Source organism: Notechis scutatus, chromosome 3 (genome assembly GCF_049901735.1).
Source record: "Notechis scutatus isolate UNSWTSFEM ecotype Mainland chromosome 3, rNotScu1.2, whole genome shotgun sequence".
Taxonomy (NCBI): Eukaryota; Metazoa; Chordata; class Lepidosauria; order Squamata; family Elapidae; genus Notechis; species Notechis scutatus.
Genome location: NC_142011.1, coordinates 136747300 through 137035657, shown reverse-complemented (window position 1 = coordinate 137035657; position 288358 = coordinate 136747300). Strand labels below are relative to the sequence as shown.

The 288358-nt window shown below is 37.3% G+C and overlaps 4 protein-coding genes across 12 annotated transcripts; 1 reads left to right on the top strand and 3 right to left on the bottom strand.

Annotated features, from left to right (window-relative positions):
• Window positions 1-28840: 28840 nt before the first annotated feature.
• On the bottom strand, window positions 28841-60818 carry ZCCHC2 (zinc finger CCHC-type containing 2). 3 transcript variants are annotated; one of them, XM_026675373.2, is made up of 14 exons: window positions 57081-60818; window positions 54583-54688; window positions 53880-53956; window positions 52500-52571; window positions 46798-46910; window positions 44331-44425; window positions 43387-43470; window positions 42691-42748; window positions 40645-40777; window positions 39240-39304; window positions 38276-38370; window positions 35064-35192; window positions 32235-33662; window positions 28841-30624 (listed from the first exon to the last, which is right to left on the bottom strand). In XM_026675373.2, exons 1-14 carry the CDS (start codon window positions 58125-58127, stop codon window positions 30554-30556), a joined length of 3573 nt encoding a protein of 1190 aa, XP_026531158.2. In that variant the 5' UTR covers window positions 58128-60818; the 3' UTR covers window positions 28841-30553. The 3 variants fall into 3 exon arrangements, with proteins under 3 accessions (XP_026531158.2, XP_026531159.2, XP_026531160.2); XM_026675374.2 differs by having other exon boundaries at window positions 40645-40762; XM_026675375.2 differs by lacking the exon at window positions 35064-35192.
• A 12404-nt stretch (window positions 60819-73222) lies between these two features.
• Window positions 73223-115458, bottom strand: TNFRSF11A (TNF receptor superfamily member 11a). Of its 2 annotated transcripts, none has more exons than XM_087961200.1 (10): window positions 115263-115458; window positions 93626-93707; window positions 91080-91205; window positions 88318-88461; window positions 87595-87688; window positions 85602-85693; window positions 81835-81942; window positions 79937-79986; window positions 78824-79631; window positions 73223-74424 (listed from the first exon to the last, which is right to left on the bottom strand). In XM_087961200.1, exons 1-10 carry the CDS (start codon window positions 115323-115325, stop codon window positions 74030-74032), a joined length of 1962 nt encoding a protein of 653 aa, XP_087817326.1. In that variant the 5' UTR covers window positions 115326-115458; the 3' UTR covers window positions 73223-74029. The 2 variants fall into 2 exon arrangements, with proteins under 2 accessions (XP_087817326.1, XP_026531162.2); XM_026675377.2 differs by having other exon boundaries at window positions 79937-79989; window positions 115263-115440.
• Window positions 115459-124795: 9337 nt separating this feature from the next.
• RELCH (RAB11 binding and LisH domain, coiled-coil and HEAT repeat containing) lies at window positions 124796-205156 on the bottom strand. Of its 6 annotated transcripts, XR_015748777.1 has the most exons (31): window positions 204527-205156; window positions 190852-190941; window positions 187275-187346; window positions 187110-187165; window positions 186795-186908; window positions 184716-184916; window positions 184533-184624; window positions 183497-183796; window positions 182578-182653; window positions 182014-182109; window positions 181857-181880; window positions 172575-172687; window positions 170001-170091; window positions 169560-169631; window positions 168596-168736; window positions 167850-168014; window positions 166246-166393; window positions 165215-165371; window positions 157045-157168; window positions 154789-154837; window positions 142568-142647; window positions 141281-141387; window positions 140105-140204; window positions 136983-137065; window positions 136357-136439; window positions 136091-136154; window positions 133475-133613; window positions 133240-133356; window positions 129394-129482; window positions 128299-128369; window positions 126174-127066 (listed from the first exon to the last, which is right to left on the bottom strand). XR_015748777.1 is itself a non-coding variant. In XM_087961196.1 (30 exons), the coding sequence occupies exons 1-30, from the start codon at window positions 204990-204992 to the stop codon at window positions 126946-126948; spliced, it is 3618 nt and encodes a 1205-aa protein (XP_087817322.1). In that variant the 5' UTR covers window positions 204993-205156; the 3' UTR covers window positions 124796-126945. The 6 variants fall into 6 exon arrangements, 4 of the variants coding, with proteins under 4 accessions (XP_087817322.1, XP_087817323.1, XP_087817324.1 ...); XM_087961196.1 differs by lacking the exon at window positions 136357-136439 and having other exon boundaries at window positions 124796-127066; XM_087961197.1 differs by lacking the exon at window positions 136983-137065 and having other exon boundaries at window positions 124796-127066.
• Window positions 205157-207473: 2317 nt separating this feature from the next.
• Window positions 207474-285431, top strand: PIGN (phosphatidylinositol glycan anchor biosynthesis class N). The gene is made up of 29 exons (XM_087961195.1): window positions 207474-207698; window positions 214712-214980; window positions 217029-217150; window positions 218557-218655; window positions 219426-219532; window positions 220197-220321; window positions 223262-223392; window positions 228441-228557; window positions 229941-229981; window positions 230627-230686; window positions 232848-232940; window positions 233901-233956; window positions 238233-238311; window positions 238904-239083; window positions 239856-239995; window positions 241430-241529; window positions 241747-241839; window positions 243945-244036; window positions 248049-248163; window positions 250885-250993; window positions 254457-254559; window positions 255243-255345; window positions 258903-258989; window positions 263015-263070; window positions 265141-265216; window positions 266553-266626; window positions 268913-268955; window positions 271103-271155; window positions 283389-285431. Exons 2-29 carry the CDS (start codon window positions 214754-214756, stop codon window positions 283510-283512), a joined length of 2805 nt encoding a protein of 934 aa, XP_087817321.1. The 5' UTR covers window positions 207474-207698; window positions 214712-214753; the 3' UTR covers window positions 283513-285431.
• Window positions 285432-288358: the final 2927 nt, after the last annotated feature.

Sequence of the window (288358 nt, the reverse complement as noted above, 5' to 3'; positions counted from 1 at the left end):
TTTCATATCTGAATGCAACCAAACTGGTGGGCGAATCCCATTTAATGTTGGTGGCGGGGCAACATGTGTCATAGAATCTACAAATCACAAGCTAGTCTAAAGCATGCAATGTGGACAAAATGGCACAGATGACTTTGTCCTCCAGTATCCTTTGTCTCCCCAGTCTACTTCCATTCTGTCCATGGCAGGATCAGTGCTATCTAGAAACAAGGTGAATTAATGCAGAGGGTCATTAAGAGGAAACTTCTAGTTCCCACTGTTTTCTAATACATTTTGAATGTGGTTAAAAGACAATTTGCATCAGAATTAATACAAGTATATTTTTCATATTGGGTGACTACAAATAACATTTTTGTTACCCAATCAAGTGCCAAGCGCTTGTCAAGAATTCATTGTGCATTCAGAATTGAAAAAATATATATTTGCTTGGAAGAAAACCAGATTGATGTCATTCTCAAGCATATTTATTAAAGCCTGAACAAATCAATTTGGGGCATGCCGGGGTGAAATCAATATTTATGCAGCCTATCTTAAGAAAACAGAGAAATGCTTCCAGCCAGCAGAAAATCTTAGCATTATTATTTCCCTGTGACTAATTTCCTTATTTTGGACTTGGTTCATTTCTATCACTGAAGCCATTTACTCCTTGTGGGTTATACAGGACAATGTTGCTGACACACAGCCAGAGAAAACAAATGTAGTGTTGAAGGACCAACTGCTAAACCACTGCTTCTGTAGCAATACTACATTTATCAAAGGCCAGGTATTTCTTCCGGCAAAGGGATGAAAACTTCTGAATCAAGTTAATAAAGTCAATTGTGATTCTGAAATTGTTTCAGGTTATCCTGCAGATCCCAAGTTGCTCATTTTCCACACAACATATATAAGATTCCCTGGACCGAGAGCATTTCATTACGATGGTTTCTCATTCCTTCCGTATCCTATCAAGACCTCAGTTTGGACTTGGCACTACTGCAGACTCGAATCCCAGTCCAGGGTGGAGCATCTGTTGGCCCTCCAAACGTGGTTGGAGCCAAGGGTGGGATTCAAATTTTTTAACAACCGGTTCTGTGGGCATGGCTTAGTTTGTGGGTGTGGCTTGGTGGTCATGTGATTGGGTGGACGTGGCTTGGTGGTCATGTTATTGGCTGGGCGTGGCCAACTCAATATCACTCACATCGAGGCACGCATCTCCTCGCCTGGCCTCGTGATTGTGGGGATGCTGCAATAGTCATAAGTGTGAAAAACGGTCATAAGTCACTTTTTTCAGTGCCATTGTAACTTCGAATGGTCACTCCACACAAGCAAAATACCACCAAAGGAGGGGGGAAAAACTCCAGAGAAGTTCCTGAGACAGGAAGTCTAGTCCTGCAAAGAATGTAATAAGGGTTAATGGAGAGGCAGTTTCTGTAAGCAACACCAGAATGTTTCCTTCCTGCCTTCCTTACTGGATTAGGCCCGTAATTTCTTCTAATAACTGGTTCTCCGAACTGCTTAGAATGTTAACAACTGGTTCTAGCAAATAGGTACGAACTGGAGCTAAATCCCATCAGTTCAACTACTAGCCTGTAGCCAGAGAAGGAGTCCAAGAACAATTGGAGAACCACCAACAACCTCCCATGGTGATGGTTTGGGATATGCAAAGAAGTTGGAGCTTGCACAGAACAGAGGTGAGGAAAGAAAACAAGGGGCCAAGGAATTGCCTAATTTAAATTGAGAATGCAATTATCCATGGAGGAGTAAAAGTCTAGGTAGTCCTCAACTTACAACAGTTTATTCAGTGACCTTTCAAATTTACAACTACATTAAAAAAGTGACTTATGACCATTTTTCACACTTATGACAGTTGCAGCCTCCCCATGGTCACATGATTTACATTCAGATGCTCAACAACTGGTTTATATTTATGATGGTTGCAGTGTCCCAGGGTCTTGTGATCATTTTTTATGACCATCTGAAAAGCAAAGTCAATGGGGAAACCAGATTTACTTAACAACCGTGATACTAATTGAACCACTTGCAGTGATTCACTTCAAAACGGGGCAAGAAAAGCCGTAAAATGGGGCACTTAACAAATATTTCACATAGCAACATAAACGCTGGGCTCAATTGTGGTCATAAGTCAAGGACTACCTGTAGTTAGGAATTTAGGACTTGAGGTGTAAGCTCATGATAGTGGGTGGATGGCATTTTTCATCCTTTAGAGCAGGGGTGCCCAACCACTGGTCTGCGGACCGGTACCGGTCCGTGGAACAAATCCTACCGGGCCGCTGGTTTGCTGGGCGCCGCCATCTTGTTTTGATGAAAAAGTGCTTCCGGTGAGCTTTTCCGGTAGAAAGCTCACCGGAAGCACTTTTTCATCAAAACAAGATGGCGGTGCCCAGCTTCGGTGAGCTTTTCCGGGCCATTTCTACCCGGAAAAGCTCACTGAAGCGAAGGCGCCGCCATCTTGTTTTGATGAAAAGTGCTTCCGTGAGCTCACCGGAAGCACTTTTTCATCAAAACAAGATGGCGGCGCCCAGCTGATGCCAGTACCGGGCCGCGGTGCCCAGCTGATGCCAGTACCGGGCCACGGCATAAAAAAGGTTGGGGACCACTGCTTTAGAGCAGGGTGTCACACTCAAGGTCCGTGAGCCAGATCAGGCCTGCAAGGTGCTTAAATCTGACCGTGGGGCCAGCCTGGAAATAGCAAGGACCTGCCCGCGGTGCTTCTGGCATCCAAAACAGGGTTTGGCCAGGTGCATGCAGCCCCCCCCCCGTGCCCCATTTTTGGCCAGGACGGCCTTCTGCAGCATTCTGCCAATGAAAATGGGGCACAGAATGTGGGGCCCCAGTGCCCCATTTTGGCCAGCAAAATGCTGTAGGAGGCATCCATCCCATCCTCCCTCCACCACCGCGACCCTGGCCGGCCCGCGGAGAACTGCAATGCTGATCTGGCCCTCGAAGAAATCCAGCTTGGCACCCCTGCTTTACAGCTTTGAGATATGCAGGCAATAAATGCTTTCCAAATGGCGGAAGACAGCAGGGGAATGTTTCCATTATAATTCTCACATTCATATTTCCCCCCTGGTCTTTCCAGAAAAAGTGTGATTGTCTCCAGGCAGAAATCTAAGGTTTTGTTCTCTATGGCAGTGTGTAGGAAGACTTTGCTGGGAGAACAAATATGCACCCTGGGATTGTCAAATCATAACCAAGAAACAAAACTCAGTGCTCAGCTGAGAAATGAAGCTACATGCCAGAATTACAAGTGAGCTATTGCAACTATATGTCTCACTGTACAACGAGGTTTTTTTTAAAGTAGCATTCAAGCTAGCATTCAAGTTAGAAGATAGTAACCCAGTCGCTAGTAAAGGGATATTCCAGTTTAGTTTAGTTTACAGTTATTAATCCAGAAAAAATGGTGTCCCTTTATTAGCCCGTCATCCTCAAACGTTGGTTCCTGTTCAGGGGTGGGATTCAATTTTTTAACAACCGGTTCTGTGGGTGTGGTTTAGGTGGTGGGCGTGGCTTAGTGGTCATGTGACTGGGTGAACATGGCTTGGTGGTCATGTTATTGGCTGGGTGTGGCCAACTCAATATCACTCACATCGAGGCACGCATCTCCTCGCCTGGCCTCTCATGACTGTGGGGATGCAGCAACAGTTGTAAGTGTGAAAAATGGTCATAAGTCACTTTTTTCAGTGCCATTGTAACTTCGAATGGTCACTCCACACAAGCAAAGTACCAGCAAAGGAGGGAAAAAAAACTCCAGAGAAGTTCCAGAGACAGGAAGTCTAGTCCTGCCAAGAATGTAATAAGAGTTAATGCAGAGGCAGTTTCTGTAAGCAACACCAGAACGTTTCCTTCCTGCCTTCCTTACAGGATTAGGCCAGTAATTTCTTCTAACAACCGGTTCTCCGAACTGCGTAGAATGTTAACAACCGGTTCTAGCGAATAGGTGCGAACTGGTAGAATCCCAACCCTGTTCCTGTTGGTTTCTTCCCATGATATGCTGTTCATGGTTAACTCAGTATGAAATATTAAACCATAACAGTAACCATACACCCTGAGTTTTCAGAACTTACAGACAGTTGGCTAAATGTGGTTAGTTAGTTGAGATTCAAACAAATGAAATCTTTGCATTGTGCCTGTGTGTGCAAGAATCCTTGCATCATTGATGTTTGGAGTCACTCTGGAAGCCTTTTTAGACAAAAAAGTATGGTAACGTTATTTGAAGAAAAACACAAAAATACTTCTGTTTAGCGCACTCAAAACCAGATGAAAAGAAGCAGAGGTGCAGTATGTGCTATCAGTTACCTCTTTGCTCTTTTCTATCATTGCTGAGTCTAGTTTTGACCAGATACCCTTGTATCTGAGGTACAAGATGAATCTTTTCACTATCTGCTAAAACAAATTTTATTTGGGGACTTCTTAATGGTGGTCGCACAAGTTTAGTGTCATGGTTTCCATCTCTTAAAAAAGGCAAAGAGGTGTGTAATAAAAGGGCTCTTTTCCTGGAAATACAACTTCCTCAGTTCCAGATACTTCCTCCTTTGAATTTATCAGGTCTACAAACAGAAAATCTTTTGAGGTGTTAAGCTTAATAGCAATAGCACTTAGACTTATATACCACTTCACAGTGCTTTTACAGTCCTATCTAAGTGGTTTACAGAATCAACATATTGCGCCCAACAATCTGGCTCCTCGTTTTACCCACCTTAGAAGGATGGAAGTCTGAGTCAACCTTGAACCTGGTGAGATTCGATCTACCAAATTGCAGTCAGTCGGCAGTCAGCAGAAGTAGCCTGCAGTACTGCATTCTAACCACTGCGCCACTGCAGCCCTAACAGCCTAATTAGTTGTTAGCATTTAGCCAAGCTTGGCCAATATCAAAATATCAAAAAGTTAGCAATATTTCTCCTAATCAACACATTTTTAATCTAAAATATTTGATCCAAAAGATGAGGAGAACATATTTCTTGCTGTTTTGCCTTCATTTAAATCACCAAATCTCTTGAACTGAGATGTCTTTTGTCCAAATGTGGGCTAACATGAAATAGAGATAAAATATTCTGTCATGCAAGGTGAGAAACGGGGATTAAATCATTGTTTGTAAGTAAACTCTGATCTGATTGCTATTCTTAGCTGCTGTCTGTCCATTATTGTTAAAAACTATCAGATTCTAGAAGTGAGGAAGTGTTTCCAACATAGCTGCTTTATAACGTTTTATTTCAACTGTGACTATAGAAAACTTCCTGACAGTGCAAAAGAAGAAGAAAAGGAAGACAGGTTACTTCAAATTCAAATTATTATTTGAGAGGGTTGTACAGAATACCACAGGTTATACCAAGAAATCAGTCTTGGAAGAAATAAACACTGACGGTTCCTTTGAGGAATGATTGGCAAGCAGAAACTCGCATATTTTGGACATGATGACCTGCCAATGGATGATCCAGTAGAAGAAATGTCTGCCTGTTGAGGAAATAAAGAAGGAAAAGAAGATGGGAAAAGGCAGGGGAATAGCATCAGGGATCTCACTGAAATGCCTCTTGAACTGCTGCAGATTGTCTCTAGGACAGGTAAAAGCAGAAAAGACCAAGAGGAATCTCTGTCACCACCAGGAATTAGCACCTAACTAATTACAATGAGTTTAGTCCAGTAAGTAAGCATTCGGTATAAAGCTCAACTTTAAATTGTTCCCTTCCTGCCTAAAAAAGAAAAGTCTGTACATTCCTTCCTTATAAAGCATCCGAAAATACAGTGCGACGTACAACCACAATTAAGCCGAACATCTCTGTTGTTAAGTGAGACATTTGTTAAGTGAATTTTGCCCCATTTTATGACCTTGATTGCCTCAGTTGTTAAGCGAATCACTGCAGTTGATAAGCTAGTAACCTGGTTGTTATGTGAATTTGGCTTCCCCATTGACTTTGCTTGTCAGAATGTCGCAAAAGGTGATCACACGACCTTGGGACATAGCAACGGTCATAAATATGAACCAGTTGCCAAACATCTGACTTTCGATTACCTGATCATGGGGATGCTGGAAAGGTCATAAGGGTGAGAAATGGTCATAATTTTTTCAATGCTGTTGTAACTTTGAACGATCACTAAACTATTTATTGTATTTAATTATTTTATTTTTATTTTATTTATTTTGTCAAACATGCATTTGATAATATATATAAGTATAAAGAGGGGTGGGATTCAAATTTTTTTAACAACCGGTTCTGTGGGCGTGGCTTAGGTGGTGGGCATGGCTTGGTGGTCATGTGACTGGGTGGGCATGGTTTGGTGGTCATGTTATTGGCTGAATTTGGCAAACTCAATATCACTCACATCGAGGCACGCATCTCTTCGCCTGGCCTCTCATGACTGTGGGGATGCTGCAACAGTCATAAGTGTGAAAAACGGTCATAAGTCACTTTTTTCAGTGCCATTGTAACTTTGAATGGTGACTCCACACAAACAAAGTACCAGCAAAGGAGGGGGAAAAAACTCCAGAGAAGTTCCTTAGACAGGAAGTCTAGTTCTGCCAAGAATGTAATAAGGGTTAATGGAGAGGCAGTTTCTGTAAGCAGCACCAGAATGTTTCCTTCCTGCCTTCCTTACAGGATTAGGACAGTAATTTCTTCTAATAACCGGTTCTCCGAACTGCTTAGTATGTTAACAACCAGTTCTAGCAAATAGGTGCAAACTGGTAGAATCCCACCCCTGAGTATAAACATGATTATTAATACATGAAATAGATACGAATAAAAGGGAACATTAAGACAGGGACGGTAGGCCCCTTTGGTGTGCTTTTGCACGCTTATGCTTATGCGCTTATGACTACCTGTAATTTGTCGCCAGTAAAGTGTCTCGTGAGGAGAAAAAAAATCTAAACTCTATTATTTTGCACAAACTGTATTCAATTGTACGGTACTTGACAGAAAGATGGGCAGCACATAAATGTAATAAATAAAATGATTTTTCTTAGCAGGCAGGAGGTCCCAGTTTCAATCTGCAGCATTTCCAGCTAGGTCAGACTCTGGTCTGAAGTCCTGGAGAGCATTAGCCAAATAGTGTAGATTGCACTCAACTGCCTGGGCCACACCTCTGACTATTGAAAGCCATTTTCTTAGGTATCATATCACTGATCAAAAATTCACCCATTTTTTTAAAAGTGCATCTGAGAGAGACAGTTTGTATACAATAAAACCTGAAGTTGTGAAGATACTAGTTTGAGGTAGAACTCTCTGCTTCCATCTGGTTTTTAAGGTGAAAAGTGGTAGGTTTGTTTGATGGGGTTCCCCCCGCTTCCGATAATGGTACTTTCACTTATACAACCACACCCCTCCAATTTGCAATCCAAAGTCCTTTGGTATAGCCCACAGTCAGTTTTACTGTCTTTAAATGTACTATGCCCTTAATATCTTTCCTGTGGGAAAAAGCCAAAAGGTAGTATTCTTGCATATAAATGTGAGATGCACAGCACTGAAATACAGTATAAAGTTCTGCATAAATCAGTTCCTAATTTTATTTTGTTTTATTAATCTGAGAGCATTTGAGACGCAATTATTGGTCCAGGTGCTATGTCAGAAACTATGAAATAGAAGACTACTTTAATATTATGCCAATACTGTCAAATTGCTTAAAAGACGTCTATGGTCACTTTTTAAAATAAAGTTGGAAAAGAGAGTAATATACTCAGTGAAAAGCTACAGCCCTCTGAATGAATTATTGTTCTTGGGTGACCCAACTGCCATTTTGTAATGGGTATAATTTCTCCCAGATATTAACAATTTGTGGAGTCAAAATTACATGGGTAATAATAAAAGAATTTGGTTCAAATCCAAATACTATTCCCCTCAGGAGTTGCTCCATTCCTTCCAAAATAATTCACCCAACCAGAGAAATAGAAGGAAAACAAATGGAATTCAATATGATTCAAATATTAATGGACTATTAGCTGCTCTTCCTCAAAAGAGGCCGGCAGCTGTGTAAAAAGAAAAAAAATTGTTTTGGACCCCCTGATAGTGTAACCTCCTTCAGCAATGCCAAAAGCAGGTCTAAGATGGGCAAGTTTGTGAAGGAATTATGGAAACAGCTGTTAAGACCTCAGGCAAAATAACTCAAATTTTCTAGGGAATTCCAATAATCTTTCTCAAGATTCTTTGTAGCTAGAATTATGGCTCCTTTACAAGAGGGGAGCAAAGATACGGAGAATGCACACCAGCTGTGGGAGAAGGAAGAGCAAAATTCCCTCCCTTATCCTAGAATTTAAAGCTGCTGTTTGCTCTCAGAACTGACCCAAACATGAAGCAGTTTTGCAGACACCAGCAGCAAATTTTAGGGTGGGGGAGTGATTAGCAGTATATTTTCTTTCCAAATCTCCCAGCTGTTCCCTTCTGTTTTAAACAGAGCTATGCATCTCATGAGGCCAATTCTATAAGACAGAATAGCACCTGTAAATGCGTTTAGAAGATGCTATCCTAGCGACACTGTTAAAGATTTAACTACAGGTGGTCCTTGACTTACACCAGTTGGTTTAGTGAACATTCAAATATACAATGGCACTGAAAAATGTGACTCACAACTGTTTTTCACACTTACAACCATTGTAGCATCCCCATGGTCACATGATCAAAATTCGGACACTTGGCGACTGACTCACATTTATGATGATTGCTGCATCTGGAGGTCTCTTTTGGAGACCTGCCGAGCAAAGTCACAATCATCTAACAACTGCGTTACTAACTTAATGATTCCCCTAACAAAACTGTGGCAAGAAAAAATCGTAAAAGGGGGCAAAATACACTTAACAAATGTTTCACTGAGCAATGGAAAATTTTGGCTCAATTCTAGTTGTAAATCGAGGAATACCTATATTAAGCACAGAGATTTCTGCATATCATGGGAAGCAGGAACTATCATAACTTTAGTTTCAGGCAACAGAATGCCTTCAATCAGAATGTGCACCAGCCATTCAACCAGTCCTGGATTAGATCTAAACTTGCTATACAAGTTTACAATTATTTCTTCAGAACTGTGTTCAAATAAATTCAACCCAATATAATTACAGATAAATCAAGTGTGTGTGTGTGTGTGTATGTATGTATGTATGTATGTGTATATATATATATGTTTTCTTAAGTTTTCGCGGGTACTTACATGTATGGCATTCAGCTTTGTTCGGGTATTTTCCCACGTCATTGTAGTTGTGCTTTTAAAGTTGTAGCAACGTTTCGGCAGAATCTCATCTGCCATCATCAGGCTTCTGTATAGTGTTCATCTGTGAGTCAGACTTTTACAGTGGTTTCAGATTTAAATTTGGGGCAGCCTATTGCTGTGCCAGAATGGTTTTTTCTTCATCCTGATTGGTTGGGAGTCTTGATCTGTGTTTATTGGTCTTGGAGTTTGCTGTGTTCTACTTATATATACTTCTCTATATATACATGTATGTATGTATGTATGTATGTATGTGTATATATATATATATATATATATATATATATATATATATATATATATATATATATATACACATACACACACACACACACACATGTGTGTGTGTGTGTGTGTATTTGCAGTCTTAATGATTTCCGATAAATTTGCAACACTTAAATACCATCAAATTACTAATTCTGTTCTTTGGGCCTTCAGATGTAAATCCTATTGAATTTGGATGGCAAATCAAGCAAGCCTGTATGCAACAACAGTTTGGATGCAGCTTGGTTGGATGAATTTAACAACACCATTATTAATGACATACTAATCTTCATAATTCTGAATTTTCTAAATTAATTCCAAATTAATTCAAATATTTTGTAGGTTTTTTTAGAACATTGTAACAACATGTTAGTCCCAAAGGTGCTTTTTTTCAACAGGCAACTGACTTTCTTTGTTTTTGCCTGAAGTTCTGAATTAAAGAAGCTTCTTGGATGAGAAGCAAAACATCTTCAAACAAAAAACAGAGAAAATCCAGTTGCCTGTTGAAAAAAAGCACCTTTGGGATAACCATGACCTGGATGACTGAGAATTTCCATAGACAACAACAACGTGTTAGGAAAAGGCCATGGACTGTGAATCAAACTTCCCTTTCCATCATATTGAAAATCTGGATTATCCAGAAGAGACACAAAAAACTTCAGATAGCTTTAATAGAATGTAATTGTCCATAAGCATACATTCATAAAACCCAAAAGGTTAGACTACTAATTATTATTTTGGAAGTAACATTTAAATATAAAGTGTACAGGGCAAACTATACAGAAGCTAGTTTAGTGTCTATTTTGAAAATATATACAAGTCCTATTGCTATTATACAGAAAATGCATACAAAATCCATTGCAGAATATTGCCAGATTTCTAACATAGGCATTCCTCAGTAGTTTAAAACATTAAGTATAACTACAGAATTATGGAAACAGCTGTTAAGACCTCAGGCAAAATAACTCAAATTTTCTAGGGAATTCATACAATAATCTTTCTCAAGATTCTTTGTAGCTAGAATTATGGCTCCTTTACAAGAGGGGAGCAAAGATACGGAGAATGCACACCAGCTGTGGGAGAAGGAAGAGCAAAACTCCCTCCCTTATCCTAGAATTTAAAGTTGCTGTTTGCTCTCAGAACTGACCCAAACATGAAGCAGTCTTGCAGACACCGGCAGCAAATTTTAGGGTGGGGGAGTGATTAGCAGTATATTTTCTTTCCAAATCTCCCAGCTGTTCCCTTTTGTTTTAAACAGAGCTATGCATCTCATGAGGCCAATTCTATGAGACAGAATAGCACCTGTAAATGCGTTTAGAAGATGCTATCCTAGCGACACTGTTAAAGATTTAACTACAGGTGGTCCTTGACTTACACCAGTTGGTTTAGTGAACATTCAAATATACAATGGCACTGAAAAATGTGACTCACAACCGTTTTTCACACTTACAACCATTGTAGCATCCCCATGGTCACATGATCAAAATTCGGACACTTGGCGACTGACTCACATTTATGATGATTGCTGCATCTGGAGGTCTCTTTTGGAGACCTGCCGAGCAAAGTCACAATCATGTAACAACTGCGTTACTAACTTAATGATTCCCCTAACAAAACTGTGGCAAGAAAAATCGTAAAAGGGGGCAAAATACACTTAAAAAACGTTTCACTGAGCAATGAAAAATTTGGCTCAATTCTGGTTGTAAATCGAGGAATACCTATATTAAGCACAGAGATTTCTGCATATCATGGGAAACAGGAACTATCATAACTTTAGTTTCAGGCAACAGAATGCCTTCAATCAGAATGTGCACCAGCCATTCAACCAGCCCTGGATTAGATCTAAACTTGCTATACAAGTTTACATTTATTTCCTCAGAACTGTGTTCAAATAAATTCAACCTAATATAATTACAGATAAATCAAGTATGTGTGTGTATGTATGTATGTATGTATATATATATGTATATATATGTATGGTATTCAGCTTTGTTCGGGTATTTTCCCACGTCATTATAGTTGTGCGTTTAAAGTTGTAGCAACATTTTGGCAAAATCTCATCTTCCATAACCAGGCTTCGGTATTGTGTTCATCTGTGAGTCAGGCTTTCACAGCCATTTCTGTTTTAAATTTGGTGCTAGCCTACTGCTGTGCCAGAATGGTTTTTTCTTGATCCTGATTGGTTGGGAGTCTTGGTCTGTGTTTATTGGTCTTGGAGTTTGCTGTGTTCTGCTTATATATATACTTCTCTATATATACATGTATATATATGTGTGTGTGTGTTTGTGTATGTGTATGTGTATATTTGCAGTCTTAATGATTTCCCGATAAATTCGCAACATTTAAATACCATCAAATTACTAATTCTGTTCTTTGGGCCTTCAGATGTAAATCCTATTGAATTTGGATGGCAAATCAAGCAAGCCTGTATGCAACAACAGTTTGGATGCAGCTTGGTTGGATGAATTTAACAACACCATTATTAATGACATACTAATCTTCATAATTCTGAATTTTCTAAATTAATTCCAAATTAATTCAAATATTTTGTAGGTTTTTTCAGCTTCAACCATAACAACACAAGAGCACACAATAGATACAAACTCAAAGTAAACCGCACCAAACTTGATTGCAGGAAATACGACTTCAGCAATAGAGTGGTCAATGTCTGGAATACTCTACCCGACTCTGTAGTCTCTTCCCCAAACCCCAAAAACTTTAACCTTAGACTGTCTACTATTGACCTCACCCCTTTCCTAAGAGGTCTGTAGGGGGCGTGCATAAGCGCACCATCGTGCCTACCGTCCCTGTCCTATTGTTTCTCTTATTCTTTTATTTTTCTTATATGTACCCATTTCATGTATTCACAACTATGTATACACTTATACTTATTATCTTGTAAACAATTGGCAAATCAAATAAATAAAAATAAAATAGAGTATTCCAGACATTGACCACTCTATTGCTGAAGTCGTATTTCCTGCAATCAAGTTTGGTGCGGTTTACTTTGAGTTTGTATCTATTGTGTGCTCTTGTGTTGTTATGGTTGAAGCTGAAGTATTCATTGACAGGTAGGACATTGCAATGTATGATTTTATATACCATGCTTAAGTCAGACCGAAGACGGCGTAATTCAAGGTTTTCTAGTTCTAGAATTTCAAGTCTGGTGGCATAAGGTATTCTACAACGAGTAGAGGAGTGGAGAACTCTTCTTGTGAAATATTTCTGGACTTTCTCAATTGTGCTAATATCAGATACGTAATGTGGGTTCCAGACTGATGAACTGTATTCGAGTATTGGTCTAGCAAATGTTTTGTATGCTCTGGTTAGTAGTGTGATATTACCAGAGAAAAAGCTACGTAGGATTAGGTTAACAACTCTTAATGCCTTTTTGGCTATGTAGTTGCAGTGGGCTCTAGCACTTAGATCATTAGAGGTGAGTATTCCAAGGTCCTTTACAGAGCTTGGGTCATCAACAAGTTCTTGACTATTCAGCTTGTATTTTATTTTCTGATTTTTTTTTGCCAATATGTAAGACAGAGCATTTATTTGTTGAGATTTGAAGTTGCCATTTGTTTGACCATTCTGATACATAGTCAAGATCTTTTTGTAGGGTAGCAGTATTGTCTGTGGTATTGAAAATCTGGATTATCCAGAAGAGACACAAAAAACTTCAGATAGCTTTAATAGAATGTAATTGTCCATAAGCATACATTCATAAAACCCAAAAGGTTAGACTACTAATTATTATTTTGGAAGTAACATTTAAATATAAAGTGTACAGGGCAAGCTATACAGAAGCTAGTTTAGTGTCTATTTTGAAAATATATACAAGTCCTATTGCTATTATACAGAAAATGCATACAGAATCCATTGCAGAATATTGCCAGATTTATAATTCACATAGGCATTCCTCTGTAGTTTAAAACATTAAGTATAACTACAGATTTTTGTTCAAGCCATTAATAGCTAACATGAAACTGTGTGAATTCTGAAAGAGCCACTCATTATATTGAGCATACTGTCAATATGGCATTGTTACAATTTAAGTTCTTATCAGGTGACATTACCATCAAGGAAGAAGAACTAAACATACATTGCTACTTTACTGTCTGGCAAAAAGACAACAAACATCATAATCATGAAGGAAAATATTTATAAAATACTAAAAGTCTACAAGGCGTTTGTTTTGTTACTATTAGCTCTTCATATAATTTTTTCTAAAGCAATGTTTACTGTGTATGCTGTTTTGAGAGAGAGATTGAGAGAGAGAGAGAGAAAGGGCAGGAAATTGTAGCAAGCTAGAAATGGACTGCACAGTGAAGAAATTATTTGTATCTACTGAGAATGACAAACTTCCCAGCTGCTACAAGTCCATTTGCACCTGCACATTTCACCAAGTTTTCCACTATGAATTTTTGACATGAAAATTCTCCAAATATTCTCTAGATTGTTTAGATGAAAGTATCAGATCAAACATCCAAACAGAGGCAATAACGGTATTTGGTATTCAAGTAAAATTTAATTTCAGTATCTGGCAGGTAATGCTTTGGCAAAATTTGAAAAAGCCAATACCAGAACTTCATTACTTTTCAGCTGAAAACGTGGCTCTCGAAGCAGCTGAAAATGTTGACAAATAGCAACGTTTAGTAGCAACGAAAAACATATTATTCCTTGTTTTATGCTGGGCAAAATTTAGCAAGATTCATATTGGAGTACAAGAATGGCGATATGAAGGATTTGGTAGCACAGGAAATGCTTGAAGTTTGTCTTAATTTTTCAACAATTTGTCCTTGGCCTCTAATCAATGCTCTTTGATTTTGGCAAGAGCATGGAAGGCTTAACTATTTATATTTTACAGAAAGAGAGATGCTTACACCCAGTTCTCAAAGAACAACAACAACAAGTTCTATTTAACATAATATTACATGCCTCAACAGGCTAGTGCAAGTGGTTTTGATAGCATGAAGAGCTTTGTGTTGCATAGAAAGACAATTTTCTTAATTAACAAAGAAGCAATGTGCCTGCCTGCCTGCCTGCCTGCCTGCCTGCCTGCCTGCCTGCCTGCCTGCCTGGTCAGAAGTGTCATCTGCACAACTGCCACATTTTCCCCAAGTGTTTCATGCTTTGGAGAAAACTCTGGTCTGCCAGAGGAAGATAAGCAGAGTAAAGTGAAGCACTCTGGCCTCTTGTTCTTAGAAGTGAGGGAGTCATACTGCTTCCAAAACGTCTTCATTGTGGATTTGTGTAAACTCTTACTGAAGCTTTATCAAGCACTTCTTAAAGAGCTGTAGAATCTAGAGCTCGTTATCTCTACCACAATAATGACAGTCCTCAACTTACAACTACAGTTGAGCCCAAAGTTTCTGTTTTTAAGTGAGACATTTGTTAAGTGAGTTTCCCACCGTTTTACGAACTTTCTTGCCTCGGTTGTTAAATGAATCACTGCAGTCGAGAAGTTGGTAACCCAGCTGTTAAGTGAATCTGCCTTCCCCATGGACTTTTGCTTGTGTAACGGTCGCAAAAGGTGATCACATAACCCTGGGACACAGTAACAGTTGTAAATATGAAGCGGCTGCCAAGCACCTGAATTTTGATCACATGATCACGGGGACGCCTCAAAGGTCATGTGAAACATGGCCAGAAGTCACTTTTTTTCAGTGCCATTGTAATTTTGAATGGTCACTAAATGAACTGTTGTAAGTCGAGGACTACCTGTAGCTGCAATTACAATTCTGTTTACTTTGCAAGGGCTTTCATTGAATATCCCATGTGTGAAATGTGTGGGTTTTTCTTTATTATCTTTGATAATAACATGGTTTATTATTAGTCTGGCAGATGTATCGTACTATCAGTATGCAGTCTGTCGAGTATATGCCCTTCCTATTTTGTTTTGCTTTCATCTAATATATGAAGTACGTTTACTGCTCTTCAAATAGAAACTATGGAAGAGTGCTATTTGTGCATCATAGTTTAAAGTTATATTTATATGGCTAAGCACACACCCACATATACACACAGATATCGTAAGAGCAGACAAACCATGAGCTCCTAGTAATCTTCCTAGTATTCCTAGTAAGGAATAGCCCAAGCTTTCTGTTACTCTGAATCTAAAGCCTTAGTAAGGGTACCACAGCAGAGGCAAAATTTAAATGTTCCTGGAAGTAGGCAATAAAATACTCCTTTGAGGCCACCACCAATTGGCAGGATTAGAAGTTGTGTAAATTCCGCAGAACTCTGTTGACCTACAGTTTCAAGGGAAAATAAGAGAGGATAAGAAAAGAATGAGGGCAATGAGAAAGAACAAAGAAACCAATAAAAGCTCCTTTTGAAAAGTAAGGCTCTCAACTGCATTTAGAACAGGTCAGAAACAAAATCGAGAAAAAACACAGAATTCTCTTTTGTGTATCATGTGCCCAATAGAAGGGAGGTCACAGCACAATATATGTGATTCCCTGTTTAATAAATTCTACAAAGCTGTAGATGTTGTAGTTCCTGCTTTGTCTTTATTAATTTATTTTCTCATTGTTTTTTTCCTAAAGAATGGTTAGCCTCAAAGCTAGCCAAGATGGTGGTGATGAAAAACGACGTGTAAGATTTGATAGATTGCTTAATCTGAGAGCTTCAGTAAAGATAATATTCAGCTCCTGATGACTTCATATGTACATCTGTTCGGTCGTCTTAGCAATCATATAGTTTGCCATTATTTGTTCTAAGATTTTTCCCCCCCAATTTAGACGATAGCTCTGGGATTTCCTGGTGGTCCCCTATCCAAGTATTACTCATTCTAACTTTTTGATATTGGCCAACCCTGGCTAAATGCTAGCAGTTAATTAGGCTGTTAGATTAAGGTCCAAATCTTCATTCAGTACAAGGTGAGTCATTTATTGAATTAATGATTTACTACTTCAGTACCGCAAAACTTCATTGTACTCTCCTAAGGATAGAGACAAAGGAACTCCTATAATAACAACAATCAAGCATCACAGCCAGATCTCTAGATAAACAGAATTTTTTTCCCTACAGACTCTTCCTCTAAGTCTTAGATATTCTAAACTGTAATTTTCATCATCTGCCATCAGAATAGCTACTAAGCTTAGGTCCCAGCAATGCTCACCCACCTGGACTGATACAGATGATACTTGCTTTGTGTCACAACTTGATTAATGGAATAGCTCGCCTAGTTCCCTTCTTCTACAGCACTGAACAGGGGACCATCTGACCTGGTGCAATTGCCTCTTCCATTACGAAGGCTGAAGTCCAAAAAGAATGAGTGTCACAGGCCCATAAAAGAATCAGAACTTTATCACATACAGCCAAGTTAAAGAAGGAGAAGAAAATTTAAAAGGCATAAAAGGAGAAAAAGGAAGGAAGGAAGGAAGAAGGAAGGAAGGAAGGAAGGAAGGAAGGAAGGAAGGAAGGAAGGAAGGAAGGAAGGAAGGAAGACACACAAAACAAAGTGTGTCTTCAACACCAATCACAGTTTGTAAAATAAAACATATAAAAATATTTTTTTAAATTTTAAATAAAATAAATTTTAGTTTTACTGGCTCCTAGCTTGCTATATATTAATTTTCCAATTTTCAATTCAGGCCACTATGGATTGAAGTTATTATGCTGCTTTCAGCCAGCATGGAGAAGAAATGCATCCATTCCGAGAGGGAGAGAGAAAGAGAGAGAGAGAGAGAAAGAGAGGGAGGGAGGGAGAGGGAGAGAGAGAAATATATGTAATATATAGGGTAATATATGTTTGTGTATGTTTGTGTGTATGTATACATGCACACATGTACACACACGTACACAAATATTGTAAATGTATTTAGCATTTAGCATTTAGCAGGCAGTACAATGGCTCAGTGGTTAAGACACTGGGCTTGTCAGCTGGAAAACTGGCAGCCCAGGTTTCAGACCCAAGTGTCACACAGCAAGCTGGTGAGCTCCAGTTCTAATACCATTATCACACCTACTTGGAATCTAGAGAATATTTGGAGAATCTTTCCTGTCAAAAATTCATAGTGGAAAACTTGGTGAAATGTGTAGGTGCAAATGGACTTGTAGCAGCTGGGAAGTTTGTCATTCTCAGTAGATACAAATAATTCCTTCACTGTGCAGTCCATTTCTAGCTTGCTACAATTTCCTGCCTTTTCTCTGTCTCTCTCTCTCTCTCAAAACAGCATACGCAGTAAACATTGCTTTAGAAAAAATTCTATGAAGAGCTAATAGTAACAAAACAAACGCCTTGTAGACTTTTAGTATTTTATAAATATTTTCCTTCATGATTATGATGTTTGTTGTCTTTTTGCCAGACAGTAAAGTAGCAATGTATGTTTAGTTCTTCTTCCTTGATGGTAATGTCACCTGATAAGAACTTACATTGTAACAATGCCATATTGTCACATTGACAGTATGCTCAATATAATGAGTGGCTCTTTCAGAATTCACACAATTTCATTTTAGCTATTAATCGTTGAATAGAATAGAATATTTTATTGAGCAAGTGTGATTGGACACACAAGGAATTTGTCTTGGTGCAAATGCTCTCAGTGTACATAAAAGAAAAGATACATTCCTCAAGAGTCAAGAATCATAAGGTACAACACTTAATAATAGTCATAGGGTACAATAAGGAATCAAATCATACTTGGAAACAGTCCATATAAATCGTAAGGATACAAGCCACAAAGTTAGTCATACAGTCACAAGTGGGAGGTGATGGGCGATAAGGAGTGATGAGAAGTAATAGTAGTGCAGACTTTATAAATAGTTGGACAGTGTTGAGGGAATTATTTGTTTAACAGAGTGATGGCTTTTGGGGAAAAACTGTTCTTGTGTCTAGTTGTTCTGGTGTGCAGTGCTCTATAGCGTCATTTTGAGGGAAGGAGTTGAAACAGTTTAATGTCCGGGATGTGAGAGGTCTGTAAATGTGAGGGCTTGAATGAAAGTCTGTAGTCATACTTAATGTTTTAAAATTTACTGAGGAATGCCTATGTGAATTATAAATCTGGCAATATTCTGTAATGGATTTTGTATGCATTTTCTGTATAATAGCAATAGGACTTAGAAAATATATACATTTTCAAAATAGACACATAACTAGCTTCTATATGGTTTGTCCTGTACACTTTATATTTAAATGTTACTTCCAAAATAATAATTAGTAGTCTAACCTTTTGGGTTTTATGAATATATGCTTATGGACAATTACATTCTATTAAAGCTATCTGAAGTTTTTTGTGTCTCTTCTGGATAATCCAGATTTTCAATATGATGGCAAGGAAAGTTTGATTCTCAGTCCATGGCCTTTTCCTAACACGTTGTTGTCGTCTATGGAAATTCTCAGTCATCCAGGTCATGGTTATCCCAAAGGTGCTTTTTTTCAACAGGCAACTGGATTTTCTCTGTTTTTTGTTTGAAGATGTTTTGCTTCTCATCCAAGAAGCTTCTTTAGTTCAGAACTTCAGGCAAAAACAAAGAAAGTCCAGTTGCCTGTTGAAAAAAAAGCACCTTTGGGACTAACATGTTGTTACAATTCTAAAACCCTTGTATATATGAACCCAGGTGGTGCAGTGATTTGACTGCAATATTGCAGACTAATTTTGCCAACTGGCAGTGGTTCGATTCTCACTAGCCCAAGATTGACTCAGCCTTCCATCCTTCTGTCTATCTGTTGGTAAAATGTGGACCCAGATATGCTGACTCTGTAAAATGCTTATAGAGCACTATAAAGCACTGTGAAGCAGTATATAAATCTAAGTGCTATTGCTTTCTCTCTCAATATTAAGACTTTTCAAGCCAGCCTTATCTACATTTCCTGGTAATATATATGAGAAAACCCCATTGGGAGGCAAATCCACTTATGGTTGGTGTTAGGTCTTCATGAATTTGGAGAGCACAATGGACATTGTCAATGGATTTGGAGCGTATAGCTATGTTTAGGTGGGCACTGACTTTTTGAGCCTGCCTTATCTACATTTCCTAGTAAAATACATTTGTAAAATCCCATTGGGGCAAATCCCCATAGGGTTAGGGTTAAGTCTCCATGTAATTGGAGTGTATGAGTGAGTTTGCACAATTCCGTGGCCCATGGTTGAGTTGCACAATCTCAGCCTGAACTGTTTATTTATGGTACAGAGTGTTGTGTAAACCTGGAAAATTTGTTAAGACAATGAAGTATTGTTAACCATTGATGTAAGCACAGTCTACATTTGATATGTGATAGCTTTAATGTCTGCACAGAAGCATATTAAGGAAAAAAAATCAATACGAAGAATGCCTTACTATTTTTTTCCTCTTGGTTCAAATGTCCCTTGGAAGAAAAGCTGAAAAGCAAGTGTAATGGAGGTTTAGAAATTCAGATCAAAGATGTTCTGCCTTGAAATATAGGAGTTAAAATTAAAAGCATTTCTTAATTACAATTACAATTCTACGGCAGATTGTTGCTCTCTAGTGTATGCATATCTGTAAAGATAGTGTAACAATAGTAATTTTAATATGTGTATTTTATAATAAGCACAGTGTGTAAGATACTCCATGTAGAACCCATTTAAATTAGAAGAAAAGGTGATATTCCTTACATGGAGTTCTTGTTACATCCTGAATAAAGGGATCCTACTCATCTTCCTTTATTATAAATTCCTAGCATGTTTCTCTTTTAATATCACTAAAGTTAATGCACATGTGAGCAAATTTCACAGTCAAGTCTTCCTAATTCTTTTGCCTCCAAGGTAGGAAGCAGTTTACCTGTTGGCAAACACATAAAAAAACAAGATGATATTATTGGAATGTGTTGGTAGAAAGCTGTGTAGCATGAGCAGTCAAATCTAACCAGCTCCCTCTGTTCCTATGTCCTGTTTAAGTTTTAATACTGTACAAAACATTCTAAAAATGTGCCCTGAGAGAGATTCCAACAGTTCAAACTGAAACACTCCAAGGGCTACAAAAGAGCAAAATTATTCCCAATTAGAAACAGAGACTCTGCCAACTTGCTAATCTTCTAATTGAATTACTGAAAGAGAAAGAAAAATAAAGAAAAATATTTGCCCTTGGCTTAGCAGGTAACAAACCCTCAATTAAAAGAAATATGTTTATTCTGTTGTTATAGCATGTTCCTTGGCCTTAAGATGAAATAATCATTGTTATAATATAATATTATATATTACAGTAGCACTTAGACTTATATACCACTTCATAGTACTTGACAGAGTACTCTTCAAGTGGTTTATAGAGTAAGCATATTGCTCCCAGCAACAATCTGGGTCCTCGTTTTACTGATCTCAGAAGGATGGAAAGCTGAGTTAACCCTGAGCTGGCGAGAATTGAACTGCTGGCAGCAGTCAGAAATAGCCTGCAGTCCTGCATTCTAACTACTGCGCTACCACGGTTCATAATTACATTATAACATTACATTACATTATTACATTACATTACATTAATCATAGCATAGCATTAGCATGGTGCAGTGGCTCAGTAGTTAAGACACTGGGCTTGTTGGCTGGAAAGCCAGAAGACTATGTTTAAGACCCAACTGGATGAGCTCCCATCCTTGCTCTAGCTCCTGCCAAGCTAGCAATTTGAAAGCATGCACATGCGAGTAGATAAATAGGTCCACTTCAGCCATGGGAAGGTAACAGCACTCCACGACATCATGCTGGCTACATGACTTTGGAAAAATCAGCAGCGATCTGTGTAAACTATGGTACAGACCTCCTGAATATCTATCAATACTTCATGTATTGTACAATATGGCACTTTTATTTTTTTTTTTTAAAAATTATTTTTTAAAAAACCCTTCAGAACAGCCTTCCTTGAGTGACTTGCTTTATGTCTGCACTACACACACTCAACTTTAAACTGAGCTTTTGGGGGGAGGGGGGGTTGTTCACAGGTTCTGCTGAATCAAAAATAAACCCCACAGGCTATGCACACATGATAGAGTAAGCTAAGATATGGCTGGCTGGTTTCTGAGTTCATGTGTTATGCAAACACTGATTATGTGGTCCACAGTCTGCCGCTACACAACAACTCTTTTGAGCATTACACAGTAGGTTCTCCTGGGCTCCTGCAGCTTTGCAGGCAACCCGCTTGTTACAGGAACAACCATGCTGTGTCACTATCTTAATGAGAAAACTGTCGGCAGGGTACCTCAGGATTAGTTTGCAATAAGCAAACAGTTTAAATGTTAAATGCCCCACCCAGCACACATCACTGTATATAATAAACCTGTCAAGCTATTCATGTATTAAAATGGTTAGGTACGCATCTAAGAGGATTTTGGTAAACATCCCAAAATCTGGGAGCTTGGATTGGTAATTGGATTTAGACTGGGAATTGCATTGGGGTGCATTTTCTATTTGAGTATATACTGTATTTTTCGGGCTATCAGACACACCGTGCGTCTTATAGAGTGAGTGTGGGTCCGTTTTTGGCCTTCCAAACCCTCCGTGCCAGTTGTGGGATTCAATTTTTTTTAATACCAGTTCTGTGGGCATGGCTTGGTGGGCATGGCAGGGGAAGGATACTGCAAAATCCCCTTTGCCTCCCCACCCCACTAACTTGCATTCCAGCTCCGTTCTCCTGTGCAGGGCAACAAAAGAAGACCCCGCCCATCAGCTGAGACTCGGGAGGGCAGAGAATAGATGGGGGTGGGGCCAGTCAGAGGTGATATTTGTCGGTTCTCTGAACTACTCAAAAGTTCCGCTACTGGTTCCCCAGAACTGTCCAAACCTGCTGAATACCACACCTCTGCTCCACGCGTCCCATTTTTGGCCTCCCTGATGGGGCAAAAATGGCACCTGCTGAGGTCTTCAGTGGGGGCTACAGAGTGCTTCTGGATGCCAGGTACAGGACGTGCTGAGGCAAAAAGCTATTTTTCCCCTTGTTTTCCTCTTCTAAACCAAGGTGCGCCTTATGGTCCGGTGCGTCTTATAGTTCGAAAAACACGGTCTTTCACAGCACAAGTAGTCCTCAACAAATGACCACCATTGTTCCTAACATTTCTGTTGCTAAGTAAAACATTTGTTTAGTGAGTTTTGCCTCATTTTACAACCTTTCTTGCCACCATTGTTAAGCCAATCACTGCTGTTGTTAAGTTGGTAACCCAGTTATTAAGTGAATCTGGCTCCCTCCTTGGCTTTCTTTGTTTAAAGGTCGCAAAAGGGGACCACATGACCCCAGGACACTGCAGCCTTCATAAATATGAGTCAGTTGTCAAGTGTCTGAATTTGGATCATGTGACCATGGGGGATGCTGTAAAGGTCGTTGTCTGGAGTCACTTTTTTTTCAGTGCTGTTGTAACTTTGAACGGTCACGAAATGAATTGTTGTAAGTCAAGAACTACCTGTATAAACAGTAACGTAATACAAAATATTTCAATGTTGTTGTACAACAATTTGTGGCTAGATTAGTTAATATGAACTGTTAGCTATAATTTTTTTTTAAAAGTACTTTTCTTGATTTTTTTGATGGCTGCGAGGCAGTGGTGGTATTCAAATTTCTTTACTACCAGTTCTGTGGGCATGGCTTGGTGGGTGTGGTGTGGCTTGGTAGGAGTGGCTTGGTGGGCGTGGCAGGGGAAGGTTACTGCAAAATCCCATTCCCTCCCCACCGGAGGTGGTATTGAGCAGGTTCTGACCAGTTCTGGAGAACCAGTAGCGGAAATTTTGAGTAGTTCGGAGAACCGGAAAATACCACCTCTGACTGGAGATTTTACAGCATCCTTCCCCTGCTGCACCCCCCAAGCCACGCCCACAGAACCGGTAGTAAAAAAAAATTGAATCCCACCACTGCTCCCCACCCCACTAACCTGCTTTCCAGCTCCATTCTCCTGTGCAGGGCAACAAAAGAAGACGCAGCTGATCAGCTGAGACTTGGGAGGCAGAAAATAGATGGGGGCAGGGCCAGTCAGAGGTGGTATTTGCCGGTTCTCCGAACTACTCAAAATTTCCGCGACTGGTTCTCCAACACCTGTCAGAACTGGCTGAATGCCACCTCTGCTGTGAGGGTATTTTTATCTGCCTTATACATTAATCAAACTTACAGATTTACTCAGTCTAGATTTGAAGGAGGTAAGACCAGTAAGTGCTGATAGATCCCTTACTCAGTTGGTACGTGGCACACCACACAGCACAGTTAGGACTAGCTCTATTTTACCTTACCAGTATAATACCACTGTAGCCATTGAGTAAATCAAAAGGGTAGATATATTCAGCTGTCTCCTAGTTCCTGGAACAAGGAGATAGATCTGGTTTAATTTAGAAATAAGAGGAAAGTCCGTTTCTAAAACAAGGTGCATTATGGGCCAAAGTGATTTTGGAACACTGTAATTGTCAAAAATCTCAGCAGGGTAATAAAAATAAAATAACGATCCTTACCTTTTTTATGCCATTTCAGAAGTTTTTCCATTCTAATGATAGAGCTAATCCCTTTAAGTATCATTGCATGTGTGCGTCCACACCCACCCACACAGATATAGACTCATTATTGATATTAATCTAGAGAGAGGCAGATAAGAGATGGCAGGAAACTTTAGGTAAAAGAATGGACTGTTCCAGAATACACAGAAAGGACACTTAATTTTTTTTTCATTGAAGGAGCAAAATTGAAATCTCACTAGGCATGGAAAACTGCGGTTTCAAAATACGACAGTTTTTTAAAAAAAATATGGTGGGGGTTTTTGGTTTTGTTTTACAGGAGGGAACAATTAATTTTGAGTTTAAAGTATTTCAAGGTATTATTCCTTCATATTAAGTTTCTACTCAGGGATGTGTAGAACTTCATAGGTTGCTGAATTATAATTTTCAAAAGGATCTGCCAGCATCCTTCACTATGTACAGTAGTTCAACAATATTTCAAAAAGCACACTTCCAGCCTTTATAATGAATGTTTCATGTCAAAATCAAGGCTTATGCTAAACCTGATAGATGCAGAAAAAATGTAAATATTATTCAGGCAACCCTTTGAAGGCTGCAGAAGATGCTGTCCATGCTGGATGAAGACTTTACTGCCATCTGAAGGGCTAAACTAGATTTACACACACATCTAACAACGTTTAATGTACAAACGTTTCTGAAGAGGAAATTTACACTGAAGAAGTGACACTGGATTTCACAGCTGCCATACTCTGCTTCCCTACAATAAATACTTTTTTTTTATAGTTCCTTCTGTTGCAGAGTTGAACTACAACACAGGTTGGGTTCACATGACACACTGCCCTACTAACTAGCCAACACAGCCATATGATGAGTTACAATGTGTTCTATGAAGTTTATGATTAGCCAGTGGTTCTGTATGTCATATGGGCACATTAATTTAAGTTCAAGGATAAGTTTACTACTGAGTAAATGTGTTGTGAGAACAGGTGCAAAGAAACAGGAAATCACCAGTTCCTCTGAAAGTTCCTTTGTGAAAGAAAAGAAGTCATGCACCATAAAGAGGAGGAAGATAGCCTAAAAGTGAGGGAGAACTGGTGAAACATTTTGGTAGGCATCTTATCAACATTGGACAATAGACATGTGTTGATTCTACAGAAACCTATATCGGTGATTATACAGATGTGTATAAATTCTGGCAAAAGAATAACACATCCTGCTCAAGATGTTCAAGCTGCCTTAAACAACAGGCACATTTTTTTAAACTCCCCCTCCCATCTTAAAAACATTCCTTTGTTTACCTACCCTTTATTCCAGGGGTGTCAAACTGGCAGCCCTCAGGCCGGATGCGTCATACACAGGCCACGCCCACCCCAGCTCCACAAAGCGGGAAAATGTCACGAAACATCACGTGATGGCAATGTGACGCAGTGAATTTGACACCTGTGCTTCATTCTATCAATGTGATTGCAGAAAACTAATAGTGATTGTATAGAGGCTACTAAAATGGAGTCTTCAGTTTTTCAATTATGTAAAAATTCTACTCAGCTAAGGACACATCTGGATTTATTGTTCATAACTAGACAGCAATGATATCTGAAGGAGAAGCATCCGATATCATTTTCTAGTGATTTTCCACTCATCTTTAAAACAACCTCTATGCATATTTTTCTGCACCACTTCCAAAGCATGTATTTTTCCCAATGTTGCCTTGGGTGCTCTCATCCATTTGCAATAGATGCTTCTAAATTGATGGTAAGCTAAATACAGCAATTGGCTGCCACTCCATTGTCAAGAACCACAAGTCATTTTTCACCAAGGTGGTTCTAGTGCTGAAGAACCATTTTTCTTGACAATGAATGCACAATCATGAACTCTTGACATAATTTTTCTCCACTTTTGGGGGTGTTCGGTGGAATGCAAAAGTAATTTTAGCTATTCTTTCAGAAAGTTATTTAAAATGTAGATTGGAATCCACTCCTCATGAAATGCAAAACTGAGCAGCCCATTTAAACACTTTTTCAGAGAGCTGTAATAAGGAAAGTAAAGGCAAAGCAAAACACAAAAATAGACCCCTGATATTCACAGGGAGGGAAAGAGGCAGGTGAGTAGGAACTGGAGCGGAGAAGTTATCCAATCGGCTTCTAGAATTGGTTATAATCCAGCAGCTGCATGTTTAACAAATTGTCTGTTTTGGTCTAGACCAGTTTTGCTTAAATTGTTTCAAAGCTGTCACCTGATCACAGAACAGAAACAATTTAAATGGTAAATGTGGATATCCCCTTGGTCATATGTTACCAAAAGACTCTGGAGTAATTAGAAACCAGGAAAGCCCAAGTTCTAGTTCCATCTTGGGAACTAAGTCAGTTGTGTGAACTTGGGCCAGTCATACTCTTTCAAGCTCTTGAAGCAAGCAAATCACTTCTGAAAAATATTCCCAAGAAAACTACATAAGTCAAAAACTCACTTGATCACAGTTACCAGTAGAGGGGATGGAAGGCATACAAGGACTTTTTTGTGGAGAAATGGCAGAAGAGTCAAGCCCTCCTGCCGTTTTAAATATCCCAACTCTTCCTTTTAAAGACATTGTTGTGTAATGGTAATCACACCTGTGCCCTTAACCCTTGAAGCAAGCAATTCTTTTTAGGAGAAATCTGAGGAAACAAAACTACCTGTTATTTCTGATCAGAACATCTCTCCCCCAATACTCCCCAAATTCTTTTGAATCCAGTAGAAAGCAAACTGCGGCCCGTATGTCTGTGGTGCCAAGAGGGAAATGAGATTTTGTGGGGATTAACCTCAGGCAGGGTTTTTCTAATAGGATTTGTGAATTTAGGATGCTATGAGAAGGAAGTTCTATGAGAACCAATGGGGGGGAAAAAGAGTTCATTCAAATGCAGCCAGTTTTCTGTCTCCAAAGCCATGTGTCTCTCAACTTTGGCAACTTTTAAGATGTTTGAGCCCTGGTTGAGGAATTCTGGGAATTGAAGTCCAGGCAATTGTCAAGGTTAAAATACCTTGCTTTTTGATCAGGCATTTTGGGATATTTTTTAACAGGTTCTGCACCTTGAAAAAAAAAAGATGGCTGCAAATGCAGAATTGAAGTCCCACCCTCATTACGTGTTGCATGTAGATAGTAAGAAGTAACTGAGGAGACATTCCATTACAAATTAAAGAAATAAGAATAAAAACCAAGGGAAAAAAGCATCTAAAGGTATAAAGATCTAGGCATATTAATGATTCAGAATGAACGTGATACACTTTAAAGATAAACCGAGAAAGCAAGATGAATAATTTCAGTAAAAGTCTAATGCAAAATTACTGACTGGGTTCACTCAGGCTAAAACATAGAGAGGCTTGTTTATTTTGGCTTAGCATGTTTTATGAACTCAAAGCCAACCATTGCAGTTTCTAAATCATAATTTATGGCTTTCGATATTACATGAACTTGGTCATGTTGTGACTTGCACAACAAAACAGTCAATTACCTAACGCTTGGATCTAATTGCTATCTATAATAAGCTAATATTTCAATCTCTATTTACTCCAAATTCTATAGTGACTAATCCTTGTATTAGTTCCAATAAGTTCTGGATTTTAGGTCACCAGTAGTTTCCCCGCCATGCTAAATATATATAATAGTTCTACAATTTAGTGATGCAGTGTATTTAACTTTTTAGCATTCTGGTATTTCTATTTTACTGCTACATTTATTTATGCCTAATTTAATTGTGTTCTTATTTGAAGTCAGTAAATCCTGGTCTACAATTGAATACTATTCTGGCCAGCAACTATACTTTATTTACTGTTTTATTTATGCTGTTTATCTACCTCTTAAAAAACCCTGTTCCATTTGCAGTTTACCTTTAAAAAAGCAAGCTAGCAAAAGTACTTTGTCAATTATATGTTTACATAATAAAATCCAAGTAAAATTATTAAAATGCGCTACTAAACAGGATAGCAAGAAGAGATTAATTAAGAAACAGTGAATGCAGCAATTCTTCCATGGCCTGAGAAGGGCTTACAATGATGAATATAACTCTGAGAAAAAATAAGTTGCCTTGGAACTGTCAAGAGCCATTTCTTTGCCAATTGTAATAAAGGACCTGTGAGAGAAAGTATCTCTTGAGCTGTTTTGATCCAAGGCAATTTGAAAAATGTAACTGCTTCTCTGGGAGAAAATATTATTTATAAGAGAAACTGTAGATCATCCCTTTTAATTCAAGGGTGTTGATCGCAGTGAATTCTTGATCTGCGGAAAAAATAAGCGCATATAGATTGTTATAGCATTCTGTGTAAGAGTACTCTTTTCTTGATGCTGTTATTACACCCCATGGCTCAATGCGGGTCACATTTATTGCAAATACTACATATGAAAGCTGCAGGTCAGATGACATGGTGATAGCAATAGCAGTAGCACTTAGACTTATATACCACTTCACAGTGCTTTACAACCTTCCCTAAGCGGTTTACAGAGTCCGCATATTGCCCCCAACAATCTGGGTCATTTTACTGACCCCAGAAGGATGGAAGGCTGAGTCAACTTTGACACACAATACTGTGATGTATGGCAAATTATTGTTTGGCACACTTGTTTTTCCAAGACCCCTTTTCCACGATCTAAAACCAATGTTTTTAACATTTGATTTGTATGACCTACCCATTATAACAAGTCATGTGGTACACATCCTTGCAATGTAGCAGGATTATTTGAGAGAAAGAATGGTGTGAGAACACTGATGGGATGACAACTATCACACAAACCTTAGTAACCTGTACGTGGGGATATGGGACCCAACATTGTTTGTTTTCCTTGTACATTCAGAGCCAAACCTTCTTTTTGGAAATAATTTGAGGCAATGGAAAAATATGTTATTTCTTCCTGTGTACCCCTAAAACACTCAAGAAAGTTCTATTCAAATTAGAGATGTTTGGAGCAAACTAAATGAACTCCCAACTTGAAATCGTGAGATGGGTAAACCAGCACAACTTCTTTCATAAATAATGCATTATGTTCAAAATACGATTTTTTTCTCTTTTTATTGCTGTTAATTCAAGGAAAAATGCTGCATAAAATCCAATCTGTTCTAGAAATATAAGTGACCTTTCCAGTACATAACATTTCAAATATCAAAGTATATGGTAAACATACAAATAAAGAGGAAGGCAACATACTTCCTATTTACAGTACAGTATCTTAAATCACAAAATAAGTTCCATAAAGTAAACTGGAAGATAAATGAGAATGCAAGTTCACTGGTGCTTTACACCTTTCTTGAACCCAGAAGCAGTCATTTTTACTTAAATATGGTCCAACATACCCAACGCAAATAATTTTTAACCAAAATAATTTCCTATACTAATTTCTTTTAAATTAAAGCTCTCTTCTACCCTTTTATTCTTTACTTTCAAAATATATTGGTGCTATAAATATAAATGCTATCTATGAATAAATGTAACAAATCAAGTTTCTTCAAGTTTGTTTAGCAATTAGAATGAATCAAAATGTTCTGACTGGTAATTCATCTGCTGCATATCTAATTTTTAAAAAAGTAAAATCTACATTTTAATGAATTGTGGTACATGGAGATACACATATACGGTGGTAGTTCAGTGTTGATTTAAACAGTCAAAAGGTTTCTTCCAGATAAACTCAGTGCAATTTAGTACAAGTTGGCTTTGAGAAATAAAATACAGCAGCAATAAAGTTAGCAATATGACACTAACATGATCAATTTTCACACTCATTGGAATTTTTCACATTATATTGTGATCACACAGTGGTAAATTGTCATAAGAAAGTGACATCGCTATTTGGTAGACTTTTTCTAGCATACAAATATTCAACAGATTTTTAGAATACACACAGGTTTTTGTCCAAAATGCTATACCATTTACATTCTAAACACAACACTGTAGTAACTTCAGGGGAGTAATGTTAAAATCATTTACCACCCCATTTGTGTGTCTTTTATACTGACAAGGTTGAAAGGTTAATAAAGATACTTGCTGCCAATATCCATTACAAATGCAGACATAAGCGAAGGCATTCATTTTAATTTTTTACTCTGAACCTAACAGGTTTTAGAAAGAATTGCAAACCAATGTGAAATTGTTCGATGTATTTCTATGTCAGAAATTTTAAAGATCGTATTATTTTAAATGTTCCCCATCCAATTTTAGCTTTCAGGCACATTAAAGAACCGTACATATATTGTAAATGGTAATCTCTCTCAAAGAGAGCAAGCAATACCCCATCAATTCACAAATGTAGGATTTACTAGAATTAATGAGCTGATTATCTACTCAGTCCCATGGAGACAGGTACACTCAGCAAGGATAGGAGAGAAGACTAGCAGCATTAAGACAAGAGAAGAGAAGGGAAACATGACTTGGGAACATAACCCAGTTTCTCCTTTTAACCGTATGGCTGTTCACCAGTGTAGTTGGAGATTAAATGATCTTTTAAAAAATGCAGTAAACAACGCATCTCTCAAGTCTTCAGTGCAAAAGTCAATTAATTCAAATGAATGGTTGGCTGAGATAGCAACATGCTTTATGCAAGTCAGACCAGGAGTAAAACTGCTTTCTTCTTTTCTATTAGAACAGATGTTCACAAGCAATGAAAAAAAAATGCAACAAAACATAAACACACACAATGAATCTCTCAAATCCAAAGAATTTCCCAGATTTCTCAAACTTCATTTTGGTATGTAGGCAATGTTTACTTGGTTTCAGTCAGCAGAATCCAACGTATCATTAGAAGGGGGTGGGGGAGGAGGTGCATATCTCAATCTGTAAGTGCCTAGAATAGGAAAAAGAACTTACTAAGTCACTGCTTAAACTTCATAAAGTTATGAGAAAAACTACAAAAACCCAAGGTGAATACTATCTTCCAAAAATGCTATACTATTATCCCAAAGAAATTCCACATGTACACAACCTTTGTAGAAATCAGTTTATTTTTAAAGGAAAATCTTTCAAAGTTTCTCCTAAACAAATAAACACACAATGAATGGCTACAATCAGACATAATACCAAATCATGGTCTAGCTTTGAGAATAAACTTAGCATATAGTGTTCTCTGGCTCCCATGCTGCTTCTCCCCATCCTCCCATGTAGCATTAGAGAGGACCTAAAACTTCCTGTTCTGTTTTGCTACCTAACATTTGGGTTATGATTAAGATTAATTATGTATCATGAAAGTCAGGCAGTTTCATCAGCTATTATTTGAAAGTTATGCATTTCCACAACTACGGGTGAAAATTAATATCTGTTCATCTCCATTTATTTCCACCAAGCAAAAATTCCTGAACTACTTGCAGCAAACATTATGGTGGGCATAATGTAGTCAGAGAGGGAAAGCTGTCTTGACTCAGCATGACATCCAAATGAACTTATAACAACTTCAAAATCCTTGGATGGACTTAACTATGCAATGGGGACTATTCTAGCAACTATATCTTCCAGATATCAGCTTACAAAATTAGTTCTTAGTAGTCAAGTATCAACAGAAACAAAATAATAATAAATATGAAAATGGATATACTTTACAATTACAAATATAAAGAATTAAAGTATAAAATTAATAACATCCCTTGCTTTTAATGGTTTAATTCACACCTATGTATTTAAGGTAATTTTGTTTTTCTGAAAATATCTCTGATCAGTCACATTTGCAGGGAAGAGAAAACAAAATCTATGCATTAATATAAAAATATGCTCTTTTTAAAAAATAAGCTTATAACGTATAACAAATGTGACTTACTTTTAAAAGCTAGGATGTTTTTGCCTGACTGCTCTGACTATACCTATGAAATTTTGGCATCATAATTGTTAGCAACTTGAGAAATACATTAAATTTTTGTTTGCTTTCCATTATGGTTATCAGTGAATAGGTTAACTGAAATGGTGCCTAGCTATCCATGAATTCCAATATGTTATTGTTGAAGCAATGTAATTCTGAACCAATTCCAAATAGATACTTGGACCCAAGACATAAAAGTACGTAGTGATTTTATATTCCTCCCATCAGATTTTATGTGCCTAGGGATTGCACTGTTTATTTACAATGCTAAGGGACATGTGGCAGAGACACAATTTGCCAGGTTTCCCCTCCTTGACAACTTTTCACTTTTTTCCTGGGGTAGAGTTTATCTTAATGTCTTATGCCTATTTGAAGGCTTAAAACATCAAAACAATCCATAAAATAGCAGAAAGTGACTGGCAGTTGTCAGTCTTTTCTGCTAAATTTTCAGCAAAGTGGTTGGAGGCTGCAGGCTGCCCACCTCTGTTAACAGTCAGTCGTACATGCATACACAGACATACAAACCATAGATAGCAGAATGAGAATGACATGGCCAATGACAAAAACTGTGTAGACTCAAAAGCAACTGTGTTGGGTGCTATGATTACCTTGTTGACTGGCTTCCATAGATGACTGCTTACAATCCTGTGCATAGTGCCCAGTAACACCACAATTATAACAGGACACATTCCCATTCTTCTTGGGACCTGATCCATTAGAACTGGCAACTACATTTGAAGCTTGATACACAGGATAAAACCCCCGATATCCTGCCATTTGCTGCATACCATAGTTGATTTGGCTCCCCATTACTGGATCATGCATTGAATATGGGCCCCGAGAGAAGAAATAAGGAATTTGTGTTCCATTGGTCTGATGTCCTTGGCTGAGGTAGCTCCCATTGCAAAAGGGCAGATGGAAGAAAGGTGAAACTCTGTAGACTTGTCCTTGAATTGTATTAGGATAAAAGTAACTGTTTATCTGAAGATTTCCATTGGAGCCACAGCTACACCTACGACCACAAGAGCCACAAGGCCCAGATCCCAACTGCTGCGGGGACAACAGTGTCCCATTTGCATTAGTATTCCCAACAGCATTAATATAGGATGTGCTGTCACTCTGGGCAGTGCTGTGTGTTAAAGCTGGGCTTGGACTAGGTGCAGGACCTGGAGTGTGGGTCGGTATTGCAGGAGGAATAGTGGGCTGCACTTGACTAACACAAAGACCTGTTGTTGGAGATGGTGGTGTTGATGCCGCAGTGTTCAGCACTGTTGTACTTTGATTAGGCAAAACGTTGGTAGCATGAAGACTTACTGGTACAGTAAAAGGAGCTGGTGGAAGTGCTGTGGAGAGCCCAGTTGCAGGAACCACTACTTTTAGATTTGGAGGCTGAGGGATCACTCCTGTGTTTCCATCAACATGAGGCACCATTTGATTTAAGCCCATCACATGCGACACGGATTTTGAGACTGGATCTGCTGTGGGAACGGGAGTTCCTGTAAAACTACCTGGGCTGTGGACTGGAATAAAGGCAGTGTTTGGTGATCCAATATTTAAGCTTCCAGTTTGTTGCTGGGGTCCATTAACTCCACAATTTTCAGATGATGCCTGCGGTGAAGATATTTTCATTCTGTGTATCGCTAACTGCAAGGCAGGACTACCAGACTGGACTGCGGATGGGAAAAATGTGGCTGGCAAAGGGGAAGACATAAGTTCAATGTGTTTCTCAGATTCAACCGAAGATCCCATTCCAACAGGAGCAGAATTAGCAACTACCATTCCCAAAGTTTTCCCATCAGCAGATATAGGTGGTGGCACTACTGTTTCAGGCTTCTGTGCACTATTGAGCACAACACAGTGCAGGGCAGGCATAAATGAAATGTGTGGAAACTGTGAACTCAAAGGATCCTCCACAGTATTTTTATTGTTTGATGTCACTGAAATTTGTGTTGGTGCCTTATTGAGGTCCGTAGCACCATATTCAGTAAACCTCAGCACATTTTGATTCCCAGAATCTTCAGAATTGCTGTCTGTGTCTGTGAAAAAGGCATTACACAGGATATTCAGATGTCTAGAAAAACAATGTTCCCAAGACAAAAACATTACTTTTGAAAGTACAATTTTTATAGTAATTAAAATATTAGAAGTCAATAATAATTGAAAATACAGAGTTGTAAAAGCCTGCATCAATATAATAGGTGTCATTTACAACTGATCAATAAACCTGGTATTTCAAATTACTATTATTTTTTAAAGGAAAACTGTATGTTATAAAAAGCAATTGTAGAGAACAACTATATGAAAATTGTGTATTTGAAACAACAGCTAACAGATATATGGAAAAGATACATTTTCAATGCTGAGGAAAGTTTACTAACTGCATTCTAAATAGGCCATTCATCTTACTTGATTTCGCTTTGGGGAATGAGAACAGTTTAACCTGAGATAGTTTAATAACAATCAGATATAAAATGTTTCAGGTTTAAATATTTTTGAATTCAAAATGCTCCCATTCTGAGTTCAAAACAATTATTTGAATCAACTGGTTTGCATTCATAATGGGCTATTAAAAATGGTTAGGCTGTGTCACACCAAAAGCCTGTCCTCATTACAGCAAAGTTGATGCTTCTCAGTAGACTATAAGCAGGATTTGATTACATCATCCTCATTTCCACTCACATCCCATAGCTAGTGCTGAAAGCCATTCTGATGCTGTTACTATAAGGAATAGTTATCTTGATTAGTAGCCTTATCCACCTGTAATTTATTAACTTCCCAGTGGGAAAGCTGGAAATTAGTTATGTATGGGTTTTTTAAAAAAAAAATAAGCATATTTTGGAAAAAATAATGATTAAAAATGATTATATTCTTTGGAAAAATAAAGATCTTTAACAAAGTTAAAAGCCTACTTTTCACAAAGATTACGATTATAGGATACATTTAAGTTTGCCTTCTCCCCCTCTTTTTTTTTTCAACAACATTAAGGGAAGAAATAGATTGATTTAAGAAGCAGATGTAAAAGATGGAGCTATACAGAGCAGCAACCGCATGCTCTGTGAGCAAAAAGTTTTGATGACACCCTGAACATGGTTCCACAGATAAGTCAAGATTAAATTTGGGCATTTTGCAAGATTTGTTACAATTTATAGGAACTTCTCTAAATATGCTTTGTTGTTTTATCAAAACTATTATTACTTCTACAATGACAAGGGAGAGGGAAGGATGATTCACATGTAATTCTCATCCTATGTATAGAATACAGTTTCTTGCATTCTCATCTATAACTTACTGTATATAACTGTATGCTGTAAACTTTCATCAATGAAATTATTGAAATCTATTCCTGATGACTGTCACTTGAGGACACAAAACCAAATTAAAGAAGCAGCATACTAAAGTGATTCTATATGTTCTTATTTTAAATACAAAAATACAACCTCTGTCTTTTTCTTCTTCACTTTCATAACTTTCCCTTCCATCATGCCGTGGACTAGAAGGAGAACTGTAACTCTCTGAAGAGGTTTCTCCACATGTGTCATTTCCAATTGTAATGTCTAAATTTGAATCTAGAAAAGATGTCATAACAGCAAGATTACTGCTAAACACCACTAAGTAATATGCAAATTAACTTGGGGTTTTCTGCATTTTTACTTGCTACCCAAGCACCAATTCTCTGTATATTGCAGCCAATAAACAAAAAATATAATCTAACATCAAAATGTAAAAACCATTGACTGCACAAAATTATTGTCACAATATATATAATTCATGGGTGAAATTCTAAAACCTATTTTTTACTAAAGAAATCTAGATGTACCGATTAGATTTTTTTTAGCTTTCTCACCCCAGACAACCAAACTTCAACATACAAAAAGGCTTTTGTAATTCCCATAATTGAAAAGCAATCTTAAGGAACATAGATGCCTTTTATTCAGGAAAAAAAATTAATGTTAATATTATGCAGTCTTTAATTAGGTCTTGAAAATAAATTCTGAACTCCATGATATATTCTGATCCTGGTAGAGTTCAGATTCCTGCTTTTTAACTTATGATTTGTATGTTTCCACAGAGATTGTACCCACTAAACTCTAGTCCAGGAGTAGACACATTTTGGTCCCGTTTAAAAGCCTGCACATGACTTTTTTTCTTTAAAAAAGGATAACGTCATATATGATCCTTTCCAGTTATAATGCAAAACTTTTCTTCAAGTACTTAAATAGTTGCAGTAGGAAAGAATGACAAGTTGCATGACTACGTGAATGATCATGAGAAAAGCATATACTACTGGTAAGCAAACCTTTTCAGGGTGTCAAACTCATTTCATTGACGGCCACACCAGGATTGGCTTTGAACTTGGAGGGCCAGTGGGGGCGTGGCCATGGTGGGCATGACAAAGGACCGCAGCTCCGCAGACATCGTTTTATAAACTTATAAAAATAGGGAGGCGTACATTTCTGTGATTTTGTTTTTTTAATACTTCCTTGATCTACTTGATCACCTTATGAGAGAGAGACCAGATCAAGAAACTGACTTCATAGGAAGACTAGAACTACAAGATTGTTGACATAGGCTACAGTAGCAGAATGCTGCAAGTCTGAAAGGTACAATATTTTACTTTTCCTCCGTTTTATAACCTTCTGAGTCCAAGTCCCAGTTTTGGGCCTGGAAGGCCTCCTGGAGCACTCTGGAGCCTCCTCTTTGGGCCTAAAACACTTCCTAGACCATTCTGAAGGCCCCGTTCTGGGCCTGGAAGGCCTTTCTGGAAGACTCCGGAGGCCAAAAGCATGCCCCATCTGTGCCCCATTTTTTCTAGCAGAAGCCCTGTGGGCCGGTCCTTTGCTATTTCCAGATCAACCCTGTGGGCCAGATCTAAGCACCCAGAGGGCCGGATCTGGCCCGCCGGCCTTGAGTTTGACACCCCTGGACTATATGCAGTCTTGCTTCTATTGGCTAGTCAAAATATTTCAAATGACAATTCTGCAAAATGCTACATTATTTCTTGAAAATCCATCAAATGTGTACTGTGGGAAGCATGGTCTGACAGTTTTTCCCCCAGATCATTTCTCAATTATAGGCATACCTATGGCAGCCATACTTAAGATATTTTGGCTCAAGGAAAGATGAGAATAAATCTTGAAGAGATGTTTTGAGACTAATGAGCAAGAAAGAAATCTTATAAAAAACCCAGTCAACTTTTTTCACAAGAAAAGGAACTGAGAGAATTATATAGCAGTTCAAATAAAGTATATTTTTGGTTCTCAAGATTCTTATAGAGGCTTGATACATTTTACTATTTCAGGTGCTGATGTTTATGAAGTTAGAATAATAATTTGAATCTCTTGTCAGCTTTGGAAGCCATATTAGCATCAGACGCTTCCACACTGCCACATTCTTGAGCCTGGGAAAATGGGAGAGGGGGAATTTCTTGGATCGTATGTGGTTAGACATAATAGCATTCTTCTTCTAAGTCAAGGTCATGTTATTTCTGCACCTGGATGAGGAGTAGTTGCGGGGACTCATGTTGGGACGGATGGTGATTGGGGCATGTGATACAATGAGGGATGCTGGGGGTGGATTTGTAATATTTTACTTATTGAAGGGAAACCCAGAACTTTCAAATTCAGGATTTCCCAGATGTGCCATTTACTACTCTAATAAAAGGAACTTTTGAGAAGATGTCTGTCTCAGATTTATTGGTTAGAGTTGAGGTTTTCTGGAACTCTGACATCTCTATTTATTCTTTTGAAAACAGGTGGTTTGGCTAGAAACTGGAGGATAAGCTGGATAGTAAATTAAGTTTCTTGATGCTAGATGTTATCAAAGCCCTATTCCAGAACAAAGGCTCACACAGAGCAATATGTATCTCAGTTTATTTACTTTTTCTTGGTCATATTCACTAAAATACAGATTGTGACCATACAAAATTGGCACTTTATTTACTACCATCTTGACGCTAATGGCATTTTCCAAGCAACCTCTGCTCCTATTATGGCTTGGGTACACAACCATTGAAATCACTGATTAAAAAGAAAACAGGATTGCTGTCTTAGAAAAATAGAAGGAAAAGTCTTCTAATAAATAAGCTAGAGTTCAAGAATTCAATAGGAAATGTTCTCTTCTAAGTTCTCCAAGTCACCGCTGTCATAGCAGTCAGAAAGAAAATGGGCATGTGGCTTGCTTTTCAAAGAGATATGATGAGTGACTTTAGCTAGTCATACTCTCTCAGCGCAACCATTTCTCATAGTTATTGTTATGGGGAAAATAAGAGGAGGAAGAAGCATTGTAGTGGGTATGTTTGCCCCCTTGAATTATTTATTTAAAAAAATACAAGCAGAATAGAAATACACGAAAAACAAAAAACATTCCTGCTTTAATAAAAGATTGTGGGCCACAGGGTTCCCTGATATGCCAAGTAGACTCATGAACCGTGCAGAATCCATATGGAGAACTGCACAAACTCATACTGAAAGAGCATCTACATGAATTAAACTAAACTCTGACTAACAGCATCTCTACATGTCTTGCTATATGCCTTACTATTCCACAAATAATAGTATTGTGCTGCATATTTTCTAGGCTTATTGCCCACTACATAAATCAAAGAAGAACATTAAAATAATCTCTAATGTATTTGAAGAGTGTTTTGTACCTTTTGCTGTTCCTGGATGCAGGTGATGAGCATCTGCAACTCTTACATAGTTGGCTCTCATGGTTAGTCTGGAATCAGTCCTCTTTATTTTATCTCTGTACAGGGATCAAAAATATTAATTAAAAGGATAAGCATAAAATTATCTTCATGGAACCATGCATTCTAAACATCTACTATCATCAACTTGTGAATGTCTAAAATGGCATGATATCCAGTCTGTGATTAGAACATGTCTCTCCAATACTTTTTTTAACCATGGCAAACCTGCCCAGAAGCTCCAAAATATCAGAAATATGTACCTATCTATTCTAGTCCTATCTTTTCTTATTGATGCTACATAATTGGAACTATCAGAACTAAGGTACATAAATAAAACTTAATATGTTATGTAAACCTGATGGCTTGTCATGAATCAGTGGTAATAATAAGTATCTGAAAAGAGTTCAGTGATGGTTAATTCTACAATAACCAATCTGTCAAAGCCCCAAACAAACGCAATGAAATTCTTCAGGCAATTCTCATCCCAACGGTAAAGCCATCAAATTGCAAAACCTAAGTTATTCAGAATTATGAAAAATAACGTAAGGTCATTCAGTTATTTCTGAAATGGAACATCAATTTGCCCGCAGGGAATATTAAAAATTAAAAAAATATACTAACTCTTCAAACTTCTATTAACTAATTAACAATAGCAAATCCTCGTGTTTATTCAGAAATCTACTCTATCCTATTACTTACAACTGTAATAAAAAGTTACATTTATCCATTTTGCACATGCTACTCTTAATATGCATTCATGTCTTATATTGCTAGCAATCAAGATTATCAACCACACTTGTCTGACTTATAAACTTTCAGATTTTAGTAACAGAGAGTAATATAATTGATTCCAGGGATACCGGGCATATTTGGGGAAAATGTTTAAACAATATTTATTTCTTTTAAAAATAATATTAACACCTACTTTTCTGGTTGCTGTTTTCCTTTCTTTTTGTTTAATACAGGCAAATTCCTTTTCTCTCCTGCATGCTAGATGATATAAACAACAGATTAGAAGTTTTCCATCTGTGTACAATTTCACTTAAAAATGTAATGATATTAGTTGCATTTGTTGCCTTAATATGTGATAGTTGCCAATTGGCAATTACTTTAGAAGCAGCTGTAAGCCTTCCAAGAACTTAGCACTGTCATTTTGGTTACTTTGTATTATACCAATGAAAAAGATTTCACCCTCTCATACCAGTACTAGAGGATTTAGATACAATCTGAAACAATGATACATAATATCTTTATGTGTCACTTTAAGACACATAATATCATTTCTCTTCTTTCAATCTTTGAAAGTCACCCTTCTATTTTTGAGTAACAAAAGTTGGGTGTCATTTTGGAGGCTGAGGTTTGTAACGTGTTTGTATATGTCTCATATACCATATGAGATAAGCAGTTCAGCCATAGAATATATGTGTGTAAGAAGAACGGAAGAGTGATTGTGTTTTATTTAATATGTTTAAACTCCTTACAATTTTGATATAAATTTAATTACATCAGAAAGATAAACCACACTACTATCTGAGAGTAAATAGTTATAAAAACTTCAACAGTAATCAGTGCTTTCATGAAAACAATTCCCATCATATGCTTCTAGGTGAATTATCACCAGGCCATATGCTTAATACTGCCCAGGTGTACTATTTATTTATATTAATTGGACATATAGTTTCAGAGTAAAATTCAATCTCTTTGGATATTCATTAATTCAACGTTTATATATAGTAAACTTATTGGTTAAATTGCAGTTCTATGCAAGAGAAAACAAAAAAAAAAAGTTTTATAGCTTCAAGTAATTGCTAGTGAAATGGAAGATTATAGGAATCATTTAGCTTCTTAGAACACTGGACGATAGCCATAGCAATCTAATTTCATAGAGATATAGGCACCATAAAATCCATAAACCATATATGAGAATTAACTATGTTGGGGGAGAGGTCCCCCGCTGTCAGATAAGAAATAGTGCTGCCCAAGTTAAAAAACAACAGAAAAAGATCCACATATGTGTTAACTTGCTAGCAAAAAAAGAGGAAACAAATTGAAATGCCTCTACTTTAATTCTAACTTAGCCTACTTTCCTTTTCTTTCTTATGAAATAATTTGCAAACATCTCCTACCCAAGTTACAGATATAAAAAAAATTAGTGTGGGAAGTTATCTGCATTATCTTCCCAAAGAGGAGATGACAAACTTCTACTGGAAAAAGGCTAATATTTAAAATGAAATCAATCAATTTAATAAGTCTCAGAAATATGCCTCTTTATATGAAGTTTTGCTGTCATTTTCTTGCATAGGTTTTCTAGGATGAAAGAAACAGAATACCTGATCAAGTATTGTGCAATGCTCTGGATGCTGCTGTAGAGCCCAGCCTTTTCTTCTCCAGTCTGCTACACCGTTATATTCAGCATGTGTTATGTCAAAACCATCCATTGAAGAACATCTGGAATTAATAGTGCTGTTATAAAATAAACAATAAGAAATTATAATTAAACAGATTGCTGACTTTTCAACCATTCAAACCAGTGGTTCTTACTGGGGATAAATTGGACATATCCTGGGGGAAAGCATCCAGTTTAGGGCTACTGCTGCCAAGACATTTGTGGTTTGTTTTTTTTTTCCATTTTTTAAAAATGGGACCATTATGTGATACTAAGAAAGACGGTAATTGGGTCAAACAATTTAAGAATTGTAGACCTAAAGTATATTTTCCTCTAGAAAAGTGACCGCTGCTTATCTTTAACTATAGAGCTTTGAGTGATTAACTGTACATACACAAATTTGGACTTGTGCAGATTATTTCATAATGATCCTGAACTGAGCTTTATTATAGTAGACCTACTCTGATCTCATTCATTCACAATAGTTGCTTCACTAATCAATATGGATAGCCCTGAAATATCATTATAGGAAACACCTTTGAAAAGAAATCACCAATATCAGGGAAAGAGAAATATTTTATGTATGTAGATGCCCATTTGAAGAAACACAGCTATAGCCATTGTCTATCTTATCAGAGATGCAAAGTCTCAAAAGAGCAGTTCAATTTATTTATTTTTTTTGTAAATGTGAGATTTCAAAACTACTTTCAAGAGATAAATTAGGCCTCAATGTACTCAGTCCTGATTCTAATGTCCATTTTAAAGTTTACGTCCTTTGAAATTTTGTTAGCTAACTTGTTTATCAGAGTAGAATAGTACAGTATAAATTATACGACTAATATAAAGTCATCAAAGTTTTTCTGTTTGCCTACAACACGGAAAGTTTGCTTCCTTATGCACTAGTATTATAGTGCATGTGCTAGGTGAGAAAAAGTTCCTATGTCTCCTTTGGTTGATATCAAATATGATATAATATGTCATAGCCAGTTGTCTGATTTATTGGCTTTATTGCCTCACATAGTTCCAGAGCATTATTATTTTATTTAACAGAATAACATAGTACTTACAATAAAAGATTCACTGAGTATAATTCATTTATTCTCAGTCTAAATTTATATTCTGCAGTTACAGAATACTCGGTACTTGGAGTTCTCGGTTGAGAACTCAATAGAGTGAAGATAGGTTTTTTTTAAACAGAATAAAACTTTCAAAACTACCAATGTCCATTCAAAAAAATTAGTTGTATCTGTAGCATTCCAGGCCATTTTTGATATTATGAAAGCCAGAAAGGTTCCTGGAACAGAGCATAAGTGGAGAGTGGTATAAAAATTTACATTTCTACAGAACAAAATTTTAACTTTGATAGAAATGATGGATTTGATTTAATTTCCTCAATTTTAAAGAATACTACTAGAATATTTCATAGCTTTAATAATATATTACATTGAAAACAAGCTAAATACAGGTAGTCCTCAATTGACAACAGTATATTTCGTGACAGCTCAAAGTTACAATGGCCCTGAAAAAAGCATATGGCCATTTTTCATACTTACGACCATTACAGCATTCCCATGGTCACATATTTAAAATTAAGATGCTTGGTAACTGACTCAGATTTATGGCAGCCGTAGCATTTTGGGGTCATGGGATCCCCTTTTGCAACCTTCTGACAAGCAAAGTCAATGGGGAAGCCAGATTCACTTAACAACTATGTTGCTAATTTAACAATTGCAGTGATTCCCTTAACAACTGTGGCAGGAAAGGTCGTAAGATGTGACAAAACTCACTAAACAAATGTCTCACTAAGCAACAGAAATTTTGACTCAATTGTGATTAAGTAGAACAGCATCAGATCATTTGTATAATAACAGCTCCTATTTTAAGAACTCCCAAACTTATCCAGGTTTAGCAAGTTATGAAATTTAAATTCCCCTAATGAATCAAATATGAAACACTAGTTTTAAATGAAAAGAAAACATTTAACACCTACTTAGCAATGGGACATTTCCCATTATGTTTCTTATGAATCACTGGGTGCTGTATCATATCTAGATAGAAAATAAAGTATTGTGCTATTAGTTAAATACTACATTATACTGGTTTTATTATACAATATCATACAAATTCCTTCAAATAAAACACTGCAGAATTATATTTTAGTGTATTATCATGACTGCAATATCCGAAGAAGTACTATAAAGTCATGCATTTAGTAACTTAGTTATCAACCCAATTGCTGATTAGTATTTTTTACAAGTACCTGTATTTATTCTGGTAAATGTAACTTTCTTGTTCATAACATTGCTATATGGTTAAAATGAAGTACTAGACCTATACAAGTCAGATGGCACAGTATAACCAACACTTAGTTAAAAAAACTGAACTATGTCATGTTTTGGTTTTTACTTTTGAAACATTTTTAGACTTGAGCATCTTCTACTTAAAACATACATACATATTTATCAAACTATTACCCTTTGATGTAAGCAACTCTATGAAAAGAACAGAAAAAAGTAGTAGCAAACAATAGAAATTGGAAGGTGATAAAAGGTTAAAAAATATATATATCTGAAACTATCTTATACTAGTATCATTTGTTACACCTCTCCAAAGCAAAGATACATTACTGAGAAACCTCAAACATAGCTCAGAAAGAACTCTGTCTTCATTTAATCTTGGAACAAACCTTCTTCCTGGCTTGAGGCTTCTGAGCTATCCTCCTTGAAATGTTCTGGCATCTTAGATGTCTTCAGAGAAGACTGGTAGTTATCTGAAGAGTAACAGCCATTAAACAATAATATATAATTATTTTAAATACTTAAGTAGAACAATAAACTGGATTTTCAAAAACCTGAACATCTGAAGTTTGAGCAAGTGAATTCTAACAACTGCCGTCAGCAGAAATCAATGGCTGCTATTAGCAATATTCAATGCTCACAGGAAGACAGTATTTATAATAAACAGTATCTATAAGCCACCCATAATCACCTCGAGGCAAGATGGGCGCTAAATGAATAAATGCATAAAAGAAAGAAAGAAAGAAAGAAAGAAAGAAAGAAAGAAAGAAAGAAAGAAAGAAAAAGAAAGAAAGAAAGAAAGAAAGAAAGAAAGAAAGAAAGAAAGAAAGAAAGAAAGAAAGAAAGAAAGAAAGAAAGAATATAAACAAATAAGGTTGTGCTTTATGGCTGTGCAAATGGGAGGTAGTTCGTTCTATCATTCTCTTTCACTTCTCTTCACTGCAAATCTCTATCATTTCAGGCAACATAATCTCCTTTTATGCTACAACCCAACATTTGTCTTTGTTTCCTATCCATACATACAGTATGTATAATCTAAATGCTGCACTCAACAGAAATGTGATGCTAGTAAGATACTTTGAAGTCCAGAGGGTTGCAGAAGGTGAAAAAGATCGGTTCCGTGAGCCAAGTTACAATACATACAATTAAAAGATGCCATCCATTAACAACTACCTGAAAATAATATACCGAGAACACCTAATAAAAATGAACCAATCAACAACTTGAGATAACATTCAAACCCTATTTTAACTGGCATAAGAATCAAATATGCTTCAAAATAGGAAAGTTATGTACAAATTCATAACAGAATACAAAAATCAGAGTTTCTTACTATGAGAATGTAAATCTTCTGAAGATAGAGTCTGGAAGAAGTTGTTTACTCTCTGATTCTGGAGGAAAGCTGGGGAAGTATTTGCAAAAAGTTGCCTAAAATGTATTAGAAAAATCAAATGTACAAAGGAATATATTTCAGACTAATATTTAACATGGAGAAATGCCACCATGCATCAAACTTCTCCATTGCAAATAAACAGATACATAGAAATACTGGAAAGAAATAAAGGAGATTTTATTCTGGGCAAAGTCATGGATGTTTATAAGTTTGTGAATCTTTTTGAATTTTCAACATTTCTGCATAAATATGATCTAAAACATTATCTGTTCTCCGCATAAGTCCTACAACTAAAAAAAAACCAATAAACAAGTCAAAAAATATTTGTTCATTTATTGAGAAAAATGATCCAAACATATTTGTGTGTGGTAAAAATATGTGAACCCTTACTTTTAGAAAGTGGTATTCCCCCTTCCCCTTGATCAGTAATAACTGCAACTGAATGCTTCCAATAACAGTTGATCAGTCCTGCATGTCGGCTTGAAATAATTTTTAACCCCTTCCTCCTTGCAAAACAGTTTCAACTCGGGGGTGCTGGTGGGTTCCTTGAACGTACTGCCCACTTCAGGTCCATCTACAACATTTCAGTAAGATTAAGGTCAGGGCTTAACTTGGCTATTTCAAAACATTAACTTTCTTTTGCTTTAACCATTCTTTGGTTGTACAAAGTGTGTGTTTTGGGCAGTAATGATTAGCTTTTTCTTGAGTTTCAATTCACAGGCAGGCAGATACTCTGACATCATCCCATATAATTTGCTGGTGCAATCAGAATTAATGGTTCAATCAATGATGGCAAGCTGTCCTGATTCAGAGGCAGCAAAGCAGGCCGAACTTAGGATACTGTTACTGCATTTCATAGCTAAGGTGCTGGAAGGAAGAGTTTACCTTTTATCAAACACTGCCCTTTTCATTCAAGCCAACAAGTTCTATTTTGGTATCATTCTCCACAAAACATTCTTCCAATAGTCTTCTGGCTTCTCCGCATGGTTTTTCATCAACTGTAGATGAGCAGCAATGTTGTTTTTGGAGAATACTGGCTTTATTCGTCCAACACTGCCATGCAAATGATTGTTGTCCAGCATTCTCCTAATGGTATTCCCATGAACACTGACATTTATCCATGCAAGAGAGGTCCTTAGTTCCTTAAACCCTGCCCTGGGGTTCTTTGAAACCTCCCAGAGGATTGCAATCCCTCACTCTTGGTTTAATCTTGGTTACTGCTGCAGACAGTAACAGTATTGTTGAATTGTCTCCATTTAGACATGCATGGCAGTGAACAGATGGGGGTCCAAATCTTTGGAAATAGTTCTGTAGTCTTTTCCAATCTAGTAAGCATTAACTATTTCTGAAAGGTCTTCACAGCTGTTTTATTGAAGCCATGACAGACTGACAGTCCTGTATCATGAAGATCAGATTTTAATGGCGAATACCCAGAATTCTGTTCTTTAAATAAGGCAGGACTTTCTAGTCACCCGATTAACATTCCATTGTTTGAAACACCTGGCACTAATTTCCCATTCAAATGAACTGATAATCCCAGAGGTTCACATCCTTTTGCCATAAACAAATATGTCCTTTGGATCATTTTCCTCAATAAACTAATGCACAAGTATAATGCTTTTGATTCGTGTGTTTAACGGATTCTGTTTATGTAGTTTTATGTACTTTATGTACGTGTGGAAAACATATGTTTTTGATCATATTATTTGCTGAAATACTAGAAATCAAAAGGGTTCACAAACTTTTAAATATCTCTGTATAATAAAATGTTACAGAAACCATGTGAACAAAATCTCATATAGTATGATCCAAAAGACATAGCAGCTATCTAGATGTTAAATGACTTAAGCCATTTAGACCCATGCTGTTTTCATAATACCCAAGCCCACATATGTATAATTCAAATGTTTCATCCAGCACACTTATATTAGTATCATCTACATACAAAGGGACAGAAATTATCCTATATCTAGGCATATTATTTTAAAGACAAAGCCTCACACAACTGGGAATTTTGCAGATTTTGTGTAGAAACTTTTATAAGATGCCTATAGTGGCAGAATAGGGAGGATTATAGTTTAATGATACAAAATATGGTCAACATTTAAACACTTGTATGTTCAACACAGTTAGAAATATTCAGCTGGATCAGGAATAGATACTTTGATACCCACTGAATGTTAAGTATTAGTTACAACAACCTCTGGTAATTAAGTCACCTCGGTTGGACCTGACAGGATTGAGAAAAACGTAGACTGCTTTACCCTGAGGTAAAGGAACTAAATATGACTATATAAAATGTTTATTTCTCAGATCTCTAACTGAACAACATACATAATAAAGGAAGTGATGAATACAAGATAAATTTACAGTAAAAATAACTATATTCGTTGCTCAAAAGTTTTACCTTATCATAGGCTCGAAGTCTGAATGCCTCCTTTCTTCTTGTTTCTGTAACCCCTGATTTAATGCCGCTAAAATAGTCTTGTCAAATGATTCAGAAGAAAGATCCTTTGGAAGCTGATGGAAGGCACATTATTAATTATTGTAGAAAAAGTAATATTTATCATAGGTAAATGGATAGATGATTATGACATTTAACTGACCCTATTAGAACTCCTTTCTTCATTCCAGAAATTCACAGACCAATTATTTGAATTGTTCTTATTTAAATAGATCAGTATACCTAGTAATACAGCATATCGAAGGTGAAAAGGCCATCACAACATGCACAGTATGCAATAGAATAGTCAACTGAACTTTATTCGCTAAAATAGGATATGGAATCTTTATTTAGTGAAAGATGAAACCCACCCAGATAGAAATCTTTAGAAACAGGAGATACAATTATAAGTTATGATGAGAATAAGGAACAAAAGGGCAAAGATGGAGTTTTGCAAGGCAAAGCATATTGACATTCGATCTCCAGATATCCAAATACCAAGATGAATTGTTAAGAAGCCAGTATTCAAACACTTTAAAATATGTTATGAAGTTTTGTGTGTCTGTGTGTGTGTGTTTGTGGAGAGAGAAAGAGAGGGGGGGAGGGAGAGAGAGACCATGTGCTAGGGCACATGTCAAGTTTATTACCTGCCTTTGGGGCAAAAGCATGGCTTTATCCATCATGCAATGCGCTCTCGACTCTCATAAAACAAGCCCATTCCCGTTCACAACTTTTCTTATTGGAAATGTTTATAAGTGTCACAGAGAGTGGAAACAACACCTCCAAGGCACCTTTCTACTAAGAACAACAAGACTCTTGGGGAGAAGAATGTAATTGTGAGGATAAGAGAGATACGTTTTATAGGAGGAATACAATTTTTGGCTGATAAACCTGTATCTTGTACTAGAGAAGCTTCTCCAGAAAGACAGAGAACTTTTGCTTGTGGATAATTCATCATTAGAAAAATTGAAAAAATGAATGTGACAGGTATGCAAATCACTTGATAATATTTTAGACTGATGCAAATAGAGTGAATGTCATGCACTGTCTAGATAAGTTGCTAGAATGTAAATAGAAGACATACTCCATTTTGGTACTACTGCCATTGAAAAATTGGTCACTCCTGGAAGCCAAATCTAGGCTGCTAGGTAGCAGATTGAATTCCAGGGCTGCCAAACAGCATTCTCAAAAATGCTATTTATTTCACATGCAGGGTCAACTAGATAGGCAACGCTTGTGAAACTGTGTGGGTGAACTGCTCGAGCCAGCAATAGGAATGTAGTTTTGTTAAGCATGGAGGAACATTCTAGGACAAGCTAAACCAAATGCCAAAAACATTTGAACATAACATAGATGCCACTATGCCAGTGCTGTAAGTCTCTGAACCATGATGAAGAAACTATCATATTTGATTGTAAACAAAAACATAAATATAATGGGTAAACAGAAACTAGGTGGAACAGAGTAGAATTCAGTCATTCCTGAATCCAACCTAACAGAAAATACATGGAAAGACAGAGGTGGTGATATTGTTCTTTACATTATGGATCTATAAATATTGAAAAGCTGAATACTTTCACAGAATCACCATAATGGCAACATCTAGTCAGAAGATAAATTAAATTTCAGGATGTCTATGGAGATTCTCAGTCATCCAGGTCATGGTTTTCTCAAAACTGCTTTTTCAAGAGGTAACTGGACTTTCTGTTTTTTCTTTGAAGACATTTCTCTTCTCATCCACTTCTTCAAAGTCCAGTTGCCTCTTGAAAAAGCATCTTTGGGATAAATCTAGGGATATATTTTTGTCCACCTAATCAAAATGTCAAGAATGTTCCTAACATGGTGCAAGGAAATGAGAAGGAATGCAAAGGAAAAGTTGTAATAATAGGAAATTTCAATTATGTTCATACAGAATGTGTATATTCATCTTCAAATCATGACAAAGAAATCATAAAGAAACCATTTCTTCAGATACCCTAAATCAGGGGTCCCCAACCACCGGGCCGCGGACCGGTACCGGGCCGTGGAGCACTCTTTACCGGGCCGCAAATAAAAAAAAAAAAAAAAAAAATGGCGGCTTTCTTCGCCTTCGGTGAATGCTGCTGGGATCGGGATCAAGGACACAAATGAAAGAAGGGGAGGGAGGAAGCAACCGAAGCCTGTCCTGCTCTCTGGCTCAGCTCTCTCAGTCGCTTTCTCGCTCCTCCACCAGCCCAGGAAGAAACTGCTTCAAAGAAGCCGGGGGTGGCTTTTCCTGTCGCCGCAGCTTCCCGAAGCGCCCGTTTCACCCCCACCGTTCTGCCTGCCTGCCTGTCTGGTTGTTTGGGAGCAGCTTCGCTGAGAATAATAACTATTCGCCTCTTTTTATCAGCCGAAGCTGCTCCGAAACGAAGAAGGCAGGCAGGCAGGCAGGTAGAACGGAGCACTGTGGATTGAACCGCGAGCGGGCGGGGTGGGGGTGAAACGGGCGCTTCGGGAAGCTGTGGCGACAGGAAAAGCCACCCCACCCCCCACCCCGGCTTCTTTGAAGCAGTTTCTTCCTGGGCTGCTGTAGGAGCGATAGAGTGACTGAGAGGAACGAGGCAGACACCTGAGGGAGGGAGGGAGGGAGACACCTGAGGGATGGGGCTGAGGGAGGCAGGGCGAGGCGCTCCCTGAACTTGGTGGTTTGCTGGCAGACGTTTATTACCCGACTAGGTAACAACATTAGATGTTACCTAGTCAGGTAATGAAACGTCTGCAAGCAAACTACCAAACTCGGATTCTCTCTCTCTCTCCCCCCGGTCCTTGAAAAATGTTTCTGCTTGAAACCGGTCCCTGGTACAAAAAAGGTTGGGGACCACTGCCCTAAATGACTGTACCTTAGAATGTATAGTCTCAAAACTAAACTAAACTTAATCCCAAAATGTGACCATCATCTGGTGCAAGATGCAATGGTTGAAGAACCAACAGGAAACAATGAACACAATGCTATGACATTCAAAATACATGGAAGTAGAAAAATTGCAGCAAGTGTAACAGTTTGCTACAAAAGAGGAAATGATTTAAAAGGGGGACTGGTGAAATAAAAAGACTGAAAGGAAAAGTCAAAGGGGCCAGAGAGCCTTTTGGTCTAGTGGTTAAGGCATCTAGCTCAAAACAAGGACATTATGAGATCTAGTCCCACCTTAGCCATGAGAGCCCCTTGGGTCAGTCATTCTCTCAGAGCCCAACTCGCCTCAAAGGGTTGTTGATGTGTGTAAAATATAAAGACGGACTATTAGATATGCTTGTTGCCTTAAATTGTTCATAAAAATAATAAAAGTGGGATATAAATTAAATAAATAATACACAAGGATTTTATCAAAATGCAATAATTGAAGTTCCAGTGAGAGACTGAGGTGACTTTATAGCAGGGTTCAGGAAACTCTTAACAGTTAAGAAGTCTTAATATGTACAAATGAAAAGCCTGCCCCAATGAAAAACAAAAAAGGAGTAAAACAAACATTCTGTTTTGTCAAAAGGTGTGTTAAGATGACAGGAGGGTACACACACAGAGCGAATCTGAGCAGCATACAACAAATATTAAGGAAATCACTAAGAATTTTGAAAAATATATTTGATGTGGAGTTTTTAATGCCCTCTGAGCTTGATTTTTGCTTGCAGACACTTTATTACCCAGTTAGATAACATTATAAGTGCCCGCAAGTGTGGCACTTGTTCTCTTTTATATAGAAGCTTGTCCTGACGGTATTGATAGAGGTGTGATTTTCTTCATGGTAGATGATTGATTACAGTATATAGGGTATTCAAAATATATAAATGGAAAACCAATAAAAGAAGTGGCTGTGCCAGTAGATGACAGAGTAAAAGGAATACTCAAAGACAGTATGAAGCCTGCAGGGAAACTGAATGAATTATTTCTATCCATTTTTAGTATGGAAAATATTGGATAGATACCTAAGCTTATAGTAACTTTTAGAAGCGAGGAGACTGGAAGAACAAAAGTAAACTAAGGTTAACATAGTTATCTCAATTCTAAGTCATCTTGAGGGAATACAAATAACAAACCATCAGATCCTGATAGAATCCATCGAAGGATTCTTAAATAACTTGAAAATGCTGACTTCCTAATAACAATAAATTACTTGATTCTCAAACTGCACTCAAGCAGCAAAAGGATTGGAATGTAGCCAGTGTGATGTCAATTTTTCAAAGGAATTCAAAGAGAATCTGGGAAAATTATAGGGCCAGTAATCTATTATAGGGTGATAAGAATATACAGTAACCTAATACCAACATATGAAGCAAGAATTAAGATAAATCAACATGAATTCTGATCAAGTAAATCCTGCCTCACTAGCCTATTATACTGTAGACTTAAGAGCACTAACTGGCATGTGGATAGAACCGTTAATAATGTATCTTTTTAAAAAAACATCTTGGACAAAGTTCTTCAAAGATGCTCAATTAAATTAGCAGTCATGGAACAAGAGAACTCAAATATATTATAGATCGCTAACTTAAAAAAGAAAAGAAAAGAAAAGAGGAGTTAGTTTTCTTAATGGAGGGAAGTAAAAAGTAGGTATCTTTAGGCATCTGTGCTGGGACCAGTGCTTTTTAACTTGTTCATAACCCATTTTGAAGTATAGATAAACATGAGCTGTCAAATTTAGGGATGACAGTAAACTAATCAGGATGTTAAAAACTGAATGGAAGATTAAGCACTTAATCTACGGAGTTAATTCCCACAGTACCATGGGGAGGGTGCGCGCCCGTCCGGGCGTTAGCTGGCGCCATTAACAGTGGGCATCGAAGTGACTTTGGTCGGGGGGTGGGGGGTTTGGGGTGGAAAGGTTTGCAGGGGGGGGAACAGGGGGGGGGGGGGTTTGGGGGGGGGGGGGGGGGGGGGGGGGTTCTACGGGGGGGGGGGGGGGGGGGGGGGAGAGAATAATTTTTGAAAACCAAAATGGCGGCGCCAGCAACCGAGGGCCCGTGGATGACCTCTCAGTTGGATGGTTTAAACAAGTGATGAACAAATTCATGGAACACAGGTTTATCAGAGACTATTAATTTTTGAAAACTTAATATTATATTTATATTTGGGGTAGATGTCTTCAAACACTAATTGTAAGAGAATAATGGCAGAAAACAGGCATTTTTAGTCCAGAAGAATATGGTCAGCAATGTGAGTAACAAAATGCTAAACTATGATGGTACTTGGCTCTATGTTCTCATACGCATAAAAATAAGTTAGATGAGCAGAAGTGTTCTTTCTCTTTGTGTTTTCAATTGGTTTCAATAATGCAACTCAGTTTTTTGCAACTATCCCAACATTTTTTTTCTTAAAAAAAAATCAGTAAAATCAGTACAAGCACGAAACCTCAGGAAATTATAGATTGATGTGCATAACTTGTTCAAAGTAGAATCAAAATATTTGATTTGACTCTTGCACAAGTTGAAAAAAGGATTTTCTGCAACTAGAATAATATTTGTATCACTAGAAACAATTTATTGGTTCCTAAGCAATTATAACACCTGTATATATTCATCTAGAAATTGAATATATGAATAATGATTGATAGATTAGCAGATCAACTCTGCATATCAAAAGCAATCTTCCACTGTAATTTGAGGTAAAACATCATGCCATCTAGTTTTTAATACATAAGCCTTTGAATATTTACCTTTAAGAGAAATTCTTGTAGTTCCTGGTGTGTTTTTGTTACACAGGATACAGAATGATCAGACCAGATTACCTGAATGAAAAAGGAAAAAACCTTTAAGAGTTCTGTTTCTATAAAACCAAGATACAGATAGTCCTCAACATTACTACAATTGAGCCCAAAATTTCCATTGCTAAGCAAAACAGTTAAGTGAGTTTGCCCATTTTATGGTATATCTTGCCACAGTTAAGTGAATCATTGCAATTGATTATGTAAGTAACATAGTTAAGTAAATCCGGCTTCTTCATTGACTTTGCTTGTTAGAAGGTTACATAAGATCACATAACCCAGGATACTGCAATAATCATAAATACATGCCAGTTGCCAAATTTTGATCATGTGACCACAGGGATGATGAAACAGTCGTAAATGTGAAAAATGGTCATAAGTCACATTTTTCAATGCTGTTGTAATTTCAAATGGTCATTAAACAAACAGTTGTAAATTGAGGACTATTTCATACCGTAACTAAGACAGATTTTAGAAATAAAAAAACCACAAAAAATTAAAAGAAACCCTTTACTAGTTTAGTCCAGCAGTCTTAACACGAAGTGACCAGTCTGATATATTGAAGAAGTTCACAACCATGCAGTCTTTCTCTGCTGTTGATCTCAAGCAGCTATGCTAATTTGAGAGGTTATTGTTAATCCCGGGCCATGCTTCCAGGGTAGTTAGCAACATTAAGACCCCCATGAATTTATTTAATCTTTTAGAATGATCTAAACTAGTGATCATCGCTACACATAAGAATTCCATAGCCTATCCATTTCTTTTTTACTTCATTTAATCATATTCTTGAATACTGCCTGAGCAAGTCAATGCAGTTTTTTTGGTAAGTGGTTTTGCCATTGCTCCCCTCCTAGGGCTAAGAGAAAGTGACTGGTTCAAGATCTGGCTTTGAACCTAAGGTGGGAACTCGTGGTCTCCTGTTTTTTAGCTTGCTGCTTGAATCATTACACCAAAATAACCCTCCATTTGTTATTTGCTGATCCTAAATCTCCTCACTTTTAATCTTGTTAAACTTAAATGTTTAATATTACAAGAGCCAACTTTTGGACTCTTATGAACCTAAAACACAGATAAACGTCTTTGTTTCATTCACATATTTTACCTATTATTTGTATTTAATGTCATTCTGGGACTAATAAATTTATTTTATTTCTCTTCCCAGCTATGTGGAAAGAAAGATGGAGCATGCAAGTACAGCATTTTAACAGGCTCCTTTTTAATCATGTCCCTAAATTATGATTTACCATTATGACTAATTCATGAATGAGTCCATTTTTTAGATCCCAAGTAATTTTAAATTGTAGAGATATGACCTTCAGATAGATAACTTACTTTGAAAGTATACTCCAAATGTTTATCAGATCTTTTCCTAGGTACTCCTTTCAGCATTATTTTTTGAATGTGTACAGCTGAAAATAAAGAAAGCAAGACACAATTAAGATTTAATATATCTTTGTCACTTATTTGGCCATCATGTCACTATTAGTGGAAATTTAGATTTTTAATAGAATTTCAAGAGATAAACGCCTACACTTTCAGTTTTATAATACATTAATTACACCTTAATTATAATTACAATTCATGATTATCCTTAATTATGTATGATAAGCAACTGTGCCACTGTACTTCCCCCTCACTACTATCCATTCTGTGATTGCTCTGAGCAGTCCAAGTGTCTGAAACAAATCTGAGCATCTGGAATGAAAGACTTCTCATGTAAGACTGGATATAGCATAGTACTCAATTACTAAATAAATGTTGTCTCTGAAATAGTTAATAGATTCAACAATGCAAACAAACGCAAAGTACATAAATTATGCTTCTACCTCTGGCCTCCAAAAGGCTTAATGGAATGCTTTAATGATCAATAGTTGTTTTTGAATGTTCATACTCATTTCATCAGGTACAAGATTGGAGGAAACTACAAGTACCAGATATTAGTTGTATACTTATCACAGTTCATTTGTAATAATATAAAATGATAAATGATTTTCCTAGAAGTCAAAGTCTTCAAGACATAAATATATTGAAATACCTTCTTGTTGTGGTCTGTGAGTGGCCACCATTAGTTTATCATGAACTGCTGCTCTTTGTTCAAGTAAACTGTTCTCGCTTGTTGGCATGCTATTATGGGAAAAGTTCTAAGTTGAAGGGGAAAAAAAATCACAATATTACATATAAATGTCATCACTTTTAGAAATATAGAATATCAAAATGCATTAACTCAAAAGTATACTGTAATCATAAAGTTTATAGGTATTTTTCTCTCCCTGCTAGCATTCCACAAAATTAAGATGCTTTAGAGCAGGGGTCCCCAACCACCGGTCCACGGACCGGTACCGGTCCGCGGAACAACTCCTACCGGGCCGCTGGCTTGCTGGCGCTGCCATCTTTTTCATGAAAAAGTGCTTCCGGTGAGCTTTTCCGGTAGAAAGCTCACCGGAAGCACGTTTCATCAAAAAGATGGCGGCGCTAGCGCGTGAGCTTTTCCAGGTAGAAAGCCATTTCTACCCGGAAAAGCTCACCGAAGCGCTGGCGACGCCATCTTTTTTTTGATGAAAACGTGCTTCCGGTGAGGTCACTGGAAGCACTTTTTCATCAAAAAGATGGCGGCGCCCAGCTGATGCCGGTACCGGGCTGCGGCGTCAAAAAGGTTGGGGATCACTGCTTTAGAGGATCCAGAAGAAACTAAAGAGTACAAGTAAAGGACAAAAAAACAAAGCAAAATATTTAACACTGGAGATATTGAAGGATGTTTTTTGAACAATGAACTCAGAAATTAATTTTAAGAGTGGGTGCTTCTATAGATAGACTGTGTAAAGGATGTTATAAAAGAGGAGCAGGTTATATCTGACAAGCCTGAGACTCTCTGAAAGTGGATTTAAAAATAACAGATTAAAAGAATGATTTGGAAAAAGATATATTGGGCATACAAAAGAAGCCGGCTAATGTCTTAATAATTAAAAAGAATATATAAATAACAAACCAAGAGAGTAACCTAGGCAATTTTCCTATGTTGTTTTACAAAGAGCCTTGTTTAAAGGTTTAGAAAATTTTGTGAGAAGGGTCAGAAAAAATGAAAAGAAATAAAATGGTAGATTATTTGAAGGAACTAAAGATCAAGATTGTTAAAAGTGAAAGGTGATCCAAGTTAAAATTGATATGTTTATCATCTCTGGTAACCTTTAATGCATTTCTGCTGATCAGGACTGAAATGATGAAGCTTTAGGGATTTCTTTATAGATGAGATATGGGAAGAAGAGATTATTTTAAAAGAAAGTCATAAGTTACTAAAACTGTTTAAAACTTGTGATGAAAGTGAAAGTCATTTCATATTTTTTACATTTTTTTTCCTTTTTTGCATTTCCCCCCTCATATTAGCTTTATCTTTTTTAAAGTAAAATTATTATATAAAAACACTTCCAAAAGACAAAAAAAATCAACAATTACAGCCCCTCCCCCCATTTGTTTTCATAACTCCAATCTTAAGTAGCCCAGGGATCTATTATCAGGTCTGGCAGGATTTGTAAAAGATTACAGTTTGATACATTTGGGAGAGGCCTGCAAGGTCATGCAAAAGGGAAATGGCACTGAAAATTAGCAGCCAGGGACCAGGTGGTGAAGGGGCATGTTCTTAACAACCCCAAATAACCAAGTGAAATGGGGCTGGTCCTATCTCTAAGTTTATTGTGATGGGAATTGCTGGAGGTGGCATTATTAATTTTCTGTCCCCTCAATACAGGTGTTGAGATGTCTCCAGATTTAAGTTAGTACATCATGGGGAAGAACTCACCAAACCAGCTTCTATCTACCAATGGATTATGTATGAAACACTGTAACATAATCCCATTTGTGCGTTTACTTTACAAACAGGTAAAACCACAGGAGTCCTTAGAAAAGGGTGAAAAACAGCCTTTAGTTGACTAGACTACTCAACTGGCCTTCCCCAAAGAAGCTTCCTCTGCTTATGAGGTATTACAATTCCTCGGATAGTGTTGGTATTAACCATGCTGGATGAAGAAGATGGAAGCTGCGTTATCAGAGTAAAGGTATCTTTGCGCCCTTATTACAGCGGGTAGAAGCAGCACAAAGATGCTTTCTGAAAGAGCTCATTTGGGAGTACAGATGAAACAAGAGAAGGGCTGTCCCAAAGGTGCTTTTTTCAAGACGCAACTGGACTTTCTGATTTTTCTACGTTTGGCTTCTCATCCAAGAAGCTTCAGCAGAGCTGAGGAAGCTTCTTGGATGAGAAGTGAAACGACTTCAAAGAAAAACCAGAAAGTCCAGTTGCCTCTTGAAAAAAAAAGCACCTTTGGGGCAACCCTGATCTGGATCAGGGAGGTCTCCAACCTTGGCCACTTTGAAGACTTGTGGACTTCAACTGCCAGAATTCCTCAGCCAAGCAAAGGAGTTGAAGTCCACAAGTCTTCAAAGTGGCCAAGGTTGGAGACCCCTCGATCTGGATGACTGAGAATCTCCACGGACAAGAGAAAGGCTGCAGAAGTGGGGCGAACGTGGAAAGGATGCCCTTACCCGTGCCCCACGGCAAGGGAAGCCCCCCTCCACGTCGTCTTCATCCCGGCAGAGGGCTCTCCGCAACCGCTCCAAGTGCTCTCTGAACGTGACTCTCTGGTGGAAAGAGAAGGCCGGGTGCAGGGAAGCCATGGTGAAAAGGAGCAACAGCTCCTCTTGAGCCACCAGCCCCAGGCCCTCCGCCGCCTCCGCCCTCGGTCCGGCTAAGGCGGCGGCGGCGGCCTCCTCCTCTTCTTCTTCCCCTCCTTTTCTTCTCGGGCGCAGGGGCCCAAGCGACCGGCAGCTCTGCAAGATGGCATCCACATGGGGCAGCAGGCGATGCAGGCGGCTGGCAGCCTCGCGGTTCTCGGATCCCAGGAGGGCCAAATAGACGATGAGCTTGGAGCGGACCGCAGGGTCGCGGAAGTCGCTGCCGCTGCCCAACGCGAGGAGAGGAGTCGACGGAGGGGGGGAACCGGCGGCCACAGCCCCGGGAGGAGAAGCCGGGGGAGGCGGCGGTGCCGCCGTCAGTAACTGCGGCGGCGGCTGCTCTCGGCTGCCCCCGGCTGCAGCAGAGTTGCTTCCTGCCTGGGCAGCGTCGGCGTTGCCAGAAGCGGCGCCCCCGGCCCCGTTAGCTTTGGCCTCCGAGTCCCTCAAGCAATGGTAGTCCTTTCGGGCCAGCTCCTCCAGGCAGGAGCCCAAGAAGCGCAGCTCCAGCGGGTTGAGCAAGTCGAGCAACCCGACGGCGAACTCCAACCGCTGGGCCGAGCCCAAAGCCAGGCCGAACCACTCGTAGACGGCTTCGCGGGCTCCGGCGGCCGAGCAGCCGCAAAGGCAACGGAGACCCGCCGAAGAGCCGCCGGCGCCCGGCGCCACCATCGTCCCGGATCCCGCTTCGCCGCGAGGCGGGTGACTGGTTAGGCCTCCGCCCCCGCAGCTGCCGTGGGGCCTCGGTGGGATTCCGGTGGCCGCTCCCGCGTCGTCTTCCTCCGCCCTTTTACGGCTCATCGTTTGCCGTTGCTGCGGCGGCGGTGGCTGCTGCTTCGCCGGCAGCTTCATCTTCAGCATCCTCGAGACGGAGGAGGACGAGAAAGGGCGTGAATTGGGCGGGCTCAGCGCCGCCGCCGCCGCCGTGATGGTGGTGGTGAAGAGCCGTCGCCGCCGCCGCCGCCGTTCATCTCCTTCCCCTCCCGCCGCCCTTCAGAGAGGAAACCCTGATTCGAGCTGAGAAAGGGCGGCGGGAGGGGGGGCCGACTTTGCAACGGCGCTGGCTGGAAAGGAGGCAAAGACGACAATGGCGGCCGCTGTTCCTGTCAGCCGCTGAGGCAGTGCGTGATTACCCGGCCGGGGGGGCGGTGAGCGAGCGAAAGGGAGAACGGCCCGGACTGCGCAAGTCACCCCGTCGTCGCTTTACAATAATTCTCCTTTTGAACTACAGCGAAGGAAGATGTGTGAAGGGGTGGGGTGGGGGAGGAACCGGGAGAGTTCAACGGAGGGGGGGAGGAGAAAAATCGGTGAAATAGGCAAAGAGAGGACGAAATCGAAGTGGAACATTCCGCAACAGCCAATCGGGGGCGAGTTCGCCAGTGGCGTCACTACGCGTAGTTCTGAGATCCTTCGGGAGGTCTCACGGCCTTGGTGGTGAGCTGGGGTCTAGCAAAGAGCTATCTAGTCTAGTCCTGGGGTCTTCAACCTTGGCAACTTTAAGCCTGGAGGACTTCAACTCCCAGAATTCCCTAGCCAGCTTTAAAATCGGCTGTGGGTAATGTGTGCAGCCTATATTTGTATCCATCATATGATTAGGAGTTTAAACTGAAATAAGTTTCATATTTCAACGGTGTATTATGGACGCTGCGATGCTATTCCTGTTTACTGGGAGCTTAACCCAGTTAGGCAGTCCATTTGTTGAATGTATATCATATTTTTCCTCCAAATTCTTAAGGTGGTGTATAAAGCCATTGCTTCTCCCGTTCTTCCACATAACAATGTCCTTAGGAAGTTAGCCTGAGAAATAACACTCCTGAATATGGATTCTATGCTATTATCAATACGCTTGTAATTTTGAACCTATGGATGGGTATGCTTAATACTAAAACCGAGTTTCATTTCCTATCACCTTTAAAAATGGTTCACAACATTGTGAATTTGTAAGAAGTAGACATATGCCATAAATTATTCATTGCAAATGTGTATTTTTTATTAAATTTCTATGTCATCCATCTCACTGATAACAGTGACACTGGATAAATCTTAAAAGCATTAGTTAGCACATGCTATATAATGCAGTGACTAGCAGAATATGGCTGGATTTATAGCTCATTTACAAAAATGTGGTTTATTTGTACCTCAGCATGTTGTGTAAATTTTCTCAGTGTAGAGCTATGGTTTAATAACTTAAATCTAAGCAGTTGGATTAATTCAATCAATCATGTTTCAATTAATCATGGGTTAGCTGATTATACAAACCACTAGTCAGTGTAAGCATGGTAATAATCATGTTTACATGGAACAGCTAGAATTCTGCAAAGATATTCTCCAAAACATTAGGATATCATAAAAATAACCCCAAATATTTGTTAGCATTCATCATGCCACAGTATGTAATTTAAACAATATATTAAAACCATTTCTGATTTGAGTATTTAGGTCAAAGAAGCATTTTCCTGCCTTCTGCCATGCAGATCAGTGAGATAATTCCTAAATTGTTTAGCCAGCATTATTGCTAGAAAGTTACTCCATCAAAGAACAAAAAGATTGTTCCTTTTTATTAATTATGCTTCCCACATGTAAAATCTCTTCAGGTCTTGCTGTGGTTTCATAATGTGCTAAACTAACAATGGTTAAATTCAGAATATTCTAAACATAAACAAGCAAATATTGTAATCTGACCCAGTGTGTTGTCTAAAACTAGTCATTAATGGCATGCATACTTATAGTTAAATTAACCATGATTTAATTATGCAGGCTGGGTTCATCATACTAAATTATGCTAGTCTAACAGGTGCTGTATGCATCTAGCTGAAATCTTACAATACACATAATTTAACCATCAGCCACCCAAGCCCATAAAAAATCACTATAAGAGAGATGGAATAATTGCAAAATGCCTTTTGGTTCTTAACTCAAGAAATTATTCATCTAAAACAATGTTTCTCAAATTTATGGACTTCCAATCCAGAATTCCCCAGCCAGCATGATGGCTAGGGAATTCTGGGAATTGAAGTACACAAAGTTTCTGAAGCTGAGGAGCGCTGATCTAAAGTACTCAAAATACTGTGACATTCGCTTTCATGGGCATCATCTGATTTTTTTTCTCCAATCTGTGATGTGCATTTAGCTGAGAACTCACTAGCTGCTACATCACTGCTGTGTAGCTCTTAGACTGTACTGTTGTCATTTATTATAAATCAGAAAATCAAATTGTTACCAGAAGGCTTGGAGTGAAAGATGTGATCTAGCCCCAAATTTCCTCAAGAATCAGCTAATTACAGCAGAAATGGCAGCCAACTGCCTTGGGATGGCATGTGCCTCCAAGCTCATTTTCTGAAAATTCCCAAATTCCTTTGAGTAGGAATATTGAAAATTGGCAGCACTTTTGAGGAGAAACACACAAAAACTGCATGCTCTCCACTAATTCTTCCTATAATGAAGAAAGAAAAATGACAAACCTGGTCACATCCATTGGCTTGATACTGGTCTACCCATTTTGCATGGTAATTTCATGTACTCTGATCCATAGAAAAATGTCTTTTAGTGCTTTTTTGTAAAAAAAAAAAAAGATTTTGTCAAAATAATGACAGAAGCAGCAGTAAAATATATGCAAACCTCAATGAGAAATCAAGCTGTGAATTAAAATTCACCCCCCACTGAGCACTGCTGAAGTTCTATTTTGGAGGTGGGGGAACTGTGAGTAAACCAATTGGAAGATCATTCCAGAATTAGGCATAAAAGAACTAGGGTGCCAGAAATGAAAACCAGTGGATTCAGTAAAACTGCAGCAAGTCTTGGTAAACTGCAGGGATATCAGCAAAACTCTGGGAATAGTTAAATGTGTCCTAAAGAATCCAAACAGAACTGAATGAGAAAGGTCATTAGGAAATGGGAGGAGAACTTAATAGAGAAGGAGAAATGAAAGTTAACTTGCTCTGCTGATTATGAAAGCAAAACCGAGAGCTATTTCTAATGTGAGTCTTGTTCTGCAGCTTGACTTTCTGCCAGCAGAAGAAAGAGGTAAAAAAGTATTTACAATCAGCTTGAGTATATTCATTTGGAAATCAATTCTGATCATGCAGATTGCTAGGATTTAGATCATGGTAGCCTTTTTAATGGTATTGTTGGAAGAATTATCCTTCTGGGTTCAGTTCCAAGTGGGGAAAAAGACACTGGAAACATGGAAGCTGTTTGAAAAGATGGTTTAATGGTGGACAGGACCACATGGCTTGGAGCTCCAAAGTGAAAAGGATGATCACATGCTTCAAGGTGAAGGAAAAGAGAGGGAAGGGCCAAGATGCTGAGAGACCCTTATATACCCTCTGTTGGGCCCCACCTTAGTGTTTCCTGTTTCTGTGCAAGAAATGTATCCCATTGGCTGTCAGACTCCCAGGAGCGGGTGTCTTAGCTAACTTTGTAGGCTTTGTCTGGACCACATGGCTTCACCTGAGTTTCATGCTTGGTTGAGCCTTGCTGGATGATGATGTAATGAAAGGGCTTTATGCAATTCCTATAGCTCTACCTGGAGATGTGTGTTATGTAAAATATTCTGGCCCAGGACTTAATGGCCTACTCATTCACAAAGGTGGGGGTGAGGTTCTGCTTCTGAGTTTCTACTCTTTTTAGGGGAAATATTCTGCCTTTTTAATATTTCCTAGGATATTTCATTTTTCTAGGGGGGGGGTGCTAACTTCCTACACTATAACTCGGACATAAGCACCACTGTGGAGTACAATAAGTTATTGTTGTGATTACACCAAGGGCTTGTAAGCCAGAGTGTTGTAAGCTAATAGGCAAGCAGTTGAAAGTATACAAGATAAAAGAATTTAAATATTCACTCTGCTCAGCTAAATCATTTATGACAGGGTGGTTGGAAAGTGAAACTGGTCTCTGGTTTTGGAGGGATGCTGGCATATAATGGTAACAAAAAGTGGAAGTCTGATCAGACTTACAAACTAGTTATACTTATTACTTTCAAAATACCTGTATGCACTCTGTGTGTGTATGTGTGTGTCTTTGAATCATTGTTGATTCCTGGCTACTGCCTGGGCAAGTCCCTGCAGTTTTCTTGGCAAGAATTGAGAAATAATTTGCCATTGCCTGCTTCCTAATGATGAAATAGCCTCCTTAGCTTAAGGCATGATATCTTCCCAGATTCAAATCAACTATTTTAGGTAAACTAATTGGAGTGATGTAGGAAGTTAACACCTACCCCACTTCTAGAAAATTGAAATATCCTAGGAAATATTAAAAAGGCAGAATAGTTCCCCTAAAAAGAGTAGAAACTCAGAAGCAGAAACTCACCTCAGAAGCAGAAGCTCACCCCTACCTTTGTTAATGGGTGGGCCATTAAGGCCTGGGACAGAATATTTTACATTACAAAGATCTCCAGGTAGAGCTATTATAGGAGTTGCCCAAAGCCTTTTTATTACTTCATCATCCAGCAAGGCTCAACCAAGCCTGGCACTCAGGACAGCCTCTGCATGACTCCATGGAAGTCTGACAACCAATCAGAACACAAGCTCAAATTCAAATCCCAACAAACGATATATAAGGGACTCTCAGCATCTCAGCCCCCTTCTTCTTTTCCTTCACCCAACATCTTGAAGCATGTGATCATTCCTTTTCACTTTGGAGCTCCAAGCCATGTGGTCCTGTCCACCATTAAACCATCTTTCCAAACAGCCTCCATGTTTCCAGTGTCTTTTTTCCCCCACTTGGAACTGAACCCAGAAGGATATTTCTTCCAACGGTGAAAAGAGGGCAACGAGAAGCCATTGTAGAGTGCCCCTGGGGTACTAGGGCTGAGAGTGAGTGACTATCCCAAGGTCACCCGGGTGGCTTCATGTCTAAGGTGGGACTAGAAACAACATTTGCTTGAAAGTGAGTCTCAAACTTCCTTCTGGAGCTGACATCTGCATTTTTGTTTTGCTCTTTTAGGACTCGGGAAGATGCAGGAAGGATGAGTTCATGTGTGAATAAGTCACATGAGGCAGTTTCCTTGGCTTTGGTTTAGTCTAGTCCTCCAGGCTATAGTTAGGAATCAACACTGACATAAATCCAACCCCCCCATTCTCCCAAAGGATACTAGGTGAACTAAAGCTATTGTGTTTTGTAAGGCTTAGTAAATAGTTTAGCAAATTGTACAAGGTTGGCCAATTATGGTTTATTTAGAAGACCTGGTTAAATTACATCTTAGCATCCAGTTTGGGAAATGAAATAGAGAGGGTTTAAAATTAACTGAAGAGAAGGCAAGGGAAAAGAAGCAAAAAGCTTATAAGTATAGATATTAAATGCCCATTATACATTACAGTATGGTATTATGACATATACCTCATTTATAAAAAAAAGTCATGTTCTGGATGTCATGCCCTGTTTTATAAATATGGGTTTACAGTTTTAACTACCTATGCTCTGATTTGTGTGGTTTGTAAATTCAGCATTAGGTTATTTCATGTCTGGCTTCTATGTAGTGAAATCTATTGTGTTGTTTACCCCAATTCTGTTGTTCTATGAAATATGAAAATATAGCAAGGTCCTTAGTAATATAGGCTACAAGGAAGCTCCCCGTGACTGGCTTTGCTATGAAATATGAAAATATAGCAAGGTCCTTAGTAATATAGGCTACAAGGAAGCTCCCCGTGACTGGCTTTGCTATGAAATATGAAAATATAGCAAGGTCCTTAGTAATATAGGCTACAAGGAAGCTCCCCGTGACTGGCTTTGTTGATATCAAACTTCCTTATATACGGTAATCAGATGTTACTCTATTGGGTTCAAACTGACTCTAGAGAGAATTGAAATCACAGTAGTTTCTTTCAATAAGGACAAAACCAGTCATGGGCACCTCCTTCTGGTCAATGTAGCCTAAAGTACCACATACAATATACAGTATATACTATAAATAGATAAATTATTCCCCCACCCCATCCCCAAGAGTGCAATGGATATGTAGAAGCTGCACATGGGTGGATGACATAAGGCAACATCTGTATCTCTCTGCCCTTGAGACTTTAACAGTAGGGGGACTGTATATATAGTAGCATGAGCGCACCATCGTGCCTACCGTCCCTGTCCTATTGTTTCTCTTATTCTTTTATTTTTCTTATATGTACCCATTTCATGTATTCACAACTATGTATACACTTATACTTATTATCTTGTAAACAATTGGCAAATCAAATAAATAAATAAAATAAATAAAATAAATAAATTCTGATAGAACAAATTCCTTAAGTAGACCATTAGGGGATGCTCCATACTGCAGTCAGACTAGCCTATGACTTGGCTCTATTACTGATCCTTTCTAAGTGCGGAAGAGGGAGGAAGTTGGTGAAATTTAGGAGATATTCAATCAACTTGTTTTGGGGTAACCAGAACAGACAATACTTGGGTTTTTCACTAGAAAAAAAGAAACAGGAACAAACAAATCTGCTATTATGAGCAGCAGAATAACTGTACTGTCTTATTGTGATGGGTGGAAATACAATCCATTGTTTGTATTAGTCTAAATTAGAAAAAGGGCATGTTTTGTTCACTTTCCTAGTATATTCCTTTCTTATATTCTACTTTGCCATTAACTTCATCAAAAATTGCTGGTGAAATAACCCTTATTTCAGAACTGTCATTACAAATTATAAAACTTGAAAAATGGTATGAATGTTGTTGCTAGGCTTATGTTGCCTTTCTAAGTTTCCAATATAAAACTCCTTTTTAAAAAGAAAAGTTGTTAAAAATGAAAATTCAAGTTTGCTTCTGTTAGTCGTGCAAGTAAATAATATTGGGTGTTCATGTATTTTAGGAATCAGTACCCTTTTTACGCAAAGTTGAATCATTCCCCATGATGTTATGGGTAGATTATAAATAATGTGTATAGATATTGTTGAAAATAAATATTTATTTAAATAATTTTAGGACGTAGGGAAAACATGCAGAGCACAGCTTCTCAAAATGTTTCCAACCTTTTTCACAGCAGCTGCCAATAAATAGTATTTATATTTTCTTCTGGTAATGAAGCAACATGTTGAATCTATGTGTTTTTGTCATGTTATCTCTCCTGCTGTCTCTATGCATGTATATGTGCTTGTATGTGCATGCATTGGGTGAATACAAGGGGTCAACTTTCAGGTTCTGAAGATTATTATTGGAAATAATTGCCTATATGCACACATCACACATTCTTGCAACTCGCATGTTGCAAAGGTGGGCAAGGTCACAGGATGGTCTGATTTTTCCTCTCCTCCCAGTGATCCTGCTGTAATTGCTGCTTTCACAGCTGGAAACACCCATCTTGAGTAGGACAGGAACAGATGGGAACAAATCTGATCACAGCACCCTATTGATAATTTGTTTACATTTACGTATTATTCATGCCTGAAATAAACATGATCATTCCTTCAGAGTGTAAGTACTCCCCTTTATTAATATACTCTAGGGTGATATTTTTTGTTTCAGTGTGGTGCAATGGGTTAATGGTGACTTGCTTAATGAACCTGGCGGAAGTGAGGTAAGTCTGTTGTGGTCACGTCTTGCTTAATAACTGCATCACTTAGCAATAGTTTTTCTAATCCTGTGATTGGTGAGGACTTCTTGTAATCTTCTTACTCATTCTATACACCCTGTACCTGTAAGATGCCAGTTGAAGATGAAAGAAAAAGCACTCTCTTGTTTAGGACTTCCTAATTCTTTTAATCATTTTGCTATCCCTGGAAGAGAGAGAGTTTTTGGAGTGGATAATACTCCTTGAATAGGAGAATGCTTAGATCTTCTGTCACTCCAGACTTGAAATGATAATTATAACTTGCTAATTCTTGTCATCTTCATTTATCTGATTAAATCTTCTTTCAGCTACATTGCTTTGATTGTATAACTAGCGAAGTTGTCTCTACATGGAGTTCGGTTACATTGTTTTTTTTTGTCAGGCATATTTCAGTATTCAATACAGATGTGTGATACACGATATGTTCCCCAAAACATTCTATCAATCTTTTTCCCTCGTTATTGTTCATATGTTCTCGTGAATTGTGTGTAGGATACATATTTGGTGGTTCTTCATTTGCTTTCATTTAACTGTGGGAATAGTTGACTCGCAATAACTTACTAGGAATTCGATTGTCAATGTACTGCAGTAAATAAACATACATTTTTGTTTTGAAGCCTACACTTCATTTAACAATAAAAAAATTGGAATATGACATTTAACTTCTGCCACAAAAGCAATACTATAGCTGGCCCATAACATTCTTGCATTATAAGCATGAGCAATAAAGCATATGTGGCCTTTTCAACCACCTACTTCTTGAGTAGTTATTGCACTAGACATTTGTGTCTGGTGCACAACAGAGATATAACAGATACTGCTATGGAACAATAGGGTTCAGTGTCCTAGAAAGTCAAGGTATTTCAATATAATGTGACCTCAGGACTACATCAATTTTTGAAAGTCAAGTGTGTGATGGGAGAGGAAGGGTGAGGAGAAGGGTGTGAGGCCTGGTGGAGTGGGAAGAGGCCTCACACCCTTCTCACCCTTCCTCTCCCATCACACACTTCTCTGTGGAGACATGGGGGAGGAAGCAGACCCAAAGTTTGCAGAGTCCCTGAGGGGTGGGAAGTGGAGCATAGGGTGCCTTGGATGGGTGGGGAGGCTGTGGGATGTATGGACTAGGTAGTTTTGAACCTGCATGAGGTCTACCAGCCTCCCACCAGAGGCACCCTATGCTTTGCTTAATGACTACGCTGAGGAGAGCAGAGGAAGGGGTTATTAAGCAAGGTGATCGTGTGGTCCACCTCTCAACATAAGCCATCATGTTGTCACAGGTTTTTTAAAGTATACTCAAGTCAGTGGACTCCAAAACGCCAGAGAGCCAGCCCATCAACACAGGTCCCTAAGTGACACAAATGAGCACCCACAGGCTAGTACTCACTGTTCAGCACTACTCAACTTTTCCTCACTAGCATACTTACTACTGCTCTTCCAACTTCTACTTGTGAGTCCAACTACTGGAGAAGTTTTGGCTGATTTACTTCCACACAAGTGTACACACATCCTTCCCAGCACCCTCAGTTGTGTCTCAGCACAACTTTTATAGCCAAGGCTTCTGCGCTGCTTGGGAGAGGGGTTAAAGAGGCAGGACAACAGATGCAGTAGTGGGATGCAAATTTTTTTACTACCGGTTTTGTGGGCGTGGCTTGGTGGGCGTGGCAAGAGAAGGATACTGTAAAATCTCCAGTCAGAGGGGATATTTGCCAGTTCTCCAAACTACTCAAAATTTCCGCTACTGGTTCTCCAGAACTGGTCAGAACCTGCTGAATACCACCTCTGAACAGCTGCCCAGGTTTTGGCAGCCTGCCTTCTTACAATCATAATGACTTGCAACCCTAATGGTCAGGCTCCATTGTGGTCATGAGGCAAGGATTACCTCAGGCCTCCCACTCCACCTCCACCCCTACTTTACTGCCAAATCAAGATTTACACAAATGCGCTCAAAATGTTTTAAGAACATACACTCAGAAAGAAATGTGGTGAATAAATAAAAGAGATTCAGTTAGAAATAATTAAAATACATATCAACTTAATTTTACTATTTATTTATTGCAGGGGTCGCCAACCTTTTGGACCTCAGGGACCACCAAACTCATAATTTAAATCCCACGGACCAGAGACCCTGGGAAAATCCCCAAAAAAGTCTGCAAGAAACTTCCCCACCCCGTTTTCCTCCTGATCAATCATTCTTTATTTGGGATCGCAGGATACTGTCTCCAGCTCCGTTCTCGGGGAGAGACTTTTGGTTTCATGCAAGGAAAGCAGCAGAAGCAGCAAAAGCCTTTCTTTCTCTCCCCCAAACTCCACCAGAAATGAGTCTTCGCTGGTGCAGCCTCTTGGAGCAGGATGCCTTGCAGGGTCCCAGACTCATTTCTGGTGGAGTTTGGGGGAGAGAAAGAAAGACTTTTGCTGCTTTCCTTGCGTGCAGCCAAAAGCAGAAGCGAAAAGAAGCAGCCAGGTGGCCAGGCGAGGCACGTGGGGCAAGTTCCCCCCTCCGCCCTTTTCCCCCCTCCCCTCACTACCTCATGTTCACAATGCAAGTGACGCAAGTCTTGTGTTCCCATGGGCCATGTGGGCGGCACAGCCTTGTGTTCCCGTGTAGCTGGATTAATTGTTTTGGGGGGTGCTTTGCAGGTGACATTTCTCTGCAGACCACCAAAATTTTCTCGCGGACCACCAGTGGTCCCCGGCCCACTGGTTGGCAACGATTGATTTAGTGCATCAAAATGCACCTCATCTTTGTATCATTCATATGAATCTGATCTTATATTTAGTACAAGATTAAATTCTGCAATATCTTTTCCTTTCTGAGTGCCACTGAACAACTTTGTACTGATTTATAATACTCAAGTTCAAAGGAATGTTTTAGGTCACTTATGAAGCTAATTTCTTCTAGGATACATTTCTTGAAAATTATGTATTCCTAATTTTCCACATAATCACTTCAATATTATAATGCCAGTGTTATCTCAGTCTTCCTACCATTTATATCTTGTGAATGTGATTCATAAAAATTTCCCATGGCAACAATAAATAGAGTCCGCTACTGTCCATTGTTCTCCAGTGTAGTGTCTGTACAACACCTCTATTTGTAAAAGAAAAGGCCACAAAAGAGAGTATATTTGACAAAGGTGTGAATAAAACATGCATTGTATCAAGGAAGGCTCTTGAGAGTTCTTTGGACTGCAAAATCAAATCAGTCAAACCTAAAGGAAATTGCCCCTGACTGGTTTTTGGAAGGACAGATACTGAAGCTGAAGCTTTGGCCACCAAATAAGAAGAGAGGATTCACTGGAAAAGGCCCAGATGTTGGGAAAGATGGAAGGCAAAAGGAGAAGAAGACGGGATGAGATAGTTAGATAGTGTCATTGACGGAATGAACATGAATTTGGTCAAACTCCAGGAAACAGTGGAGATGAGGAGGCCTGGTATGCTATGGTCACAAAGAGTCGGACACAAATTAGCAATTGAACAACATCAAGGAAATGGGAAATTTTCCTTTAAAATTGCATTGAGGAAAATAAACATTTCCTAGAGATTTCACTAAAAATAGACATTGGGAAAAACTGTTAAAACCCACGTATGTAACTCATATTTCATTATGTTTCATTATGTTACAGAAAACAGCAGACAACAAATGGAAAGAGATTAAGACTGAAAAGAAAACCCATTTAAAAAACCATTCTGATGAAACAGAATAGTGTCTTGAAGATTAACATAGAACACACGCACATCCTAAAAGCAGGTAATGGAAAGAGACTGGAGAACTGCCGATCTTTGGAATAGCTTTCTAAGCTAGGTAGCTCATCTGACCTAATATAACAGCACATTCCAATGTTTCTCTTGATTATTATAAAGATGATTTACAAGTAGACCTTGACTTACAATCATTTGTTTACTGACTGCTTAAAGTTAAAACGGCAGTGAAAAAAATGACTTAATGACCATTTTCATACAACCTTTGAAACATCCCATGGTCACACGATCAAAATCCAGATGCTTGGCAACTGGCATGTATTTATGACAGTTGCATGTCCTGGGCTCATGTGATTACCTTTTGAAACATTCTGACAAGGAAAGTCAATGGGGAAGCCAGATTCACTTAACAACTGTGTTAGTAACTGTGATTCACTTAACAACCATGACAAGAAAGGTTGTAAAATGATGCAAAACTCAACTGTTTTGATTAGCAAAGGAAATTTTGGGCTGAATTGTGGTCATAAGTTGAGGACTACATATATACGTTTTACTTATGTATTATAAAAACACCAACACTGCTTATATGTATTCAACTTAAGTGCTTCCAAGAAACAGAATCCATACTGGATTCCAATGGGACAGTATATGCATCTTGGGTGTTTTTTTCGTATATATTTAGCATTAGAACCATTATATTTAACATTTAACCATATTTAACCATTTAACATTTTATTCTGTATCATGAAATAGATTCTTTGATCTCTCCTCATATCAGTACAATAGGCTTGTAGTACACAGTAAATTATAGTACCCTCAAATCTATTTTATACCTTTTTGTTTCCTCCAACATTGAAAATAAATTATGTACAAAACACAGACATCACTATGTGAATCTGTATCCTTTATTCAAGATTTCATTCATTTCTTTTCATTCCATCTTCCTAATAAATGAAGTCTAATTTCCATTCAAAATTAGAGAAGTAGCAGGATGACATTGTGCCATATTTGAGTAACCCTAACCCTATTCTGTTACTCTTAATCTTACATCACTTCTATAGGTAATTAATTAATTCAATAAAAGAAGTCCTCAGCTTATATCTTTTTGCATAATGACCATCTGAAGTTACGCCATTGCTGAAAAAAGTAACTTACAACTGATCCTCACATGACAGACTCCTGGTGGTCATGTGATCAAATTTTGAGTGCTTGGCAACCAGCATGTATTTACAATAGTTGCAGCATCCCAGGGTCCCATGATCACCACTTGCAATCCTCCCAGCCTGCTTCCGACAAGCCAAGTCAATAGAGGAAGTCAAATTCGCTTAACGGCCATGGGGATTCCCTTAACAACTGCAGCAAAAGGTTCATAAAGTTGAACGTGGATCACTTAACAACCATCTCGTTTAGCAGCAGAAGTTCTGGGCCCAATTGTGGTCGTAAATTAAGGGCTACTTGTAGATGAGAAAGGTGAAAAGTTGCAGATAAAGCCAGGGGAAAGCTGAACTTTTGACTCTTTGGTACTCATCCATCAAAATTGTTGGAATAATTACTAGCACCCAACAAGTTTTGGAAATATTGAGATAATACACAACTGGTGAGTATAAAGGGAAAACTGGTAAAATATTACCGTGTTTCTCCAACAATACGACCTCCCCCAATAGGAAGACCCAGCATGTTTTCTAGGCATAAAATGAAATTAAGCCCCTCCCCCCCAATTTAGGCCTATTTTAAAACATGCAAAATGGGGGGAAGGGCGGGGGGACTTGCCATTAGGAGTGCCCCATGGGCAGCAATTCCTTGCCACCAGCTGTTCCTAATGGGCGATCATGGCAGAGCGCGGAGAGCTCCCTACTCCTGGCAAGCACCTTTGCGGCAGACCCAAGACCTTCAGCGCCCGCCGCTGTTGATTTCCCTTCTGCCCATGCCGCTGCCGCGTTTGGAGCTGCTACTTCCATGTTTGGAGCACCACTGTTTGGAGCACTGCTGCCGTTTGGAGCTGCCACTTCTGCATTTGGAGCTGCCGCTGCGTTTGGAGCTGCCGCTTCCACGTTTGGAGCACTGCCGCTGTTTGGAGCCCTGCTGCTGTTTGGAGCCCTGCTGCTGTTTGGAGCTGCGTTGACTTCTGGCACTGTTTGGAGCACTGCTGTTTCAGGCATGATATTCCCTTCGGGCGCCAAAGAGACCCCCAGCGCGCCAAGATCGCCGCCGCGGCGCGCGCTGACCGCTCCCGCCGCTCACCCGACGCGGCGCGCCGCCGCCGCCGTCGCGTTTGGAACCCCACCACTGTTTGGGCACTGCGATTTTAATCAGCTGTTTGGAGTTGCCATGTCAGCATTTGGAGCTGCCGCCGCGTTTGGAGCTGCCGCTTCCGCGTTTGGAGCTGCTGCTTCCGCGTTTGGAGCATTGCTGCTGTTTGGAGCACCACCGCCATTTGGAGCGCCGCCGCCACTCCAAACACAGCGGCAGCTCCAAACGCGGAAGTGGCAGCTCCAAACATGATGGCAGTGTTCCAAATGGCAGCACTCCAAATGGCAGCAGCACTCCAAACACGGAAGCGGCAGCTCCAAACGTGGTGGTGGAATGGGCAGAAGGGAAAGCAACAGCGGCGGGTGCCAAAGGTCTTGGGTCTGCAGGAAAGGAGTTTGGTGGGAGTAGGGAGCTCTCTGCGCTTAGCCATGATCACCCGTTAGGAGCGGCTGGTGGCGAGGCTGCCTGTGGGGCGCTCTAGATGAGGATGCAAGGGAATTAAGTCACCCCCGAAAATATGGCCTAGCCATTTTTTCGGGGGCTCAAAAAAATATAAGACCCAGCCTTATTTTATGAGAAACACGGTATTAGTGGGTTGTTGTTTTTTTACAAAATTAGAATTTTAGCAAATAAAAGTATCATAAACATTGTCTAAAATTGACTTCATTTCATAAAAATTATTACTGTAGTTTTACACATTTTAAAAGAAACACTGCATACAGCAGCATGTCATTAATGTCAAGAGATGTCCCTCGAGACTTTGGAGCATGAATACAGAACAATATAATTTCAGCCTCAATACAATCTAAAGGACTGTATTCCATGCCTCAGGTATGGATTAAGGTCATTTGATGATATTAAATGAACCAGTCACCTTTTCTGAGTATAACAGGAGGTGTCAAATTGGATTTCATTAAGAACCACATCAGGATTGTGTTTGACCTCAGGGGAGGGGCAGGGGGCATGGCCAGCTCGACATCACTCGTGTCGGGGTCGCCTGTGGTGGTCCGAGTGCTCTGCTAGTGAAAACGGGCTTCTGAGGTCCATTTTCGGTTGCAACGGCTTCCTGTAACCCTCTGTCAGTGAAAATGGCACTCAGGAGGCCCGCATGCAGCCTTTGTGAACTCCGTTTTCAGCTGCAACGGCCTCCCGCAACCCCCTGCCAGCGAAAATGGAGCTCTTTTTTCACTGGCAGACGCACTGTGGGCCGCCCCTTTGCTGTTTCCAGATCAGCTTTGCAGGCCAGATCTGAGCAATCCATGGGCCATATCTGTCTCACAGGCCTTGAATTTGACACCCTTGGTGTATAGTGTTCTGGAATGACTGGGAACAATGCTAATGCTAGATTGTTGTTAAGTTACTTTTCTAAAATAGTCAAGCCCACCTTCTCTGCCTGTCTTGAGAAAAAGTGCTCACGAGCAATCAATCTTCTTTCACACCATTAATGAGAATATGGGGGGAGAAGTTGTGGGCACACACAAAGTGTTAAGTTTTATTGTTTAATTTGGAATCATGAGCTTCATAGTGATTCAAACACTGAATGATGGGGCTGTTCTATAAGTACAACTCACAACTTGCTACTCATTCAGTGGCAAACTTTTTAAAAAAGATGACACAACCCATGCAGGAGTGTATGGTGCCATGAAGTCTTACTGAGACCGAGAGCAACTGCAATTTCCTTTCGAAAAATGTAAGTTCTTGGACAAACATTGAAAGGATGAATATGAAATATTTTAAATGAAAAAGAGAGAGGCAGAAATCTTATCTGCAACGTGAGGATAGACAATACTAACTTCTGTTTTCCTGAACTTTCATCTGTATTTTCTGCAGTAAAGGTTAAGGCAGCTGTGTTAACGTTACCACTGTACATAAACAGAAGCTACCATTTTAAAAACAAATTCTATGGATGAGTCTTAGGCAGCATGTGTCAATTCCATAGGAACATCATCCTTGGCATCCGGAAGAACAGCAACGACACAACGCATCTCATCTCTGAATCCCAATACACTACCCTTTTCCTGGAAAACCAAAATATTCCACATAGCATTAATTCAATTGTCTCCTCTACCATTTTTATATTGGAGCAAAGAACCCCCTTTTAATCCGGTAGCCGGCAATCTGACATCTCAGCAACCGACAGAAGGCTTCCTTTGCTTAATTAGTGCTATCTGCATCTGCTTTCCAGATCACGGTTCAGTGAATGATACTTGTGTCAGTTCTTTTGACTGAATACCAATAATCAGCATTCGTCTGCATCAATGCACCATTTCCTTTAAGAATATCCTGGCTTCCCTTCCTCTTGTACAGGCTGTGAGGCTTCATGAGAGAGGTGCTTCTTCTGGCTTTCACAATTCTCTTCTTGACCAATTGGCCCAAAAGTCCTCTTGTATCCTTCTACGGTGCTTTGAGGTTCTCCAGATTCCATGCTGTGACACGTATTGATTTCAGCGCATTTTTCTTTATACTGGTCAGCATTGCCTGCAAATGTCTCACAGCGGTTTAAGTTTTCCTCTTGCACTGGGTTCCCCAGGCTGTCGTCACTGGATCCAGGAGTCATCGACCCTTCCTGGGAGTTCTGACTAACATAGACAAAAATAATTTCACCCTTAAAATTCATGACTTGTCCACTTGAAATGAATGTAGAGTTCCCGTTTCCTGTCACATTTCCTAAAAGGGGTCAAAGCAGAGGGAAATAGGTGCAGACATAATTAATAGGACAGTAAGAGAACTGCAACTAGTCAATATTACAAGGACGGACATAGTTTTGTGCAAAAATAAAAATTGGTATCCCAAGGCAACATCAACTGGAGGTAAAATACTGTCTTGTTTGCATTTCTGAAAAAAAAAATCTCATTCAAATTACTCCAGCAGATTAATGGGGATACCCTTTGAAAATAGCCAAAATGGGACATTTTAAACATATACCCAGACCACAAGTACTATAAATAAATACCTGTATTTGGTACTTTAACACTACCAAAGCATCTAATCAGAATTAAGATATTGGCAGTATACTACAGGTTTGCACATTCTACCAATTAACATTATTTTGGCATCTGGTTTGCATAAATTGCACTTAAGCCATAATATGCTTAATTTAGTTTTAGTTCAAACTAAACTGGTGTGAACCCTGCAAGCCAGTTATAGTTTATGGTTTGGTTTGTTGTATAAGTTCAGCTAATTGTGATTTAGCCAATTATCCATGGCTTAATATAATGAGTTATGTTTAGATTGGATAATTTATCATATAATTAGATTCTATTTTATTCCTATGATAACAAACATTAAGAGCAGAACACAGGATAGACACAACATGCTAAGACATTTTGTTTTGTCTTAATTTAGTATATTTTATGAAGGCAGTCGCTGTGTGCATTCTGGCAACTCTAAAAAGACCATAGAAATATTTTATGAGGTCTACCTCTCCACCAATTATCTCCAAATACCTGACACATTCAACATATTAAAGAAATGTATCAGTGTGTTCATTTGTTTAGCTTAGAAAAGAGCATTATTGCTGGGGAACACTTGAGCACCCTGATCATTTAACCACAATTAAGACATTGATTAGTTTTACATTTCTGCACCAGACTCTACTGACCCCATGTCAGGAAAAAACTTATGAACAATTCCTCCCCTGCCTCTTGATGAAGTGCACATTTCCATTAGCTGTAGAAAAAAAGGAGGTGATGCCCATATTTTAAAAATACAGAAAATATTTTACAACATTTTCCAAGGCAATCTCTTAGAGAAACATTTACTTTTCGTATGATAAATAGGGGTGGCTGCTGTGATTTTTCTCATCAACTTTTGATTAATAATTTAGAATGGTGTGCAGAACCAAATAAACGATCGACTCTTGGTCCAAAATAACTAGGGTGTGAAGCAGGGGTGGGATTCAAAATTTTTAACAACTGGTTCTGTGGGCGTGGCTTAGGTGGTAGGTGTGGCTTAGGTGGTCATGTGACTGGGTGGACATGGCTTGGTGGTCATGTTATTGGCTGGGTGTGGCGAACTCAATATCACTCACATCGAGGCACGCATCTCCTCGCCTGGCCTCTCATGACTGTGGAGATGCTGCAACAGTCATAAGTATGAAAAATGGTCATAAGTCACTAAGTGCCATTGTAACTTTGAATGGTCACTCCACACAAGCAAAGTACCAGAAAGGAAGGGGAAAAAAAACTCCAGAGAAGTTCCTGAGACATGAAGTCTAGTCCTGCCAAGAATGTAATAAGGGTTAAGGGAGAGGCAGTTTCCGTAAGCAACACCAGAATGTTTCCTTCCTGCCTTCCTTACAGGATTAGGCCAGTAATTTCTTCTAACAACCGGTTCTCTGAACTGCTTAGAATGTTAACAACCGGTTCTAGCGAATAGGTGCGAACTGGTAGAATCCCATCCCTGATGTGAAGTAGAGCAACAAGGATGCTACCAGAAGAGGAAAATTCTGAAAATGCAACAAAATTTCCAGGCCTCATCCAATATTATATGAATGTTGTGTTCACTGCATGAGAGACTCGCCCATCTGCTTTTGAGATTTCTCCAAATATTTGAATTAAATTTGGAGAGTATGCAGATGTTGAAGACGGAAGGGTATTCTACTGATGGATCCCACTGAATGCAATGCTTCGAAAACACTGGGATTGAGTCTGCAAGTGGTCCTTGTTTAATGCATACTTGTTCAGTGTCTGAACTTACGCTGGTACTGAACAATGTTACCTTATGACCAGTCTTTGTACTTATATCAATTGCTGTGTTCCCATGATCACATGGTTGAGATCCAGGCGCTTGGCACCTGGCTCGCAATTACAAGAAAAGTTAAGGGGCAGGCCATCAGGAAGTTCTCACAATTACAAGACAAGTTAAGCCATCAGGAAGTCCCAAATGGCAACTCACTTAACAGCCCATGTGATTTCACTTAACAACAGCAACTAGAAGTGCCAGACTCTCCATTGCTAAATTACGTGGCATCATGCATGACCATTGCATCACCTAGCAACAGAAATTCTGTCCCAATTATCCTCATTATACAGGTCAAAGACCTGTAAGTACATATGTTGATAGATAGTACTTGTTTAGTCTTATAGAACTCATCCTTTGTTTCTAGGTGCAATTTCAAGATGCTGGTTGTTACCTATAAAGCCCTACCTGGCATACAGCCTGGTTTGTTGAGCAGCCAGCTGTCTCTTAGATCATTGGTCCCTAACCCCCATGCCACAGCCCACTACCGGGCCGTGGCCTGTTCGAAACTGGGCCTCAGGAGAGATGGTCAAGTGTGAGTGGAGATTCACGTGCAAGCACAAGTGCCCTTTGCCCAAGTGTCCTCTGCTCATGCGAGTGAGCCAAGTGCCTGCCACTCACGTGAGTTGAGCTTTGTATGTGAGCGCAAGCATCCTCCGCTCACTCGTGAAGCTCCATCTGCATGAGGACACATGCGCCCACCACTCATACAAATGGAGCTGTGTGCGTGTACGTGGCCTGCCATTCACACTCCCCTCCCCCTGCTGGGCTGGGCTGCCAAGCTGGAAAGGTTGGGGGACCTCTGTTCTGTAACATCTGCCTGCCAATCTGATCCTGCAGGAATGGCGCTCTCCAGGTTCTTTCGATTAAACACTGTCATCTATCAAGACCCTGGCAGTGTGCCTTCTCTATAGCACCACCTGCTGCCTGGAATGAATTTTTCCCAAGTTTAATGAATTGTTGTGGTTATCATTGTGAATATTCCATATTTTGTTTAACAGGATAACTGTCAAGGGACAGAAAATAATTATTCATCAAATTATCCTGAACATATTGTCCAAGTGATTGTATACAACCATTTTCTCTACACTGGCATTAAACTACAGTGCCTACTATTATAGCTAATAGCTTGTCAACTGTAAATGATGAGGACTGTAGCCCAGCATATTTGGAAAATGTACAATATAGTATAAAGGATGCCATTGAAAAGTATGACTAATATTTTCATCTCCTTTAGTTGTACCTCTCGATTTGTAACTGGAGGTTCACTGGGAATGTTTTTTTTTCCCTTTTAACCATCACCACAACATTGGCTAGCCAACTAGCTTGACCAAGGTAAAGAGTGCCAAAAAGCATACTTTGTTTGCTGGGTGGAGAAAAACCACTGGCACCAGAATATAATCACACTGGGTCTAAGTCATTTCCAAAATCCCAGAGAAAAATAAATGTTCTTGCCTTATTTAAATGATCTTGAAAATTAACTGCTAGATTAACATGCAGAACCAACCTTACTATGAAGCAATATGAAGTAATTGCTTTAAATACGATTTTCCACTTTTCTGCCTCTAGCTTACATTCTTATACTGTATTCTCAAAAATGAATAAAGAACAGATATAATTTCAATGTTCAGATATGTATAGATCGAAGGTCTACAATGCTTTCATTTGACTTGCCTTCCTTCTTCGTCTTCTGCACTGACCTCCAGAATTATATATACTGCTATATCTACATAGTCTTGACTTCAATATAGAAATTGTTTGCCGTAGATTTAATTTCCCAACATAATCTACAGAACTGAGATCTGTTAGTCTCCCATACAAATAACTAACAAAACCTGTCTTTATTTAGTTTTTTTTTCAAGATAAGGTGGGTGCTGCAATCTGGTCTGTAGATGCTTAATAATATCTACCCCTCATTAACAATAAAAGTGGGCAGCGTGGTGGCTCAGCGGTTAAGACACTGGGCTTGCTGCCTGGAAACAGCAGCCCAAGTTTAAGACCTGAGTGCCACACAATGTGTGAACTCCTGTCCTCAACCCAGCTCCTACATACCTAGCAATTTGAAAGCAAGCAAATGTAAGTAGATAGAAAGGTACCACTTCGGTGGAAAGATAACAGTACTACGTGAAATGTAACAATGCTCTCTGATGTCATGCTGGCCACATGACCATGGAAATGTCGTCAGACAGCACTGGCTCAATAGCCTTGAAATGCGGATGTGCTCCGCCCCCTATTGTCAGCAACGGCCAGCGGAGTAAAATCCTCAGGGACTTCTTTACCTTTTTTTTACAAACAACAAAGTGGGCTTCATATATAGAGGGCTTACCAGATGCTGCTGGTGGATCTGAAACATTGTAGTTTGACTCAGATGTTCTTTTTGTATTCTGTTCCTTTCCGTCAGATGAGTCACTTTGGTCTCCGACATTGTTTGCTGACCCATTTTGGTCTCCCAGAGAAGATTCCAAACCACAGGTGCCTAGCAGAGCAGATCCATTTTCTTTTAAGGAATCTGTGGCATTGTCCAGTTTGTTAGGAGGTTGTCTACAAGGTGATCTGGCAAAGCTATGCTTTTCTTCGGACATCAGTAGGGAAGTACCTACATCTTCATTATCAACATCTCTCATCTTGGCACAAGTGAAATGATTACAAGAACTCTGCAGGTATTTATGTGAGGAAGCATGAATAGGGTCCATTGCACATGATGTGTCCAAGCAACAGCAGTGTACCAATTCCTCCAGATTTTCAGTTCCTGTGAAGAAGTAATTCAAGCTATCGTTCTCTCCCACTTCTAGCGGTTCAGAGAAGGGTGATGCTGGTTTGCTATCAGATTGGCTGACTAAAGGTAAGTAACGCTGCCCATGAGATACTTTGTCCGTGTATTCATCTTCCATAGGCATCTGTCTAAAGTGGCCGTCCTCAGAAATGGTAGTTAGAAACAATGCTGGAAAATTTTCTCTTGATCCATAAAGTATTTGATCCGGACCATCTTTTTCACTTAGGAGATGATCACATGGGTGATGTACCTCATCCGGAAAGCCATATTGGTCAAGATCTAGCAAATAAGTCTCTCCCAAAAGCTGAATGCCAGCAGGATGCGCTACATTTGTGTTTACAAATGTATCACAAGAAGAATCCTGCAAAGAAAAAAAAATAAAGTTTCCTATAGTAGTAGTGATAATCTGTTAAGTAAACCCAGCAAACTGCAGACCAATTGCAACAATTTAAAAAGAAAATTCTATGGCTTAAAACCAAGGGAGTCTTTGTGGTTCTGTTTCTTATACTTTCATCATTTCCTTTTGACCTATGTCAACCAAGCTGTTTTACAAATTACAACTTTATTTCATCACTTAAGAGTTCTCCAACACACAAAGATATCAGAAGAGAGCAGCCAAGAAAAAACATGAAAAGGTATAAACATTCATAAAGCCTTACAATTTACCTTTTTCCCTTTTACTTGTTGGCATATTTCCTGAGCCCAGTATTGTAAATCTGCTGGAAGGAAATATAGAGAAAAGTATTCAGTTAGATTCTAGAATTTTAGCAGAATATTAATGAACCACAAATGCAACCATATATATTATGGCTAGCTGTATAAAAAAAATCTTTACAAAAACACTTATAAACATTCAATACTTAAAAATAGGATTGACCTATTTATTCACAGTGAACTATCTGAGACATATTATCATAACATATAACATTAAATTTTGATCACAGAGTGAAGCGCACTTAAAGCATTTCAATGGACTTGTACACTTGCTGTAATTGTGTTCACTGACAAGAGTAAGTGAAAAAGATGGCACACATATGCACAAATTAAGAAAGTTTGCATAATAGTTCATTCTTAAATATTGTCAATTTGTTTTTAAATATACTTTGCTAAAAATAGTTTGCTTTTCGAAGGGTTTGTGGTAAAATGTGAATTGCAAAGTGATTCCCAATGCCCCCCTTCACTCTACAAATGGAAGATGTGTCTATCTTGACAATCTATCCATGACTAAAACAGAACATTCCATATCAGTTGGGTCTTTGTTCCATATCATGTGCCATCAATTTATGACTGACTTGCTAATGACTTAGCTGTATGTGGGTGATTGGTTGGCTAGTCTGTTGCAAGGAATATCACATGAATTACCAAAAGAACAATTGTATATATAGTACTAGGAAGAGTTTAAAAAAAAACAATTGAAGTAACGCTAATCATGAGTTTACTGGGAAATGTATTCTATGGATTTGGTTAAAAAAAATTATTTAGTCAACAAACTGCTTGCTTTTTATGTGGAAGAATGCATTTGTTTTAGCTGAAATAATGTCATATACAAATTCAGTTATTAGACAAAAAAGTTAATATGTCCACTGTCTGCAAATAAAAATATCTTTCTCTTGCTCTAAAATTCTAAATGATACATACAAAGTTATCAAATTCAGAAACTACTATGCCTTAATTTTGTCTAGGAGCTACTACCTAATGCCCTCCCTTTCATTTAGAGGATTCTTCCCAGAGAGCAGAAGCCACTTAACCTTGACTGACACTCAATGTTGAAATTGAATTGTTTCAGGTTGGTCCATAGCCTTAAACCAGCGCCCAATTCAGATGTGAAGCCATTTTGTCCAACTGTATGTAGCTGCATCAAACCAGCCTCAAAATCCTATTTTCAGCTTCAAAAAAAATCTATTGATTATGAGTGTGATGAAGACAAATAACCCTGTTACAGCAATTTCTTATAAGGGGTCCTATTATTTCAGTGGAGGAAGTGCAATTACTTGCAATTAAATCTTCCTTTGAAACAGACATAAATGTTTGTGTGCCTGTCAGCCACCCTTCTAGAGCCTGACACACAAGATGATATAAACGTGAAAATCAACACACTGGGCAATATTTTCATAATTGCAGAGTAGATCGGGCTTACACAATTGGCAGCCATATGTGTCCTCCTCCCAATTTTTCATGCAACACAGACATTATTAAATACATAGGCAGTAATCACAATCAACTCTATTTAATTTAAATATGTCAAACTTGGATTTTGTCCTGTCTGCAGCAACTTCTTTGCTCTGCCCTCACTTTTCCAGTTGCAGCTGCCAAAATACCACCCAAAAGCCAAGTGTGACCTTCAGCCTAGAAAACATTGCCTGCTTCTGCATACCCTTGGATCACATGGGTACATTTGTGAAAACTGAAATGGATGTCCAAAAGTTAGAACTTAAACGATATATAAAAAGAAAAAAGTAAAAAAGTAATCTGGCTTTTATAATAACCAAATTAAGAGATTTAAATAAAAATGTCTGTTAACTGTAGTTTTACAATAAGGTAAGAAGTTGTTAGGTGTTACATACCTGTCAGTAATTTCCCCTTACTTCGATAATATACAGTAAGGATAATTACACCAGCCAAGGCAATGAGGAGGAATGGAACAATCAACACATAAAATAATTTCTTGTTTTCTGGAAAATGACAATGAATTATAAAAGCTTAGACTCAGGAAATATAATTTTGGACCAATTTATTTAAAAAAAATACAACCCTGCTTTTTAGTCAAATACTACAGGGAAGCATTGTAGTGGTTGACTGTTAAATTTCACTATCTTTCATTATTGAAAATAGAAACATAGGGCAAATTAGAAGCTGGTTATAGTTTACAGCAGTGGTCGCCAACCAGTGGGCCGGGGACCACTGGTGGTCTGCAGAGAAATGTCACCCCCATAGCACCCCCAAAACAATTAATCCAGGCTGCGTTGGAATACAAGGTTGTGCCATCCACATGGCCTGTGGGAACAGAAGACTTGCATTGCGAACAACACAAGGTAGTAAGGGGAGGGAGAAAAGGGCGGAGGGGGGGAACTTGCCCCACGTGCCTCTCCTAGCCACCGAGCAGCTTCTTTCCGCTTCTTTCTTCTTCTGCTTTTGGCTGCATGCAAGGAAAGCAGCAAAAGTCTTTCTTTCTCTCCCCCAAACTCCGCCAGAAATGAGTCTTTGGGACCCTGCAAGGCATCCTGCTCCAAGAGGCTGCACTGGTGCGACAAGTCTCACAAAGACTCATTTCTGGTAGAATTTGGCGGAGAAAAAGAAAGACTTCTGCTGCTTCTGCTGTTTTCCTTGCATGAAGCCAAAAGTCTCTCTCTCTCCCCCCCCTCCCCCCGGAGCTGGTATCCTGCAATCCAAAAAAAGAATGATTGATTGGTAGGAAAACGGGGTGAGGAATTTTCCTGCAGACTTTTTTAGGGATTTTCTCAGGGTCTCTGGTCCGCGGGACTTAAAATTATGAGTTTGGTGGTCCCTGAGGTCCAAAAGGTTGGCGATCCCTGGTTTACAGTATGTGCAATTTTCAATCTATTTGTGTCCTCTGAGATAACACGCACACACACACACACACACACATGCTGTGGGCATCCAAGATTAATTTTTGGCCATGAATTTTCATGCTGGGAAAAACAAACATAATGTTAAGATAGTTTGAAGGTATTGTGCCTGGCCCACCGCATTTTGGAGTAAGTCTATACTACGGTCTGTCCCAAACCGCTCAGCTATAATTCCAGAAATGGGTCCAAGTTGTTGTTGACCATTTGTTGAGAGTACAACACATCTGACAGCATAAGGGGCAAAAACAAGAGTAGCCTCTGTCCTATATGCACATATTTTAGCCTAGTGGTTTTCAATCTAGCTGGTTCTGTGAAGTAGCCTAAAAGATACTGAGTCTTTACTGATAGTCCATGCTTAATGATGGCAATTAGGATCAGAATTGCCAAGCAACACAGCCAGAAAGTACAATTATGTGCGGTTATGTGACTGCACCACTTAGTGGCAACAGTTCCAGCACTTCCTATTGTTGTCATTAACCAAATTCCATGCCTTCATTAAGGGTGTTATCATGTGGTCATCTTTTGTTATCAGCCAGCTTCCCCATTGACTAGCTTGTTGGAAGCTAGAGTTGTGAGCCGGTCACCAAGAGCCTGGATCTCCAGGGATATGGTAATAGCACCAATTATGAGGACTGGTTGTAAATACCACTCATTCAATGCTGTTTTAACTTTAAACAGTCACTGAACAAGTAGTTGTTAAATGAAGATGATCTCTAACTGCATCTTTAAAACTTACAAATGATAAACACAAGAACAGAATGGATAATAACATATGTCTTTCTTTGAAAAACTTAAGTTTTTACTTTATATCACAGCGGGACACAGATTTTCTGAACACTGCTAAATGGCATTTAAGATATGAATTTTGGGAACCAGTGTATTAGCTAATAAATTTGTGGCTTATGTCTATGCAATTTAACTTGGTTAAGTGTTTCCCTTTTTAGGCCTCTTGTATTCTGGTTAAACTAGAACTGGGCAACCTGTAAACCCAGCCTCAATTTTGTTAACTCAGAGATTACCCTTGGATTATGTTGTCAAAAACTGGCAGGAAAAAAACATCCATTTCTGATAACAGGGTTTCTTTATTCTGCATCTTTAAATCTTTGCAAACAAATATCTATGGGCAAATATCCACTATTTCAAGCTGCCCACAACAATAATCTGTTGAGATTCCAATGACCTTCCTGTGAAGGTCTTTGTCAAGCGTGAAAGGTCAAGTCCACACCTGCAAGTCCAATTAAACTGATTTAATGCTAAAGCCTATATCTAGGAATCTTTTCAACTAATGGTTAACACTTGTTTGGAGTTAGATAAGAATTCAAAGAATTCAAAGAGTCTGCTTGCGGGCTATATAGAAATTCTGGGCTGACCCCTTTTTAAACTTCACCTCCAGGTTCTGCCACTCCTTCTCCTACATCTTTATCTGTTCCTCTCCATCTAGTTTATCCATTTTATTCCTCTTCTTCAACTTCCCTCAACTTTGCCAAACAGATATTATTTTTCTCTATTGTTTGTGGACATTCCATACTCAGACTCTCTGAGTTATGTTTGCTTATTTTTCCAGGCTGGGTATTTTCAGCTTTTGTGTCAGATAATCCTGTAGCTAGCAAAGGTTGACCATGCTGGTCAGCTCTGAAGCACACTACAGGTAATCCTATATACTTAGAAAGTCTTCCTGGCTGATAGTGCTGCAGTATCCAAATTCCATCAAGCTGATAGTGCTGCAGTATCCAAACTGACAAGCCCAGAGCATCCTTGGCCTATCCTGAAGGTTGTTCAAGATGGGATGTATATTGCAGGCAATCTGCAAATCCTCTAACCTGGAAGCATTTCAACCTGCTTCCACAATACTAGAATGTCATGGCTTCAGGCTACCCAAATTTCTTTACTGAGACAAATTGGATGGCCTGTCTGCCTTGACAATGCAATTACCTCATCTCAACAGCCCAAATCCCTTTGTTGAATAGGATCTCCATTACTTCATATAGGCCAGATTGGCCTCCATTTCTCTTTATTTTGTCTTCTGCCCTAGGCAACTCGCATATAATCATTTATTATTAATCTAAAGTGGCCCATTCATGTCGACCAAATTAATTCACCTCATTTATGCATTTACAATTTCAAATTGTTCTTGGGTCATGCTTTTCATGTTACAATTGCACATGTCATTGTAAAACAAAAACTGCTTTCAATACTGACACCATCAGTGATTAGATTTTCTTTGGTCTAGTCATGTCATCCCATTCAGTTCTATTCACACAAATTCAATATATTTCCTCAATAATTGGAAGAGTGCCTTCCTGCTTCACATTCTCATCATTTGGCGCTTAAACTTTACTTCATATTTCAGCCATGCTCATATACATTTGTTGTCAAAATACCAAAGCAATTTGCCATTTCTTTTCTGGAGTTTGATTGTGGAGTTCCTACTTAATAGATAAGTTGGCTTTTCTTATGCCCCTAGATCCCTCTACTTGTCCTGAGTTCTGTTGTGGATTTTTATTAGCATCACTCTTACCTTTTGGAATTTTATTTATTTGGATTGAATAGCTACCCAACTCCAATGGACTCTTACCAGCAATGAAACCCTACCAGGAGCTCCTGCTCCTGCTAACATCACTCATAGCATTATTGAAGCTATTGAGCAGTTCACCATATCATGGGATGAAACCAAAATAAAGGGTAACCTTATACCAGAAAATCCTAAAATAATATTACTGTGCAGTGAGTGTTTTTGTATTTACCATCTTCTGAATGTGTTTTCTCTTGTATCTTACAAACTGCATCAGACCAACTACTCCCAGGAATCTTGTCTTCAGTACCCAAAGCTGTGCAACTAAATTAAATAAAATGGAAAGTGATAAATCATATTGTTTTTGGATGAGACATGCGAATAAAGTAATGTATGTTTTGGAGAAACAACTTCTTCACACTCAATCACAATAATACATGGGCAAACAACTACTCCAAACTCAAGGTAAACCACTCCAAAGTCAATTGCAGAAAATACAACTTCAGCAACAGAATGGTCAACATCTGGAACTCTGTTGTTACAGCCTCAATACCTCACAGCTTCAACTTCAAACTGTCTACCGTGGACCTCACTCCATTCCTAAGAGGTCCTTAAAGGGGGCGTGCATAAGCGCGCCAGCGTGCCTGCCGTCCCTGTCTTACTGTCCCCATTTATCTGTATTTACTCCCTTTGTTATTATATTCATACTTATACTTGTTATCTTGTACATGTTTAAAAAACAAACAAATAAACAAATAATAGCATAAAGAGGTAGCGAGGCGATGCTTAGGCTGTAATTACAAAATCTTAGAAGCCTGATTATACTTTACTTCTCCTCCCTTTTATATCCCAGTGAACTAGGGAGAATCCTACATGATATTTTCCAAATACTATCTTTTCCCCAGGCTTTAGAGAATGTTTTAACCCCCTTTGATAATTCTTCCCTATTTCCCCCAGAGTCACCTGGACTCTCTACAACCTCTCCCATAATTCCCCACCACATGGGAATGGTACAGTATATTAGTTTAGGCTATCTGATCTGGAGAGAAGCAGACTGTAGAACGCTGACATTGATATTATGACAAAAGAGGAAAAAGAAAGCCAATTTCATGTATAATATCTAATATCTAATGAAGCTCATAACCAAATTTATAAATATTTATTCCTACACTGTTTAGTCCTGTTAGTCTCATATGGGACTCTTGAGAATTAATGATCAGTAAGGAGGTTTGCTGGTTTTCTACAGCAAGCCATTTGCATACATAGATTTAACACTATGCCAGAATTTTTAAAGCAAGTTTTGTTGAACCAGGTTATCATGACATATCACAGTGACACTATGCCATAACAGATGGGTTTACAATAAAGCATTATGGTGATCCCTAATCGCTACTTGGAAGAAACAATTTTAAAAAGTACTTTATTTTTTTTTAGGGTAGCTCTATTTGCGCAAGTGGCGTGCACACAATCCTGTTGCTCACTTAAATGGAGTGTGCATGTGTGCTTGCCCACTGTTTGTGCAAATGAGGATGCGCATGCACGTACAAACTCACTGGCAGTTTCTGTGGCCTGGTTGCACTCACAGCTCATTAGTCGGCCACAGCCCACAGGTTGGAGGCTCCTGGGTTAAATGGCCTTTTCATAATTAAATGAACAATTAATTTTTCAGTTTATTCAATTCATTTTAACTAAAATGGAATGGAAGAGAAATGAATTTCCTTAATTTCAAAGAGTAGACAATATTCCCACTTCCTTTTTTGTTTCACGATCTATTTCTCATTTTCCTATTGCTGTGTTTCTCCACCTCAGCAATTTTAAGATATGTGGACTTTATTTCCCAGAATTCCCTAGTCAGCATGTTAACCAAGGAACTCTGGGAGATGAAGTCCATATAAGTTTAACGTTGCTGAAGTAGAGAAACACTGCCCTTCTGCAAGTCTCAATTTTACATAAAACACAAATACTTATGGATTACTGCTGAGAAAAGATGGAAATGCAGCCATTATTACAAAATTAAAATAATTTTAATATACATCTATTCATGTCACAAGATCAGGCAAATGAAGATTTATAGATTGTAATGTTCAGAGACTAATAACTGGCAATGACAAATTATTTCATTTTCTACAACCAACATCAGTGTTTCTAAATACAATTCAGCACCGACATCCAAAGATGTTCTTTGTGTCTTTGTTAGAGCACTGTTAAATGTATATGAAACTTACTTTGTCCAGGCTTTGCATGCATCAGTTGCAGAGGAGACATTAGAAAAATAACCAGTGGGACAAGGTACGCACACTGTATTCTTATCTTGCTGTACTGTGAAAGTATAACAACACACTGAGCAGAGCACCACTTCTCTGAAAAACACCACTTGAAAACAATGTGCTGATAATATTTAGGATACATTTTTGCACACACTGAAGTGTTACTATTTGGAACACTTTGGCCTTTTTGGCTATTTATTTATTTATTGGATAAAATATAACACTGGTTTTTAAATGTAACATTCAAGGCATTGGAAACAAGCACACTGATTATTTTTGCTTATAAGGAGGTTCATATACATATAGATATACACCTACACTTTCATGCTGTTATAATACCAAGAATGTGCTAAATAACCAACATGATGTTTAAGTATTATTTCTACACACTATTCCTCCCATGATAAAACTGTTAACTAACAATAAGTCAAAATAATAACTTTTTTAAAAAATAAATAACATTATAAGATTAATTGAGGCATATCACCCAGGACTGAAATTTACCCCAATTTCAGTGGCATAATTTTAAGTATCTAATATTCAGCAATGTTGGAGAGAAAACTTCACTCCAAGAAGTTTTATTCTCAGGACACTTCCACTGTCAATCCAGCTCATCAGTAGTACATTCAGCAGGGTTGACTAATAAAATAAAACTTGAAGAGATGTTAATTGAAAACTTACTAGGAAATTTCACTCCAGAACCAGGAGAGCATTTTGTGTTTCGCCGACAACAATCACAGTCTCTGTTCCAATGGTAGCCAGCAGTACAGGCACATTGTCTTTTGAATGTGCTGTTTCCTGGAATCACTTCTATTAAAGCTCTTCCTTTAAATGCAAAAAAGGGGGAAAGCAGGTGGAAATTAAAGTTTAAGTCATGTATTCTCAACCTACTTGACATAAAGTTTGTATCATAACAGACACACAACTGAGCATTCTTTTCAAGTGAGGCAATGTTACTACTTGCATAATGTACAGATTCCTGATTCATGACAGATTCTGAATGCTGCCTGTTGCAATTCAAACGACAGGGAAACAAGTAAATATGTGGTAATTGGTGAGAATTGAAGAGAGTTTTATGGAAAAACTGAGTGTTCATGATTTATTGCAAAAAAATAGTCTAGAATTCAATGTCACAGTCAATCATGATGTTGCTCAATGTTGTAGGAGGTTATAAGGGTCACACAAGACATCTTTTTACAGAGGCTAAAGGGATTATTTAAATGGAGATGTCCCTTTTTTGTAGGATTTCAAATAGGGTGCCTAAATGAACTCAAGTAACACCCACCTTTTGCTTGCCTTTCTAAGAAAGGCACCCTTACCTAATAAAAAAAAAATCACAATATAGTTATAGTCCTGTATTTTAAAGCTGATAAAAGTGTCCTTGAATTAAGGGCTGATGAAGAACATTCTAAGCAGGGATCCCCTACTCCTGGTCCATGGCCACGGCATTCCAGAAACCAAGCCGTGCAAACAAGTGAAGCCCCATCCGCAGGATGCAGGCAGCACACATAACCATGCCGTCTCCGGTCCGTAGAAAAACCTCTCTCCATGGAACCGGTCCCTGATGCTCAAAAGATTGGGGACGACTGTTCTACAGAACTAAAGAGTATGGCAGAGAGACAAAGGTATTCTTTCTTTTTTGTTTTGCTGTATGTTTTGCTTTAATGAGATGTATGTGTCTATGCTCAGCTTGTGGCATGCTTGTGTCTTTGTATTGAATATTTCACCATCAGCTCAAATCAATCCATTTAAGGGTGATTTGAAGAGAATCTTTTGGAAAAACCGAACGTTTACTGCAGAAAAAATGGTCTAGAATTGAATGTCACAGCTGAGCATGATGTTATTCAATGTTGTAGGAGGTTATACAGGTCTCTTCACTGAAGGTTATGTGTTGTACTTGAATAGAATAGAATAGAATAGAATAGAATACTTTGTTGGCAAGGTGTGATTGGACACACAAGGGATTTGTCTTGGTGCAAATGCTTTCAGTGTACATAAAAGAAAAGATACATTCATCAAGAATCATCAGGTACAACACTTAATAGTCATAGGGTACAATAAGCAATCAAATCATACTAGGAAACAGTCAATATAAATTGTAAGGATACAAGCAAAGTTATAGTCATACAGTCACAAATGGGAGGGGATGGGTGATAAGGAGTGATGAGAAGATTAATAGTAATAGTAATAGTAATGCAGGCTTTGTAAATAGTTGGACAATGTTGAAGGGATTTTTTGTTTAGCAGAGTGATGGCGTCCTTGTGTCTAGTTGTTCTGGTGTGCAGTGCTCTATAGCGTCATTTTGAGGGTAGGATTTGAAACAGTTTATGTCCGAGATGTGAGGGGTCTATAAATATTTTCACAGACCTCTTTTTGACTCATGCAGTATACCGCTCCTCGACTGAAGGCAGGTTGGTAGTAATTGTTTTTTCCACAGTCCTCATTACTCTCTGGAGGTTGTGTCTGTTTTGTTGGGTTGCAGAATCAATAATTCCTCTGTAGAACTGTATCAGCAGCTCCTTGAGCAGTTTGAGCTTTCAGAGTTGGCGCAAAAAAACATTCTTTGTTGTGCTTTTTTAATGACATTTTTTATGTTAGATGCCCATTTTAGGCCTTGTGATATGGTAGAACCTAGAAATTTGAAGGTCTCTACTGTTGATACTGTGTTGTCTAGTATTGTAATAGGTGGTAGTATGGGAGGGTTTCTCCTAAAGTCTACCACCATTTCTACGGTTTTGAGTGTGTTCAGTTCCAGATTGTTCGGGTCACACCACGAGGCAAGTTGTATGCGGATTCATCGCTGTCTTGAATAAGAGCAATCATTGTTGTATCATCTGCAAACTTCAGTATTTTAACAGACGGATCATTTGAGATCTAGTCATTGGTATATAGGAAGAAGTGGAGAAAGCACACAGCCTTGGGGGGGGCCCTGTGCTAATTGTACAGGTATCAGATGTGATTCTGCCTAGCTCCACCTGCTGCTTCTTTACCATGCTGGTCCAGTACAGACTGATAGATGTTTTCAACTTCTCAGTCAAGGGTTAAGAGAATGTAACTGACCTAAACTCAGGATTGGAATCTGGGTTCAAAGATAAGATCTAAACTTTGATGTTTGAACTCCATCTTGATTATGTTATTTATCTCAGACCTCATCAATTTGCCTTCTGGGATATTTGTGTTTTGCCAATCTTGCTTATGGCAAGATTCTTGTCATCTAATCAGCCATTTTGTGAGAGTTGTCCTGACATCCTAACATTCCTAAGCGATTTTGATTAAAGCTCAAAGAGATTTTGGAACCTCTGTCCAAAACCTCTGCACATCTCTGTTTTCCAACTGTTCCTGTCCTGCCATCTCTACCAACTCAAAATACAAGTCTTCATCTGTTCTCCTAAAATTCATCTTCCTGACAAATGAGAAGCAATATGTTCATGTGTTTCCCTTACCCCTATCGCATATTTTATGAAGAAAGCACTTTTCCTCTTCATTCCAGATGTCCATATATTCATTTGAGCCACAAGGTTTGCATACAGTCTCTGAAAAGGCAGTGCATTTTTTGGCCATGTACTTTCCTGAGAAGATTAACAGAAAAGAGTGATTAAATGTTAAATACTTCAGAATTAGCAATATTGGCTCTCTCAGGCCTACATGCATCGTCTTAGTGGAGTCAGCACATGGGAACACATGGCCAATTACGACTGAATAAGTGGGCTGAACAATCAAAACACATTATAATGCCATCACTTTAGATGCTTATTACATTATCAGAATCAAACACTTGCTTAATCAGATTGATTTAACAACAGAATTGGACAATCCATAGTGAAGCATGTAGTTAGCTTGGATATGAAGTACTAAACAATCGCTGTCTATGTAGAACATGGGATTTCAAGATGTTTTTAATGTATAACCTCCCTGCCTTATGCACGAGAACTTATACAGTAGATTGTTCAGTTATTGTTTTCCATTTGTAATACAGGTAGTCCTCGACTTACAACAGTTCACTTAGTGACCATTCAAAGTTGCAACAGCACTGAAAAAGTGACTTATGACCATTTTTCACACTTATAACCGCTGCTGCATCCTCACAGTCATGTGATCAAAATTCAGATGCTTTGCAACTGATTCATATTTATGATGGTTGCAACGTCCCGGAATTATGCAATCAGTTTTTTTTGCTTCTGACAAACAATGTCAATGGAAAAGCCAGATTCACTTAACAACCACGTTACTAATTTAACAACTACAGTGATTCACTAAACGACTGTGGCAAGAAAAATAGTAAAATGGGTCAAAGCTCACTTAACAAATGTTTCACTTAGCAACATAAATTTTGGGCTCAATTGCGGTTGTAAGTCGAGGACTACCTGTATTCCCACATTTCCCCATTATTTGTATTTCAAAAATTCAGAGAAAAGGAAGAAATAAGCACACAGTGGCTTTTCACATTATAACAGAATCTGCCTGGAAGCACCACAAGTCTTTCAAGTTCTTCCTTGAAGGCATCTTCTGGTTGGTTTTAAATGCTGAAGCTATGATTCATTCTCTTTAAATAGCTTCTGTGATTCAGAAGCACTGTCTGTTCTGAGCACGATCACTTAGGAGGAAATTGTCCAAAATGAGTTGAATTCAGAATACTTCTTTCTAAACTGATTTACTCTTTGAGACTCAAGGTTTTCCCAACTGCTGTGTAGTGGTGGGGTTCATTTTTTTTTACTACCGGTTCTGTGGGCGGGCGTGGTAGGGAAGGATACTGTAAAATCTCCAGTCAGAGGTGGAATTTTCCGGTTCACCGAACTACTCTAAATTTCCCCTACTGGTTCTCCAGAACTGGTCAGAACCTGCTGAATACCACCTCTGTGTAGAACCCATCTTCCTGAGTATCAGTGTGGGATACACGGCATTGATAAATCAACCAATGCAGGATACACAGTTGAGGGTATAATGCACAAACACAGTTCAGAGTAGCCTCTACATCTTCCTTCAAATAATAAAAACTATTTTAAAATTTTAATTGTTTTAACCAGGAATACAAATCTCTGTTAAGTTATCTCAATAGGTAAACATTCTACAATTTCCCTTTTCAAATCACCCTACCAGATTCAATCTGCATATAACAAGATAATACTGAGCTGGTTATTATACAGATTCCTAATTTTACGAGGAAAAATTGTCTGAATGTGAGTGGAAAATTTATGGGCTCAGGATTCTACTTTTCCCTCAAGTGGAGCTCTGCCCATACTCAGATTACCTCAAAGATTTCACTTTACTATATTGAAATGGAAAGGATTACACACTCCTATAGTAATCCTACTAACTACATTTAATTAATTTTAAATGTATACTGGTAATCCTCAACATACGACCATAATTGAGTTCGGAATTTTGGTCCTAAGTAATTGTGGTCATCGATGACCTGACACAAAATTACAACTGTTCTTGGAATCATTAAGCAAATCACGTGGTTATTTGATGAGCCATGTAGTCATTAAGCGAATCCAGTATATCCAATGGGTGTTTTTACTGGAAAACAGCAAAAAACATCATAAATTGGGATAATGTGACTGCAAGACTCTGCAATCAGTTATAAATGCAAGATAGTTGCAAGTATCTGATATGTGACCTTACGTGTGTATGTTTGTTTCTGTGAAGATATCATAACTTCAAGGACAAGTTATAAGTAGTTGTTTTCGAAATCTGTGGTAATTTCAAACAATTGTTATACAACAGCTCGTTAAGTTAGGACAGCCTGTAACTCACTCTTTGAATCTTTGCTCCATAGCTTGGCATTTAAAACCCAAGTATGTGTTTTAGCCTCAAAATGTTTGCACAGTTCTGCTCTTGAGAGACATAAAAAGTGTTATAAGAATGCAATTCACCCTCTCCCTAATAAGAGACCAGATCTTTTTTAAAAAAAAAAATAATGAGATTATTCTTTTACTTAAAAATCAATTTTGACTTAAGTGTGAAAAGAATGCTGTTAGCGCACTACCTGGTTCACATTTGGTGCAGCATCGGCCAGAATATTCATACTGTTGCTCACTGCTACAGGAAGGCTTGACTTGTAAGTACAACTGGAGGATATAACAGAACAGTAAGAATACCTTAGTTGCTTTTAGTTTAAGACATCTTTCAAGCATACCCAAGTTTTATTTCCGATTGTGTTTAAAATATACATTTATATCATTACAATGACATCTATCTCCGTTAATTTGGTACTCTTCAGGTATGTTGTACAATGTCTTCCACCATATTCCCAACCAGGAGAATAGATGTTATAAATCAACATTTTAGAACAGCATAAATTTAAAAATAGCTGTATAGATAGTCCTTGTGTAGCAACTGCCTCGTACAGCAACTGTTTGTAGTTAAATGATATTAAAAACATTTGCAACCAATGGTCATCTTTATGATCTTCACATCTTTCTGTCATATATTTGCCAAGCTACCTTTTTCTGAGCTGCTTTTCTTAGGCAGGGGTCTCCAACCTTGGCAACTTTAAGACTTGTGGACTTCAACAATTAATCCTGGGAATTGAAGTTCACATGTCTTAAAGTTGCTGGGGTTGGAGACCCTTGTTCTTAGGAGAATAGTGCTTCCCTAAAAAAGTCTTCACAAGTTAGTAAGCTCAGCAATGTGACCATAATTAGTTGATTAGAACCCTCCAACTGCTTGTAGCTGCTGCTTGGAATTGACAAAACCTTAATAAGTTTCACACTAAAGGTTTTTGTTTGTCTCCTAAGCCAAGTGCACAATTCTTTTATTGACCAAGTGTGATTGGACACACAAGGAATTTGTCTTCAGTGCATAAGCTCTCAGTGTACATAAAAATACATTCATCAAGAATCATAAGATACAACACTTAGTGATAGTCATAGGATACTAAATAAGCAATCAAATACTAGTGCATTCCTTTCAATGTGTATTCTCCCAAATGTGTGTCTGCTTTATACTGTTGTAACCCCTTCCTTTCCTCTGAATGCAAATACAAAAATCAATCATCTTGCTAATTATTTAGAATTAGTATTCTAAATGGTGGAGAGTGGAGCAGTTGAGCTCTGGAAACCGTCCCTGCCATTTACCCAACAATTTGGGTTTGTATCCTTCTGACACTGTAAAGCAAAGGAAAGCTGAAGTAAAATTGTAAGCACGCTTGTAGTCCTGTGATTTTTTTTTTTTAAATAAAGTTTTATTTGGGTTTTCACACATACAAAATACAAGTAAAACATCTTTTTTGAAAATAGCATGGTCCTGGGTTGAACTTCTTTATACAGACACAAAAACTCAATTTCATGCTCCTTTTTGTATTCTATTCCATATCTTATACTATTTTACATTTTCTATATAGTTTTTCCCCTTTTGATTTTCTCAATTTTAATTTAATTATCTCATCTCAATTCAAATCATTATATTTATACTTTTGTCTGTTCTGTTTCAATTTCATATTATCTTTTCTCATTAAACAAGTTTACTCCTGTAGTTACTAATTGGAGTATGACACCTTTATATCTTTTAATTACATCCATTCAACTCTTCAATATATACCTTAAGGTTATGACTTTCAATATAATACATAATACATAACTTCCAATCGAATTCTGCTTGGTACATTCTTATAATACACACTATATTCTTAAAAAAAAAAAAAGTAAATATATGTAATTATAAACCCTCATTCTGTTCCAGTTCAGTTCTATCATTAATAATCATTAAAATCTTAACATCTTTTACACTTCTTTTCAATTAAATATCATACTTCCTTAAAAACACATATAATCTCCATAATTAATTTTTCCCTTATTTTGCTTCACATGTTTTATAAATCATTAAATATACCTTTTATTACATTTATTTATTGACAAGCATTCCACTGAATTACAATAGCTATTTTATCAGACATTTTAATCATACATTGTTTCATATTTTCTAAAATTATTTCTGTTTCTAATATAACCATACTATCTTATGTACCTTTGCAGAATCCCTTTTTCCATTAAATTTTCACCCATTATCTCTAAATAGGCCCTGTTTCTCTGTATTTTATTTCTGTCCTTTATGACTTCTTTTCCTTTCTTCCCTCTCATCTTCTCCCTCCCCTTTTTACCCTCTTGTTTCTCTATTTCTAATTCTCTCTTCTGCATTTCCCTTTTCTGTTGCTTTCTGATTTTATACTTATTTTTCACTCTATTTTGGGGGGGAGTTGTTTTTCCCAATCTTAAACTTTCCACTCTTTCCCCCCTTTCCCTTTTCCCCCCCATCTAAGATTACTTGTTCAATTAAAGAAGGCTTCTTCTTTGTCACAATCTTCTTGTTCTGCAGGCATTTCTTGTTGTTTCTCATAATTCCAAATCTCCATTTCTAAAAACTGAAATACGAAGCCAAAAGAACCTCTCCCTTCTTTTTTTTTTTTTAAACAAGTTTTATTAATTTTCAAAACACACAAGTCATCATTATCCATTACATGTTTAAACTTTTTCCATTGTAAATTTAACAAGTCAGATAAACTATAATTCTATTTTAAACCATTTCCATATAAACATACAAAAAACCTCTTATCCAATTTCCCTTTATTTCTCTTTACTCTTATTCAATTTTATTATTATTATTTCATCTATTTCTTTCTGACTTAGTTACCATTATTCTCATTCTATATTTCTACAAGGTTTTATTAATTCTCCCCAAAAAAACAACATATACACACAATACACAAAACATAAAAAGATCTTTTGGAAAGTAACTTGGACCCAGGTATCTCTCTTTTCATGGACTTCAATTATATTCATGCTCATCTTACATATCATTACTTATTTTATTTATCATTCTATGTCTTCTATATTAACTTCTCCACATATTTCACTCTTCTTAATTCTATCTTAATTAATCATCTTAATTTGAGTTATTATATTTATATCTTTTGTCCATTCTCTATTGTACCTTTGTCTCATTCCTTTTAAAAAGAAAGAAATTTCTCCTGAAATCACTAATCAGAGTATGATGCCTTTCTATCTCCCCACTAAATTAATCAAATTAATCTTTAAAATACCCAATCCGATTTTGCTTGGTACATTCTAACTGAATAATACATCCAAAACAATTAAATACATAGTTAAACAATAGATCTAAATATTAAAAACAAAATACTATAATGAAAGTTTTATAATAACATCAATACCATAATCTTATTAAACTCTTTAATTAAAGTTTAATATTCTAAATCTCCCCTCATATTATATTTTCAAACCAATCATTATTAACATTTCAACATTTTAATCTCTTATCAACTCTCAAGCCATTTAAATTTTCTATTTCTGATACAATACTACAATATCATCTTATGTACCTTGCAAAATCTCTTTGAAGAAATTATACTTATCCTTTATCCCTAAAAAAATTCTTTTTCCCCATTTAATTTCAAAACTTTGTAGCTTTTCTCCACCTTTTCCCTTTCTTTCTTCTCCCAACAAACCTTTCTACCCCCCTTCTTCTAGCCTCTGCCTTACTGGCTTCCCTTCTCTGTCGTATTCCTCTTCCCTTTTGTTTACCATCCTTATATTGATTTTGCACCTTGTTTTTCCCTTTCTTAAATGTTTTTTTAAATCTTAAGTCCTTTATTTCTCCTCTTTTCCCTCTTCCTTCCCTCTTGGTCGAGTTCTGAGATTTATTAAAGATGGCTTCCTCTCTTTGTTCTTCTTCTGCTGTCTTCATCTGTTGCAATGTTTGTTGATAGTTAATAAACGCCATTTCCAAAAAAGGCAGGCTTCTTTCAAACCAGCTTTACCATTTTGTTTTGCTTGCTCATAATCTTTTCTCAGTTCCTCGATAGAAGAAGCCATTAAAAATCTTTTCTTTTCTTTTCTCTTACAACAGCCAGAATATTCCAAAGGAAAAATAAGACAATCCCAAAGTTATCAGTCAGTCCAAACCAAGACAGAGTTCCCACTCTCTCCTCCTAGGGTAGTATCAATTAGAGAAAAAGAAAGTCCAAATCTGTTTCTTAAAATCTTATTGCAATATATTTTAGTCTTTCAATCCTTAAGGCATCTCCTCCAACAAAGTCTTAGCATACAAATATTTTTTTTTTAGTCCTCTCTTTTCCCACTCATCGCTTAAAGCCAGTTTCCACCTAAAAAAAATAGGTTTCTTAATATTCACTTTTTATTCCGTAAAAAAGAGGGTAAGCTATCCTTTCAGCACCATTAAACTGCTGCTTTTTTTCTCTTCTCGAAGGTATCATTCAGAAAGTCGTGCTTTTCAGGAATTTTGTTAAATATGTCTTAGAGTCCTAGGAACCAAGAAAAACTTTCTCCTCTCAAGCACTTTCTCCACTTCCTCCTGCGCATTCTTACCCGGCTGCCAGTTCTTTGTGGCGGCCATTACGGACCGCCGCTGCACGTCCTGGGAAAAGGGGTTCTGCCGGCCGGGGAGGGTCTGCAGCACCCCAAACCCTTCTCCGGATCCCCTACCTTCAGCTGCCCCTGCAGGGCAGCCTAGCTCCATCCCGTCTGGGTCGGAGCCCCAAAACGGCTAGCGCGGCAGGGATCGCGCAGCCGCAAATCCTGCCGCTCGCGAAGCCGACAAACCGAAATCATCAAGAACCTCTCCCTTCTTGTGCATCTTCTTTGTACTTTTTAAGTTCCATTTTCAGTTCTTCTAAAAGTGGAGCCATTTTAAACAGTTTTAAACAACCACCCAATTGATTTTAGTCATTCAAAACAATAACCGAGAATCCAGAAATCATCAAGTAACCCAGATAGTCCCGAGTTATATCTTCTTATTTTGTTTTTTGACTTTCTCTTCCTGGGGTTTTTGTTGCGATATTTCAGTTAGAATGTATCTTTTGGAAGTCTTGTTGAGATTTTGCTGTAAGTTCTTTTTTAATTCCAGGCAGTCTCCTCCCTTCTAGATCCTGCCCTTTTATTCTTCCTCTCTCCTTTCCTGTTTTCAAAAGCTTTTAATTATCCAGAAATCTTTATTATCCCTTTGACTTTTTATTTTCAGCATTAAATGCCTACTGATGTCAAAGTGGATTTTTTTCCAATTTCTTACTTAAGTCTCTCAGCTGTCAGTTTAGGAAAAGGAGGAAAATAAAACAAATCTTTTCCCTTTTCTCTCTCCTTCGCAGCTTAAAAATCTTCTTAGGGAACAATGTTATTGTTTTTTAATAGTTTCAATTCCAGGGTACCTTATTTGTTGCTTTTGCTGTTTGACCCGGTCAACCAAAACTTTCTCCTCTTATCTTCCTCCTGCACATTCTTTTCTGGTCGAGTTCGTCTTTGTGGTGGCCATTTCTGACCACCGCTGCAACCGCCTTCGGGAAAGGGAGTAATGGCTAGCTGGGGAGGAGAGATGTGGCTCTCCTCAACCCTGCAGGCAGTCTCCCCCCTCTTCACCACCTCTACGGGGTGGCTTAGCCCCGAAGCCAGCCGGCTCGGGGCGCTCCAGTGGTGAGCACGGATCGAAGCCTCACAGAGATGAGGTTTCGGTCTGTCACTGGAGAAGCTCAAACCGGAAGTCTTAGTCCTGTGATTTTTTTACTTAGCAACTGAATTGTCAGTTCCAATTCTGGTTGCTAAACTAAAGGACTACCTTTATATGAATATATATAACTGATGACTTGTAACTGCTTTTGGACCTATTTTTTGCCTTTATGTTTAGGTTTACCATATGTGGATGGCTAAAATACTAGATGGCAGCAAAGAGAAACATCAAATTCTTTGCTGCCATTTACAGGTCATCCAAATTTTTGCAACTGGATTTATCTCCTCTTTGACTCCCATTCCTTCCAGGCAGCTATTTTAGGTAGTTCCATATAAAATGATAATATTAAGGCAAACTGTTTGCATTAAGAAAAGTAATATAAGTGCATAATGAATATGGAAATGTCAAACTAATAGCAAGAGCATATGAAGAATGAGCAGAAAAGGACATCACAATGTTGTGTCACAACCCAGCTGTGGCTGTCCAAGATAGATTAAAGACTTTAAAAACCTATAGGGGTTTTAAAAAGTAGCATTTTCCAGAATATACAAACATATTTGTTTTATCTTCATATGTCTTTAGTCAATCGCATTTTGAAATATTACACAAAAACTCGAATTACCACTTTCCTGGGCATATATGGCAGATGCTTCTTTTATAGGCACATATCTTTTTATCTAAGTTATGTTGACACTGGGGGTGGGTGGGTGGGAAATATAAAAGAAGCTTCTTCTGACAGTTCCTGGTTAAACTTCCAACTTATAGTTGAGTAACTTCCAACACATCAGTTCTTTGTAAGTAAACTAAATCAGTATTAATACATGCTTCATAGAGTTTCATTTCATCAGAAGATAATGCAAGTGAGATGGGGAAATTCCCAATTCTCAGAAGTTATAATCCTCTCCCTTCTAACTATGATAAGCAATGAACTATACTTTTGTGATACTTTGCAGTAGTAGTTTGGCACTGTTTGAACAACTTACTCAAATAGTCACACCATCAGTGTACCTGGACTTGATTAAAAACTAATACACTAACTTAATCAACCAATAAGGCAACTCCTTAGCAAAATTTATAACATAACAAAATAGATCTAATTTTACTGAAGCCTTGGCAGGAAGTCTTTTATGTAAGCATTTTATTCAGGAAAGGGGACAGTTACAAAACTGAGCCCCTCTGCAGTTTCCCATACAGAAGGGCCTCCACAATCTCAGGAGGCTCTCACAAAAATAATAATTCCAGATCTCAAATCTAGGAACATAATTGAAATCAGTATAATCATTCCTATTCCTCCTCCCTATGCACCTCAATGCTCCGTTACAGGAGATTGTCTGGAGAATTACCTGAGATGGTACGAAAATCCCTTCCTGGGCCCTATTGATTTTCAGTGTAGAATTGGAGCTTGGTGAAGCGTGATTTCAAATAATGAAATGATACAACCATGTCATGATATCATGCTGTACAGGTAGTCCTCAATTTACAATTGGTCATTTAGTGACCATTCAAAGTCACAGTGGGACTGAAAAAAGTGGCTTATGACTGTTTTCGCTTACAACCATTGCAGCATCCCCATGGTGGTGTGATCAAAATTTGAATGCTTGGCAACTGACTCACATTTACGACGGTTTCAGTGTCCCACAGTCATGTGATCACCTTGTGACAAGCAAAGTCAATGGGAAGCCAGATTCATTGAGCAACCATGTTATTAACTTAAGAACTGCCATGATTCACTTAACAACTCTGGCAACAAACCCGTAAAATGGGGCAAAACTCACTTAACAAATGTTCTCGCTTAGCAACAGAAGTATTAGGTTCAATTGTGCCCATAAGTCGAGAACTATCTGTAACTATATAATTTCTATAACAGTTAGCTAGACAAAGGAGTTATTATGAAGAAAAATAGACAAAGGACTCAAAGCAATTGATATATTTTTATTCTGATGAGATTACCTATGAAATGCTTGCAAGAAAATTACCAAGCTCAGATAGAACTAAGGATCCCATATTTTATTATTTGTAATTAAACTCAGCTCAATTTCTAAAGAACAAATGGCAGAGAATAGCCATTTTTCTGATTTGTGTTCCTTTCTGGTGCTGCCCATCACTACAACTATCACAATGTCTTGCATGATGTACATTTGTGAGTAATTAAAATATCCCATAGGTCCTGTTCAAGTAAACTAACTTTGTATGAGTAACTATAACTACCCTATATTATAGCACCTTCTGTCAAGTCACCTAAATGTTTTGATTTTGTTCACATCACCAAAACACATGAAATTGCTTATGTGGTTTTGGCATGGGTTAGCCATTGTGATTTATTCAATAATCTTGATAATTAAGGACAGGTAGAACTTTGAATGACTAGGAAATAATTTAATATAAAATGTTAATTGTCTAGTATTCTTGTTAATAAAATGTCCAAACTCTCAATTTAAATAACACTGATTTTTAAAAATAATAATTTCAATGCAACAATTCAGTAGAAAAGGGGCTAAGGAAACATATGCTGTCATGGAAATTCGATCCAACATAAATCTATTAAAGCTATATCAATAGGACAAAGTCTGTGACCCATTACCATGTGGTGACATTATTATTCTGGATATCTCAATTGATTTACCACTGTTAATATTAATTAAGCATATGCCACGTTTCTTATGCAATAGATTATTTGCAATAAGATATGCAAATATCATAGGGGAATTTTTACAACAAAGTCAGAAAAATAGCAATAAAACAATAATATCTTCAGTACAAGGTTCATCATATCCAGGCAAATGGGAAGCTGTCACAAATAGCTGCAGCAGCCACAGAGACAACATGTCTCCAAATTCTCAAAAGATGACAATATTAAGAGTAAGGACCTGGAGCATGCCCACCTATCCAACTTAAGAGATACTCTTAAGGGACAGGAAGTCCTGCAATATGCACACTTTTTTTTTACTCAAGAACTGGGTACTTACAAAGTTTGCATTCATAAAATGTGATTTGAAATAAAATCATGCTTTGTTCAGTCTGAAAGTTCCTCTTTATCACAGAGATTTAACAAAGACTTAGAGGTAAACAAGGGCAAAGTCCTTTACTTTAAGGAACAATTTGTAAAATGCCAAAGAACACAGAGTCAAATTGTAAAGAGTAGCAGGAAACCTACGCACACTCAAACCAGTTCCTTTTTCTTTTCTCTTTCTTTTTTAGTATTATAGTAACTCATAAATCGATTCTCCAAACTTTTGTAACAAAAGGAAGTCTTGTTGCTACACGTTTTAAACTACTCTCTACCTTCTTTGAAGATGAATGTTTCTATAACGAATTCGTTTACTTCCTTGATAGCCAGTCCACAATAAAGCGATATAGTCTTTTTATCGCTTGATTGTGGACTGGCTATCAAGGAAGTAAATGTATTATGATGTACAAGCAGACACCCCCCCCAAAAAACTCCACCTTGCCCCTTACTTATCTTGATGAATTTATTGGTAGACTTTTAATGCTTTATAGTATTACACAGTACATAAGTACACTAATGCATTGCAATATAAGTATTTATAACCAGGATAAAGTTGCATTTAATTCAGTGGGACTTATCTCCAGCTTCAGCATGCACAAAATTGTAGTTTTCACTTCTAAGTCAGATGTATTTTTTTCCTCTACAAGAAATCCGTCAGTTCAGCTATATTTAACAGTAGATATATTTAATAATAAAAAAACCAGAAGCATTTTAGCAATGTTAGTGAAAATAATATAATGGTTCTCCTAGAGTTCCCTCTATTTGTGCGGTCTGGCATCCCTTCTCCCCTTATACTAATTTACTTTACTATTTTACACACACACACACACACCACTTTGGGACATGCATCCAGTAACAGGCCCCTGGACATAGTATAAAATGGTTCAAATGAATAAAAAACAGCCAAAAGTAAAATGGATAAATTGGTATCAGATGATGAAGAAATTAGATGAAATACATAAAACATGCATTGATTAATCATATTTTTATTACCATAGAAGAAATTGCCCAAAAGAGTATATATACTCTTGTAAAATGTTACTTTTAAGTGGGTTACACTCATACTTCCACATGGGGTATATATTTGCAAGATCTGTCGGTCAGAATCCTGGCTAGCAGAGATCAATTAGAAAAATCCTAACTTTATACTCAATACTATTCTTTCCCCTCTGTCCGGCACTGTTGTAAAAATACATACTTAAAGAAGTCAGTACAATAGGAAATGACTGTATCAGCAGAATCCAACTAACTACATTTAAAAGGATTTTTCAAAAATATTTTAAAAATTATGAAAAATTATTGTCATGTGACAACCAAAGACATTTTGGAGTAAGATTCATATTTTAATACAGAAAATTCTTAAAATAAAGATAAAGATGAAACCAGAAACTTTTCTTTTGGGTTTAATGGAAAAAGACTTGGGGGGAAAAATTTGGAACTTTGATCTTATAGTTTATGTTGACATCAACAAGGCTACTATACCCACAAAAATGGGATGACATTTCAATTCCCACCTTGGACAAATGGCTACAGAAGCTGATGGAGTTGGCAGAAACAGCTAAATTGACTGTTTTGATCAAAGAAAAGAATATAAGTACTTTTATTGCTACATGGAGACCGCTTCTGGACTTTGTGCTTGAGGTGGAAAACAAATGAAACGTTGACTTTGGTTTTTATTAGACTGATCAGTAAAGAGATAAAGTTTTAATAGAAATGGCTAATTTATATTATTATGGAAAACTAAAAAGTTGGGGTTCGATGTTAAATGCTTTAATTTATTGCAACAGAGAGAATCAGAAGTCAATGCTTCTTTTTTTCTTTTTCTCCCTCCCCCCTTCACTTCTCTTTCCCCTTCTCCCCCTCACTGTCTTCCTATTTGGTTTGGCATTTTTGCATTTTATTCTATGATCTAATTAAAAGTTTAAAGAGAAAAAAACAGTTAAAAATTATTAATCAATGTCACTTAAATTGTGCATCCCCAGGCCACTAAACTTACTTTTCGCTCAGTTGATTGTGAGCAAGGCACATTTTTGATAGAGGATAGAGTTGCACTATTCCTCCTTTTTTTTTAAAGGGAAATAAAACCTGACCAAACAATCTAGGGAATTTCCATGAGCCTTTTGATGGACCGATGTGAGCCAATAATGTTGCAGATTATTTTTTTTTACAATACTAAGATCATTTAAAAAGCTGTTTGTTTCAACTCCACCTGTTGTGCAAAGTAACCATATCAATTTGAAGCCAGCAAGACACAACCTGCTGTGATAAGTTGTTGTACCAGATGGAGTATAAAAACCTGGCACCTTTAAAGCATACAATTAGCTGTTCAGATGGATCACTGTTTTCAATTTTGTCATTAGACAGTAAAGGCCATGAGTTTTGACTTTTTTATTTTAATAAGATTTTGGTGGAAGACTCTTAATTACACTAGATATCAGCAATTAACCAATGGACCCTAATAATCAGCCCAGGTAGCTTGATTGTAGAATGAAAAGCTATTTTTATTATTCATTGGTCTTTATAAAATATTTATATAAATATATTTATTCAAAGAGCAGTACACTGTTGGGGAAATATAATCCTCTTCCTATCTATCTGAACAAGAATGGTATCAATAGATGAATATCATTACATGTAGTCCTCAACTTATGACCACAACTGAGCCCAAAATGTATGTTAACTGAGCCATTTGTTAAGTGAGTTTTGCCCCATTCTACAACCTTTCTTGCCAAAGTTGTTAGGTGAATCACTGCAGTTGTTAAATTAGTAACATGGTTGTTAAGTGAATCTGGCTTTTCCATTGATATTGTTTGTCAGAAGGTCACAAAAAGGGATCACATGACCCCAGGACACAGCAAAGGTCATAAGTATGAATCAGCTGTCCAGCACCTGAATTTTGATCACATGATCCTGGGGATGCTACAAAGGTCGTAACTATGAAAAATGGTCATAAGTCACTTTTTTTGATGCCATTGTAACTTTGAACCGCCACTAAATGAACTGTTGTAAGTCGAGGATTACCTGTACTCTTTTTTTATTACAGGTGATATACAGTGGTCTTGCTCAAACTATGGCATGTACTTATGATGCCACCAAGCTCCAATTGCAAAGTTGGATCTTGAACTCAAGTGGATGAGCAGAATGACAGTTTTTTACCGTTCCTCCACCATCAATAACTTTTTAATCAGTTTAAATTTTTAGTGTGTGTATATCCAACACAGAAGTGAAACTTGGTGGAGTTAATTTTTGGGAAATAATTTTAGTTTTTATAGGAAGTTCCATTTTCAAGCCAAAGGATTTTCTTTCTGTTCACTGAACTTCATCTCTCTCTCTCTCTCTCTCTCTCCCTCCCTCTTTTAAAAAGGCAGTAATTGCTGGGAAAGAATAGCTATTTATTCCATTATAATATTTATTCCATGCTCTGTTAAAGAATTGAGGAGACATGCACAACTACCATATATACTTGCATATAAGCCAAACCTTGATTTTAAACCCAAATACATGAAAAATATGCTACCTGTGGATAAGCTGACCCTCACCATTTTTCTGGTTTTTTTTTTTTTTTCATAATTTCAGAAGAAATTTCCCATCTGCAGATAAGCCAAGCCCTTTTTTTGGGGGGTGGGGGGAGGTTTGTTATTCTTGGTTTATTTGCATGTACAGGTAATTCAGTTTGTTTAGTGACCCTTTGAAGTTATAATGGCACTGAAAAAAGTGACTTGTGACAATTTTTCACACTTATGACCATTGCAGCATCCCCATGGTCACATGATCAAAATTTGGATGGTTGGCAACTGACTCATATTTATGATGGTTGCAGTGTCCTGGGGTCATGTGATCACCTTTTATGAGCTTCTGATGAGCAAGGTCAATGGGGAAGCCAGATTCACTTAACAACCATGTTACTAACTTAACAATCACAGTGTTTCACTTAACAACTGTGACAGGAAAGGTCGTAAAATGGGGTAAAATTCACTTAAGAAATATCTCACTTAGCAACAAAAAATTTGGGCTCCGTTGTGGTCATAAATCAAGGACTATGTGATGACCCAGGGTGGGATACAAAATAAACAGTCACAAAAACAGTCCCTTTTATTCCTTCACTTTGCTTCAAAGCTCCAAATATCCTTGACTGGAGACAAAAAACTCTTCCACAAGCAGTTATGGAAAGGAGGAAATGCTGTTTAAACTAAAAATGCTTGTAAATCATAAAGAGTAAAACAACACAAACCACACTGAAACAATTAAGGGAACCAGGCAAGATAAGGGCTTGAAGACATCCACAGATATCGGAACACACACTGGGAAGGACGTCAAACTCAGACAGGAACGACAAACTAGAGATATTTCCACGCTTTGTTTCCAGCACTGGCCCGTACGCATGTCTGTCCTTTTAACCAGTTCTCACATCTGTAGCCCATGAAGAGGATCAAGGCCCTTTCCTCCCCTGTAGATCATGCCATTCCTGACTCTCCCTTGTCCTCTCCTCCCTGCATGCCCTAGGATGGAGAGGGGATGGGCCCGGGTCTTCCTCTGACTGCCCAGCCGGCCTCTGCCCTTCCCCAGCCTCCTCCACAACCTCTGGAGTCACACTTCCACTCCCTGTCGGCTGTTTCTCTTCTCTCTCTGAGTCAGTCTCCAACAGGGGCATGACAGACTACCTGTACATATAATACTTCTCAAAGACTACAAAACAATGGATTATGCTTAAATTTTTAAACAAAACTGAGAAGTTCAAGTCTGGACGACTACTATATGATAGCAAAGGCCACAACTCCTTCCTACCATCTGGTTGCTGCTTGGATTGTTGCAGCTTAGATGTAGTATCCTTCTAATTGCTTATTGCATCACTAAAGGACCTTTCTTCAATCCAGATAATGGTTTTGTAGCCATTTTAGTTTTTATTTAACTTAAAGTAGAAGAACAAATGTAGGAAGTCTGCTGTAGCAAATCTTCTTGAAATGCACATTGCTAGGACAGTAACTTAATCATCTTTACAATAGTAAAGCTGGTATTACAGATTAAAGAAAAGCCCACCTTTTTTTCCTTATGTTTCATGCCCCTATAAATTTTACTTTCATATATCTTACATTTATGAATTATATTCATTTAATAAGACTGAAAAATGTAGCACTAGCAGGTAAGAATTGCCTATTAAGAAAAAGAACCTGAAAACATAAAATATTAATTGTATTCAGTCACTACTTAATCAATATTAACTGTAATTAACCACTTGCCTAATTTAAGTACCCAAGGGTAGAAACTGTGTTCTGTTTATTTCATCCAAAATCCATATGGTCATGAACCCTTAAAAACTCAGGAGCTGGCTTAATTTAAATAAAACATTTCATTTTCTCAGATATGACCTAAAAGAGACTCTGCTGCTCCACATATTCACTTCCAGGTCTATAATTCAAAACAATTCTTAAACCATGAAGGAAATGGTTTTCATGATGTCAACTTTCCAATGAAGCTTTTTTAACCACATCACAAATTTCCATCCCATAAAGCAAATATACAATTAGGAAATGCAACAAGCTAAAGCAAAATGAAAAAAAAAAAATATCATTACTTCTCTTTTTTTAAAAAAAATGAGGGATGTGAAAACTTTAAAATGTGAGGAAATCAATGCACCGGGAGTTGTCTTCATATAATACCCAATAAAGATAGAGAAGCTCATAATTAAATAATTTAAATAAATGGTCAAGGCAAAGTTTCCCTGTTCAGTCATATCCGACTATAGGGGGTGATGTTCATCTCCATTTCTTTGCTGAGGGAACTAATGTTATCTGAGGATATTTCCATGGTCATGTACCCAGGAAGATGATTCACTGAAGCGCAAAGAATACAGTTATCTTCTCACTGAAGTGGTACCTATTTACCTACTCGCATTTACATGCTTTTGAACTGCTAGAGGAGGAGGAGCTGAGGCAAGAAAGGAAGCTCACTCCATCGTGCAGCATTCAGGTCTTGAACCTGGGGCCAAGCTCAGTGTCTTTAACTGGTGAGCCACTGTGCCCCCTTAAATCATCTAACTATCTGTAGTTAACTGAAAAGTTTAAAAAATGAGTACGCTTCAAGTTCAATTTTTTAAAGGAAAATTAAGCACATGCTTCTGCCTTTAGTGGAATAAATATATTTCAACTACTATATGGATATACAGGATTAAATGCTATAGCACTAAAGAAACATAGCATAAAAACTCTCATTTCTTTTAAATCCAGTTTGTTAAATGTCATAGTCATCATGATTCACATAAAAAATTAAAAATGTTTACAAGCTGAGCTCACATATTTTGTTAAGCCAAATACAAAGACCATAATGAATCCAGCTTTTGATTAAAGAGCAAGCCCACTCATTGAACTGTGATTTGTTAATAAGTAAGCATGGGTAGAATGTCTTAACTTTTAGACAAAACTTCTATCCATGCTTGCTTATTAAGAAACCCCACTGCATCTATAATTTACTTAATGATAAGTGGTGATTAGGTAGCTTCTTTTAGCACAGATAAATCTCACTTGTACACAAGGCGATAGTGGATGTGAGGAAGCTCTAATATTTATTCTAAAATTATAGTTGACTGCTACAGTTCATGTTATTTTGCAGAAATTAAGTTGTAGAAGCAAAGGTATCAATGATTTTAAAAGAATATTTAGTCAAATTTTTAGCAGTACTATTGTTAATTTTTATGATTAAATAAGCAGCTTGATATTTCATTCAGTTGTATGAGCCCGTCAAATTGAGAGCCACTTTGGTCTAGCGGTTAAGGCACCAGGCTAGAAACCAGAAAACTGAGATTTCCCACCTTGGGTACAAATCCTGACAAGTGACTTTGGGCTATTTTTGGTTGATCTGAAAAAAGTGGATCCTGCACTTGTGTGAAAACACTAGGGAAGAGAGACTCTCATTTAATTCAGGAATAATAATATTGCAATCAGAAAAAAAATTGTAGAGACAAACTGATATAAAAATATTTTATTCCCATGGAACCATCCTGGTGTTTACAGCAGTAGAGCCAGTACAATGTTCCCCTTGTATCTCCAACCTATCTGGAACTTTTGTTTGCATTTCTGATTTTCTTTCTCAGTCTTTTTCAGTTCCATTGTCTTTTTCCTAATAATATTTCTAGTCACTGAATTTTCACTTAATCTATGGGATTAAGTGAAAATTCTGTTTGGGAGCTGGAGTGAGCATCTTCCATCTTTATGCTTTAACCTTGCAAATATAAATTTCATTTAACTCTGTATGTGTAAAACACACACCCAAAATGTATAGTCATGTATAAAAGTATGTATGTCCATGAAAATCCATACAGAAGAAAAAAAATTACTGGCAATTACTTTATTCAGAACAAAAAGGTGGAGCAATTGTCCACTGGCAGATTATGATACCCTGCAGTCCAGACTATTTGCAAATATTACCAAGATAACTTAGTCTGGACAGGACTTTCTTAAACTGGTTTAGACTCAGGTCAGCATGAACACAAGCCAGAAGCAAGTTCAACCACAAGTGCAGCTAGACCCTCCCTTAGAGCACTCTGATTGCCATAGAGTTGACTGGGGCTACCAACCATGGGAAGATGGGCCTATGTGTGGCACAGGGATCGATACTTCCTCTCTTATTTAACATCTACATGAAGCCAAATTCCAGCATGGAGTTAGGTGTCAATAGGGTGAACAAAAAATGTGGTGGAGATTCTGCCCATTGCCTGGAGCTCTAAGGACATGGGGTCAATCCTAGCAAGAGAGTAAGCTTTGGATGAAGAAGCTTTCCAATTCCAGCCACTCTTTGTTTTTGGTCTTTAATAGAGTTGCGCAGAGCTGGTTTGCAATCTGGGGACCTCTGGAATACTCACTCATGCCTTAGTCACTTCACAGTTGGATTATGCCATTGCATTCTACATTGATTGTCCTTGAAAGCCATCCAGAAACTTCAAGTGGCCCAGGTATGAGAGACATGTGGTTTGTACATTTAATATCTCTGCTTCGTGACCTGCATTGATACTGGTTTGTTTCTAGGTGCAATTCAAGCTGCTGGCTACCAACTTTGAAGACCTTCATGTTTCAGGGTCAAGATATCTGTGGGACTGATACCTCCTTCTCTGTGTGGTATTTGCTGTCATTTGAGATCTAGAAGAATAGGTTCTCTATAGATTCTGACTCTTTGGAAATGCCATCTGCAAGGATCCCATAGTTAAGCCTCAAGAGTTACTGCACCAATTCTCAGGAACAGATTCACCCAATATCACACATGCCCCACTCCTGTTAATTTTCTGTAATGCAACAAACACTTGGTTGCTTCAGGACAACTTCAATGTTTGAAAATATGTTCTTCTTTTTAGAAATTGAAGGGATATGAGTTATGACTGTCCCCCGATATTTGAGTATTCTGTGTAAATACTCAGTATTTGGGTATTCTATATTACATGTTTGCTGTTGTTTAGTTTTTAACCTTTTTTTAATCAAAGGTTATCCACCCAGCTGGCTTTGTGCCTAAGGAAGGACTAGAACTCTCTGTCCTTTGGTTTCTAGCCTGGTGCCCTAACCACTGGTGCATTATACTATTATGTGCAGGATGAAAAAAATATTTTAAATGCTCTCTCAAAAAAAAAAAAGCTTTCCGATTTTAGAAAAATTGCTAATTATTCGTATACTGCTAATAGCAGTAGGAGCAATAGCTTCACAGTTCTGTTATGTTATATATTTATTACATCATTAAAACTGTGTTGGCAACAGAGGTCTAATCTACATTTAAAAAATAGCCAGTCCAGAGAAAAACATCATCCTTACATAATTCTATACCACAATATTATTAATACAAAATATTTCTTCACATGCTTTGCTTTACTGGTACCTTCATTTTTGCACTATGATTTTTTTAAAAAATATGTGACTTTGCTTACCTTTTTGAATTAATGTATTTTTTCTCCCTTCCCTTTTCCAAAAGTGCAATTATAACACATGGAATGAATAACAATATTGTTCTTCATACTATCTGTCTATAAAAAAGAATGAGGAACTTGTTGTCAGGATGTGGTTGAATCCTAAGATTTAGTAAGACTCAGGGAGGAAGTAGTGACTTGAAATTGCTGACAGTACATACAACTGTAATAATTAATACGAAAACATTTCGGGAAGGCATAAATTTTGGTGCCCTTATATATTCAACATCAAACAAATAAAAGAAATAAATCTTACCTCATGCATTCCCCTCTTAATTATCAGGAGGCAAGGCATTATGCAAAAATAAAACACACACAAAACCTAGTATGATTTGTGGAAACAACAACAAGATTAGGATTTCCAGTCATTTTCTCTTCTTAATCTAATGGGGAAAAAAGGGGAGGGGGGGAGCATATTGTACTTCATGTTTCATCCTTGACCTTGAAATCAAAAAAGTATAATGTGGAGATATTCATTAAGATTTTTCTGCTTGTCATCTCACCTCAGTTAATTGTAAAGCCAAGATAACTAACACTGACTGGTCTTGGAACTAACGTGTAACAGAACAGGTTATGGGGCTTAGTGACATACTCTATTACACATTCTTTACTCTTTCTCTCACAGATATTACAACTGCTGTTGCATGTTTTTCGCTATTTGGCACAATGCAACTGCAACAATTACGTCTACAGTATTGCGCCTTAATTATATTATCATTAACTGTACCTTGATTGTAAGGCTTGATTAATGCAGTATGGGGAATGGAATTTAAAAGATTGGAATCCTTTTCTGTCACTCTAAAGACCCATAGATTAATGTCGATGTTCTATTGTGGATTGTTCCATTCTATATTGCATATTTGTGTGTGTGTGTGTGTGGGGAGATATTAAAGCTTTACCAAAAGAATGAACTCCATTGCAAAAGGTGCATTTTGATTGCACATTAATGGATTCAATCAACAGTTTCAGAAATAATATGGAAAGTGTCAGATTTATAATTTTAGTTTTAAATGTTAAGTCTTCTCTTAATAATTACAGAATACTTGTACAATTTAGTAGTTCACTGAACTCTGAATCTGGAGAACACTTTCAAACTATTATTAATCACATTGCAGGTTAATGAATTACTAACTTTTCTAGACTTTTAATTGTTTTCTTTATTAGCTTTCACAATTCTTAATTAATATTATATCATTATTCACACACACACACACAGAGTAACGCATACAAATTGAATGCTTATTATATATCTGTAGTTTATGCATATGGAAAGACTAAATATAAATCAATGATAAAGTAAAATGGAAAACAGATTATTATAGCATAATACCAATGAATACAGAATAAAAATAATTGAATTATGGCTTTTCAATTCATATAGGGATAAAATAAAATAAACAACAGGACTTATTTGAGATGATGGTTTTAACATAAGGGGGAGCCCAAAGTATTAAAACAGGGTCCCCAAACTTGGCAGCTATGCTGGCTAGAAAATTCTGGGAGTTGAAGTCCAAAAGTTTGGAGACTTCTGTATTAAAATAATAGAGGTGTACAAAGATCCAGGTTCAAAAGGCAAAATGTAACTCAGAATGTACCTGGTAACAGATTTATTTAAAGTGGCTGTATCTTTTCCTGGGCACATGTACATGCCCTCTGCTGGTGGCACACAATTCCCAGAAAAAAATGTTTTGGGTTTACGATGTTCTCAACACATTCACAGATGCTCCGAATCATACTTTGCCTTTCAAATATATTTAGAAAACAGTGTAATTATAATGAATAGTAATTATAATGAATTTTTAAGAGTCCCAAAGTAAAACGGGATCTTGATATTTATTGAATTTGCTTTTCTTCTTGTAGACTTATCATTACTAAACATCATTAAAACATCATCAAAATACTGTCAATGTTAGCTAGAACGGCAAGCAAATATCTGCAAGAAAAACACACAGCTCAAGGAACACCAACCCTGCCATATCCTTGAGTCTTCAAAGCACTTCATACACATTATATGGACTTTCCAGAACAATATATATTGGTCCAGTATTGATTCTTGGGAGGATAAGAAATACTACTAAGATATATTACAAGTAGGTGGCTGTATATGATTTATAGTTATTGGCTATGTTAATAAGGTAAAATTGAACACAATTACTTCCTCATCCATAGCACATTCTATACTAGGAGTATAGTACTACTATGTACTGTATTTGACTTATTCTACACTTAAGAAGCACAAAAGCATTTAATAATGTATATGCTTGACCTTTCTAGAAGAATAACATAGATTTCTTCAAAATTTCTTGAAGATTATCACATTTAACTCAAAGCAGCTCAAACTTCTTGAACATTTTAAAATATTTTTTTTTTAAAAACCATTTTTTTAAAAAAAGATTGCAATTTAGCTGAGAATAATAGAGTCAAACCTCAGTGGGAATGAAACAAGAGACGCACCCATACATATATATATATATAAAACATCTTAATGTTTAAATACAGAGTATTTACAGGGTAGCTTCCCAAGGGAAGTGGTGAAAGCCACAAAACCAGAGATTTTTCCAGCTTGAAATCTGTTCCTAAAGACTGATAGAGGTCAAAACCACCGCTGGGTGAACTATACAATCTGTTCCCAGTGAAGGTTTGAAAACACAAACATGAGTACTGTACAGTAAGCAGATAGTTGTGCTTTGTACGCATACTAATACACTATTTTTCAGCACATGCAAACTACATTCTACAATACTCTAATCTTCCACTATAAAGCTTTACTGGGTGCACATATCCTGAGAAAGATGGCAAGGAATGGCTTGTTTTTCAAAATTTACTGAAGTAAGAATACTAGCATGAGATTTTACCATGAGAGTTGAAGGAAATTGGAAACATTAAAAAGAATGCTCCTTTTTTAAAAAAAATCTCTGAAGCTTATTATGCTATTCTTTGCAGAATATATGTTCCTGCTGAAGAGGGCTTTTGATTTGCTGGAATATATCTGTACTTAGTTTGTTCATTTCAGTTCTAATCCTTGATTCCCCCTGTGTACCTGAAGAAAGAGGAAGTCCAGCCAGGAGAAATGATTTCTTCCTCTCCACCCCAACTTCTACTAAACTCGTCTATCATTACAATAACTGGAAGAAGGTCCAATTTGTGCATTCAAATTAATTCCATTAAACTTAGTGGCCTGGTTCACATACTTTGCTGAACTACAGTTTCTTAAATAATACATACTCAATTGCTTTCATGTGCACAACATGCTTAACCACAAGTGATGGATGGCAAACCCTTGTGGCAAGGTTTGCACAACATGTGAGGCTGAACTGAAGACAAAATTACCGTTTAGTACAGTGTAGTGCAACTATCGAGTAGAGCTTGTTTCACAAAATATTTGTGTAGGATACCAGCACTAATACAATGCAACAGTGAACTGATTGCAGATGAAGTTAGCAAGTTAGCAGAGATCGGTTGGAATCAATGGGAAAAGTTAATAATTACTATAATTATTATTTTCAGCCCCATTAATGTCACTAGGAATGAAAGGCAATTAATTATCCACTTCTACCCCACCACTGAGGATCTATGCAAAAAACAAGACAGGATTTCAGTGAGAGCATTCCAAGTGAATGTCTATGAAGATTCTCACTCATTCAAGTCATACATGGTTGTTCCAAAGGCGCTTTTTCAAGAGGCAGCTGGATTTTTTGGTTTGTCTTTGAAGAGGTTTCACTTCTCATCCAAGAAGAAGTGAAACGTCTTCAAAGAAAAACCAGAAAGTCCAGTTGCCTCTGGAAAAAGCACCTTTGGGATTCCAAGTGAATGCATTAATACAACTGAACCGTTAAGCCCGCTGTTACTTGCACCATTTACAGGTACAGCCCATCCTTGGTGCTAATATAAAAGACCCCCCCCCAATCTGCTGTGTGGCGGAGGCGTGAGGGGCGGGCTGTTCCCGGAAAGGAAAAGATATACGATCGCTAGGAGTCTAAAACGACCCGACGGCACATAATCGATCTTCATCAATGTAAAGAAAGACCCACGCTCGCAATCACAAACGCACAGAGAGGTCAGAAAAGGAAGCGATCTATATGCGTATGGTTTAGCTTTCGAAACGGACGGTCACCGAATAAAATCAACCCAGCGGGAAGCACGCTCGAGGAGGTGCGAGGAAGACCCCCCCCCACCTCCCCTCGCATCTCGGCGCAGCCTTACCTGCACGCCAGGTACGACAGTGGCGAGAAGAAGCGCTAGCCAGCAGCTCCGCGGAATTGCCATAGTCGGTGGAATCACCGGGGCTGAGCCGAAAACAAAATTCCCCGCAAGCCCAGGCGTCGAGCCACTTCTTCCCTGGCTCGAGCGCCAGCCCGGAGTGAAGAGCAGAAGGCGGGGAGGGAAAGCCCGCCTCTTCGGCTTCGGCGGCTCATGCGGCTTTCCTGAGGGCGGAGGGCGGGCTTTTCCCTGTCAGGTGCCCTATAGATTTCTTTAGTGCTCCGCCTCGTGAGCGGGAATGCTGTATGCCTCCTGCCTCCGCGCCAGTGAGGTTGCTTCGTTCAAAGCAGACTTTGCTTCGCATAGAATAAATCCTTCCATTCCCTACCAGTCAGAGCTGAAGAAGCTTCTTGGATGAGAAGCAAAATGTCTTCAAAGAAAAAATAGAAAGTCCAGTTGCCTCGTGAAAAAGCACATTTGGGACCACCATGACCTGGATGACTGAGAAATCTGCATACACACTTTGCTTCACTAGTAGCCTGACTGGCTCCGACTGAGCTTTCCCTTCTTTCAAAATAAAATAAAGAATACAAGGTAGTCCCGATTGACCAGCACACTTGAGTCCAACGTTTCTGTTGCTAAGTGAGGCAGTTGTTAAAGGAGCCTTTGCCCCATTTTATGACCTTTCTTGCCACAGGTGATGAGTGAATTGCTGCGGGTGTTAAGCTAGTAACAGTTTCTTGCCACAGTTTGTTAAGTAAATCTGACTTCCCCACTGACTTAGCTTGTCAGAAGGTCGTAAAAGGGGATCTTGTAACCCCAGGACATTGCGACCATCATAAATACGAGCCAGTTGCTAAATGTCTGAATTTTGATCACATGACCATTGACGCTGCAATGGTCGTATGAAAAATGGTTGTAAGTCACTTTTTTCCAGTGCCATTGTAACTTTGAATGGTCACTAAGTGAGCTGGTGTAAGTTGAGGACTACCTGTATGGCCACCATACATTCTGCAATTCTGTTACTGCGCTTTGCCTTTCCACTATTTCCACTTCTGCCCTCCAATTCAGGACTGACTCTGCCAATAAAATGGCCTATTGTGACTTTTATCCATTTGTTGATGAAGTCCGACTAGTTGGTGTTCTTTCTCAAACACAACAAGAATTGAACGGTCTCTAGCAGTTGTCTATGCATCATTTCCTGAAGTAATTTCCTTTATTATTTCGGATCTTTGAAAGATTTTTGTTGCTTTCCAGTTAGGGACAGGTAGATTTTGCTTTTTTATGAGCACTAGTGGTAAAAAAGTGGTGTTACAGAGCACCTGATTATGACATCGAACATGTAAACAAGCTAAATACATTACTAACATGGGCTGCATCCTGCCCATACCCTTATATCTTTCTTGGTGATTTCAATCTACCTCATATTGACTGGACCCTAAATGATTGTACAACTGAAATCATACACACAACCTTCTACAATGCTATTACAAATCTGGGACTGGAACAACTAGTAACCAACAACACTAGACTAAACAACTGCCTCGATCTCATCTTCTGCAATAGTTTGAATTTAATTTACGGAATACAAACTAAAGAACCCTTTTCCAGTAGTGACCACAATATGATTGACTTTTGTCTCAACATACGTCCACACAAAAATCACCACAATGATGTAATCCCCAATTGTAACTTCAAAAAAGGCAACTATGATCTTATAGACAACGATCTCTCATCCCTGGATTGGCAATCTCTATTCACTGGATGCAATACTGTTGAAGACCATTACAACATATTTTTACTTGAAGTCAAAAGAGTCATCAAACTATATGTACCAACAACAACTCCCAAAACAAAACAAAAAGCAGATTACCCATATCAATAAGGAAACTTCAATCCAAAAAGAGATCACTCTGGAGGAAAAACAAATCTGGTCACGTTGCCAATTTCAAAAACCGATACAAAAATTTATGCCACCAGATAAAGACCGAATGCACCAATTATCACATTAAACAAGAGGAAAACCTTCTAAGCACCAATTCCACCCGTGCTTTTTACAATTTTGTAAACAACAAACTAAAAGACTCAAGGTCCATCCCTCCCTTGATAGGACCTGATGGTAAAGACTGCAACGACGACACCATTAAAGCCAACATCTTTAACACATTCTTCGGCTCAGTATTTGTAAACAGCAATGGATCATGCCCAGTATTTCCTAGCCGTACCACAGATAACAATAATGATCTAATACATATCGATTTCACAGAAGACAATGTTGAAAAATCACTACGCAATCTAAAACCATCTCTATCTATTGGACCGGATGGAATATGTGCCTACTTCTTAAGAAAGCTATCCACTGCCATAGCCAAATCTCTAAGCATAATCTTTGAAAAATCTTTCAGGACCAGCTCCTTGCCTAACCTATGGTCACAAGCCACAGTCATCCCCATCTTCAAAAAGGGAGACCCAAGCCTAGTTGAAAATTACAGGCCAATCTCCTTATGCTGCGTCACCTGTAAAGTCATGGAATCAATTATTAACCAATCCATCATCCTCTACTTAGAGACAAATAACCTACTCTCCAATAAACAATTTGGTTTCAGAAAAAACTATCCTGTAATCTACAACTCTTACACTGCAAAAACATATGGACGACACAACTCGACCAGGGCAAAGCAATAGACGCAATCTACATAGACTTCTGTAAAGCCTTTGATTCAGTGGTACACGACAAACTACTCCTAAAAATAAAATCCTACGGTATCTCTGGACAACTGAATAACTGGATAGAAGCATTCATGGCAAACAGACAACAAATGGTCAAAATCGGGAGCGTCCTATCAAATCCAGTACCTGTCAATAGTGGTGTCCCCCAAGGCAGTGTTCTAGGACCAACTCTCTTCATACTCTACATAAACGACCTCTGTGATCATATTAAGAGCAATTGCGTTCTCTTCGCTGATGATGTAAAGCTGTTCAATACCACAGACAATACTGCTACCCTACAAAAAGATCTTGACTATGTATCAGATTGGTCAAACAAATGGCAACTTCAAATCTCAACAAATAAATGCTCTGTCTTACATATTGGCAAAAAAAATCAGAAAATAAAATACAAGCTGAATAGTCAAGAACTTGTTGATGACCCAAGCTCTGTAAAGGACCTTGGAATACTTACCTCTAATGATCTAAGTGCTAGAGCCCACTGCAACTACATAGCCAAAAAGGCATTAAGAGTTGTTAACCTAATCCTACGTAGCTTTTTCTCTGGTCTGGTAATATCACACTACTAACCAGAGCATACAAAACATTTGCTAGACCAATACTCGAATACAGTTCATCAGTCTGGAACCCACATTACATATCTGATATTAGCACAATTGAGAAAGTCCAGAAATATTTCACAAGAAGAGTTCTCCACTCCTCTACTCGTTGTAGAATACCTTATGCCACCAGACTTGAAATTCTAGAACTAGAAAACCTTGAATTACGCCGTCTTCGGTCTGACTTAAGCATGGTATATAAAATCATACATTGCAATGTCCTACCTGTCAGTGAATACTTCAGCTTCAACCATAACAACACAAGTAAACCGCACCAAACTTGATTGCAGGAAATACGACTTCAGCAATAGAGTGGTCAATGTCTGGAATACTCTACCCGACTCTGTAGTTTCTTCCCCAAACCCCAAAAACTTTAACCTTAGACTGTCTACTATTGACCTCACCCCTTTCCTAAGAGGTCTGTAGGGGCGTGCACTAACGTGCCTGTCCCTGTCCTATTGTTTCTCTTATTCTTTTATTTTTCTTATATGTACCTCATTTCATGTATTCACAACTATGTATACACTTATACTTATTATCTTGTAAACAATTGGCAAATCAAATAAATAAATAAAGAAAGAAGAGGGAAGGTTGTCATTTGAAATGTACTGTATGAAGGTCTCTGCTGGCCTTAATGCCCTTTATTAGATAACTAAGAATTCCAAATTAAGGCAGCCGTTGATTTTATCCATGAGTGAGAGGATGAAGGATCTGAGAGGGAGAATATGCAGCTCACGTTGTGGTAATTGTTTCCGCATGAAGACTTTTAGTAAATAGTCTATATTCTGTGGATTATTAATGTTTCAAGCATATCCCATTTAGGTTGATAGCTATGCATGCACACACACACAGACGATACATATTCAATTCTTACAATTTTTTTTAGGTTAGATGCTTCTTTTACAAGACATATTAATTTATTTGGTACTTGGGATAAAGTATGAGCATTTTCTGACTCAAGCGACATCTGTTCTTCCAATGCAGTTCCCAGAATTGTAGTTTAAACAACGTTAATGTCTTCCTCTTTTTTACATACTCATATGATTCCGCAATTTAAACATATTAGTTGCTCAACCTTAATGCTCATTTTGAATTAGAGTTGTATACCCTTAATTTTTTCTAGATTACTGATTGTAGATACTTTAATATTTTTCCATGTTTAATTTCAATATTCTAAAAGTGTATCGTTGTACCGTTGTACATTGCGCGTTTCACATTAATTGCAAATTGCCAATGAAAACCTTGGAGCTTACTTAGTTTTGATAACAGAATCCATGCATGGAGTATGATAACCTGTTGGAGTAAATCTATATTAACAGGCTTCTGTGGGAGATGGATTGAGATTCATTTTTTGTAGTGTTTGCCCCGACAAATGTTCACATGAGGACAGTGGGACAGGGAAGCTATGCAATCTTGGAGGTAGGCTAGTGTTATGAGTCCACTGCCTTAACATAGACCTTTGTCATGATTAATATCAATAGCCTGTTTTATTTTTAGAATAGAATATAATTCTTTATTGGGCAAGTGTGGTTGGACACACAAGGAATTTGTCTTGGTGCAAATACTCTCAGTATACATAAAAGAAAAGATACATTCGTCAAGAGTCAAAAAGTACGACACTTAATAATAGTAATAGGGTACCATAAGCAATCAAATCATACTGGGAAACAGTCAATATAAATCGTAAGGATACAAGCGACAGTTACAGTCATACAGTTATAAGTGGGAGGGGATGAGTGATAAGGAGTGATGAGAAGATTAACAGTAATAGTAGTGCACACTTTGTAATAGTTGAACAGTGTTGAAGGAATTATTTGTTTAGCAGAGTGATGGCTTTCAGAAAAAATCTGTTCTTGTGTCTAGTTGTTCCGGTGTGCAGTGCTCTATAGCTTCATTTTGAGGGAAGGAGTTGAAACAGTTTATGTCCAGGAAGTGAGGGGTTTGTAAATATTTTCACAGTCCTCTTATCTTTATATTGTTAAGGAAGTAACCTTGAGCAGAACTAAGAAAGCATACAATTGAGGTACCATCTGTAAAATATCCTTACCTTAAATATAAAGGTAAGGGCATTATTACAAACACTAATACCTTGATTTAAAGATAAAAATAAATTCTGACCAACAGAAGCCATTTAGTTCGTCAAAAAATGTTGAATTCTGGGATCTGACTACAACTTGCATCAATTTGTTATTTTGTCCAATTGATTCTAATTTTCATAATACTTTTTGCTTCTCTTAAAGCAATGCATTTTTCTATTCAACAGATTTACAGTGTTAAATATATCTTTTTCTGAGATATGTGAAAATTATTCAACTCACTAAGGACTAGACAAAATAAAATGCAGAATAAAGCACCATTAATCTTGTATTTATTATTAAGCCTATTCTTTGGAAACAACATTCTGTGGCTAAACTATATTCTATATCCTGTAACCTTCTGGAGAAATGTGACATAAAAGTTGTTCGTTTGTATCTTAACAGTTGTCCTAGAAAATTGCCTTTTGCAGTTAGGTTTTTCTTCACTCATCAATTTTTCAAATTGTGGGAGGAAAAGGAAGTTATTTGAAAGCTTAAATTTACCATTTGATAATTCTTTCTGCTTTTAGAAAAATCATAGCTACTGTTTTAAAATATTATCAAGTGCTTGTGACTATAAAATATTAGTGGCAGAGACCCTTGACATTAGAATTGTGATTCCTTTCCCCAACTTTCAAGTATATTATTAGTATTATAAAATTAAATGTAAACTATCTTGCCTGCAAAATACTTCACTTGCTGAGCTTGTGAATATTAATGTAATTTTTCAGAGGCAAAATTATGCGAGAATATTTTAAACAATTTTAAGAAAATATTTTTATGAAAACAGTGCTGGTCTTGCTGAAAAAATACTTTACCTCATTGCCAGCCAATTGATTATATACAGTTAAATTGGTGTTAACTCAATAACCACATAGATAAATTTTCTCCAGGAGGATCTATCTTGAACTTGGTCCTTCAGGTCTTCTATATAGTGTATCCATTGAGTCCATCCACCTTGCAGATCATCTTTTTTCTTCTCTTTCCTTTCACTTTCTCTAGCATTACAGACTTTTCCAAAATATAGAATTGCTTAAAGTATGCAAAATATGATAATTTGATCCTGGTCATTGTGCCTCAAGTGAGGAAACTCTGAGTTGATATGTTCTATGAACCATTTTCTTGGTTATTCATAGTATACTCAGACAAGTCCTCCAACACTTAAGTTTGAATGTGCTCAATATTCTTTTTGTTTCTTCAAAGTTCTTTTTTTGTTTCTGTACAGTGGTACGAGGAAAACTATTGCCTGCATGCCCTCCGAGGTTTCTTCCAATTTTGTTATTCTGTTATATTATCTGATTGTTCTAAGTATATACATAACCAGGCATCTAAAAACTTTTCCCAAGCTATTAAGTGCTAGTCTGCATCATATTTCTTGAACAGTTTTCTGAACTCTTAATAGTTGATCCTATAATGCAGATGCTATTTATCACTTCAGTGTCTTAATTTTCAAGTCTAAGGATGGTTGCTATAATATTTTGTTAAATTTATTTGCCACTATCTTACCATGGGCTACTGTTGGAAGCTTACAACAATAAAGACAGAAATGAAAAGAGTGTAAACAAAAGTAAAATAATAGAATAAAATAAACAATGAAAAGAACACGATAATACATCAATATGATAACAAAAAGATGGATGGGTGGAGAGCAGAAATCCAGGAGCAAGAGGTGGTGGTGGAATCTGTTATCAATCCAGCAGCCATCTTCAGCATGGAATTCCCCCATCTGGTTTCCAGGATAACCGGCAGAACCAGATCTTCAGACACTTGTTGAAGGACAGGAGAGAGGAGGAGATCTTACCTTTTATTAGAGATTACCTCATATTAGTTGTCATTTGTTTGGTCTTTGTATTTAATTTTGGATTAACTTCTCACTCTGCTCCTTACTAAAGCTTGCAAATCCTTTGCATTTTTCAGCTGTCAAGGTAGTGTCATTAGCATATAGTGCAGATTATTGATGTTTCTTCCTTCAATTTTAAAACCACACTCAAGTTCTTTCAATCCAATTGCCCTCAATATATACAGCATTCTCCACATATGTTGAATAAATTAGAAGAGTATACCTTGCCTCACTCATTTGCTAGTCTGGAGACAGTCTACACCACCATGTTCTGTTTATTCTATGGTCTTCCTGAGCTGTGTATATGTTTTACCATTGCCAGCTGCACACCACAGTACTAAAAAAAGAAGCTGTCACCTATTTGAAAAATGCAAAATATTAAATTCTCCTCCAACTGCAGCTAACTCACCTGTGAAATGAAATGCTGAGTGCTCCTTAGAGACTTGAATATTTTTGCAATCTACTTTTGAATATTTGGCGTAAAAATGGCTTGATATTGCATAAGAGAGACCATGACACTTAGTACACATATACTGTAACTTTCAATTTGAACAGAAATGCTTAGGTATTAAACATTAACTAGAATTAATATTTGCTCAGACTTTCTTCAATAGTCATGCAGAACTTCAATGATTATGACTTTTGGCAGAAAAAAAAATCTCTTTGACATCCAGAAAGAAAATGCTACCCTGGGTAGAATATACTCTGCTTGAAAGGCAAGTTTCAATTTTATGCAGTACTGTTTACAAAGCCATATTTCAGTCTTCTACCTACAGCAGTGATCTTTGAACTAGCAGATGTTACTGAGTTATAAAACCCTCGTCATGGTTATGGAAACTGCAGCTGCCTCACCTCTAACGTGTCTCAACAGTCTTTGTTTTCTACTGTCTCTCATGCTGTTGCCTTCATTGTGTGTACATGTGAGTGAGATGAAGCTGCCTTAAGTTGGAGCTGCCTTAAGCTGTTCTTAGCTGTAAAAATAATGTTTTTCCCCTTATCTCAACATCAGATTTGCAATGGATACAAGCAACACAATCCACCATTTTGTCAATGGAAGTCAGATTACCTCTGGGGAGCAAAGTGTGGATATGTTTGGCACCCATTGACTCCATTAGGCTGGTGCAAGCACATCATTTTGCCTCTGGTCTCTAGGCATGATCTTCCAGGCCAGTTCTGCTTTGGTTATGGAAGGGAGCCAGTTCTTTCAAACTTCCTCCTCTTGTGCCTACTTATCTCTGCACCAATCTAGTGCTTAAGAAACCTAGATCAACCTCTCTTTATTCTGGTTCACAGCACAACTGTGAACAACTTTCTGTTTTCAACTGATAAAATAATTAGGCGCTCCATGTATGCAGAACACTTGTGCAAAACCAGAATGAATTTTGACCGATGTCTAAGCCCACTTTAACTACATGTCAAAACTTTCTTCCACACTAGGTCTTCCCATGTTGAAGAGGACTGAAGTTTTATCACAGCTGGTTACCTTTGGTAGGAGGAAAAGTAAATAAACATAGAGCGTGAGTGTCAAACTCAAGGCCTGGGGGCCAGATCCGCCCCACAGGGTGCTTAGATCTGGCCTGCGGGGCTGCCCTGGAAATAGTGAAGGACCAGTTCATGGTTCCTCTGCCAGTAAAAACGCATGCGGTCTTCACGAGCCCAGTTTTCGCTGGCAGAGGGTTGCGGGAGGCCATCTAAGCTGAAAACGGAGCTCAGATCAAACACAACCCTGATGTTGCCCTCAATGAAATCGAGTTTGACACCCCTGACCTAGAGGCATCCAGCAATGTCTATCGTTAATGTACCTTTTGCATTATAGGGATAGCATTATTTGCCAGTAGGACAAGGATTATTAGTAGGGTAGCCGTATTTATTCTGGAATAGTATTACATATTACATTTATAGGCCATCCAACTCCAAGCAATCCATATATATGGTTTTCCAGGTTGGAAATCCTGACATCTGAAGTATGTAAGAGAGGTTTTCGCTAATCGACTTGATGAACAGAACAAATAATTCTATCCCTCATGTGTCCCAGTATACTTGTTACTGCAGTGCTGTGAATGAAAACCTATAGTTAAATGGGATTAGGCAGTAGCTGCAAAGAGAAATTTCAGCAATTTTTATACTTTAAAAAGATGTATTTATATAATGGACTGCATTATTTAGAAAAATAAAAATGATTGTACTTGATTAAAAAAATATTGTTACGTGAACATTAAATGCTCAAATATTAAATGTCTACACCCTCAAAATAAATGCCAAATCACTTAGAAGTGGATAAATAAACCTCCAAAACAAGTATGCAAAACATTTTATTTAATTCAAGAAAGAACAGGAGAGTTAGCCACTTCTACTTCTTCTGGAATGCCCCAGCATTTCATTATCAGATGGTCTCCTAAAACAGCATTTGCAATAGTTAGTACAACTGGCAGATAGTGAGGTGAATACGCATTCATCATTCATCCTCATCGGACTTCAAAATGGGTATATTTGCAATTTTAATGCAAAATGGATTCTTTTCCAAGTGCATTCTCTCTTCTGATGAAGATATATTGGGAATGTAAAAATACTCGATGCAATCCAGTCTAGTACAGTGAAAAACTGATGATATATGCATATGCACTTCTTTTAGACAAGTTTTAATTAATATTTTTCTACTTCTCAGCACAGAAATCCCGAAGTATATAAGGCAAGCTTTCCCAACCTACTACCTATCACAGAATCTGGAATGCAACTTTTATCAGCTCTACCCAGAATTAATTTTGGGCACTGGTGGATGGAAGTAATGAGAATTTTAATCTAGCAATGGGCTAAGGATATTTGTGATATTTCTTTCCAAGATTAATTATTGAAGTGTGTTAATCACAATTAATTAAAAAGCAATAACAGAAAAGCTATTCCTTTGCCTTGAAATAACAGAGAGCTTGATCTTGATAATGTGTATAACAGATTTACTGATACTTATACTAGGATTCTACAAGTGTTTCAGGTCTGTTTGTCACTACCCCAGATTTAACACAAAAGTAATAATTTCACTAAAATAGGCACAGCATTAGGTAACGTTTTCCTTTTATTTTTGAAAATAATGTGTATGTGCATGCATATTTACAAAATCTGTAGTATGGAGAAAATGCAAAAAGGGTGAAAGCTGTATAGTGGACCAGATTTTGCACCTGGATATTTATAGAGCTATGAAACAATGGGTGGGCTTAGATTAATTCACCACTGAAAAATGCTACAAGGATAGCAGATCATTACAGTTGCAATTTTAAAAATATCAGAATGTTAAGAGGATATGGCATTTCATTTAAAATTTAATAAATTATTGCTTTCAGTCATTTCTGTGCTACTTGGGGCATTGGATAACACATTTTATTTCATCCTTGCCCTGCAAGATTTAAAACCCAAGTTAAACAAAATGCTAGCCAATCTCTTTACCACTACAACCAGTCCTTTTGCCTAATATCCTATAAATATGTTTACCTTATGTAGTGCCCAGAATGTTTTATGTCAATTATTTTTTGGAGGGGTATTTAAGTAGATGTTATTTTAGCAAGGACACACTTCAAACACAGGGTTGTTGTATGCAGAAACATGATGTTGGCTTGAAGCAATTATGTAGAGCAGTATCACTTAAAAGTTTATTCTAAGAAGGCAATATTAGACTCATTCATATGAAAGAAACCTTCATTGAAATCAGTATGGCTTTCATCAAGGTACATATGATTAAGTTTGCACTATTTATTTCTCCTCCCCTTCCCGCTATAAACTGCCTTGCAGAACGGTTAATACTAAGCTGTTTTATACATATTGAAAATGCCAATACATGTTTGAGAGACATTTTAAAAAATCTGCTGTATTCATCTGTTTTGGAATATACTGTAGTACTAGTAGTGCAAGGAATTCCGTGGTACATTATATCCTCCATTCACTTCTGTAATTCAAATATACAATAACTTACAAAAACAATCCAGGAATCAGTGCTGGTGGCTCTTACCTTTCATTTTAGAAACATTAAAAAAGCTCTGCATTACCCCTCTTATAACTTAAATACATAAGTAATCTCCACTTTTATTACTTTATAACCGTGACTTCAAATTTACATTATTTTAAGTACCATCATAACAGTTCCATGTATAATACAGATATCAGCCAAGAACCCATCAGGAAATTAAAAAAACCCACTATATATAAAAAATGCTGGAAAGACAAGAACACAGGACAGAGACTTGATACAGACTTTAGTTTTATAATCAACCACATTTTGCCCCAAATTAACAAATATGTAGCAATATTCAAGAGCAGTGCAAATATCTTTGTAGATTAGAGTAAAATTATACTACAAGAACATAAGATGGAAAATAAAAAGACAAGTACTTCAAGTACAAGGAACAAGTCTTAATGAGGTCTCTCAGTATTAATGTTCTTTAATTCTTAATTCCAATTTACTTCTTCCTCTGGAATACATTAGCCAGCATGGCACCTGAAGTGGTTAACTGGCCCATTTTATTCAGAAACTTGGTCTTGGTATCTTCACTCACAAGGCTTGCTGCAATTGACATAGAACTAGGGAGAAAGAAAAGTAAGTTGATCTATAACACCATCGATTACAATCTAAAGTAGTTGGGCAGAAAACAACCTCTGACACTTTGAAAAGAGACTTTGAAAAACTGCTCCCCAAGATAGCAGTATTAAACAGAAGATCTGATTTAGAATAGAGTAGGATAACAGAATTGGAAGGGACCTTGGAGGTCTTCTAATCCAACCCCTGCTCAAGCAGGAGACCCTATACCATTTGATACAAATGGTTGTCCAACCTCTTCTTAAAAACTTCCAGTGTCGTAACATTCACAACATTCTGGAGGCAAGTTATTCCACTGATTAATTGTTCTAACTGTCAGAAAATTTCTTCTTAGTTCTAGGTTGCTTCTCTCCTTGACTAGTTTCCCTACATTGCTTCTTGTCCTGACCTCAGGTGCTTTGGAGAATAGCTTGACTCCCTCTTCTTTGTGGCAGGCCCTGAGATATTGGAATACTGCTATCATATCTGCCCTAATCCTTCTTTTCATTAAACTAGATATGCTCATTATCTAGTTTGGTATAAGATATTTATTTATCCCAAATAAGTTTTTAAAATTGTAATCAAAATAATTTGTCATTATAATAGAATGATTGCTTCCAAACTTGAAAGATTTTTTTTTCCAAGATGCAAAACTCAGCTGCCAATTAAGGCTATATGTTGCTTCAGTAGGAAATTCAAGCCCTCTGTGGAATGATACCATTGAGTAACAAGATAGAATAAAATTCTGGAACTCAACCTGTTTTTAGTTAAAATTTATCCATAAAACTGCATTTCTGGCATGTAGTTGTAGATATTAAGAATAAGATCTGAAGAGGGAAGGGGAATGACAGATTAATTCTCAGAACAGTGTTATCAGTTGTTCCAGGATCTCTTAAGAATCATTGTTCCAGGTACCAAGAAACAAATTATTTTTCCCAACAAACTTGGATTTCCCATTATGTCCCTTGGAAATCAAACCAAAAGGCAAAAGGACTACTTCTTATTTGTTTCTTATTTTTTTTATTACTGGGATTTATACAACATTTTAATAAAGTGATGTGAATGACTGACTTTATTTTATAACTGTTTTTCAATTTTCTTCCACTATATTAGCCAATGTCTTTTCAGAAAAGAATAAAAATTACTAAATGAATACAAATGTTCTGCTTTGATAACAATGCTTTATCAATAGTGTTGCCCATATAATTTGGGCCTTGTGTAAAAATAAAAGCCTTACCCTTGTGGTTCTTGAACACTCCTATTTTCCACTTTCTGTTCACATTCTTTTATCATGGAATTTAAAATTACCTAATATGTAGCAGAAGACAAATGTTCAGAACAAAGATAAGATTTATGCCAATTCATGTTATCTAAATGGATACAATCAAACTTGAGAGGTACATTAGACTTCAATATTTTTGGTAATATCTTAAGAGTGAATGTTCTGCAACCCAAGACAGACACAACCTCCAGAGAGTAATTAGGACTGCAGAAAAAACAATTACTACCAACCTGCTTTCAATCGAGGACCTGTATACTGCATGAGTCAAAAAGAGGGATGTGAAAATATTTACAGACCCCTCACTTCCTGGACATAAACTGTTTCAACTCCTTCCATCCAAACGATGCTATAGAGCACTGCACACCAGAACAACTTGACACAAGGACAGTTTTTCCCCAAACGCCATCACTCTGCTAAACAAATCATTCCCTCAACACTATCAAACTGTTTATTAAGTCTGCATTACTATTAATCCTCCCATCCTTCCTTTCACCCATCTTCTCCCACTTATGATTATGACTGTAACTTTTTTGCTTGTATCCTAATGATTTTTATTGACTGTTTCCTAGTATGATTTGATTGCTTATTGTACCGTATGACTATTAAGTATTGTACCTTATGATTCTTGATTCTTGACAAATGTATCTTTTATGTGCACTGAGAGCATATAGACCAAGACAAATTCTTTGTGTGTCCAATCACACTTGGCCAATAAAGAATTCTATTCTATTCTATTCTATTCTATTCTATTCTATTCTATTCTATTCTATTCTATTCTATTCTATTCTATTCTATTCTATGAAATATTGATGGCACAATGCTTAAAATTAATGAAAACTGAAATTATGGTATACTTCATTACTAGTGAGATCAAAAAATGATATATTTTATTTTACGTAATAATTTAAGCTCATGGATTATATTTTTAGCATTAATTTAATACTTGCATTTCACCTTAAAATTATTTCTAATTTGGCAGTGTTATGCTAATAATATAGATTTTTTATGTCTTATAAACATTAAAAATAAAATTGAAGCTCATACATTTACCTCATGTTCTGGTGAGAGAGCTTCCATGTCATTTCTTAAACACCTGAGTCCAGGTAAGAAATGACTGATCATTAACTCTTCTGAAATAACTAAAAGGTAAAGCAGTTAAGGTCTGACAGAAAAAAAAATGGCTTGCAATCTCCTTCATCTCAAGTCAAAACTGGGACATAATGTGCAAAAAACATAGTATGTTTAGTTAACTTCAAAGGGTTAACTCTGAATGTTACTAGTTTTAACTTTTTTTCAAACAACATAAAACAAAGAGAAATAAACTAGTTCTAAGTACTGTATTGAATTTAGTTATAATTAAGACTTAATTTATTTACAAAACAAACAAACAAAAACCAACTCCCCCCAAAACCCTTCATCCCTAGCCGACGACTGGCTAGCCAATGACACAATCTATGAATACAACCCTGATAAATCAAAATACACTGGAAAGCAAAATAACATAAAATCATAAATTTAAATGAAACAAGTAGCAGCCCTGTTAGTAAACGTGTCAGACTTTGAAAACAACCCTTTCTAAATATAAATAGGTGGGGGGCACTCTAACCTTGGGGAACTAGGTATTCCAGAGTTGAGTTCAACAGTCAGGGGTTTTCCCTTTCCTGAAGGAAGGGACTGGGAGGGATTTTGTCTTGACCTGAAGGCATGGGACAACCAGACTCTATTCAGAGAACACAGTATCACAGATAAATCAAACCCAAAGGGCTTTAAAAGCTTTAACCAGCATTTTGTATTTTACAGAGAAGCAAACTAGTGGCTAACTTGTATTCAAGAGTACAAATGTATTTTGCTGACCTTGCAGTCCTGACATTTCTCATCTGCAGCATTTTCCAGCAAATGAAATTTCTTAGTAGTCTTCAAAGACAAAAAGAGGATGGGTGAAAATATGTGGTAGCTCTCCTATTATCAATATCTCTCCATCTATTCCTTTTTTTCATGCTTAGTTCTGCTTTTATCTTTTTAAAAAATAATTATGTTATTATTGTTTTACGTCTATAAAATGACTGTTTTATATTTATTGTTTTATGTTGCTCAGTCTCGCTTTCCACGAGATGAAAAACCATAAAAAACCAACAATTTTAAGTGGGGGGAAAAAAGAAAAGGGGGGAAAGAGAGTGAAAGGTTTAAGACTAGAAAAAACAACCAAAAAGAAGAAGAATTTGAAAGATAAGTATAATATTAGAAAGCAACAGAAGAGGGGATTACAGATGAGAGAGTTAGAAGTAGAGAGACGAGGGGGTAAAAAGGGAGGGAGAAGAAGAGGGGAAGAAGGCAAGGAAAAGAAGCTGTAAAAGACAGAAACAAGAAATGGAGAAACAGGGAAAAGATATAAGGATTGTAACCATAAGTTTGTTTAGAGATAATGGGTGAAATTTTAATTGCAAAAGGGATTCTGCAAAGGTACATAAGATAGCATTGTTATATTACAAACAGAAATAATTTTAGAAAATATGATTAAAATGATGGATAAAATATTTACTGTAAGGTAGTTGAATGTTTGGTAATAAATAAATGAATGAATAAATAAATGAATTAAAATGATTGAGAGAATTAAATGGGAACATTTTTAATTATTGGTAATGATTTATAAAAATATAAGTGAGAAATATGAAAAAAAAGAATTAACTATGGAAAGTTCATAAGTGTTCCCAAGGAAGTATGATATTTAATTGAAAAGAAATGTTAAAGATGTTAAGATTTTAATGAATATTAATGATAGAATTGAATTGGAATGGAATGTGTGCTTTATTTACATATATATATGGATCTTTGGTATATAATTTATATATATATATTTTCTTTTAAAGAATATAGTGTGTATTTTAAGAATGTATCAAGCAGAATTCGACTGGAAGTTATGTATTATATTGAATGCTATAATCTTAAAGGTATACATTGAAGCTTAAATAAGAGTTTGAATGGATAAAATTAAAAGATATAAAGGTGTCATACTTCAATTGGTAACTACAGGGAAAAATTTGTTTAATAAGAAAATATAATATGAAATTGAAACAGGACAGACAAAAGTATAAATATGATTTGAATTGAGATAATTAAAATAAAGTTGAAAAAATTAAAAGAGGGGAAAAACTATGTAGAAAATATAAAATGGTAATAAGATATGGAATAGAATCTAAAAATGAGCATGAAATTGAGTTTAGTGTCTGTATGAAGAAGTGATAACCTGGGACCATGCTATTTTCAAAAAGGATGTTTTATTTGTATTTTGTTTTTATGAAAACCCAAATAAATTTTCAAAAATAAAAAAATAATAAAATTCCGTAAATAAAATAATTCCACGTAGAATGTATGGCAGTCATATAATATAGAGATAATTTAAAAGGACTGTAAGATATGATTTCTTACGCATATTCTTTTAAATATTAGTTAAAATACTGCAATTAAAGAATAACTAAAATGTTTTCAACCAATTTCTTAATTCAACCTGCTGAGCTTCTTTACCTCAGATTTTAGACAATATTGCAACTCTATTCCACAATCTTTATCATTTCTTTCTCTCTTTCTATTACTGGGAGTATAGCTCAAACTTCGGTCACTTGTGTTTTTTCTCTTATCCAGAGTACACTTTGGGCACAGTAGGGAAGAAGGGAGAATCTATATCACTTATTGTTAAGAGTCCACTAAAAAAAAGATGGCTTACATTCTTATATCTACCTTCTGAAACTACAGAGTTCACTTGAACAATATTGATATGGTGTAATTTATTTTTTTAACACAAGTTATTCTTTCTTTTTTAATTTACTTTTCTTAAAGTTGCATTTCTATACTCAAGACTTTTATAGTCTTGGACACTTCCTCACTAAGCCTGTAACTTTCTTATCCAAATGCCAAGCACCATTCTGAATGTCAGTGAAGGCTACTTATCTCAGCCAGCCATAGGTCTTTCCAGCCAGCCAACGCGGAAGCAGCAAAAATCATACTGTAGTCTGCCTTTCATTTCATGGCAATAGCTTTTTATTGATGGAAAGAAAAGACTCTGCTTAGCAGAAAACTATACGAGCTTGGTTTCCTAGAGGGAGAGAAGGATCCTAGTGACAGGAAGAGGGATGAGTTGGGAGATTATCTCTAATAGCTGCCTCTCCCTCTAGCTCCAAAGGAAGAGATGAAACTGAGCTTACTTTCACTGAACTCTTAAAGCACTATGGCATCATTGGTCTTTGATCTATATGTGTGAAAAGACCTCAATGACAGTATGCATTCAAAATCAATATCCATAAAATGCTGGTCACAGTTTGTACTCAGCTGAAGTTTAGAAATACAACATTCTGCCAGAAAGGGACAACAGCTTTTTTGATGTCACAAAGAGCCAAGGAGGCTATGGAGTACAAATTCTTGGCTCTTCAAGATTTTCAACTATTGGGTGGGACAGTTAAGAATGTCCTTAGTTTTCAAATGGATCAGTTTCAGAAAGTGGAAAAGTATCTCCATTCAGAAGAGCCTGTGTACCATTTTTGACTCTAAAGGGAAGAACTCTTATTTTTGCTACTGCAATGTAGGTGTTTTTGTGCAATTATTAAAAGTTGTTTAATACTCTGCTAGAAAGTTCCCTGAGGATGGGCTCCAGCATGAGTCCGAAAGCTCGGAAGACAAAACCTCTGGTCCCAGTGACTGACCCAGATTGGATCCTGCAACATTATCTTGGGACACATATATTTGCCTTCATTCATAAAAGCTGTTTAATTTGTCTGCTTTTAATATTCTCAGCAAAACCTGATGGAAACATTACACTCAATATTACAATTTGTGAAGAGACGGGACTTTTTTTCAATAGTTTGTACAAATATCAAATTATAATTTCAAATCAAATAAGGATACAACAGCAGGAGAGTGCGCTATAGGCTTCAAAGAGATGCGTAGCTATGTCCAGTCGTTTTGAGTCTGCGGATTGCTGGTTATTAACCAAGGCAAGTTTATGCAAATGTGGAAGAACAACTGGAAAGAGGAATATTTGGAAAAAAATGATAATAACATTACCAAAGTGTGAAAGCATAAACTATAATTGTTCACAAACTGAAAAACAGATGTCTTTATGTTTGTTATTCAAACTCACATTCATCTCTAAATCTTGGCTCAGCATTTGGACCGACTCTTCCAAAGGTTTTTATTATTTCTGTGTGTAGAGAGTGTTGGTCTTGGTATTGGGGATCTTCCAGGAAAGAGGCCAACTGCATTTTGACTCTTTCCAAAAGCTTAAAAGTAAACATAATTTATAAGATATGAAAACTTTATTGGAGAAATAAGCAAAAATTAATAACACTCAAAAGTAAATAACTTTTAATATTTTACTTGTTAAAACTTTTCACTTTTAACATTTTACTTGTTACTTGACTTTAACATTATCAGATTTGTTACAAAAAATCCTAACATTAATACTTTTATCTCTTAATCAAAACTCATCCTCAACATCTCCTTTGTAGAAAATCCTTCTCTAAAATGTATGCACTTTAAAAAAATGATGCTGAATAAAGTCTCTTGAATGCCCATTTTCAAAGTTCTAGATTCCATTAACCCCAACAAAACATCAATATGTAATTAACTCCATAGTACAAATGTGTATTTAAAATAACCTATTACTACTTATTCAGCACACAGCTATGACTCAGTACAAATGTTCAGTTCCATTTCCTCTACTATGTTATTTTAGAAAATAAGGAACAGTCTGAAATTATACAAATGCAAACTCTGCTATATTTTTTCACCATTAGAAACAGCTTTATTTGTTAATTCGCAAGTTTTTGAAAATATGGGCTTCCCATTCAATGATTTTTTTGCTGAGCATGTTATGAAATGAAATTTAAGATATAAAAACTATAGTCTATGTAACCATGCTCTACCATCCTCCTCGACTGCATAATACGGCAGAGCATTTAAAAGAAGTCTCTCTCTTCCAAGTTAACTTTATCAAAAATAGGCTGGAAGTTCATATTCTTTGGTCGTTCTATTTTTCCCTTCTATATTATGTATATTATTAGCCTATAAACCTGAATATAAAGAGTGGCTTTGAAAAAGCACAACAGCAATTCTGGACACATGCAGTAATAATTACAATATTTTTTATTTTCATTTATTTGCAATGTCAGAATTTGGTGCCCTTTCTTTACTATTTCAAGATTTTAATAACTATTATACATAGGCTAATCTTTTTATCATGAAAACAAGATTTGAAAAAATGACCAGATAGCAAGGAGTTTGCACCAGGGGTGGGATTCAACGGGTGTTACTACCGGTTCGGTGACTACGTTTAGTAAAGAATAAGCTTCAGCTCAATCCTAGCATGACTTAAGTGACTTTGGGTTTTATGGCCACATGCAGCCAGTTTTCCATCTTTGCTTCTGAATGTAGCTGTACAATATCAAACAGAACTAGTATACAATGGGGGGTCTCGGGTCCTCATGAACCCAGGAGTCCTATTTGAAGGGCAAGTGATAGCCATAGCCAGGAGGGAACTCTTTCCTGGACTTTCATGGTCGCTCATGCCCTAGTCACCTCCTGAATGGATTATTGCAATGTTTTCTACATGGGGCTGTCCTTGAAGATTATTGAGAAGCTATAACTGGTCCAGAATGTGGCAGTTTAGGGAGCTATAGGCATTGATATGCCATGTTACACTTCTGCTCCATAAGCTGCACCAGCTTGCAGGGTTTGTGGTTGGAATTCAAAATGCTGGTAGTCACCCTTCATGGCATGGGGATGGATTATTTATATGTCCCTCATTAGTTCTAGTTATCCCACTAAGTCTGAAATGTGGGCATGGAACAACATTCCCATGAGGATTAGATTTGTTTCAACCCTGCTGGCTTTCAGCAAGCCCTGAAGCCCAAGATGTACTTAAGAGCATGGTATTATTGTTAATTGGGTTTATGACCATTAAAGGTTTTTATACTTTTGCTCCTGCTTTTTATTGCTTTTAATGTGTTGGTAGCTGCCCAAAGTTGATATGCAAGATGGGTGACTATAGAAATCAGCTAATTAAATGAATACTTACTGCTCCAAGCAGGCCACCAAACTGTTTGTGAACAATGCAGAGTGTGATTGGGATGAAGATTAGAGTACATGAAATCATCATCACATATAATTTCCCCCTTTTTAATTATGTACTCCATTTACAACTTAGAGGGATTCTATCAAGAGCTGAAGTATGAGGAGGCGAATTATGTGATGGGTGCTGAGTATAGGCAAAAGAAGATAAAGACAAAATCTCTTTGGTGTATGGCAAAATGGAGACAAGGACCTTGCTATCTTGATTGTGTCTCCATCAGTGGGATAAAACTGCATGTATACAGCTACTTCTTGCTTAAGGGTTTTATGGCCACATGCAGCCAGTTTTCCATCTTTGCTTCTGAATGTACTGAATTGTACTGTGAACATTTGCAGTTACAACAGTGATAAAAAAATAACTTTATGACTAATTTTTGCATTTATGAGCTGAAGTAGGATTGTAAGCAACCATTTAGCAATCACTTTGCCATGGCAAATTGTGGTTGCAAAACAAAGAGTACCTGTACTGCACATTGTTGTAAATAACTTTCTGGAATGAAAAGTTGCTCATTTTAATTAAAACTTTAACCAATCCAGATATTTTGAAAACATTCTTCTTTTTAACAGAGTTCAAATAGTTAGTGATTACAAACTGTGAATATCCTAGTACAACACACAGAAATCTTACCTCTCTCTGAGTGACTGTTTCCATGATGGTCCCAAAAGCAGGAATTGTGGCTATTCTTACAGAGCTAGGAGCAAAACAAAGCAAAACAGATACTCGGCTCTTAACAGTAAAATAAATGTTTAATTAAAAATAGAATACTAATTTTGAAACTCCATTAAGGTATTAATTGCTAGCAGTGACAGGAATTAGACCAGGAAGTAGTATCAAAATTAAAAAAAATAGAAAGACACAGAAAGATTAATTCAAGGTCACATTCAGAAACTCACAATTCAGGATCACTGGACAAGGTAACAAGGGCCGGAGCAACCCGCTTGTCAACTAAGGCTTCACGCATGCCTCGAAGAGTCAGCTGTAAACCAGTCAACATGCAATAAAAATGGTTTTAAACTGGAAGGATAACTAAGTTAGCTGTGACTGAGGATGGGCAGGCAGAATCACCAGTCTTTCTAAGTTTAGTCACCCACACGGGGCATTAAAATAAGTAAGGACTCTTCTCATGCTTTAACATTTACTGGCAGTCATGTATTAGTGAAATTAGCATCCCTCTTCAGCATGGAAGAAACAAACAGCAGTATGATAACATCTGAAACATATTCAGACACTTTATTATTTAACTATAAAAGTTATAATAGTTTTGTTTCAGAAAGAATTAAGGATTTAAGGTTGCATTATTCTTCCAACTATTTTACTAGTTAGAATTTCGAATAAGTTTGAGCTTGCTTGTAAGAATAAAGTACTTAAGTCTTTTAGTTGTTAAAGATATTGAGTATATTTAATACTTAGTAATTTTTTTAAAAAAAATAGTTGAATATTAACAAATGCATTCTGGTGGTTTATTTCTTGACAAGTTGTAAGAGGGAGCTAGTTGTAGAAGACAGTTGGGGAAACTTACATTTCAGGGTCACTGGAGAGAGTAATGAGAGCAGGAACCACTCTCTGAGCTACCAGAGTTTCATGTACCCCCTTCACCAACAGCTGAGTGGGCAGAGCAGAGGGGTTTATCACAGGTGATGCGCAGAAAAAGTGAGCACAATATCATGGGAAGAACAGCGTAACCAAGAGGAAGAGAAACACAAAAGGCAAACCAAAATTAGAAGCAAGTACAGCTACGCTAAAGTGCTCTTTTAATATAACTAGGCAGAAGGCAAGATGAAAGTGTTAAGTGGTCCAAGCAGGCAACAGTGACCAACTACAGAGCTGTTAAGACAACAAAAGATCCTGACAGTATCCTGAATATTAGTGTTTACATTTTAAAGTAATGTTTGAAGTTTATAAAGGTCCATTATGGCTACCTTGCTATAGCTCCACAAAAGAAATTGAGTTATTCTGAAACATAGGAATGTGTCAAACATAGGAATGTGAATGTTAAATGAAAAAACAAACAAACCCTGATTCCATATGAAGAACAGATAACTAAGAACTCCAAAACAGTTCTTGTGATTTGTGAGCATAAACTGAGCTCTAATGTCACTATTAAAAGATAAACATGTCGGTAAACATGTAGAAAATGGCAACAAATTCTGTTAGGGTTGGCCTGGGGCTGGCATTTGAGCATGAAAACCTGACTCAGCAAACTCAGGTGTGTTGGAATATTTTAATCCCAGAAGCAAACCATCCTGCTCTGAAAAAGTGTATAACCTTGATTTTAATTGTCTGTGTTTCTGTATGAAGAATGTCTATAGCGTCAGGGATTCTGTAAGGTATAATTGTAAAGGATAGGAGGTTGGGAAACATTTTATTGGAAATCCAAACAATGCACGATTCTGATTTCTAATCATTAAGAGTATTTCATCAGCTTTTTTTAAAAAATAAAAGTTTTTAATCCTAACCATGGCTTTTAATTACTTAGTGCATGTATACCTAAGATAAAAAGAACATAAAAAAGAAGCTTGAGCTAATAATAAGAAGATAATGAGACCCTAGATTCTCATTTTAGAACATATTTTGATTTTAAGATATAACAGTAGGATTTATTGATAGAAAGCCACAATGATTACTTGTCTTGTTATAAACCAGGGGTGGGCTGACTTCAGTCTTGTACAGTTTTTGCTTTTATATTATAACATTTGTGTAGAACATTAACATATTTTAATTTAAAAAACAAGAGTACAATTTCAGGATATCTAGTAACTAAAAGTATAATTAATTTACATTAATAGAACTTGAATCAGTACTCTTGCATAAAATTATAAATGCCTGGCTATACCAGATAATGAGCTACTTAGTCCTGCAAAACTTTAAACTCAGCAGGTAATAGGTAATAGAGAATCAATGCCCACCCATGGTTTTAACTTATGTACTACAACAGAGATTCAAGTTGATGTCCTTACTGTGCATGGATAGTGTTCAAACCAGGATCAAATTTAGATCAACAGACAGCACTCAAGATTATGTTCAATTTAATATTAATGCATGACATGCAAGCACACACAAACATACAGAGCAAAACGGAAAACTAAGTCAAAAACAGCATGTTAGTTTAGACCAACATCAAATACTTGCACTTTGTCACTACCCAATTAAACCTTTATATAACCATATTAGAGCTAATTATAGATGTATATTGTTGCTATTTCAGCTGAATTATAAAAAGAAATACATCTGGCATAGGAATTAGCACTTATAGCACAATTTAAAAAAAAGTAAACTAGAAAAATTTATTGGCACATTTAGCCATTTTCTCCATTCGACAATTGTCATTAAAAAAAGAAGGTTAGGTGAGGAAAGAGTCTCACAAAATTATAATACAGACTAGCCTCTGGGTGTATTTGAAAACATAAATACAATTCAAGTAAAGGTTGAGTTCCCAATACTCTCAAATGAGGTCAACTTATTATGAGAAAAATATGTGGCAAAACAAAATAAATCCTGTTTTTAACCTTATATGCTTTGTCACTTGCAATATTTTTTAAGATTTAAATGGCCTTTAGAAGCCTCTTATGTGCAAGCAACACATTGCTAACATTTCTATTTAATTTCTTATCTTGAACTGTATTGCTATAAATTCTTAAAATTAAGATCTTTGTGCCTGTAGGGAAAATGGCCAAGATGGCCCCATATGTATTGGTCAGGGTAAAAAGATTTATTTTAAAACATGAAAATGCTCCAAACAGTCATATCTATTCATTAAAGGCATGGCCTTATCTTCCCATTAGAATTTTCAAGGTACTACTAAAGTGACATTGGTAAAAACTGAGGAGTAACAAGTGGATAATCTGATACAAAGCTGAAAACTAGTATCTCCATTTTGCAGCTTGAACAGTTTGCTGCATGGTTAGATCAGGAACCATACGTGAATTTTTTTTTAACCCCCTTTCTTTCAGTTCTGGCTACCAGCAATATCAAGCAAAACAAGAAAAGAATGCTGTTCTTTTCCTTATTTAATATTTATTTTTAATCACAATACAGGCAATTTCAGATGTTATCATTAGAAGCAATTGTACATTTTTATAGCTACTGTCCAATTCACAAGGTATTTACAATTGATGGCTGGTTTGAACACTGAAATGATTTCTCAGAGCTAACAGAAATTTTTAAGCAAGCAATGCACCAATTCAGGTCGGAAATAAAAATCTAATTTGGCCTGTTCCCCTGAAATGTTTCACAAACACATGTAACATAGCAATACTTTAGAAAAAGAAATCAATGATGAAAAATTCATTTCAAACTATAGGATTAACATCCTGCTCCATCACACAGTCCACAACTACTTTAAAATACTTTAGAACAGCGTATAATATTAAAATGTACTTTTAGGAATCTAAATATATTAGATCAGATAAATTATTATTTTCCCTGACAATATTTTTTAACATAACTGGTATCCTCTTTAAAAATTGATGTATTCTGAAGCCCCATACCATATCCTCTTGACTGTAAGGCTACACCTCTGTCTCACATCTAGAGTCTTTGAGAAAAAAGGAATTAAATGGTGATAGGCACAGGGAAGGGTAACCAATATTTCTGGAGGGAATAGAATTAGTAATATCTAAAATATGTTTAATAAACACTTACCTCGAACATTCTGGCAGCTGTACATCGAACAAGTGCTGAAGTATGGACAACTCCGTACCATAATACAGTTAGCAGCAATTCATGGTATGCTGGGTTTGCCCTGAGAACACAAAACAATAAGATCTGAGCTATAAATTGTAATTTGCTTTCAAACAACTCCACTTATTTTGCACTTTCCTTCTCTCCTCAAATATTTTCTCAAATTTCTCAGCTAACCTGAATCAGTCTGAACAAAAGCAAAGTGCCTGCAGTTATTCATGTTTAACCACATTTATCCCCAAAAGTATATTTTTAGAGTAGGAGCACTTTAGAGCAAACATTTGACTATCCCAAATGTTACCATTTACGGATAGTTCTTGACTTACAACAGTTCACTCAGTGACAGTTCGAAGTTACAATGACACTGAAAAAAATGACATGACCATTTTTCACACTTATGACCACTGCAGCATTCCCATGGTCATGTGATTTATATTTGGATGCTTGACAGCTGGTTCACATTTATGATGGTTGCAGTGTCCCTGGCTTATGTGATCATCTTTTGCTGACAAGCAAACTCAATGAGGAAGCTAGATTCACTTAACAAACCTGTTACCCACTTAACAATTCCAGTGATTCACTTAACTACTGTGCCAACAAAACCCGTAAAATGGGGCAAAACTCACTTAACAAATGTTCTCACTTAGCAACAAAAATTTTGGGTTCAATTGTGGTTGTAAGTTGAGGACTAGATGTATACTGTATGGACTACATGAACAAGGAGAGTTCAAATATTGGTGTCATGTAGCAGGCTGATCTGACACTGCAAATTTCCAACAATATTTTCAGTATCTTTTTAAATTAAAATATATATTTGTACTAATTATCAAATTGGTTTATTATGGTTCTGAAGCTAACATATAAGCTTTTTCTCCAACTAATTACAAGATAATCTGATAATATTGCTACTGTATGTCAGAGCACTAAAGACTGTAAGACACTCTGCCATTTTTTGATGGAAAAATGTCACAAAACGTAACAGCATTCCTGTCCCGTAGACACATAGATTATAGCTTTATAATGCTATAATGCAAATGTTTAAGAACAGAATTCCAAAATCTTTGATATTAAATTCTTATATCTGAAGTTGTATGTAAACAATTGCCCCTTTATACCAGTTTCAAGAATATACATTACCCTAATTCCACAAAAGATGCTTTTAGGCTATCAAGGGGAGCGTGAGATAATGAAAGCATAGTCATGACATCTTCTAAAAACCCTACTAACAGCTTGCGATCTTCTTCCTGAAAGTAAAGGTTTAAAAACATAAATTTAAATTTTGTGTCATATTATCAAGAACTGGACCATATTAAGATTTTAACTATAGGAAACCTATTAATATTTTGGGACCCATGGCTCAACTGTGCCCTTTGATCAGGAGATACTGTCCTGACTCTCAGCACTTTGTTCTAAAATGGGATAGGATGTCTATTCCCTGTCATGTAATACCAAATCATTAGTCAGAGAACCACAACCAATGAAATCAGTATTTTTACTGAATCATCAGTTAAATAAATATAGATTATAGTAACTATATCCTTAAAGTGTGAAAACATGTACAATGCATGCAAACTAGCAACTACTACATGCTATGAACAACAATACTTATGCATCTACTGTTCTTTCTCAAGGCATATTCCTACAATACTGAATACTTCATTTTGACTTAGATTCTTCTGCTATATTTGTCATTCTAGCCAACCTTAATTTTTAGTTAAGTTTTGAAATTGTATACGGATTTGGCCACTTCTCTATTAAAATGAAAATATGAAATAATGATCGAACCCTCCCTGCAGCTTATATCAAATTCCAAAGTTCACAATTAAACAAACAGGGATTATTGTATGCTTGTATAACTAATGGCTTGATCTAATTCTGTTCCTTTTACTAAAAGGAATACTGAAAATATTAATGCATTCATTTTATAATACTGAAAATAGTGATACTTTATTGGAGTACTGGTGAAATCTAACTTTGCATGATAAAAAGTTAAATATAAGTTTTCAAGGTTTTTTCCCTTGAATTAGAAGGGGAAAGGACTTTGGTGGTAATAACATTGTATATTTTTTAAAGAAATGAAGTCCCTATTAGAAAATAACAAGTTTTCTATTCCAGTCATCTGCATTCACCGCCCCACCACCCAAAATCTCTTGACATTTAGAGTTGACATTTTTGATAGGTGAGATGGAGTGTGCAAGGTTAATAAAGGCAAAAAAATAGAGGAAAAATTTTATTCAGAAGTAGCCATAGAAGGAAGGTTGAAATTTCTTTCTATACACTTTGGAAAGTAATATAATTTAGGATCTAAGGAAAAGCGGAAGTATTCTTTGACTTAATGACTTTTTTATTTAGAAGTTTTAAATAGATAATTATTGTCTTTTCCATGTCTTTCCCATAATTTCATAATTGAAGAACAGGTTTTACCTGGATATAACATGTAAGTACACCTGTTGCGTAAATAGGAACTGTGGCTTTTGTTAGTACTCCATTCCCTGCTGCAGCATCTGAAATTAAGAAATAAAAGTCTAGAAGTTATTTATGGTGCTCAAGTTGATACACATTTATCACCTTTTCATCAGTACCTGTCAAAATCTTATCTAAATCAGTCAACTTATCATAGAAACCTTCCATTTTAGAATCTTTATCATACCTTGAATGTATTTGCGCATATGAAAACCAATTCATCTTTATACCTTGTTCCTCTAGTTTTTGTACAGATTTGAGTTCACCCTTTTCATTCAATATTTCACCATATCTAACTGTTTGTTCCTTTTTGTATATTATAGGATAAGAAAATGCTTCAACAGTCGATAACCAGACTGGAATTTTCAAATAACATTGTCTTTTAATCTTCTCCCAATTTAACCACAGAGACTCCCGTATATAATGTCTTCTAAAATACCCGTGTTTTAGTTCCTTTATACCATAAAAAAGCATGCTACCCCAACAACAAATCATGTCCTTCTAATGTCAACCATCTAGTATTTCTTAGTGTTATCCATTCCTTAACCCACATCAGATTTGTAGCTTGATAGTACAACTCCCAATTAGGCAAACCAAATCCTCCTCTAATTCTAGCATCTTGCAAAAGTTTCAACTTTATTCTCGCTTTCTTACCTTGCCATATATATTTCAACACAATTTTATTTAGATCTTCAAAGTAGTCTTTTCCAAGCCTAATTGGAATTGTTTGAAAAAAATATAAAATTCTGGGTAATATATTCATCTTGATTGTTAAAATTCTCCCTATTAGTGACAGTTGTAAATTTTCCCATTTTGTCAGATCTAGCGCTATCTGCTGTTTAAGTTTGATATAATTATTCTCTTTTAATGTACTACATCTTGCTGTCAAATATATCCCCAAGTACTTGATCTAATTCGTGACCTGAATTTTCAATAGGTCTGCCAGTTCTTCCTTTTGTCTTAATAGCATATTCTTTGTCAAGATCTTTGTCTTATCTTTATTTATTTTCAAACCAGCCACCTTTCCATATGTCTCTATCTTTTCTATCAATTTTGATGCTGTTTCTAAAGGGTCTTCTAAGATGAAAACCAGATCATCTGCAAATGCTTGCAGCTTAAATTCTTCCTTTTTGATTTTCATTCCTTTTATATTCTTTTCATCTCTAATATTTCTGTTTAGCACTTCCAAAGTTAACACAAACAACAAAGGTGATAGTGGGCACCCTTGTCTTATTCCTTTACTTATATTGATAGAGTCTGTCAGTTCTCCCTCTATCATTACCTTTGCCGTTTGCTTATAGTATATAGCTTCTATTGCTTGAATAAATTTTCTAGCAAAACCCATCTGTTCCAACAGTAATAACATGAATCGCCAATTCACATTATCAAATGCCTTCTGTGCATCTAGAAATATCAGAGGCATTTGTTTTTCAGGATGTGCCTCGTAGTATTCCATGGTATCCAAGATTACTCTCATATTGTCTTTAATTTGTCTCTTTGGCAGATATCCATTTTGATCAGGATGGATAAAATTATTTAAATATTTTTAAGTCTTTCTGCCAATATTGAAGCAAAAATTTTATAATCTGCATTTAGTAGAGAAATGGGTCTATAGTTCTTAATTTGTAATGGGTCGTCCTCCTCTTTTGGAATAAGTGTAATATAGGCTTCTGACCATGATTTAGGTATCTTCTTCTTAACATAACTTCATTCATAACTTCTAGCAATGGAAGATTCAATTATTCTTGTAATGTTTTATAAAATTCTGCCGGAAGTCCATCTGGGCCTGGTGCCTTTCCATTATTGTGCTTCTTGAGTGCTTCAGTTAACTCCATCATCGTTATATTGCTTTCTAACATTTTTTCAGTCTCTTTAGGTATCTGAGGTAAATTAGCATTCTGTAAGTACTGTTTAACTCTTTCCTCATCAATATTCTCTTGCGTATATAATTTCCCATAGAAGTCTCGAATGATTTCCTTCTTCTCTTTACTACCATGGCAAACTTGGCCTTGATCATCTATTAATTGCAATATTTTCCTTGATTCTTTCTCCTTTCTCAATTTGTATGCTAACCATCTACCTGGTTTGTTTGCGTCTTCAAAGTAGTTCTGTTTAGCACCTTCTAATTTTCTGTGCTAATTCTTCTTTTTCTATTTGACCCATTTTGTGTTTAATTATATCCATTTTTAGCTTGATGTCCTTTTTCTGTGGCATTTTCTGTAGCTCTTTTTGAAGTCTTTTATGCTCATCCTCTAAGGCCTTAGAGGCTAGTCTTTTCATAGTATTCCTTTTCCTTGTATAGTCTATTATCAAGCCTCTAACATATGCCTTCATTGTATCCCATACATTCTGAATTGATGTGTCTTCTCTTTTGTTTTCTCTAAAGAAAAAAGCCAATTCTTTCTCCATCCACTGTGTGAAGTCTTTTTCCTTTAAAATAGTATTATTTAACGTCCATCTAGATCTTCTTTTTTGTCCTTTCCATTTAATTGTCATTGGATTGTGATCTGCCCAAGTACTTGTTTCAATATTTATTTCTTGAATATTAGTTATTAATTCTGTTGACATCCATATCATATCTATTCTGGACCATGATAAGTGTCTATTTGAATAGAAGGTGTATTGTTTAGTTTTAGCATTTCTTTCTCTACATGTATCTTTTAAGTTTATTTCATCTACCATTTTAAAAAAAGATTTAGGGAGAGTCTTTCTGTTTTGCTTTATTGTTTTCTGTGCTGTATAGTCCAATTTATTGTCTACAATTCCATTAAAATCTCCCATCATAACTATATTAGCATAGTCCAGTTCGATTATTTTCTTATGTAATTTTTTTGTAGAATTCTTCTTGTCTGTCATTCGGAGCATAAATTGCAATCAGGAGTGTTTTCATATTATTGTCCATTATTTCCACCATTAGTATTCTTCCACCATCATCGGTATAAATCAATTTTGCTGGGGTGGTCTCTTTAATATATAAAACCACTCCTCTTTTCTTACATTGTGTCAAGGAAGTAAATATTTTCCCTAATTTTGGCTGTACCAACAATTGTTCATATTGTTTTTATTATAATTATATCAAATTTTAATTTCTCTAATTTGTGAAAGGTTTTCCTTCTTTTAACGGCTGAGTTAAGTCCATTTATATTAATTGTAATCAATTTTTTTCTCTTCCATGGTTATATTTTATAGTTAGGTTTAGCAGCTCTCGTAGATCTTAGTTCACGTTGTTCTTTGGCTTCCACCTTTCCACCTACTGCACCTTCTTCTTTTTCAGTCACCATTTGGCAGTCTTCTTGAAATTCAATTAGTGAGATCTCTTTTTCTGCCTCTTCCTCTTTCCCTCCAAAAAATTCTGTATAAAATAATTCCGCTTTCTCAATTGAGTCAGTTCTGTGTCTCTGTTCTTGCCATGTGAACATTAAACCTTCTGGAATCAGCCATCTATAATTCACCTCTTTTTTAAGTAGCATTTTAGTCAAGAATCAATATTCTCTTCTCTTCTCTCTCACTCTTCTGGGTATTTGTTTCAAGACCACAATCTCCTTGTCTTTATATTTCAATGTTTTCTCTTTTGCCACTTGCAATATTTGCGTCTTAATGGCTTTCTTTGTAAATCTAATGTGAACTTCTCTTGGTAAGCTATTTCTCATCGCATATCTTGTGAAAACTCGATAAACCTCATCTATTCCATCCATCATCTTCTCTTGAGTTATTTCCAAGCTGTTTTGTCCTTTTTTCCTGTTTTTGGCTTCCCATCTCAACATACCACTTTTATCTTGTTCAACCACCGTTAATCTATTATCAATATCTCCAATCTTCTTATCTCTTTGTTTATCTTCTTCTTCAATTTTTTGGAATCTCTCATCATACTTCAACATCATTTGTTGGATGTTCTCCACTTTTTCCATCGGTTTTCCCTGTTCTTTGTTCAATGTTCTCTGTTCTTTGTTCAGTGTTCTCTATTCTCTTTTCAATATTCTCTGATCTTGCTTGAATATTTTGAATTCCTTGCATAATTATCTGAAGAGTCACTTTTTCTTGTTCTTTTTCTTGCTTTAACATTGTCTGTATTGAACATTGTCCTCTGGATGGTGGAGAGGAAGAAGTAGACGTTGAAGAACCAGGAGCTGTAAATTTCCTACTCATTTTAAGCAATTCAAAATCTTCAGGTTCTTCTAAACCTTAATCCAATTGTGAAGTAACCAATTATAGTTCAAAATAAAAATAGTAGAAAAAAGAAGTCCAGTAATAATGATTTTAAAAAAAAGAAAAAAAAAAGGAGGACAAAATTTCTTCAGGTTCTTGTATACCTTAATCCAATCAATAGTTAGATGAAGAAAAAGTCTTAAGGGAAAAAAAAGAAAAAAAAAGGAAAAGGAAAAATTCTTCAGGTTCTTCAACATGTTAATCCAATTGAAAGGTCTCAAATAGAAAAGAGTGCATGAAAATAAACCAGAAAGGTAGATGAAAAAACAAAAATACAGGAAAGGAAAAAAAAGGCTTTTAAGGCTTTCCCTTTAAAATAAAAAGCAAACGTAGAGATTGGACTTTCAAAGAAAAAAAGAAAAACAAAGACAAGCTCCAATGAAGCCAAAAACCCATATAGTTATTACAAGAGAAAAAGATAAAATGAAATACAATAAAGCTGGTGAGGAGGGATAGCACAACTTAGAAAAAGTAAAAAGGGCACACTGCACTTTGTTTAATTATCCAAGGCTCTTATTATAGCTCTCTTCAAAAACTTATCACCTTCCCCCCCCCAAGATTTCAACACCAGACTCCAGCAGTTGATAGAAACCCAGAAGAGCACCTGCAATAATACTCTTCCATGCTCTTCCCTCTATCTTATCAAATAGCAATGTCCTTGAAAAAGAGTCTTTCTTTCTCAGCTTTGTCTGCTCACAGGGAAATAAAATATTTTCAAGCCTCTAGTTGGCAGTGTTACAAAGTTTCTTAGCTCTCACTTTCCCCCTACTTTTCCGAGTAAGATATAATAAGAATTAATAAAAAAAAAGAAAAAGATATTTTTAAAAAAGAAATAACTAAAGGGAGCCTCTAGCCTAAAATATTACAAAATCAAAAAGGAGAAAAAAGAAAATAGATGTAAACGAAAAAACCAGTCCAGTTTCAAAATACAAGATCGTGCATAGAAAATCCAGCAATGAGAAAAAACAAAACAAAACGTTACTTTGACATCCCCGTTTAAAATCGCCGCTTAATCACTTCTGTCAAGACTTTTACAGATTCTTTCTTTTCCTTAGGGTGTCATTTCAGATCTTAGAATAAAAAAAAAGTTCTCACCAAACCGGCACACTCTCTCTTTCTATTCTCTTCCGTTTCGGAGCTGTCCCAACTTCAACAGCTTTAATGGCTGCCTCTTTGCCACTGGCAAGAAGAGCTTCTCCTGAATCTACCAGGGACTTTGCGGTGTCCCTGGGATCGGCAGGATGCGCTCTTCACTTTCACCGTCTCTTCGGGACGGTTTAGATCCAATAGGACCGTCTAGGATCAAAGATATCGGCAGTGATCTCAGACCTCCAAGATCGCATGCCGTATTGTCATGACGCCAGCTCCGCCCTCCAAAAGAGCACTGGGGTGGGGTGGGGTGCTGCTGCTGCAAAAAAGGAGTCATGTCCACACAGTCACATGGCCACGCCCACAGAACTGATAATAAAAATGGGCGTTGGTTCTTACCTGATACGCCCCTTCTCGGCGAGCCGCAAGGAGCATCCAGAGACTGGGATGTGCTTCCGAGTCCTCTTCATGCAGGCTGAGCTTTAGATGAGGAAACGCTCCGCCCCTCACGTGACATCGCGGAGCGCCTCCCCAGTTTTTGCGATAACGAGAAGAGAGGTTATTGATTCTTTCTAATCTACTATTGGCTCCTTGGCTGAAGAAAGAGCCCCCACCAGACGGAGAAATTAGGGTGGGGCTGGATGCTCTTGCGGCTCGCCGAGAAGGGGCGTATCAGGTAAGAACCAACGCCCATTCTCCTCGAGCCGCTCGGAGCATCCAGAGACTGGGACATACCAAAGCTGGGCTGTCCTACGGGTGGGACTCCGTCTGGCCCGAAGGCCCCTCCGGATCACTGATGACCCTCTGTAAGACCCGTCGGCCAAAGAGGCCTCCGCTGAGGCGTACGTATCTATTTTATAATGTCTGATAAACGGGACGGAGAGGACCAGGTGGCTGCCCGACAAATGTCAGCGATGGGGGCTTGTGTGGCCCAGGCCGCCGAGGTGGCTGCACTTCTGGTGGAATGGGCGGTTATCCCACCCGGAGCGGGCAGAGAATGGGAAAGGTAGCACCTCGCAATAGTAGCCCTGATCCAGCGACTGATGGTGGAAGGGGAAACCTTAAGCCCCATTGACCTGGGTTGAAAGGATAGGAAGAGGGATTCCGACCTTCGCATGGATTGAGTGCGCTTAATATAAATACGCAAGGCCCTTCTAACATCTAGGGTGTGCCAGAGGACCTCCCTGCCCCTGGAGGGCCTGGGGCAGAAATTTGGTAAAATCAGTTCCTGTGACCTATGGAAGGGAGAGTTAACTTTGGGTAGAAAGGTAGGGTCGGGACGAAGGACCACCCGGTCTGCGTGGAACACGCACAGATCGCTCCTGACTGACAGAGCTGCTAATTCCTAAACTCGACGAGCAGAAGTAATAGCTACTAGAAAAACTACCTTGAAGGTGAGAAACTGCAGGGATGACTCCCTCAAAGGCTCGAACGGGGACGTGTAAGAGAAACGAGGACCTTGTTGAGGTCCCATGTGGGAACCTGTGAGCGGTAGGAGGGCACAGGTTGGTGGCGCCCTAAGGAAAGATCTAACCCTGGGGTGGTGAGAAAGGGAACCGTAGTTATCGCAGGAGACCACGGTTGAGAGAGCAGAAACTTGCCGTCTCAGGGTGTTAGGTGCGAGCCCCTTGCGAAGACCCTCCTGAAGAAATTCCAGGATCTGTGCCACCGAGGGAGAGAGGATTAACCTGAGACCCGCTACACCACTTGCAGAACCCTTTCCAAGTGGCATCATAAATTCGTGTGGTGGAAGGGCGCCTGGCGTGCCAAAATAGTGTCGATGACTTGAGTTGAAAGATTCTCAGAAGTCAGACGGATCCGCTCAACCTCCAGACGGCTAACTGGAGCCATTGAGGCTCGGATGCAGAAAGGGCCCCTGAGAGAGGAGACCTTGTCCGGGGGATCCTCCATGGGGGCGCTACTGATAAGATGCGGAGATCCGCAAACCATGGTCGCCTGGGCCAATAGGGAGCCACCAGGAGAAGTTCTGCCCTCTCCTGAATGAGTTTTTGAACTACTCTGGGAACTAACGGAGCGGAGGGAAGGCATATAGGAGCCCTGGGGGCCATGGGCAACGCAGAGCGTTGTAATTCTCCGACCTGTGAGACGGATACCGGGAGAAGAACCGTGGAAGCTGAGTGTTGGTCGGGGAAGCGAAGAGGTCCACCACCGGAAGGCCGAATATTCTGGACGCTTCCTCGAAAAGGGATGGATGGAGACGCCATTCCGCCTGGTCCACCGTGGCCCTGCTCAGCCAGTCCGCCTGAGTATTGTCTACTCCAGAGATGTGTTCGGCTTTTAAAGATAGGAGGTTGGATTCTGCCCAGCGGCAAAGGCGCTCGGCTTCCCTCATTAGCTGGATGGACTGGGTGCCCCTTGCTTGTTGATATGGGCCTTGGCCGTGACGTTGTCCGTGAGCACGAGAACGTGATGATTGCGGATCTGAGGAAAGCTGCGCAGGGGCCAGAAGGACGGCGTGAAGCTCTAGCCAATTGATGCTGCACCCCTGCTCGGTCAGCGACCATTTGCCCTGTGCAGAGATCGAGTCGAGATGAGCGCCCCAACCGGATAGGCTTGCGTCCGTATGACGGTGAGTCGTTGAGGTTCCGCGAATAGGTGGCCTCTGTTGATGGCGGGATTGGTCCACCAGAGAAGAGCGTGAGGACCTTTGGAGGGACCCTGACCTTGACCCTCGAGTTGCTTCTTCCGGATCGTTGGAACGGGAGCAGGAACCATTGGAGGGATCTGCTGTGTAGAGCGAGCCCAGGGAATAATGGAGATGCATGATACCATTTTGCCCAACAATTTAGAGAGGTCCAACAAGGCCACCCTCCTTGAACGCCTGATCTGATTGACCAGGGCTTGAATGCTAAGGAACCTCTCCGGAGAGGAAAACTCTCTGTGACACCGAATCAATTATGGCCCCCAAGTGGTTAATTCGAGTAGAAGGGGTAAGTTGGCTCTTTTGCCAATTGACTAGAAAACCGTGTGCCCGTAAGGCGGAGAGGGTGACCCTGGTATCCCTGACTGCCTGGGATTTGGACGGGAGAGAATAAGAATATCGTCAAGTAGCAGTGGAGGCGGACGGGAACGGTCCTGAGATGGGCCGCCAGGGCCGCCAGGACCTTGGTGAAGGTCCGGGGCGAAGCCAGACCGAAAGGTAGGGCCACGTATTGATAATGAAGGTTATTATGGCAGAACCTGAGGAATTTGTAATGGGAGGGCCTGATTGGAATGTGGAGGTATGCCTCCGACAGATCTATGGAAGATAACCAGTCTCCCCGCCTGGTGCCTAAGAGAATTGATTGCAAGGTGTGCATCTTGAATCTACGCTGGATGAGGTGACGGTTGAGCCGTTTCAAGTCTAGGATGGCTCTCCAACCCCAGAGTGTTTGGGCACCACAAAGAGATGGGAGTAAAACCCTTTCCCTTCTGGGCCGGAGGGACAGGTTGAATGGCCTGGATGTCAAGAAGATGATGGATGGCTGCATCCATTAGAGCCCGTTTGGAGGGATCCCTTGAGGAGGGGATGGGATAAAACAATCAGGGGGCGGACCTGAACTCCAGGGCGAGACCAAACCTGATTGTGTCCCTAACCCATGCATCGGAGGTGGATATGTCCCATTGGGCGGCGAAGTGGCTGAGGCGGCCGCCAATGGGGAGGAGGAAGAGGATCTACCTTCTACGGTAGGGCCTTCCTCCCGATCCCAGAATGGTCTCTTGTAGCCGCCACCGCGTCTGGTTCTATCACCCGGGTCCGAGCGGTCCTGGGACCGGAAGGAAGGAGGTCTAGGGTATCTGGGCGGAAGGGGGTTGGTAGAAGGGCGGGGGAAGCTCCTCCGAAAGGGCTGGGGCCCCTGGTCTCCGATCTTCGAAAAAGGGAGGCAAATACTTTCTCTTACTGCGGCCCGACCAGCAGTGGTTCCAAAGCTGGGCCAAACAGTTTGTCTCCCGTAATGGGAGCAGTGGCCAGCTTGACCTTATTCTTTACGTCCGCCTGCCAGTGTTTGAGCCATAGCATGCGGCGAGCCGAAACGTGCGACGAGATGGCTCTGGAAGAAAATTTTACCGACTGGTAAGTGGCGTCAGCCGAGAACTCGGCTGCAGCCACTAACCGCTATATCCTGGTGAGCTCTCAGATTGGAAGCAGGGATGTGGTCCTTGAGCTGACGTAGCCAGCGGATGGAAGACCTGGTGAAAAATGAGGCGGCCGTAGGCGATTTAATGGCCCAGGCGTCAGATAGGTGGGCCCTACGCAGCGCCAGCTCCGCCCGCCTGTCCTCAGGCTTTAAGGCCTCTAGGGCCTCACTAGGGGTAGAGGAAGAAGCTAGACCCACAATGGGGTCATCAACCTCCGGGATATTCAGAAGGTTAGACAGAGCCGCATCGAGATTGAAGAATCTCTTGTCTTGGCTAGATGGAGCAGGAGGTGTCCCTGAGGAGGTAAGTTGCTTTGCAACCAGATCTACGAAGATGGGAGGGGATGGGATGACCTCGGCTTCCACCACTGGTTGGGTGAAAATGGAGTCTTCTGGGCCCTCTTGGATTGGGGGGTTCAGCAGGGGACTGGGGAAGAAGGCCAGATACATTCTTGGCCTTAAGGAGGAGGGACTTGAACATATGTGGTTTGAACAGCCCCCAAAGGTGGGTTGGTCGGGGGAAGGACCCTCGTCCTCCGACATCTCCCCCTCCATGATGTCAGCCTCTAAGAGGGGTTCACTATAGCGGGAGGATCCATCCGGGAATCCTCTTCCTCCTCCCTGAAATCCCCAAAGTCCCCTTCCTCCTCCATCTGGGCCCCAACCGGTGGAGGGCTATCCCTCTGAGAGAGTACCTGATCAGTTGGGGGACCGGTTGTGGAAGGGATCTGAGTGATAACGAATCGTGTTCAGAGGCTCGGGAGAGAAACCTGATCTGGACACGTGTTGTAGTGCCTCTGCTATGCCCTGGCGGATGGCTGATTCCATCCAAGCCTTGATGTGAGTGGAACCTCGGAGGTAGAGGGTTCATCCTGGCGCAGACCAGCGGCGGGTGTAAAGGTGGCTTCGGGGTCCGTCTGGTCGGAGGTCCGGGGGTCGGAAGACCCTGAAGCGAACTGCGCCTAGGTAGGGAAGAAGGGTCTGAGGGGAGAGGTAGAGCAGAGGTAGAAGGGGTTGGAGGAGGAGGAGGTATAGGCGTCTCCGGCGGGACTCCCTTGAGCGCCGGTCGAACTCTTTTTCTAACGCTTTGTGGCGCCTCAAGGCGTCACGTTGTGCGCTGACTTGGAAGGTTCCTTGTCCTGTCTGGAGCCCTTAGGTTCCTTGTCCTGCCTGCGCAAGTAGTGGGACTTTGCTTTAGCCTTCAAAGAAGGACGTTTAGATGGATTGTCGTCTGCCATGTTAGGTAACAATACTAGCAAAGGCGGTTGGCTGCGCCCAGAATAGGCCTGGATGAGGCCGGATGAAGGTGAAGCTGGCCCTCTCCCCTTTTGGAATTTGTAGTGTACAGAGATAACAGTGAGGTATCTGAACAATATAGTATGTACAGGAAAAAATAGATACTCTATTTGTAATTCCTTTGATTTCTTTTTGTTTGTTCTTTTTATCTTTTTATCTTTTTCTCTTTTTTTTTTTTTTTTTTTTTTGCACGCAATATATATACAGGTTATCCGTAAATGTCTATATATCTATGAAAAAAAATTATTACTGTACAAAAAAACAGAAATTATTATTATTATTATTATTTTTCAAATATATTCCTTTTATTCTCGAACAGTAGCAGTAACTGGAATCTCAGTACAGGCCGGATCAGTCAAATAAACGCCTGAGGCCTATGGTAGAAGAGGCCTCTGGCAGCAGGCCTCCAGACAAGAGAAAACAAAACCGGAGGGGGCTGCAACTTCGCCCGAAACGGACTGCGGGAGGCCAACTAAGATAAAAGAGCGAGCCAGGTAGAAAGAAATGGGCAGCAAAGCTCTGACCCAAGGCCTGGGGCTCTAATTCACCGCAGCTAGAATCAGAAAAAGGCGCCCGACCACGGCGGAGCCAAAATGGCGACCGCGAGCTGAACCGTCGGGGAGCGCCGGGACGGAAAAGGAGGGCTTTGCCGGTCAGCTCGGCACGCCTAGGGCCTTAGGGGCAATAACCCTCCCGGTCGGCGTTTGGGGTGGGGGGAATCCAGCAGTAAATGAAAGAAAAACAACGCGTGCCACGAGGCAACGCGGAGGCAGCGATGCGATCTGATAAGGATGGGGGGTAGCGCTAAACGCGCTGCGAGCCCGCAGCGTCTCAGGGACGAGGAAAATTGTCCCTGAAGTCCAGACCCTTTGCGCAGGAGGAGAAAGAAGGCAAACCTTATCAGAAAGTGTAATAGGAAGGAAATCTGCGATCAGCCAAGGAGCTCTCTAACACACAGCCTGACTCTTCGAGGCTGAGCAAAAGACTGGGGAGGCGCTCCGCGATGTCACGTGAGGGCGGAGCGTTTCCTCATCTAAAGCTCAGCCTGCATGAAGAGGACTCGGAAGCACATCCCAGTCTCTGGATGCTCCGAGCGGCTCGAGGGAGAATATAGCAGGGGTACATCTCACCCCTGCTATACTTCCCTTCTTGTTGATGAAGTGGCTCTTTATCAAAGCAATGAAATGACTGATCAATATGACCTCAACCCATGAAATAAAGGATTTATAATGAAATGTTTCCTCTATGTAGTATGTTTTGATATATTTGTTACTTTTTCTTTTTTTATATATTAAAACAATAACTTTTTTCAAAGTTCTTTCAGGCACTTAGTTATACTTTACTTTTTAAAAATAAGTTGAATTATGTTTCAAAATCTTATTTATAAAATGGTCTTGATATTTCTTTCCAATTAAGCATTTAAGAACAAATTTATAGGAAAAATATACCTACCAATGTTCTCCTCAGATAGCCGTAAAATTTCCTGGAATTGTGGTTTTACCTAAAACATGGAACAGAAATCAAAGCCACCACTTTACTTTTCTTCAAAATTGTAAAGCATAATGTAATCATTGGATGTTAAATAAGATTGCTTAAGGAATCCTTTAAAATATTTGTATCTATATTTCCCTCATACATTAATTAAGCATTAATTAAGGACACTGGAAGAAAGGCTCTAGAAAAATGAAACACATTTTATTTTATATTTGTCTTTTTCATTTTTTTGACCTAGAAATTAACAGTTATTCATTTGGAAATGGTTTTTCAAAAACATTTGCTATTTTACCTGAGCCATTGTTATTTAAATCTTGGAAGACAATGGCTGATATGTACAGGTAAGATATTAGTTGGAAAAGCTAATTTGTAAGTAACAGCGCTATTAATAAATTTAAGGATATAAAAAATTCAACCCGTCACCATTTTGTTTAATAGGGAAAGGATACTTTTTTTTGACAGTCTGTGATACAAACAGAATGTATAGAACTCACACTGTTAACAGGATCATCAGCCTCTCCGTTTTACACATCATGCTGTAACATTAGCCAAAAACTGATTGCAGGAAGTCTTTGAGTATAGATTTACACAACTAAGCTTCCATGAGAGCTTCAATTGAATGTAGCTTTTGGGGTTGCCTAGAAGCTTTTATGCGTAGAATTCTACATAGCAGCTTTGCAGCATGCGTGTGTGGGAGTGCCGGAAACCGGAAGAGCAGTTCCCTGGTTCTCCCGTGTGTGCGAAGACCAGCTGGCCAGTGTGCATGTGCACACCAGAACCCGGAAGAACAACAGGCAACGGCTGGCGTACCCGGAGAGATGGCTCTGCATGCCACTTCCGGCACGTGTGCCATAGGTTCGCCATCACTGACCTAGATGTAGCATTGGTTATGTTATATTGCACAGAAAAAAAATGTTTCTGTGGAATCTTTGCTGCTCTTTGAGCTTGGCTGTTTGCTAGCAGATATTTCATTTCCCAACTAGGTGACATCTTCAATGCAAGTAAGTTTGGCATTTGCTCCTTGTCTACATACAGTAGTTTGCCCTCCAGGTTTTGATAAATCAGCCATCATTAGACACATAGAAATTAACCATATTTACATATCATACAAAAGAAACAATAAAAAGACCAGAATACATTCTTTTCAGCAGCCAACTTTGAGATAAGCAGGTATTAATATAAAACAAAGAATGAAGCAGAACATAATACTCTAATCAGGACCTATCTAGGAGAAAACCATATATTTACCAACACTGACAGGGCAAGCTACTACACTGATGTTACGTAGTTGAGGAATGAAACATCTGCAAGCAAACATCAGAGTCAGAGAACCCTGAGCTACATATATTTTCTTCTAATGGTATTTTATCTCCAAAGTATTATGTCTACAACTTTGTTTTTAGAGAAACAATTTTCTCTGCAACCGGGTTCAAAACTAGGAAAAGGAAAATAAATTGAGGAATGAAACATCCGCAAGCAAACATCAAGGTCAGAGAGCCTCAAGGACTCCACAATTCAACCCTAAGCTGCATACATTTTCTTCTAATGGAATTTTACCTCCAAACTTTGTTTATAGAAAAACAGTTTTCTCTGCAACCTGATTCAAAACTAGCAAGAGGAAAATAGAAAAATGTTTTCTGTTACTGATTATTGCTTTTAGAAGTGAAGCGTTACAGTAACATATGAAATCATAGGCAATCACATTCAGAAAATTTTAAGAACATTTGTTCAGCTGCTACTGCTATTTTAGTACCATGTACTAGTACCATGTACTGAAATATTTGGCAAGCATAGCTTTTTGAAAAGCTATCCCTGCAAGGGAGAAATTATTCTGCCTTTCCTCAAAGATCTGGATAAGAATGGAAACCATTGAAAAATTCCCTATCTTTTATCTAAATGATATGTGAGCCTCTTTCACCAAGGTTGTTTAGTAGGTAGAGTATTGATGCCTTAATATGCATTTCAATTAGTGTAACCTAATCTGACAATCTAAACTTTCTGGCAAATTGCATCTATTGGATTTTAATTACCTACTTTGTGTTTAAATGGATAATTGCACAGTACAGTGGAAAAATGTGCTGGCATACACATTTTCTAATGGTGGTAAAACAAAAGCATTTAAGGTCTACATGCTACAATAGAAAGAGCATAATTAACAAGAAAAGATTATTAATAGATAAGGAAACATTAGGTAAAACCATGATAAGATTATACCTTTGTATTGGTGAAAATTTTTCCAAATGTTCGGCAAAGTCGCCAGAAAAACCTTGAGAATTCATGAACACATGCTGTTGAAGCTACATTGATTTTACCAACAATTTCAATAAGTTGAGGCAACCTGAAAAATCAAGTTTAAGATTAATGTAAGCAAGCTGATTCTTCTTCAGGAAGACTCTGCTGTTCTTGGTGTTTAGGCCCAAACAAGTTATTTTATTTTTATTTAAAATTTTAATGTGATTACAAATATAAACTTGTATTATTCAAGCTTTCTAAAATTAACTAAGATATATCACAACTCTTTTTTAAATTTTTTTTATTGGTTTTTAAAAACAAACATAAACAAAAAAAAAACATAAAACATCAAGCTGTCTTCCATAGGTGTACATACAGTGTGCCGGTTGGTTTACAAATTGTTTTGTGCTTCCATTTCGTAGTCTTCAATTACAATTACATTACATATAATCTCATATTGTCAACCAAAAACTAAATACCTTAGTATCATTATTAATCAATCATTTGACTATACTTTTATTCATTCATGTTTTACAAGATAACCATAATTTACTTAATTTATTGTATAACAGTTCATATTATCATCCCAAATCTATCCTAAAATCATTTTGTAGTTATAATAAAAAAGAAGTACATCTTTATATATTTATTATTTTCTAGAAATCTACATATTTCATTACTGTACTTTATTGTCTTAACCATTGATAGAAAAGATCCCAAATTTTATAAAATTGTTTATCCTCTTGTTCTCTAATTTCAAATGTCAATCTACTCATTTCAGCACATTCCAATATTTTCTTAATGATTTCCTCATGTGATGGTATCTTCTCATTTTTCCAGTTTTTAGCAAAAACAATCCTAGCCGCTGTTAATACATTTACAATCAGGTATTTCAAATCTTTACTATATATTTCAGGTAAAATTCCCAATAAAAATATCTCTGGTTTCAAGTCTATATGTTTTTTCGTCATTTTCTCCAACCACATGTGGATTTTAGTCCAGTATTTTTTAGCATCCGCACAAGTCCACCACATATGGTAATATGAGCCAGGTGTCTGATGACATTTCCAACATTTTTTGGATTTACTCTTGAACATTCTTGCTATTCTTGTTGGGGGGAAATGCCACCTGTAAAACATCTTATACAAATTTTTTTTATATGCTGTTGACATTGTCATTTTATAATTTTGAGACCACAATTTTTGCCATTTCTCTAAATCAATCCCATATCCAAAATTCTTCCCCCAAGCTATCATAGTTTCTTTAACTTGTTCTTCTAGTTTAATTTCTAATAGATATCCATACAATTTTTAATCACCTTTTCATCAGTACCTGTCAAAATCTTATCTAAGTCAGTCAGTTTATCATAGAAACCTTCTTTTTTAGAATCTTTATCATACCTTGAATGTATTTGCGCATATGAAAACCAATTCATCTTTATACCTTGTTCCTCTAGTTTTTGTATAGATTTAAGTTCACCCTTTTCATTCAATATTTCACCATATCTAACTGTTTGTTCCTTTTTGTATATTATAGGATACGAGAATGCTTCAATAGTCGATAACCAGATTGGAATTTTCAAATAACATTGTCTTTTAATCTTCTCCCAGTTTAACCACAGAGACTCCCGTATATAATGTCTTCTAAAATACCCCTGTGTTTTAGTTCCTTTGTACCATAAAAAAGCATGCCACCCCAACAACAAATCATGTCCTTCTTCTTTTTTCCTCATTCGGAGCATATATTGCAATCAGGAGTGTTTTCATATTATTGTCCATTATTTCCACCATTAGTATTCTTCCATCATCAGTATAAATCAATTTTGCTGGGGTGGTCTCTTTGATATATAAAACCACTCCTCTTTTCTTACATTGTGTCAAGGAAGTGAATATTTTCCCTAATTTTGGCTGTACCAACAATTGTTCATATTGTTTTTTAATATGTACTTCTTGTAGACAAATTATATCAAATTTTAATTTCTCCAATTTATGAAAAGTTTTCCTTCTTTTAACGGCTGAGTTAAGTCCATTTATATTAATTGTAATCATTTTTTTCTCTTCCATGGTTATATTTTATAATTAGGTTTGGCAGCTCTCGTAGATCTTAATACACGTTGTTCTTTGGCTTCTACCTTTCCACCTACTGCGCCTTCTTCTTTTTCAGTCGCCATTTGACAGTCCTCTTGAAATTCAATTAATGAGATCTCTTTTTCTGCCTCTTCCTCTTTCCTTCCAAAAAATTCTGTATAAAATAATTCCGCTTTCTCAATTGAGTCAGTTCTGTGTCTCTGTTCTTGCCATGTGAACATTAAACCTTCTGGAATCAGCCATCTATAATTCACCTCTTTTTAAAGTAGTATTTTAGTCAAGAATCGGTATTCTCTTCTCATCTCTCTCACTCTTCTGCGTACTTGTTTCAAGACCACAATCTCCTTGTCTTTGTATTTCAATGTTTTCTCCTTTGCCACTTGCAATATTTGCATCTTAATGGCTTTCTTTGTAAATCTAATGTGAACTTCTCTTGGTAGGCTATTTCTCATCGCATATCTTGTGAAAACTCGATAAACCTCATCTATTCCATCCATCATCTTCTCTTGAGTTATTTCCAAGGCTTCAGCCAGTATTTCTATCATTATCTCAGCTAAGTTTTGTCCTTTTTCTTCCTCTATGTTTTGAAATCTAAGATAGAATTCTGATCTATCCATCTCCCATCTCAACATGCCACTTTTATCTTGTTCAACCACCGTTAATCTATTGTCCATATCTCCAATCTTCTTGTCTCTTTGTTTATCTTCTTCAATTTTTTTGGAATCTCTCATCATACTTCAACATCATTTGTTGGATGTTCTCCACTTTTTCATCGGTTTTCCCTATTCTTTGTCTGTATTGAATGTTGTCCTCTGGATGGTGGAGAGGAAGAAGTAGAAGTTGAAGAACCAGGAGCTGTAAATTTCCTACTCATTTTAAGCAATTCAAAATCTTCAGGTTCTTCTAAACCTTAATCCAATTGTGAAATAACCAATTGTAGTTCAAAATAAAAATAGTCAAAAAAAAGCAGGCCAGTAATAATAATAAAAAAAGGAAAAAGAAGAGAAAAAAAGAGAGGACAAAATTTCTTCAAGTTCTTGTATACCTTAATCCAATCAAAAATAAGACAAAGAAAAGAGCTTAAAAAAGGAGAAAAAGAGAAAAAGGAAAAATTCTTCAGGTTCTTCAACACCTTAATCCAATTGAAAGGTCTCAGATAGAAAAAAATGCATAAAAATAAACCAAAAAAGTAGATGAAAAAAACAAAAATACCAGGGAAGGAAAAAAAATGCTTTTATTTATTTATTTTATTTATTTGATTTGTCAATTGTTTACAAGATAATAAGTATAAATGTATACATAGTTGTGAATACATGAAATGGTTACATATAAGAAAAATAAAAGAATAGGAGAAACAATAGGACAGGGACGGTAGGCACGTTGGTGCGCTTATGCACGCCCCCTACAGACCTCTTAGGAAAGGGTGAGGTCAATAGTAGACAGTCTAAGGTTAAAGTTTTTGGGGTTTGGGGAAGAAACTACAGAGTCGGGTAGAGTATTCCAGACATTGACCACTCTATTGCTGAAGTCGTATTTCCTGCAATCAAGTTTGGTGCGGTTTACTTTGAGTTTGTATCTATTGTGTGCTCTTGTGTTGTTATGGTTGAAGCTGAAGTATTCATTGACAGGTAGGACATTGCAATGTATGATTTTGTATACCATGCTTAAGTCAGACCGAAGACGGCGTAATTCAAGGTTTTCTAGTTCTAGAATTTCAAGTCTGGTGGCATAAGGTATTCTACAGCGAGTAGAGGAGTGGAGAACTCTTCTTGTGAAATATTTCTGGACTTTCTCAATTGTGCTAATATCAGATACGTAGTGTGGATTCCAGACTGATGAACTGTATTCGAGTATTGGTCTAGCAAATGTTTTGTATGCTCTGGTTAGTAGTGTGATATTACCAGAGAAAAAGCTACGTAGGATTAGGTTAACAACTCTTAATGCCTTTTTGGCTATGTAGTTGCAGTGTGCTCTAGCACTTAGATCATTAGAGGTGAGTATTCCAAGGTCCTTTACAGAGCTTGGGTCATCAACAAGATCTTGACTATTCAGCTTGTATTTTATTTTCTGATTTTTTTGCCAATATGTAAGACAGAGCATTTATTTGTTGAGATTTGAAGTTGCCATTTGTTTGACCATTCGGATACATAGTCAAGATCTTTTGAAGGGTAGCAGTATTGTCTGTGGTATTGAACAGCTTTACGTCATCAGCGAAAGAACGCAATTGCTCTTAATATGATCACAGAGGTCGTTTATGTAGAGTATGAAGAGAGTTGGTCCTAGAACACTGCCTTGGGGAACACCACTATTGACAGGTACTGGATTTGATAGGACGCTCGATTTTGACCATTTGTTGTCTGTTTGACAGGAATGCTTCTATCCAGTTATTCAGTTGTCCAGAGATACCATAGGATTTTATTTTTAGGAGTAGTTTGTCGTGTACCACTGAATCAAAGGCTTTACAGAAGTCTATGTAGATTGCGTCTATTGTTTTGCCCTGGTCGAGTTGTGTTGTCCATATGTTTTTGCAGTGTAAGAGTTGCAGATTACAGGATAGTTTTTCCTGAAACCAAATTGTTTATTGGAGAGTAGGTTATTTGTCTCTAAGTGAAGGATGATGGATTGGTTAATAATTGATTCCATGACTTTACAGGTGACGCAGCATAAGGAGATTGGCCTGTAGTTTTCAACTAGGCTTGGGTCTCCCTTTTTGAAGATGGGGATGACTGTGGCTTGTGACCATAGGTTAGGCAAGGAGCTGGTTCTGAAAGATTTTCAAAGATTATGCTTAGAGGTTTGGCTATGGCAGAGGATAGCTTTCTTAAGAAGTAGGCACATATTCCGTCCGGTCCAATAGATAGAGATGGTTTTAGGTTGCGTATTGCTTTTTCAACATTGTCTTCTGTGAAATCGATATGTATTAGATCATTGTTGTTATCTGTGATACGGCAAGGAAATATTGGGCATGATCCATTGCTGTTTACAAATACTGAGCCGAAGAATGTGTTAAAGATGTTGGCTTTAATGGTGTCGTCGTTGCAGTCTTTACCATCAGGTCCTATCAAGGAGGGATGGACCTTGAGTCTTTAGTTTGTTGTTTACAAAATTGTAAAAAGCGCGGGTGGAATTGGTGCTTAGAAGGTTTTCCTCTTGTTTAATGTGATAATTGGTGCATTCGGTCTTTATCTGGTGGCATAGATTTTTGTATCGGTTTTTGAAATTGGCAAGCGTGACCAGATTTGTTTTTCCGCCAGAGTGATCTCTTTTTGGATTGAAGTTTCCTTATTGATATGGGTAATCTGCTTTTTGTTTTGTTTTGGGAGTTGTTGTTGGTACATATAGTTTGATGACTCTTTTGACTTCAAGTAAAAATATGTTATAATGGTCTTCAACAGTATTGCATCCAGTGAATAGAGATTGCCAATCAAGGGATGAGAGATCGTTGTCTATAAGATCATAGTTGCCTTTTTGAAGTTACAATAGGGGATTACATCATTGTGGTGATTTTTGTGTGGATGTATGTTGAGACAAAAGTCGATCATATTGTGGTCACTACTGGAAAAGGGTTCTTTAGATTGTATTCCGTAGATTAGGTTCAAACTGTTGCAAAAGATGAGATCGAGGCAGTTGTTTAGTCTAGTGTTGTTGGTTACTAGTTGTTCCAGTCCCAGATTTGTAATAGCATTGTAGAAGGTTGTGTGTATGATTTCAGTTGTACAATCATTTAGGGTCCAGTTAATATGAGGTAGATTGAAATCACCAAGAAGGATAAAAGGGTATGGGCAGGATGCAGCCCATGTTAGTAATGTATTTAGCTTGTTTACATGTTCGATGTCATAATCAGGTGCTCTGTAACATAGTAAGAATCGAATTGTGATATTTGAGGATAGTTCACAGATGATGGTTTCAGGAAGGGCAAACTCCTGGGTAACTTGGATATTTTTAGATGTAAGGATTTTTATAGAATATAGCAACTCCACCTTTAAGGCTTTTAAGGCTTTCCCTTTAAAATAAAAAGCAAACGTAGAGGTTGGACTTCCAAAAAAAAAAAGAAGAGAGAAAAACAAAGGCAAGCTCCAACCCAAACAGTTATTACAAAGGAGATTTAAAAAAATGCAATAAAGCTGGTGAGGAGGGATAACACAACTTACGAAAAATAAAAAGAGCACACTACACTTTATTTAATTATCCAAGGATTTATTATAGCTCTCTTCTCCAAAAACTTATCACCTTTTCCCCCCTACATTTCAACACCAGACTCCAGCTGTTGATAGAATCCCAGAAGAGCACCTGCAATAATACTCTCTCATGCTCTTCCCTCTATCTTATCAAATAGCAATGTACTTGAAAAAGAGTCTCAGTTCTTTCCTTCTCAGCTTTGTCTGGTCACAGGGAAAAAAAATATTTTCAAGCCTCTAGTTGGCAGTGTTACAAAGTTTCTTTGCTCTCACTTTCCCCCTCCTTTTCCGAGCAGAATATAATGGGAGTTAATAAAAAGAAGAAAAAAAAGATATATATATATTTAAAAATGAATTAACTAAAGGAAGCCTCTAGCCTAAAATATTACAAGTCAAAAAGGAGAAGAAAATAAATAAATAGATATGAACAAGAAAACCAGTCCAGTTCCAAAATACAAGATCGTATAAAAAAAATCCAAAAATGAGAAAAAAACCCCAAAGCATTACTTTGACACTCCTGTTTAAAATCGCCGCTTAGTCACTTCTGTCAAAACTTTTACAGATTCTTTCTTTCCTTTAGGGTGTCCTTTCAGATCTTAGAGTAAAAAAAAAAGTTCTCATCAAACCGGCACACTTTCTCTTTCTGCTCTCTTCCGTTTCAGAGCTGTCCCAACTTCAGCAGCTTTAATGACTGCCTCTTTGCCGCTGGCAAGAAGAGCTTCTCCTGGATCTACCAGGGACTTTGCGGTGTCCCTGGGATCGACAGGATGCGCTCTTCACTTTCACCGTCTCTTCGGGACGGTTTAGGCCCAATTGGATCATCCAGGAGCAAAGATATCGGCAGCGATCTCAGACCTCCAAGATCGCATGCCGTATCGTCGCGACGCCAGCTCCCCCCAAGATATATCACAACTCTTAATGACAACATTTTGTATACATTTTTGCATACAACCATAATGGAATCTGGAAATTCCGGCATTAGTGACAATGGTTGTAAGCTGAGACACCTATATGACCAATCCAATTAAGTGAATGCTCTGGTTGTAAAGTGAATAACACAATCGTTAAGCAAATCCATTCTTTTCTATTATAAAATATTATAAATTGAAGTCATGTGACTATGGAATGTTGTAACTGGCTGTAAATGTGAACCAGTTGCCAAACAACTCAAATGCAGTCATATGAACTCCAGAAGGGAACTCCAGAATGGCTATAAAAACCTTTTGGGGAGCCTTTGAATTTTTACTAAGTGGCTCGTCATTAAGCAAGCACTACCTGTAGTTCATGATAACATTACAGGGCAACGCACATCACCAGGAGTCAACTATGAGAATGTGATCAATACTAAACAGACTGTCAGCTTTTTGGTCAGCCTGAATTCCAGCTATGGGCCTGTCAGCATTTTGGTCAGCCCGAAATCTAGCTATGGGCCTGTGCAGCATATTTTCTGCATGGTATTTTAAATTTTATTTTAATATTTTAAATTTAAAATATTTTAATTTTTAAATATATTTTAAATTTATATATTTTAATTTAAAATGTTCTGAGTTCAGAATTGTTAAGTTTGAAACTGAGTATGAGAATACTAAGTGTTCTAGCCATTCCGGAAACATCCACAGCTTTAAACATTAATTTAAAATTTAGTTTGCAGCATTTCTAGAATGGTCAGAACAGTGTTGAAAAATGTCTAGCAATGTTGAGACACCTAATCTGAATCTAAAAGTAATGTTTCTGAATTAAGAGGTTTAAATATGAAAAAGTTTTGCATGCTACCTGTAGTCATCTGAAAATGCTGAAACAGATTATAGTGTAAATTTTGAAAGATAGACATTAAAAATATTATTTAAAAACAAAATTATCAAATGGAACAAAACAAGGAGAACTCACAGTTGATTGACAACCCATAGTAAGGTATCCCATCCTGTGGTACCCTCATGTTCTAACTGGTAATCATAAAGCTGCAACAATACAGCTAGTTGTTCACGACTTCCGATTATAGTGGCCACATCCTGTAGAGGTGATACAGGTCTTGGGAACCTTGTTACTGAAAGCAAACAACCAAAATATTTATAATTAAAAAATAAAACAGGCTTTAGTTAAATTGATAATTAAAATAAATCCAGGACACAAGAAACAATATTTATATTGTAACTGAGAAAATCACATGTACGTGTCCATGCAATCTCTAGAAATGAGCGCAAAAATTTATCTTCTGATAACATTGGAACAAGGTAACTTTTATTGTCACTTCTCTATCTACACAATGGCACACATTAAAAGGAAATTCCAATGCCTGCTCTCAAAGAATACACACACACACTCTGTATATACACATACACATATACTGTATGTGTGTGTGTGTGCGTGTGTGTGTGTGTGTGTGTGTGTATGGCATTCAGCTTTGTTCGGGTATTTTCCCACGTCATTGCAGTTGTGCTTTTAAAATTGTAGCAATGTTTCAGCAGAATCTCATCTGCCATCATCAGGCTTCTGTATAGTGTTCATCTGTATACAGAAGCCTGATGATGGATTCTGCTGAAACGTTGCTACAACTTTAAAAGCACAACTGCAATGACGTGGGAAAATACCCGAACAAAGCTGAATGCCATACATGTAAGTACCCGCGAAAACTTAAGAAAACAAATACACACACACACACACAAATACTGTATATGTGTGTGTGTATATATACATATGTACATATATATACACACATACACACACACACGCAAATATATATTATATCATATAAATATAAAAAACATATTATTTCCCAAAGAAGCATTAAACTAAACAGAAACAAAAATGTCTAAACTAAACAGAAACAAAAATGGTTGAACAACTCCAACAACCACACCAGCATTTCTATGGTATCTTATTTCTAAATAAAGCTTTACAGAAAATACTGAAGCAGGTACCTTCTATATGTGGGACTTCTCCCTGAAGCTTAGCTTTGTTTGTAAAGGGGGCATCTTGCAACACCAATGCAAAAAGAGAAGGTATCAAGGATTGTAAAGCAGAAAGATACATGTGGAGTTTATGTTCATCCAGTCCATGTTCACTTTCCTGTAACATATGCCAGAAATCTAAATTACAACTTTTTTTTTTTACTACATAGCCACTCAACAGCATTTCCTAAAAAGCATGTGTGTGTGTGTGTGAGAGAGAGAGAGAGAGAGAATGTATATGTATAGTTGATCAGTCAGACCTTTATTATGATTAATAACCAGAACTCCACTTAAAGAAGGTAAAAATGAAAAGTAACAAAAGAAGATAAAAATAATCAATACAACTTGTATTGTTTCTAAAACCAAAATAGATTTTACAAACAATACAAGAAATTTTGACTATGTTCAAAGAAATTCAACCATACTGATTTGCTAACAACCGTATAAAAAATAAACTGAATGACCTGGAAATTTAGTCATTAGGGAAAATATAAAATGTAGACATGTGTTTTTATAAAATGGGAAGCACAATATAAGGATCATATTTTCAACTGCCATGTAGTTAGGACGCTCGTTTGATAAACCAGGCAAGCACAGATTTGAGACCCGAGTGCTGCACAGCACGGTAGGTTATGTGGTTAGGTATGTGCTGGGTTAACAATTGGCAAGCATGCATTTGACGACCCAAGTGCTGCTGCATGGCGGAGTGAGCTCCTCTCAATTCATTCCAGTTGTTGCTGACCTAGCAGTTTTAAAGTGAGTAATCACAAGTAGATAGATAGGTACCACTTTGGTGGGCATATTAACAGGATCATGAAAGGAGCCCCAAACCAGGCATCCCCTGGGCAATGGTGATGTGGCAAATTCTTTTATTCCAGAAGTGTCTCAGTGCTTCCAACAAGAAAGCAGCAGCAGTTTTCAACTTCCCCTTTGCCACAAGGACAGAATCTTAAAAGAATAACAGATTTTCCTGAATTTCCTTCATGGATAGCTATTGCAAGTGTGTCAAAATGACATGACTGTTTTTCACATTTATGAGTGTTGCAACAACTCCATGGTCATGTGATCAAAATGTGGATGCTTGGCAATGGTATGTATTTACTGTATGACAGTTGCAGTGTCCCAGGGTCATGTGACCATTTTGTGACTTTATGACAAGCAAAGTCAATGAAGAAGCCAGATTCACTTAACAACTATGTTACTAACTTAACAATTGCAGTGATTCACTAACAACTAAGGTAAGAAGGGTTGTGAATTAGAGCAAAACTCACTTGACAATTACCCTGCTAACAGAAATGTTGGGCTCAATTGTGATCGTAAGTTGAGGACTACCTGTATTTATATTTCCACTACTTTTACATACATCCCAAATTACAGTAAATTTAAATAGGCAACTCAAAGGTCTTAAGATAAATGTTTAGCAGAATAATAAGGAAGATGGACGATGGTCCTGTTCACAACCAAATATATCAATACATCTTTGCCTTGAAGTAAAAGGCACCAAAACTATTTGGTTTATATTAAAACTTCGTCTTTCACAAATGATAAATTTTTTATATATTTTATATATTTACCTTGAGTAATTTTTCAATTTTACTAAGCAATGTAGGTATAAGATGCAACTGTAAATTTCCTAATTCTGTAGTCCAAGCAGCATAAGCTGGTAAGAATACTTGATGAGTTGCACTAACCACTCGTTCTGAGGGATCACCCAATGCTGAGAGTAATAGTTCAAATCCCTGGCAATACATGGAAAAACACATGTATGAATGTTACTTAGTTTAAATACATAACATAATGAAATACCAGTAGAATTTTATGTACATTTTAGTAGGCTTAATTATAATTCTATTGAGATTCTGCAACTCTAGGTTGTGGCCTTTCCAAATAGAAAAACAGCAGGAATAAACAAAAAGCAGAAATAAGAAATCTGATCACTCCGCACCTTCACAATCACAACTAGACTCTCTGAAACAGCAAAACAGAAAAGGGGTCAATAGAAAATGTTTTGATTTAAGATTTTATGTTAAACTGTGTAAAATGTATTTTTTTTTTCTTTTTAAAGGAAAAACAGCAAAACAAGAAAAAGTGAATACTTGTTTTAAATTTCTAAAATTACAGAGTAAATATGATTTATATGGTAAGAAAATGAGGAACATCATTCATATAAAAAGTGCACAAGCATTCTAGATACTGATGACTCTGAATAATTTAAGTAATGAAGGTTATTCAGTAATTGTACAAAATACTTTACCCTGGATCACTGTAAACAATATATTTCATATGCTTGTACTCATATACATATAATCAGGCACAATACCTGCTGGTATTTGTCTGGATCATCAATGTATCCCATGATGATACCAAGACTTTTGATTACAGCTTCTCGTACCAAATCTGCTTTATCTTCCATTAGCATCTGCTGTAGCATGGAAAGAACCAATGAACTACGAATTTCTTTCTGAAAATAAATAGTAACCTGGTATTAGCCAGCACTGCATACTTCAAAACTGCAAAGGCCAATTAGTAGCAAGATAGCTTTTAGTCAAAAATTAGCTACAGGAAAATGGCAAGACTTCAAGAGGATGATTATTAAAGTTATCATATGTTCACCACTCTGTTGTTTCAGATGGTTGGTGGAATAAAAACATGCCACTTAAGGAACCCTCTGACTCAATACTCTTTTATTTAGTTTTACTTTAAAAAAAAGATTTGCTGTTTGTTTGTTTTTGCAGCTCCTGAAAAGTGCTTACATCTTGGTTTATATTACATTTTTTATTTTATTTTAGGAAAGGGTACTTTACAAGTAAAGCATGATTTTAAAAAAATATGTTAGATGGTTTTAAAACCTTTTTTTTTTAAATGAAAGATTTAAAAAGTTTTAAATAAAAGAAAATGAACCTGATTCGGCCATGAAGTCTTGGTTAAATATAAAAAAATGCAACTGCCAATAAAATATAAATGATAATTTATATTTATATTTTATTGGCAAGTACTCAAAACTTTCTGAATTCCTTCCGGTTTTGGTAGTATAATTTGGGGAGGATATAAAAATGAAATACTGGGATTTGGCACAAGAATACTATAGATTACTTAATTTTTATAATAGACCATGTTGTTTTTACTTGAACCTAACAATAAGCCAGGAAATATGATAACACTACTACAAAGCTCTTCCTTGAATCTCACTGGATTTTGGTTGTAGACCACAGCTTTAATCTCTGGACAATATATATTCAATTTAAAGAAGTAACAACAACAACAACTGCATATAGAACTCTTACAGGAAGATATGGTGCCAATGCTCCACAAGACTCTGCTACTAATAGCCGCCTTTCTGGATATTTGTGATTGATCTGTGGGAGACAATTTTTTTTCATTAATATTTGTTAACATTTACTCCTGTAATTTGGCTACAATATTTTTTTTATAAATCCCGTATTATAAAGTGAACAATAAGAAGTTTCATTTTAGTAACTTCTTCAATTATCTTCTATTTACAGACTGAACAGAAAATTTCCTTGATTTTCACAGAAAAGGTATATCTGACTTTTTTACTTGAGAAATGGTCTATTCAGATTCTGATTCAAACTCTTCTTGATTTTTGTTAGCCTGGAATTTGTTCTGGCAGATTTATATTTCACCATATGTGATTTTAAAATGCTACTGATCGTATTATTATGGCTGGGAAAATATGATTTTATAGTTAATTAAATGCAAAATACCTGCTCCCAACACTGTGGCAAGAGTTCAGCTTCTACACGTGTAGGTCCAACATGCTGTGCAAATGCTACACACCCAGTCAAAATCATTTGCCTAGTAAAAAAAAAAAGAAACAAGCCTATTATGAAAAAAACATGCTAGTGTAACCTGCAAACATTTAGCAAACAGCAGATGCACCATCTGAAAGAATAACTAAGATAATTGAACCAGATGGCTCTTTTACTCACAGCCAGTCAACAATTGATAACACGAATAACTTTCAAAGACAAGCTCTTTTAAAAAGTATATTTTTCTTTATTTCTGCCGGAAATGCACACTTTTATCTTGTTTTTGTATACAATGGAATTGACTTTACAAGTAGTCCTTGTTTAGCGATTGTATCATTTAGCAACCATTCACATTACCATGGTGATGAAAAAGTAATTTTATGGCAGTCAATGCAATTATAAGCTTCTCAGGCCTGGAAAGCAAACTTGAAGTAATATCATAGTCATAATTCCATTTAGGGACCTTTTTGCTTAATGATTGAGTTACTGGCCCCAATGTGATAGATAAATGAGGACTACCTGTAGAAAAATGCTGCTCATATTTTGGAAAACAAAATAAATGCAGTTATGGTTTTTCATAAGTGAATATATAAAATATACACACTGTAAGAAAAATGCTGTAGATAAAACGATCCACAATGTGAATATATACTATAGCAGAATGAAGTCTAGATAATTTATATTGTGCAAAATTAAATATATACTTTATGTAAGTTATAAATTGAAAAAAAGTGAGAGGGAAAGAAAAAATATAGATCTTTTATTAATATATGTAAACACTTCAAAATGCTCAGAACTGTTTATCCTGTTATATAATCAGAAGATTTGGTTTACTGTACTGCTGATTTGTTTGAATAAGGAATATTTGGTTAATATCTCCTGTATATCAAATTGGCAACATATAGCTAAACATTTATTTTTCTATGAAACTGAATCTTACACTATATTTAATTTTAAACATGTTTTTAAGAAATGTAACTACCCACTACCTACCATTCAATACAGGGGTAGAAATAGTCTTCTAAGGTTTATAAAGATGTCAGTTCCTCAATTAGCACTGCATCATCTCCCTTCAAAAATTAAATTCTGCTTGAAGAATCTGCAGTTTGCTCTAAGTCTGTGCTGCAAAGCCAAGATAACTTCTCAGATAATTTGATTTTTTAATATTTTTCTAAGGACAGTCTCATGAGACACAACCTGATGATTAGAGCTTGACAATTACTTTTTTTGTTATGTTACTTCCCCAAGGCAATATCCAGGAGTGGATTCAAAGTTTGAGGATTAGTCATAAACCTATTTACTATAAGTTTTCTGAACAGGGAATGGATATATAGTATTTATTTCAAATCAATCCATGGTAGATTTATGATTGCTCAGTAATATTATACTATGAACTATTTGAAATTTCAAATAAATTGTGAATATAAGAACAGTAGCTAAAAATAAGGCAAAATAGATGGAAAATACCTAAACATTTTTAAAAATATATACTCAAGTGGTTTATACAAGAGAGATCATTTGAAGAAATCAAAACAAGTTTTAAAAATAAACTATTTTGAAATAAAGAGATTAGATTTCAGGAGAACTGAATGAAAAGTGGCCTATTTATGTGGCCACGTAGTACTGAACAGGGCAAACTTTTTTTTTATAACTCAATGCTATTATGAAATTAAATAAAAACTTACTTTTTTCAAAGTGGGCAAACATAAGTGTTATTTTGTCATAAGGCAGGGTTAGATGGCTGATCAGATAAAGTGCAGCAATTTATTTTTTTTGTTTTTATAATCAGGGATAGCTCCTTGTAGAATTTCCCCTCAGATATCAAAACAATTCAGACAATAATCCATTGGAAATAATATGCACCCATTCCTCAGTCCTTTTTTCTTTCTTTTTACAATCTTAAAATTGTTAATTCTGGGTAGCATTGGGATGGCTAAATGGAGCTGAGTGTTCACTGGCCTTCCTGATGCCTATGTGGAGTTCACAGCAGGTATCTTCTCTTTGCGCTCTGAGAGAGAAGCATCTGCTGCTATCTTGGATTGAACTTTCAACCTTCCAAGTGGGAGGTTAGTGTCTTTACCACTAGGCCACCACATCGCTCCTATTCCTCAGTCCTAAATGCTGAATATATCAAGGGAGTAAAGATTATTAGGAACTTATACAGACATAAGTTTTTTTAATCTGTTTGTCTATACCAGGGCTGTCAAACTTGCATCGTCACGGCAGCATAACCTGACATATCAGGACTGTTTTTCCTTTGCTAAACTAGGCATGGGTGTGGCCAGCGCATGACGCATCTGGCCCATGGGCCACAAGTTTGACAGCCGTGGTCTATACTGATGCTATGAATATTATGTTGCCACTTAGGACATTGCTGAAAAATGCTTATATTACCTTTGACAATTTATATAGCTACAATATTTAAATCAGGCTAGAAACTTATTGAGAGAAAATCTGCAATAAATAAGTAACCCCTGACTTAAAAAGAAGTCTGAAAGAGAAAGCCTCCTGCTAATATAAAGCACACACCTTTGCTCATCATCTGGCCTTTTGATCAAGTTGAACAGTATGTGTAGGAGTTGATCTCTTTCTTTAGGTTCAGGATGGAGGCAAGCTGTACACAGAATGAGTGGAATCAACTCCTAAAAAGAGTGCGAGTAGGAAGGAAAGCAAAAGCTATCAAGTGATGTTAAAGAACATAGAAGAAACATTTAAAACTCTAAAGAGTAATACAATTATTTCACATATTTAATTCATTATCAACACAATTTATTTGCGCACAAGCATCTTATGAACTCAGAAAACATTGTCCATATACATTATAGCTGTAAGTTCTAGTATCTGAACAATCTTGTCTTAATCCATGTTTCCTTACTTGAAACTGAAGGAAAAAAAGTGGTTTAAACCACTGTAAATGAGATTGAGTATAAGATTAACTTCTCATTATGTTGATTGCCATACAATAAACTTAATTCATTTTTATTTTGATACATTTTATATAAGACATCTTTATAGCAAAAAGGACTTTATGCCTATTTACAGAAGTTCAATCTGATTTGCAAGCAATTTATATTCGAATTCTGATATTTTAACTACTTCACATATTTGTGCTACTATACAATATGCCTTCCAAATCAGGAAAAATTTCAAAGAAAATTGGTATAATTCAGAAATGTTTCATTTGCCTAGTTCTTGATTATTATTATTTTTGGCAATGTCACTATCAATCAGATATATAAAGGATCATTCTACTGCTGTTAAAAGAAATACTGTATATTTGTTTACATGGAAGTACATACACTTCACTAAACTATGGTTAAGTCTATAAAAAATCTCTTTCTATATAGATAGCTTTTCAATTTTCAATATGTCTAAATCAGATGGTACAGATTCCCAAAGGCAGCTGTGACTTTAAAAAAAACCTCTTTCCTTGATCTTTATGTCCAAACTAGACATTTTCAACAATACCCCAAGTTAGTAAAACTTTAATAAGATGAATAGAACAAAAAGTGTTTCCTTAAATCTTTAAACAATGAAAGATTATCTGAATAGACTACTTTAAATTCCACATATTCTCTGCAACTCATTAACAAAAACAAACAACCACTCCAAACATAAGACTCAGATTTTAGAATACTAAGAAATTAAAATATATCCCAATTTATTCCAAGTCTGGAGAGTACATGTAGCAATAGAGCAATATTTCAGTATGGTAAAATTGGATGCTCAAGTTTCTCCTTCAGAAAAAATGGTATTATGAATTCAAACATTCCTTTATGTTTTTGGTTTATATAGCTTAGGAAACATATAAGTTTAGCATCAAATTGTGGGAATCAAAGTTGTAGACATAGGCTGTAAATTATACATAGTGATTTCTTATGTTGGCTATGTAATGAGACAAAATATTAATAAGAGTTAAAGTCCAAACCCTTCTGGGGGATATTTGATTGCTTATCTCTTGAATCAGTAATTTTATAATTACGTATTAGATTCTGTCCACATCAAAGTATTTATTCTCATAAATGGTAAGAAAATACAATGTAAAAGCAGTCAGACTTTATCGGTTTTCTCAGTTGACTAGCACTGAACCTCACTATACTGCCTTTCAATAATAAAAAATATAAAATTATCTTGAAAGACAAGAAGACTAACTACATGAAAAATTTGGAAACAAACTTTATTAATAAAAGAAAAGCTACAAGACAGAGTTGAGCTTCTTTATGTTTATTGCAGTTTCTATTATCATGACATTTCTTCTTCCATTCCAATCTAATTATATAACTTAATATCAAATGATGTTGAGTGTATGAAAAAAGGCTCTATTTTTGCTTGCTTCAGAATTCAAGTCTTTCTCAGCTTCAGTAATCTTGCATTTAATTGGGTCAAACTACCGAAAGAGGTTAATAGGCAAAATACCACCCCATTTTAAAAGTCTGAATCAATATAATAAATTCTTTGAATCGTCTAAAGAAATGAGTATTTTTATAGAATATTATTCCAAGGAATGCAATGCAAAACATTATTGTTGTAAAAGTCTCTCCAAGAAACTCTAGTTTCCAAAAGGAGAAATCCAAAATGAAAAAATTGTTTACAAATAAAATAAAAATGACCAAAGAATGGAGAATGTCTTGGCTGAAGAGTGGATTAAGAGTGGACCCTGAAAGTGGATTAAGATTTTTCTCAACAAAACAATTACCTAACTAAAATAAACACTCTAAACAATTTCCGTATCTCTAAGAATACATATTATTTTTCAAATACATTATAAGAATATACATAAAGAAGGATATATAAAGGTAATGTAAACATAATTAAGTATGAAAAGAACATTTAGTATTTTTGAAAGTCTCTTGAAATAGACTTGATGAATGGAGAAAATTTCACTAGTTTTGTAACAGAAAAAGATGAGACTATATTTACAAGATAGATCCTAAATATGACAAAACAAGGTCAGGAAATATCTGTTTTGCTAAGTGGAGTCACATCTTGATGCAAGACTGCATAGCAATTGCACAAGGACATATACAATATTAATCTCATGATATACAACTGGGAAGAATTTTAGATTTAATTGATATTTAATTTAGTTAATTCAAAAACTCTATTTGATCACGTTATCTGAATATCCAATGAAGTTGTGGGGTGCAAAATCATTTATAGTTGTTTTTTTACACATACACACTTTGTATGTTTACATATTTTTGAATATGTAAAAATATTTAATATTTTGAAATATCAGAGGAGAAGTACCGTAATCCTGAACACATATGTAGTAGTATTAATCCTCTTTACAAGTTTGCTGGAATTATGTAACATTAAATAAATAAAAAGAAAGCAATATTCCTTTTTCTTTACATACAATTTAAGAGTTGTGATTTCAACTGATAAGTCAATATCAAACCTTGAGGTTTTTAAAAGAAAATTTGTAGAGCTATTGGCTAGAATTTTTTAAAAAGTCATAATTCCTAATTTTCACAGTGAACAGAAAAATCAAGTGAAATTAAATTTTGGATTGTCTTTGGCTAGTAATAGGAATATAGTTTTATATAACAGGCACTTCCTTGTTGCCCCACTTAATATTACCATGGCCTTGCATTGCCTGTAAACAGTCAGTGCTATTGAATACAAAACTGTGTTGTCATTATACATAAATATTACTGACATACAACTATATACTAGCGTAAACATGAATACATTCCATGTCTTCTGTCCACACAGAAAAAATCAGGACAAATATTTATTTCATGTTTATTCAACATTATGTAATAAGAAGGCTTATCAAATCTTGGATCGGAAAACTTGTCAAGATGAAGGTCCTCTTCAATATTCTGCAATGAAGTAGAATATTGTAATAAAAAAAGAAACCATTCAGGTGACTTTAAAAACAAAGTCTATAATGGCATTGTGGAATAATAATGAATTCGTCATACAAAAAGATGTATGGCGAATATATGGATTCAGATATTAGTAAATGATTTTTAAAGTAAAACAATTACTTGCACTTCCTATATTTCTTTTTAATTAAATATTTTTGTTCTTATCCCCACAAGAATACATGTGTAAAATAATCATTACTTGAACTTCCTATATTTTGTACTTCCCTAATTAAATAATTCTGTTCCCATTCCTACAAGAATAGATGTATATGAATTGCTTCAATAGGACTATACTCTGAATTTGATTAAGTGGGCTAAAGATTATAAAAGTTGTATTATTCTGCTTCAAGATCTCTAAATAAATAAATAAACAATACAAATTTCAGGATAGAAGATGATAGGGATATTTATGTAACTAGAATGGAGGCAGTGAATGAAAACTTTTATTGGGTTAAAGGGGATTGGAAAAAAACTCCAGTTAGAGAGGATTTTTAATCTTAATCTATATAACATATTAGTTACCCTACATTAAAACACCAACATTTTGGTTGTAATTAGTTATCCAAGATTTAATACTGCACACAGCATTACTAAAAGTGTCTGTATGTAAGATTTAGAGAAGAAAAATCTGGAATATTAATTAAGGAGCATAAGTATATGATACTGAAAATTGCATTTTATAAAAGTATTAAACTAAGAAACTACATACTTAGAAAGCAGAAACAGTTCAGAAAGTATTCCACCAGAAGAGGCACATTCAAAAAGAAATCAGTATTAAATAGCATGATAATATCGGTCAGTAACTCTAAGGAAGATTATTAGATTCTAGACAGTGGTTAGATGTTTATTATATTTGTGATAAATTAGTAGTCAAACTTCCAATAAACCATTTCTTTAAATCATTTGACAATGAACATGATCTTGGAAGTATATTTATTGTTATTTTCTAGAAAGGAGAATGGATATTTAAATATGGGTTTTAGAGTAGTTTGAAAATATAAACAAATAATAAAAAGTTGAAGGAAATTACTACTTTGACGGTTAAAAACAATATTCAGCAGAATAATAGCTGAAATATTTGTTGAATTTTTAATTCTGAGGTTCTACTTAGCTTTTATTATGTGGAATTTTTAATGGTCATATAAACAGCAAATCTCCATTCTACAAATTGATTCTGAAACTTTCAAAATGGATTAGTCTATTTAGGTATGTAGAATTATGCAGACTTTTTAATTAAATGTATTAAGTCTTTTGAAAATAGCTCTGAGATTCTATTTTCCCTTCAATTGAAAAATATTACTGGATGAGATCAGTAACATAACAAGGTATCAGTCTATTATCTTTTGCAAGGTTCTTTCATGCTATCTAGATTGGTTGATATGGGGCAGATACAAGGCTGATGCTTTTACCTTGCAGAAAGCTGGATACTGACTCTGTTGGAATTAGTTGTGTGTCCACGTCCATTGGTCATATTCTTTCATGCATATTATAGGATTGGAGAGTTCTCTGCATCGCTGCATCAGTGCTTCTAAACTTCCTTCTATCAATGGGAGTGGAGAAACAATGAGAAACCTTCTTGAATGTCCTAATGCATGTTGCATGTTTAGTCAATGAAGGGGAAAGGAAAGGAATGACAGAAGCAGAAGGACAAGAGGGTTTACTGAATGGGAAGTAATGCGGAAAGAACTCAAATGCTATATATGGACTCCCTACACTTGAAGATCTCTTAGATTTTTTTTAACTTGAGAACTCTTCCAGTAAAAGAGAGAATATAGCTGCCTTTAGTGTGCTGAACTCTTACGCACACTTACCTGGAATTGATTTCCACTGCCTTATTTCTTAGTGAATCAAGAGGTGCAAGAATGTCTAATCTTATAAGAAGAATACAGATCAAATTCTTCTGAACTTAAGGATTTGGCTGGAGGCTATTCCTAAGATTCAAGGTATATAATTACTGTGCATATGCATGATTACTATGTTAACAAGATTGCCATAAAAAAAAGACACGTCCAAAGTGCTAGCTAAATTTACTTCCAGAAGAAAAAGAATGAGAAATAATCTGCCCATGAAAACTGCAGCATGTGATCAATACCAAGGAAAGAGGCTTCCACTTTTATAAATAAAGTGATTCTAGCCTGTTGGGAAGTTATACCATGTGTGCCAATAAAATATACATTTTAAAACTTGCCTATTGCCTATTGTGGCATCTTTCACAGACATACCCTGATCATTTACTTCTATTTTTAAATGATAACGTATTACTTAATATATATTTTTCTGCCCAAAGAGGTAAAAGCATAATCCCAAAGTTCTCAAGCTATAATTCATGACTCTAAGGTGATGAAACTACATGCATAGGTTGGAGGACAATATTTTTCAACCCTAGTCAGGCATGCCAAAGCAAAGTGTAAGCACTTTATGTAAGCACTGTCGAAGCCTGCCCCAGCTTTGCCTGGCTATACCCATAGGAGGCTTGCAAAACAAAAGAACAAGCAAAGCGCAGAACAAGTTTTGACAGTATTTTTACTTTACTTAAGCAAAGCCTAGAGTGAGTTCGGAATGTTAGCTTGAACTATAGGTCTTACAATAAAATGTTTGAAGACTTATATGCATTAGTGAAGTTCAATTTATTTGTCCTGTATTTTAAGTTTTTAGTATTTCAGAATTAAAAAAAATATTCAGTTATAAATGAAAAAGAAAGATGGCTGAGCTATCAGTACTGCTGAAAAACTTAACATAAGCCAAGGCAGTACAAGGAAATGTCTTTTAGTAAAAGGATTATTTCTTATCCAACCCTAACCTCAATCATGATAGGATGCCATAAATTCATTGACCATTTTAGGGAAAGTTAACTCATTTTCTTGTAAAAAAAATGGTGCCATCAAATGATATTCTCTTTTCTTCCTGCAACGCTGTCCCAATGCCAGTAGATTAAGAGTTGGTCAAACAACTTTTTTTCCCCACCGAATTCAGGATTTCTACAAAAATTGACTATGTAATTTGTTATAATTCTATTACAAAATTTTGGCTAACGTCCAATGAATTGTATAGCTATTTCTGCACATCCAGTGGGAGTTTAAACTTTAATTTCCTGATAGTACTGCTCTTAGTTGTGTGACAAATAGTTTTTGAAACTGAATAGGCTTTTACAAGTAGGTTATAAGAATATCATAGGAAATTGAAAGCAACTAAAGACTCATAAAGTTGTTGATGACAAATTATACACTCTAAGACAGAGTTCTCCAACCTTTCTGGGTTGGCGGTCCGGAGGGGGGGAGGGATAGGCACCTTTACACTCACACACGCAAACAGGCGTGAGTGTGCACGCAGCATGTGCAGTGATACTAGCGCCTACACATTTGTGGAGACACTAGCATTCGTGGTGGGGGGTGCACACCCACACATGAGCGTCCGCTGGCCAGCTGCTCACGCGGCCCAGTGGCCAACAGGCCATGGCCCATGGTTTGGGAGGCCCTACTCTAAATAAAAAAAATGCCTTATGACCAAATTGGGCAAACTGCATTTTTGGATTATAGCTAATTCTTGACTTATGACCAATGGAATCCCCAAAAGCTATTTAAGATCTGAGTTTTGAAGTTCCAATGTCAACTTCCCTGCAGTCACATGTTCACATTTTGGGAGCTTGGCAACAGGTCCATATTTATGGTCATTTGCAGCACCCCAGTTTTGTGCCTGAGTTTTATGATGGTTTTACTGCAAACTGATGTTTACTTCCAGTTTCCAGCAAAATCTGCCCCATAGGTAACAATGTGCTCATTTATTTCCTGTGATGTTTGCTTTATGACCTCATCTGCTTACTGACCGCTGTGAAAAAGGTTTTAACATTGGGCCAAACCACAGGGTGACCCTTTTTACAACCATCATGACTTATGGTTATAATTGCCAGGCTCAGTTATAGTCATAATTCAAGGACAACCTATGACTTCATGACGGAGCCCTCTAGAAGTAAGAATGCTCATCTCTAATATTTTCTTGAGGGAAATAAAGATGGAAAGAAAAGGTGGCTTCACACATTTTGGCTCCAACCTTACCTTTCCAGCACTGCCATATAGCCTTCAAAAATAATAATAATAATAATAAAAATTAAAAAAGGATGCCTACACTTGCTTCATGAAAAATATCAGCATATTATGCCCAAGTGCTGAACTTAGAATCCTTTATCTATCTGTTACAAAGAATCCTATAGATAGCAGCTTTAGTTGTGAAGCTTCAGAGAAATATTGTACCACAATTATAACATGAAAATATAATAGCTAAACTAAACAAATTAGCTGCGGAACTGCATAATTGTCCAATAAATGAACCTTCAAATGAACATAAATGGTTAACAAATTTCACAGGATATATGAGGGCCAGCTGTTTTTGATTTTGGAAATAGGAATTAAAAATGATTACAAAAAAGTATTTCAACAAGCTGTTTATTGCAGCCTTGTATAGAACACATTATATCTTTTGCTATAAGTCTTACTAAAATTATTGAAAAATATTCATGGAATCCATATTTTGCCTAGGAAATGCTTAGAGCTTCTGCAAGTTAATTGGAGTTTTTGATTTATCTTTAAATAGCTAATCTTTATGAAATATAACATGTAAAATTAAGGTATAAATCTAGCCATCCATTTTTTTTATTTTTTTTATTTTTTATGATAATGGAAAGAGTATATGGGAATCAGATTAGCTAGTACTCGAAGTTATACAAAATAAGGAAGGGCATCCCTGGATAAATTATTCCAATGAGGATGACAAGAACAGAAGCATGAGCTTTATGCTAGTGCATAAATAGGAGCCTGTGTTAACCATTAATACTTCTTTTGTTTTAAATTCAGAATTCTTATTAGATTCTAAGGATACTAATAACTTGGTAATTGAAAGTTGTTAGCATTCTCTGTTACTGATTATTTGGCTATTTCACATGCAAAAACCAAGATTCTAATATATATATATCTTTATTAATTTTTATGAATTAGATATCAAAGTTAGGATTATCTATTTCCACAAATGTGCAAGGATTAAATAAGCAAAAATTAGGACTGCAGAAATATATAATGTTGAAATATAACTAGGAACTGCAAAGAACAACTAAAGCAGCATCCTGGCAAGCTGAATGGCAACAGCCAGAAATTGGTAACTGATCCTGACAATTTAATGTAGCCTATATAGTATCTTCTACTATAACCTAAACATATGTATCATTTCATACAATTAGGCGTGCAGCATATATAGTCAAAAATTGAATCCCACAATAAAGCATTAACTATTGGAAAATGTAGTAACTGTAACCTGAAGGATCAGTACACATTTCTTGACTTAGTTACCTTTTCATAAAGCTCATAAAGTTAAATGCCCAAGTGCATTACTAGATATCTAGATTAACAGGTAAAGCTAAGCTGGCTCAAAAAGCAATTTTGAATTAAAACAAAGAAAACGCATATAGAACCAACTCATCTTCAGCTCAGACTTCATTGTATCGTTAGAAATGCATCACTAAGCGCCAAATTCTCAGTTAAAATTACATTAAAGGCCCATGTTGATAACAGCAAGCCAGACTTCGGGGTTCTGGCCTGCTAATGAGTGAGCAATATACAGATCTTGCTCTAATCACTCTCAATTATTGGTGCAAACTACTGACAGTTCAATCTGGCCATGCTGTCTGTCTGAATATGGCTGTTAATAAGAAGGGTAAACATTTAAATACATGTCATTTTTAGAAATAACATAACAGGCAAGTTCACTTCAATTCAAAATTTAGGTTCTACTCAAATACAACAATACTAGAACTGGGTTTAGCTAATATAAGTAAGCAAACTTAAGGGCAAAACAGATGGACTCACAGTAACAGCCCTGCAAAGTGCCTTAAGGATCTTAAGCAAAAGGATAAATAGCAGGATACCATGCTGTTTTGCTGAAAACTCACCTGACATAGATGTGCAACCATTTTCTGGGAGTAGAAATGCATGCACAAAAGTGAGAAGATGATTGCAAGTAACAGACTTCAGTATAACAAAAAATACATCATTCTAAATGAATAGAAATATTGTATGAAACTAAACAAATATTCCTATATTTCTTACCTCTCGTTTTGCAAGCAGAACATTAGGAACAATATGTGGTAAACAACGTCCAAGCATCAGCATGACACTTTTTTCACTATCAGCAATTCGAGACACCTAAAGTGCAATTTTTTGGCAAAGTCATATACAGCAATTGTATTATACAACATATCTCTGATAAAAATGTTTAATCTTTCAGAAATTAGCATACAGTTCAATCTAAAATAAAATGCCCACCTTAAACATATTGGGGAAAAGTAAACGCTATCTGAATGTAATTATGTAACTGTTTCAGAGATCACGATGGAATAATGAGAAAGTGCCATTATGTGAATGACTGTCCAAAGGATATTACATTAGTATGTACCTAGATTTCAAAAAATGGTACCTAGACCAAAACACTCATGTGACAATTGGGTAAGGTGTGAAATACATTACTGGCTCAAATCTTAAATTATACAAAGGTAAATGCCTAAGAAAGTGGCCAGAGGTACAATGAAAGACTAATAATCAAAATTGAAATAGGTTCCTTTGCTTAATTCTTATGACTCAATAGGAATTAGTATTTTACAAAAATAAATATACCTCTGATCCCAAACGGCTCTCTGCTGACATCTGGCAAAAAGACAGCAATGCTTGATGGAATGCAGGCGATAGCTTCCTAAAATAGTGGGATGGAAAGGAAATATAAAACATACCAAAAAGCTGTTATTTGTACAAATCTATTTATTTCACAAGTAATCATTAGAAAATAAATCTTCAGTTTAAAAGTTTAATTAAGAATTCTATATTGGAGCCTGAACAATCTTTAGAGGTATAGCTGATCTTTAACAGGAATCACTGTGTTGTGACATATTTTATTTAATCATAAATTATTGAATAAAGCACAGCTGACTGGAGTTGCTCAATATCCTAAACCTAAAACCATGATTTATCATTTATACAACATGCTAAGCCAAAAATGAAAAATTATGTTATGGCTTGGCAAACATATAAGCCTAGTCTGTACTTAGAGAAATATAATCTATTAATTTCTGAAACATGTAACTGAAACAGGGAAACAACAGAAAAATAATCAGTGTGTCAAGATTCTTTCCATTACATATTACAATTCCTCATGGTTAACATAATCCTATGCATTTCTTGATTTCACTCCAAATAAGTGACTGCTAGATAGGTAAGAAACATGGATAACTGATGGCCAATTGTCAACTCTAAAAGACCAGAGAAATATTTAAAGAGAAATCTGGAGCTAAGAATGTTGACATGGAATCTCATAACCTTAATGTACTACATCAGACCTGGTAGGGCAGCTATTTAATTAAAGGTGGAGATGACAAAACAAGAGATCGATTGATTGATCGATCGAATCAGAGACAGAGACCTCACAAGCATTTTTGGTGCTGACAGTATAAATTCAGAATCTGAATGTAGTTGTTAAATCTATTCAATGTTCAATACAATATTTTACTGTAAAAACAAAGCATAGATGAATTTAACTAACCTATTAGGTTTATCAAAATGTATGACAGCTTTATTTGATGGGGAACGAGATGGAAAATTTTCTCTTTCTTTATAAGCAAAAGGTATTCCAATATCCTCTTTAGAAGTCCTACATTCAGATTCTTTTAAAATTATTTCTTCTTCAGTTCTCCCAAGTTTATCATTATTAGATGAACTCTTAATGTCTAAATATTTCCCATTATCATCTGGAAGCGTGGGAGGCACTTGAGCTGAAGATGACTGTACTGTGTCACATATTGTTGGAATGGAGATTTTTTGACTTCTCAAGTAGTCTATTTCACTGCAAGAGAGAAAAGAAAAAGCTTCTGAAACAAAAATTAGTATGTAATAAATCACTTTTAATGACTTATCTACTTCATGAATAAATTTTATAAAATATTTTATTGGACACATCTACCACCAAATTTAAAAATACAGCAATATTTCACTGTGGCTCAAACTACGTGGAACATTCTTACCACTGGAGATGAGAACTTGGTTTTGCTGAGTGACTCTAGGCCCCATGGGGGCGCTCATTGCTGGAGGTGGATGATGAGGTAAGATCTCAACCTTGTACCTACCATCCATATCTTGGTTCCTGGGATCCCCCCCCAATAATTTTAAATTTTTAATTTGCACTGTTTTAAAATTTGAACAGCTTTTTTATTTATCTTTTATGATCCGTAAGCCACTCAGAGCTGCCTTATCAGGAAGATGGGAAGCATATATATTTAATAAATAAATAATAAAATAAGTTACTGCCATGCTTTTATATTCATATCCAGCATCCCTCCAAGATCTATTTTCTTCACTCCTTTTAATGCATGAAAATAATTCTGATAAAGATAGCTTGAGGCATATAATAGGTTTTGGTAATGAAAGCTGTTAAACTGAAATGCAGAGAAACAAGTTTTTAAAAGCAGTTTAACTCAATGCTATATTAATTTAAAGGCATAATAAACTGAGACGGATACACTGGTTCATGTACAGCAAATTGCTTATTTTGTATAATTTTTTAAAACAACACTGTAACATACCTTTCAAGTCTTTGTATCTGCTCCATAAGAGACCATTTTTCTGTGCTTAATGCATTAATTTGATCTTCCAATTTCTGCACCAGCACGCATTGCTAAATAAAAGGAATATGACCAAAAAATTAATTTAATTGATTTAAATTGAATAAATTAATTTAATTTGCCATCCTGCAAAATGAATTATACCTCTATTGATTCTGATGTTCCAAATACAGGAATGTTTTCTAGGATAGGAGTAGTTGCCTCTCGTTCATCCTCTTCTGGACCAACTGCTACATCTACAATATCTTTTGCAATAACTTGGTGATTTCCAAAATCACGGTACAGTTGTAGCAAGTCTGGAGGCTTTGGAATGTTCAGTCCTACATCATCCCATAGTTCAAAATCCTTTATATATGCAAAATTAAAATATTTATAAGGTTCCATAAATAAGTATGCAAGTTATCATATCAAATGATAAAATGCAACTTCCAAAAGAGAACTTTAGTTATTGTTACAGGTAACAATAAAAGTAAATTTTACGCTGCTATTACTTGATTATATATTGTTAAAGAAATCAGTTTTAGCTTAAAATGTATGATATAAATTAAATCTCATTCCTTAACATTTAAATGACCACTACTGACATTTGTGTTCAATGTGTGAAGGTTTCACTGATCATAAATAATTAGATTAGTGTAATCTTTGATATAAACAAATTGCATCATTCATGTAGCACAACAAAAATCTCTACCCACAAGCACCTTTTGAAGCTATTTATTTAACAAATTTATATGTCCACCCAAATAATTCTAGATGGATCACAAAATATAGATAAAAATACTAAGGGCAAAAAAGTCGTCTTATAAGCCGGCAAATACGGTATATATAAAAAAATGAATTGCTATCATTTTAGAAATGATTAATTAGAAATGATTAATTACAACAAGAAACAAGACATTCATTCTAGCCACCACTAATTAAACATATTAAGACCTGGTCCTGCTCATTACTTTGGGGAGTACATTCTCCAGCCTGCTATTCAAAATTGCAATGTAGTACATGGCCTGGAAAATACAGTGTGCCCCTCTGACATATATAAACAGATGGTGTTTACTTACTGATGGAAATAAGAATATTTAAGCAAGCTAGGGGGAGCCACAAACCCCACAGAATTTAAAAAAAGATCAAGAAGGATAAACTTTGAAAATATCATATAAGTAATTAATAATTGCTACATCGCAAGAAATATGAATTGATTAAATATAGGAGAATGAAGGTTCATCACACTTAAGGTCTGTAAATACAGTACTGACTGATTATTGGGAAGTAGGAAAAAGGAATGGCTGTCAGGAACATCTGTACTACTTAATTTTAGGACATTTGTTTCACTAATATAACATACAGGAAAATTTCCTAGCTATACATGGGCTCAGAATGTTCCATCAAAAATCAAGCATCAGCAGTGTAGCTTCACAGTAGGTCATCAGCTTTTGATCATTCATACATTAAAATCAGAATAGGTGAATCGTTTGAATTATGATTTATATCAAGATATAAAAAGTATTTATTTTTGCATTAAAAAGATGGGCCTCATTATCCACTATGCACACCAGATATCAGTATCCATAATAAACCAGCTCATATATCTATGGATTTTGGTGGAATTATTTCTGCATGTGTTAAATGTTTTTTTATGGGGGCCTTTTTAATTGTAGTTATTAGCAACAGAATCCTTGTGATTGATGTTTCAAAAAGACAGAAAATTATATTCTTTTCTATCCTTTTTATGAAATTCATCTGTCCTTCCTTATGTATCCCAGACCTAAGCGGGGAGAAAGCATTAAGATGGAGTGGGTGGGAACGAACAGAGAGTATTAAAAAAATATTTCCAGCTGTTTTGGGAACTTTATGTTCATTTTTTTGTTGTTATTTGTTCTAAAACAATGATGCATTTAGATTCAGACCTAACACTTCATATGTTTAGCGCTTTATAAAAGAAAAAGAGAACATTTCAGGAGGGTAAGAAAGAAATCTATTTTCTTCTAGTGCTCTTGGACCAGGTCATCTGGAGTTCAAAACATCAGCCTTACTGTTAGAAATTAGCTTATTATTCCTTACTATGAACAAAGCAATAATTCTACTTTAATTAATTTACGTGAGAGATATACTATATACTATAAACAGGGATTTTTTTAAAAAAGTTAAAAATAACTGGACCCTGTTAGGAACAAAAGGAAAATAGACCCAAGCTCGGAATGTCACAAAGGTGCCATTCCAACTTACCTGATCATCATTCTCATCTGAAAAAGTTATTGAAGTAAGCTTGTATCCATTCTTTAACAAAAATTCATTGACTAAGAAGTTTAAAGCTCTTTTTTCAAGAGGTTTAATTGGTTCCTAGGAAAAATAAATGCATATAATATTTAAACCTTGATGTCATTAAAACATTTTCCTATGATGATTGACAGATATTAAACAAGTTGATTACCCATTTCAAAACAAAACCTACAAGCTTGCACCTCTGTGCCTAAGCATGTTATTTGGTTAGAGATAGGAATGCTGTGAACATAAGCAGATGTAGTACATTGGATCACTCACCTGAATTTCAGGACTTGATTTATAATTTCTTCGTTCCTGCAAAGGAACTTCATTTTCTGAAAATAGCAATACATAAAAAAAATATCATTCTTCAGGCAGTCATGCACCACCTCTTTCTATTTTATCAAAATACAAAAAACTGAGGAAAAGGTTTGTGTACACCACCTGCAGCCTGAGTCAGGTTGGCTCGGAGGGCCTGAATGGTCTCTTTTGCTTTCCGTAGTTCAAACTCCAGGACTGGACAAGGATTTGGATTAAACATACACAGGCATCCAATCAAGAATAGGGAAACAAAAATGAAATATAAAAAAGCAAGGATGGGTGTAAAAATAAAATACAATTTATATTAAAGACAGAGCATGCAATCTTTATGGAACTCATGAACGCATGCAGCAGAGTTAGACTGCAGCAAACTGGTGAAAGATTTCCATGATTCAAACCTAATCTTAGTGACAAGGAGGTGCTATAGATTTTAAGAAATAAAATGTACCTCTTTTTGAAAATCTTGAAAATTTCACATTACAGATTATTATTATATTCGAATCTTTTAAAGTTTTACCTTATACAAATGGAAATATGAGGCCATCTTGCTTTGAGGGAATAAGGAGAATGTGATTAAAACTATAGTTCTGTAAAAAAAGAATGGAGTAATCTGTGATTAAAAAAACAAAATAATTCATGTTAATGCCACTTTACAAAGGATGTTTTAATTCCCATTTTGTGGCATGTTATATGACGTCAGTTGGGTAGAGCAGCTTATCATGTCAACTGAGTTCTTAAATATCTGCAAACTTTGCAAAAAATTATTTAATATTTCTTTTCATAAAGAACATTGATTTCATGATTTAAGTTACTTGAAATAAATTTATGAGTTGCTTTCTGCCATAGAAAAGTGATTCATAAAAGATTATCCAATCTTTGAACATTTCCTGTAATTGATCTTGGTTAAGACACCAAGGTACACTAACAGGCAATTACCATTAGAAATATTCTATAGATTTTTTTAGAATTTTTTTTTTCTACAAATGCTCCATTTACCAGTAATACCGATCGATTAGTAATAGGACTATATGGAAAAAATATTCACTCAGTTTGCATTTTTCTTCTTCAAAAACAGAAGGCATAATTAAGTACATCACAACTATTACACAGAAATAATTTGTTTGATGCACAGAATTTTAATGCAGAAATATAAAAGCATAACTGAAGATTTGATGGAAGAGTATAAAAAAAATCTGTAGTAGTCAGCAATGCTGATCTGCAAATATTTCTGTGCAACAAAGTCTAAAAACAATGTGGATATTTTGTATATAAAGTAATAGCTTATAAATTGTCAGTGTTTTCAGCATCTGGATAAGGTTATCTTTTGAAAATTTAATTTAGCTTAAAAGAATTTATGATGGGCAATATTTCTTCCTTAAAATGTATAAATGCATGGTTACAGAACTATTGCAGATCAGAAATGCCCTGCAACAGGATGATAAAAATGTTTTTTTAAAAGAAAAATAGCAAAAAAAAATTAAAAAAATTGTGGAGAAGCTCAGGAATTCCAATAAGGAAACTGAAGTTCAGCAGCGACACAAATCACTGAGAGCACAGAAATCCAGAAAACTCATATAAGATATACCTACAGTATATCAGATGGCAAAGTATTTCCATTACCCAATTATGACATCCTACTACACATGGAGCAGATTTTACAATTATGCCTATTTGTTTTATTAAAACAGTTTACTCTGCTGCATGGTTTCTCTTCAGACATCTTAATAGTTTGAAACAGCTAGTTAATTCAATAGTATATCCCCAATAACTTATAGCTGTAACAAAACCCACTGTTGATCCAGAATTAAGTAATTATATTCGGCTCAAATTAAATCAGAACAGAGTTCAACTTATTATGGAACTAAACAAATACTTAATTCTCTTATTTCCATATTCACTTTAGGAAAATGATACAATGAAGCATACCTATCCTAAAATGTTTATGTAGTAATAAATGTGTTAGACTGGGATTCAGGCAGCCTTTATAAGCATACTATAATTTACTGTCCTAAGATCCCGCCCTTTCCCCAGTCTCCTCTTTTGTAGAACCCACCCTGTGCCATTTTTCATAATTGTTACATAGGTGCCCATGGTACATAAATATGCAAGAGACTTCACTTGTTACTCTTTTAAGGCTACCGAATTAAACTGCATTTACTAAAAGAGAGAGCTACATATTTGGAATTCAAACAGGAATTAAATTTTCAGAGGTTCCACCTCTGTCCACAGTAGTATCTGCAGCAGCTATCATTTTGCAGTGAACATCTGAAGGTTCACTACCTCTGGAAATAATTGTATAATGAATACATATTTTTATTATGTAAAGTTAAGAAATGCAATGTTACGTTTGAAAAGTGTTGCAGTTTTAACATGATTTGCAAAAAATAAATTTCTAAAGTTTTCCAACATGCCTAATTTGCAAGGGCTACATTCAAAGATCACCTTAGCAAAAGGATACCCAAACTTTTGGGGCTGATGGAATTTTGAAAGTGCTATGTGCACCATCACAAAATGGTACCATATCATATGTAGAGCTGGTGGAGTGGAACAGAAAAAGAAAAGATAAATTCAAAGACGGAGGTGAATGAGGAAAAACAAACAACAAAATAGAGAGAAAAAAGAAGAAAGAAAACTGATCTACGCATACATACTCAGAGAAGAGCCACAAATCTAACAAAAGAAAAAAAAAAGATAGACCTTCCCCAGAGTTAGGTTATCCACCCATTGTTTTTTTAGTTATTATTTGCTAATCTCAGCCTGGATTTGAGATGGATGGAAAACAATGATGCTCTGACAATTCTTCTTTTAACAAAATACTCTTTTCCATATCAACATCCTGAGACTGATCTCAAGCTGAAGATTACTATTAAATAAACGAAACAACAAGGTTCTTCTCATTTACTTTCTCGTCTCTAGTTATTAGGACTGTTCAATTCCTTTAAAAAGGAAGCTTAAAAATGTATACAATTATGGATGGGGCATCTTTTTACAAACAATTAAAGCAGCCATGACTTTTTTCTAATTTATGTATCTGCTCTGGAAAGTGATTTTAGCTGTCTTACAACTACTGGGTGTGAATGGTGGCAGATTTGAATAAATGGAATGTTTCATTATGTTGATAACTACTAATATAGGATCAAATGTATTTCCCTATCATTCCCAATATGGCCAATCAATACAAACATGCAAAAATGTATCATATTCAGTTTTGCTTTCTATTGTTGTATTAGAGTTGCTTATATTTGTACTAAAGAAGTGATTTGTACATATTTTCCATTTTTTAAAATCTTACCACAAAGTATTTAATTCATATCAGTACATTTTTATGATGCTTTCCTAATGGATAAGAATCTATTTGCAGTAAAATAAAGTAAATTGAGATGTTTCATTATTTAAAAGAACTTGAGCTTCTCAGGAACATTTATACTACCACTGATTTGTGACAAGTATAGTAATGGAAAAATCATGCAAGAAAATAATTTCTATAATGAATTCCATTTTAATATGAAGAAACAAAGATGAGATGCTAACAATGTAACCATCCATTCAATAATTTGTTTCTAGACAATACTCTGTAAATTAAATTTATAATATAACATTAAAAAGTGTGTGATTTACAAACATTGATACCAACAAAAATTCACCAGGGAGCATGATTTGTGCAAAGCCTACTTAACATCTTATCTGAAATTTTACTCACCAGCTACTCGCTCATCAGTCTCCCTATTTCCATCATCTGAGTATCTTGCAAAATCCAAGGAATCAAGAGTGCTTATGCTTCCAGCTCGATCTAAAGAAAAAATAAAGGGAAATATCTTGTTTTCAAAAAAGATAAAACTACATGCAAAGGACAATTTTCATGCAGTATATTAATTTTTCCACAACTTACAACAAATTTCATTCTAAAAAAAAGTGATTTGCAAAAGGTTAAGTTTTATGATTCACTAAAACTGAAAAAAAATGCCCACCTCTAAAGTTACACTTCAAGTTTAATGCCTATCAACTTCGATAGCCGGGTGGTCTAGTGGTTAAAGCACCAAACTAGAAACCAGGAAACAATGTGTTCTAGTCTGGCCTTAGGCATGAAAGCCAGCTGGGTTAACTTGGGCTACTCATTCTCACTCTCAGCCTAATACACCTTACAGCAGGGGTCCACAACCACCGGTCCGTGGAACAAGTCCTACCGGGCCGCTGGCTTGCTGGGCGCCGCCATCTTGTTTTGATAAAAAAGTGCTTCCGGTGAGCTTTTCCGGGTAGAAAGCTCACTGGAAGCACTTTTTCATCAAAACAAGATGGCGGCGCCCAGCTGATGTCGGTACCGGGCCGCGCCATAAAAAAGGATGGGGATACTGGGCCGCGGCGTAAAAAAGGTTGGGGATCACTGCCTTACAGGAAGGAGGAAAGAGTATTATGTATATTTGCAACCTTAAGTTATTTGTAAAAATAATAAAGGTAGAATATAAATAAATGAACAAAAATAAACTTAACTTTCTTATATTTTTTAAAAATAAACTTATCTGTCTTCTCTTCATTTGCCTTTTCCCATAAATATATTCCTTTAGACACAACTTTCTGAATGCAAACAATGCAGACATAAAACTGCAGTAATGGAAAGAGTGCATGCTTTATAGTATGAATGTTTCTGTAATCCTGAAGCACTGTGATTGATGCCCATTGTAATATGGGCTTCACTGAGTTTCTATTAATAAATTGATAGATTCTGATTAAACAAACCCTACCCAACACAATGTACCATTACAGCTTTACAGAATACACTGGATCACCATTCACTGTTTTTGTTCCCAAAAGTAGTGAACCCCTAGCACAATTAGCTCTCTTTAAGGGGCTATGTTGTACTATGGTTTAAAAACCACCATGTTTAGATCCACAAAGCCAAAACAATTGATAAACATGGCTTTGTTCCTTGTTTGCCAAGTATACTACATCCAAGACTGGCTGAATTCTGTTTTCTTTCATAATGTGGCAGAAAGCTTATTTTATAAAGTAATTCTTTCATTAATACTATTTATATTTTAATCATTTGATCAAAGTTTAAATGTTTTTAAGAACTGAATTTTTAAAAATGTGCATTGCTCTATTTTTGTTTTTATTTCTATTTTTCTATTTACAGTACTTATTTATCTATTTCTGGATATTGAGGCAATAAGACTATAAAACATGGGACATTTCCCCCCCAAAATTCACTAATGTAAATAGACTGGAAATACTGTCTTGATAGCAACTCATTCCATGTTTAACTCAATATAGTTGGTAAATCCAAACAGGTGTTAGATGAACAACACCTGTTTAGTACCTTAGTAAACAATCATTTTCACATGTAGAAGTTCTTCCAAAACTTATACAAATATATACAAATGCTTGGAAAAATTGAACATAATCAAAAGAGAGTCTCTCAAGACAGTACACAAGGCAGCTGCATATCAATACCCATTACACAAATATGTGTTTGCAACCACTTCAAGAAGTAGCTACTGACAAACATTCCTAGCTAATGATGCCTATTTCATTGTGAAGAGGTTGGAGGTAACAATGAATCACAACAAAAAAGTTGAGAGTAGGAGGCTTCTAGGAGGCAAACTACTCTTAGCTTACCCTTAAAGCCCTCCCACAAACCTTTAAAAATGGGGGAAAATATAAATTTCCAGGCCATTTTGGGTCATTTTTCAAGGTTTGAAAGGATATTAATACAAACTAAAAATTGATGTTTATCCCAATAGAGTTAAATGGCTCTAGAATGATGGCAGTCAATTTCCAAGTTATATGTTTGTGGGTGAGGGAATTATACCAATATTTAGCAAAAATAATACTGGAGATGTTTCTAATTGTCATTTGTGGCCATTTATTGAGAAAAAAACATGTTAAAGAGCTTTTGTGTTGTAGGCTGGGTACACATCTATAGAAGTGAGCAAAACTCAAAAAGAAGTTATATATTTACAGGTTACTGACATACAGTCATATTTGGGCAAGCACAGAGTTAAATGTTTTAGAAATGTTCAGTAATAACATTTAAACATGACACAATTCTAAACATGGCACTTAGAAGGATTAAATATAGCCTAGACCATGACTGTCAAACTCCTGGCCTATGGGCCAGATGCATCACGCGCTGGCCACACCCAGTTTAGCAAAGGGGAAAAAAGTCCCGATCATCATGTGACACCGCTATGACGCTGTGAGTTTGACACCGCTGGCCTAGACTTTTAGGATATACAAATGAGCTTGTATTTGAGGTGAAAATTTCTACTAAAAACAGGAAACAGAGTATAGAAATACTCTTCTACAAAAGTAATTTTATAGGACACAAAAGGATGCTCATGAGGAGAAAGAAATAATAGATGCCAAGCAGAAAGCAGAGCAGAAGCACAGAAACAATAAATGTAAGAGAAGAGGATAAGTATTTTATGGGACAATGTATTTTATTCTCTAATATCAAAACCAGTTGCTTCCTTTCCATTGTCTTTAATCCCATATGGAATTCTTCAGGATGCTGGAATTGTCTCGACCAACTTGGAAATTCCCTTTACTGAAAAAACTATTGCTGAACATAAAATTAATACTGATTTAAGCAGATCTTTAGAGGTGAATCTTTAGCTCAATTAGTATTGACACTGGTGTCCTTGGAGCAAAAAAATAATAGAGGGCTTGATTTATTATGGACTCAACACCCCTCTTCTCCCAATTTGTACTATGCTATGTCTGGATGGAGGGGGGGGGGCCCACAAACGGAAAACATGTAAGCTCCACTGCTAACTCATTCTCCTTAATAAATCTTGCTCTTCTCTTTTAGCTGGCGCGGAGAACACACTGGCCCAAGAGCATGACCAAAGCATTTAATCTCCACTTCCAGAGACATAATTAACATTTCATATTTCTCCTATAATAAATTCTTGCATCTTCTCTTTACTGTCCCTAAGTACCATATTTTTTGCACTCTAAGACACTCTGGACTATAAGATGCACATTATCTTTAGAGGAGGAAAACAACAAAAAAAATCTGTCTCTGCCTCCCAGTATCCATCCAGTATTCATCTGGCTCACGTCCTTGTAGCAAACAGCCTAGTCAGCTTCAGCACATTATTGCAGCCCCAGCATGTGGTTCGTCAGGGCTCTGCTCCTTTACAACAACAGTCAACTGAACTGAGCTGCTGCCGCTGGCGGGAAACACTGCAGCCTTCACTGCCGAGCAGCTGGTTTGCGGTTGGATCAACCTCCCAGAATACCGGCAATCAGCTGTTCTAGGCAGTGGGATCACCACCGTCGCCTATTGCCACCTGCCTGTTTGCCACCACCATTGGTGGCGAATGGGTGGTGGCAGAAATCCCCAGCGCTTACAACAGCTGATTGGCGGTATTCCAGGCCAATCCAATCACCAGTCAGCTGATTGGCAGCAAAGGCTCCAGCATTCCCCGGTGGCAGCGCACCAACCCCCTCCCCCCACTGCAATATTTGCTCTAGAAGATGCACAGACATTTCCACCTACTTTTTTGGGGGGGGAGGATGCATCCTATAGTGCAAAAAATACTTTACTTTCTATTTGTCCCATTATATAGGAAGGCTTTTACACTGGCAAGCTTGGATCCGTTCCCAGCAATGGTACTGTGGGGAATTTTAATGGCACTCCTTACCAATATTATTCAGATTCTTATGTCAAGACCATAGCGCATATATTTATGAAATGTATAATTTGCTACCTATGGAGTATAGAGCTAATTTTTCCTCTTATCAGAAACTACTCAAATCAATCTCCCAAAGCAATTGTGCACTATTTTCCAAAATACTGGACCAAGAGGTTTCCAGAATGATGGCCATATTATGATGGCATAATAAACAATAAATTAAAACATTTGGAAACTCAAGAACTTTTATAGAGTCAACATAGGAACTTATAATTTACTTAACAATGTAATAACAGAGGTTACATCTTTCTGGTTATGGCCAGATATTACCTTGAAATTTTTGATCAGTTTCTTCCTGGTAGAATTCTGCTACGAGGAAATAAGTTTCTCTTCATTTTTTATTCATTTTTAGTCACTCAAGGCCACTTCCTTGAGAGGACTTGTGTGACTTTTGTCAGATTAGTAATTCTATTTAAGCATTGCTGAATTTATTGTGATGCTTTAGTTAAAGATCAACTCTCCCTTTCCCAACATACCTAAATCTACGTGTCCATTCTAAAAACCATAGTGTATCAAACTTTTTTTCTCAACTACACATATTTATATGTCAATGTGTGAGACAGTTTCTTTTCACATTCTATTAGATTTTTAAATATAATAGAACTATATTCAAAAATGCTGATGTCCACTCATTCATGGGAAAGTCAGAAACATCCTATAATAGAAATTTCAGAGTTGCATCTCTGCCAGGACTAGAAAACTACAAGGAGCAAACCATCCATCTTCATGGCTAGGGGAAAAACAAAACAAAAGGGAGTTTCAAAGGTGAGCAAAGGAGACAAATAATAGTATTTTGGAAGACTCTAATTTCTACAAGTTCTAATGGGCTTGTAGAAAAAAAATATGAGTTTAAAGGGACAACCTAACCAAATTCCAAATTCCATTCTACACTAAGATTGGATTCAAAGCGGCATGCCAAAGCCACTTCTTTGAAGAAGTCATAAAATTAAACTATGACATCAAAACAAGAGCATTAATCCATATCATCCAAATGGGATAATAATAGCCATAAGCAAAATCCCACATAACGGTGGAGTTGGCATCATTGTTGCCAACCAACAAGAACAAAACATTCAGTCAGTACAAATAATTTGCAAATGTCTTACAACCCTCAAATTAAAAATAAAAGGCAGAATGACCAACTGCTCATCATCCCATGTTATGTTCCCTACAGTAATTTGGACAAAGATCAAACGAATGCTTTTATGAAGAACTTAAACAACAACCAGCTCAACTGGCCTACAAAAAGTTCATCAAAGGATATCCACATGTTTAAGTAGTCTCATGTGGAGTGGGTGAAAACTTTATGGGGCTTTTCTCAAATGAGAAACAAAATAAATATGATGAACAATTAGCAATCTTTATTATAAAGAAGTAGATTAAGATAAACACCTACAGTACTTTGAGAAACTAGCAGGGAAATACAGGACCTTACACTCCCCTAACTTGGAAATGAAAGCAGAGATCAACTACATATTATGTAAAGATGCAACCTTTATCACAACTGTTAAAGTACAGCACTTATTCAATATTGGCAGTACACATAAGCCAATTTAAATGCCTAACCTGAACATTCCTTTTCAATGGTAATTCTTAAGAAATATGACAGTAGGTACAATTCTACTTGAGAAACAAATTCTACAATAAAATTGATGACAATATAAACAACTTATTAAAAAAGTTGCAGAAACAAATATTCAGAAAAATAACTGGAAAACATCTTTCCAGAAATAAAATTAGACAGCAATTAAGGAAGGAGCCAAGGAGAAAATAAATTTGATATAACTGTACTGTGTGAGCTAAACTGCAAGTTAAAGCAAAAACTAAAAGACTGAAAATTACCCAACACAACTTGTAAAAGCAACAGAAAAACAATATCAAAAGGACTGGGGAAAAAATGCAACCAATGAGTTTTGAAAGAGTCAAGAAGGACAATCACATCTGATTGACAAAACACTGAAGCTGAAAATTAGCATTTTTATCTTTTTGCTTCAAAAATAGCCAACATAGAGCACCATTATTCAGATTATATCTAATAGGATCAAAAATTAATTAGATGTGATTCTCCTTGCAATTTGACAGATTAAAATCAGGAAGAGCGGTCAATGGTTGAATATCCTTTGATAAAGCAAATTCTACAACAGATGGGAAACATCAAAGCAAAATCAGATCCTTTAGCTAATGACGATCTACTGCTGAGAAGAGCAAAACTCTGCAGAATTTTTTTTATTAATGCAGTGTGCAATAAAGAAGCAAGTACTACAGAAATCTAGCTCAGACACCAAATCTGGAATGCAGAAACTTATGGTAATTTTAAGATGCCATCAAAGCAGCTCTTTTTAGGTTTGATGGATAAAGAGCTTATGTACAAAGATGGATAGACAAAGTAATTCCCACAATGGAAGAATGAATGGCAAAGGAGTTGGCAGAGATGACAAAACTGACTGTTTTAATTAAAGAGAAGAATCTATCTAGTTTTGTTTCTGTTTGGGGAAAAAACTGTTTCTGGACTTTGTGCTCAAAACTGGAAAAAAAAGAAATTTTGATTTAAGATACTGGTAACTACCGATCTAAAGATGCTTTTTGCCATAAAAATGCCTCAAATAGATCGAAATGTAAACACCCGGCTTCGGAGCTGTGGGCAGGGGGCGCGGCTTCCCGTTCCCGCGTTTTTTGGGGGGGGGGGGCCTCCTCTCCCGGCCCCTGGCCCCGCCCGCGCTGCAGCCCGGGGATTTCTGGGGGGTGGGGGGGGGGGGGGGGCGGGGGGGGGGGTGTTTTCGCCGGGGAGGGGTCAGAATTTTATTGTTATAAAAATGGTCTGAAATAGATAGAAATGTAAAACAAAAGGTTGAGGGTGTAACTCTTTTTTTGTACTCTACTGCACAGGAAAGTCAGAAATCACTTTTTTTTTCTTCTTCCTTTTTTGTACCCCTTTTCTTTCTTCTTTACCTTTCCTGACTTTTGTTTCTATTTATATTTTATCTCATATCAAACTTTAATTTAAAAAAATAAAAAACCAAGATGTCATCAAAGTAGGCCAAAAACTATCAATGAGCAGAACCTGGACAACAAACTGATAACTTTGTAACTTTTCCCATAACTGACCCCCTATGGGTGGAGAGACAAATACATACAGAAAAATCTTGATCCCAGTTGAAACACTATAGCATTGCACTGCATGAAATACAAACAAGTTTTGGTATCATCACTTTGGGCAGTGAACCTACTCAATGAATATGACCCCCAAAGTATGTTCAACTAACTCTTCTAGAAATTACAGGATTGAAAAAAAAATTAACTGCTGCACAACAGAGAGGATTTGAGAACTGTAGAATCCCCAACATACATATAATTAAAAATAAAGCAGTAACCCATAGGTATCCTTTAGGTGGCAGTTTCTGATTTTAAAGCTTTGATTTAATCCAGAGGCTGAAACTCTAAAAGACTCTGCAATGGACTATTACCATTTATTAACAGTTCCTATCATGACAACATTTCTTTCAGAGTAAGATATCAAATTAGTGGGTAGTATCTCTATTCCAAACTCAATAATGGTAAAATGGATATATTTTATATAGGAGTGCAGTATTTTGAATTAAGAGTCAAAAAAGTGTGTTGCCGAACAAATAAGGAAGTGCTGACCTAGCCTTTGTTATAATGTCATAAGATCCTAGGTAAAGTGTATTTAAAGTTTAGGAATTGCAAATAACAAGTATGTGTACATTGATTTGACTCAAACACACTTTTTAAACCTTTTAACATGAACTGCTTCTAGCATTTTTATCCCTCTATTTTTAATCTCTGTACTAACTCTGTACTCAAACAACTTACCAGTTCAGACTTCTACACAATAGCAGACTTAGTAGACATGGATGATGTGTGAACATGTTACATGTGAAATATATGGTGAGTGCTCCAGGCAATTGCCCAATGGAACATTTTATTTAAGATCAAATGTTGGGTTGTGCAAAAAGCTCTTTAAACTGTTGTTGGCCTATTACAAACATGATTGACTTTGATAATATCCCAACTTATACTGTTAGGAATTAATTCAATCAAAATTTTGAAGGATGATGTTTCATGTTATACTGTTTTTTTCTCTTCTCTGTGTACAGAGAACAAAATTGTTACAGGTTGGTATTTTCCTAAGAACACACAAGTATTCTATCAGTTCCCCCTCTTCAAACTATTAGGAGACAGCAGTTGCAATATTTATATTTTTTTCTTGAATAGAAGGAATACAGTACTCTATTAGCTGCTAGTCTTGCACTGTGACTATTATTTATCTCGTCATCACAAGATGAATAACATTTTGTCAGCTGGGTTGGTTACTGCTCACTAGAGGATGATTTACATGTGACTTATGATAAGTGACTTGGAAAAAAAATCTTCAAGCTTAAATGTTTGTGTAAAGGTTAATGTATAAGGAAATGGTGAATTCCTTAATGATCAAATACTTGGACAGAATTTCAGCATGTTGCAGACTCTTCTACTTCAAACTTTCTCTTCTTTCTGGTTACATAGAACAGAATGATTAATTATAAGAATTCCAGTAGCATGCTTTCCCTCATTTATTTTATGTTGCAGTACAGACGTAAGGTGTTATAAAATTAAAAAATAGCTGTAGAAGATGACTATATAGTAACAACTAAAAACAGTGAGACTTATATGGGTATGGCAGTTCTATAATTGTCTAAAATCATTCTTGAAATACTATGTTGTAATGTAAATAAAGACCTGACTTTAAATTATGCCAACCTAAGAAATGGCCTCTAATTAGTATCAGCCTTTTTTTTATCGTTCTTTGGGAATAAGAATTAAAGAATATAGAAAAGTAGTTCATTTTTAATTACCTATTAATTTTTAGTTGTGTTAACCTAACATTAAATCCTTGGTGTACTTGGTGTAAAAGTATTCGCATCTGACATTTTTTTCAAGATTAAAGTCATTTGTGCCAATATGTTTACAGTTTTGCCTAATCACAATTTTGAAGTACTATTTCATTGACAAGCAAATTACGCAGGATAACTGCTCCAGCTCTTGGGAGTAATTACATGAAGTCCTCTGGTTTCTATTTCATTTGTTTTATGAGCTGCAATCATTTCCTCATTTACACTGAAAGAAAATATGAAGCATGTCTAATGAATATAAATATACTCTATTTTATTAAAATGATAAATGATTTTTTTTTGTTCAAAGGAGAAAATTTTGGGGTTTTCCACTCTGAAATACCTTTCTGAATCCTTCAATTGTAATTAGTGGTGAACGATTAACAAGATCAGTTACTTATGACCAATAGCTAAAACAATTTATACAATCATCAGTGAAGAGAAAAAAAGAGGGAAGCAACAAAATGAGAAACAACGTATAGGGTATATAAACATAACATTCTGGTTCCCCAAATTAGCCAACATGGTTTAGCCCATGTAGTTAAATCTATGGACTAGTTAATATATTATGTAAACTCAATCATGTTAATTTAGTGAACCATTGTTCAGTTAAGCACAAGGTTTTGCAGCAGGAGAAACAAGAAAATTTAGCTAATTTTGTTAAAAAATGTTATGAATGTAATTTTAGCTAAAAAACTAAAGATAACATTTGTCAGAAGGCTTTTATTAAATTTCAGTAAAAATCTGATGGGCAAGCAGGGAGCAATTGGGTGAATCTATATATAAATTTCTGCTGTCAACATGAAAGCAAAGATATCTAGTGAAGCATAGTTCTGCCAGGCAAAAGAACAGGAAAAATCAGCAAGAAATTCTGGTGTCTTTTATTCTAAGGATATGTTCTACATACAGATAATGACTAATGAAGGCAGACAGCTGCAGGATTCTTTGGTAATATGTTAATAGTCAACTTATGACCACAACTGAGCCCAAAATTTCAGTTACAGAGACATTTGTTAAGTGAGTTTTGCCTCATTTTACAACCTGTCTTGCCACAATTGTTAAGTGAATCACTACAGTTGTTGAGTTAGTCACATGGTTGTTAAATGAATGTACCTTCCCCATTGACTTTGCTTGTCAGAAGGTCACAAAAAGTGCTCACATGACCTCAGGACACTGCAATAATCATTAATATGAGTCCATTGCCAAGTGTCTGAATTTTAATCCTATGACCATGGGGATGCTGCAATGGTAGCAAGTGTAAAAAATGATGTCACTTTTTTTCAGAGCTGTTGTAACTTCAGTCACTAAACAAACTATAGTTAAGTCAAGGATTACCTGTATTACAACCTACAAAGCAATATCCTATCCCAGGGCAGTAACTCTATCGTATAGTGCAATATAATGCAATATTGGGTTTTCAATTCAACTGTATAGAATCTGAAGGATGTATGTTTGTGTTTTATTTTTATAGTTATAATGTACACTAAAGCTGGCATTTAATTTTGTTCTACAAGGTGCAATGACAATAAACTAAACAGTGAATATGCCTGATGACATCCCTAATTTACATTAACCAAATTATTAATAAACAAAATCCTCAGTATTTGCAATAATAGCAAGTACTTAGGAATAAAATCTTATCAAATACTAACAAAAAGCTAACAAAAAGCTTTAAAAGCTGTAAAATCAAACTAAGAAACTACATTACCACTGTCAGCCATCTCCTAAGTTGTGTCACATGACTGCTTCACAAAATAATTGGTAATTGTATGCTACTAAAAAATCAAGTGGTATCAAACCACAGATCTTCAAATGCTTAAAAAAGCCCCTGCCTTAAGAAAAATGTGTTTTCTTAACATAATACTAAATTACATTCATTATTCTTATACAATACTAAAATTGGCTTTGAAACTTTAGTACCAGCTATACTGGCAAATAAATATTCATATGAGCAGTTTTAGTAAGCAATATATTTAAAGCCTATGTTTTGCTAATTAGATGTTACACTGTAGTTTTTTAATTCACAGAAGGAAGGTGGTGAGTTGGCTGGTTCTACATTGCCTGTACAAAAATAGCCAAATCACAAGTATAGTATTGTAAAAATGTGATCCTTGTACCTTATCAGTATCAGATATTGAGCTGATTTTATTTGCTAAATAAGTCACAATTTATGGTAATCCATATGTTGGCTTAGAAAAAAAATGTCTAAATAAAAAACTAAACAAATAACATTATGATTTAGTGTTATTTGCAAACACTAAAAAGCTCCTTATTTTTATTAATGTGATTAAATAAAGAAATTATTATTCTCCATAGTAACAGAAACATAAAGACATTTTGCAAAAATTCTAATATGGGTGTAATCCTGGCTGCTGCAGATGTTTGTGTGCATGCAGATGTGTTATTTATGGAAGCTTCTCAATAGAATCACAAATGCTGTCCTCTCTCTAAACTGCTGAAATGCTTAAAATATTCTACCTGACTTTGTACAGTGATGCATTTCTTGGTAGTTATTGTGTTTCTTAGAAGCATTTACATGGCATCATTTACATAAAGTCTTTCCTGACTCAACATTATTAGACACTTGCCACCTAATGAGATATGTTGTTGACTTCCCAGTGTATATTTCTTCATAATCTTCCAGTACAAACTAGAAATGACTTAACATTTTTAAAAATCACTTAAGGATGGCTATGTGTGGCCTTGCCAATGTAGCTGAATTAAATATCACTATATTGATACTAAATCTTGAAAAGATGGAGACATTTGCATGGAAACATTTCTTATTATTCTTACATTGAATCGAACAGGATTTACTGAATATTGTCCAAACATCCTCCCACATCTGAAGCCATAAGCAATTATACACAACACATACATTTTCAATGAAACTTCTATTATCTAACCCAATATCTCAACATTAATTATAGTGCCACAGTATTCTAAAATGAAACATGTACCTGCATTGATATTTCAGGATGTGGTCTCTGAAAGAGCAAGGGCTAAAATCAGTAAAGTGTATTAACTTAATATCTTTGTTTTGCCAATAGTTTAGTACAGATTAAAAACTGCTGCTTCTTTAGCTATGACTTTTTAGTTTCTATCGAATTGCAAACGGCAAGAGGAACCAGAAAAACACCAGTTGGTTCAGAATTCAGGACTGGTTTTACATACTGTATTACAACATTGAGGCTTTTGAACTTTGGTGTTACCAAAGACTCCTCAAAATATCAGGGATAGACAAGAAAATAAATGATCAAATTGATTCAGAGTTCTTATTTGCGGCATAAATAACCAGGCTCAAATTATCACATTTTGGACGTATTACGTATAACCAAGCTCTCTTTGAGTAATCTATAATGCTGAGAATAATGGAAAGAAAAAGGGACCAACCAGCAGCATAGTGTGGACATGATTACAGTGGTAATGGGTACACCATTATAAAACCTGAAAAACCAGATAAAGGGGAAATCATCATGAAAAAAAATCTACCAACTTGATGCTGGTAATCAAGTTGAGGTTGACTCATTAAGAGGTTGACTCATTAAGAGTCAACGCCAACTTGATTATCATTATAAATCACACTATGTTTACTGCTAGTTTGTTCACTAAATCACAACTGGCTTTAGTGGAGTCATGAAGCAGGGTAAAATAAAACCAAAACACATAATGACAGAATAAGATTGAATACCATAGCAAGTTCATATGATGACCTTCTAAAATTAGTTATCAGAGTCTCTCTCAAACTTATCTCTGAACTAAAATATTTGTGAGAAAGGTGAAAGTATTGTATTTGTGTATGTAAATAAAATTCAGATTATTAAAGCAGCTGAACTCACAGGACTGCTATTCTTTGCTATGGTGATTCATGAACTACTTTTAACTTACGCTGTATAATTCAACCCATCATAGCCCTTAAAAACCTTGCCATAAAAATAGAAAAAGCCTCATAATAGGTAGCAGTTGCAATCTATGTCATCTAAATGATCCACATGGTACCAATGAAGGAGACTATTTGTAGCTCAGGGTTGAAATGAGGGGGTCTTTGGTGCTCTCTGAGCTTGTTTTCTTGCAGACGTTTCATTACACTAACTAGGGAACATCATCAGTGCCAGTAAGGAGTGCTGTTTGCTGTCAGTTTATATTCTGGTGAATTGTCTGTCTGTGTCCACCCCCACCCACATAGACAGGCAAAACACCAGAATATAAACTGACAGCAGACAGCACTCCTTAGTAGCACTGATGATGGTACCTAGTTAGGGTAATGAAACGTCTGCAAGAAAACAAACAAACTTAGAGAGCACCAAGAACCCCTCAGTTCAGACATGGTACTTAATGTGAGGACCCAAAGGTGCTAATTTAAGAGGGACAACCATGACCTGGATGACTGAGAGTCTCCATAGATCAAGGGTCTCCAAACTTAGCCACTTTAAGACTTGTGGACTTCAACTGTTGAAGTCCACATGTCTTAAAGTGGCCAGTTTGAAGATCCCTGCGCATAGGTATTTAATGTGATGTAATGCAGGGTCACACCACCTTTTTCAGAAACGGGTATTGGTGCTAGTAATGCAATCGAGCGTTTCTTCACGGGGCGTTTCTTCACGCATGCCATGGGACGATCCCTGCCTCTTTCCTACGAAGATTTGACAAACGCCCCGAGGGGAATTGAAAATAACACCCCTCCCCCAAGCCAAGGTCAACCAAGGGCTGAAACCTGGCAAGGGGAGGGGGGGGAAAGAAGAGGGTCTCCTTCTAAGCTTCTCTTTGTTAAGCACGATTATCCACTTACGGAGCTGTCCGGCGCCGGGCTCCTTACCGCCTCCGACCATCGCTATGATCCCGGGAGCTCCTGAGGCGGAAGGAGTCGGTGCCAGGGCTCCGGCACCGCCCGCACTTTGCCGCTCGAAGTTGCCAGGGTTGGAAAAATAGTCGCGCAGGCGAGGCAGTTCCCGGCCGCTCTCCAGAAGCTCCGTGTGCAATTCCAGAGCTGTCAAGACGAACTGGTCGCGCAGCAGCTGAGCCGCTAAAGCATCCACGGGCACCCGGGGCGGTTCCTCGGCCTGTGCAGGCGGCGGCGGCGGCGGCAACAGTTGCTGAAGGGGTAGCGAAGAGGAGGTGGAAGAAGAGACGGGGAGTGGAGCGCCCGAGACGCCGGGGTCGCTGCTGCTGCTGCCCCCCGGCCTGGTCTCCTCTGGCTCGGACTCTTCGGAGTCACTGAGGAAGGGGTTCACTCCCCCGCCCCCCACCACCGCCATCTTGGGAGAAGAGGAATTTCCCCCAGAGCCGCGCGCTCTTCCGAGCTGCGCCCCAGCCGAACCCTGTTACCACAGCAGCCGGCGGCAACCCACCAATCCCTCTCTCGCTCTCTCTCGCGAGCGCGCGCGCCCGGGTGCCTCCTGTCTTTCCGAGCTCGGTTTCCGCATAGGAACTCTCGCGAGATCCTCCGCGCTTTATTTCCGGTTCCTGGAGATACCGGCAGGCTTGTGGGGGCTAGATTTCCCCATCGTTTTAGGGGGGAATGGGGGAGGGCGTTCGTTAAATACAGGTCGTCCTCAACTTACGACCACAATGGAGCCCAACTTTTCTGTGGCTAAGTGAGTTTTGCCCCATTTTACGACCTTGCTTGCCACAGTTGTTAAGCAAATCACTGCCGTTGGTAAAGGTCGTTAAGTGAAACAGGTTTTCCCCCCATTGACTTTGCTTGTCAGAAGGTCGCTGAAGGGGAGCACACGACCTCAGGACAGGGCAAATTATGAGTCAGTTGCCAAGCATCTGAATTTTCATCCCGAGATCAAGAGGATGCTGAGACGGTCCTAAGTGTGAAAAATGGTCATGTCACTTTTCATTGATGATGTAACTTTGAACGGTCGCTAAATGAACTGTTGTAAGCTATACAGGTCTATCTGTATGAGGCAGCAATGTGCTGCAGCTGTCAAAAAAAAAAAGCAACAATTCTAGGCTGTATGAACAGAGGAATCAAGATTATGGGAAATTATGCTACCGCTTTAGAATGCCTTGGTAAAATCACACTTGGAATACTGCATCCAATTTTGTTTGCCACAATATTAAAAGAAAAAGATGTTGAGACTCTGGAAATAGTTTATTGGAGGGAAGGGACTGAAGGCTAAAAGATGAAGAATGTTTGCAGGAATTGGGTATGTTTAGTCTAGTAAAAAATAATTAGGAGTGATATGATAGTGTTCCAATATTTGAGGGGCTGCCAAATTTAACCTAGAACTAAGGAGAAATTTCCTGACAGTGAAAACAATCAACCGGGGGACCTTTGTCTTCAGAAGTTGTGGTTGCTTCAACCCTGGAGGCTTTTAAGAAGGGACTGGACAACCATTTGTTGAAAATGCTATAAAGTCTCCTGCTTGAGCAGGGGGTTGGACTAGACGACCTCCAAGGTCCCTTCCAACTCTGCTATACTATTGTTGGAAGAGGAGGCTCCCTCTGTTATTACAATGCCATTCCCACCTCCCCAAGGGTTTGTGCTGCCAAATGGACAACTGCTGCTAAGCAATTACAGAAAACTTCATAAGTTTGTTATGGCAGCTGATTCGGAAATAGTGTAATCTCCCAACACTAATGAATGAAGATGAAAATATTGCAGAAATTCCTATTCTTTATAAGTCAGTAGCTTATTTCCCTTTGAGACCTGAAAGATTAAGTTAGGGATAGATTTTTTCCATGACACTCTCTAAGGTAGCTAGGAATGGAAAACTTGATGGCACATAATCAATGTTTTCCTTTTGTTAAAAAAAGTTTCAATCGTCCTGAAGAAATAATAGCCTTATTTTTTTTTACCACGGGTTGAGATTGTAACTCACACAATATACTCTAACGTTTTCTTTAACAATTATTTACCTGCATTCAGGATCAAAGGCTATGGACCTATGGGATGAAACAGAAAAGGTTTATGGAAGTTCTGAGGGCCAGTTTGGTAGAATCGGGCTAGAAACTGGGAGACTGAATTCTAGTCCCACTTTGGGCATGTAGATGACCTGGATCAGTCACTAGAATGGAAGAAAAAAACAACACTGAAGGTTCTGGATTTGGCTCTAGAGATGCAAACATCAGAACCATGAGAAATTAAGCAGCTCCAATACTTAAAAGAGAATATATAGTTGAGCGTATTACAGTAAAAACAAGTCTTCTGTTTTCTTCTCATGTCATAAAATTTCTATACTTTTTGAGAAGCCAAAGGGTGATTCTAGTTAAGTTACATCCTCTTTGCCCCTTGTAATTTCCTCCCTCACCATTTCAAACTGTCCCGAATGCAAGTCTATATTCTGTAATTCTTTATTGTGTAACAGGCAAATTAAATCCCATAAAAGGACGCTGCTCTTGCAGATTTCGGGATGAGAAACGTGTGCTATTAAACATTTTTACCGGGACTCATGTAATTGTGGTCCAAACATATTCTAAGTTTTCCTGTCTTTAAAGCATACTTATTTTAAACTTCCAGATGCGTGGACTTCAACTCCCAGCTAGTTGAATTCTGGGAGTTGAAATCCGTGCAGCTTAACATTGCCAACACTGAGAAACGTTGCTCTAGTCTAGATCGATTATCAACCCTCAAGAATTCCGATCTGATGCTGGCAGAGTATTTTGGAAATCGTAGTTCAAGATCTCCCCACAGCGTTGGGAGAAGAGCGGTGGGTGAAATGAGAAAGCAGTTCAGCACGAAATCTCCCGAGTTCATCGTGACTCCTAGAGATCCCGCGATACTCTTTGGCCGCTTTCGCGATCTGGGAGCTGTGACGTTGCTGAAAACAAAGCGTGGTTTTTTACGGAGCGGTGATCACTTGTAGGGATTCCGTGGACGTTTTTGTTTTCTGCACTTTCCCCCCACCGTTACTTTCTCCCTACCTGCCAAGCGTGGCGAAGATGTTTTTTGCTGGTCGGTATATGTCTCCAAGGAAACGATCGTCCTCGCAGTAGCCGGTGGAATGAGCGAAGTAAGCAACACAAATAAGAAGTCGCTTCCTGTAATGATGCTGAATGTTCTGTTTCCTGACTCATCTGTTGTCAGCAGGGAGTGTTCGGTACATTTTGATTTGGGTGGGAAATGGGAGACTGGTTATGCCCATGGGATTTGCCAGTAGCTTGCAAACACTGTGGTTGGCACCCTGGCGTTTAAGCATGCCAACAACAACATGATAAGCTATGCGTTATTGTAGTAGACACTAATACATTGTCACCACATTGGGTTGCTGAAATTAAGAACACTTGAAGTAATCGAAGTGTGTGTGCATGGACTCAAGTCTCCAACGAAGCTTGACTTTTGGTGCCATCATTGTGGTTTAAGCATGCTAACAACAACGTAATCAAAGTGTGTATGTGCGTGGACTCAAGTTTCCAGCGAAGCTTGACTTTTGGTGCCTTCATTGTGAATGGATGAATGAATGAATGAATGAATTCTTTATTAGCCAAGTGTGATTAGACATACAAGGAATTTGTCTTGGTGCATATGCTCTCAGTGTGCATAAAAAGAAAAGATACATTCATCAAGAATGATAAGGTACAACACTTAATATAGTCATAGGGTACAAATAGGCAATCAAATCATACTAGGAAACAGTCAATATTAAGGATACAAGCAACAAATTGCAGTCATACAGTCACAAGTGGGAGGGGATGGGTGATAGGAGTGATGAGAAGACTAATAATGATAGTAATGCAGATTTAGTAAATAGTTACTAAACTGTTACACAACAGTGTTGTGGGAATTATTTGTTTAGCAGAATGATGGCGTTTGATAAAAAACTGTTCTTGTATCTAGTTGTTCTGATGTGCAGTACTCTATAGCATCGTTTTGAGGGTGGGAGTTGAAACAGTTTATGTCCGGGATGTGAGTGGTCTGTAAATATTTTCACAGCCCTCTTTTTGACTCGTGCAGTATACAGGTCCTCAATGGAAGGCAGGTTGGTAGTAATTGTTTTTTCTGCAGTCCTAATTTATCCTCTGAAGTCTGTGTCTGTTTTGTTGGGTTGCAGAACCAAACGAGACAGTTATAGAGGTGCAGATGGCAGTGGCTGGATCCCTTGTGTTTAAGCATGCCAGCAACAACATGATAAGCTATGCATTATTGTAGACACTAATATATTGTAAATACATTTGATTGGTGGAGTTAAGAACATTTGAAGTCATCAAAATGTGTGTGCACGGACTCAAGTCTCCAGCAAAACTTGATTTTCGGTGCCATTTTTCTTGACAATAATATGGAAGTAGTATGCATTGCCTCCTGCCATACAAGTCATGCCTTAGCCATGAAAGCCGGCTGGATGACTTTGAGTCAGTCACTCCCTCTGTCTCAGCCCAACCCTCAGAGAGTTCTGTTGTGGGGAAAATAGGAGGAGGAAGGTGTGTTGGATATGCTTGCTCTCTTGAGGTATTTGTAAAAATAATAAAGGCAGGATGAATAAATAAAATCTTTTCTTGATTTCCAAGGCTATTATACAGCGGGGATTTCCTGGTGATCTATCCAAGGACCTCTGGATCACATTCTGCCCACCTTAAGACATCAAGATTAGTTAGCTACTGTAACCAAGCAAATTCTTACTGTGGATGGATTGCACAAGCAAAGCCAAAGTAGGATTGTTTGTTTTTGGTTTAGGATTAAGATGTAATGAAACTGTTGCTACTGTGGTTTTCTGTTTATTGTTTTTGTAAATCGACTTCATTGTGGTTTATTCAGCAAACTTTGGTTAACTAAAAAGGGCTGAAATTTGTGTGAATGCTGCCTTTTTCATGAGAATTCCATTGGTAGATCTCAGCACGCTAACAAAAAATTAAAGCACATTGTTCAAAAATGTGTTTGATTTGAGCTTAAGGAAGTTATATGAGCTCAACCACTGTTGTTTTTACCATGGTTCTGATCATGCATACTTTATGAACTTAGTTCATTATAGTTCACTTAAACTATAATTAAGCAAATTATTACTTAGAGAATAGTTTAGCAAAGCATAGTTTGGCATACAACTTCTATCAGAAAAGAGCTGTCCTACAGGATTGGAATACCCTTGGGCAAGATTTGGATTTTAGATGCAAAATTTACCCATTTTGTCCCTTAGCATCTCTGCCCCCAGTTTGAAGTTTATTGAAATATACAGACATAAGCTAAAATGATTACAGTGATGGTACAAAATTTTGCTATCATTTCTTTTCTGATGTGATCAACCCATAGGTAATGCACAATTACATATCAGAACAATCTGAACAGGCCTATGTTCTTTTAACAACATTCCAGAGTAATCACAGCCTAGGAAACAATATTTTATGGCCTGTAAAGTACTTTCAGCCATAGGAAAATATTGTATCACCGCTTCGTGATGATATGATCACAGTAAGGGTACTTAACAACGTGTTCATGCTTACGACCAGTTGCCAAACCCCCTGTGATCCTGTAATCATTATTTGCAATTTTCTCTATCGACTTCCCCAGAAAGTCAGTGGGGAAGCTGGCAGGAAGGTTGCAAGCTGCATCTGCCTGCCAAGAGGGCATTCCCTCTTGTCTTTCGGGAAAGAGGGCCCAGGTCCTTGTTAATGTATTTTATATGGTGTATATAGTTGTCAGTTGAAGTTCTCATTCTGGTCCTTGTTTGGAGTGGGAAAATACTCTCTCCTGATTGGTTGTTGGCTGATCAGTTTCCTATAAAAGGAGCTGTGTCAGCCAGGGAGTTCAGTTGCCTCATAGGCAGTACTGAGTAAAGAGCTGTTAGAAATCACTCTGGCCTAGCGTCCATTCTTTGCCCAGAACATAACAGTCCTGAAGATTTTAACTCAATTTCTGCACCTTGTCCGAGTTCTCTTCCATACACAGAGGGAAGCTGAACTCCTTTTTCAGGCACTCTTTCGCCAACCTTCAGAGACAAGAGAGAGCCAAAATCTGAGCAGAGATACAGCGTGGTACGAAGTGAAGGGTGCCTCAGGCAGATGGGGAGGCACCTAGAAGCCCAACACAGATCATGGACAGGGAATATCAAAGTAAAGGTCCCAGAAACTTAGATTGTGCAGTTCCTAATGTAAGAGTGTCCTTATAAGTGCAACATTGTGTGGCATATAACAAAGCATGTAGCACCTTGGCTTTAAAAAGTTTGTGTCACAAGTGCATAATTGTCACTGTTATGGATTGAAAATTTAATGATTGCATTTGGGCTTTATTATTGTGTTTGGGCTTTCCCAAATTATGATGTTTCGGCTTTCTTCCAACAAATGCCCATTTTCAAAAAGGAAGAGTTAAACTTTTTGATCTCACTTAATTTGGAAGGGATCTAGAAGCCACAAAAGAGATGCTGGAAAGCTGATTCCTGTTTCCTGTTTGAGAATAATGTGAATACTCTGCCACTGCTTCTGCATCAAAGGTCTTTTAGTTATTTGGTGAGCACTGGAATAGGCAGCAAAAGCGGTAGGGTAGATATCATGGGGATTAAATTACCTAAATTTGTTCACTATTCCTAGCAACCATTAACTGACCATTGAGGAACAAAAATGTTCCTCATCTCTAATTTGTAGTATTTCATACAATTTATAAAATAGAGTTCCAGTATTTACCTATGTTCTGTAACTACATTTAAAGAGAAAAAAGGCAGTCCTGCCCTCTAGTGGTCTTCAGCCCAAACAGCAGTGTTATTTGAGACCTTTGCTCATACAGTATAAAGAAAACTTTTAAAAATGTTGACTGGAGTACAGTGACAATATTATTCTTACATGGAGGTGGAAGAGTGAGTTACAAGAGAAAAGAGGTGGCTATAGGATGACTATGGAACATATGTTTACATGCAAGTTTCAAGTCAAGATAAAGCTGAAGAACAAAATCAGCACTCACAATGTTATCTTGAGCATATTACCACCATTATCAGGAAACACACCAGAAATTGCTTTTAAGCCCTGAATGTCATTTGTAGAGAACCAGTGGAACTATGCAATGAATTCAAGACATTGGTAAGGATGCATGAAAAGGGAATCTAAAAGGTCAGGTTGAGGTAGGAGCATCCTGGAATGACCTACTTAAGTTGTTGCTAGCAGTCAACACCAAATTTATGCCACATAAGGAATTATTTTATAGTTCCAAGGTGCAACAATTAATGGATCCTTTTATATATATGTGTGTGTGTGTGTATGTATATGTCTGTGCGTGCGTGCGTGTGTGTGTGTGTGTGTGTATGTGTATATATAATATATGTATGTATGTATGTATGTATGTATATTTGTTTTCTGAGGTTCTCGCGGGTATTTGTATGTGGATCTTTGGTTATTTGGGTTTTCTCCCACGTAAAATTGGGAGTATCTAGGCGACGTTTCGATGAAGTCTCATTCATCATCTTCAGGCTTGTGTCTTCGGCTTTGTGCTTCTCAGAGTAATGTGAGCTTGCAGCTGCTTCTTCCTTTTAATTGCTAGTGGGGGTGTGACTTGATTGGGTGGGGGCTTGGCTGTGTTATGATTGGGTGGGGGTGTGTTCTCATTGGTTGGGGGTTTGGCCAAACCCCCACTACTGAATTCTGGGAGTTGAAGTCCACAAGCCTTAAAGTTGCCAAGGTTGGACACCCCTGACCTAAAGGGACCTGGTTCAATAGAAGGCTGCAGCCAAAATTGTTTTCACCAGTTTATTAGCCTGTAGCTTTACTGGGAGAAATAGACAGTTCTTTCTCAAGCAATGATGGAATTGCCTGAGAAGAACTGCCTTATCTGTTTCTTTTTTTAAAAAAATCTGTTGCATTCTTGGAGCTTGGTTTAGAGCCCCCAAAACTCTAACGTGTGTTTTGAATTGGTGCTTTGAGGGAAGTGGGGTAGAATTTAGCTCTGATCCAAAGTGGCTTGGCAGCTTTTGTAAAGAGCAAGTTCATGTGATGAAGTCCAGTGTCCAAAGTACAAAAGTTCCAAATGGCCCTTTGGAGAGATAGCTAATTGAGATCTGGCCTTCATAGTTCAGGGGTGGATGACTCAGTGGGTATATTTTTATAGATGGTTATTATTATTTTGATCTCTTGAAGAGAGAATTTTGGGAGTTTTAGGTGGTGGAAAATGTAATAATAGAATATCAGAATCATGTTACTGCGTGCCTATATTGAAAAACATTGATTGCCAGTTCTTTGAGTACACTGTTATGCCTAATTTAGGCTCAGGTTTTAAATGTGTTTTGTCCATTTTCTTTCACATATTTCCTAATGGTGTGAAAAGCAATTAAGCAATTAATCAACTGCTTTTTGTTGGATGTCAACTTTTGTAAAAGAAAAAGAAAGGATGGGGGAATGAGGAAAATAAATACAGATCTGCAATGTTGCAAAATTGCATCAAAGCACAGGACAGCAAAAAATAAATGTTTCTGATATGGTTTGTTTCATTATACATGCCACCTGTTATTTTTATTTTAGGCTTCCAAGAAAGAAGCATTTTTTCTTCTAATTACTCTATTTGTGTTTCATTAGTTTTATAATGTTTATGTTTTATTTTAGAAGGTAATTGCTTCTGATTGCCTGTTATTGTTTAATAATTTAATAACTAAATAAGGTAATTAAGCTCAAGATTTTAAATTAATTAGCTGCTCCAATGCTTAATTCAATGTTTCACACAGTGTGGATCTCTCAGCAGTCTGAAAAATCAAAACTGGTTACTAGCCTTGGTTAAAACATAACATAATATTTTTATTTATTTTATTTATTAAATATATTTGCTGCCCAGCTAGACACAAGGTGACTTTAAAATCCTATCAAACAAATGTGAGAAATAGTTGTGGCAGCCAATCTATCAATTTTAAGTTTTAATATATTTTAAATATTGATAAATGTAATCCATACGAACAAAAACTCTTCTGGGGAGTCCTCCATAATTTTTAAACATGGGAAAAGATCCTGAGAGAAATAAATTTAAGAAACACTGGCTTAATAATGCAGGCGACACCTCAATGCATGTATGTTGGCATTAGGACTAAATAAATCTTTTGAAGGAAGTTCTTGACAATATGGGGGAAACACATTAAAAAAATCTCTTTTTTATGGTTAAAGCAGAAATTTTGCAAACTTTCTATGCTTTCAGACTGTCATTGCATTGCAGGTAGTTATGACTTACAGCCATAATTGAGGCCCAAATTTCTGTTGTTGAATGAGATTGTTGTTATGTGAATTTTGCGCCATTTTATGACCTTTTTCCTACTTTTATTAAATGAATCACTGCAGTTAAGTAACTAACACACCTATTAAGTGAATTTTGCTTGTTAGAAGGTGCAAAAGATAATCCCATGATTATCTTTTCCTGCAGCCATCATAAGTATGAGTCAGTTGCCCAGTGTCTGAATTTTGATCACGTGACCATGGAGATGTTTGCAATGCACGTAAGTGTGAAAAAGGATCATGAGTCATTTTTTTCCAGTGCCAGTGTAACTTCAAACAGTCAACCAAATCAACTGTTGTAAATCAAGGACTACCTGTCCTTGTGATTGCACAACCTTTTTTCATGAAGAAGCAGTCTCGTCCTCCAGTATGCTTGAATATTATTAGCTATTTGTGGATCAACAATGTTTGTCAGGATACAATGATTTCCTGACCTATACGATGTGAAACACACTCCCCGAAATAGGGGCAATTATTAAGATATAAGAGGCCTTCGTGATGCTGCTCGGGACGGAAAAAGAAAGAAGGGAGGAGGAAGGCAACCGCTGTCCTCTTGGTCCGTGTCCCACCAGCACAGGAAGAAACGTTGGGAAGGGGGGGGGGGGGGTTTTTTTTGCGGGGGTTGGGGGGGGGGGGGGGGGAGGGGTGTTTTGGGGTTTTAGGGGGGGAAAAAAAAAAAGGGGGAGAGAAAAAAAAAAATATTATGCAGGGCGCCCCAAACCAGAAACTGCAGGAGGCAGGCAGGCAGGGGGACACTTGGATGAAGCGGGGGGGGGGGGGGGGGGTGAAACGGGAGCCTGAAATTCTCCTAAAATGAAGAGCGGTTACACCTGACCTATAATTACTTTTGATTGTTTTTTAGTGTTGGATTCCTTGTTCACATCCTCGCTGACAACATATCGCCATGAATATGCAACTTTTTATAGTTGCTGGTATTCTGGTACATTGTGTGTTCCTGATCTCTATCTTTGACATTTATTTCACCTCTCCTCTGGTCCATGGAATGACTCCTCATCAAATTCTGCTGCCACCACCTGCACAACGCTTAGTACTGTTTGTTGCGGATGGGCTACGTGCAGATTCACTATATGCGTTGGACGGCAGTGGCAATTCTAATGCACCTTTCCTTAGGTAACTTTGTTTTTCTTCCCATATTTGTTATAAGTACTGCTTGCTAAGGGAAAGAAGTTGTTATTCAAGTCTAGGTGTTGAAATTAGATCATTTAGTTCTTATCTTTAAGGGGGTAAACCCCAAGTACTTAACTATGACGTTTTGTCAACTGTTCTAATTACGAGCAATTACATAATGACTGTCTTCCGAATCCAGCCTTGGGTTTGCATATTTTCCTGTCTCCCTCTCTGGCATGTCATGAATGTGTATGTCACTCAGTTTGTATTAAAAAACTCAGCAGTGGATAACCTTACTTAATTTAAACCATGCTTTGCAATTGAGGTAAGAAAAAAACTCTTCACCTTTTGAAAGTGGCATTTTCAAGGCTTAGTTCATATGTAATGCTAAGCTATAAGGTGGTACATTTACTCTTGTCTTAATATGCTCTAGTACAGGGGTGTCCAACCTTGGCAACTTTAAGACTTGTGGACTTCAACTCCCAGAGTTCCTCAGCCAGCAAAGCTGGCTGAGGAACTCTGGGAGTTGAAGTCCACAAGTCTTAAAGTTGCCAAGGTTGGACACCCCTGCTCTAGTATCTATCCAGCATACAATATAGATCAGGGCTGTTAAACTCCTGGCCCAGGGCCAGATGTGTCATGTGCTGGCCACGCCCATGTCCATTTTAGCAAAGGGGGAAAAAGTCCAGATACGTCTCATGGTGCTGCCTTGACGATGTGAGTTTGACACCCCTGGTATAGATAGTCCTCTATAGGACTATAGAGCCCAAATTTTGAGCCCAAAATTTCTTTTTGTTAAGTGAGTTTTGCCCCATTTTATGACCTTTCTTGCCTCAGTTGTTAAGTGAATCACTGCAGTTGATAAGTTAGCAACCTCTGATTGTTAAGTGAATCTTTCTTCCCCATTGGCTTTGCTTGTTAGAAGGTTGCAAAAGGTGATCACATGACCTTGGGACACAGTATAAGTATGAGTCAGTTGCCAAGCATCTGTATTTTGATCCCATGGGGATGCTGCAAAGGTTGTAAGTGTGAAAAATGGTCATAAGTCACTTTTTTCAGTGACCTTGTAACTTTGAAAGGTCACTAAATGAACTGTTTTAAGTCTAGGATTACTCTAATTATAGATTATTTGTTTTAAATGTAATGGCATGCTGCATTTAATTTAAAAATGGATGTGCCATTCTGAAGGAGCAGAGACAGAGTATCTGGTTCAGAAGATTATTCTTACAACTTTGTTAAGGCAAATTAGTGTCCTCCAGATGTATTGGAGTTCAACTGCTGTCTGCTTAAACCAGCTGCATTGATTTGTTGAATCTGTAGCCTCAAATATCTAGAATACATCAGGTTTTCTATGTCTGACTTTTTTGAGCATAGTTTAAAGCAGGGATAGACAACCTGATGTGTTCTAGATATTTGAGCCTACAGATTCAATGAATCAATGCAGAACTATTTCAGCTGTATAAGTTCTTTCCACTTTTTAAACCATTTCTTTTTCATGGGTTCATAGTAATGAAGATATAATCAGGGTTGGAGGTCATAAATGGAATAAAAAAACCGCAATACCAAAATCCCTACAAGTGACTGCTAACAAGCTAATGAAATAGTACAGTAAGATTACTATCAAAGATTTCTGCTTTCATGTGTTGAACCTAACGTTTGAACATTTTATACATTTTTAACTCACTGCTTCTATTAGAACAGTCTTTCTGAAACTTGGCAACTTTAAGATGTGGATTTTAAGTCCCAGAATTCCCTAGCCAGCATGGCTGGCTGAGGAATTTTGGGAATTGAAGTCCATGCATTTTAAAGTTGCCAAGTTTCAGAAAAACTACTAGATTAAGCTATGCATGTCATGTAAAGTGCTTTAATATTATGCTTGAATTGAATTACTAGCTTTCGTGTCTAACTTAAATATGAGCATTCTTGTTTTTACAAGCTGAGTCCCTGATATCGTTCCCTTTTTTTCATGGCAGCCTGAAGTAGATTCAGTACTTGAAATGTAAGTGAACTATGCCATCAGCTTTTTAATTTAGAATCAATCTTTCTTTCAGGAATATCATAGCTTCAAAAGGCAGTTGGGGAGTATCTCATACTCGTGTTCCAACAGAATCTAGACCTGGGCATGTTGCTCTAATAGCTGGATTTTATGAAGATGTCAGTGCTGTTGCCAGAGGTATGAAACATCCAATTTATTTCAACAAAAAAGAAAGGACTTTCTATATCTTTTGCAGCTCCTTTTCCTATATAATGAACATGGGAGCTGCTGTGTGTAAATTAGATTGTCAATTTGTGGTAATTTTCTCTGTGTCCTATAGCTATTTTATTATTCTAGAAGACCTCTGATATAAAGAGAAATGAGATGGCTGGGTTAAGTTGTAGTTTGATTAGTTATGCTTTATTGAATTACTGTAATCATAACTGGGTAAGCTCACGCTTCATCATAAACCATAATGTGGTTTATTTCGTTTTAGTATATTAAAGAACTCAGCCTATGTCTTTGAAATCCACCTATTTTAAATTTTTGTAAATGGGAAGGAAACTACTACTTTATAGAATTATGGCAGTAAGTCAGTTTTCCATTATGAGAACGCAACTTAAATGCAGTCAGGTATTATGAGTTTGAGACTAGTATTCAACTTTTATTACTGTATCTAAATGATATTTGCAGTACAATTCTGTGTATGATTACTGAGAAATAAATCATTAGTTTTAGTGGGGTCTGTTCTCAGATAAATATGAACAGAACTCGTCCTAACTCATTCTCATTCTCTCTCCGTATACATGTATGAATTGATATATACCTCTGTGTGTGTGTGTGTGTGTGTTTGGAAAGAAGGATTAGTTTTTATTTTCTCATCTTTGGCTCAAGGGTACATAATGTATTGCTGATTTATTACATTATAGTATATGATAACGTATTTTTAGCTCAGGGAAGTAAATAGAGTTTGAAACAATAGCTTGTTGGCTTCTTGCTTACAGTTATGCTTTAGTATGATGTGTGAATGAAGACCTATAGAATAAAGTAAAATAACTATCATTTGCTTCTGGTTTCTGCGATTCCTGGCTCATTTTTTATGCCTATTTTAGACCTTAAACAAATTCCTGGAAATGCAAGAAGACATTTGAGGAAACAAATGGAAAACAAATAAAGATTACTCAGAAGAATCCAGTATTGTTTTATTTGTTTGAATTAATGAATAAGCCATAATTAAAACAAGCTACAACTTTACATAATACTATATATGGATAAGACCTTTCTTTGAAATTTCCAATATCACTGAGGTTTTTCAGATAGATTCTTCAGGTAATTTTTAGTGAACATTGGCATAAAAATAGATTGAAAATCTATTATTTCTATGTCGGGAATTTTGAAATATTTTCACATTTTCTATACAAAAGTTACAATTTTCCCATGTTAAAAATAAGTATGTACTTGCTAATTAAATGTAATGATGTGGATTCACTTTCCCCAAATGAATATAATACCTTTATAGCTTTTAACAACTGGCACCAAATCTTACTTTTCCCTCTTTAAAAAAAAAGCAAATAACTTTGACAGTGCATTTTTTTGAGTTACAGGATGGAAAGAAAATCCAGTGGAATTTGATTCTATTTTCAATGAAAGTAAATATACTTGGAGCTGGGGAAGTCCAGATATTCTTCCTATGTTTGCTAAAGGTAAGCTTATGTTAGCGTTATTGATTCTTCATTTATAACATAGTAAAGGTTTATAATTAATTACAATAACCAATAATTGAATGTTCATTTCCCAGAAAAACCCTTTGTAGCACTTATAAAGTTTGGTCATTCTTAATTAATGACAACATGCACCTCTGTGCTAAATGTTCTGCTGATGAACTGTAATTGCAGATACTATTTTGGGATTTTCAGTGAATTTATTCTTCTGACTATTTTAGTCCATGTGTGTTTTTAAAACACTGCCTAAATCAGATGCGTCACATGCTGGCCATGCCCACCCCTTGTTTAGCGAAGGTGAAAAAAGTTGTAACGACAATGTGACGCCACGAGTTTGACATCCCTGGCCTAGATAATTGGCAGATTTATTTTCTTCAAAAAGTCAACAAGTTTTTACAATACATGCAGTACTGTGTAAGTCTTGGGCTGCCATTAAATTTGTTGTTGTAGCAATGGCATAATGACCATATAATATAATGCTTTGTTTGATAAAGTGTTTGTTACAAGCCCAAGACTCCTCTTGCTAGCTTCCCATCATTTTGGTAGTTGTTTACATATCAACTGGAAGGAAAAATTATTTTTAGCTAAATTATCCATCTAAGTATATACGCACTTTCTAAAAGTTGGTGTGAAATAACTCTAGGTACTTTAAAGTACATTTAAGTGAAGATAAAATATGTTTTGAGAAGACTTAGGGAAACTGAGTTAAAAATATAGTTATCCTTTTCTTCAGCTGGAATGTTTGGTTGCAGGTGCTACTGGTGATCACGTTTACACCAACTGCTATAAAGCTGAAAGAGAGGATTTTGCAGCTGAAGATGCCACTATACTGGACACTTGGGTTTTTGACCAGGTTAAGGTGAATAAAAATCTTTGTTTTGCATCCCTCTTATATGACTGGCAGAATATAGTTTACAAATTTGTGCTATCTCCTTTATTCCCTGTTGTTTCTGGGTTGTTTTTTTAAACAGTGTGGTGCATTTTAAATAAAGTGGGTTTTTAGGTAGTCTTCAGCTATCTATTATAGGGCAATTTTGTGTTGGATTTTCTTGTCATTTGCTCAAAGGTTTGTAGTATAATGTGTCCATATTTCCATCTGAAGAAAGAATTAGAGGTTTCTGTGTACAGAATACAACGAGAATTGGTGTCTTTAAATTATGAATATTCTTACCTTCTGCTTCCTAAGTACTCCTTCAGTATTTTTACTTAGGATTTATTTTTGTTATAAAAGTCAGTGGGAAAAGAATCTGAGGAAAAATGTGAAGATGAGAATAAATGTTAGATACTCCCATTTGTCTAAAAGGCGTTTCAAGGGTTTGTAAGTAATTTAGATTTAAGTTACCTTTTTGAACATATTTTCTGTAGAAATGAATATAAGGACCACATTCTATAGAGGAATTTATCTAAATGTCTTCCTTCCAGGTTCTTCTGCGTGATAATTGCTGATATAATTAACAAGTTCTAACTTTCTGGTTAGAACCGTTTCTGGTGCTCAGAGTAATTTACTTGGTTTTCTGATCTAGGATTTCTTCAACTCGGCTAAAAACAATGAAACATTGTTTTCTAAACTTCATGAACAAAAAATCATTTTCTTCCTGCACTTATTAGGATTAGATACAAATGGTCATGCTCATCGGCCTCATTCAAGGTAAAAATGTATGATTTATATTTTTTAAATATACAGGTGAAACTCAAAAAATTAGAATATCATGCAAAAATTCATTTATTTCAGTAATGCAACTTAAAAGGTGACTTTAATATATGAGATAGACTTATTACATGCAAAGCAAGATAGTTCAAGCCATGATGTGTCATAATTGAGATGATTATGGCTTACAGCTCATGAAAACCCCAAATCCACAATCTCAGAAAATTAGAATATCGTGAAAAGGTTCAATATTCTAGACTCAAAGTGTCCCACTCTAATCAGCTAATTAAGCCATAACACCTGAAAAGGGTTCCTGAGCCTTTAAATGATCTCTCTCTGACCTAACAGAAAACCATCATTGACACCCTCCATAAGGAGGGAAAGCCTCAAAAGGTAATTGCAAAATAAGTTGGATGTTCCCAAAATGCTGTATCAAAACACATTAATAGAAAGTTATGTGGAAGGGAAAAGTGTGGAAGAAAAAGGTGCACAAGCAGCAGGGATGACCGTAGCCTGGAGAGGATTGTCAGGAAAAGGCCATTCAAAAGTGTTGGGGACTTTCACAAGGAGTGGACTGAGGCTGCAGTCAGTGCATCAAGAGCCACCATACACAGACAGATCCTGGACATGGGCTTCAAATGTCGTATTCCTCTTGTCAAGCCGCTCCTGAACGACAAACAATGTCAGAAGCGTCTTACCCGGGCTAAAGAAAAACAGAACTGGTCTGTTGCTCAGTGGTCCAAAGTCCTCTTTTCTGATGAGAGCAACTTTTGAATCTCATTTGGAAACCAAGGACCCAGAGTCTGGAGTAAGAATGGAGAGGCACACACTGCAAGATGCTTGAAGTCCAGTGTGAATTTTCCACAGTCTGTGTTTATTTGGAGAGCCATGTCATCTGCTGGTGTTGGGCCACTGTGCTTCATTAAGTCCAGGCTCAACGCAGCTGTCTACCAGGAGATTTTGGAGCACTTCATGCTTCCTTCCGCAGATGAGCTTTATGGGGATGCTGACTTCATTTTCCAGCAGGACTTGGCACCTACCTACACTGCCAAAAGCACCAAAACCTGGTTCAATGACCGTGGGATTACTATGCTTGATTGGCCAGCAAACTCGCCTGACCTGAGCCCCACACTGCATTGAGGCAGTAATTGCTGCAAAAGAGGCCCAAACCAACTACTGAATACATATGCATGCTTATACTTTTCAGAAGTCCGATATTGTTCTATGTACAATCCTTGTTTTATTGATTGCATGTAATATTCTAATTTTCTGAGATTGTGGATGTGGATTGTGGATTTTCTGTGGATTGTGGATGAGCTGTAATCCATCATCATCACAATTATGACAAATCACGGCTTGAACTATCTTGCCTTGCATGTAATGAGTCTATCTCATATATTAGCTTCACCTTTTAAGGTGTATTACTGAAATAAATGAACTTTTGCATGATATTCTAATTTTTCAAGTTTTACCTGTAATATAAGTACAACCAAAGCTATACAATTTTAAATACCTTTAATTTATATTATCCAGTGATTCAGTGGATTCAAGACTTGATGTTACTTCCAACACGATCAAATTATTTATAGATATAGGTTACAGTATATATAAATGATTATGAATTATGCAAATCCTTTATTGAAAGTGCTTTGTAAAATTTGTATAAACATGTATGAGAAGTCTTTATAAGTCTCTTTGGTGTTCGGCTGTCTTTTTTCTTTCCCTTTTATTGTTCTTTCTTTTTCCTATTCTGTTTACTAAATAAAGGCATTTTTGCAGAGTGCACTTGATATGTGAGAGAATTAGCAATGTGCCTAAATCCCCCATTGAAATTAATAGGATTAAAAGTATGTAACTATATTTGAACAATTTCTTTTGTGTGGTTTAATTTTCAGTTTTATTTTAACTAGGTTAATTTTGTTATAATGATTATATCTATATCAAGTGAGAGATGAATTTATGACTCTGGAAAAATGGGTTAACTCATTTATGTGAGATCTGTAGGTTAGACAGTTTGCTAACACCTTGTACCATAATCTTTCCAAAGTTTGTGGTAAAGCTTTAAGCTTTTTAATAATTCTCAAATTAAGAAACGTGATGTGTTAGACAAGTGAGGGATTGCAAATATCTTCTGACACAGCATGAAAGAGAATGGGGCAAAATTGCTATTGAGGAAAAGACCAGTTTGATAAGCATGGCTCCTTCTGCATTAATAATAAATGTTACTTTTTTATATGCTTGGTGGAAGGACTGGAACATTCTATATTTATAAGAAGTGTTAATGTCTTGTACTAAAATAATAATGTAATAGTAACTCCTTAAAGACAGAACAAAGTGAAAAAAAAGAAAAATGTTTAAACTGGACTATATAGACAGCTGGAATGTTTTCCCACAGAAGTTATTCCTTAATCACCAAGTTCTGCCATGGCAATTCCCATGAAGTGGAATCAACATGTTTGAATTGGAAGGCCATGTAATTTATTTAATAATAAATAAATAAAGCAAGCAAGTTATGGCATGTAAGTTTGATGTTTTCTTTCTTTCTTTCTTCATTTTCTTTCTTTCTTTCTTTCTTTTTTTGAGAATTTGAAGTCTCAAAGGATATTTTGGGGAATGTAACAGGTTAACACCATTACAATCTGAATGTGCGGGTGAAAAAATGATAACTTATAATAAAAAAAATTTCAAACAGACTTTCATCCAAATAAACTATTGCATTTTGATTCTGTTGATCATTTTTGAATGTCATGTTTGAAAATTAAATGCTTGGAGTGCTTTAAATTCATTTGTCTAATGTGATGTGCAAAGAAAGGAATAATGTAAAAAATAAACTAGACAGAAAACATTTAATGCTTTTATTATTATTCATTGGTCCTATTTTTAAATCTTGTGCAAATGTACTTCTAGATTCACAATTACAATCTTTTGCTTTTTCTGTAGGGAATATAAGAACAATATCAGGAAAGTTGATGAAGGTATACAAGAAATTGTTTCAATGGTTGAGGGCTTCTATGGAAATGATGGCAACACGGCCTTTATCTTAACTTCTGACCATGGAATGACAGACTGGGGTGAGATTTTATTTCAGAACACTATAAAGGTTCAGCTCAGAAAATCTTTGTCCATTGTGGTATTCCATGTTTTGCTTTCTTTATTCATCACACAAGCCAGTATTTTCTTTACATAAGGTTATTTATATTTTGGAATTTAAATATTTAGAAATGTGCTATATTTATATTCACAGCACTCTTGTCATTTAGAAACAAAGAGAATAGATATTACGGATGCAGAGTAATACAGGTAGTCCTCAACTTATGACCACAACTGAGTCCAAAATTTCCATTGCTAAGCTAGACAGCTGTTAAGTGTGTTTTGCTCCATTTTATGACCTTTCTTGTCACTGTTGTTAAGTAAATTACTACAGTTGCTAGGTTAGTAACATGGTTGTGAAGTGAATCTGGCATCCCCATTGACTTTGCTTGTCAGAAGGTCGCAAAAGGGGATCACATGAACTTGGAACAGTGCAATGGTCATTAATATATGCCAGTTGCCAAGGGTCCAAATTTTGATCATGTGATCATGGAGATGCTACAAAGGCTGTAAGCGTGAAAAATGGTCAGAAGTCACTTTTTTCATTGCTGTTGTAACTCCGAACGATCACTAAATAAATGGCTATAAGTCAAGGACCACTTGTCTAAATATAGCCTAGCATGACTACATTCTCAGCTGAATCAGTCTTATCTTAGAAGCAGTCTAGTATTGGAGATACATCTGAAGCAATCCTTTTATAACTGTTCCATTCATTGTTAAACTTGGAAAAAATTAAAGGAGTCTTTAGGGCAGTGGTGGCTAACCTTTTTGGGCCTCCTGTGCCAAAAATTGTGCGTGTGCTTGCACATTCACACTTGTGTGCCAGCACCCAGAAGGTAATGCGTGCCCCCCCCTACACCCTATGCATGTGCATGCAATCCCCACCTACCCACCCCCACCACCCCCTTACATGCACCGCCTCACAGCTGATTTTCAGCTGGTTTGAGGCCTTTTTCGGCCTCCCAGAGGCTTGAGGAAGGCTTCTGCAGGCTTTGCAGGCCGAAAACTAGCCCCATTTCATCACTTCCAGTATTTTTAGAAAAGCAGGAAGTGATGAAACGGGTCTAGTTTTCGGCCTGCAAAGCCTGCAGAAGCCTTCCTCAAGCCTTTGGGAGGTCAAAAAAGGCTTCAAACCAGCCAAAAATCAGCTGTGAGGTGCGAGCATGTGTAGTGAGGTAAGTTTGCCTGCAGCTCGCGTGCTGGCACAAATGGCTCTGCGTGCCACCTGTGGCACGTGTGCCATAGGTTCGCCATCACGGCCTCAGGTATCCCAAGGTTTACAATAGACAAAGCATATACATTATCTGCAGATTTGGTCTTTGGTATATATTCATATCAAACCATTAGTTCATATAAAAGGCAAAAGTGAATCAGCTGATCAGTTGGGTGTTCTGAAGCTTATTGTGGGGAGTGAAAGAGAGAGGTATGATAAGGGGGGAAAAGTCATTGTCAGGGAAAAGGGGAAAGTTATTTTATTCTTAAATAGCCACATCCTTCCTGAATCATGGGCATATTATGAGGTCCCAATCAGTGGTGGGTTTCAAAAAAATTTCCTACCGGTTCGGAGAGTTCACTTCGTGCATGCATGCGCAGGCTTCAAACACCGCCCTCTATATTAACACTGGTGAGCTGTGCTGTTTTTTAGCTCAGCTGAAGCGCGGCAATTTGCTCTGCAATGTGAATCAGCTGAGCTAATAAACAACAGAATATAGGAGAGGTGAGAGGTAAGAGTGGGGATGGGTGGGCTGGGCCAGCCAGAGGTGGTATTTGTTGGTTCTTTGAACCAGTCAAAATTTTTGCTACTGGTCAGAGCCAGCTGAATACCACCTCTGGCCTCAATAGATTACTTCGTTAGGAATACAGATTGCCCATCACTGAATTTAGAGATATTTCAGTAATAACACCTAAGATGTTCCGATTGAAAGTGAAAAAGGCTCAGTGTAGATGTGACTAAGCTACAAATAATAAATGAAAGCAAATTGAGCTGGAATTAGGAACAAAAGAACCAAAGCTTAGACTTTAGTAGGTGGTTTACAAGAAGAAGAGAAACATCAAGATCATATAGGATGGGTTGACTAATGTGTAGCCAGGTCCCTACTACCTGAGTAATCATGCTTAATGATGAGAAATGCAGGAGAAAAATATAAAGGGATTTCAGAATGATGTTCAAGCTAAGAAATGGGAAGAGAAAAGTGGCAGACTCATTTTAAGCAAATGAGAGATCTTGAGTTATTAAAATTGATAAAAAAATTGGAGTGACAATTAAGCCTGATGAAATTAATGAGCAAACAGTTTGTTATACTGTGTTTCTCCAACAATATGGCCTCCCCCAATAGGAAGTCCCAGCATGTTTTATAGGCATAAAATGAAATTAAGCCCCTCCCCCAAATTAAGGCCTATATTAAACATGCGAAATGGGGGGGATGGCGGGGGGGGGGGCTTGCCATTAGGAAGTACTTTTGTTGTATACCGGGATATGGTGCTGCCTGCGTTGACCTCTGCATTGGTGGGGCACTTCATATCGGGAGACCTTCCACCACCATTGCTTTCCCTTCTCGTGCTGTTGCGGCGTTTAGAGCTACGCCGTGGCATTTGGCGCAGCCACGCGGCGTTTGGCGCAGTCACGCATGGCCAGCCAGGGCTCCTCCCTGCAACCGGAGCCCAGCGGAGACACTCGGCTTCAGGCGCTCCTGTCACCGCCTTCCCAGGCATCGTTCGAAGGCAAAGCCCATTCTTTTAAAAACGATGCCGTACTACTGGTACAACAAAGCCTCCCCTGCCCAAGAGGGCAGCCCAACACTCAGCATCAGCCAACCCGGGGAGAAGCGCCCAGTCGCCATCCCTGCCTGGTGCCGGGCAGAGTGCGAAGAGCTTCTCCTGGGGCACCCAGCGCCTCTCCGCTGGGCCCTCCGCTCATCCTGCCAGGGCTGCACCGAAGCCGGGCGGGCTGGGCAGCCGGGAAAGCGAGCCGCGAGTGCACACCCGCCTGCCAAGCAAAAGAGCCGGGCCGACCCGAGCTTGGCTTCCCAAGTCCCTCCAACCCGACCCCGAAGGGGCCACCGGGGGAGGCTGCATGAGGCAGTGATAGCACCCACCCATCCTTGGACAGGGAGGCGAGGCGACGGCAGCACTGCTTCCCTGGCCGGCGGGTCCGGCGGAGAGATCCCGAAGCTGCCCATCCTTTCAACCCCTAGCCCAGCCCGTCCCCGTCCCCACTCATCTCCAAATGAGCCGGCAGCTCCAAACGCTGCAGTGGCACGGGCGTCAGGCAGAGGTGCTCACTCGGCGGGGCTCAGCTCGGAGGAGGACGCAGCGCAGGCCATCGCCTTGCCTCCCTGTCCACGGATGGGTGGGCGCTATCACTGCCTTGGGTGGCCTCTCCTGGTGGCCCCTTTGGGGTCAGGCTGGAGGGACTTGGGAAGGAAGCCAAGCTTGGGGCGGCCCGGCTCTTTAGCTTGCAGACATGATATTCTTCCGATTAAAATCGGAATTCCGATTTTTTTGGGAATCGCCCCTTTCCCCCCTTCTTCTCCTCCTTCCTCCCTCGGAGGCCCCGAGTCAGGAGTTGCTGCCGCTGGCGCGGCTCTGCGTGGCTCCAGTGCCGCGTTGCCTCAGGAAGGAAAGGCAAAAGGAAGAGCCGCGCGGCGCTTGCAATGGCAACAGCGGCTCCTGGTTTTGCCTTTCCTTCCCGAGGCAACGCAGGACTGGAGCCGCATGAGCGCGCCGGCGGTAGCAACTCCTGACAGCCCCAGCCGGATACATGAGCGGAGCCCGGGCGGGCGGGCGGTGCGAGCGGAGCCCGGGTGGGCGGGCGGTGCAAGCGGAGCCCGGGCGGGCGGGCAGTGCGAGCGGAGGCCGCTGAGCGACAGGAAAAGGGAGGTGGGCAGCGATTTCTTGGCGCGGGGGGGGGTCTCTTTGGCCGGCCCGATTTTTTTTCAGAGGGGAATATCATGCCTGAGCTTGGCAGGTGGGCGCGCACCTGCAGCTTGCTTTCCCAGCTCTGCCCAGCCCACCCAGCTCTGGCGCAGCCCTGGGGGGATGAGCGGAGGGCTTGGCGGGGAGGCGCTTGCTGCCTTGTCCAGAGCTCCGCCGCCGGGCAGGAGGGCCTGCCTGTCAGCTGCGCTGGGCACCCCCGTCAAAGCTCTTCGCACTCTGCCTAGCGCCAGGCACGGATGGCAGCTGGGCACTTCTCCCGGGGTGGGCCGATCCTGCACTGCGGCCCCGGGAGATTTGCCTCCCCACGTGGGGTTCGGCTGCCCTCTTGGGCAGGGGAGGTTTTGTCGTACCAGTAGTAGGATGTTATTTTTAAAAGAATGGGCTTTGCCTTTGAACGATGCCCGGGAAGGCAGTGACAGGAGTGCCTGAAGCCGAGTGTCTCCACCAGGCTCTGGTTGCAGGGAGGAGCCCTGGTTGGCCCCGCGTGGCTGCGCCAAATGCCGCGGCGTTGCTCCAAACGCCACGGCAGCACAGGGAGAAGGGAAAGCAACAGTGGCGGAAGATCTCCCGATACGAAGTGCCCCACTAATGCTGAGGTCAACATCCAAGCCGTCTCTGCCCGCCCGCCCGAGTATGCAAGGGGGGGAATTAAGTCAACCCCAAAAAGACGGCCTAGCCGTTTTTTCGGGGCTCAAAAAAAAAATAAGGGCCGGCCTTATTTTGTGAGAAACACGGTAGAAGAGTTGACTAAACTTTTACTATTATATAAAGAAATGAAGTGCCTGAGGCATCTGTAGGAATTTGAGTAAACCTTAGTTTTAGGTTGTTGGTTGGTAGTAGTAGATACAGAGAAATGCTATATGAATATATAATTGAAAATCCAGATTGGGGCAATCCTTCAGAAGCCTAATGGCAGTTGTGGGTAAACTGTGAAGCAAAAGGGAAAGTTGCATGAAGAAATAATTTGAATGGTATTGAAGCTGCAGACTGCCCTCTAGATGAGCAGAGTAGGGAAATGGTATTCAAAAGCCAGCTTTAAAAATAATAATAATAACGATAATATAATGTTGGCTTATTTTCTGTATGTGTTTAGGGACTCATGGAGCAAGTCATCCATCAGAAACATTAACACCCCTAATTGCTTGGGGAGCAGGAATCAAATATCCTCAGATAGTTACCTCACAGCAATATGAAGACACATTTTTAAAAGGTAATTATTTGTGCAATTATTGTGCAATTATTTGTGTAATACCTTTTTTATACAGACAAAAGGACAGTTTTTTGTGTTATTAGCTGCTGCTGCTGTTACATTGATAAAATCCTCATTAAATGAATGGGGAGTAAACTTTTACTACAAACCATTATATTTATGTGGATTCTCACAATGCTCAATAACATTTGAGCCACCGTTTTTCATATTCATAATGCAAATCCTCCTTTGCAGAAAATAAATTTTACTTGAAACTTTTGATTTGTGGGCCTGATTTTATGAGCCGGATGTAGTTTTAAACAGGGCTAGTTTGTTCCCCTGTCATCTTTAATCAAACCTAATTAAATAGATTAATGCATTTAAATTAATTGTAAATTAGCAGATTTTTAGATGACTTTAATTTTTCTTCATGATACCTGAAATCATCAGCATTCTTCTTGTTTGCCCAGGTGTCCTGCTTCCCACATTTAATCTTCACTTTGCTCATATTGTTTAACATCATACTCTCTGTGAGTATGAATCATTCTTGTTTCCAAGGCTGATTTTCCTATATTGGAAATGTGAGGGATAATTAAGCTTAAAATTAACTGCATAGTGTAATAATCCAAGATAAAAATAGGCATATCCTCCACCACTTAAAAGAACACATTAAATGAAGTGCTAAGATGAACCTAACATTAACCAAATGTAAGAAATTACACATGGATGCTGAACACATTAACAGAACTGGTCATCTCATGTCCAACCAAGTATTCAGGTCATATTTGTAATGCTGGTAGTGTTTTTGGAACTAATAAAATAATAAAAATGAACATAACAGGCATATAGTTCTAATAGAATTTTATCTACTATTTCTGGGGTGGGGAAAAAGTAATCTTTGCTAGAAAGATCATTGGCTGTTTAATGGTAGTTAACTAATAATCTGGATTTGGACAATGAGCCACAGAACTATGGCCAGATTGGTTAAAGAAAAATGCATGATTTTAGAATGTGCTGCAGCTCTCTGCCTTAACTGTTTCTGGAATCATTTTCTGGTTTACTGTATTTTATTTAGTAAATTTATGTGGCTGCCCATCTCACTTGAAGTAGATTACCTATACATAAAGCTGACCCTAATCAGTGATTTATCAACATATAGCTGTCCATCCAAGAGAAGGTCTTGGATATTCTGATGTGTAGCTTTTCCTTTGTGATTCTTCAGATTCAGATTAAAGTGATTTGTGTACCCGTGAGTAAATTTCTTAATACTATATTCTGCCACTTGAGCACAAATATATTTTAATATAAAGAAAAGCTATCAGAAGAATAAGCTTATAACTGCTAAGTATCAAAAGAGTTATCTTTTCCCCTCATAAATTATCATTCTTTTTTCCTCACTTACAGAATGGAAGCTGGAGATGTGGAAACGCCAAGATGTGAATCAGGTATCTGGTTGCTTCAAACCCAGTTTTTTAACTTACTTTATTTTAAGATGGTACAAAGAAACATAATTATGATAATAAGTTATATTAATGGGCAGGCCCCTCTGCCTCCAGTTTTTGTCAGTCAGTCAATCTCTGTCTGTCTGTCTGTCTGTCTGTCTATCTATCTATCTATCTATCTATCTATCTATCTATCTATCTATCTATCTATCTATGTCACTAATTCATTCTGTTTGATGCTTGTTTTATTAATTGTTTATAGCCAAAATTTGAAATGGGTTTACCTGCTGATAGTATAAACATGGGACATGCTTTCAGCACAAGAACTGCACTGTAGTGGGAATATTATATCTGTAATACCCTTCCTGGTTTCTAAAGCAACATTGCTTGCCCATCCATTGTTACCAATATGGAGACAATTTTGTTTGCAGAGCCTTTATTCTCAATGCTCTGTTGACACAGATTGAATTCTTAAGAATGATGCATAATATAAGTTCCTATCCATTAAACATGGAAACAATTTTTTAATTATCTGAAAGGATGTCATGCATATAGAAATGTTTTATGAAAATACATCATAAAAGAGACTTCAGCTTTTAATTTTGCTTAAGTATACATTCAAAGGGAGACTTTTTTTTCTGCTTGTAGGCTGACATTGCACCACTGATGGCTTCCCTTGTTGGAGTTCCTTTTCCTCTGAATTCAGTGGTAAGTTAATATGCTATTTCTCTTCTCAATGGAAAATGACCAGTGTTGAAATTTCTCTATAGACCAGGTTCACATTTTACATGAAACCATGGTTTGTTTAATCACATTATTAAATGAACCACAAATGGCTGGATATATACAAAATCATGACCTTGCTTCCAGTAAGGGTCAGGTTCCCTCATGGACAGATTGGTGAACACTATTGTGTCCTTCTCACCTGGGTGATTTCTCTCCCCTCACCCAGTCCCTCCTTAGATTCTTCCTTTTAATTAAACTTATATCAAAATAAATAGATGTGCAAAGATTAACTTCAAAATATACAAAGTGCCATCACTGAACAACAGTATAGAGAAACTGTCTCTAGCTCTTCACAGATTACAAGTGCTTACCAGTATGGTTTTTGAATGGCAATGTATGTGTTAATGTGAAATCTGCATAGTGATGGTTTCTTTTTTAAGGTATTAAAGTATTTTTTTATAAGACTAGGCAACCTAGACATGTTTAACTATTTTTTCTCCTGTAGAAGTGAATGTTAATCACAAAATATTTTAGAAGAAAGTGAGAGAGAGAGAGAGACCCCATTCTTTTAGATAGAGCAAGTTTTTGCTAACTGCAGTCAATTTTTACTCCTTCCATTGAATATAGTTTAAGCCATTCTCTCATAAGAGAAACTGTTATCTATTTTGGGGGGGGGAAGCTCTGTGGGATTACTGTTCATAATAACCCTGCCAATTTTCAGTCTCATCCAGTCTTACTCATCCAGTTTCATCTTTGTTGCCATATCTTTGGATCTTTTACTTATTGGTTAACTTCAGGGGTAGGATTCTACCGGTTCGGTCTGGTTCGGGTGAACCGGTAGCTCCGACGATCAGCTGTGAGCAAACTGGTTTGCTCCGATCATCAGCTGTTGGGCCCACCCTCCCACCCCGGTTCTAGTCTGTACTTTATTTCTGGGTTTTCCAGCTTAGCTGATTCGCGTGGCACAGTGGATTGCTGCGTGTCACCTATTTAACACACAGAGCTTGCAGCAGAAGGTGAGTTGCAAATGCTGTGCATGCTCACTGAACCGGTTGTTACACTGGTTGAATCCCACCCCTGGTTAACTTGAATACTGTTTCTGGGAGCAAGAAATTTAGAAGAAATATTCTGTGATGTAATAGGAAAAGTGTTGAACCAGGGCTAGGAAGAGCCAAGTTCAAGTCTTCTCTTGACTATAGAAACTCACTGAGTGATTACATGATTATCTATGTAATCTACTTCATAGGATTGTTGTTTTAGGGGGAAGAGAAGACTTTAGAGAAGCAGGTATAAATTTAACAGATAAATAAAAAATAATCCATACTTTTGGGAGAAATTATACATTTGAAAAGTTGGTTTATATTATCTTTAGGGAAGAAGCCTTAGTCATACTCATACTTTAATCTATGTGTGCTTGGAAAAATGTATTTTATTGGGGGTTCAGATAATTGTTACTTTGTGTGAGTGTGTGTGTGTGTGTGAGAGAGAGAGAGAGAGAGAGAGAGATTAATAATTCATTTGATAATTGAATCACTTCTTCAATTCACAGTCACCCTCTTTATGACTTCATAGCAGCTGACTCATGAAATTATAATCCCGCATGAAATGAACTGAAATGTCTAATGTTCCACTTTATAGAATGGAGCCCTGAAATTGTGTTTTCAATTTTTAATAAGCAAAACACTTGCCTAATAATTGTCATATCTATCATCCAACCTTTATAAGGAGAAGTCAGGTTAAAATATTGTGAATGAATACACCACCTCTGAGAGAAGAGAACTTCATTTGTAAACCAAGATGCTTCTATCTGATATGCAAGATGACTCTCTCTCTCACACACAATGGGCTAGCTAAACCCATTTATTTTTTGGAAGTTATCTAAAGGGGTCAGTCTTACATAGCGTTCTGTGGACAATTTTTCTTTTCTTCAATGTGCATGAAGGGTCCCGTTTCAAAGCTGACATTTATGCTACTATTAGTAGAAGGTGTGTACTGATTCATTGTGAATAATACTGTTCTCTAATTCTGAAGGTACTGTTTTACTTTATGTACTGTAAGATGTCATAGTTCTTAGTAAAAATGCTTGCTTTTCTGGGCCTGGATTATGCTGCTAAATATTAATTCTGTTTTTTGGCCCCCTCAGGGTGTTTTACCTCTTGGATACTTGAATAATACTGCCCAATTTAAGGCAGAGAGCATGCTTACCAACGCTGTCCAGATTCTTGAACAATTTAAGGTACGTAAGCTATTGCTGAAATGTGTAAACTGCACATTCATATGAATATTTCCAGTAGAAAAATCAGATTGTCATAGTAGAAATAGAAACAACATAGGAAGTTGTAGTCTATACTTACAATTTAGTATGATAGTAGGATTGTTGCTAAATAAAAAACAGTAGTATTATGGGGAAAAAAACCTAGCTTAAATCCTTAAACTCTTTTTTTACTGGGACAGCCAATATTTTCCATTGTCTTAAAAAAATCTAAATGTTTCAAGGAACTTGTTAATTAAAACATAGAATTTAATTTCTATGGGTCGAACTTCCATAACTGATATGAATTGATGTCATTGAAGGCGGTGCATTTTAATCAAGGTGTAGAATTGCTCCTATAATTCAATTCTGATGTTATTAGGACTGGCATACTTCCTATTCCAACCACTAGAAGATGATTTAAGAGTTGAGATTTAAATTTTGGTTGTCACTATTTATTGCTTCGCGTTACACAAAATTGAGGTTAGATCTTTAAGCTGCTTGACAGCAGGATACTTCAAGGACAATAGGTTCCTCCAGTGTGAAGATCTAGTAATTAATATTATCGTGGAAGCCTTGTCTGAAATCAGGAAATAAATCCTAAGTCAGTTTTGGAAATCATTCCCTAAAGACGGTTGCCTTGCTCCCTCTTAATTGCTTTTTATTCACATTGCAAAGACTTTAATTTTGAGAAGGGTTTGGGGGAATAAATTGTTCTTTGTGAACCACTTTTACTATTGCTAACCTCGATCTTTAAGATATATGTTACTAATTTATTAATTTTTAATTATTTTGACATATAAATGGCATAGTTATTTAACTTAGCTATGATTAGTAGTCAGTTAGTTAGAACAAAATGAAGACCATATTCTTTGTTTCAGTCATTCATTTTATACAAAACTACTTTGTTAACAATGCTGCTTGTTTTTTTTCCTGTGTGTTCAGGTTAAGATGGCTCAGAAGAAGAAAACTACATTATCATTCTTGTTTTCACCATTCAAGTAAGTACATGTTCCATTCTTAGAATATATCTTTTAAACTAGTCATAAAGGAAGGAAATGTTCTGAATATTATATTGAAACTAAGTTTCAGTCAGATAAATGAGAGTTGGACAAGATTAGTATTTGGGGGATCAAATAAATAGAACCCACAATTTAAAATCAGAGCCCTAGCTGAATTTCATTCTAGACATAATTGAAAGGGAAAGGGAAGCTATGATGCAATTTCATTCTAATTTTAATTTTAATTTGATTCTACTTGACTGATAATTATTTTGCTCAATGAACTAGATCTTTCCCAATCTTTAATGTTTAGACAAGAACAGTGAGCTTGGAGATTTTATAAACCAGTATTTAAAACAAAGTAACTACAAAACTTAATAAAAGATAGGATTTTGTTACTATTAATATATTTTTAGGATTTATACACTCCTCAAAAGTATCAGAGCTTATAATATATCTTTTTTATTTAAGTTTTATTAATTTTCTACTATTACATTTAATTAGTGCTTAATAAACATCATGTTGTCTGGGTTATTTTAGAGCTTATAGTATATCTCTATAACCCTGACAAAAAATCTTATAAATCACGGATATTTGTAGCTTAGCAATATCTGACATTCCACAAGTGGCTGTTTGTTTGTTTGTTTCCTTGATTTTAAATATGTAAATATGTATGTATGATTGAATGTATGTATGTGTGTGTGTATGTATGTATGTATGTATGTACACTGCTCAAAAAAATAAAGGGAACACAAAAATAAGACATCCTATATCTGAATGAATGAAATATTCTTATGAAATACTTTATTTATTACATAGTTGAATGTGCTGACAACAAAATCACACAAAACTTATCAATGGAAATCAAATTTAGCAACCCATGGAGGTCTGGATTTGGAGTTACACTCAAAATTAAAGTGGAAAAAAACACTACAGGCTGATCCAACTTTGATGTAATATCCTTAAAACAAGTCAAAATGAGGCTCAGTAGTGTGGGTGGCCTCCATGTGCCTTTATGACCTCCCTACAATGCCTGGGCATGCTCCTGATGAGGTGGCGGATGGTCTCCTGAGAGATCTCCTCCCACACCTGGACTAAAGCATCCCCCAACTCCTGGACAGTCTGTGGTGCAATGTGGCGTTGGTGGATGGAGCGAGGCATGATGTGCCAGATGTGCTCAGTTGGATTCAGGTCTGGGGAACAGGCGGGCCAGTCCATAGCATCAATGCCTTCGTCTTGCAGGAACTGCTGACACACTCCAGCCACATGAGGTCTAGCATTGTCTTGCATTAGGAGGAACCCAGGGCCAACCACACCAGCATATGGTCTCACAAGGGGTCTGAGGATCTCATCTTGGTACCTAATGTCAGTCAGGCTACCTTTGGCGAGCACATGGAGGGCTGTGCGGCCCCCTAAAGAAATGCCACCCCACACCATTACTGACCCACTGCCAAACCGGTCATGCTGGAGGATGTTGCAGGCAGCAGAACATTCTCCATGGCATCTCCAGACCCTGTCACGTCTGTCACATGTGCTCAGTGTGAACCTGCTTCCAAATCTGTGAAGAGCACAGGGCGCCAGTGGCGAATTTGCCAATCTTCGTGTTCTCTGGCAAATGCCAAACGTCCTGCACGGTGTTGGGCTGTAAGCACAACCCCCACCTGTGGACCCTCATACCACCCTCATGGAGTCTGTTTCTGACCATTTGAGCAGCCACATGCACATTTGTCACCAGCTGGAGGTCATTTTGCAGGGCTCTGGCAGTGCTCCTCCTGTCCCTCCTTGCACAAAGGCGGAGGTAGCGGTCCTGATGCTGGGTTGTTGCTCTCCTACGGCCTCCTCCATGTCTCCTGATGTACTGGCCTGTCTCCTGGTAGCACCTCCATGCTCTGGACACTACGCTGATAGACACAGCAAACCTACTTGCCACAGCTCGCATTGATGTGCCATCCTGGATGAGCTGCACTACCTGAGCCACTTGTGTGGGTTGTAGACTCCGTCTCATGCTACCACTAGAGTGAAAGCACCGCCAGCATTCAAAAGTGACCAAACCATCAGCCAGAAAGCATAGGAACTGAGAAGTGGTCTGTGGTCACCACCTGCAGAACCACTCCTTTATTGGGGATGTCTTGCTAACTGCCTATGCTTTCCACCTGTTGTCTATTCCATTTGCACAACAGCATGTGAAATTGATTGTCAATCAGTGTTGCTACCTAAGTGGACAGTTTGATTTCACAGAAGTGTGATTGAGTTTGAGTTACATTGTGTTGTTTAAGTGTTCCCTTTATTTTTTTGAGCAGTGTATTTATTAATTACATTTATAAGCTGCCCATCTTACCTGCAAGGTAACGCTGAGAGTCTTATAATCATTTAATGGAGAACAATATTTCACTATGGTATTTCAGAGACAATAACTTGTTATTTGATAAGAGATGAGAATTTCCCTAACTTGTTGTCTCTTTCAACAACATAATTCTCTGGGCTGTAGGACTGGGAAATAAATCTTAATTATGTCTTCCCCTTGATATTTAGATAAAGAGCAAATCTTTAAATAGCCATTCATTATTTTTATTTGGAACAACCAATGGCTTAATTCATTTTTCTGTATCCTTTGCCTTTGCCACATAGCCAGGTGAATATTTGTTCTAAAAAGAAATATATGTAATGGCTGAAGACATTACAGACCACATTTTCCTTCCTCTAGATCTTAATTGAACCCCAAATAAATTTAATTTAAATGTAAAATAGAGAAATATGCAAGTAGATCTACTGTTTTTCTTCTGAATATTAAAAAAAATATTTTTAATATCATGAGGTACTTACAGAGTTTGAATCATTATGAATTTCCTATCCAAAGAATTTCTTTTTTAATCTTTCATCTTAGGCATCTGCTCTTTTTTTGATACTGCATGTTAAATTTTAGTTTCTCCAGCACGACCACTGGAGAATCCATGGATGAGTTGACACATGCCTTTCTGCCCAGAGACTGAGTCCATAATCTTTGCCATACTCCTTGTCAACTGTCACTTTACCCAGTTCATGACTCAGTCTTGCCCTAGGAGGTTGTGGCAAAGATTGGCTCGTAGTTCTCCGGATAGAAACGCTGCTATTTATTGTAATTTATGAATATTCATGCATATGCATGTATGCCTATTCCTTTTGCTACCTAAAATGCTAAACTGTGGTTGAAAGTTAACTACAACAGAATCTATTTTAATTTCTAAAATGATCTACTTATTTAAAATTTCAATGCACAACATTTAAAATACTTTGAACTGGGAAAACTTAATACATCTTTAGATGTAAATGTGAATCATCCAGATAAAATATAATACAGGCCTTATAATATTGTCACGTGAAACCGCATGAAGCCATGTGGCTTAATCCTAAAAAACCAAACATACAAAAAATTTAAAATAGCAAACAATAGCAAGAAATTCTGCTGTCAAATTCATTGTAGTAGCAAATTGTTTGCAATTATGGGCATGCAAATGTAGAAATAATGCATCTAAAAATAGTGATGGCAGACATAGATCGGATGAAATTTCTTGAGTTTATCATAATGATATATTTTATTGCAGATTTGAGTTCTGGATTATAAAGATTTTTTTCTAATAGAAGACAATTATGTAATAGAAATAATAATAATTTTATCAGTTATGCTCTTCATAGGAATCCATGGCATCTCATAAGGGACAATTTACAAAGCATTGCACAACTAACACTGTTGTTTAATCTTGTAATTAATTGTCCACACATTGTAACTTATAATTTGAAAACTAAGCAGCTTCTATTCAGCAGAGTTGTTAAGCCAGTTTTAAAGGCTATGGCCATTGCATGTAAGTTCAGATGAAAGATCTGGTTAGCATTAGTTACAATGATCCAGTTTAATAATATTCATAATATTAATATATGCAATTACTAATAAGACATTCAGCTCTATAAAATAATATGCTGCATAATGTTCTGTTTTTGTAAAACTTGTAAAACTTTGTAAAACTTGATTCTTGAACAGACCCTTCAGGCTCTTTAATTTCTCCAGAAATTTTTGTTTGGGCTGTATCAAATCTCTTGCTAAAAGTACTTCAGAGATATTTCAATTTTTGATTAAAAGTAATTATTGATAAATATGTATTTACTAGAAACTGATTTATCAGTAAAAATACTGCAAACTGGTTCAACTGATTGCTTTTAAAAGAATATAGTAGTGCTATTTATTCCCTCTTTCCCAAAAGAGTAATCAAACTGATATATTAAAATATTCTGTCTTGCACAGGTCTCTCTCTGAATCAGAGCAAATTGATATTCTGAGAAAAACAAGGATATCTATTCATCATGAGAAATATGAGGAATCTGTAAGTAACTCCTATTAGAACCTATTTCCTTTGGATTTATGTATGATAATTTTAAAATATATTTGTTATATTTATAGCTTTATGATGCTACTGTTTTTCTTTTTGGTCCATTATCTAATGGTGTAATTATACTTTTCTAATATGTGAGCATACATTTGAATCTCATCTCAGATAGTCTTATAAAAGCATCTGTCCTTCATTCTGAAAAGCTTTGCCCCTTAAATTCTATTGCCCCTAACACAGAATTACAATAGTGTAATTGTGTGTTTAGAGCAATAGAATTTAATTGGCTACACTCTGAATCTGTCCTAGTAGGTCTTCTTTAACATTTATAAGAATTCCCCTTGACTTGTTATGGATAGTCTTTGTTTAGTGACCACAATTTGGACTGACAATTCAGTGGTTAAGCGAAACAGTTTTCATTTACAGTAAATCTTGCGGTATGCAAAAATAAATCAAGGATAATGCAGGCGATTAAAGCAATATTAAAGATCCAACAAAATCATGCTCATGGAGAAGAATTCCTGTATACCAATCTCTTGCAGCTAAAATTAAAATGTTCGTTTGCTGTTTGTTTGTTTTTCTTTTTCAGATATCCCTTTCTAGAAAGCTGATTAATCTTGCTTTAGATGGGCTCTCTTATTACCATACGTATGACAGATTTTTCCTTGGCTTGAGTATCACCATGGGTTTTGTAGGCTGGACATTTTATGTGATTCTGATTATAATAAAGTCAGATACAAGCATGACCAGGGGTATAACAAAAAATAAGGTACATTTTTGATTTGCCTTGCATATTAGATTATTGCATAAATGAATCTATTTTGTCTACAAAAATTTAGCACTGGAATTTTTGGCACATGCCTTCATTATAGAAAAACCTATAAAATGTTTTTTAAAATGGAAATTTTGGAAAGAAGTTCCTTTTTAGGTTTCCTTAAAATATATTGCGAATTGGATTACATTTTGTAACCTACTGAATATTTAGATCAGAAATGGGAAATCTCCAGAGATTGCTGAATTACAGCTCACAACAATCTTGTTATACTGTCCATAGTTCAACATTTGGATGGCTACAGAGGGTCATCACCATCATTGCTTCGGGGACAAAACTGTATTTATAAAAAAATATCCAAAAAGAATTTCATTAATTCTGATGAAAATATATGTTTTGAATACGAGTGTCCACATGTGAGCATGTATTTGATAGCCCCCTTTACTTGAGGAGTTTAGGGATAAATTTATGTTTGTATTAGTGGAAGAACTTTACTCTTATTTCTGTATGGTGGAAGTAAACAGATTTTGCTATGGAAAAGACCTTGCAGAGAAAATAATATTGGTGAATCTTCTGATTTGCATCTAAGAGCAGGTAGATAAATGGTAACTGGGGCCTGCTGCCAAAAAATAATGGTCCTAGCATGGACTACACTGAGATGCTTTTAATATTTGCTGTATATTGCAAACCCTGGTGAATATTTGGAGATGTTTAAATAGATATTTACAGTGTTACAATAATCAAATAATATTAACATTTCTATTTGCAGGTGCCTGATAAGTTTTTCCAATATGGGTTTGCAGCTATTGGAGTTTTGATAGCCTTGTTTCTCTTCATTCAAAGCTTGCCTTGGACCTACTACATATATTGCCTATTACCAGTCCCTGTATGGTATGCAGTTTTAAAAGAGTAAGGTTTTAAAAATAAATTAATGTCTGTCTCTCTCTGTTTCTGTCTGTCTCTCCGTCCCTCCTGTATATGTTTGTATGTGTGTTTATTTTTTTTTTTTTTTTTTTTTTTGGTTTTATTTTAAGAGATAAGGGTTTTGGAGTTTGGGTGGGTGGTGGATGGGAGGAGGGGGAAAAAAAAAAAAAAAAAAAAGAAGAAAAAAAAGAAGAAGGGGGGGGGGGGGGGGGGGGAGTGTGAGTGAAAAAATAAGTGGAATGGTTGGGGAAGGGGGGGGGGGGGGGGGGGGGGGGGGGAGGGGTAGGGGTTGGGGGGGGGGGGGGGGGGGGGGGGGGGGGGGGGGTGGGAGATTTTGAGATTTTTTTTGTTGAATTGGGTTTTTTTTGTTGGTTGGGGGGGAGGTTTGGGTTGGGGTTGTGTTTTTTTGGGGGGTGGTGGTTTGTTTTGGGGGGGGGGGATTGTGGGGAAGGGGGGGGAAGGGAAAGTATAATATAAAAAAAAAAAATAAAAAAAAAAGAAAGGGGGGGGAATGATTGTTTTTTTTTTTTTAAAATTATGTGTGTGTGTAAGTGTGTGTAAAGGGGGAGAATGTATCCATGTTCCTGGATTTGAAGCTATTTGGGTTTTCTCATTTCATTTAGTGCTTTTCTAAAACACTTCACATTGCTTTCTAAAGGTTACTATGTGAAATGATGGATGCCAGGGTTTCTGTGTGAGGTTTTAAAAATGCATATTTATAGTAGATTCACATGGACTTTTACTAGCAAGAAAATGAAAGAAAGGGATGATTGACATCTGAAGTAGCAGGAAGGTAGACTGGTAGATCAACAACACCTGATCTTGAGTCTTTCAAAAGTTAGGGATGCTGATTTTACTTCAGTATGTGCAGCAAAGTAAGAGTAATTGCATTTTTTTCTAGACTCATTTTAGGAAAGAGTATCTTTAGCGCATTCTGTGACAAGCAGACTTATTCAGTTGTGTTTCAATTTTATGAAATGTACTCTTGTGAATACTGCTGGAATATATCTGTGGTTGCCAGACAGGACACTATTCTACCACAGGGTATTTTACTATTTAAGAAACCGAACTAGTAACGAGTTCACAGTGGTGCTCTCAGATGCCATAGCACAAAGTTTGAGAGCCACTAGAGACGCTGTCAAAAAATTATTGAAACACCAGGGGGCACCATAAACCAGAAAGTTGGGAATCTTTAGCATAGATAAAGCAGATATTACTGACAGATAGCTTGAATTTAACTACTTTGGAGAAATTAGTTCATGTTTGTGTTTTAATTCAATCTTCCCAATCTAGCGACCTTTGGTTATGCTAGAATATATCATCCCTCTCAATTGGGAAATGTTGCTTCACTTTTAGTTCTTATTTTTATGTAGCTTTTGGTCTAATAAGAAATTTATTTAGCGTAATGTTTTCCTCTAGATGCCCTGTTATCCATGTATTGATCAGATTTCTCTTGAATGTTCAGCGGGCTCAATTTGCTGGATTCCTAGTAATATATACCGTGGGGATTGAAATATTAGTAAGTAATTTGGCTAATAGCCTTTTAATATTATTTGTGTATAATTTTTAAAGATACTGATGATTAGAATAAAAGCACGCAGTGAAATAACAGAAGGATCAAATAAAAATATTTTTTGAGAAATTAAGAATTATGGTGAAATTTTGTATCTGAGGAGAATATCAATTCTTTACCTTATCTGTTTTTTTCTCCATTTGTATATGTTTGTGTGAATTAGGTTTTCTCCTTCTTCTATCGCTCCACTCTCACTTTTGGCCTGATTGTCTTCTCTGTGTGGCCTGTGGTCATTCGACTGTGGATCCAAGCAAAGGTATTTTCTGCATAGGGAGATTTGGTAGAACAGCTATGGCCAGTGCCCCACAGAAATGCACACTTCCATTTAAGTTCCATGAGTGTGTTATTTAAATTAAAAAGGTATCTGGAAGAGTAAATTTTTTTTAGTATTGCTAGCCATAGTTAGTTACCTTCTTTGCAAGCTAGATATACTATTTTGGAAATCTTATGCTGAAGTCTAATTTTAAGTGGCTTTCTGTGAAACAATCTATGCTTAAAGGAATCCAAATGCTAAAGATAAGTTTAAGTTAGTAATGGGTGGATGCTTCTGCAGCCATAGTCCTTGACGTGTAACAGTTCATTTAGTGACTATTTGAAGTTGCAACGGCACTTGAAAAAGTAACTTATGTTCATTCATCACACCATCATTGAAGGGTCCCCATGGTCACATGATCAAAATTCAGATGCTTGATAGCTGATTCATTTCTCCAACGAGCTGCTCTGATCCCCTTTTGCTACCTGACAAACAAAATCAGTGGGGAAGCCAGATTCACTTGAGAACTATATAACTAATTTAACAACTGCAGTGATTCACTTAACAACTGTGGCAGGAAAGGTCTTAAATTGGATCAAAATTAATTTTACTTGCTTAGCAACAGAAATTTTGGCCTCAATTGTTGTAAGTCAAAGACTACCTATACTAATACCAGGCCAGATTAAGAATAGAAAGCAGCTTGGTGTAGTGTAATAGTTTGTGTACAAATTCCTGTTTAGTTATTATCCTTATTCAGGGAACCGGGGCCACGTAGTGTCTTTCTATTTGGTGATAATATTATGCTGCATTATAGTATTAATATAAAGATAAACCTCCACTTACTATCCCAATCAGAATCAGGATCATTAAATGCACCTGTTTTTGCAACCTTTTTTTATTCAGTCATTAAGCAAATTCAACTTTTCCCATTGAATTTGCTTGATTGAAGTCCCTGGGAAGGTTTCAGTTGGTAATCACATAACCTCAGGACATTGCAATCATCATAAATATATGCTAATTGCCAAGTGTATGAATTTTGATCGTGTGACTGCAGAGAGGCTGAAACAGTCATAAGTGCAAGGACTGGATATAAGTCATTTTTTCAGCACTACTGTAATTTCGAATGATTATGAAATGAATAGTGGTAAATCGAAGATCCCCTGTACAACGGCCTAAGTTATTTGAAGAAAAAGTAAAGAGTTCTTTAAGTCAAATTCAAGTCTCAGTGACTGTGTAACTTTCTTAACAACAGATGGAAGTATAACTTTTTCAAATGTTTGTTTTGACTTCCAAGTTTAAGGCCTATCATCCTGGGATTTATTTATGATTTCTTATTCAAGTGCTAATATAGCAATAGCACTTAGATTTATATACCGCTTTATAGTGCTCTGATACTGGTTTTCTTTTTTGAGGTTTTTTTTTTTCGAGTTCAGCTGAAGTTAGCTTTTATCTGAACTTGTAAAACAGCGAAAAATGCAGTAAAGAAGAAAATATGGAGGGGTCCTGAAATGTAATTCAGTTTGAGATAATCATTGTGGGAGCTTCATCACTGGAGGCTTTCAAAAATAGACTGGATTGCCATTTGTCAGAAATGGTGTAGGCTCTCCTGCTTGGGTGGGTGGCGGGGGGTGGACCTATAAGATCCCTTCCAACTCGGTTAATCTGTTATCTAAATTCTGTGAAATTATTAATAGTGCAATACAACTTAGAGATATTCTGAAATAATTCTATGTCAGATCAGTAGGGAAGAGTTTAGCATATTTTGGTAGACTATACCATCTCATTTTGCACATAGCTATATCACACAGGTATTAATGGCAGTTATTTCCACATTTTGACCACCTTGTAGTATGGGTGAGAACTTACTCTTGTTATCTGGCCTGCCGAATACCCTGCCCTGCACTTTACACTACGCTATCTTACAGTGATTCTTTCAAGTAATATTGAAATTTTATATACATTCCCAAACACCAGAAATTTACATTTTGAATTCATATAGTTTTAGGCAGAAATTTATATAACTTTAGTTGAAATGTTTCCTACATACATTAATATTTAAACATTATACTTCTATTTGTATGTGTAACTTACTTGTTTTTTTACCATAGGCAACAGTGCTAAGTTGGATTCTCTCGTGTTTACTCCTGGCAATCTTTCCCTTGATGCCTGTGATAGGAAGAGAATCAAATGTCTCTTTAGTGTAAGTATGAATCAGCTTTCTTCATATTACCACATTCATGTAATCATGTTCTAATCTAATTCTTGTCTCTAGAAGGGAAATAAGTTATTGGAATGCAAGTAATTTATTCTTGAAACCCAAAATTAAAGTCACGTAATTATGATAGTGGGGAAAGAGGCAATTATTGGTATAAGTTTTTGAAGTTCTCAGATGCGAACCTCATTATCAGAATGCTTCACATTCTCTTCTTCAAAGAAGGGTATTCTAAAATAGTGTGTTTATAAAGTTATTCTTTTGGAACAATAATTCTGATGATCCTTATTCTTGTTTCAAACTGAAGATTATAATTTTCTTGTGATTTCTACTTTAGGTAGGCTATAAAAATTATAGTGTAGATCAGGGGTGTCAAACTCGCAGCGTCACATTGTCACATCACGTATTGCTATTTTCCCCCTTTGCTAAAATAGGGCTGGGCATGGCCAGCACATGACGCATCCAACCCGTGGGGCACGAGTTTGACACCCATGGTGCCTTTTTTTCTCTTATTTTCGAGCTTCCCTTTTATCAGTGAAAACCATTTTTTAAAAAATGTGAACAAAAATGGATCTAGAAGTTTACACATAAGCCTCTTACATCCTCAGAACAGATGTAAAGAAGTGATGAGTCTCTAGTCACATGCTGGATCCATGCTGACCCAGAGGGCAGTTTATTTGGTTCACTTTCAGCAGCAGACTGTAATAGGATCAGATAGAAATTGAGAAATGGAAGAGAAAGAACAAGTACGAAGCAGCAAAGAAAACACCCCCGATGTTATTTTTAAATGAAAAGCATGTACTATCCTGTAAAATAGATGCAGGAAACTTAAAACTCTAAATACCATGGAAGTCTTATTAGGGATATTCCATTATCTGATCTATTATCTAGTGGTTGAAACACCAAATTAGAAAGTGGGAGATGAGAGTTCAAAGTCCTACCTTGGCCAACCATGGAAGTCAGCTGGGTGAACTTAGGCCAGTCACTCTCAGCCCAATACATTCATGGGTTTTTGTGGAGAAAATAGGAGGAGGAAGGTGTGTTAGATATGTTCACTGCCTGGAATAATTTTTAAAAATAATAAGGGTGGGATACAAATAAATAAATATAATAATGGATCTTGGTGACAGTTTTTTTAAAAAAGAGCACCAAGACTCCATTCTGAAGTAAATCTAACCTTTTTTTTAAATAAAAGTTTATTTAAGTTTTCACAAAGCATACAAATACAAATAAAATATCTTTTTTTTGAGAACAGCATGGCCCCGGGTTATCACTTCTCCATACAGACATGAACTCAATACATATTTATCTTATACATTCTAATTCATATCTTATAACTATTTTCACAATTTTTTCAATAGCTTTTCCCTTTCTTTACTTCCTATAGCCTTATTTTTAATTATCTCATTCCTTAATTCAATTACATACCTTTTTCTAATTTTTAAAATCTTTCTAATCAATGTTTTTATACTTTCGTCTGTCCTGTTTCCAATTTCATATTATCTCTTCTCTTAAAACAAATTTTCACCTGTAATTACTAGACTAGAGTATAACACCTTTGTATCTTTTTTCAAATTTAAGTTACATCATTACAGTTATAACATTCATTTTCTAACCTCTATTTTATAACACATACCTATTTTCAATCGAATTCTGCTTGGTACATTCCCTTAAAATACACACTAAATTCTTAAAAGAAAAAAATATATATGTATATATATCTATGTATAACGATAGTAAATGGAATAATTATTCTATTCAAGTACAGCTCTGCCATTAATATTAATAACAATCTTTTACATTTCTATTTCTTTTAACAAGCATTGCTAGTAATATCAGTTGTCTTTCACTTTAATCATGTATATTTCATATTTTATTTATTACTGTCTTTAAATAAAAAACCAAACAATAGTTATTAACGGTAGTCAATGAAGTTATTATTGTTATTCAAGTTCACCTTATCAACTGATAAAAATCTTCCATGTTTCTTTTCAGTTTTTTTAGACGTTCTTTTTAAATCATTGAGAGCCTTATTCTCTTTACAAACAAATATTCCACTACACATCAATAGAAATTTTTTCTATCACCATAATCATCTAACATATTATATAACAATGCTATCCCATGCACCTTTGCAGAATCCTTTCAAGTTAAGGTTTAACCATTGTCTCTGTGTCTTTTAACTAGGTTTATACCTTTAATTCTTGTACGTTTTTCCTGTACCTCTATATCTTGTTTCTGTCTTGTGTAGCTTCTTTTCCTTTCCCTCTTCTCTCTCTTCTTCTCCCTCCCATTTTTATTCCCTTTTCTATCTGATTCTCCCTATATGTGATCCTCCCTTCTGCTTCTTCCTGATATTATGATTATTTTTCAAATTACTCTTTTTTTTGGTTGTTGCTTCAGTACTTAAATTTTTAACTCCCTTTCCCCACTTTCCCTTTTTTACCCCACTTAAAATAGCTTGGTCATTGAAGATGGTTTCTTCGTTATCCCGCCCTTCTTGTTCTGCCAGCATTTCTTGTTGTTTTTATAGTTTAAGATCTCCATTTCTAAAAATTGAAATACGAAGCCAAAAGATCCTCCTCCATCTCGTGCTTCTTTTTGTTCTTTAAGTCTCATTTTTAACTCTTCAAGGAGTGATGCCATTTTTAAAAAATGTTAAATAACCCCCAGTTGATTTTATTTTATTTCATTAGGATCCTCCATCCAAAGTTCCAGGAATCATCCAATAATCCAAAACTGTTTCTTGCTTCTTTTCTCGCTTTCTCTTTCCAGGGGCTTTGTTCTCTTGTAACAAAGTTTCAGCTACAATGTATCTTTTGCAAGCCTTGTTAAAATTCCACTATCAATTTTTTTTTAAGTTCCAGGTGGTCTCCTCCATTTTCCAGATTCCACCCTCTTTTTTCCTTTTTCCCTCCGCTACTATCTTTCTTTCCTTTTTTTTTAAAGAAAGTTTTTAAATTATCCAAGAATCTTTATCCCTTTGACACTTTATTTTCATCTAAGAATAGCCTATTTTCATCTAAGAATAGTCAAAGTGGATTAGTATCAATTTCTTATTCAAATCTCTTCTTCTTAATGTTCCAAGTCAATTAAAACTGTCAATGTTAGAGGAAAAAAAGCCAATTCCATTTCCTTTCCCTTTCTCTTTCGCAGCTTACAATCTTTTTTAGGAATGATGTTAGTTAGTCTTTAAAATTCAAGTTTCAGGTACCTTAAATAGATGTTCTCCATTCAACCCGGTCAGTCAAACTTTCTCCTTTAAACTTCCTCCTGCACAATCTTGTCTGGTTTGGTTCTTCTTTGAGGTGGCCATTTCTGACCACCTCTGCAACCGCCTTTGGGAAAGGGAGTAATGGCCAGCCAAGGAGGAGAGATGCGGCTCTCCTCAACCCCACTGATGGCTCCCCCTTCTTCACCACCTCTACAGGGTGGCTTTAGCCCCGAATCCAGGCAGCTCGGGGCGCTCCAGCGGCGAGCACAGATCAAAATCGCAGACGATCGCGATTTCGGTCCGTCGCCGAAGAAGCCCAAACCGGAAGTCCTGAAGTAAATCCAACCTTCTTAATGTTTTTTTTAGAGTCAGTGGTTTAGAAAAGTGTTGGTCAGAGTTTTAAAAGGCATCAGCAGCAATGGAACAGTATTAGCTTTTTTTTTTAACCAAAAATAATTAACTGATTATTTAAGGGCAGCTACTAGCAATAAACCAAATGCAAATTTGAAAGCTTGCTGTATTTGTTTTTTATTTATATAGTAAACAAATTTATATGGCCACCCAACTCACACACAAATGACTCCAGGTAATATTGAATTGTGATAGGAAAGAAGATCATTCTTAATAGATTCGTCAGTTTTGAACCTTCTTTTTGACTCCTTGGAGCTTAGATTAATGTCTTATTCATGTTACATAGTTGCACTTTTGTGGTTAATTTAATTTTTTATGAAATGATTCCAACAGAAACATTTTGAAAAGCACTCACAAATAGTTTATCTTTTACAGAACAGCAGCTGGCCTGCTAATTATATTGATAGCTTTGTCCTACCTAGTGACATTTTTTCGGAGGAGCAAAAATAAATATTTGCATCATAAAGATCTCCAAATATATCTATTTCAGGTAAGTAAGTTCTATAAATGTGCATTGTTGAGAAGTATAACTTTTGTTGCTTTGAAAAATCAGCTTTTGTATATTTTTGGGTCAACATCAATTTTAACCAACTGCTTTTCAGTTATTTCAGTTACTTTTTAAATTTACATTAAAAAAAATCTGCTCACTAGTTATATGCCAGCAACTCCAAAGAACAAAATGAATTCTTCATATACTTTTATATATACTTTTAAGACTTTTATATATACTTTTATATATACTTTTAAGACATGGAATCCTTCAGAGGTACTACTCTTTAGGACAAGTGGAGAACCCTTCACCATCATGATGCTAGAATTAGGTTTAAATACAGAATCTTAGAAACAGCCAGAAGCTTCCAAACCTCATTTATTAGTAACTTCATTAAGACGGAGACTTTCAGAACAGTCTGAATCATTTCCTCCAAGTGTCTGGACTTGGACTTAATATCTTGGATAAGCTATCAGTGTGTTCCCTCCCCAAACATTGATTGCTCATGTTTAATATTCTTTTTATTATTCTCCAACCTCCCCACAGTTTCTGACACTGAGCTTTAGTCATGAATTAGTCATAGAATCAGTTTTGAAACAGGTTGGATTGAGTGTTTAGGAGAATTTATGTTGACCAATTTAATAAACTCATTATTCAAGATACCAAGCAAAACACCAATAAAATCAGTAGGGAAACTTGCCCTCAATTCCCATCATCTGCTCATGCAGACTCCCTCACACAACATTGCTGGAGTTGTGGTCTTCACTCACATGTTACCTCCAAGATAGTTCTCCCAAAGGGAGCATCACTAGCTGGGGGAGCCAGGTGTATAAACAGATTTTCTCACAAAACAGTCTGTGACTTGATGTCAAACAATCCTAGGAAAAAGGGATTTGCTAAGCTTCATCTGAAAGATTAAAACATGTCCAGTAGATGTCACTGTAAATTTAAGATAAATGAAGAAATTGAGAGAAACTAATCCAAATTAAAATATATAAAGAATTGTCATTGTGTGGTTTTTAATATAGTCTTGGAATTAGATATTGGATTTTTTTCCTCACATTATTTCAATTTTTGCATCACAGTGTAAAGGTTTGAAACATTACAAAAATGTACTATTTCTTTTCTTGGAAATCATATACTTTAATCTTTAATCACCTTAGATTAGCCCAAAACAAACATTACAAAAGTGTACTATTTTTTAAAAAATTGGGAATCATATAATTTCATTTTATAAGAGCCTTGGGTTAACCCAAAATCATCCTACATGAACTCCTTATCTCCCCAGAAGGCCTCTTTGGTAAAAAATCTGATACAGGTAGTCCTTGATTTATGACCACAATTGAGCCCAAAATTTCTGTTGCTAAAGGAAACAGTTGTGAAGTGAGTTTTGCTTCCTTTCACGACCTTTCTTGCCCCAGTTGTTAAATGAATCACTGCAGTTGTTAAAATAGTAACATGGTTGTTAAGTGAATCTGGCTTTCCCCTTGACTCTGCTCTTCAGAAGGTCGCAAAAGGGGATCACATGACCCTGGGACACTGCAGCTGTCATAAACACGAGGCAGTTGCCAAGTATCTTAATTCTGATCATGTGACCATAAGATTGTTGCAAGGGTCATAAGTGTGAAAAATGTTCATAAGTTGCTTTTTTAGTGCCTCTGTAACTTTGAATGGTCAGTAAACGAATGGTTTTAACTCAAGATTAGCTGTTGTTAGGAGAGATCAGTAAGATTGTTTTTTGTCCTTATATAGATGAAACATAACTGCTTCTGTACCATTATTTTGCGGTCCCTTCTAAACACGTTAAGAAACTGGCTTTACTTTCCTATTATGCTTGGCATAACTGGTGCCAATTTATTGCACCTTTTATTTGGTTCACTCCTCTTACTTTTATGTAAGGAAATTGCTTTATAACAATGAATTATTTTAATGCTGGATTCCTTTTTTTTTATATAGAGAGAGATATAGAGAGAGATTGATTTTGCATCATGCATACACTGTTTTTAATAGAGCTAAAATACGAACATTATCCCATTTTCTTAATATTTGAGTTCAAAGTCCAAATGATCTCACATAGGAACAGTGGGAAAAATGACAGGCAGCCTGGCAACTTATTATGTCTTCTATGAACTGTCACATGATGACACATCAGGCAAAGTTCAATAAACCAACATAAAACTTGATGCCAAATAGCACTTGCTTGATGACCTCCTCGAATTACTTCTCTAATCTATAACTCTGAAATGGACTCCTATTGACAAATCTCCCTTTTAAACAAACTTCGTTGAAAGCTTCCCCCCCCTCCCCCCCAGTGCTTTTTTCTCTTTATTTATTCAGTCTGGAGGAAATCAAGCATGAAATGCAGTTATGCAAGTACAAACCAACAGTTTGCTCTGGCAGTTCCTGAATGCATTTATGGTGATATCCAAAATACAATGGGGTTATACAATATCTTAACGAATAATGTTATCAAATGAAATTTTAAGCAGTGAGTGATTTGGAAGGTTTCTCTACCACTCCCTTTGTACACAGTTTCTTTTTATTTAAATCGCCAATTGAAGTTGAATATAATTCTTACAAAAGTGCTAACATTCCAGGTTTTTCTTTTAAAGACCTAGTCTAGTCTGAATAGCCATTTTTTGCCTTGCTAGCATTCCTTAATGACTGCAATAAAGTGAAACTGTTCCGATGAGCTATTGATAATTTTATTTTTTTTATTAGTTGCTGAGTCTGGTGGCATCAACATACATTGTGAACAGTACTCATAGCAGTCTTCAGAGCAAACAAGGATTGCCTATAATAAATCAGGTTATCAGCTGGATGACATTGGGTAAGCCTACCTCTCTCGACAGAGATTATTTTGGATAAAGTTCTGTCAGGTACATATAAGAAATGCTGGTTTGCTGGTCTTTCTGCTATTGCTGCCCATGTTCTGCCATTGAAAAACATGATCTGAAGGATTATACTCTGATAAAGATTTGTAATTACATAAGTACAGGAATCCATATGCATCCTCCAATAATGCAAGCAGATTCAACACACTATGCAGAATATTTATTTTGAAGTAGATGAGAGATTGCATTAATTAGTGGTCAAGTGCTGAGTGGGTTCAACATAAGCAGCAGTGGATTAAGGGACTAAGTTTACTACTATTATTGATCCTGGAACTATATAGTAGTCGCAAAGAATTGAGAAAGCAGCTAACGAAGCATATTGGGGGCGTGAATTCCTCCGTTTAATTCTCTTATTGGAAAGAAATAGTAATTTAAGGGAAAAAAAGACACTGCATAAACTTCCAAAGAACTGCTCTAAATATGGACAAATAGTAATATATTAGTGTTGAATAAGTGCCTATCTCTTCTCGGTTATGAAGTTCACAAGCTCTCACCTAATTTTCCAGATAAGGTTGTTGCAAACAGAACAGGATTGAGGACAGCCACATGCACTATACTCTAAATCTGTTCTATTAAGTGCTGCATATAGCAATAGAGTCAGGCAGATGCTGATAGCTTATGAGCAATCCATTCATTCCTCAACAAAAGAGGATCACTAATAAACATAAAGCATTCATTCCTCAAAGTAAGGCCATGCCTTAACAATTCCCACCTGTCCACCCCCTGCACTCGAAAATTATGTGAATTTGAACTGGGGATTTTCCAAGTTTCTGTAAGCCAGCGCTTCCTGATACTTGTTCTTACATGTGATTGTAGTGCATGATGTTTCTGCTTTTGCCTGCTGCTGCCAGTTAAGGGTAGACAATCCCGATCTTCATAAAGACTCTGCAGGTCAGGCTTGTTTGTTTTGAAAGCTCATTCTTGCCACTTCAAGCTGGCTGCTGTTCTCTCTGCCCTTCCCAATGTTTGCCTTTTGTCCATCAGTTCCCTAGGAGCCAGATCTGACATTTGGAGAGTGATCAGACCTAGAAGAGGCACGTTAAGCATAAGAAGTTTCATAACAGCTATAAGCCAGGGTTGGCCTTGTGAGAGATTTGTTCTCACACTTAAACAAATACATTCCGGATTTCATCTAAAGTACAAGATCCTTATTCCTTGGGGTTGCAATTTCCTTTTCCTTGTTCTACCTGTAACTTCAGCTTTTCTTCATTCCGGCCCTACAATTTGTCAAAAACACATTTTAATGTATTCTTCCCTTCTAAGTTGCAGTCAAAAACAAAACACCCCACCCACTTAAATAGTATACATTGTTCCTTGCTGTATCTCCTTCCAGAATATTTTGCTGGATTGAACACTTGCTGATATTTTTTTTTTTAGTTAAAATCAGCATGCGAGCTATTTAGTGTAATGGGCAACAAGATATTTGTTGTTGTTGCTAATTGTTTTTAAGATTATATTTTTTGTATATTTTAGGTACAGGTAGTCCTTGACTTACAACAGTTTATTTAGTGACCATTCAAAGTTACAGCAGCACTGAAAAAAGTGACTTATAACTGTTGTTCACAGTTATAACCTTTGCAGCATCCCCATGATGATGTGATCAAAATTACGATGCTTTGCAACTGGTTCATATTTATGACTGTTGCTATGTCCCAAGGTCATGTGATTCCCTTTTGAGACCTTCTGACAAGCAAAGTCAATGAGGAAGCCAGATTCACTTAACAACCAAGTTACTAACTTATCAACTGCAATGATTCACTTAACAACTAATGTAAGAATGGTCATAAAATGGGGCATAACTCTCTTAGCAAATGCCTGACTTACCAACAGAAATTTTGGGCTCAATTGTGGTCGTAAGTGGAGGACTACCTCCTATTTGCTGCAGCCCAATCTGATTGTGGCCTAGCTATTAGCAGTGGTTTTTGAAATCTACCTTGAAAGAATGTTATCTTGCTTGGCTCTTCTTCCTTCAGAAATAGGAAGACTGGCTGTGGTTTCTTATCTGATCTTCGTTTTCAGAAGACTGGTTTCTTTCTGTCTAGTCCATACGAATTAAGGCAATTTTACAAATTCCAAGCCTTATAATTAATTATAGAGCCTTGGTTTAAATATGGTGTGGTGGCAATGAAGAAGAGCTAAAATTGGGCAGATCTCAGTTCTAATCTAACCCCAGCCATAGAAACTGACTGGGTTTAGGATCACCCCAGAGTTTTGGGTTGTGGGAGGTCTTTGCCTTTTGCTTATTAATTGATTCCGTATCTGGAAGGACTGATCATATTTAAAACTGTGTTTAAAATTAAATTGTTTTCTGTATCTGCAATGTGTTTATTCTTTGTATTTTCTTCCTTTTTTCGGTTTGAATTCTGAATTTTGTCATTCTTTATTTCTACATTTTAAAGGAAATAATTTTTTAAAATAAAAAATTCGGGCCATTCATTCTCCCTCAGCCTACTTTATCTCACTGGGTGGTTTTGTGAGGAAAAACAGAAGAAGGAATGCTACATATGCTGATGTGAGCTCCTGAAGAAAGTAGATAACAAATCTAAGAAAATATAATATTCACTCTGTTTTTGTAACTAAGGCTTGAGAAATAATTAATCAGCCACAGAGTGAACTCTTTGACATCTGATTCTTTCCAGTTGCACAATCCTAGTCTTTTGATGTCAGGAACCTCCCATCACCTGACTGCTTTGATCTAGGTTCTGTCCCATCTCCCTTCGAATATTGATCTTGGTGGAAACATGATCAGATGTTCTCCGTGCTGTGTGCCAAGATGAATAAAGATCTTGAAAGTTTTGTACTTCCCTCACTTACCAGCTGATATGTGGGAAAGCAGTATAAGTTCCAAGCAGAACTTATATTGAACAGAACTTTCCAGTCCACTTTGCTATCCCTTCATCCTGGTCTTTGTTTTCTTTCCATTCTACCTAGAAGAGGCAGGTGTCTTATGACTCTAGCTCATTCATTCCTCCTCTTTTTTTTTTTAATCTTCTAAGTTGTCTCCTTTTTTGTGCTTTATCCGGCATTAGAGCACAGGTTTGAAGCAAGCATTGCAGGCCTCTGTACTTTTAGTTTCCAAACTGCCTGATGCAAATGCCACTTAAAGAGGAAGAAAATGATGAACACAAATTAGCATCCCCTTCCTGATTGAAATTCAGAATGGCTGTACTCACTGCCCTTGTTTTGTTTGTGCGCAGCATGAACTATTTGCAATGCAGTTTCATCAAAAGGTATAGAAAGTGGATTTCTTCTTGCTCCTCTGTTTTTAGTCCTGTAATTTCCAGGAATGCAAATCCAAACTAGCCAATAGTTTACAGGTACATGGCTTTCAAATTTAGGATGCTGTTAAAGAGACACTAAACTATTTTTTTTTGACAGATAATATTCTATTTCTTACAGTTTCATCCTTGATAGTGCCGCTCCTGAGTCCCACTTTTCTGTTCCTGAGGCTGCTGAGCATACTTCTTTCTCTGATGTCAACTTATCTTCTCCTTAGCACTGGGTACTTTTTTCCCTTTTTTTAAAACATAAAAGATAAAGTTGCCCTTAAATTGAATTTGAGCCCTGATGATTCTATGCAACAGATGGCAGCACTTTGTTTGAACTTGGAAGCTAAGCTGGTTCAGGCTTGGTTAATATTTGGATGGAAGCCCAGCAAGAATTCTAGGCATCTTGGATAGACTGGGAAATTGTCATGGGAGAAGGCAATTGCAAACTGCTTCCATAATGTTGCAAAATAGACTACATGGATTTGTCTGTATGATGGCTGGGAATCTAATCTGATTCAAGATAATCTTTACTTGTATTCTGTATGTGTAGATTTGCTTTGGATTTGGGGAAGGTTATGCAGTTGTGAGAATTTATTGAATATTGTCACATTTGTGCAAATATATTATTTCATTTATCCTATAAGATAAATACTTCAAAGTATGTGCATTTTCAAGTTCACACTTGGAAATAACTCGAATTCCATGTCTTCCAATTATTTTAAATATAAGTGATATAAAGTATCATCACTTGGATTTATTTATTTTTTCCCCATTCAGAACAGCTACTAGTTTTCTTCATGCTCCCTTGGTTATTCTTTCTTATACAAAAGCATGATTACATCTAGATAGAAATAAGATCAGTACCTCAGACTATTTCCTTTATATTCACTTGCTGTCAAAATATGTGCTGATGTAGGTATGAAGCTCTTTTCCCTCTGGCGTTGGCTTTGTTGATGTTTGTGTGGATAGACATGGAACAAGAAACAATCCAACAGTATGGAATTTCATTTAAACCTAAGGTAAATGATTCAGTACACACCTCAGGAAAAAATGCTGCTACCCTTTTCCCCCAGCAATTAAAATCCCAACTGACTCATGAGCCTGGGAGTGTAGCCACAGAATCCCAACCACTTTAGTGCTCATATTTTTAAAACAGAATGCAGAAACAAGAGAAGTCCAGCGGTTTCACAGACACTCATTAGCTGTGGCCAAAGAGGTGGCTAGATTTCCCAGAAGCCAGTGTGTATTTCACTAGGGCAAATCTGACTAGTTATAGTCAGAGGAAACCAGAGCTAAGTGATCTGGTAACATTAGAATGTTTTGAAAATACTCACAGTCCCCGACCATAAGCCTAGTCTTCATGAACTCATGGGAATTCTTTTGAAAAATATCTGAAGGCTATCGTCAGATGGTCCGGTCCAGGCAATATTTTTACATCCAGGCCCCATTTTTATTTATGAACACTAATGGTTGTGAGGCATTGTTGTTAATACAATTATATTCACCAGATTGAGGGAAGTTGGCATTTTGTGGGCCACTCTTAGGGTTTAATGAATGATGATAGTTCTTGCAGTCACTTACTGTATCTGTTTGCCCCTAATTTCCTCCCCATCTCTCCCAGCTACCTTATTCTGGGAGTAAAAAATGAACGCTAGAGTGCCACATACAGGTTCTATTTCCTTTTCCCAGTCCAAAGAATGATATAAATCAAACCATTCTTTTCACATCTCTAGTCTTGTCCATATAGTATGGCTATTAAGCAAGCAAATGCAGTCGTAAGCTATATTGATGGAACCATAGTATCCATGTTATAAGAAGTGATATTATTGATGAACCAATATGTTTCTCTGTGATTGATACTTAATTTATAAGCTTAAGGATTGAATTAATTTTATAGTGTTACTAAATGCACAGTATATAAAACTTTTTACTAGTTTGCTTTTTTAGTTTATTTTAATTGCTATCTTTTTTATTTCTCTATATATTATATATGTTATTTGTTTATTTTATTGATTGATTGATTTGATTTGTCAATCGCTTACAAGATACAGGTATAAGAATAAACATAGTTTTGAATACATGAGATGGATACTTATAAGAAAAATAAAAAGAAACAATAGGACAGGGACGGTAGGCATGATTGGTACGCTTATGCACGCCCCCTACAGGGCTCTTAGGAAAGGGGTGAGATCAATAGTAGACAGTCTAAGGTTAAAGTTTTTGGGGTTTGGGGAAGAAACCACAGAGTCAGGTAGAGTATTCCAGACATTGACCACTCTGTTGCTGAAGTCGTATTTTCTGCAATCAAGTTTGTTGTGGTTAACCTTGAGTTTGTATCTATTGTTTGCTCTTGTATTGTTATGATTGAAGCTGAAGTATTCATTTGCAGGTAGGACATTGCAATGTATGATTTTATATACTATATTTAGATCGGACTGAAGGCAGCGTAGTTCTAGGTTTTCTAGGTCTAGAGTTTCAAGTCTGGTGACATTCTGCAATGAGTAGAGGAGCGGAGAACTCTTCTTGTGAAATATTTCTGGACTTTCTCAATTGTGTTAATATCAGATACATGATATGGGTTACAGACTGATGAGCTGTATTTGAGTATTGGTCTAGCAAATGTTTTGTATGCTCTAGTTAGTAGTGTGATATTATCAGAGAAGAAGGTAAGTAGGATTAGATTAACAACTCTTAATGCCTTTTTGGCTATGTAGTCACATTGGGCTCTCGCACTTAGATAATTAGAGATGAGTACTCCAAGGTCCTTGACAGAGTTTGGATCCTCAACAAGGTCTTGACTATTTAGCTTGTATTTTATTTTCTGATTTTTTTTTGCCAACATGTAAGACAGGGCATTTATTTGTTGAGATTTGAAGTTGCCATTTTTTTTGACCATTCTGATACATAGTCAAGAATTTTTTGAAGGGTAGCAGTATTGTCTGTGGTATTGAACAGCTTTACATCATCAACGAAAAGAACACAGTTGCTCTTAATATGATCACAGAGGTCGTTTATGTAGAGTATGAAGAGAGTTGGTCCTAGAACACTGCCTTGGGGGACATCACTATTGACAGGTACAGAATTTGATAGGACACTCCCAATTTTGACCATTTGTTGTCTGTTTGACAGGAATGTTTTTATCCAGTTATGTAGGTGTCCAGAGATACCATAAGATTTTAGTTTTAGGAGTAGTTTGTCATGTACCACTGAATCAAAGGCTTTACAGAAGTCTATGTAGATTGTGTCTATTGTTTTGCCCTGATCGAGTTGTGTAGTCCATATGTTTTTGCAGTGTAAGAGTTGCAGATTACAGGATAGGTTTTTTTTCTGAAACCAAATTGTTTATTAGAGAGTAGGTTGTTTGTCTCTAAGTGGAGGATAATGGATTGGTTAATAATTGATTCCATGACTTTACAGGTGACGCAACATAAGGAGATTGGTCTGTAATTTTCAACTAGGCTGGGGTCTCCCTTTTTGAAGATGGGGATGACCGTGGCTAGTGACAATAGTTTTGGCAAGGAGCTGGTCCTGAAAGATATTTCAAAGATTATGCTTAGAGGTTCTGCTATGGCAGTGGATAGCTTTTTTAAGAAGTAGGCACATATTCTGTCCGGTCCAATAGATAAGGGATGGTTTTAGATTACGCAGTGCTTTTTCAACAATGTCTTCTGTAAAATCGATATATATTAGGTCATTGTAGTTGTCTGTGGTTCGACTAGGAAGTACTGGGCTTGATCCTTGCTGTTTACAAATACTGAGCCAAAGAATGTGTTAAAGAGGTTTGCTTTGATGGTGTCATCCATCGTTGAAGGATTTAAAAAGTCTACAGATTGCTTGGAAGAGCTGAATATGTTTAGAAAAGAAACTATGATGGGCAACTTCAAATACATAGAAAGACATCATGTTGAAAGATAGAACAGCCTCATTTTATGTGTGTCGCTATGTAATTTAGAACTAGAATAATAAAAACTTGTTCCATAATAATCTGCTAATATCTGCCTCTTTGTCTGGAGTTATTAAAGAGAGAGGGCAATGATGTATCAGCACAATGTAGATTGCATTCTGCATTGAAGATTCTATGTTAACTGGAAATGTACAAGATGCATTTTTAAACTCCTTTCTTTATTTCTGATTCTATTTATTGAAGCCTCTGAATCCAGGGCATGTGAGAGCAGCGGGCAAAAGATGCTAGAAGCCTATCAGAGCAAAACAAGTTTAACTTTCAGTATGGATTTGGCACTGCAATATCTTTGCTCCATAAAGGTCTAGAGATACTGCTAGAAAGCAAAATCATTTTTTCTGGATTAAAAAAAAAACAAGAGAGCCAATGGATAGGTCAGAGTATTATTTCTTTTCTTAAGGCAACCAATGTACTTGACTAGTTACCAGTATTTGAAAAGTAACTTTTTGTAATAATAATTGAGATATGACAAAGTTGCAGAAAAAGAGTTTTTGTGTAGATTTTCTGAAGAATCACTCTTTAACTTTTCATTTGATCTCTGGGATATATACTTTTAATATGAATGCAGTCCTACTTGATGCTATGTTACTGATTTCTCTTTTTCTGTTTTTGCAGCTTGCTGCTCTCAGCTTTTCTTACACTACAGATACACCCCAGTTTCGACCACTTCATGTGGATGACATCAGGAGGGCTTTTTTCTTTGTATCCTTTGACATAGGAGAAAAGATACTCAGCTAGAGCAGAGTGAAGGTGATCAAATATCTAACAAAAGTATTAAGTATCTAACAAAATGAAATTCAATGTAGAGAAAAGTAAAGTCCTACACTTAGGCAAGAAAAACCAAAAGTACACATATAGACTGGGTGAAACCACGCTCAATAGCACTAACTGTGAGAGGGATCTTGGAGTCTTAGTGGACAACCAGCTAAATATGAGCCAGCAGTATGCAGCAGCAGCCAAAAAAGCTAATGCAATCCTAAATTGCATTAACAGAGGGATACAATCAAGATCATGTGACGTACTAATACCACTCTATAAAGCCTTAGTAAGACCACACCTAGAATACTACATACTACAGTTTTGGTACCACACTATAAAAAAGATGTTGAGACTTTAGAAAAAGTACAGAGAAGAGTGTTGAGGTAATTCACCGTTAGGAGAATGAGTGCATACAGGGAGACGTAGTGAGAGAAGTATTTGAATAATACACACACAGCACACAGATACCGTGTACAGTAAATGTAGGTTTTTACTTCCAAATAAACGTATAAGCAAAGTCCAAACAAGCAATCCAAGTCATTCATAGGAAAATCAGTCAGTGTTCATTTCAGGGACAATTCCAATATCAAAGTCCAGTATCAAAAACAGTTCAGTAACAGACTTACATCAAATCCAAGAATAACAGTCAAGAAGGAAAAATGGAGGAACGGCAACTCTTTCCAACAGAAGGAAACAGAGACTCACTCACTTCACTGAGACTTCCTGAGACTCTTCTGAGACTAAACAACCCAGGTTTCTGGCTCCATCTTATGGCCATTTGCGGAACCACACCCAATTACAGTTTTTGCATCCTCTTAAAAGATACAATATTAAAATGTCTATCCTGGTTTATATATTTCCCACCCAAATAGCTGTTAGGTGACTTACATTCCTAACAAAGAGCAACCAGGATGATTAGTGGACTGGAGACTAAAACATATGAAGAACAGTTACAGGAACTGGCATGGATAGTCTAGTGAAGAGAAAAACCAGGGGAGACATGATAGCAGTGTTCCAATATTTGAGGGGCTGCCACAGAGAGGAAGGGGTCAAGCTATTTTCTAAAGCGCCTGTAGGCCAGGCAAGGAATAATGGATGGAATCTGAATAAGGAAAGATATAACCTGGAAATAAGGAGAAACTTTCTGACAGTGAGAACAATCAACCAATGGAACCGCTTGTCCTCGGAAATTGTGGGAATGCCATCACTTGAGACTTTCAAGAAGAGATTGGACTGCCATTTTGTCAGAAATGGTGTAGGGCAGGCTTGTCCAACCCGCGGCCCACGGGCCGCATGCGGCCCAGGTCACCTCGTAATGCGCCCAACGCCCACCCCAACCTTCATGAAAGATCCAGCGAGGAGGAGGAGGAGAGGCAGGCGCGAGGCGGGGCAAGGCGAGCAACAGAAAAGGCGGGCAGCCGCAGCCCAAAAGTCCTGCCCCACCACCTCCTGCTGTTGCCGCCGCCACCGCTGCTGCTTCTGCCACCGCTGCCGCTGCTGCTTCTGCCCCCGCCACCGCCGCCGCCGCTGCTGCTTCTGCCCCGCCGCCACCGCTGCTGCATTTGCAGGAGGAAAGGTAGGCGCGAGGCGGGCGAGGCGAGCAACAGAAAAGGCGGGCAGCCGCAGCCCAAAAGTCCCGCCCGCCACCTCCTGCTGTTGCCGCCGCCGCCGCCACCGCTGCTGCTTCTGCCCCCGCTGCCGCCGCCGCCACTGCTGCTTCTGCCCCGCCGCCGCTGCTGCTTCTGCCCCCCTGCCGCCGCTGCTGCTTCTGCCCCCGCCGCCGCCACTACTGCTTCTGCCCCCCCCCGCCGCCGCCACTGCTTCTGCCCCCGCCGCCGCTGCTGCTTCTGCCCCCCCGCCGCCGCCGCTGCTTCTGCCACCGCCACCGCTGCTGCATTTGCAGGAGGAGAGGTAGGCGTGAGGCGGGCGAGCTTTCTTCCCCCCCCCCCACCCCGCAAAATTTGGCCGGAAAATTATAAAATAAAAATAAATAATTTTTAATAAATAATTAATAATAAATAATAATTTTATTTTATTTTATTATTTTATTAATTTAATTTAATTAATTATTTAATTTAATTTAATTAATTATTTAATTTAATTAATTAATTTAATTTAATTATTTAATTTAATTTAGTTAATTAATTTAATTTAATTAATTATTTAATTTAATTAATTATTTAATTTAATTTAATTAATTATTTAATTTAATTATGTGCGGCCCAAACCAAATTTTCATCTTCTAATGTGGCCCAGGAAGGTGAAAGGTTGGACACCCCTGGTGTAGGGTCTCTCGCTTGGGCTGGGGAGGGTTGGACTAGATGACTACAAGGTCCCTTCCAACTCTGATTATCTGTTATTTTTTAACAGAATAATCTATTATTTTGTTTAAAAAACAGTTGCTTTTAGGAGGTTACTGCCTAAATGATTAAATGTTTTAAAGGTTATTTTGATAGACTTATTTTAGGATTGTGGTTGAATTACTATCACAAAACAGTCTGACAACAACGGCATTTTGACTTTTTCTAAGTATTGTCAATCTATAGATTTCTTAGTTAGAAAGTGTTAGATACCAATTAACTTCATATAGCTTCAAGCATAAGAATAGCAAATCTTATTTTCCATGCATTTAAGTTTTTGTACTTATAAGAATTAATCAGAAAAATCTGTCTGCCTTTTTTAATAATTATTAATTGTCCATAAACATTCTTGAAATAGAACATTTAGGCTAATATAAAGAGTTATTTGGGCTTAGAAAATATTAAATATTGTAAGATATAACAGTTAAACAAAATTTAATATTACCACAGAATATTCTGTTTTTACAGGTTTTTTTTTTTACAGTCTATACAGAATTTGGTTTCAAATGAAATTAAAGGTTTCGCATCTAAAGTTAAAGTGTTTATACAAGTTTTGAATAAACTTGCATATTTAACAGGCTCACAAGCTTGGTAAATTTATAGATTACAAAAGCTATTTAAGTCACAAATCAGTTTATATTTATTTCATTTCTTTTTTAATCAACACTGATTTGAAGGCAGAAGAAAAGAAAAAGAAAAAAACCCAGGAACAGTCAACAAACAAATTAATAAAATGAGTACATATATAGCATTCTAGATGTCTATATATTAAGCTTTCAACAGTTAACAGCTAATATATTTTTTTGCTCATGAATTATTATGCAAGCTTTTATGTTTCCGAAAGACTATCAGGTCATCTGACCCCAATCTTCCTGGCCTTCAAGACCTCATTCTGGATATGACCTGTTTTTCTTTGTTGAAACTACCTGATGGCCGTTTGGTTTTGCTTTTCTTGTTTGACAGTGAAAGCTGAATGACTGGAATAGTCATTTGTCAAGAATCTTTTCATCCTGCAGCTATTGTTAGTTCCATTGAACTTGTTTCAAATTATACGGACCTAATACAGTGTTAAAATTTAGAAACAAGTGAGCTGAAATTGGTGCACCAGATTTGCCATGGAGTGTAACCTCAGTTATCCCAAGAGATGGGCTGGCAACAATATTTTTTTAAATTATTAGTAATTTAACATCGAGACAAATGTCTATTTAGATAAGCAGGGGCCTCCAGGTACAAGAAATTTGAATTCTTCCCTCCTCTTCTTGCCACACATATAAACTAATGTCTCAATAACTATTTCATCTTAAAGCAACCAAAAAATGAAATATCTATGCAAAGCAGTGATTTGCTTTTCGTTCATATATGTATATGGGTTTAGTAGCCTGTAAAGAGCTGGCTGCCATATTAATCTCATTAATAGTTGCAATTCTGGCTGGTGTTCTCAGATGAATATTATAAGTCATAATTTTGAGTACATACTCAGAAAATTGCAATGTATATACTTGTTAGTTCCCGTATCAGGAAATTCTAACCTTTGTAAAAAATGTTGTGGCAAATGATTATGCTTTGTTACCTTGTTGGAAATATAGCATTTTCCTCAACTTGATGCAGGTTTTTTTCATAGTGACGGCCTTTTTCGGCACAGGAAATATAGCTTCTATTAACAGGTAAACTGATCTAAACGGATGTTAAAAGCAACCATCGCAATCCCTCCATTCTGTTCCGCTTACTTGTTTCTACACTAAACAATTTAAGCAAATGCCTTTATAATTGTGTATAATATTGCATACTCTGGAATGTTTTATGTTTTATATTAATCATGATGAGGAAAGAATATGCAGGATCAGAAATTTTCTCTATCCTTAGGGAATTTTGCCAAATATTTTCTTCCATTTGTAAAGGGGAGAATACGGTAGCTGGTTTTTCTTTCATCCAATAGGAAAGTGTGTTTAGGTGATAGAGACAGTAGAGTTTTCAGGTAAAGCATTCCATTTTTTAAATACCAGGTTAGATGCTGGTAAAGTATCTTTTACGAACAATTTAAATCTGGATGAAAGCTCTGTCCTGGCATGCATTATCTTACTGAGGGAGGGGTGGAGACCTAACATTTTCCATCTCTTTCATCAGGATACTCTAATATCCCAACAATCTAAGATAGAGGGAGGGAAAGTGAGTTGTGAATTGCAGGAGTTCCATCTTATTAACTCGAAGCTCTAGCTGATATTGTATAAGTGCTTTTTGCTGTTTTCTCTGTTTTTAAATACTCAGGATAGAGTAGCATATACACGTGGTCCTCAACGGCCACAATTAAGCTGAAAATTTCTGATGCTGAGTCATTAAGTGCATTTTACCCCATTTTATGACTTTTCTTGCCACAGTTGTTAAGTGAACCATTGTAGTTCTTAAGTTAGTAACACGGTTGTTAAGTGAATCTGGCTTTTTCATTGACTCTGCTTGTCAGAGAGTTGCAAAAAGGTATCCCATGAGCCCGGGACACTGCAACTGTCATAAATATGAGGTAGTTGTTAAATGCCTGAATTTTGATCACATGACCAGGGGATGCTGCAACGATGGTGAGGGTGAAAAATAGTCATAAATCGCTTTTTTCAGTGCTGTGGTAACTTTGAACGGTCACTAAATGAACTGTTGTAGGTTGAGGATTACCTGTAGTTTGCTATGTAACAAAGTCTATTTCCGACTAGCTGATGGATGGATGGATGGATGGATGGATGGATGGATGGATGGATGGATAGATGATAGATAGATAGATAGATAGATAGATAGATAGATAGATAGATAGATAGATCTGCTTATCAGGGGCCTTATCTGTTGCCAAAATGGTTGCTTATACACAGTGTTGCACTCATAATCGGAATTTCAACATGTCATTTGTGCTCTTGATAAATAAATAAAACTGCTTATCAGAGCTTTACCTCTTCACAAAATAATTGCTTCTGCACAGTATGGCAATCAGAAACCCACACAAGAAAATCTAACTGGAATGCTCCTTATGGTGCTTATCCCACAAAGCTCTCTCCCACCTAGGTTAGCCTTGTCTTGAGACATTAATGGAGCACTTGGGTACAACCATCTCTACGTGTGTTTTCTAAGATTCTTTGTGCTAAGATTTTTTCCCCCTCATGTATTATTTTTGGAAGTAAAAGTTTATACTGGAAGCTGACAATCTGCCTTTATGAAAGAAACATGTACGTGGGTGTATAAATTCAAGTGGGTCAAAACTTGGACACCAAATATGGTATTGTTGCCGATCATGGACATCATGCTGAGAACCCTAAATATAATCCTTTCCATGTGAAAAAAACAAAACAAAACCAGTAAGCTGGCTCACAATTAGCAGCCGATCATTACAAGGAGTGGGTTATGTGCCAGGTGCTTTTGTAGATATCACTTGTTTACTTACAGATCTAGGAATGACTGATAGTTATCAGTGGAAAAGGAAATGATATAAGGAAATACTTTGTGATATCAGTGGGGCTTTAAAAATATTTAAGTAACAGGTAGAAGGCTGTCATTTGTAGACTTAAAAACACTAAAGTTCAGCTCTAAAAGTAGAAGCAGTATAAACTAGCAGCGTATCTCTTTTGCTACATAATAGTGTCACATTTTTTGTGATTGAGACAAAGGACACATGCTGTTTGCTGTTTCCTTGTGGGAAGTATTGGCTACAAAAATGCACACTAATAATGTTTTGTTCTGTTCTCATTCTTAAACTCTAGCTTTGATCCAACCTCGGTATATTGCTTCTTGACTGTGTTCAGCCCTTTCCTGATGGGAGGCTTGCTATTGTGGAAGGTCAGTAATTTATACAAAATGTTATTTATTAGACTAGATAGGCCAGGGGTTTTCAACCGCTGTACTGTACACATTTATGTGCCTCAAAATATCTGCTGGTGTGCTACATCAGTAAACCACAGAAAGTGACAGGACATACTACACAACTATGTTAAGTAAAACCCCACCTGCATGATGTCATCAAAGATGGAGTGGCTTACTTTCTCTTCCCGAGTCTCGGCAGCCTGTGATGTCATGGCATTTCCGGTTTCACGACCTGGAAGTCCCACCTATGTATGAGATGTATGTAGTAAGGTCAAAACTACCAGGATAGGCTATAGTTCTACTGTACACTTGTCACTATACCTTAAAGTTAGTAAGGTTCACTTTCCAACAAATAATCTTTTAATTATTTTTCACTTGTTTCGATAATTTGTAAACCGCACAGAGTCATCTTGTACAGGAGATATGTGTTTAGAAATTTAATATAGAGAGATAGATAGGAAAGGAAAAGAAGGAAGAAAGGAAGGGAAAGAAAGAAAAGAAAAAGGAAGGAAGGAAAAAAATGCTACTAAAGAAATACACAATACTTCACATCGATCTGTATTTGCTGCTGTTACTTGTAGTAGTAATTCCAAGAAAATCTCTCTCTCTCTTACTTGTAGTAGTAATTCCAAGAAAATCTCTCTCTCTCTCTCTCTCTCTCTCTCTCTCTCTCTCTCTCTCTCTCTCTCCCTCCCTCCCTCCCTCCCTCCCTCCATCTTCAACACCCATAGCATAATTTCCAGAGTAAATAAGATGAGGCCATCCTGGAAAAAAAAGAAAAAAATGCATGGAACTCAGGAATACAATCCTTTAAATCTTATACTGTCAATATAATACAAAGTGGATATAGTCAATCTTAAATTGTATTCTGGGAATTTGTTGTAGCAGAAATCATCAAAGTTTCCACAATGAAAATAGCACGGGGGGTTGTTCTGGGACAGGGGAATGTGTTTACCAGTAGTGATTTTCCATATCACTAAACAGCTTCTTAGCATATATATGGAAAATGTTCCTTGAAAGTAGATAATTCATTTTAAAAAATGTCATTTTGTAGTCTGTTTATTTTAATAACCTTTTAAAAAGGTTTTAACATAATGCAGCAGCCCGTATTTGCCATTGACTGAAAATAATGTTTAGTTTAAACTTAAACAACACCGAACTGTTTAAAAAGAACATATTGCAGTCTCTTGCATTCAACCTGGTGATCTTTGGCTCTCTAAAGTATTAGCAATGTTAATTTGGGCATCCTTCCTTTTTGTTTTGTTTTGTGGGAACCTGCCATCAGCTTAACAGAATTGTGTTTATTGAACAGATTGCAATCCCCTTTGTTCTTGTGTCATGTGCATTTGAAGCTATTCAAGTCACAACCCAGCTATCATCTAAAAGGTAAAGATTTTCTGTGCGTGCACTTTACTGAATCAGAAGTTGTTTTTGGATTTGTAATGGGGAAAAAATTAAACTGCATGTAGGCTACTACTTTGTAGATTCCATCATTAGATACAGTTCCCGAGTTTTCCCCCCTTCAGAAAGTGTTCAGTTTTTGTTAGATTTCTCTTTATGTGTGTCAATATATATAGACACACACACACACACATGCATACACATACATACACATATTAAGTTAAGATTTCAGTCTCTGCATAATGAACAGGGATTGATACCTTTTTAGTTCCACTCAAATGCTGAAAATTCACACATAACAGAATGAAATGTTTTTTCTTATCAAAGTAGGGTTTTTAAATCATTCACGAGAGTTTAAATGCAGGCAAGCATGCCCGTCTACACTGATGAAGTAACATATTTTGCAGGCAAATGCATACAGAGGACAATACTTGAATATCACTGTCCAGTTAATAGGATTCTTCTCTTTCCTCATCTCTAAAGAGAGAGGGGAATAGTCTGAATGACTGAAGAATTGCAGTTTGGCATACATATACCTCCATGTGGAGAGTCTGCATCAATGATTTAAGTTATGTCTTGGAGAAGAAAAATGCAGATCAGCTCCCCCTCTGTGCGGTGGCTGTTCCTGCTGAGTAGGTAAATGTTTGAACCTAGCTGTAAAACTGAAACTTACCACATTCCAAAGCAAGAAATTTCAGTGCCATTATTAGTGCAATCAATAGAAATTGATTTTGATTTTGATGTTCTGTGCATCTGTCAAATCTATGCGGAAGAGAGGCACAGATCCTCACTGCTGATCAGATTCCATCAGTGATTTTGATGGTATCCAACTGAGTTATCTGTTTTGCAAAAAGAAGTAAGCTGCTAGCATGAAATGTTTTTTTTTTTTTTTTTTTTTGGCTTGTTCTAATGGCCTTCTAAGGTAAAGTTAATTTACAAAACTGATCTTGATAATATGACCAGATATAATTTGTTAGAGGCTGTTGTGATCATCTTGCATTAATGGCATAATGCAGCACATTTTAATGAGTTTTCACACTCTAACTGATAGCACTTTTATAATTCTTACAAATTAAATTATTACAGTTAATGACCCATTTCTTTTTTGAGCTACTAGGTCAGCTACGTGCAGCATTTTAGCACAATTCTGGAGTAAAACTGTTGGTGATTTAGAACAGTATCCACATTCAAAATATTTCAATTATTTAATGAAAAGATAATGATAATGCAAATGTCTTTAGTGGTATTTGCGTTTACTTGTTCCTTGTCCTTTTTTTTCCATTGAAAAGTGCTTTCCCAAACAAATATGGTCTTGGGTACCTCAGATACAGGTAACTTAAGCCTAAGGCGAAAGGGAAATAAATACTCAATGATCTTTGAACCTGGTGGGCATCATTTTAGGTCTTCATGACTGAGACACAGTGATAAATATTAGTAAATGTTCTTGTGCAGGACCTATCATCATCAACCACAATTGAGCCCAAAATTTCTGTTGTTTGTTGTGAGTTTTGCCCCATTTTACAACCTTTTTTGCCTCAGTTATTAAGTGAACGAACGAAACCCAACAAACATTTGTGTTTGCAAGCTGTGCAATTCTACATCTGGTAGTCAAGAGATATGTGAAAGTGCAGCAGAGGGGCATTGTTGGGCAAAGCTTCCTTGTGTGGGGTATGTCACAGAAACAGCATCCTGAGAAACAGCTTTAAGCCAATTTCTAGTCTGTAAGGATGAGTAGATAATATTGAATAAATGGAGAAAAATGGTTGTAATTCTGAATTAAGACTAGGGAATCATGACTATCAAGGTTATTAAATAGCCCAAGAGAAAGAGAAGAATCAGGTGTAATTTGGTATTTCTTGTGAAAGGATTGGAATATAAACGTCATAAATCTTTGTGAATTTTTGGAAACTTGAATTGTACAATTTAGTAGGGTTCCATCAATCAAGAGACTGTCAGGTCCCTGAAAAAGGTAGGTAACAGTTACATAATACATTATGTAGAGGAGTCATTAAGGGTAAAAAAAACCAGGTCTAATTTTGACAAGTCATACAAACCAGCCTGCTTTAAGTCTGCTCATTTCCCTGCCTGCCCCATGTTTGATTCTTAACATGCAGTATGGCGGTCCTGGTATTCTTAAGACATGTAATACTGAGAAAATAGATCAAAAGAGAATTACACTGTACCTCAGAACACATCTTGTGTTCTTCGAAGCTTTATTGAACTGTGAATTATTGTCCTTTTCTGACACACTGTTTGTTTTTCCCCCCTTAGGCTTTTTCTCATTGTTCTTGTGATTTCAGACATTATGGCTTTGGTAAGCTACTATTGGACATTTTGTACAAATAAGATCAAAACCCAGAGAGCTTTGCTAATTCAATCAAGGGATATCTGAATTAGCTTCAGACATCAAAGTTCCTTGAATTAGGTCAGTGAGTTGACTTTGAAACCCTGCATAAATTGCAGAAAGGCCCTCTCTCCACACTATAATTCTTTGAAATAATTTAATGAATGATCAAAAAAGTTGTAAGTCTATATTATTACTTCAATTCTTTTATGGGGCCATTAAATCAGCTATTACTAAGTTTTCATCTACTTCATACGGAATTTTAAAGTCTGAGTAAAAGAAAATACCAGATGCATCTGCATGCCTACTTTAATTTTTTAAATCTTTTCTTCCCTGCTTTCAGAACAAAAAAGAGTCTCCTTTCATTTTTCAAAGGAAATATTAAATTATCAAGCAAGATGTAATGAGAAATACCACCCAGGATGGGTTGAATAAGCCAATCTTTGTACATGGTGGGAGATTTGGGTGGGTGGATGAGGATCCATCAAATAAGTTAAACAATTATAATAAACATAGCATTTTAAAAAATTAAAAACTATGCTCACCCTAAAGTGTATAAAATACTTGTAGTGTATACACATATCACAACTTGGCTAGAAGGGAGGTGTCTTTGGAACAGCAATGGAAGAGGTTTATGCTTTCAAATCCATGTTCCCTTATTTCCCCCAATGGAATTAGTTAAATATGACACACCAGCTGTTGTTCTATAGCATCATAACTAAATTGTTTTGATTGAACTGGTCCAGGAAATCTCATAAATAGGAGGAAATATTTGCAAATCCCAGGCTACTTATTGTTGAGTCCAAAATAAAGGTGAAAACTTTTTAAACTGAGCTTAACTCTTGGCTACATTTGTGTAGTTTTCTTGGCAGCAATATAGAAAGGTCTTGCCATTTCCTTCTCTATGTGTATATGTGTGTGCTTGTTTGTTTCAAATTCTCAATATATCGTACAGGCATGGGATTTCCTGGTGTTATTCCACCTTACTTTATTCTGGAAGCAACTATGGTTGATTAGGTATTCCTACCTAATCTGTAGAATCCTCTTAAATGCCATCTCCTAAGTTGTACTTGTCAGCATTTTAAAATGGATAAACACATAATAGCTGTGTATAGCTAGATAACTACCTTAAACTGAATCAGAACTTTTGTCCATCTGGCCAAATGGTGAAATAAGTTAATAGAATTATTTTTATCTCCGTTGCTTTCTCTTCTACTAGTACAACTGCTGATGGTGAAGAGGAGACTGCTTTGCCATGTTCATGAGATGGGGGGAAATTTACACTAATTTTTAGACAATAAACTGTAATCACTATCTCTATGGCTTCTTCAGCAAGCCTGCTTTTCAGTAATGGTATCATTTAGGTTGATCATTAATGCAGCTATAGGGAATTAAAGCTGAAAGAGAAGCGACTAGCCAAAGACCATTTAGAAGGCTGAAGCAGATGTTGAGAGATTGTTCCAGTAAGAATCATCCCATCTCTGCAAGCAGTAGCCAGCAAAATAGAAAGGAAAAGCCGGACATGATTACACTTTGGGTCATTTTTAGCAAACATGATAAAGAAAAGACAGGTTGGTTGCTCTTAGCAGCAGTTGTCTATTTGTGGAAATATATGTCTGGGCTCAAGGAGTTCATAACCAAATACAAAATCTACATTAATGTATTCAGTTTCCTTTTGGAGATGGGAGTGTGTGTTTTTAAAACCAGTCTTCACTTGTAGCAATAGTCTGTACTGGTCCTACAGGGTTTTTGGGCAGGGCAAGATTTCAGAAATATGTGCCCTTGCCTTCTTCCTAGAGCTAAGAGAGAATGACCGGCCTAAAATCACCCATCTGGTTTTGTGCCTAAGCCAGAACTAGAACTCACAGTCTTTAACCACTATACCGGATTGCTACCCATTCACTTTCTTAGTGAATGTGAATCAGGCATACAGTATGTACTTGTTTTTATTTACTGTAAATACCATCTTTTGGAGACTGGCCTTTCTTTTCTTTTCTTTTTACAGATAGATTTATATGTCCTGAACAATTGACTTCAAATATACATTTCAATTTTGTCACTTTTATTGGGCATGTACTATACATGTACTGAATATAGTTATGTTTTTTCCCCCCCAGCACTTCTTCTTTCTGGTTAAAGATTACGGAAGCTGGCTAGACATTGGAACAAGGTACAAACCATTGGTTAGCTCCTCCCGCGACTTCTTCTTGCACCCTAATGTTACAAATATGTGTGGTTTACCCGTCCAACAGTTTGACCAAGAATGTTTCGTAAAATGCTGGTGGTTCCGCAAAATGCTGCTTGTTGTTTCTAGGCAAAGAAAATGGATTCATTACTTTCCAATTTCTTACCCCTGTTTTATTTTTTCCTTCCTTTGTGTGTGTGTGTGTGTGTGTGTGTGTGTGTGTGTGTATTTGCCTTATTAAGTTGGGTAATAGTATGTTGCTTGGGCAGCAATTCTCAAGCTGTGAGCCATGATCTCCTGTTTAAAAGAAAGTAGACCCAACATTGACAATAGGGAGAAATAATAAGTGAGCTAAGTCAGTGATCCCCAACCTTTTTGACGCCGCGGCCCGGTACCGGCATCAACTGGGCGCCGCCATCTTTTTTGACGAAAAGTGCTTCCGTGACCTCACCGGAAGCACTTTTTCGTCAAAAGATAAGCATAGCGCGCCCGTGAGCTTTTTCGGTAGAAATGGCTTTCTACCCGGAAAGCTCACCGAGCAGAGCGCCGCCATCTTTTTGATGAAAAGTGCTTCCGTGAGCTTTCTACCCGGAAAAGCTCACCGGAAGCACTTTTTTACCAAAAAAAGATGGCGGCGCCCAGCAACCAGCGGCCCGGTAAGACTTGTTCCGTGGACTGGTACCGGTCTGCGGATCGGCGGTTGGGGACCCCTGAGCTAAGTGACTTGCAGAAACATATGCAATCCTAAGAAAGAGGAAAGCATGATAAATTTAAAGTAACCCTGATTTTATTTGCATACAATAAGGCTTAGAGAAGCTTACAAGATTGATATCAACTCTTTGAGGTTGACCAGGTCAAGAAACAGGTATGGCAGGGATTCCAAGAATGTTCTTTATTGTTGTAGGGTAGCACAAAGGAAATTTGAAATCCTATATAATTGATACCCTTAATTTATTTCTATCTTCGCTGCTGTCAATGTCACTTTCTTTTTCCCTCTAGATTATTTTTAATTTATGTAACACTTATTTTGAAGTGCTACATTTTCAGTGCTACATCTTTTTAAAAGACAGATAATCTGCAGTCTTAAACTGGAACTCCAAAGCATGGGAACACATATATTTGAGCACTTTCCCTTGTAAAACAACTTCTGCCTCTGAAAAACTAGTGCTTTGGCTAATTTACTCTTCTTCCCATCTATTTTCAGGCTTTGTTTTGTTATTTTAGCAGTGTCATACAGATTGTGTATGGAGAAGTGTTCAGATGTACAAACTCATGCTAGCATGAAAAGTATACTTCTGGGAGAGTTTTGCTAAATGATTTTTCTGAATTTAGAAAAATGCCTTTCAATATAGATATATTTTTTTAAATTCACTGATGCATCTAATTCCTTGTCTTCTCATATTCATACATCCACATATGCCATTTCTGTTAATCTGCAGATTTTTTTTATTTACATTCAGCAATATAAAGAATATGCATATTCAGTATTTTTTTTTTTGAAAATTTTATTGATTTTTTAAAAACAAACATAAACAAACAAAACATGAAACATAAAAACATAAAACATCTTTTTTGAAAGCAGCTTGGGTTACATCTCTTCGTACAGACATAAATTCAAGTTCATGCTCATTTTCTATATAGCTTCTCCCCTATTTTAACTTTCTTAATTTTATTTTATTTATTTCATCTCAATTCAGATCATTATACTTATATTCTTTGTCTGTCCTGTTTCAGCTGTCTATTATCTTTTCTCATTAAACAAAATTTCTCCTGTAATCACTAATTAGAGCAGTGGTCCCCAACCTTTTTGTGCCAGGGACCAGTTTCACTTAGAAACACTTTTTCAAGGACCGGGTGTGTGTGTGTGTCGAGTTTGGTGGTTGCTTTCAGACGTTTCATTATCTGACTAGGTGACATCTGATGTTGTTACCTAGTCAGGTAATAAAACGTCTGCCAGCAAACCACCAAGTTCAGGGAACGCCAATGCCTCCTCATTGCAACCCTGAGCAACAGATAGTCCCTGCAGGACGGCTGAGAAGCCTCGCCTCTCGCCCCTGCCTTCCTCAGCCCCATCCCTCAGGTGTCTCCCTCCCTCCCCTCAGCCTCATCCCTCAGGTGTCTCCCTCCCTCCCTCAGCCTCATCCCTCAGGTGTCTGCCTCGCTCCTCTCTCAGTCGCTCTCTCACTCCTCCACCAGCCCAGGAAGAAACTGCTTCAAAGAAGCCGGCAGGGTGGCTTTTCCTGTCGGGCGCAGCTTCCCAAAGCGCCCGTTCACCCCCACCCCGCCGCCCACGGTTCAATCTTCCGTTCTGCCTGCCTGCCTTCGCTTTCTGGTGGTTTCGAACGCAGCTTCTCCGAGCGCCCGTTCACCCCGCCCCCCCGCCGCCGCGGTTCAATCCAGTGCTCCGTTCTGCCTGCCTGCCTTCGTTTCTGGTGGTTTCGGATCCTCCGAAGCACCCATTCACCCTGCCCCGCCCGCCGCCCGCGGTTCAATCCAGTGCTCCGTTCTGCCTGCCTGCCTTCGTTTCTGGTGGTTTCGGATCCTCCGAGCGCCCGCTCACCCCGCCTCGCCCTGCTGCCTCACGGTTCAATCCAGTGCTCGTTCTGCCTGCCTGCCTGCCTGCCTTGGTTTCTGGTAGTTTCAGAGCAGCTTCGGCTGAGAAAAAGAGGCGAATAGTTATTATTCTCAGCCGAAGCTGCTCCGAAACTACCAGAAACGAAGGCAGGCAGGCAGGCAGAACGGAGCACTGGATTGAACCTGGATTGATTGGCAGGGTGGGGGTGAAACGGGCGCTCGGAGGAGCTGCGCCGACAGGAAAAGCCACCCCCTGGCTTCTTTGAAGCAGTTTCTTCCTGGGCTGGTGGAGGAGCGAGAGAGCGACTGAGAGAGGAATGAGGCGGGAGGAAGCTGGGCCACTGAGCCAGAGAGCAGGGCAGGCTTCGGTTGCTTCCTCCCTCCCCTTCTCTCATTTGTGTCCTTGATCCCGATCCCAGCAGCATTCACCGAAGGCGAAGAAAGCCGCCATTTTTTTATTTTTTTTCCTTTGCGGCCCGGTACAGAGTGCTCCACGGACCGGTACCGGTCCGCGCCCGGTGGTTGGGGATCCCTGAATTAGAGTATGCCGCCTTTATATCTTTCCCCTAAAATTATAACATTTAATATAATACATAGCTTCCATTCAGATTCTGCTTGGTACATTCTAAAACTACACACTATATTTTAAAAAAAGAAAAAATTATGAATATATTATATAATTAAAACAACAATCCATACCAGTTCAATTCTATCGTTAATATTAATATTCATTTAAATCTTAAACATTTTACACATTACTTTTCAAAAAGGTATCATGCTTCTATGGGAACACTTATAAACTTTCCATAGTTACTTCCCCCCCACTTCATTTATATTTTATAAAACATTGAGTAATTAAAATGTTCCCATTCCTTCCTAATTCAATTCTCTCATTTATTTCATTTCATTTATTTTGTTCACAAAAATTTCACTCAATTACACTGACTATTTTATCCCACTTTTTAATCATATGTTGTTACCAATTTTCTAACATTATTTCTAATACTAATATAACAATACAATCTAATGTACCTTTGCAGAATCGCTTTTTCAGTTAATTTTTCACCCATTATCTCTGAATAAGTCCTGTTTTTTTACATCTTGCTCCAAACCTTTGTAACTTCTCTTCCCTTCCTTTCTCCCTTGCTTCTTCTCTCTCCCCTTTTTAGCTCCTTGTCTCTCCACCTCCATTTCCCTCTTCTGTGTTCCCCTTTTCTGTTGCTTTCTAACATTATATCCACTTTTCACATTTTTCCCTTTTTTGGCTGTTTTTTTAGGTCTTGAATTCTCCATTCTCTTTCCCCCCTTTCCCCTTTCTTCCCCAGATAAAGTTACTTGTTCATTGAAGATGGCTTCTTCTTTGTCCCAATCTTCTTGTTGCGCAGTCTTTTCTTGTAGTTTCTCGTAGGTACAGATCGCCATTTCTAAGAATTGAAAAACGGAGCCAAAGGAGCCCTTCCCTTCTTGTTCCTCTTCTTTATATTTTTTAAATTCCATTTTCAGTTCGTCCACAAGTGATGCCATTGTAAAAAATTTTAAACAACCACCCATTTGTTCTTAGTCATTCAAATAAAATTTCCAGAAGTCCCAAAGTCACCAAACAATCCAAATACACACAAGCTGTTTCTTTTAACACTTTCTTCTTTTTTTCACTTTCTCTTCCTGGGGTTGCTATTTAGTTGCAAAGTTCCAGTTAAAATGTATCTTTTAGAAGTCTTATTAAGATTTAACTTTAGATTCTTTTAAATTCCAGGCAGACTCCTCCAAATCCTGCCCTTATTCTTTTCCTCTCCCTTCCCACTTATAGCAAAAAAAAATTTTTTTTTTAGTGTTCAGAAATCTTTATTGTCCCCTTGGCATTTAATTATATTTCCAGTTTAATTACCTATTGATGCCAAAGCGGATTTTTCCGATTTCTCATTCATTTCTCTTCGCTGTCAACGTAAGGAAGGAGAGTGAAAAAAAAAATTCCCTTTTCACTTTCATTTGCTGCTTCCGAATCTTCTTTGGGAGCGATGTATCTTTTATAAAATTTAAATTCCAGGATACCTTAGTTGTTGCTTCTTATCCCAGTCAGCCAAAACTTTCACTTCTTAGCTTCCTCCTGCACTTTCTTTTCCAGATGAGTGCTTCTTTGAGGCGGCCATTTCTGACCGCCGCTCTTACCGCCTTCGGGAAAGGGAGATTAGCCAGCTGAGGAGGAAAGATGCGGCTTTCCTCGACCCTGCTGGAATCTCCCCCCTCTTCACCACCTCTACGGGGTGGCTTAGCCCCGAAGCCAGCTGTCTCAGGGCGCTCCAGCGGCGAGCCCAGGCAGAAACCACGCACGATCGCGGATTCCTGCCTGCCGCCGAAGCCCTGCAAACCAGAAGTCTCTGCATATTCAGTATTATAAACATAATCTGTGCTTGCAATGTAGGTCATCAAATCCTGTCATGAAGTAGGAGCTTGATCTTTTTGTTGTTGTTCAGCAAATTCTTTTGGTTATTGTTCTAAAATTACCATCCCATTTCTCCGTGAAACGTCATCTTCCAAATAGAGCTGCCGGCATGTAGTAACGGCATTTAAGCATTAGTGTAAAATTGGGTGCATTTTATAACAAAAAATTTCAATTTGATAGTAATATGTATATAAGTTTCCTTGCTCAATGGTGAGGTAAAAAGCATGCAAATTTAATAAATAGAAGAAAAGCAGGCAGATTGAGTTGCTCACAGAATCATTCAGTGATCTATCTATCTGCCATCTGCTTGCTCAGTCTCTCAAATTTGCTTGCTGTGAGTCTGCACTGAATTTGCTTGCAAGCAAACCTTCAGTCCTAAGGGAGGTTTGGCTGTGCTGAGCCGAAGATCAAAAGACTAGCTAGAAAGCAAGAAATCCAACCATTTCCTGCTTCCTAGCTAATCTAAATCTCCCGGCACAGCAGAACAGATGATGGTCGGAAAAAGGAAAAATAGCAATTTAGCAGGCAAGTTTACCGGGTAAGGAGTAAGTGGGCGGGGAGGGTTCCCGCAGGCCATGTGGATAGCGCAGCCTTGTGTTTATGCGCAGCCTGGATTAATTGCTTTGTGGGGGTGCTCTGGGGGTGAGATTTCTCTGCGGCCCACCAAAATTTTCTCAAGGCCCACCAGTAGGCTGCAGCCCACCGGTTGGCGACCACTGTTCAAGACTATTGAAAGAATTTGGTTCATTAATTGATGTACACCATCCATGTTTTACATAGCTTTTTCATGATACATATCCAAAACAAGAGCAGCTATCATGTCCCTGTCAGAGTCTGAATCCGAGGAGGAAGATGAATAGCTGATAGGGAGCGGGAATGTGGCTCCATTGGCTGTGGAGGAAACTGCGGAAGGGCAAAGTCCAGCTTGGCAGAGCAGGAGAATGGTAGAACAAGGGAGAGTTCAGAGGAAGGCCCGGGCCCACCCACTCTTCATTCTAGGGCACGCAAGGAGAAACGGAGAAGAGAGCAACATGGGTTGCGTGGCTTATGGGGGAGGAAAGGACCCTGATTCCTTTCATTAGCCACACTGGAAAGAGAGTTTAAAAGAGATGCAAGCTGAGAGCAGCGTCTGCTGGGAACAAATGTGAGTTTATCTTGTGTTGACTTTGGTTATCTGCGTTCCTGGCATCCTCCCAACTGGGTTGAATTACTGCCATTCCTTCATCTCTGGAATTCCTTATCTTGCCCTGCTGGACTAATTACCTCATCTTGCCTTGATTGGACTTATAGTTACATTTTTTGTTGACAACATTTTGGATTTGAATCTCTGCAGCCAAAGGCTGTTCCTGGGAGAGTTTTTCTCCAGCCCAGAAGGTAACCAGGACATTGGGGGCAAAGTTGGAGCAAATAAAGGGACTCCTACTTATTATTTGACTGTATTGCCTTTGTGCCATGCCCCGGGTCATCACAGCGGCTTTGGTTTCGGTGCTATACCAGTATAAGTGCTCATCTTACTTTAAGTTTTACACAGTTAGTGCAGTTTCTTTGTCCTTGCAGTCTTCATCTCTAAAATACAGTATTTGTCTAGTTTTCATAAGTCTGAAAGACTTTTATGCTTTTTATTTTACTATTTTTTTCTGGCACTCTGTGCAGAGTATCTATGACTTTCTCCCCCGAGCTGTGAAGAACATCCAGCTTCAGTCTCCTCTTGGATAGGCTGAGCGTCCTGCAAATTAAGCCCAGCCTATCCAAGAGGAAACTGAAGCACCTCCCACTACTGGATGTTCTTCACAGCTCACAGAGAATGGGCATATCAGGTAAGTACCAATACCCATTTCCCCTCTGTGAGTTGTTGATGAGCATATTTGGAATTTGAGAAGCATATTCTTGTAATTCTCACCAAGTGGCTTTTCCCCTGTGGAATGTTTTCTTGTTCTCAAAACAGCTGCACTGGTTGACCTGGCCAATCAGCAATTGTATTTTCAGAAGGTAAAATAATTTTTCTGGAGGTAAACCAATGAGGAAGCTGTCTGTCAGCATTTTTCTCACCATTTCCACCTTAAGCTTACTTTCATTTTTTTTTCTGAACAAGAAAAAAACCAGGTTTGTTTTGAAGTTGACAGATACATTTTCAAACAAATGATTAGATATTTTCTAACACTAAACGAAACTCATGGTTCAATGATTGCTTAAATCAGAGGTGTCCAACCTTGGCAACTTTAAGACCTGTGGACTTCAATTCCCAGAATTCCCCAGCCAGCAATACTGGCTGGGAAATTCTGGGATATGAAGTCCACAAGATTTAAGGTTGCCAAGGTTGGATACCCTTTCAATGATACCTGACAAAGTTCCTTTTTAATGGGAGTCTTGTGAATTATGAATAGATAATTCTCATTCTTCCTTTAACTCAGAACTAAGGCTAACATAGTTCCATGGTTTTCTTTATAGAATGCTATAAAACGAAATGGCATTTATTCTCCTCATGGATCAAGACAGAGGCCGGACATTGTTTTTAAAATGCCCTGACCTGCTACTTAACTTTTAGCTACATATGAACGCGTAGTCTTGGAGGCATAACATTTAAGCTCTTTGTATAAAAAAAAGTGCCTCTAGGTTTGCTTTTGATGCCTGCCTTTCACTATCAGGAGAGAATGGGAAGAATCAGCACAGGAATCATTTAAAACTTTTAAAAGTAGTTACTTCCTGATGCATCAACCAACCTCTTCAGATCACAGCTTATCCCCCCCCCCCCCACTGATGTTCGTTCTCTAATCATGACTAAAGATGAGCAATTTCCGAATCATGCTGTGTCCTCATCCTGATTAGCAGTGCTCTTTGTAAGCTTTGATTGGCATGAATGAGAATGCCTTGTTCAGACTCTGCTAGGCAATGCTAGCTCAGCGGTAGAACACATGCCTCCCTGCACATATGCACAACCAAGTTTCAGCTCTTTTCTGGAACACGATTCTGTACCATTCCAAATGGTCTCGTTTGATCTGAGGTCCAGGGTTTTTATTGAAGCTTAAAGGCAGAGGGACAGAAATAGATATTAACACATTTAATTACTTCTAATGGGAAAAGACAGCTACTATCAATTGTGTGGCTCATTCGAAAGTTTTCTGGACTGCTAATGCAATTGATGTCTATAGGTAAGAGTGAAACCTGTTTGACTTTTACGGGCCTGTCACCTCTGCACTCATTAACCTCTGTTTCCGTAAAATGTGTTCAAGAAATGCTTAAAGATCACATGAAATCACCATGGTTTTCTATTCTCTTTAGGTAATTTGATATTCAAACAAGTGTCTACACTTAAGAGTGTTCTCTGGAAGCGGGATACACTTTATATCCAGCCTGTATTAACCAGAGAACGTAGCCAAGATTTATTTATGATTATGTTCTCTAGGTAATTGTGATCAGCATGGAAACCACATTTGGAATATACGCTATGCTCTAGCTAAACAGTGACATCTGTTTGCCAGTTGCATTGCCTAGGGAATGGAGCCCATGAGTGCGAGCAGGTGCCACTCCTTGTAAAACATTAGCCTGGCTTAGCATGATATATACCCTGGCTCAATGTTTATTGTTTAAAAATGCGCACACATGCACATCCAACCTGAACCATATTGCATTTTCTAAACACAGTTGCCTTGCCTCAAATTATTATGCTTTATTGCTTGAATGTTCAATCCGATGATTATCCACTGCAGTCCTTAGGCCATCAGGCAAAGAATCCAAGCTTATGCAGAAAACAGATTAAACACAAGCGAATAGCTGTTGCTTCTAATCCATGCTATGCTTGGTCATGGGTTTCTGATAGCAGAGTTGTGATAAACTTCCACCTAAAACCTACAACAGATTGTTCCCTCTAATTCTCCATTGGGAAAAACGAGAAGGAATACAGTCACGTTCAAATAAGACATTAAATACTCTTGTTCCTATGGATCATCTTTATTGGGCAACTGCTATGTAAAATAGGTATACATTCGTGTGTGTGTGTGTTTCATTTGTTTATACATGGAACAAATATATCAGCTCATTTTAACCATATATTTATAAATCTGTCTCCATCTATCTAGCTATTCGCTTTCTAAATTGTCCACTCTTGACAGGATTTTATACTAAGCTTCCTTCCTTCCTAACTACTTCAGTAATATATAACTTTTGGAATAAAGTTCCCCTTGGCAGTTTGTGTTCAGCAAGGCAAGTTCTGCACTATGCAAATAAACCCGCTTTCCTCATTTCAGCCATTCATTTAGTAGCATCTTACGATGCTTAACTAAATGTCATTAAAAAGATTGTCTCTGTGCCAAGGTTCTTAGTGTCTAAAAATGACACAAGTAATGGTTATTACAGGTAATGGGCAAAAATATGCATTTAATTTAGTTCTTGAAATCAGTTTAGGCTTGGTTTTTGGTAAGAATATACAGCCACTGAGTCAAAGAATTCACAGAAAAAAATGAGAATAATTTAAAGGAAGTTAAAAGGTGAATCCAGGAAGAAAGAAGAGAGTTGCAATTTAGCAAATGATTGATTCTGGATACGTTTAAAATGAAAATGTCAAAGAATCAGTTCAAACAATTATGAATTCCTTTTGTCTACTGGTTATGACGTTTCAATTGTTTGTTTGACATTTAGCCATATAACTACAACAGATATTTCTCACTGACTGAGTAGATTCTCTAGAGTTAATATAAGCTGAACTTCTGACTATGAACAAACAAAATATGCAGTCATGAATTCCTTTTAATTATTCAGAGTAATTAAAATTTCATCTGCGCTTAGGAAGATTAAAACACAAATTGGAACAGTCATCAAATAATCTCTTTATTTTTTAAACATCAAAACTTAAGTGTGTAGACTTATGCTTTATTCCTCACTTGCGTATAGCTTTTGGGGAAGGAAAAGAAGATATTAATATAGAATGGAGAACTTATAAGGTTCCACGAAGTTCTACATTAAAATGAGAACAAATTCAATAACAGTTTCGTTATCTTGAAACTACTTGGAAATGAAGAAAAAAAATTCAGTTGGATTACAAAGTTAATATTTTCCTCCCAGAGAGGTTGTGTTTATTTGTAAGAATTTTGGGCAACTGTATGGTGTTAGTCAAATTGTTGAAAGAATGGTTTCTGCAGTTTGATTATCCTACCTGTCTATTATTGACTTTTTTATGCAACCTGAATAATGTTGTTGGTTGGTTCTCAGAAATGTTAAGGGATTGAGGGCAAATTCTGGGCTGATGTTAAAGTCAAGTGGCTTTTAATTCATCCTTTGACAAAGTGAATAAATTAATGGACCAACGAAATGCTGTGGACATAGGATACCTGGATTTCAGTCAGGCATTTGACAAAGTAGACCACAACCTTTTCCTTAGTAAGTTAGAAAAATGTGTGATAGACAGCAACACCACCAGATGGATTTATAACTGTCTGACAAACCACACTCAACATGTAGTCTTTAATAAAACTACATCTACATGAATGGAAGGAAGCAGTGGGGTACCTCATGATTCTATCTTAGGTCCAATACTCTTCAATATAAGCAATAGCACTTAGACTTATATACCGCTTCATAGTGCTTCACAGCCCACTCTAGGCGGTTTACAGAGTCAACATATTACCCCCAGCAATCTGGCTCCTCTTTTTACCAATCTCGGAAGGATGGAAGGCTGAGTCAACCTTGAGCCTGGTGAGACCTGAACTGTCAAACTGCTGGCAGCCAGTGATCAGCAGAAGTAGCCTACAGTACTGCACTCTAACCACTGCGCCACCGTGGCTCTTCATAAACAATTTAGATGAGGGAAAAGAAGAGGAACTCATCAAATTTGCAGATGACACCTAGCTGGCAGGAATAGACAATACTCCTATCTAATAAAATGAAAGTCAGTAGTGAGAAAAGTAAGGTTTTATACTTAGGCAATAAAAACCAGATGTATAGGTACAGAATAGGTAAAACCTGGCTCAATAGCAGTAACTGTGAGAGGAATCTTGGAGTCCTAGTAGACAATCACTTCAATATGAACCAACAGTGTGCTGCAGCTACCAAAAAAAGCCCATTGCAATCCTAGGCTGCATTAATGGAGGGATAGAATCAAGATTATGTGAAGTGTTAGTAACTTTATAATGCCTTGGTATTACCACACTTGGAATCTTGCATCCAGTTTTGGTCGCCATAATATTAAAAAAGAAAAGATGTGAGACTCTGGAAAGAGTGCAGAGAAGAATAACAAAGATGATTGGTGGGCTGGAGGCTAAAACACATGAAGAACACTTACAGGAATTGGGTATGTCTAGTCTAGTGAAAAAAAGGACCAAGGGTGACATGATAACAGTGTTCCAATATTTGAGGAGCTGCCACAAAGAAGAGAGAGCCAGCCCATTTACCAAAGCACCCAGAAGGCAGGACAAGAAGCGATGGGTGGACATTAATCAAGGAGACAACTAACATAGAATTAAGAAGAAATTTCCTGACCGTGGAACAATTAACATGGAAATGGTTCTCTTCCTAAGTTGTGGATGCTCCATCATTGGAGGTTTTTAAGTAGAGCCATTTGTCCAGAATGATAACAGGGTTTCCTGCTTGAGCAGGGGATTGTTCTAGGAGACCTCCAAGATCCCTTCCAACTCCATTATTCTGTTATATAAACCATGGTTAAGCTCTGGTATTACCTTTTTGGCCCTGATTGAATGATGGATATATTTTTTTAAAATTAAGTTTTATCTTACATTTTCTCATTTGTTCTTGAAGCTCCCAAGTAAGGTATTTGGCATCAAAATCTCTATGGGCCTCTTGGGAAGTGATGGGCAACCTAGTGTCTCTTTTGTATTGCAGGCAGCAAACAAATTAAATAAACAAAAATAATAATAAACTCTGCATGTAGGACATTTGCAGTTCTGTGTTCCAGTAACTTGGGTAACCATAATTTTCCAAAAAGTTGTGGGAGCCTGTCAGGCATCAATGCATTATGATCTAATGTCTAGAAATAAATCCATCTATGACTGGCATTCTTTCTGCAAATGTCCTGTTAAAACCAGCAACTGATACATTGCAAACTGTTTCTTTAAACATACCTGCCTAAGATTATATGTGTGTGTGGATCCGTGCATGTGTGTATGTGTGTAATTTTAACAGTAAACCATGTTCCCTTAGATTATTTGATTTGTAATCTGCTTCTTTCTAACGTATTATTTTCTCTTCATTGCAGTATTAGCCATTATGTCATTGTGATGTCCTTCACTATTTTCCTGATGCTTTTAAGTGGAGTGGCTCAGCTGCTCACTACAAAGAGACTGGAGCTTTGGGAAGGAACTAAACGCCATTCATTGTGACAAATTATTGAAGGACTTGTATTGATAGAATCTTCATTCTTTCAAGAGACAGACAGAATTATGAAATTGGCTTCTAGAGACTCCTGAAGAACTTGATGCAGAAGAACACGAAGTAACTTGTCATTTTTTCTCTATGGAATTAAATTTTCTTCCTTCTTTTTCCTTCAAAGGAACTTCCGGTTTCAAAGTGAACAACTACTATGTATAACCTTGCTTATTGTTAAGGGTAAATGCTGTGCTTGTGTTTACAAAAGGGACTCAAAAGGATGATAGGAAGATGAACTTTGTTTTATTGGTTTCTCTAGAAGGCAAGACAATTAGTTTCTGAGCTGCTAACAAGCTAAGCATTGTGCCTGGTCCCACTCCCAAGCCAACTTTTGGAACAAACAATAGAGAGATAAATTTTTGCTGTGATATATGGCAGACTTTTCACTTTGGAAATTCAAATCAGGTTTAAAGATGTATATTTTGGAATGAGATCGAAACTTTAACGGTACTTTTTTAAATTGTGTGTGTATGAATGGAATTTCCATTTTAAGATGCAGACTAATTATATTTGTTTGCTGCTATTGCTCTCCATCTCTTTTTATAAAACATACAAAAATAGTTTTCATCATACACGGGTGATGTATTCATGTTTGTCTTATTTTCATCTCACAACTGCTTCATTTGCTCAAGGCCACTGTGAGGAATTGTCTTAGCAAATATTGAAAACCAGCTCTACCTGTTCAAACTCTCTTTGTAACCATCAAACAAACTATACACCTACCAACTAAACCAATTGAACTACTTAGGAAACCAGCTGGTTGCTCAAGTTATGTGCTTGAGACCATATTTGCTGAACACCAGGGCAAGGAGTTAATTTTTATAACAAATGTTTTCAATAGTAGCTGTTCAGTTAAAACTTATCCTCAGCTCTCGTACAAATATCAGTTGGATAAGAGCTGTGTGAGATTGTTTCACAGCCACTGTTCAGCACATGAGATGAATTTGTTTCTCTTTCAGTATAATTTAGCTTTTGCTACTGTGGTGCCTTCTTGAATAATTTGAAGCATTGACTGGAACATGCTTTTCATGCTCTCAGACAGAGGCTTTGTCCTGATCTTTCTAATCATCTTTGTCCTGATCCTTTTAATTCAATATATTCAGCAATTGAATTGAGAGTCTTCTGCAGGGAAAGCATGTAGTATACCACTGAGCTACAATTTGCTCAGTATGAAATCAGCCATTCTCTACAATTACACATTTGAGCTAAAAACGCCAGGGCAATACAATACTGCACTGTAGTACATTGCTGGGAGAATAGACATGCAAGTGCATATAGCTCACGAAAGCCATCATTATTCAGACTTCTAATTTGTCAGTAGAAATAATGGTGTCCATGAGAGATTATACTGTGGCGTAGGAGCCTGCCATAATTATAAGGAACTGGGGGAAAAAAATCTATGAAACACGCACACCATGGTAGCTATCAAAACTGGAACATATCAGCAACCTGTTCATCCTGAAAACTGCTGTAGCTCTCCAGCCTCTTGGCTCTATGTCAGTAAAACTCTAGAATCCAGCCACCCCAATAGGAGTATCCATTTGATAGTAGACAAAAGCATTGATTTGTATTCTTGAAACGGAAATGACATGTCAAAAAAAAAAATACTAGAAAAATTCATCTGCCAGGAGCTGGCAAGGTCAAGAAATTTGAAAAAAAATGTTTTAGAACATGTAGAGAGGCATGAATCTGTTGCCTTCTCTCTTCAACTTCCATACAACCTCAGAAAAGATGATTTTTGTTCAAATAGCTGCCAATAGATGCTGTATTTGTCTTGCTGAGCACCTTTTTTGACTTCAAATTCCATGTGCGCTATACAACTCTAATAATTAATCAGTATTACTGCATTGGTTAAGAACTGGAAAAGCCTTCCTAATACTACAACAACAACAACAACAACAACAACAACAACAAAAGGAAAGAGCGTCACAGCTGGAAAAAAAAACCACCCTGCAAATAAATGCCATGTAAATATTTTCTGCCAAAATAAATAATTTAGATTTCTAGAGAAACAAAGGATAGAACTATGCTATGTAGGCGCTGTGGAAAATAAAGAACACCCACTCCAAAATAGAAGAAGAACTTTGTTGGAGTGATGTGATAAACAAATGTACATTAATGCAGCTTTCACATTTATAAACACAGAGTGGAAAAGTATCCACTCTGACTTCTTTTTACTCCTACTGTGCGGTAGAAGGTTGATTTGCTAATTCAATTAGTATTGTTTTGGTTGAGTTAGAGCGCCACTGACATTAGTTGACTTCCTCTGATCATGTTTTAATCCTATTAAGGGTGAACACCTTTCAGGGCTTCTTTATACATCCTTAATGGAAAACCTGAGGAAATTATTCCGAGACTTTTTCTGGGCGAAAAATCAGGAGTGTTTGTCCTTGCTATTTGAAATTTCTGTAGCGCTGGAGGGTTACATAATTCTGACAATCTAGGCTCTTCTGGTTTGAGCTTCTTCGGCAACAGACCGAAACCTTGTCTCTCCGAGGCTTCGATCCGTGCTCGCCGCTGGAGCGCCCCGAGCCGGCTGGTTTCGGGGCTAAGCCACCCCATAGAGGTGGTGAAGAAGGGGGAGACTGCCTGCAGGGTTGAGGAGACCCGCATCTCTCCTCCCCAGCTGGCCATTACTCTCTTTCCCGAAAGCGGTTGTAGCGGTGATCAGAAATGGCCACCACAAAGAAGAACTCAACCGGAAAAGAATGTGCAGGAGGAAGATAAGAAGAGAAAGTTTTGGTTGACCGTGTCAAACAGCAAAAGCAACAAATAAGGTACCCTGGAATTTAAACTTAACAACATTGTTCCCAAAGAAGATTTTGAAGCTGCGAAGGAGAGAGAGAAGGGAAAGGATTAGGTCTTTTTTCTTCCCTTCCTTATACTGACAGCTAAGAGACTTAAGCAAGAAACTGAAAAAAAAATCCACTTTGACATTAATAGGCATTTAAGCTGAAAATAAAAGTCAAAGGGATAATAAAGATTTCTGGACATTTAAAAGTTTTTAAAAGCTGGAAAGGAGAAAAAAAAAGAATAGAAGGGCAGGATCTGGAAAAATGGAGGAGACTGCCTGGAATTAAGGAATGGAACTGTAATTAAAAGGAACTTACAGTGAAATTTTAACAAGATTCCTCAAAGATACATTTTAATGGAAACTTGGTAACAAAATAATAGAACCCCAGGAAGAGAAAGTGGAAAAAAGAAGCAAGTAGAAACAGCCTTGGATTATTTGGATTACTTGATGATTTTTGGTTTTTGCATCTAGATGACTAAAATTAACTGGGTGGTTGTTTAAAAGTTTTTAAAATGGTATCACTCGGAGAAGAACTGAAAACGGAACTTAAAAAATGGAAAGAAGACACACAAGAAGGGAGAAGTTCTTTTGGCTTTGTGTTTCAATTCTTAGAAATGGAGATCTGGAACTATGAGAAGCAACAAGAAACGCTTGCAGAACAAGAAGATTGGGACAAAGAAGAAGCCATCTTTAATGATCAAATAATTTTAAGTGGGGGGGGAGAAAAGGGGGGAAAGAGAGTGAAAGGTTTAAGACTAGAAAAAACAACCAAAAAGAAGAAGAACAATTTGAAAGATAAGTATAATATTAGAAAGCAACAGAAGAGGGGATTACAGATGAGAGAGTTAGACATAGAGAGACGAGGGGGTAAAAAGGGGAGGGAGAAGAAGAGGGGGAAGAAGGCAAGGAAAAGAAGCTGTAAAAGACAGAAACAAGAAATGGAGAAACGGAAAAGATTTAAGGATTGTAACCATAAATTTGTTTAGAGATAATGGGTGAAAATTTAATTGTAAAAGGGATTCTGCAAAGGTACATAAGATAGCTTTGTTATATTACAAATAGAAATAACTTTAGAAAATATGATGATGGATAAAATATTTATTGTAATGCAGTGGATGTTTGTTAATAAATAAATGAACTAAAATGATTGAGAGAATTAAAAGGGAACATTTTTAATTATTAGTAATGATTTATAAAAATATAAGTGAGAAATATGGGAAAAAAAGAATTAACTATGGAAAGTTTATAAGTGTTCCCAAGGAAGTATGGTATTCAATTGAAAAGAAATGTTAAAGATGTTAAGTTTTTAATGCATATTAATGATAGAATTAAATTGGAATGGAATGTGTTATATATGTATGTATGTATGTATGTATGTATGTATGTATGTATGTATGTTGTGGCTCCGGGCTTGGATTCAGCTCCTGTGGCTGATATGAGTTCAAGTGAGGAGGACATGGCAGAAAAATATGAGCCGGCAGGGCTCAGTGATGGGAATAGTAACCAGGATGAGGAGATGGACGTGACAAAGGAAGACAGACCTGATGTATTAGAATTGTCAGGACCTTTGACCTCCTCTGGTTCCTTATCTGATCAACAGCCGGGAATGGCTGACAGGGAAGTTTTGAGAGAGTCTTCTAGTGGAGATGAGAACTTGGAAAACTTGTGGTTAAATGTAAGGAACAGAAGATGATTAAGGAGGCAAACCCAGTTAGAACGAAGGAGGAGGGCGAGTCAATAATTAAGGAAATTAGCACGTTGCCTCAATGAGTATAAAAGGACACAGCTGGGCTGGAAAAATTTGCCAGGAACAAAGTGACTTATTGTGTGAAGACGATACAGCAGAAGCTCTGAGGCTTGAAATTTTTTGCCAGGACTGGTTTGCCGAACAGAGCAAAGATTGTTACTGTGGATTGTAATTTATGACAGCCGTTATCTTGTGAGACTTCTTTCTGTTTGATTTACTGTTGAAACGGCTGCTTTCTGTTTTGCTCGCTTGAATTTTG

Bases quoted from the DNA above. Each gene is read 5' to 3' on its own strand.
- TNFRSF11A (XM_026675377.2), bottom strand. From the start codon at position 115,325: ATGGCAATTCCGCGGAGCTGCTGGCTAGCGCTTCTTCTCGCCACTGTC. The intron at 93,708-115,262 runs GTAAGGCTGCGC...TATATCCTCCAG, and splicing joins CTGTCGTACCTGGCGTGCAG to TTGTACTTACAAGTCAAGCC. The intron at 88,462-91,079 runs GTAAGGGAAACA...TTGCATTTAAAG, and splicing joins TCATAAAATATGCGATAGGG to GAAGAGCTTTAATAGAAGTG.
- ZCCHC2 (XM_026675373.2), bottom strand. From the start codon at position 58,127: ATGCTGAAGATGAAGCTGCCGGCGAAGCAGCAGCCACCGCCGCCGCAG. The intron at 53,957-54,582 runs GTATTTCAATAT...CTTTATTTTCAG, and splicing joins TCACAGACCACAACAAGAAG to CTGTACACATTCAAAAAATA. The intron at 42,749-43,386 runs GTTTGTTCCAAG...TTTTCTATCTAG, and splicing joins AGCCTCAAGCCAGGAAGAAG to ATATGATACAGCACCCAGTG.
- RELCH (XM_087961196.1), bottom strand. From the start codon at position 204,992: ATGGCGGTGGTGGGGGGCGGGGGAGTGAACCCCTTCCTCAGTGACTCC. The intron at 187,166-187,274 runs GTGGTGTACACA...TGCTATTTTCAG, and splicing joins CAACCTGACTCAGGCTGCAG to AAAATGAAGTTCCTTTGCAG. The intron at 142,648-154,788 runs GTAGGTATATTT...TCTTAATTTCAG, and splicing joins GCTATCTGAGGAGAACATTG to ATGCTGCAGCAGGGAATGGA.
- PIGN (XM_087961195.1), top strand. From the start codon at position 214,754: ATGAATATGCAACTTTTTATAGTTGCTGGTATTCTGGTACATTGTGTG. The intron at 233,957-238,232 runs GTAAGTACATGT...TGTCTTGCACAG, and splicing joins TTCTTGTTTTCACCATTCAA to GTCTCTCTCTGAATCAGAGC. The intron at 265,217-266,552 runs GTCAGTAATTTA...TTTATTGAACAG, and splicing joins GAGGCTTGCTATTGTGGAAG to ATTGCAATCCCCTTTGTTCT.